General features: G+C 47.4%; 3 protein-coding genes across 4 annotated transcripts; all 3 read right to left on the reverse strand.

Annotated features, from left to right (window-relative positions):
* Positions 1-61,231: 61,231 nt before the first annotated feature.
* Positions 61,232-210,980, reverse strand: LOC149341946 (neuronal acetylcholine receptor subunit alpha-10-like). Of its 2 annotated transcripts, XM_089544228.1 has the most exons (8): positions 210,839-210,980; positions 210,055-210,511; positions 144,286-144,464; positions 102,759-102,803; positions 87,348-87,457; positions 86,110-86,290; positions 69,483-69,840; positions 61,232-65,368 (listed from the first exon to the last, which is right to left on the reverse strand). In XM_089544228.1, the coding sequence occupies exons 2-8, from the start codon at positions 210,128-210,130 to the stop codon at positions 64,707-64,709; spliced, it is 1,611 nt and encodes a 536-aa protein (XP_089400354.1). In that variant the 5' UTR covers positions 210,131-210,511; positions 210,839-210,980; the 3' UTR covers positions 61,232-64,706. The 2 variants fall into 2 exon arrangements, with proteins under 2 accessions (XP_089400354.1, XP_089400353.1); XM_089544227.1 differs by having other exon boundaries at positions 210,055-210,980.
* LOC149341947 (uncharacterized) lies at positions 70,445-80,407 on the reverse strand. Its single transcript, XM_089542769.1, has 4 exons — positions 78,280-80,407; positions 76,588-77,856; positions 71,500-71,738; positions 70,445-70,502 (listed from the first exon to the last, which is right to left on the reverse strand). The coding sequence occupies exons 1-4, from the start codon at positions 80,182-80,184 to the stop codon at positions 70,445-70,447; spliced, it is 3,471 nt and encodes a 1,156-aa protein (XP_089398895.1). The 5' UTR covers positions 80,185-80,407.
* Positions 210,981-232,108: 21,128 nt separating the features above from the next.
* On the reverse strand, positions 232,109-237,920 carry LOC149341948 (uncharacterized). The gene is made up of 2 exons (XM_089542046.1): positions 237,664-237,920; positions 232,109-234,990 (listed from the first exon to the last, which is right to left on the reverse strand). Exons 1-2 carry the CDS (start codon positions 237,912-237,914, stop codon positions 233,958-233,960), a joined length of 1,284 nt encoding a protein of 427 aa, XP_089398172.1. The 5' UTR covers positions 237,915-237,920; the 3' UTR covers positions 232,109-233,957.
* Between the last annotated feature and the right edge of the window lie 19,259 nt (positions 237,921-257,179).

Consider the following 257,179-nt stretch of genomic DNA (forward strand, 5'->3'; position numbering starts at 1 on the left):
TTCGCAAGAATCAGACAGCGTGGTGGTCAAGCTTCTGAAAGTAATCGGAACCTAGAGAAAAGCCTACAGTAGCACTTTCATTAGAATATGGAAATGCCGAAAAAGCCCCGGAGCTCCATTTTAACACACATGGAAACATTAGTGCACGTCTGCTCGAGTGATTTAGCATCCTCAGCTCAAATTATAAAATTCCAAAAGTAATATAGTGCTTGTACATTTCCATAAAATCGCCTTTATTGCTCGTAAAGCGACGACAGATTGTTGGAAAAAGATGGTTAAAATGCGCATTAATGCACTTAGTTATAATATTGTTTTAATCAAGCGTGCTCATTTACAGTGGAGATATAAAGGATAGTTAACATATTGTCACGACCAGAGGAGCCGTGAAGGTAGACGTCGAGAAGAACCCAAGACTGGGAGCCCTTTTTTAATTATGGAGCCAGCTTCCACGACACAGAACAGAACAGCGCGCCACGAGAGCCCACTCCCGCTTCGTCGTCGTCTTCGACTCAGCGCGGAGGCCACGCGGCGCGTTAGGCGCGTGGCATTATTCCCCCCCCCCCCCCCCCCGCGAAAGCAAACATCGTCTCGATGTGGAATGGGGTATGTACAGTGAGGGGAGGAGGAACAAAAAAAAAAGACTGGGGGTGAGGTGAATTATACAGTGCGCTCTAGATGACATGCAGGGAGAGTCAAGTTCACACGTGGGGTAAGGGGAAAAGGTACGAAACAGCGTGAACACAGCGCTCAGTCACGCGAAAAGTACGGCTTTAAGCGCACTACATGCACGATTTCAGGCCGTTGACGCTGAGGGCCGGCGACCACAGTTCCATGGGGGACAACTTCGTAGTTGACGCTGTTCAGGCGGCGCAGGACTCTGTACGGGCCAAAATACCTATTTAAAAGCTTTTCGCACAATCCCTTGCGGCGCACTGGTGTCCACACCCACACGTGGTCACCCGGCTCGTAGTGCACGTCCCTGTGCCGAAGGTTATAGTGTCGGGCATCGGCGGATTGCTGGTCCTTGATGTGCAAGCGGGCCAGCTGACGGGCCTGCTCTGCTTGCTCCACGAAGTGGCCAGCTTCAGGGGGAAGCTCTGCGTCGCCGTACGGCAGCATGGCGTCTAGCATCATGCGGACCTCCCTGCCATACACGAGACGGAACGGGGTGAACTGGGTGGTTTCCTGCGTCGCGGTATTATATGCGAAGGTGACGTACGGCAAGACCTCATCCCAGGCTTTGTGTTCAACGTCGACGTACATCGAGATCATGTCCGCCAATGTTTTGTTGAGCCGTTCCGTTAGACCATTGGTTTGGGGATGATACGCTGTTGTCGGTCGATGAGCAGTATGGCTAAGCGCTAAGATGTCACGTAGGAGTCGGGCTGTAAACGCCTTGCCTCGGTCAGTAATGACGGCCGATGGGGCGCCGTGTCTAAGCACGATGTCGTGCATAAAGAAGTAGGCAACTTCGGCGGCAGTACCTCGCGCCAGGGCCTTAGTTTCAGCGTAGCGGGTCAAGTAGTCTGTGGCGACTACGATCCACTTGTGGCCGGAATACGAGAGAGGAAATGGCCTCAGAAGGTCCATGCCGACTCTGTCGAATGGTATTTGTGGCGGCTCGATGCACTGAAGCAGTCCAGGAGGCTTGAGCGCGGGTTTTTTTCGCCGCTGGCATTGCCGGCATGTCCGGACATAATGCTTGACACTTGAAGTTAGGTTGGGCCAGTAATAGTTCTGCCGGATTCGGGATAAGGTGCGGGTAACTCCAAGGTGGCCGGAAGTCGGTTCATCATGGCAGGCAAGGAGGACTTCATCCCGCAGATCAGACGGTATGACGAGCAGGTAAGTTGTCGGACTTGAAGTAGAGTTCTTTTTATAAAGCACCCCTCTCCGCAGGCAGAACGACGATAGTCCACGAGCTAGGTTTCGTGGTATCTCAGGGCACCCACCTTCGAGATGTTCGATGAGCAGACGGAGCTCGGCGTCGGCACGCTGTCTGGAAACGAGCTCAGATGTGCTGACCGCTCCAAGGAAGCTATCATCGTCGGTGGTGTCTTGCGGAGGAGGTTCGACGGGAGCGCGTGACAAGGTATCAGCGTCGGTGTGTTTCCGGCCTGACTTGTAGGTGACGGTGAAATCGAATTCCTGCAGGCGTAATGCCCAACGTGCTAGGCGGCCGCAAGGGTCCTTTAAATTTTTCAGCCAGCACAGCGAGTGGTGGTCGGTAACGATACGAAACGGTCTGCCATAGAGGTATGGGCGGAACTTGGCGGCGGCCCAGACTACCGCTAAACATTCTTTTTCCGTGGTAGAGTAGTTCAACTCAGCACGCGACAGCGCGCGGCTGGCGTAGGCAATTACTTTGTCGACACCGTTTTGCCGCTGAACTAGAACGGCGCCAAGACCGACGTTGCTCGCATCCGTGTGCACCTCCGTATCGGCATCTTCGTCGAAATGTGCCAGGATGGGCGGTGATTGGAGTAGGCGTCGTAACTCGTCGAAGGCAGTCTGTTGTTCGTTGCCCCAAGAAAATGACGTGTCATCACGGGTTAGGAGAGTGAGAGGGCTGGCGAGCTGGGCGAAGTTTCTAATGAAGCGGCGATAATAGGAGCACAGGCCCAGAAAACGTCGGACTGCTTTTTTGTGGGAGGGGACCGGAAAGGGAGCAACGGCAGCAAGCTTCTCTGGGTCAGCGCGGATTCCGTCAGCACTAATGACGTGCCCGAGGAACTTCAGTTCGGTGAACCCAAAGTGGCATTTTTCTGGTTTGAGGGAGAGGTTGGCGGATCGAACGGCTTTGAGGACAGTCCTGAGGCGGTGCAGATGTTCCGTGAACGTTGCGGAAAAAATGATGACATCGTCAAGATAAACAAGACAGGTCTGCCACTTCAAACCGGTGAGAACGGTGTCCATCATTCTTTGGAACGTGGCAGGAGCACAGCAGAGCCCGAATGGGAGGACGCGAAATTCATACAGCCCGTCCGGTGTAATGAATGCGGTTTTCTCACGGTCCCTCTCATCAACTTCTATCTGCCAATAACCACTTCTGAGGTCGACCGAAGAGAAGTACTTGGCTTGACGAAGTCGGTCGAGGGAGTCGTCGATACGCGGTAGCGGGTACACGTCTTTCTTGGTCACACTGTTCAGCTTCCTGTAGTCGACGCAGAACCGTAGTGTCCCGTCTTTCTTTTTCACGAGGACGACAGGAGACGACCACGGACTGCTTGACGGTTGGATGACGCCGTCTGTGAGCATCTCTTCGACCTGTGTTTGAATAGCATCTCGCTCACGAGGGGACACACGATAGGGCTGCTGATGGATGGGTCGGGCTCCTTCATGCGTGATAATGCGGTGTTTAACGATCGACGTTTGGCGCACTTTGGACGACGACGTGAAACAGGCACCAAACTCCCGCAAGAGGTCCTGGAGTTGCCTCTTTTCAGTGGGTGGAAGGCCAGGATTTATGTCTACGCTGGTGACCGCTTCGGCGTCAGCTTCAGGTGTGTCCTCCGCACAAGCAAAGCATTCGGCCACTTCCTGAACATGGTCGACGTAAGCGATGGCTGTGCCACGGAACAGATGTCGATGTTCATTGCAGAAGTTGGTGACAAGGACCTCTGTACAACCTTCATGAAAGGATCCAAGGCCCCGTGCCACCGCAACCCCCTTAGTGAGTACGAGGGAGACATTAGGCTCGACAACCCGGAGTCCCCTATGTGGCTCGTCGCAGGTAACTCTCGTGAGAATGCTGGCACGTGGTGGCACCGTAACGTTATCGTCGGCGACTCGCAGGGCGGACCGAGAACCCTGGTGCGCTGGTTCTTCTGTGGCCATTGCGGTAGAAAACGTCACCAAGCGGTTCGGGAGGTCTATGATCGCACCGTGCTCGCGAAGAAAGTCGATGCCAAGGATGACATCGCGAGAACATTCGCGGAGAACGAGAAACGTGGCAACGAATGTGCAGCCTCGAACCGTAACCCGGGCCGCACACATGCCGAGTGGTGCGACAAGATGTCCGCCTGCCGTGCGTATGTCGGGACCGTCCCAGGGTGTCGTCACTTTTTTCAGGGCCGTTGCAAGCCGTCCGCTAAGGATAGAGTAATCTGCGCCCGTATCGACCAACGCGCTAACCTCCTTTGTGTCGACGAGAACAGGGATATCCAAAGAGACCCTTCCTTCAGCGCGGCCCGTCGATGGCTGTTGTGGATGACTCAGTCGGTGCGGCGGCGGAAACTGGTCAGCGACTGGGGTTGCGTCGTCGGGTCGATTCAAGCGGCGGGTTGAGGGAAACTCTTCGGCGATGCGGCGTTCGGCGTCGGGGCGATTGGGTACGTGCGGCGGCGGAAGCGGGTCGGCGATTGGGGTTAGGGCATCGCGGCGAGTCGAAAGGCGCGTCGGGGAAAACTGCGCAGCGTTGCGGCATCCGACGTCGGGGCGATTAAGTTGCTGCGGCGGTGGAAGCTTTGCGTCGGAACGGCGTTCGGCGGCCTCGCCTCCAAAGGCCGCCGGAGCTAGTTTTCCCGACGAGGGCTCGAGGAACCACGTTGTCCTGAGGCGAAACGGGACCCAGAGGGCGAGGACCGGCGTGGAGAGGGCGATCGCGACTCGCGGCGCGGAGGAGATGGTGAACTACGCTGGCGGGTGACATACTCGGCGATGTCTTGAGGGCGCTCTCCAGGGCGTGGACGGGGGCTGTCGACAGAAAAACCGCTTAGTCCCATTGCGCGATAGGGGCACCGCCGGTAGAGATGGCCGGCCTCACCACAGTGGTAGCAGAGCGGGCGTTGATCCGGAGTGCGCCAGAGGTCAGTCTTCCGCGGTGCCTGGCGCCGATCCGCCCAGTAAGGAGTAGGCTGAGCAGAGTGCACCGCGACCAATGGTGTGGTGTAAGGCAAAGGCCCAGGAGATGGGGCCGCGCGGCGCACGACGTCCGCGTACGTGACTGGCTGGACCGGAGTCGGGTACGGCGCGGGATCGTATGGAGTCGGTTGCGGCGCCGGCACAACTGCAGCGTCTGATGCTCTGAGGGCCTGCCGGACTTCCTCGCGGATGACGCTGGTGACGGAATCGACGCGAGGGGCAAAGGTTCCTTGAAGGTGCTGCAGCTCCTCGCGGACCACTGAACGGATGAGTTCGCGAAGGGAGTCCGGATTCGTCCTGCGATCATGGTCGAATCGGTCCAACGTTGACAGTGTCGACGACGGACGCAGTTGCCGGGCGTACTGTTGCGATCTCTGCTGCAGCAATTTCTCCATGTGGACGGCCTCGGCCAGAAACTCCGCGACGGTGTTGGGCGGGTTCCGCACGAGGCCGGAAAAGAGCTGGTCTTTCACGCCGCGCATGAGGTGCCGCAGCTTTTTTTCTTCAGGCATGGCCGGATCGGCGCGATGGCAAAGACGCGTCACATCCTCGACGTACATGGCAACACCCTCATTGGGAAGCTGAATTCTAGAGGACAGGGTACGCTCCGCGCTCTCCCGGCGGTCGCTGTTGGCGTACGTACTCAGGAGCTGACGTCGAAAGTCCTGCCACGTCGAGAAAGTAGCCTCACGGTTTTCGAACCAGGTACGTGCAGAGTCCTCAAGGCTAAAGTACACGTTACGCAGCTTTGTAGCGGCGTCCCAGCAGTTGAAGGTCGCAACCCGTTCGTAGTGCGCCAACCAATCTTCTGCATCTTCAAACAGGTCACCGTGAAAGGACTTAGGCGTTCGTGGGGTCTGAAGAGTGAGATAGGTAGGGCTGGCTGCAGGAACAGTCGGAGGCAGGGCGGGTATTGGCATCGTCATGAGCGTAGGGGTAGTCGAGGGCTCACCGACAAAAGGGAGGGCCTCGGGGGACAAGCCTCGGATCCTCCGGCTGGCACGATGGACAGGGGTGGTCACAAGAGGCGGGCGTGTCGAGTCGTCCTCAGGAGTAGGGAGCATCGGCCGCACCTCCACCAGTGTCACGACCAGAGGAGCCGTGAAGGTAGACGTCGAGAAGAACCCAAGACTGGGAGCCCTTTTTTAATTATGGAGCCAGCTTCCACGACACAGAACAGAACAGCGCGCCACGAGAGCCCACTCCCGCTTCGTCGTCGTCTTCGACTCAGCGCGGAGGCCACGCGGCGCGTTAGGCGCGTGGCAATATATAAAAATGGCCTCAATAAAGGTCGTCACCAAGGCTGGAAACAGCAGTTATGGTCGGGTGCATATATGTATGAAGACTTCTCTAAAGTAAGAGGATGTATTTAAATTTGTCATTTATCCTTATTTATCTCCAATTGGTCTTGTGCTGTGCTGAGGGCGCGACAAAATTTACAATTTCGGCCTCTCCTAATCTCGTCTGCCCACCTGTTCCTCTTGCCTATCTGCTATATTCGTGTTTCCTCGGTGTCCAGTCTGCCACCGTATAGAACCATCTGCTCTATATTCCGTTTCATACATAGCAGGCAACGCTGCAAAAGCTAGTGCGCCTGTTCACGCAGGCTAAGTCCGCATGCAAAAAGTAGTTCGCCATACAATCAAAGCAAACCCAAACATATTTCGTAGCGACAAATCTTAAGTGCCGTGACTGGCACCTCCTGGACCTCGTTTTACCTCTTGCCACATTTCCGTCCTGCGACTCATCGAGATTTCGAGAAGCGAAAAGTACACGTGGTGGTATGATACGCTTTTGGTAGGGCGAATTGCTTCTACTAAATCCGCGCCCAAAAAGTAGTTCACACTCCGTGAAAATTATGGCCAGAGAGCCCGAACACTGAGCGCCTCACAGCTTCGACCGTGATTTTCAATGCTACTACATCGTTTTACACCACCCTTTGTATTCGTCCAAACAATGACCGGAGTTTCGAGAGTAACGAATGATACGTGGCGGAGTAATATAGTTTCGCTGACGCACTATTTCAGCAACCTCCGCAGCGTTGCTTGCTAAGTATGAAACGGAGTATAGTACTGCATATGTATTCCGCTCACGCCCGTTTCCTCTTGTTGATTTCCTCTATATAGCCTCGTGAGGCGCCATTTAAAACTTCCGAGAGGAAAAGTATTCATTGCACAAAACGTAATAACAAGACCTGTCACAACACAAATTTTAAGAAATTATGCATAAATTCTAGCAGTTTAGTTGCGTCCACATACGTGGGAACCGCACCTCAAAGCTGCTGCATGTATAGGCGTGGGAGAAGTGACCGGAGCACCCTATTCCTTTATCGACTAGAAAGCGCACTAGCGTCAGCTACCAGAATGCACCAAGAATAGCTGGGAATTTTAATGGGCAGCGCGTGAAAAACGTTAGCATGAAATGCTCCGTTTACTTTTGTCTGCACTTGCATAAAACAAGGGCAACGTGTTTTCCTCTTTGCTAACTCAGTGTTTGGCACTGGTTTACCATAAGATGTGCTTCTGACGATTATTCTTTAGTTCGCTTTGTTAAGGAGATGAAAGAAGTTTTTTTTTTAGGGTATACAGGAAAACATTCCATATTTCCTGTATTAGATACGGCTATTTGATGAGCAGCCTTTACGTCTGCGCCATTGCGGGTTTGGCAGACACATACGTTGGAGCCATTCGTTCACCCAGCATAGCGCAGTGGTTTGTCGACAGTGGCTCAGTATTGTAAAGCTTCTTGGGACTATCCTAGGTCTTTCGTTGCTCGGTCGGCTGCGCTTCTTTGGACGTGCTTCCTTGTAGGCCAACACCCATTAGTAATATCAGTTTGAAGGGCGAGAAAATCCAATGCACTTTTTTGCGGCTCTCTTGACACTTGAGAAGTTTTCCAAACAAGTGCTGCAAAGAGCTGATTAAATTAAATTGCGAGACTACCCGTTGCAGCCATTTCCTCGTCCTTGTGCTCAAAGGGTACACGGACAATAAAAATCTTGCCCCTCGACTACCCCCCCCCCCCCCCCCCCCGCCTCTTAGGTACTTGTTGCATTCGACCTCACCTTTGGGGCTTTCAATGTAGACGGGCGGTTTTGCAGCTGCACACGGCCTTTGGACTGTACCAGCCTCACCTATATGGCCATGACGGTTGAAGCTATGTTGGCAACGCCGTTACTTGCTAACAGAAAACAACAGTCTCGATTTTCAGCAATGCTCACGTGGGAGCTTCCTCCTCTCCCTATCTTCAGCTTGTTTTTCACCATTACTGCACTACCATTCAAGCGGTTCACTCTCCTAGCGCCACTGGATAGAATTCCCGCCCGCTTCTTCATCTGAAAAGACATCGTCAAAAACATCTTCATAGGTGCTCTGCACCAACAATTCTTGACAGCTGAAATCATCGAAGTATCTCCTTTCGGTCGCACTGTATTTAGCGTCTAGATTTAATAAGGGCATTTATTACACTACTTGGCCGTAAAAACAGTACATTTGGACAAGGAAACCACACTCGGAGGTTTTTTACATTAAGGCGCCACATCCATATTTGTGGACACCAAACTTTGGAAGTACACCACAGCATTTTTTCTATGTCTCAGACAATAAAATTTGAGGGCCCTTTGTACATGAGCTTATCTGCACATTTCGAATGTTAAACTGCATCATAAACGACCAGCTCGAAAGAGAGCGCACGAAAATAAAAGATACTATTGCGCCAAGCCAACAGCTATCTTCGCTATTATAACTGAGAGAGCTGCATGGTACCACTGACTTAACAGGAAGGTTTTAAATGTTTAGGGGGCCTCGTATACGAGAAAATAAATTTTTTTAAGCCTCGTCCGCATATCTCGACACCTTGCCTGAAGGGGAGATGAGAGATGGTGTATAACGACGAGTATAGTCGCTCAGATCCGAAAAATACAGGGTGAGATCAAGCCTCCATGAACCGCTGCGATTCGCTGAGCAGCATTAGTTGGAATGGCATTTTGTTCAAAGTGGTAGCGGAAATATTCTCTCATGCATAACTTCTTCACTTTCTCCCAAACCGTAGTGACAGCCATTTTGTTAACGCTTCTTGATAGCCATCTGTTACAAAGCGCAGCAAATATATAAGACGTACCAACCTGGCAAAATTGACATTTTCAGATCACATGAGTCTAACCGCTATACCATGATGGCAAATATTGCTATGAAACGTTCTTTGCAGACTGCGTCCCCGGGAAGGGGCACTGAAGACAAGTTCGTCCAATTATATTAAGAGTAATAATAATAAATTCTTTATTGGGGCAATATCATGGTGGATATGGTAAATAGAAATTGAATTATTACAGTACCGACTCAAGATATTTAAAGCGCAAGTTTGTAATTCAGCCATGGCCTGATCGCAATTAGTGCGACAGTGCGACAGCCCTCCACTACGGCGTCTCTCATAGCCTTAGTCGCTTTGGGACGTTAAACCCCATAAACCAAACTAAACCAAACCAGGATACCAAATATGGAGGGGACACTTTCGCTTGCATAATCATGGGGTTTGCAGAGCTAAGCCGCAGCCATTTTTCTTAGGGCCGTTTTGTTTTAGTGCGCCATTTCATCATTGTTTGTAGTGCTTCGCTACATGAAATAATTAAGGTAGCGAGACAGAACTCTTTACTGACGATCAGCGGTTTTTCTGGTAACTTAAGGATGGCGGCATAATTACCTGTGCCAGCGAGCGGGATTATGAAAGAAATATAGAAACAGTGTTGGTCAAATGTTTAGGGGAATCCCCCAAGGTGGAGTAAATTTGAAATAAGGGAGTAATTACTTATTGGCATCCACCTAAGCGCAGCCATACGGCTACAAAGGAAAGCTATACAGCTTTCTCAGAAACTTCGTAGTTAAAGAAAAATTCGTCCTGTTCCGGGTTTCGAACCCGGGACCACCGCTTCACCGGAGCAGTCGCCCTACCAAATGGGCTAACCGGGACGGCAAGCTTGCCGTCCCGGTTAGCCCAGTTGGTAGAGCGACTGCTCCGGTGAAGCGGAGGTCCCGGGTTGTTTTTTGCACCGGGTTGTTTTTTGCACAGTGACAGCGGGCCACAGTTTTATTTAAGCAGCCATACCTGAGCTCATTTTGCAATGCAAACTGCACACGCCGGAACGCAGCAGTGCAAACGAAGCTGGAGAATTGCGCTGAGATTCAGTTAATGTTGGCACATGCAGAAACAAGCTTGCATGTTGTTTGTACAATTACGGAAAATTCTAAAAATTCCCATGGTAAAGAAAACCAAGTGGCTGCTTAGTACATAGTAAAAGACCATATATGCCACCTTCCGTGTAAATATAGCATGATGTAGGAATTGGTAAATTGGCTTACATCTGGACTGCTCCTGGTTGAGGCTGGGAAAGAATACTTTGATATTCAAGGAAACAAAATACACTGACCGTGTGTAGTGATTATCTCAAGCAGAATTTGTAGAAATACCTTAGATGGTCAAAGCTATGTTGTCGCAAAATACAACGAAATAAAAATAAGCATTTAAGAGTGTAGGGCACACATCGTGTTCTTTCGCATAACATTAAAGTGTTGTTTAAGACTTTTTTCTGACCAGAAAAAAAAAGACGGATCGTAGCAGTTATTCTGGTTGCCGAAACAGCAGATAAAAGTGAGCACTTTCTTCACCACTTGTTAAATAAAATTTGGCGCTCGGCTGCTGACCCGAAAGACGCGGATTCCATCCCTGCCGCGGCGGTCGAATTTCGGTGGAGGCGTAATTCTATAGGAAAGTGTACTGTGTGATGACAGTGCATGTTAAAGAACCCCAGGTGGCCGAGATTCCGGAGCCCTTCACTAGGGCGTCCCTCATAGCCTGAGTAACTCTGGAACGTCAAACACCCATCAACTATAAACCACAAAACGTGTTATCTGTTGCTTATTGCCAACACCTTCAGCAAAGTAAACCTTATTTCAATGTCAGTTTGGTTTTCAAACAGCAAAAGTTCTCTTTAAATTTACATTACGTTAAAGTGACTTTGCCGTTAACATAAGTTGCTTTAATAAGTTTGCCTAGACTATCCCTAGTTTTCTGCTTCATACAGAGAGCTCATGTGAATTTCAATTGTGCTAAAATGGCTGCATGTAATTGGGCACATAAATGTCTTGTTTTGTGGCCTCGTCTTACAAATTGATGCACGAAAATGATAATCCTCTTTAGGGCCTTGCATGAAAAGTCGTGCTACAAATGTAAGGAAAACAGCAACTCTATAAATAAATTAGTATTGAGTTCAGGCATTTTTTGCTTTTCCATGTGTTTCACTGCCGTCAGTAAAAGAAAATTACTGCAGCTCTAATCTGACTCCATTTAGGACGACAGAATCGCTTGTGTAGTTTAGCCATACTATAAAGAAAAAGGGGGCACTCTTTTGTAAGCACTGTATATGCTGGCCCCATAGCATACCTGGCTGGCCATTTCAGATTCGGGTACGGATCAAATGACGCACGCACACAAAAGTCACATGCGTAAACACAGGTACCTACCTAGCATTTTAACCATATCACATAATAGAAGATTGCAATTCTTTGCTTGACACAGGGTAGGATACAAGCACAAAAGAAATACTGGCACATATCGCTTTGTAATGGAGACGGGTATGGCTAACAGTAAACTATTAGCGCAGTCCTATTAATATTCGTAAATAGGCCATTCTCGAGCACGCAGACGGTTGTTCTGGAGGGTTGGAATGTTAGTATTAATAGCAGGACGGCAGACGACATAGCAATCAATGAAGACTAGTTTACTTATTTATTTATTTATTTTTACTTATTTGTTACTATATCCGCAGCGCCGTGTGGCATTACAGTGAGGGCGGGGCAGTCAACACTAACCAATTCGATAGAAAGCAGGAAATGCAAATGAAAGCAAATAGGCAAGCAACCGAATATACAATCAAACAAGTATACAGGCAACACTTTTACAACAATTGAAGAAACAAGGGCTTCATTACAATGCACATTCCGCAAAGAGGGAAAAATACATTAATGGAGGTAATGGTAGCAGTATCATGTGGGAGTTTATTCCATTCGGGAATTGTTTTGGGGAAGAGAGACATTTTGAAGAAGTTCGTTTTACATCTGATCTCTTTGAATTTACAGGCATGATCAAGACGGGATGAGACGTAGTTCTTCCGATTAATGCCAGTTTTATTGTGCAATACACTGTGGAGAAATGTTAGTCGAAGAGATTTCCTTCCCTGCTGGAGTGATTTACATCCATGTTTATCATTTAAATGAAGCACTGAAAGGAAGGTCATTAATGGATGTAAGAAAATCGGAAAGCCCAAGTGGGGTTGCCTTTGGGGTTGCTTTTGAGATTCCAAAAAGAGAAATTCAGGAAGAGTAAGAGTTAGCATGGGCCAACTGCTAACAGCCGGCTAGGATCACTTCAATCCAGCTCAGAATAGTAGGATGAAAGGCATTATTCAATAAGGAATTTTATCGGAAGCTTTCTCAAAGCGACCAAGGTGCAAGTGTACATGTATGTCACGAAGAATGGCTTTTCATGAAGCGTACCGATTTGGGAGAAGCAACAATCTAGCAGTGTAAGAGTACATGTTTTTTTACGATCAGGAACACATGCTAGTCATAGAAATGATGCAATGATTTGGTGCTTGTGACCTTATCTGAACTAAAAAAATTACATTTTGCTGTATGCAACCATGTCTCGTTAATATCCGCCTTGTAGATATGACGGCTTCTATTACGGACAGTTTTATGTGGGGAAGAAACTTTTTCAAAGCATGCAATCTATGTTAACATTAAAACTTGCTGTTTGGACAATGGACAGGGTGAAAATGCACAAAGCCGATTAAGACTCGCTTATTATTGTCCTGTAATGTGGACTACAATGCAAACATCTCAACTGTGGCAACCAGATACTACTACACAGCACAAGGACACGCCTGTCTCTAGACAGGCGTGCAGTGCTTTGTTAAACCTTGAACTGCCAGGCACGCCAACTCTCTCCACTCGCACTTTCTGACCGACAAAGCACTTCTCTTTCTGACGTCAAAATAATGGGCCTTAAAAGACTCGGTAACTCATTTCCTGGCGCACAGTCTTCACTGCACAAATTGAATTGCACCGCTCACTTACAGTATGAACTTTTTGTTATAATCTCACAGATGCCTGCTTGGAACACCAGGTTAATGTTCTTTTTTTTCTTTGAGCAGAGCACGCGGCAAGAAGAAAAAAAAAAACTACTCGAGTTTAAAGCATGTCGGACAAGGCGAGAACTTAGCAACCACGATAACGCACTTACTATTGTAAGCATTTTTCTAAAATCCAACTTCACTCCATTACTGAAAATGTTACTGAAAATGTCTTTAATCATGAATCGCCCTTACGGAAAATCCTGCCTATGAACTGTACTTCATGATCGGAAACCAGTGTTCATATTAATAAGGCACAATTGCACATGGGCTACTTGCTTTGATAAGCGTAAGCATCTGCTGCGGTATTTTTTTAGCCTCACATCAAATGAAATGCTCATGAAAAAGAGCTGCATTAGTCGACACATATTAGAGATTTGTGCGTTGTGAAACACCCGTAAATGAGTTGCGACAATGGTTTTTGTTTGTACATAAGTGTTCTTGGTTTGGTTTGGTTTGTTGGGGTTTAACGTCCCAAAGCGACTGAGGCTACGAGAGACGCCGTAGTGAAGGGCTCCGGAAATTTCGACTACCTGGGGTTCTTTAACGTGCACAGACATCGCACAGCACACGGGCCTCTAGAATTTCGCCTTCATCGAAATTCAGCCGCCGCAGCCGGGATCGAACCCGCGTCTTTCGGGTCAGCAGCCGAGCACCGTAACCACTGAGCCACCGCGGCGGGGCCTTATAAGTGTTCTTGGTGTGCCGATGACATGTCGCAACCCAAACTTGAGACTACTGCATTGTCTCAGCCCGTGGTCACATGCAGGGGAAGTTGGATTCATTCCATTTGCCGCGAGGTAATGAAAAAGACGCCCCTGAAGGGACAGCTGGCATGCACACCGATGTTTTCACGCGGATTACACAGTGCCGCCGGCACACCATCGTAACCCGGCTACTCATCGCAAAATGCATATTATGGAGCCCAATGCACCAGAATGGTGGCGACGCTTCTGCGTACGATCCCGGCAGACAGCAGCTAATGGGCGGTACAGCCTAGGTTGTTTCGCATTGCAAAACACAGCTTTCAGAATGGTCACGTCGCGTTCACGGCGGTTCTCTAACACAGTACACACGAACGATGATTAACATCGGTGATGGCTACGTCGCAGGAAACAACGACTTGCTCTCGCGATCACTGCAACCGCTGCAACGAATGCGACTAGTTGTACAGATCGTAAGTTAATTTCGTCACGTCGCACTCACGGCAGTTCTCAAACAGAGTACACACACGCGTGCGCACGAATCACGATCTGCTGTACAGCTCGGAGTTCATTCCGTCATTCGGAAGACAAGGCGTGCGCATGCATGCAGTGCGCTTTTCGAATGCAGTTATACTTGCAGGTGATATCACTGACTGAGGCAAAAGCACTCGTTCCGACCGCAATCACTGCCACTACACTCACATCTGTCACTGCGCTGTGAAGCTTGCTGTAGGCACAGGAAATTCACCCTGGGGAGCTGCTTTCGCTCGCATGTGAAACAGACTTCAAACGTTCCTCGTAGGAACGAACGTATCATTTAGCCGGGTGTGCTGCCGCTTAAAAGGCAACATGGCCGCGACGCATCTACTGGCTGGGCGATTTACGCTAGCAGTAAGCTGCCGTTCACGATGGCGACAAGCAGAAGCAGCGCTTATCGCTTACATCGGCGTGAATTGCAAAGCCAGCGCCTGCGCCGCGAACCTGGTGCCTTTTAAGCGGCGACATACCCTGTTAAATGAGCTGTTCGTTCGTAATCTCAGGCGCACATGTCACGTGGTTGGTTTTTTTTTTATTTCGCAGGCATGCGCAGGGAGAGAAAAAAAAAGCTAATACATAATAAATGAAAAGTTATAAACTGTTCAACCGGACGTTTTGCGGACTGTTCTACAACTTACTTTCGCATTTGAATTTTTAGCCTAGCATCATTAATTGCAAATTTGGTTATATAGCGTCTAATTATGCAATTAAGCCCAATATCAAAAATAGTGTGACTTAATTGCTCCATACAATGGTCAGCAACATGCATTTGGTCGCGTCGTCCCGCGGCGTATTTTTAAACCCTCTCCAAAGTTAGCTGTATAGTTATGGTACTCGGCGGCTGATCCGAAAGATGCAGGTTTGATTCCGGCTGCAGAGCTCGCGTTTCGATGGCGGCGAAATGCCAAAACCCTATGTGCAGTGCGATGCCAGTGCAGGAGTGCACACTTAAAACCCCAGGTGGTCGATATTATATGGACCACTCCAGTTCAGCGTCCCTCACAGCCTGAGTCGCTTTGGAGGTTTAAACGTCATAAACCAACGATGTGTTTGTGAGACTCATGCGTTCATATTTTTCCACCTTTCCGTTTTTCTCTCGCGGGGCTGTCTGGCCGTGTGAAGGTGGCATATTGAAGGCTGGTGCCACAGAAAATTCTGTGATTAAAGCGGAAGTATCGGAAATCAACCGCCATTGTAAAGCCTAAGCAAGGAAAGCGGTACGGGCATGGCCAATTCTGCAGCCACTCCTAGAAGAAGTATCTTCAAACCTTATATCTCACACCGCAGAGACGTCTGATTGACCTGACCATCGGCCAGCGCGAGTGTCACAAGTCCTTCACTGTTCGCGCGCTCGCCTGCGATCTCCGACAGAATGCTGCGCGCTGCAAACAAACTGTTACTCGTAGCGATCGTTAGGTCTTTCGAAATTTTTCGGCCGCCGATCTCGCCGGCCGATTAACACTTCAAACGGGAGACCAAGAACAATGGACGACGCGACGTTTTGATAAGCCGCCATGGCCGCATCCGAGACTAACAAAAGCTCGATCCCGCCCTTTCACGCAAAACAGAAAGGCATTTGGAGAGGCGAAAAAAAACAACAACACAAAACCCGAAAGGCGGGAATACTCACCGCCGGCGGAGCTCCTCTCGAGGAGAAGTTAGGAGAGTGTGAAAGAGACCCCCGAGCGGCGTGAACTGGGCGGATACCCCCTCATCCGCTGCTCTCGGCTCCGAGTAAGAGGCAGTGCATCGGAGCTCTTAGATGTTCGCCGACGCCAGCGCGCTAATCACGCCGATCGTTAAGGCATGATGGCTCCATGGAGCCTCCAGGGGAGAGCGGCCATCTTTTGTTATGACTCGCTTTGTTTCGTCCCCCTTGTTCATTCCCCCTGTCTGACTGGCGTCCGATACACGGTGCGGATGTCTGACGCGTCCGAGAGGAATTAGCGCTCCTCCCTGCTACCTTCCTTGGGCAGCGACTTGCCTTTTGGCGCTCGTTTGTCCTCAAATCGCCAAAGATCCCGCTGCCGTTTTCCTTCAGGTCTTATTTAGCGCTGGTTTTCTCCCCCCGTTGAAGCTTTGCAGAGTTTCGGCTGCTTTTGCTTGCACTCCTTCTGGTGTTAGTTGACTTCGGCGTTGATGGAACCAAAATAGCGACATTTACTTTTTGGAGCCGTTTTGACCCAGGCAACGAATTGCAAGCACCAACTCCCTTGAAGCTCATCCTGTGCGCATATTTCTTTTTTTTTTTGTTTTCATATAACTTGTTGTCTTCGACCGTATATGCATGGGGCGCCGCAATGAGGAGTGAGTAAATGTCCGGGTGACGACGAGATACTAGTAAGTTAATTGAGTCGGATATCTCGGATTTGAGTTCTGCTTGCCGTAGAATGCCTGATAATAGTCACGGAAAAGAAATTTCGTTTTTCGCCCGAATATTACAGTGTTGGTTATATGAAGAACTTTGTGGAAAACTCCATGTCCAACATTCTTGGGCAAAAATTTTGAGGACTGAAAATCTGTAAGGTACTCGTATAGAAATATTGAAGGCATGTGTCCATTATTATAAGGTAAGTGTCCATCTGTAGCAAAATCGTTCTTTTGTAGTGTTGCCATCGCTCGAATCGAGCAGTTAAGACTAGGGTGTCGAACCGGCATTTTTTCGGGTTCGGTTCGGGTTCGGGTTCACGCCTTTCGGGTTCAGTTCCGGGTTCGGCTCCAGAGGGCCATTCCGTTCCGGTTCGAACCGGTTCGGACCGTCTCGAACCGGTTCAAACGGGTTCAAACGGGTTCAGGACAAAAAAAAAATTAGAACGCAGATGGGTTTCAGTGATATGCGTTTTCTTTTTTCTTCAACATCGCTATACAAAATAAAAAAATGCAAAGATTTGTTTACGAGAACATAACACTGGGCTAGTTGGTAACGGTTGCTTAAGCAGCGCAGTAAACAGGACAAACGGAAGTCTGGAGACGGCACACACGCTGACTAACAACTGGTTATCACATTCTTGGAAAATATATGAAGTGGCAGGACACATTGAACAATCCAAAAAACAGAAGAGCAAAGATTAAAACTAAGAAACCATACTACGCATGTGCATCGTAGTCTAGTCATGACATCTTTTTCAATGAAATTCGAAGACTATATTCCATAGTAGACGGCACTCCCCTATCTCCTGGACTTCAAACAATGCCAAGAAAGCCTGGCTCCTTATCTGCAAAATTGATGTATGGTGAAGCAACACGGTCATCTGCATGCTTCCTGATCATACAGGCCTCCATAATCTCCCTACAAATTCGATCAGGGTGATAAATAGGAGACTTGTCTTTCTAAGTGGGGAAGCAGATGAGTGTGTTGCTTCACCATCTATCAGTTTGGTAGATAAGGAGTCAGACTTTCTTGGCATTGTGTGAGGTCCAGGAGATAGGTGAGTGCCGTCTACTATCGAAGATACTCTTCGAATTCTGTTGAAAAAGACGTCACGACTCGACTGTGATGTGCATGCGGAGTATGATTTTTAAGTTCTAACCTTTTTCTGTTTTTCTGGCGTTTATTCCTGTGTCCGGCGCCTTTTCCTAGAATAAAATAACCAGTTGTTAGTCAGCGCTCGTGTCGTCTTCTGTCTTCCTTTTGTCGAGTTTACTGCGTTACTTGAGCATGCAAAAATTGTTTAATGCGAGATGTTCCTACTTTACCCATTTTATTTATTGTCCGCAGCAAAAAGACGAATTTACGGTAAGAGCCGAAAAATGAAATGAACTCGAAATTAATGAAAATCGGCTATGTATATACGCTATAATCCACCTTATGAGGTGTAGGATGAAAAGCCGATACATTTTGCAACTACAAGACCCTCCTGCTTGAGCAGTTTGGGAGACCCCGTAGCGCGAGTAATAGGTCTCCCTTGAGGATTTAGTCAGTTGGGACTTTCTCGTACGCAGTGTACTTACGGGGCCCCAAAATTGCCGCCGCACGCGCCCTCTACGTTCCCGCGCACTACTGAGAAACGAAACTGTCATGTATCGGCCCGTATACATAGACAGATACCTTTCCGTCACCCCGAAACTGGCTTGCCAGTCCCCCCCTCCTTTACTACATGGTAAGAAAATGTTCGAGAATCCCTCCACCGCCCATCCCCCACCCAACGAGAGCCTCGTGGGAGCACTGGCTCTCCCTAACATCCAGAACTTATCAAACATATTTTATTTAAATCAGCTATTCGACATCGTCTTTGCGACTCACGTTATATATCCTGAGCCCCTATAGCTCAGTTTCTTCAAAACTCAGCTAATCGTGGCTTCTCGCTATAGTAAAGTAAGAAATTTGTTTGTGATCGAATGTTTGGGACCTTTTCTGGGGCGCTATCAAATGCAACCTTTGCGTCCACAGAAATTTTTGCGCCCCTGATAGGCTGATAAGGAGGGGTTAATCTGGCATGCACCATTTGTCCACAAACTTGTTTCAGGCATTTATCTCCAAAGCCACAAACATCCCCCTTCTGGCAGCTATGCTTAATAGGTGAGTAAGTGCTTGCCTGTCTTTTCTGGACATGCTCGCGAGTGCTGATTCATTCGGTTTTCTCACTTTTGGCTTTTACTTACCTGTACGGCCTCTCCACATGGCAGATGACAAATGTTGCGATCGGTCATTACTTCCTCTACCTATACATCTACAGCCTTACTTAAACTTTCTTGATACTAGTGTATTAAAGCGAAGTCAGCGGATTTACAGTGGAGCCCACTTTAATGGCCACAGATATAACGAACGCTCGCTTATTTTGAGCGGGTGTGTTGAAACCGTGAAAATATGCATAAGGGCAACGGAAATTCATCGCAGATACAGCGAACAACTCTGGCCATACCACTCGGTTATAGCGAACGAGGTGGCGTGGTGAACTACCCCGAGGTTGTGGAGGTCGCCCTTCCGCTAAACACGGAGATGAAATAGCGCTTCCCAACCTTCATGACACCGCCCCGGCAAGAACATGTCAACCAAGAAATGGAATTAAAAGGCGGCACTGCTGTGAGCACCGCTAACCGGAAAGTCCGGCGTCCGGTAACACTGTAAATGCTAATGTAAACACGGTAACCATGTGCTATAATTCTCTATTGAAATAGTAAGTAGCCGCCGGCCAAACCCGCGTCGATGGCCAACGAGGGCGATCATTGCCAACGCGTTTGCCGGCTCGGCAAAGCATCCTGAGTAGAAGCGCGGTGCGCGTGAGACAGGGGAATCGTTAAAAGCGAAGCTATTGAACAATATCGCGGATCAACTAAAAACAGCGATTAGATAATTTTGAAATCCTTGCTGGTCATGCCAGCCACGTGGTATGCATAGCCTGCCCAGTCGTCTCGATCTTTGGCGCCGCTGCCATGTGCAGGTATTGTCATATAGCGGACAGTGCAACGGATGCATTTTGCGCCACTAGCGCTGCCCTACTTCGTCACTAGATCAGCCCAGTAACGGCAGAAGAAACTCGAAAACACAAAATCTGGATTGCAGATTTCTGGCAACGCTTTGTTGATCTATAGCCGACCGGATGTTTCCTCGGATAACTACGTTCCTGCGGACCACAAAGTCGCAGAAGCGCCTGCTCTGACGGAGACATTGAACACCAAGTGCGAGATCTTCCTACTGCCAGGAATCTCATTTACGTGGCCGACCTGACACCAGTGTCCATGCAGACTTCAACCATGATTAGTTATACCCCGTCCCTAAATTTGATAGTTGATAGCAAGTTCTCGACGAGGATTAAATGACCGCGCTAGGTAGCCTGGAAAAAGTCGCGACAGGCTCTGCTTTGCACAAGTAGGCACGCATAACGCAGCTTTGTAAGAAATAATTGCCACTTATAGCGGCCTTAGTATTTTTGGCATTGTAGAAAGAATCCACTTGCTACGAACATCAGATATAACGAATGGAACCTGCGGGACCGTCAGGTTCGCTATAAGTGGGCTCGACTTAGTTTTAATCGGCCAAAAAAACCTCTTTCACCATTCAGACACGGACCTTACATGTTAGGACGTACCTTCGTGCCCAAGAGAATACAGCACCACGACAAAAATATCATTTTATTGCTGAAATTGTTTCTCGTTGCTCGCACAGGTAGAAATGCACTGACCGCGGCACAAACGCCCCTTTAGCGCGAAGGTATGGTTTGGTTTGGTTTGGTTTGGTTTGGTTTATGGGGTTTAACGTCCCAAAGTGACTCGGGCTACGAGAGACGCCGCAGTGAAGGGGTCCGGAAATTTCGACCACCCGGGGTTCTTTAACGTGCACTGACATCGCACAGTACACGGACCTCTAGAATTTCTCCTCCAAAGAAATTCAACCGCCGCGGCCGGGGTTCGATCCCGGCGGCGAAAAGTAGATATAAGTCGCCAGCCAGAGAATTCAAGATCGAGCAGTGCGCGAACAGCGGATGGAGCCACGCGCTGCCGACTGGCAGCAATTTTTTCTTAGAAGCAGAATGATTTGAGCGAATCGGCATAACGAAATCACTTCATCGTAGTTACATTGCATCGCAGTAGCATCTTTTTGGGCGTAATCACTATCGCATTGCCCTTTTGTGTAATACGTATTTAATTTTTTCTTTATTAGTACATCTCCACCGTTGCCAAGAACCCGCCTTTCGTTGCTTATTGCCGTCGCGCGCAAACAAGAATATGCGAATTCTAAGAAAAAAAAAAGAAGAGAGGGAAAAGTTTAAGAGGGAAAATTTGTGATCTAATTAAAAGCTATTTTACAGGACGAAAACAATATGTTGTCGTGAACAATTTAGCCTCACTATCGCAAAGCATTAATCTAGGTGTGCCTCAGGGCTCCGTGCTTGGGCCGCTATTCTTTTCCCTGTATATTAATGACTTTCCATCAACGCTGAAATATTCGAAAGCTGTAATATATGCCGATGACACTGCATTACTTTTTACAGGGGAAAATTTAGAGGCACTTAAATGTATAATTAATGAAGAGCTTAGTGAAGTTTCGCAGTGGTTTAAAAGTAATCGGTTAACCCTTAATACTCAGAAAATAAAGTACACCGTGTTTCACTCGCGCAGGAAGAACATGAACTACGAGCATATATCTCTAACTATCGACAACACGACTCTGCTGAGGGTGCCTCAATACAAGTATCTTGGTGTCCTGTTCGCGTCTGATATGCACTGGAAAGAACAAATTAATAATATTTGCTCCAAATTAGCCTATGGCTGTCATGTTTTACTAAAGGCCAGGGACTGCTTTGATCTTCCAATTCTACGCATTCTGTATTTCGCCTTTGTGCACAGTCAATTATCTTATTGCCTGGAAGCATGGGGTGGTACATATAAGACATACCTAGATCCTGTTTCTCGCCTTCAAAAACGAGCTATTCGTATGATAACTTATTCAAATAATACATACCCCAGCAGGCCACTCTTTCAGCAGCTTCGTATCTTACCCCTATCAATGGCAAATAAACTGAAGATAGCTGAAATAGTAAACAATGTAATAAAATCTAACAACCCCCTGCCCCTTAGTTTATTTAGATTACCAATTAAACAAACAAGAGCTGCAACTAACAATCTATTTAATTTACCACCTTGTTACAATATGTACGGCCGGAGACTCCTAGAATACAGCGGAGCCCATGTGTGGAATGAAATCCCGAATGAAGTTAAAGAAAAAAATAACTTTTCGGCATCTTTAAAACGCTATTTAATTTCCATGGAAATGTAGGAATCAATTGTGTGTGTTAATCTTGAAGACTTTTATTTTACACGATCTGTAGTAGTATTGTGCTTGTTTTGTATTTGGACCCCTCACTAGCCGTAAAGGCAATGGGTCCAACCAACAGTTTGTGTACTGTTTCTGAGAATAAATAAAAAAATTTCAAAAAAAGCTGCACCAATTTATGCATCCTTGTTTTGGTAATACTAGTAGTAATATCTCAGGTTCAACGTGTCGAGTAGACATTGGGGCTTATGACAGACGGTTTAGTGGAGGACTCCAGATTAACGGAGACCAGATGGGGATTTTCGACCTGCGACAGAGCACGTTGGTTTTTGTATTTTTTGAATCAGCAGCCGAGCTCCACAGCCATTGAGTCATTTTTTTTCTTTATTGCCCTACAGGCCCATCGTGAGGGGTTTTATTTAGAACTTGCTGTCTAAGACAATGAGCGCCTACAAAATTAAATGTTGCACTACCCACTGCGGTTGCTCATTGATTAGGGCGCTCGGTAACTTATTCGGTGTACCTGGGTTCGAACTCGGCCCCGGCGGCCAGGTTTCGATGGAGGCGAAACGCAAAAGGCACCGTGTGCTGCGCGATGTCAGTGCACGTTAAAGGGCAATTGCGCCACTTTTTGAGAATTTCGCGATACTCAAGGATTCAAATCTATATAGGCTGTAGGTAAAGCATGCTAAGTTTTTTGCACTACCATTTAAAATAGTTACGTAATCGACAATTAAATTTTGCACTTCTCCTCGAAGCAACAAAGGAGTGCGAGGAAGTTCAGTGTGATGTCGCGGAAGGTATGATTTAAAATTACTGCTGCCGTCAGCCACGCCGTGCCGTGCCTCGTTGGATGCTTCCATACAACGTTCGGCGGGCTTTGACTTCGGTGCCATTGGTTTTTTTCCCTCCAAAGCAGGCGTTTATGCGTTGGAAATGTACGGATACTTTCGATGACGTCATCATGCGTCCCCCACTTAGCGTTGTGCGCTGCGGAGAAGCTTGAAGACCGTTGCAATTTTAATTGGTGATTACGTCACCGTTTCAAATGCTAGGCCAAAAGGACTTCGCATACTTTACCAGGAAGTTTCACACATTCGACCTTTTTAAGCTCGTCGATTTCTAAAACATATGCAGTTGCCCTTTAAGGATCCCCAGCTGGTAGGAGTATGTCCTGATCTCCTCATCATAGTCTACAGTTTTGCAGCCTTTGTCAAAAGTTTGGAGCCCAGGGGGTTTTCTTTTGAGCCGCATGGTGTCGTTCTTAATGACTTTCTAGCGCTCCAAATTTCCTGAACGTGAGAAGATTTCTGGTACTGCCTCCTGCAAAAAATAGGAATTCCACGAATGCTCCTGAAGTCCCAATATAAAGCTTAAAAGTGAATCCCTTGGGCTCTAAACTTTTGACAAAGACTGTACATAAGTACCTTGCTCTCAGTTTGTCGGCGAGTTGCTCGTCTGTTCCTTGAAAATCGTGGAGTGCCCTCCTTAAATTTCTGCTCTGTTCGCTTCTGGTTTTATTAGGCTCAATGAGACACCTGAGGAAGCTTCATGTACCTTTCGTGCTGAGGGTTCCTTGTAGGGAATCGCATATAGATATCCAGTTGGTTTTGGCTAGAGACCATGCGTACTCTTCCGCTTGTTTTGTTAGCTGGGCACTTCTAATTTTAAGCTTACGGTTATGTTTTTGTTTTTTCCATCTCTTAGTTAGAGATCTCCTGGCTTCCCATAAGTGCAAGAGGTGGTTGTCTACTGCCGGGGTGCCATCGGTGGTCTGCAATTTGCGCGTGAAGCGATTTTTTTATTCAATTAGCGTTTTGGCGCAATCCTCATAGCTTGCCGCGTCGACACCCAGTGCCGGGGTTTCCACTTCCCTGAACTTAGTCCAATCTGTCAGGCAAGCCTCTCCCCTCGTTTTCCGTAATTTATTTGATTATAATGCGATTTGTAGGATGCACTGGTCACTGCCGAGAGTTTCTTCTGTATTGCGCCATTCGTAATTTTTAGCGTTCCGGACTAGCGAGAGGTCTGGACACGTGTCTCGAGAGACGCTGTCTCCTATTCTAGTCGAGTACAGCGGGTCCGTGAGGGTGGTTAGTGCTGCGTCGCCTATGGCTGCGGCTAACTTCCTGCCTTTTGCGTCCTCTTTATGATACCCCCATTGGTAGCTGTGCGCGTAGAAATTATTCTGGAGCCCACCCCTACTGCGCCTGTTTCTCTTTTTTCTTTCCCTCCCACCTTCCTCCCTCTTTTACGGCGCGGTTCAGGTGTCCATCAAGAAGTGAGACAGACTGCGCCCTTTCCTTTCCTCAAAAACCCCCATCACAACATTGTTGGGTCCTCGCGCTAATATTTCGTCTATTGGTGGGAAATGACGCAAAGAAAAGGAAGGCATTCTCAATGGGCACTAAAATGACTCTAGACACCCAGTTTTATTGCGTGTTTTCTCCTTTGAAATGACGCCATAGATATTAGAATACATGAATCACCGTGTGGTATTCGCCTACTGCCACTAAATAATTTAGAAAATAATTTTTTCTCCCATGCTGTTTCCGTTTCATCAACCGAATGATGGCTTTTACGTCAGTTCAACATTAGGTCACGTGAGGCACGGTTGAAGTCGGCTGATTTAAGTGCTACAGTGAGTCAAAAGAACGTATCGGTTTGGTTAAACCTCATAAACCAAACCGATACGTTCTTTTGACTCACTGTAGCACTTAAATCAGCCGACTTCAAGACCTATAATTACCACGAACGACGTTTCAGCAGTTATTTTGCCTTTTTATAGCACTTCACGCCGCCTAATTTCCACTACACGTCACAGCCATCATTATGTTGGTGAAACCGAAACAGGGTCAAGAAGAAATTCAAACATAAATTATTTATTATGTGTTGGTGAATACCACGCGGTGCTCCATGTACACCAACGTCAAACGCATCGTTTGAAAGAGAAAGCACGCCAGCAAAAGTTTGATGTCTATAGTACTTTACTGAATTAGAGCAGTCCTAACATTTTAATTAAAGATTCACGCAAATATGTAAAAGGGAGGAGTAATAACTCAAGATTTCACATAAACCTGACGTACAAGTGTTTATAATTCGTGGCAGTACATTACAGAAGCGTCAATTAGGCTTCTTCCCAGGCACCAGACCTCCTGTAAATTAAATTTGCTGTCGCATATACTGGGTATCATTTTCGCACTTCCCAGCGCTGACAGCTACGGGTGGGTAAGTCTATGCGATAGATCATCTCATTTTGTCGGAAAACAAGACGTATGCCGGGATGCAAAACAAGTGGGGCTGAACCGGGTCCCGAACTGGTTCGGAACAGTTCCTTTGAATCGTTCCGGTTCGGGTTCAGTTCCAAGATAGCGAAAAAAATATGGGTTCGGTTCGGTTCCGGTTCCGGGCGAAAATTCGGGTTCGGTTCCGGTTTCGGGTTCGGGTTCAGTTCCGGTTCGACACCCTGGTTAAGACTACGGTAGAAAACCAATGTGGAATGCTTTTGACGATAGCAATAACGGTAATAGCAAAACAGTTCAAGGCTGTCGGTGAGAGATCTGCGGATATGTTGTCTGTTATAGAGAAAACTTACAATACATGAAAAAATAGGGCTTAAACTGTTTACCGATCAAAATTGCTTCTGTCCACAATTGTTGGGTATGCATATTTAAATCAGGCCGCGGCGTTCTCTAACTTGTCTGAAACTCCAGGACATGGGCAATATTGCACCCCCTCTCCAAGAAATGTAGCCGCCACGGCTATAGGCACCCGCCCCGCCATCAGACTCCACCGCCGTTGAACAACTCCGGTAGATCAGCCTCAATAAGCTGGATTTGCAAGGTCTGGATCCTCCTGCTGTCGCGTTTTACAGGATGCGAAGTTATCGCACAACACTAATTGCAACACCTTAAAACCTTGCGTGTTGTTGAATAAAAGGAGCTTCCTGTTCGGAATGCATAGTGAAGTAAGAATTTCGCGAGGGTGGCAACAGTGATGCACAACAATATACAAGTGAGAGACGTCACTGATGGTGCAATAAGAATGAGAGAGATCAAGACACCGCGCTGTCAGCCACAAGGAAGTATGGGAACCCGTAATGCTCCTTTCAACGCAGTCCGGTTAGTTTTTTAGCGTTATTTAGCGTGCCACTACTAGGCAAATTTCTTCATTGCATTTTCGGCCAACCGCATGGAAACCGCAGAAAGAAAAGGTAATAAGCGGTCCTTTGTTCCTTGATCCGCGAACGTTTCTCCGCTGCGTTTCTTCGGGCTATAAGCATGTGCGTGCACTCTAAGCATACGTGGCATAGCGCACATGCATGCGCTTGTTTTTGCTCATCGTCACTGACTCGGTCTTTCTCAACGTGAGCTCAGATCGCAGATGCCCGCTTTCCTTTAGTTCCTTTGTTCTTCGCATAGTTATATGACGGCCTAAGCCGCCTTCTCACTTGTCTCCCATTTCGCACCCGTTCGGATGGGGAGCACGCACTTGATCCACCACTTCAACTGTACGGACGCGTCGAGGCAAAAGGCACACGTCGCGTTTCCTTCATGGCTGCGCCAGATATGCTAGACGGTGTTCCATCTGTCAACACATATATAACATGTGGTGGGCTACTCTCATGCTCTCGTAATGAAGCCCCTCTGCTCCACTGGCCACATCTCGTCAGCCTGTTCAATAACAACGCAAAGACGAGTGGTGGTGGTGGTGAAAAACATCATCCATTAAATATTTACACAGAGGTGACTGGGGTTGGGTAGGGCCGTATTGGCCCCTTCCCCTCACAATACTAGGTGAAGCCCCTATTGCGGGGCGCCATTGGCAAGCAGCGCCGCCAGCGTCCCTTTGAACCAAGGCCTTTTGGGTCTTGGTGGTGGTAGTGGTTTATTTTTAAAAATAAAAAAAAGGTGAAGCAAAAGAGTGTTGCCGGCCGCGGCAATTGCCATCTAATATCTTAAGCACCCGAGCTGCAGCCGGCGGAAATGAAAGGGAAAGGGAGAGGATAGTGAGGACAGTATAGAGGGGAGCGATAGCAAGAAAGGACAGGGGAAAGCTTTGTACACTATTTACAAAATACAAAAGTAATCAAGTTCGCACCGCTCGCGCGCTAATGTCCAAGCAGTGTCCGAAAATAAGTGCGCGCTAGCGGCCACTGCGCACAATCATTTACAAAAAAAAAAAAGAAGTAAACTGTATGTACATACATATCCGCGCGCACGTATCGTCGCCTCCCGATCCTCGCTGGTGAGGGTTGGGTTTGGGGGGGACAGTTGGTCTTGACTGGCACGCCCAAACCATGTGGAAGGTGTCAGCAACCTCCCCAAGGAAGTGGCACGCCAATCAAAGGATGTGTTGAAATGCTTAAGCATCGCCGTGCACACTACGAAGCTTCAGCGGGCCAGACAGACCGGCGTAGACGCTGCGAGCGCTAACTTGTATAAGTTGTAACGGGTGAGCGTGGCGTATAATAGCCACCCAAGGCGCCCGGCCTTGTACGCGCTCGCCACGATGCGGTGGCGCCGAGGTCAAGGCGACGTTGCGCGAGACCCGCTTAACGGAATACGCAGGATTATTGCCGACACGGAAAACTCATAATGCACGCGCGCTCGGAGCAAAAATTGGAGAGGCACCCTCGACCGCAATGAGTCCAAGGCACACGGAAGGCAAGCGTTTCCGTCCGGTCATCATCACTCTCCGGACACCGTCCCTTGTACTCACGCACGGTCGCGCGCACTGCGTCGTATCTCCAGCACTTTTCTGAAGGTCATTCCTTTTTGGCCCGGCATTCCACTCTGGACCGAAAATGCGGCGGAGTTTTTTTCCCCTTCATTTCCACGTAAAGCGGCGGAGATGTAGGTCGAGGATCGCCGCATTGTAGAGGTCGATGGATGCTTGCATATAATGCTGCATAGGCTACGCGTCTCTTTACGACGAACATTGTTTATCATAGCAAACTTTAGCGTTGAAACTGATAATTTGGCGACATCAACATAGAGCTAGATCACGGAGGCCGACATCAGTTTTTTTTTAATCTTTTATATAGCGACCTTTGGACTAGATCGTGTGCAGGGCGACCTGGATCAGTGCAAGAATGCGGCTTTTGGTTAGAAACAAATTTCGAAAGAAAACAATTGCAATAAAGCTGTAACACAAGTGGTACGTTAGATAAGGGTAAAAGTACGAAATGTATAGAATTAGTACGGTTATATAGGCGCAAGGAAATGACACTCGGCGACAAAGAATCGAAGTACGAAGGCCTTGAGCAACCTGACCGTCGGATGCTGCAGTTGTTTCCATGAAGCCTTCGCGGCGTTTGTACTGCGACGAGAATAAAAGATAGCCATGACTTGGGATTTTCATCTTAAATGGCTCAAAAAGTGGCGCACACAAACGTCAGTGAGAAATTGCTCATGTTATTAGTGAAGCATGATAGCTCTATTTTCTTTTTTGATTTAACATACGAGGGCAAACTCTTCCTCAGGCGAACTTGTCGGGAACACACCTAACACGTCTAGATAATTTATGATAGTAAACCTCCAGCAGCACAGCATAATGCCAGAAAGTATTCGCGAATGGCGCGAATCCTCTCTCTCTGGCAGAGAACTTCCAGTCAAATCGAACTGCCCACGCTTCTTGATTCATATTTCATAACAAATGTGCTCACTGTTCCTACGCGCGTAACTTCGAACAATGCTACACTTATTGATGTTTTTCTAACAAATATGTCACAAAAAGTGTACGTGCAGGTACAATTCAAGTATGTACCAGTGACTATTTGCAATTTACCTAATTGCAGTGAAGCAAAAAGGACTTCGTTGTAAAATGATACCACCAGCTTTTGTTCAGGACATAGTCACTTTGGGTCGGTTTAGGCACGAAGTTTGCTAAACGGATTGTGACAACGTATTCTCATCTTATTCTGCGGAAACTGTGCATAATACCTTTATAGGTGTATTTAGCTTCCAGTACAAAAATAATTTTGCATACAAGAAGGTTGTGAAACCGAGATGAGCACGTAAACCGTGAATGACGCTGCACTTGTTGAAAATGATAAATGAAAAGAATAAACTGTACAACGCATTTCTGAAAAACCGCAATGTGGATGCGTTACAGGCGTTTAAAAAATACAGAAATCATCTAAACAAAATACTTTCGAATGCAAAAAGCAGCTACTTGTCTAACATGTTTGATGGTATCAAGGATACTAAACATCTACGGCAGCAGCTTTCTTCGGTAACCTGTTCACGGAAACAGACTTCCGATTTGAAAAAGTGAACAATAAATAACACAAAACTAAAAGGAGAAAAGTTGGCATATGTTTTCAACGAATATTTCACATCTCTTCCTCAGAGTTAATCCCACAATCCTGTTATACATAATTATTTAAGACTTCCTTCTCAATCATCATTAGTTCAAACTCCGACAGACACCAACGAAGTATTTAATGCATTTATTGCACTTAAGAAAAGAAATGTGAAGATATTGATGGTATTAAAATGCAACCAGCCATTTTCTTGCTAGACATTATCGCTCCATGCATAACGCATATTTACAATTTAGTTTTAAGTATCGAAATATTTCCGCACAAAATGAAGATAGCAAAAGAAATAGTATTGCTCAAAAGTGATGACAAAAATAATTGAGGTAACTATAGGCATAAATCTATTTTGCCGTTGTTTTCGAAGCCGTTGGAAAAAATCATTCAATCAAGGCGCTTCACTTTCCTCGATAGGCATTCCCTTATTACTTCAGCTCAGTATGGCTTCAGACCTGGTTTATCAACGGAGGTAGCTTTGTTACACCAAAAGGAATTAATACTACGCAACATTGAGAATAAACTGCTAACACTAGGTATTTTATCAATTTCTCGAAAGCCTTCGGCCGAATAAATCACACTACTATGTTAGAAAAACTGTTTTGCTATATAATTCGAGGTACAAGCTGATTTGTTATGGAGCTATTTATCAGAAAGGTGTCAATCCGTTTGCGTTGACCGAGCATTATCAACTGCCCGCGATATTAAATGTGGCATTCCCCAAGGCAGTATCCTGGTATCGCTCTTGTTCATTATATATATAAACGGTCTCGTAAACATTGAAAACTCCACTAATTATATTATGTATGCAGATGACACAAGTATGTTTTTAACAGGAAAATATGCTAATGACCTAATAAAGCGTGGAAATCTTATTCTGAGTTAACGTAGTGCATGGTCTCTCGGTAATTCATTACTAATAAATTGTTCTAAAACAAAAGCTGTCTTATTCCGTCCAAAATCTGTCCCACGTAACCTTAATGAGATGCTACACTTAAATGACTCTGTTATTGGAATCTCTCCTCATGCTAAGTCCCTGGGAGTAATATTTAATAAATTTATGTTTTGGGACCATCACACTGACTACATGCGCACTAAACTCTCGAACGTTTTAGGTATGCTTAGAAAGTGTACGTTTTTTCTCCCGCTCCACCAAAACCGTCTAATATATGTAGCCCTGTTTGAATCACATTTGCGCTACTGCCATCTACTCTGGGGAAATGGCTCCGTGAAGGCAATGTATAACCTAATAATAATTAAAACAAAAAGCTCTTATTTTAAATAAATACCACCTCACAATAGGGAAATTGCGTGCACTTTCTAAACTTGACTTGCATTCCCTTTTTGTATAATGCTTGCTAATACTTTGCTCTTTATTTCAATTCGTTGTGTAATAAAGTTGTTTGCTATTGATTGCTATTGTTTGGAAACTAGTATTGCAGTTGTGATATTTTTCGCGTGAATCTGTGCTACTTATCTTTGTCAAAGCGTCCGCTGTCAGTTATTGATGGGTGGGGATAGTCAAGCTACTAATGTGTGGCTTTTTCCCATCTTCCCTACCACGCCTCATGTATCAGTTTTGCTTTGTGGTAAAAAAATAAACTTCAAACTTCATCTGAAGTACATTACTCCGACCACTGCAGACCCTCGCCACTATATTAAGTCTGCAAGGGCGTCCGCAGAATTTTTTGCAGGGGGGGGGCCCCATTGGTTGTTGGCGCCGGAGGGGGGGGGGGGGGGGGGTATGTTCGTAGCAAAAAGGCACTATTTGCGGAGTAAATTTATTTATTTATATACAAATAAAATAAATAAGTAAAATACACGCATGAAAGAAAAATTACAAACAGCAAATTAAAGCGAGGCTAGGAGAGATACATTGGAGTTTATCAACGAAGAAACAATTAAAATTAATAAAAATGCAAAAAGATACTATCACTTCGTGGAGAAGAGTGCTCAGTCTTGCTGCATACGGGTTCTCGACACACCCGGATTGATGACCAGCACACAGCACAATATGTTCACAAACACGCAACGACAGTCACTCAGTCAGTCTTCCTTGAACAGAAACTGTAGACGCCTCGGATTTTTCTGGGCGAATTGCGTGATGACACTGGTGATAAATTCATTTCTGTGCTTCATTACACGCTCTCGGTGCACACTCATCATACAAAGGCCGTCCAGTCTGTCGTTTGTCATCGTTGAGCGTAGCCACGTTTTCACTCTCCTCATTGTACTGAAGGAGCGTTCGACCGTACAGGTAGTAACTGGCAAAGCCAGAGCCACCTCAATGGCTTTTGCAACACCAGGGAAGAATGTCTTGGCCTGATGTAGAAGCTCGCAGTAAGTTATTTCTGATGGGTCCCCAGTTTTGTTGCACCACATCTCGTACCAAGAGATGGCCTCTTCCTTGAAGTTGTCGATGCCGTAAAAGCACTGGAGTTCTTTGGCGAGAACAGCGAACTCAACACGGCTCAAGTGCTTCATTTTTGATGGATGCAGCTGGAGAAGTTTGAAGCTCCTCTCATTGCTTTCAGAAAAGCGCCGAGCTAAAGAAGCAGTGAGGGAGTCCAAGTACGGCACATATATTGCCACACGGTAGTATTCCTCTGGCGACTGAATCCCGTAGTTGTCTCGGTGGGCCTGACGAGAGACTTGTCTTGGTACAGATATCACCACATTTAAGTGATTGGCTGCCTCCCTTGCTGCATTCATGATGTTAGAGAACTCCTCTACAGCGTTTGTCCGGTGGCCGCGAAAAATACGTTGTAGCTCAGTGATGTGGCCATGCACAGAATGGAAGTCCATGGATACACCTTGCAGAATGTTCGTAGCTGGTTCGAGCCGAGCGCTGTACTTCGCTACAATATGCAAGCAGACGATGAAAGATGAGCTTGTTGTTGCGCAGTAGAGGATGTGAGCTCGTTGTCTAGTTGCAGCGTTCGAGCATGATTCCGTGGACGCGAGCTGCTCGAGTGCTTCGACTATGGGCACGTAATGCTGAGAGAAGATCCTAATAGACTTGTACTTTGCAGACCATCTTGTCTCACACAGCATCGGAATGTTGGGCACCAATTTTCTCCGGAGCACGCTCTCGAGGAAGAAGTTTATGGTTTGTTTGATTATCCCAATTGTGTTTCGAATTTCAGAGACGTCGTTCAAATCGTTGATGACGAGATTTAGTTTGTGACTTGCACAGTGGAAAAATAGTGCCTTCGGGAACTGTTTTTGTATAATTTTGTTCACTCCAGCTTCTTTTCCAGCCATTGTAGAGCATCCATCGTACCCCTGTCCAACGAGGTTCGAAAGAATCAGTCCGACATTCGTCAAAAGCTTCAAGATTGCCGCGGCGATGCAAGCGGAGTTTAATTGCTCCAGCTCTACAAATCCCAAAAACTGCTCTCGAACGCACACTTCGACTTCCGCCTTGTCAATAAAGCGAACGCCTATAGACATCTGCTCTTTTCCTGAAATATCTGCAGTTTCGTCAGCAAGAACGGAAAAAGCAAACGCTTTGTTAGTTTCGGTAACTATCTGCTCTCTCAGGATGTCGCCACAGATTGTGATGATCTCGTTCTGGACGCGGACAGAAGTGTACTTGGCATTGCCAGCAGAAGAAGCGAAGTGCTCCTGAAGTAGAGTATCTCCAGCTTCTACACGAAAGTCAAGCAGATCATTGAAGACTCCACTATCGGACTGCTTGCCGCGAATCGGCAAGTCATGCGTCGCGCAAAAGACAATGGTGGAAACTATTGGAAATAGTTTCTCACGGTTCCTTTCAACTTGCGCGTGCAGTGCTCTGTTCAGCTGCTGTACAACGGGTAGCTGCTTGCCTTTCATCACATCCATAAAGTTCTGTGAGGCCGTCATTGCCTCCTGGTGCCATTGGGATTTTACGTGATCCCTGCACGCCTCGTGCATTTTTCTGTAGTTACTGAAAGCGCGCACGATAAAACTACCTTGAGTACCCCGGTGAACACGCGGAGGAAAAATGACGCAAAAACGACAAAAGGCGCCTTTCGCTGTCGCTGAGTACGCAAGCCAGGGGGCGTAATCTCCCAGCCACTGATGTCGAAAAGGCCTCTTTCCAGGTGTTACATCCTTCTTAAAATCATATGTGACATTTGGCGACCATGGCTTAGTAAGAAGACGTAACTTCAAAAAGTCCGGTATGCCAGTGAGTTTAGCTTTGCCTAGAAACTCTCCTAAGTCATATTCTTGAGGCAAGTTATTTGTTTTCTTGATGTTGTCTCCGGACTTCGATCCCAAGCAAGGAGAAAGGGAATCGTTTCGGCTTACTGCGTGACCGGAGCTCGCTGGTGGAGTTCCTTCCATGGAGACGACGACGCCGGCTACTGTCCGGTGATGAAAGGTTGCATCGCTCTGGTCAAATCCGGACTTGAATCCCAAGAAAGGAGAAATGGAATCATCTCGGCCTGCTGCATCACCTGAACTCACTGTTGACAGAGTCCCTTCCATGGAGTCGACGACATCAGCTACTGTCCGGTGATAAAAGCTTGCATCACTCTGTTCAAATGCTACACCGTTGACACATGTCACACCAGAATCTGCAGGGGCGCATTTGGATAATGCTTCGTCAGACAACCGCTGACGCTTGAAGAAGCGTCGAATATCCATCATTCGGGACCGCGCGAGACAAAGCTGGCTATGGAGTTCCTCGGGGTTGGTAGTGTTAAAAATATATACACATTGATTGGAAAAACGGTTGAATGCGTACGTTGAAAACAAAAAATGACTATGTATGCAGCGAAAACTTATTTACAAGATAAATGCACGCTCGCAGCTTCATACACCTCGCTCCATCTTGCTCGCGCAACCGCACAGTCGAGTATTTGCACACACACTACTCGCCGCTCGTCGTTTTCTCGTCCGCTGTCTTGGTTGTTCTCAGCTTCGTTGACAACCGGCCACTAAAAACACCGAAGCACAAACAAAGAGGCGCGCACACGCAAGGAACGCCGCGCGACTTCCGAGGGGAAGGGACACTCGCCACTCCAGTCGGAAAATTTGTTTTGTGTGTTTTTATGAGGTTCAGAGCCCCAAAACGACTCAGGCTATTAGGGACGGACGGTCTCTTTACCATGCACTGACATCGCACAGTACATGGGCGCTGTTGGGATTTGAGGCCCAGCCAGAGGTGACAGGCGAGCCAGGCAGGCGCCATCGGGCTGCCTTGACCAAAGGCGCTGGTTTCCGGAGAAGACGCAAGGAACGCTGGTGTGGGGGCGCCTCTGGAGACTGCGTCGCCGTGAACAAAAGCAGCTAATCCCCTTTGCCGAAAATTCTGAAAGCGGCGCTTGTACCGAACTGCGCTCTCCCGTGGATCGGAGGAGACAGCGAGCGGCGGCGGCGCCAACTCATCGCCCGCTTGCCCCTGAGCAGTCCGACAAAGCGGGGATGGACACGGCTGATTTGTCCCTCCCTCCTGAAGAATTCATCGGTGGCCGGGGTGTGCACTGTCTGCCTCCGTGTCGCTATCTCTCTAGAGATCAAAGAAACAGGCACACATCTCAAGACGGCTCGAAACACATGCTCGCCGGTGCCGCTGTATGTCTGCAACGACGCGTCCCCGGACGCGGCACTTTGCAGATGTGACCCAAAGCGTGGAAGCAGGGCCGCTTTTACTCTTTTGGCTGAGCGCACCGCCGCCCCTGACGTGCGGCCATCACTCACGGTTCGAGTGAGTGATTTTCCAGGGGGGTGCAGCCGCCCCCCCTTGCCCCCCCCTCCGGACGCCCATGTAAAGTCTGTGTGTACCACAAGTGTTTGTGTGTCTTTGTGTATATATAACCACGCCGGAGGAAGGATATCCACAGCGGCCAATTCACATTCTGAACAACCAGAAAGCTGCATTTTTTAAAGGTTGCTGCGGTGTAGAGGAATGCGCTAAAACGTGACAGGCGAGTACACGGACACACTGAAGCTCCATTCTAGCGTGCCTTTCCAGCATCGCAACTTCAAACTGGCGCGCCAGACGGCTCTGCAGAAAGCTGGACTTCATTTGTGGTATGCAGTAGATTTCATGTGTTCGTAATTTCTTATTTGATGAATTTATATGTCACATGAAAAACGCATGCCTACGGCGAGCCATATTAATCTGAACAAAAACAAAACAAAAAGGTGCCTGAGCAGACAATCAGTCGCTTAATTAATATCATCATTCTACCGTAACAAGGAACAAGGAGTTCTATAGGTAACATTTGGCGGCACACACAAATCTTGGTTGAAAGCTTCGCGGACTTCCAGAAGCATTGCGGGCACCGTCGCAAAAGGTGACACCTTGAGATCACTGGCAGTGGAAAAACCATGTAGGATACTGCTGACTATTCGTGTGGACGTATTTAATAGACGAAGTTCCCCTTGTGCCATCTCTGCAAAAGAACAAATGCGCATGCAGGTCCAAAACACCCAGCGCTACTGCAGGTATTTATTCCCACTAATGGCCAGCAGAATCGAGTGTCCTTCTTCGTCCTCGTCTGCCCTTTCTCGCAGGTTCACCTGTCCTCCAACATCTGCGCAGTGTACGCTACCCAATAGCACTGCGATAGCATAAGAGATTGCTTACAACCGTTCTCTTTCGCTTAGGTACTGCCTACGCGCCCATAAATGCGGTGTTGCTTATTCTCAGTTTTTACATTACTTTGCCAACTGTGGGTGATGCTAATTGTATACATGAACTGGTGACGCTATTTAATGACTCCAATTAACTAAGTGCTTCAGTAATGTAACCCGCCTTCTGTGAGGTGTTCGTGCAAGGACTCCATTCATCCCACTAAATTGATTTTCTGCGTCAGTACCCTATCGACTAATCACGATTTTTCAGTCATGCCGACGCCGGGTTTCTGCCGAGCGGAACCGTTAAGCTATTGCGTTAATTACACGAGCCGGTGGTACTACCCGAGATCAGGCTCTGCTCTGTAAGCAGCCCAAGATGGCGTATAACAAACATAGAGGCTCCAGCCTATCGAAACTGAAATCGAGCGGCTTTGCTCGGGCACCACTGAGAAGAAGGTTGAAGAGCCCCAAGGGAAGAGCGACGCAACAAAAATATCAGGCTTGTGATCTCAGTACAAGGCAAATACTTCCAAAACCACGTGGGTAAATGATAAGCGGAATAATTTGTGGTAAAAAGCAGTGCCCTGCTTCCCGGCGATTTTCCTTTCTTTCACGTAACGCCTGGCAATGCCATTATTTTCTGTACGAAACTGTAACTTTCTTGTGCAACAGATTGCTTGTTCGATGCATACAGCCCGTTTCTTTCGGCAGCAAACCTTTCGCGTACTTCCAAGCGAACCGCCGCCGAGTACGAGCGCTGCCAACTGCCTATCCACTCCAGCCCACCTACAGGTCGACATCGAGGCCAATAGAATGTATTTCTGCTCTGATTTTTTTTCACTAGATGTTGAGGGCGTCCGATGGAGGCCATACCAATGTTTGAGGTCCATCAACTACCAAAAGAAAACGGCTTTTTAAAATTATGAGACTGACAGCATTCGACGTGTGCGGATCCTGTGGGCGTGGTAAATTTTCTACAAGTTTCACTATACTGGCCTGCCAGTACCATGAAGCGACCCTATAGATGCTGAAAATTGAACAGATAAAACTGCTCATTTGTGAAGAAAGAAAAAGTTCACGACGGGATAACTACGTCTACAAGAGCTTATTGACACCCTTTAGGACTATACAGTGAGGATTGAACCTGTCACTCGTGACCCCATTACCGCCGAAGACCCACAAATATAGTCTTTTTTCCGACCCAAACGACAGCAGTCAAAATGACTGGTCATAATTAACCTACTGCATTTTTGCAACAGTGTGAGAGGTCCAAAGTGATTACCATTTTGGTGACGATCGTTCTTCAGCAAGCAATACGGGGAAGCTGTAAAAGTGGCTTTGGCGCTGCCATTGAAGTCGGCGAGTCGCAGACGTCGACTGGGAAAACGAGGAGAACGCTCCTTTAATTCACACGGGGACCGAAGGGCAAGAAATGCTGCATTATTTTTTTCTCGTTGATTTTCTCTTTACAGGTCTGGTCACAACTAATAACGCTTGAAAAAAATCTCCCTAACGCTTCAACTGCCCAGAGAGCAGCTTTTACGATGGCCATCACATGAAAGGCGGAGCAAGCTGATTCTTCCTTCCAATGGCAAGTTGCGATCCGTTAGGCATATGCACAAAGAGCACCAAGAAGGGGAGATAGAACCTGACCAGGCAAAGCGCTAGACTTCTAGTGAACGTTCAGTGAACCGAAAACGTAAATATTACAAGCCGTATTAACTCAATGAACATTTTCGTTTTTGCGCGACCCGCACTCAGAGAATGCCAAAGCATTGACACCTTCTCGGCACTCATCGACTCTCTTTGACTCTCTTTATCATTTCCTTTTTGCTTGTTAAATAGTTCAACTACTGAATTACCGCAATTATGTTATAATTAGAGATCTATTTATTTACTCTGATCATGCCTTCTTTTACCTCAATCAGCCATTTTGGTTTTTTCAAATTTTGGCGCCATGGTTGCTTTCCCGTCCACTTACTATATCCCCGTCCAGCATATTAAACTGTCCAATAGTTTTTGCTAATAATTAATTAGCTAACTAATATATGTCAATAAAACTTTTTGTTCGATTGATTATCACTAATTACCAACATTTTAACTCATTTCAAACTTTATTTTCACTTTTTTGACTATTTTTCCACTATTTTGCCGTCCACGGCTGTTTTCTAGTCAACTCACTTCTCGCCCACTCACGTTTTTTCGACATTTTTCGCTCTAATTAATTAACTAATCATCCTGGCGACATAATATTTTTTGCACAGCATCCTCATATCATTCTCTTTCGATTACAACCACCCGTTTGGCCTCTTCAGAGAACGTCACAACTGCTGCGGACGCGTTTTCGTGACACAACCACGCCAACATAGCCTAGAAATGCTTTCGCTTGAATAAATTAACTAATTATCCGTGATTGGGATTTGAACCCGCGTCGTTGCGAGCAAATCAGCTTCGCTGGGCACTGGGCGAGAATATTAGGCTTTAGCCCTTTTTTTTCAGCATGGTATTTATTGCAATGATGCGATGTTTTATCTACCTTAGCTATCTACAAACATTAAGAAAAAGTGACAAATCCGCGCAACTAGCAACCAAGCACCAGAAAAGAGTCATGCAGAGCCCATAGCTAATACATCATAATGCGTCACCTCTATGCAACAAAGAACTACAAAGAAGGAAATGAATGGACAAAGCCCTTTCAATGCTACTCCGGTTCAAACTCGGTCTGTGCATATATTTATTTTGGGTGTACAATTATTATGCTGAAATGTTCGTTAGCAGAAACTACTGATTCACAATGACGGTCCATCATGCGTGTTTTCCAGAGGCTGTGAAATCCAATTAAAAACATATCTAAGGGTTCATCAACAAATGGTAGTGTAGTGAGCTATCGTACAGAATGCGTCGTCAGATTCTCTTTTTTTTTCATTGTTCGTTGCATGATGTGTCAGAAGAATACTGCATCGTTACAATTAATGAAACGATCATTCAATCTTTTTAGAAGCATCACAAAGGCGACAATTAGCCCTAGACACAAAAATACTTTTTTTTTCTTTAGCCATGTTTTAACCGGTAATGTCTCAGTGTGTAGCTTAAAGAAAAATGTTTTTGTAGATGGCGAGAGGTCCATCTCACGTACTCTTTCGAGTACGTCATGTTCGAGTGAACCAAAATACGTGCACAGAACGATACATTGGGGAAGGAAAGAGATTAACTCTTTGTACAACCGCTTCCTCGACACCGAAAAGAGGAACTGAGGGGAAAAACGAACAAGTGCGAAACGAATACCCAAATGCATGATTACCCACAAACACGGGCGATCAGAAACATCAGAGGACAAAGTGAGGCTCGGTGAAACGTGAACTAAACTTACTTTGCAAGAATGCACGCCATATTGGCTGTGCAGTATCCCGGAAAAGCATGTAACGCGGTACTACCTGTAGGACATACAGGTGGACTAACCGAAGCCGCCAGCGCTTACAGGCCGGAAAAGGTTATCACACCTCATTGATTCAAAAGACGAATCCCACACAAAAGTTGCGAAAACTCTGTGGAAGCGATGGGTATAAAGTCGAGTGCAATGAATAATTTGCAGTACATAATAAGTTTTAGTGGCGAGAAACTGATTTGCATGCGGTCACCCTGCCAAAAATCGAGAGACCGTGGGCCACAAAAGTCTGAGCATAGCGCTGAAGAGTTGGCAAGTGATCTTTCCAGTAATGGGAACTGTGCTTATAGGCACTAAGGAACGCTAAGGTACTTTGGCGGCGTACTTGTTCATTGTATACCAGCATATTCGGCAGGTGTCGATCACAACATTCAAAACCATAGACCGCAACTCTAAGAATGATTAAGCTGAGCTCCAAAGTCATCCGTCAAACGAATAACCTCATCGATGCTTGGCTCATTAACGCAGAAAAATGCGAGGTTGTCCGCATAGAGGAATACCTTCAGTTCGTGACCCATAATGTGAAAACCATTGAAGACTGTACTGTTCGTGACACTTAGACAAAGTGCTCCAAGTATAACACAAACAGGAGCGGGGACAGCGGACAACCCTCTTTCACACAGGACTGAATTTGGACTGGATATGAGATACAGCCATTAACAATCAAGCGCTTTGAACAGTTTCTGCAACGAAGGCGTATCCCAGTAGAAAGAACTGAAGCAAGATTAACACGATTTAGAAGAGAAAAATAGAAATTAATGGGACACCTGATCGAACGCCTTTGTCAGATGAATTTGCAGCAGAGCTAATTGCTCATGAATATCACTGCAATACTGCGACACCGTGCGCAGTGCATGTAGATTAGAGTGTATTGACCGTCCCCTCAAGCCGCATGTCTGATGAGGTCCAATCAAAGTAGACATTGCCAGCTGTAGCCGATATGAGGGTACTTGAGCGAAAATCTTATAATCAATATTAGAAAGCGATATAGGTCTGTATCCATCTACATATCGTAGTCTTTCCTTATCATCAGTTGTGTGGTATTACAGCATCATTCGGCTCTTGAAATCGAAACCATAACTGCATAAACGACAAAATCATTACTTGTATAGTTGAATACAGTGTGATGATCGAGATGTACTGATGACTTGCTCATCATTTGCGAAGAAAACGGATATACAAGGAAAATTTGGTGTAAGAACCCATTTTAGCCGCCGCGGTGGCTCAGTGGTTAAGGCGCTCGTCTACTCAGCCGGTATACCCGGGTTCGAAACCAACCGCGGCGGGCGCGTTTCGATGGAGGCGCAAAAGGCGCCCGTGTGCTGTGCGATGTCAGCGCACGTTAAAGATCCTCAGGTGATCGGAATTATTCCGAAGACCTCCACTATGGCACCTCTTTCTTGCTTTCTTCTTTCACTCCTTCCTTTATTCCTTCCTTTACGGCGCGGTTCCACGAGATATGTGAGCCAGTTACTGCGTCATTGGCTTTCCTTAAAAGCCAATTTTCGTTTTTTACCCCTTTAACTTTTATATCAACGCAGCATAAAAAGACAAAATTTTCTCCAACGAGTATCGCTCGGATGGTAAACCTTTGATTGTTCCCATAAATTTAAGAGCCCCCAGCGCTGTGGAATGTTTGAATTGGGTCCGGGGTGGCAGCGGCGCAGTCAGTTGTTTTTGCACTTTTTTGTTTCTCGAACACGCAAGTGGAGGCCATACTGCTACACGCGGGGCAGGGGGTTAAATAACAAAACGTTCACCAGCACGAAAGAGAAAGCGAATACTCTGAAAAAACAAAAACAATGAATAGCGGAGGTGAGGAATGCACCGCCCCTCGCCTTTTTTGTTTCCCCGTTTTTTTGTTGTTTTTTTTTTGCAGACAGTGGCTCTTCTAAATTGCGTGTCAGGAGACGGGCGTCGCGCCGCGACTCTTCAAACAGTTCTGCAGAGCTCAATGCTCTCTTTACACATGTTGGCTTTCCAATCGAGACGGAGAAGAAATCCAAAATGAAGCGCAGGAGAACAGGAAGAAGAAAGCGTGGCGGAAACACAATATTGGCGGAACGATTGCACCCAAGTGCCCGGCTTCGTTCCGGAGACCGGGCGCAAGAAGGCACTCGGAGGGCTATTTGTTCCCGAAAGACAATATTGAATTCTTGGCAGCAAATTTTTCACGGTGTTATAGCCTCTGCCGGTGGCTTTTCGCAGTTCCTGTCTAAATGAATTGAAGCTGTTCATTCCAGATCGCTGATGTCAGCGAGACCATTTGTTCCCTTTCGACGAGCAACCGCGCTAAGGGCTCGCTTTGGCTCGGTGCATGCCGCTCGAATACGGTCGTAAAAACGACCGATCGCTGCGCCTCTTACTGCTACTGGTTTCGTTTTTCAATGTGTTACTTTAATCTGCTTTTACAAACGATCGCAACATTTTTCGTAGAGATCTACTCTCCCTCATGGTCTTCATTGCTCTGATTGTTAAAAAAAGCGTTAGACATAGCACTACTGGCTTTTTCTTTATACTCTACTCCATACAGACGTCTTAATTTTCCCACGATTTCCTTCCTTGCTTCCTTCCTTGCTTGCTTCCTTCCTTCCTTCGTTCTCTCCTTCCTTGCTTGTTTCCTTCCTTCCTTCATTGCTTCCTTCATTCCTTGCTTCCTTCATTCCTTCATTCCTTGCTTCCTTCATTCCTTACTTCCTTCATTCCTTGCTTCCTTCATTCCTTCCTTCCTTGCTTCCTTCATTCCTTCCTTCCTTCCTTCCTTGCTTCCTTCATTCCTTCATTCCTTCCTCCCTTGCTTCCTTGCTTCCTTCCTTCCTTCCTTTCTGAAACGAAAACAGCCAAACGAAAACAAGCAAAAAAAGGAATCATGCCCAAATAGGCGGGAGTTTTCTCCCACTGTAACATCAAGCCACACCGAGCTTACGAATCTACGCATGCGCAAATTACGCGAGTGATTTTGACACGCAGTGGTAACACACATCAAACCCCCAGCATCTCCGCAGCGTAAGCTTCATGTGTAGCGCCATAGCGACTACAAAAGTTGTGTATGCTCTCTGTCCACTGACGCAGTGTGCCCGCAGCTCCTAGTGTAGCAGTCGATGTTCGCTCTCTTATTGGCCTGATCGCACGCACCCATACGTTACCCTGTGAGACCGGCGCCTGTACGCAGAGTGGACGCATGCAGCTAGCATACACAAGGAAATCCTTTATGCTGTTACCAGCACTGAGCGGTTCGTTCGCTTCCGCGCTGTACAGGCGGCGCGCTGCTCTCCACGCATGCACACGCGCACGCACGTACCCGCCCTCTGGCACGCACGTATCCGCCCTCTCGCACGCACTGTGATCAGGCCACGTAAGTCCATCCGCCGCGACTCTTTGTGTGCATATACGCACACTGCGCTCGCACGGCCACGACGCGCAGCACATGCAAAGCCTCAATCAGACTCCTATCAGGGACGAAAAACAATGGTCCCTACTCGTGCAAACACGGCGGCATTCTTTAGGAGGCGGTGCGCGCTCGCGTAAGCGCCGCAGACCTCTACGGGAGCTGGACTAAAACTGAATTTAGACTTTCCGCAAAACACCGGCCCAGGAACGCAAGAACTCCATCTCACCGCCGACGCCGTGTTCATGTACATAACGCATACACTGGCTTCCTGTTGTTGTCTCCTGCACAGCTGCACGCAAACACTGGCTTGGTTGCAGAGTCGCTTGCGGGGGCGCCTCGGTGGGGCAGCGTTTTTTAGGACTGTAGAAGCGAAACCGGAAGTTGCTCGGAGCTAGAGAAATAATCAAGACCGATTAATAACGAGTTCTGCTTCAGTTCTCCGCGGTAAAGATGGAAACACCTCCGTGGTTGCGGACTCCCCATGTGTAACAACCTGTTTCAAACGAGCGGGGCAGAGCAATGCCTGCGACATGCGGTGTTATGTGTCCGGCAGTGGAGAACGTATGTGGCGCACAATCTACCTTCGGGTACCGGAAAACAGGCTCTATGTGTGTTAACTTTGTCGCATGTGCAACTAAGCAACATACAGAAAAGGCCTACTGGGGCGTTATGTGGTAAGTAGGCTTTTCTCGGTTAATCATTTTACTGACCTCTTTCCGCGGTGGCTTAGTGTCAGTGACGTTCGGCTACTCCGTACGAAGAAGCGGGATCGAATCCAAGCCGGGGCGACTGCGCTTCGGTGCACCCGAAATGCAAGTGTGCAATGCAAGTGCGAAAGTGCGCGTGGCAATGCTCCAAGCGGTCGAAATTAATCTGGAGCCTTCCACAGAGGTGTCTCTCATGGCCCATTCGCATGCTCTGGGATGATTGCAGGGTAGCCACGAGGTTACGGAACTGGATTAGCTGATTTTGTTGTTTTTAAATGGTTCCACTCGATATATTGAGGAACGGTTTGTTGCGGCGTATACTGTGATGTGAGTACAACTCATGTTCGAAAACTTCCCGCAGTTGCTCTTCAACCTCGGATACCATCCTTTTGCTTCTGCGTCTTTGGCCATCCAACGAATTACATCGCTGTCAGGGGAAGAAGTATCCCAAGACAGGTTCGAACGTCCTCCGAAGTGAGGCCCCGCAGGATTAAGCAAACTGTGCCAGACTGAGCATGAGCACGAACGGAATACAAACAGCTGTAAAGAAATTGCTACGGGTGCAGTGACACAAAGCATAATGAAGGATAACGAAGCACTAGAAATGAGCCACGAGAAAAGTTCACTGATCTGTATCGTAGCGAGGAGAACGTGGTGCATATGTTGTCTAAGGGTAAAGCTGCAGATGACCGATGTGTATAGACCCGGCGGTAATCGCAGCTGTTCATTGCTGGAGACGTGACGGGGTCAGACACCGCTGCAAGCCTGACCTTGCGACTGCAGTGAGGATGCCGGGCGCGGAGCTTCTGCAGCAGTGGCTACATCACTCCTCACGCCCATGTCTGGTCACCCGGGATCGGCAGGGGAGACAGCTTGACCCGATGCAGCAGGCCCTTAACACGGCGCCCACCGTCCGAGACGGCAAGAGGGAGGCGGCAGGCCCCCGGTTCCACTAAACTGGGCGAATACGGGTTCCCAGATCTGGTCGCCTGGGTGCACACGAGCCGTTGATCCGCAACTCTGCCCGTTCACTTCTCGTGCTTCGCTCCTTGCGCCGTTGTTGTTGTTGTTGCCTTATAGTTGCCTTTTAGTGACAAGACACATACCCACGGCGGGGGATAGGCTAGGGTTTAGTGAGGAGGGCCAAGAGAAGAGGGTAGAATGGTGCCAAGCTAATGGTTATGCCGAGCGTAATGCGGCCGCTAGTACGGCAGGGGGTGTTAGTGTCTTCACAGTCACTTAGCGTGTCCCTGACGTCATAGGCAGCACCACTCACTTTTGATGGGGAAGGTCGAAATGAGCCATTTGAAAATAAGGCTACTGGAATCTTTAATTAGACGTAAATTTATCCATCAGCCCTATGTCGCATGCATCAAACGGTGGCAACTACGCCTTCATTGTATACAGCTAGTAATGGCGGATGCTGGAAAGCCGAGCCGTGCTTTAAGCAGGAGGCACACTTTGATAAAATCCCAACGTCGAGGGTATTGAGTGTTTTAACCGAACAGGAAGTTTTGAATACTGATGAACCTATATGCATTTTTTTCTCACTTCATTCTGTACGGGGTGGGGGGGGGGGGGGGGGGGGGGGGGGCAGATCGCCGCAACTCGAATGATCAGCAAAATCAAAAAAAAAAAAAATGTGGGCATCACTGGTGCAGGTTTTAAGGCAAACAGGTTGTCTTTAGGCTATGGCACGACTCGTGGATAAAGCTTTTTGCCGCTTCATGCAGTGAAATACGAAGTACCGTATTTTCCGGTGTATAACGCGCACCCTTGTATAGGACGCACCCCCCATATATGCAGGGCGTCATTGAAAAATTTGGTATATAAGACGCACCTATGTATAAGACGCACCCGTGTATAAGGCGCACCCCAGATAGGCTATTGAAGTATAAGACGCACCCCAGATAGGCTATTGAAGCTTAATTAAACACTCTTGCGTGACCATCGCGAAATGCACCGTACCTGTGAGAGTGATCGAAAAAGGCAACACTCGCGCCATACCCGCCCACGTTTTAGCAAAAAAAGAAAGAAAAACGAAAGAACTCTCCTTATGTCCATAACAACATTTTTTTTTTACTTAAAACCTTCGAAGTCTTCATCTTCGGATGCACTATCAGAAAGTTCGCCCATTTCTGGAGGCAACGCAGCTGAAAGATTCTCTTCGCACTACGTACGTACTACGTACACGGAGCAAACAAAGTTGCAAAGGGTGACTAAAAAAGAACGCCGGCTTGCCTTGACAATGGCGAGAAGCGTGATTGTCGCCATCGTTTGGCATTTCACATTACTTTTGCTTGGGGCCTCCGAAACGGCCATGTGTTTCTGATCCCGAAAGTCGTTATCCCCGTTTTATGATAAAGTTCACCTAAAAATGTTGCGCACGACGGTCCCAGTATTCAAGTATTGACCGTGTTACAACCGCGTTATTAGTAGTGATATTTTTTCGGTGAAAAAAACTTGAACATGAACCTGAGTAATTTATGAACACGCAAAAAAAAAAACGAAAAATTTGCGTATAAGACGCACCCTTGTATAGGACGCACCAGCAAGATTTTTGAAAAAAAAAAAGGCGCGTCTTATACACCGGAAAATACGGTACAAGTAGTTCCAGAGTTTCAACTCCTCCTATAGTGAAAACAACGCAAAGAAAACGCTTTCTAGCAGTCAGTTGATGCGCCATCGAAGCCAGGCGCCTTCGATCGAATTTCTGGGAAAAGCACTCGGGACAGTGTTGATGCTTATAGTAGCGTCTGCGAGCCGCTTGCTGCAGCATACAGGTAGCGTACTTCACTGCGAAGGAGCCGCTTTCGATTTTCTTCAAGAGCAGCCACTCACAATAATGTTTCAGTGAAAACAAGCCAGTATTTTCGATGCCATTAGCGCGTGGTGCAGCACATTTGAGAGGTCAGGATTAGGAAGTCCTGTGGAAACGACGGCGTTTCGCGGCCGTTTGAAGATCGCTGATCTCTTCACAACTAGAGAGCCTGAATACGTGGTGTATACCCTTTCTATCCGCGGCGCAGCGGCATAGTTCATTTTTATGACGTTGGCCTCTGCGCGTGGTCTTCGCGTTCAGCGAAGATGTGCAGGGTGACATTAAGCGCCGCGCAAGACAGTGAAACGGAACGGAGCGCTTCGCTTGATCTGAAAAGCGCAGGCAGCAAATTCCAAAAATTTTATGTATAATGGACGGCCTTGTTGGACGGCGTGACATATCTCTGTGTCGCGGTAAGGGTGATCATCGTGGCGGTCACCGTGTGGCAGTTCTCAGTACAAGCAGAAGTGCGAGCAACTAACGGACTTGGGCTGACGCTGTTTTCACCGATGGCGGTTCTGTCTTCGCTCATGTGTACTACATTTTATCTCGTTTTTCATTTCTTCTATCTGTTCACTTTTATACTTTTTCTTTTATTTCAGACAAATCTGCCTTCCTTGGAACAGCCTTCCATATCTGTCTCTCGTTGCCTAATGTGTAATTTCGCGCTTCTGAATCACAGCATTGAACACCTGCTAACAAGAGGATTGAGGAAAATGAGTCATTACCTGGTCCTCCCCTCCTCTGTTCACCCTCCCTGTCCTCTCCCTGCCCCTTTAATCTCCGCTGGCCACAGCTCAGGTGCTTAAGCTCTGATGGCAGATCCCGCGGCGTGCAAAAATATTTTCCTTCCTGTCTGTATTTTACAATAAAGCACTTATAATAGTCACATCTGGGCTCGTCGATCCTTTGGCCAAATCCAACGTCAGCGGAAGGCGCTGTAACGCAGGCAGAGCAACCTCGAATAGAGATCACCTATCGCCCTCCTCGTCCTGGATGGGGGCTTTTACATTGAAACTGGCTTTTAGAAAAGTCAAGTGAGTTTGGACCGCTCATGAGACGTTAAATATCTCCCTGAGATGACACGAATTGAAACAAGTGAATTTGCCTTCACGAAAACAAATAAGGTGTCCCTTTTCGTTGAGACTGACGTAATTCCATGCCTCTAAACTGTCATTGATGTCTCTGCGCATAACGGTAGCCACGGCAGCTTACCCGTCGCATGTCAAAAACAGCAAAGATGGAAAGGGCAGACCGAGGACAGAAAGCCGGAGTGTAAGGGACCGGCTGCTTTGGCAATAAAATATACACCGCAAACCTGACCCTCTCCAGAGCTGCAGAGCCTGCGCCGGCGGCTTTCACTTTTACGCCATCTTGCGTCAGGTTAACATCTCCGCCTTCCGTTCTCCTCTTCCTTGAATCAGGAAATGAAAGAGCGAGGAAGGGTCTCGAGAGGTGAGAATCAAAATAAGCAACGACTGTCTAGTGTGCCTCAAAGCAACCTCCTTGCCTCAAAGCCTGCTTTTCCACTAAAATTAATTTGTTGGTGCTGCCATCTGGCGCGGAGAAAGAACACCTATACAACAGGAGGTTTCTTTTTTACCTTTCAGAGGGCGCAGCGTGCACGCATCCGTCAAAAGCATGGTGGAAGAGATGAGGACGCAGCGGCCCGCGCTGCTCTCAGATAAAGCAACGCCTCCTCTATAAAGTCCCCTAGTTTCCAGAACTACCACGAGATGGCTGTTCACTCAGCGGCCCGGGCCGTTGTGGGAGGCAATGCTTTTCTAAGGGCAATGCGCGTTTTGTGAATGCCATTTTCCCGAAACCTGTTGCCCATAAAAAGAAGAAAACCCTTTTGTCGCTTTGTTTCTGTACCACTTCGTTGCCAACTGCATTTTCATGAAGCAGCGGCTTCGCGCTGGTTTAGTTGAAGGCGAAGAAGACAATGAGTTCCGGCGGGTTTTTTGAACCTACTACAAGAATAATTGCCGGTGCCCTGATAACCGACTATGTAACCATCGCTCGTCTTCTTTATTCTCTTGAATTTGGCTCGTTGGTTCGTGCGTTGGTTGGCCCGTTCATTCGTTCGCCTGCTGCGCGCCCTGCTTGTTGTTTCGCTAGTTAGCTCGTTAGTTCATTCTTTAAATAATTGTAGCATTTGCTTTCGTGCGCGCCGCTCGTTCGTACTTCCATGCACTTGCTTATTATACCATTCGTTTACTCAGTCGTTTGCTTGCTGTTGATTTGTCCGCTCGTCTAGATGTGTTTTTTTTTTCGACTTTCTCCCGATAGCGCATTCAAGCACGCACATGTTTTAAGTATGTTTTTAGCTGTCCCCTTGCTTTAATTTGCGCTAACTAAAAGTGCAACAACTTTGTTTCCAGAGCGCCTACTGTAAAATAACTATGACTCACTTGTCGGGTGATATGCTGCCCACTCCACCACATTGCAACATGAAGCGCACTATTAAACTTATACTCGCTGCTCTGTAAGGCATAAGGAATGATTAACCTTGACAGTATTAGCACGCCAATGACATATTATTCTGGTCTTCTCTTCTGCCACTGATGAAAGGGTGCTCACAAACTTTGACTGTGCCACAGTTTGCAGTAGCAAGATGAATGTAATGAATTTTATTTACTTTTTGCTGCAAATTTCATTCGTGCGACACGTTATTGCGCGCCACTGTTTCGTTACTGAATTTTGCTGGTCTTTCCTTTCCGACCCATGCCACTAACTCGTCGCACTGCATATAAGTATTTCTTCATATACTTACAAAGGCATTCCTATCGCTCACATCTTACTGGCCGATACTTGGGAACGGCAACCCCGAAATACTTTTTTGGTAATCAGGAGCTATTGCTAACAATGTATGCGATCAGAACCGTTACAGTGTACAGTTTACTAAAGCGTTTGCTAACGGTTTCAGTGAGTTTAAGCTAAACAACGAAGAATAAACCACCGTGATTGCACTGAAAGCCACTTGCGGTTTTTAACAAAGCACTTGCGGCCCATTGCTGAAGTTTACCGACCACCACCGTGCCGCTGGGGAAGTTTCTCAGAAACTTCGTAGTTAAAGAAAAATTCGTCCTGGTCCTGATCCCGGACCAGGACGAATTTTTCTTTAACAACGAAGTTTCTTAGAACCCTTACAAAAAAAGGTTTTATACAGTCTATAGAGTGTCTATAAGCTTCTGTCTATAAAGTCTATAGACTGTCTACAGACAAATCTTACAGAACAGTCTACAGGTAATACAAATGTCATAGACAGTCTATAGACAATCTATAGATTTATGGCCATAGACTTTTAGTAGACTTTTATCTATAGACAGTCTATAGACTATGAATAGACAAAAAAGCAATGTCTATAGGAAGTCAGTAGAGTCAATAAGAAGTCTATAGACTATCTATAGACCATTTTTATAAGGGAAAGCTGTATAGCTTTCCTTTGTAGCCGTATGGCTGCGCTCGGGTGGATGTCAATGAGTAATTACTCCCTTATTAGAAATCTACTCCACCTTGGGGGATACCCCTAAAACATTTGGCTATACATTGCTGTGCGTATGTCTGCGCATGCTATAATAAAGCTACCCCACCTTGGGGGATTCCCCTAAAACATTTAGCTATACATTGCTGTGCGTACGTCTGCGCATGCGATACTAAATCTACCGATAATGTTACAGTTACTGCTTAGGTGCACCCCAGTCATTTTCTAGCGTGTCCTTTAGAAGCTGCCTCGATTACGTTACGCTGTGTGTCGCACCAGCACTTGAACGCAAACAGCATAACAACATCTGGTGTCAAAACAAGAAAATATTTCCTTTTTTTTTATACGTAAGCCAGGAGCAGCCAAGTCGCACCGGTCCGGCAGGCAGTTCAGCCCAGCTGCGTTTGCACGTTTCCCACCCGAAGGAGCGCTAAATCCTCCGCGAATACAAACCGCAGACGAGGAGCGGGTTTTATCTGAGCAGTTGTCACGTGCGCTGCCATCTTGCAAAGAACAAACTGTCCGAAGAGGAGTAATAACACCGACTAAGCAGCAACCACCGAGACGGCGAGCTAGCTACCCGTTCTCGCTGAGACGGCGAGGACGGCCAGGCTCACGGGCGCCGCAGCCGCCGAACAAAATAAAAAACTAGGATAAATGCATCATAATTTCTTTGTGCTGCAGGTGAGATTAGGGAATGCGAAAGCCCCATGCGGCATTTATAGGCATGAGCAGCATAAAAAAAGATACAGTAACAACGACGAATTCGCTCTGAAGCGGGCGACCTGGGCGCCGCCATCCTGTAAACGCTAATCTTCTATCGTATGTAAGGGCCAGGCACGCTAAACTCAAATTTTATAATACACAAACCTAACGTACACAAAACCTTGGTCTCGGTTAGCCTTTAGCGCGTGCGCACTGTGCATCACGGTATTTTTAGCGTACGCTATATATTGCTTTCCGTATGTCTGCGCGTGCTGTAATAAATCTACCGATAATATTACAGTTACTCAGGCTTCCCTGCTGCGCATTAACGTGGCTCATTTAGCGAATACAGGGGTTAACTTCTCAACCTGTTTTGCACCACTGCAGTTTTGCTCCCTTTCCAGTTTCAGAGATTTGCACGAGGTGGCGTCTTACGATACCATCACGCACAACTGACGCAACAGTTCGTTTCCAATAGTCTAACACAGAGAAATGTATGATGTTAACGCAGGGCCATAATCGCGTTCGAGTGATGAGTTACTGCTGGCATGTCACCCGGTCATGACGAGAAGCCCTGTACAGACTCGGAAAACCAGCATATGCTTAGGCTTCTTCGAATGCGAATGAAGGTTGGTTGAATTGCTCCCATGGTGCTCACTGTCGGCCCTGAAACTACTGGACGGCTATATATTTTGTACGCTGGGCCTGATTGTTGGAAAAGCCGTGCTTCCACGCCGGTAGTTGTAGCGCTGCAAGCCTGGCAGTTTTTTGCACGTCCCTCTGTGAGGCTGTTTATATTTCCTATCGCGGGGTTTTCTCCGCCCTTTCAAAGGCAAGCTTGTGCCTAGTGTAGACATCGACGGGTCCTTTCATGAGTCACCCCATTGTCAGTGACAATGCCGGAAGAAGGCGAGAAGAAAGGCAACCTTCTGGATGACACTGTCGATTCTGTAAGGGAAGCACGCGAACGTGTTTTTCACCCCTGTGTTCATTTCGGGTACCGTTGAGATATGCTCTTCTTTGCGTGATCTTGGCTGCTGTTTCGTTGCAATTTTCGTTTTGTGGTGGTGGCGTATTGATTGGACGAAAAAGCAACATAAACTGCGCACAAATTGTAATATCAGACACGATGTGCGAGACCGCATGATTTAAACTACGTACTCGCGACGGTGGAACGCTGGCTTTGGTTGCATTTTACAGGCCACCCAGCAGGATACATGTAGACCACATTAATGTACAGCTGTGGTCAAAAGTCTGGCCACACTGTCTGCTTTTCAGTCGCACGTTTGGTATTCACTGCAACCTTAAAAACCAAAAGTACCTTTAAGGCTGAAAGATTCTTCTTGCCTTTTAGAAGTTTACAGCTCTATGAGTGCCTTTAATTCTCCACTGCATGTTTTAAGAGCAAACTTTCTGCACTGAAGGCTTGACAGAGGGGTGTACATACTTCGTGCTAAAGGATGCATGGACAGCAAGCGATGAGCTTTCGCGCCTGGGACTGCGTTATCGCAGACATTTGTGCTGGACACAGCTGTCACTGTGCTTTGCCCATCTTTACTGACATAGTGATAGCATGACCAGTACTTCCTCGGTGTGTTTACTGGCTGCGTATTGGTTGGCTGTGAGAGCCCGAATAAAAAAAATTGACTAACACATTCTTGCCCATTTATTCTGACATTCTGACGCCCCGAGGCACGCTTCAGCCGGAACCGGTCTGCGCATGCGCGCAGTGCTCGGCGCGTGCAGCGCGAGCTCCGACGTTCCGATCTGTCCCCGCCAGATATTTTGCGCTCGCGCTCGCGCTCACGCGTCGTGCCTCGTCGGAAGTTGGGGTGGTGGTTATGGTGAAAACATTTGTTAATGCGAAAGCATTATTAAGCTATGTCGGCGGGGTTGTGTCGGCAGCAGTAAAGTCCCTAGATCAGCTTTTTTTAGAAAAGCTCATAAAGGGACTTTAGGCAGCAGTTGTGACGTTTTCAGAAGAGTTCGCATCAAACAAGTGGTTGCAATCAAAAGAGGATAATGTGAGGAAGCTGCGCAATAAAAACATGTGGATAGGACAGTTAGTTAATTAATTAGAGCCAAAAATGACAAAATGGCGTGGACGTCGATATAGTGAGTCGACGGAAAAACAGCCGTGGATGTCAAAATAGTAGAATAATCGGCAAAGGAGTGAAAATAAAGTTTGAAATGAATTGAAATGCATTTGACGAGTGATAATTAATCGAAGCAAAGTTTCATTGACATCGATTAATTAATTAATTATGAGAAAAAACCATTGGACAGTTGAATAGACTGGACGGGGATATAGTAAGTGGAGAAAGCAACCATGGCGTTAAAGTTGAAAAACCAAAATGTTGAATGAAATAAAAAATTGCTGACCATTACGTTACTTCCTAATGCGAAATTTGAGCGCAGCTCATCAGCTGCTTCAGCTTTTCGATAGATTGAGGCAAAGAATTCGAGCAAGACACGTATATACAATTACAGACACTTATTTTTCCCTCATATTCCTCCTGCAAGAAACACTCCACTAACAGTTCTTGATTGTCATCAAGAAGCGCACATATTTCACTACCGCCACATAGATTGAAGTACGATTGAGGTGTGCACTGTTACAAGAGGGCAGTTAAGTGCCTTCCCTCTGGCTCAGGTGTCCACCGAGATGTGTGAGACAGATACTGCGCATTTCATTTCCTCAAAAACCAATTTACAAACTTTACCCTCTGTTTTCCAGACCCCTGCTCTATTGGTTTCGCACTGTGGGAGACAGATAATGCGCATTTCCTTTCCTCAAAACAAGACCGAAGGCACTGTAAACTCTAAAGAGTGCTTGGTGAAAGCCTTGTGGTCTACCCACTGCCGCTTCCCCGAACCGCTTGGCGCGGAATCAGTGGGCCGCTTCGAAGCCATGCGTCTCGCTCACTCGACTGCAACGAGCCGTCTGGCGAAGGAGCGGCAGTGTAGCTGCCACCGCCGACGCGCGCGCGCTCGTTCTACCACTACTATGTATCGTCACAGTTGCTAAGCAACTGTGTTGCTAAGCAACGGCTACTGTGTGACGTCACGGTTGCTATGCACAGCTGCGCCCGCCACTGTGGCGCTGGTTGCTAAGGAGGGGAGAAGGTAGCGCTTTTACTTTCCCCTTTCCAAGCTCCCGCTCCACGGGCGCCTAAGAGCTGCGCTCTAAAAGAAGGTATAATCAGAGTAAATAAATCGATCTTTAATTAGAACCTAAGATAATTATGCTAACTGTGTAGTTCACTTAATTAACAAACAAAAATTCAGGGGGCACTTTGACTGTCTAAAGTGCGTAGAGGCGAAAGCGTTTTCCGCACCACTTTCAGTGCTTCTGTGGCACTGGTGGCGTCACATGTAATTGTTCGTTTCGTTTCGTTTTGTGGGGTTTAATGTCCCAAAGCGACTAAGGCTATGAGAGACGCCGTAGTGAAGGGCTCCGGAAATTTCGACCACCTGGGGTTCTTTAACGTGCACTGACATCGCACAGTACACGGGCCTCTAGAATTTCTACTCCAAAGAAATTCTAGCCGCCGCGGCCGGGATCGAACCCGCGTCTTTTGGGTCAGCAGCCGAGCACCATAGCCACTGAGCCACCGCGGCGGCACACATGTAATTGAGTACTAATTACTAAGTGATGACAAATCACTAATTAATGGTTAATTACTGATTAATGCCTGAATACTAATTAGCTGCTAATTAAGCTTACGCTTAAGCTTCGCCTTTAGGAGTGGAACGCGACAGCGAGTTGTAGCACTGCCAGGGAGTCCACGGAACGCCACCACCCGTTCGGCGCGATGCCTTGCCGTTTCAACGCAACGGTTTTTGAGGAAAGGAAATGGCGCAGTAAATCTCTGTCATCTCGGTGGACACCTGAACCGCACCGTAGAGGAACGGAGGAAGTGGGAGTGAAAGAAGAAAGACGAAGATGGCCCGTAATGAAGAAAATGAAAATTGTATTTGAGGAAAGAAAATTACGCAGTAACTGTCTCACATATCTCGGTGGACACCCGTCAAAATTCAGGGGGGGGGGGTGCACTTTTTTGACTTAAAGTGTGGTCACTGATGTGTGGTTAAGATGTTAAGCTTCGCCTCTAAGAGTGGAACGCGAGAGCGTCTTGCAACGCTGCCAGGGAGTCCATAGAACGCCATCGCCCATACGGTTCTACGCCTCGCTCGTCGGTAAATTGGTTTTTGAGGAAAGGAAATGTATTTCTCTCTCATATCTCGGTGGACACCTAAACCTCGCCAGAAGGGAAGGGAGGAGGATGGCTGTGAGCGAAGACACTGTATTCATTAGACGTGCCTTTGTTCATTCCAAACCATCGAGCTGGCATGGCGGAGTGGATAGCATGCTCGTCTCGCACTCCGAAGACCGGGGTTCGATTCCCGAGCTCGACCAATTTCTTACTAGGTTTTATTTATTTATATGGCCTGACTAAAGAAGCTAATTAGGCTAATTGGGTAATTAAGCAATTAACTAAGCTCAGTCCCACTTACTTGGAGCATCACTATATGGTCCCTTCAATTGGTTGCATGGTTACTAGCCAAAGTACAATTGGCCCCGTTTGAAATTGGCGCACTGCGACGTCACGACCGTTTCGACCAACTGAAAAGCGTGACATTCTCTGTCGACAACTGCTGCTTACAACGATGAGACATTAAAGGCTTTCGCCTTAAAAGAAAGTGATAAAGAGAGAGAACGTGCGCCGGGGAGGCGTCAATGCTTTTGCATTCTCCCACTGCGGGTCGCCGCAGTGAAGTCTAATTTTTTATTCACTCATATATACGGGGAGGTGTTGTGGGTCGTGACCTGTAGGGTCACACCCTTACGACCACTAGGTGGGATGCCTAGTCACGCACCTCATTGGCAGCTGCCGCAGCCCGGGTAAAACACGTTTTTGGGCAAGTTGGTAACATTCTTGATTCATATTGCAGCGAAGAAGCACAAACACACGTAGAAGGAACACGCAAAAAACACGGACGAACGCTCGGGTGCGCTAGGGCCCTTTGGGCGTCGAGGGTGCAGCAGCCGGACAGGGTCGCCTCCCAGTCCTCTTGGGTGGGGTTTGGGATGGGGGGTAGGGATGGGTTCTTTTGGTGGGCCCACACCGTGTAGTGTGTGTCAGACACCTCGCCACAGTGCGCGCTCCGCCCTTCGAATCGGGATCGAAATGTTTAGGTTTGCAGGACACAACATCGGATTAGTAAGCAGGCGCAGGAGTACCTGCTTGTTGGCCTTCCCCAGCCCTTGACACGGGGTGAAGGGAGTTTGGTGCGGGGCCGGTTTACAACAATAGGAGGACCGCGTGGCTCCGGGTGACTCTTCTCTTCGTTTCTTGAAGCTGCGAAGTTTCCCCAAGTTTTCTTGGAATCTTTTCAACTACCGAACTTCTTTTGCTCACGGCATGATGGGGCCACGCATATTGCCAGTAGCCGTGGCGGCTGCGGCAGGCGGAGCGTTTTCCTGGTATTCCGCACGGAAGTCGCTACTGGCATGAGTGCCACCGCATCTTCGTCACGTCACTGCGTGAACCTGTCACTTTAATATAAACGAAGCAATGTTGCTGAATAGAAAGAGTGAAATGCACCTCAAAGGAAGCGCCAGGTCGCGCTTCCATATTTCTTTCTGATGCAATTTTCCTATGTCAGAGAACAAAAAAAAAACGGCATGCCTTGAAATTCGATAAATATTAGTTACCCGAGATACATTCCAACTGCAAAATGATTGATTCCAAGACTCAATTTATTTCCTAACGGTAGCTCGAAGAAAATGCCCAGCGAAATGCCCAGCAGTTAAATTAGAGTTGCTAGAGCAGAAAGAATATATATTAACGGATAACGAAGGTGGGGGGTAGGAACCCATCCATCACCACCTGGCTCGACTGGCTTGGCGCTGAAGGGGGAGGAAGAACAGCGACTTCTGGTCGCCCAGGCGGTCGACATGCTCGGCCTGTAAATTATGGCCGAATAAAAGTCTTGTACTACTACCACTATATTAACGGCGTTTGAAAACAAAGCAATAGTTGTTGGCATTTTCGTGGACTTTTCTAAACCCTTCGATTTAGTTAACCATAACATTTTGCTGGAAACGTTAAGTAAGTATGGAATACGAGGACAGGCATTAGCTCTTATGAAATCCTACCTATCCAAATAGAACTAAAGTTATGAAAATAGGTGCCTTTACATCGAAGGCTAAAGCTGCTGATTGTGGAGTGCTACAGGGAAGTATATTAGGACCTTTACTTTTCAATCGCTATCTGAATGATATCGTCACTATTAACTCTAAAGCAAAATTTATTATCTATGCAGATGACACTAGTATTTTTTTTTTGCAGGCAATGATATTAGTCTTCTTGTTGAACAATGTAACAGTGCAATGAAATCCTTAGAGGAATGGTCAAGAGTTAATGCAATGAAGATAAATGAAAGCAAAACAAAAGCGATTATATTCAGGCCGAAAAACAGGCACATACCTCCGCATCAAGATATTATAATAAACTCGCGATGCATCAGTTCAGTCGAGAATTTCAAATGTCTGGGTGTCACCTTTTCCGCAAATATTTCCTGGGATAATCACGTCAAGCATGTTCTAAGCCAAATAAGTCAAATAACTGGTGTAATAGGTCGTTTAAGCTATATCCTTCTCACACGCATCAAACGTTTGCTTTATCATTCACTCTTTCAGTCACACTTGAACTATTGTCAACTGGCATGCGGAAACACAACAACCACTAATATAAAACACATCCACCTGTTACAGAAAAAGTATCTCCGACACACATATAATGATTCTTATACTGCTTCCACCTCAACTTTCTTTAGCAACTCTGGTGTAATTCCAGCTCACAATCTCTATAGATATCGCTTAAGCCATGTATATAAACAAGAAATCCACAGGAATATCAACAATATACGTACTAATCTATCCCAATTACAGGATAGAACTCCAAGTTTACAAGACACTTCGAGGATTGGTCAGTACCGATGTCACGTTCAAGTTACGGGAAACAGTGCCTTAAGTAAACAATACCAACGCTTTTGAATTATTATAATTCGGTCCGTTTTGACCTCTTCACGGTAACCTACAAGGACCTACGGCAGATATATTTGGTTGCTATGTAATATTATCTAGCCTTACTGTTGTTTTCTTTTGGATTTGTAGCAGTGAGTTCCGCTGTTGTCTTCTGTTCTTTGTTGTTGTTGTTTTCTGTTGTTTTCGTTTACTATGAGTACTATATCTGTATCATATTAAATATGTATGTATAAGTTTGGATATCAAGAATATGTTATGTGATGCCGTCACTCTGCCAAAATAAGGGATTGTGGACCCGTCGAGCTGTCCAAGGACAGCTTTTTTTCTACAAACCCCCCATCTGTATTTGATGGCAAATAAAGATTTCATTTCAAAATGATGGTGGTGGTGGTGAAAACTTTTTATTCAGTGAAAGGAGAGAAAATGGCCCTTTACATAGGTGGAGTCCTTAGTCCGTGACCCCGCTGGAAGATACCGCTACTCGTGACCGTTTGACTAGAGCCCTTTGAGACACTAGCCTCTAGCAATTGAGCAGGGCTACCTCCCATGCCTCTCGGGAATCTAAGTGTTTGGCGGAACTGAAGGATTCTCCTGACAGGCCTAAACCATGTGGAAGTTATCGGACACCTCAGCACAGTGAGGGCAGCGCCTATCAATTCTGAGGTCAAAATGATTCGCTATTGCAGGACACAACAAAGTATTGCTCTGCAGGCGTCTCAGAGTTCGCTCATCGGCTTTACTCACGCCCTTAAAAGGGACAGAGAAAAGCCGATGCCTCGTATTCCAGAATTTCTCTGAACCGCAGAAGCGGTTGCCTAATCTCTCAGCCGCAGGACCCTGGATGAGGTGGCCCGTAGGTTTCGGGCGGCTGCGTCCGCAGCCTCGTTACTCTAAAGCCCTGATGGCCCGGAGTCCAAACTATGCTTTTGGGCGAAGGATCCGATTCCCTCACTGCCAGCCTTAAAATACGGTAGGCTAAATGTGAAACCTCGCCAGCCAGGTAGTGTTCACAGGCTCAACGCGAGTCTGTGATGATTACCCTCGAATTCGGGGCACGAACTGCTTCTTTGCTTAAAAAAAAAAAACAAACATTCGGCGGGCGGCAGCCGGCGCTGCTGAACTTTCTCACATAGTTCGTGCTGGTAAAGAGTCCGACGCGCACGCGTTATCTGCCTCGGGCGTTGAATGTTGACGGGAGGCAGCGAAACGTAGTTGTAAGGACGCTACCGAACAAAACCGCAGATTCCGAAGTGGAAGAGATCTCTAGATGCGGTCCGACTGTTACCTCCTTCATTTGTTTTTCCCGGCCTTCATATCTCGATGCGAGAAATGCCTTCACAAGAAGAACGTGTACGAGCTCCTATGAATGCGTGCGCCAAGAGAAAAATATGGGGCGCCGTCTGAAAGGGCCGTTCGATACATCGCGGCTCCTCGCTGCACGCTCTTCGGAGGAGGTAAATTTTCTCCAGGGCGCCTGTTTCTGACCCCCTCGCGCTTGAACAAAAATTCACTCCCCCCCCCCGCTATTTCATCGTGTCTGAAATACTCGCCGCTCAGCTAAAATCGCAAAGTTCAATCACGGGAGATTCCTGAGATTGTACCGGCTCCTCCAATTGGCTCACCGTCGTCGCCGGTGATGGAAACGCTCGCGCTATGTTTGCAACTACGAGCGCAGCACGCTCGCCCGGATTGAAAAGCGCTTGCAGGATGAGAATGCCTTTTAGCTTGTCGGAAAGCGACTTGCGGATGCGGGAACACGAAGCATCAGCCTCTTGCTGCTGCCTGCGCTCCTCAACGTGAAACAGGATCACTTGAATTTCCTCAGAAAGTGTACAAAAGAAATAACCAAGATGTGGCGTCGGGAATAGCCCTTACTGAACAGCGCCGAGAGCGAAGCGACTGACCCGCCGCGGTGGCTCAGTGGTTATGGCGCTCGTGTAGTGAGCCGGAGTACCCGGGTTCGAACCCGACCCCGACCCCGACGGCTGCGCTTCGATGGAGGTGGAACGCAAAAGGCTCCGGGTGCTATGAGATGTCAGTGCACGTTAAAGATCCCCAGGTGGTCGATTACCGGTGACCTCCACTACGGCACCTCTTTCTTGCTTTATGCCGCCGCGGTGGCTCAGTGGCTATGGTGCTCGGCTGCTGTCCCGAAAGACGCGGGTTCGATACCGGCCGCGGTGGCTGGAATTTCTTTGGAGGAGAAATTCTAGAGGCCCGTGTACTGTGATGTCAGTGCACGTTAAAGAACCCTAGGTGGTCGAAATTTCCGGAGCCCTTCACTACGGCGTCTCTCATAGCCTCAGTCGCTTTGGGACGTTAAACCCCATAAACCAAACCATCTTTCTTGCTTTATTCTTTCACTCCTTCCTTTATCCTTTCCCTTACAGCGCGATTTGCGTGTACATCGATACACGTGAGACAGATACTGCGCCAATTCCTTTCTCAAAACCAATTTTGATTTTTCAACGGAGACAACTTTGAAATGTAAAGAGACTGTGAATAAGGCGTTGTCTCTTGTTGCTACTACGAAGTGTTGCATTACCTTTTAACGGCACAACGCCTGTGTAGGCAAAACCCTCACCTTTACTGGCGTGGAACCGGAGCTGAAAGAAAAAAATCTATCTCATGGGTCGTTGTGAGCGCATTTCCTAAAGCTCTTGTTGAAAGCTTGCTTGACTGGCTGAAAGAATGTTCCTTGAGTTGCTGCACACAAGTCAATGCAGCATGGTTGTACTAAGACCTGATACTTGACTGAAGTACGCGCAAACTGTACACAGATCGAAACATTACCCTTTTGAAGCTATCAAGAGGGAGCATCCAAAAACAATACCAGAAAACAACAATCTCTCAAAGATATATGTTCCTGTAATAACTCTTTAAATAGTTATATCATGCGAATTTATTCTTTTCTTTCTATTATGGTTTGTTTACAATTCTGAGGGTATTAATTGATATGTAGGTAACTTTGTATGCTGTATTTTCGCTATATGCCATGTTCCTTCGTGGGGGCTCGGGTTCCATTAACGAGAAATTAGTTCGCTTTTTGCCTAAGGCAGCCCACATCATTACGGTGTAAATAAAATTAGCTGCAGTTCAACTATTGCTGAACCTGGTAAGATAGCGAAAGCTATGGCGTGTCGGGTAATTATACGCGGCTTGGCGTCTGTAACGTTGAGTGCGTTCCGGACACTGGATGGGCAGCGTGCCCACCCTGCCACCCTGGCAGGTGGCACGGTCGAACGCGACAGTGTGCTCACCCAGTGAACGCTGCGGCCTATTGCTGCAGTGCTGCGTGTCTGCCACAACGTTGTCAGCGCTAACGCGTGCAGCCCACATCTCTCTTATCACCACCCCATGAACCTCAAAGCGCGATTCGGGCGTCTACTGACCCAGGGAGCCAGTTATGCGCACTCAATTTCCTTAAAATCATCAAAGGTTGCCAACGCCAGTGAACACTATGAATGCCGACGGCCTATAGCTTTAGTGCCGCGTTTCTGCCACAACGTTGTCAATGCCAACGCATGCAGCACGCATCTGTCACTACCGCCACGCAGCTTAAAGCACGACATACATGTAGGTGTCCACTGCCTCAGGGGGTCAGCTATGCACCTTTTTTTTGCTTTACCTGAAGGTGAAATGAAGGTGAAATTTCCAGACACGGTGACCTTGGCTTTACCTAGCGTAGTGAAGCTTTCGCCTCAAAAATGAAATGAAAAGAACCAAATACTGCGATTGTGGGGTTGTTTTATTGCAAGCACAAAGTAAGTTTCTTTTGTGGTTCCCGAACAAAGGCAAAATACAGTGACACACACGTGCATGGAGACGTACAGGTGTTCTGCTCCTGCCGAAGCAATATCCACACCATATTTAGTGAGGGAAGGCAGGAACAGCTTGCAGAGTGCAGCAAACAGAAAATCGTGCGCTCAAGTCAGACCGCTGCTCAGGCCCTCGTCCGCATTTCGGTCTGAGCAGTGATATGACTCGAGCGTAGAGGATTGCTCGACCGTGCGTGCAGAAGTGAACTCAACAAGGTGTATGAAAATCACGACAAAGAGATGAAAGGCAAACTAACAAAAGAGGGACATAACTGAAACTTCTTATTGGCGCTTCCGCCGAGTGCATTATGCTGAAGCCTCTTTTGCAGTAACAGTCGAACCTTGTTATAACGAAATGGTTATAACGAAGGAATGACGATTCCCCTTGGAAGTTCGGTCATTACGGGCTATAACGAAGCTACGGCTATAATGAAGTCATCACCGGGCTCCTACAACTTCGTTATAACCTGGTTCAACTGTATTTAACATTTTCTGCTTTAAGAGGACTCAAAAATGCCACACCAAGCCTCAAAGGTTAGCATCGTGGATTGGTCGCAGTTGCTCCATGCATGCTTCGTCTTTTGTTTACTGGTATTCTCGACACAAAGATGCCAATTGTTGCCTAAATCCTCAGTGCGAATTCCTGAACAAATTACGATATAATCAGCTGATACCCAGGAGTGAACTCCACTAATTTGCTTGTCCCATTGTCTGCAACTTCATTAAAAGCTCGAGTCTTAGCAACAAGTCACTTTTTCAGGAAGAAATGTTGCACAGGCGTACCAAGGACTGTATCGCTTGAGCAGGAGTGGCTCGTGCGATAGTGAGCAGAAACGAAAGGAAGCACGTGCGAGCAGAGAGAAACGCTGTTTAACATGTATGGTGAGCCTACTTGTTGTTGCTTAATATTTGCTGGCCAGACTGGCCGTATAGCTTTATCCTAAGATAGAGGTGGGCTGCTCACTTGCAATGTGATCTACTGTCCTGCCAGTGACTTCTAGCTGAAATGAAGAACCAGTAAGGTGAAATGCGTGCTATGTCAGTTTGTAGAATAAATGTTGCTTTACCACAGCGATGTGTCAAGCTAGTACAAAGGTGTAACACCTGGTTCAGTAGTTTGCTGCGAGGACATTGCTAAAGATAATAAGCAAGTTCTCAGGAAATGAGAGCATATACACAGACTTGAAAATAATCTTTAGCAACAGAAAGCAGGGCCCTAGTTTGCTTGTACAGCCAGAAATGCTTGTGTTTTCTTCACATATCATTTGGCACATCAGTACAAACTACACATTGACGCGACAACGTCTTTATTAAGTTTTCGACCTTCCCGTCACGCGGAACGTGGACATGTGACTGCACTCTTGATTGGAAGGAATCTTTTGTAAATGAATATATTAGTTTTAAATGCACGAAGGACGGCCTGCATGTAGCCAGTCGATTCCTTACAAAACTGGAAGTACGATTAATTCATCCCTCGGATGCGATCAACTGCTTTCAGTAGCTCACTCGGTGAATACACGATTTTATCAACGATTTTTGTTGCGAAAGCAACACTACGCGAGTCGCCGAACCATTTCGCGGAGCTGATCAAAGGCCATACTGCGCATGCGTGAGGAGCTGCGACGTCACACGGCGCACAGCTGGCGCGCAGCCGCCATCGCTGCGCAGGTGACTGAGAGGTGTCGCCGCCGTGCTAGAGTGCCGGGGCCGCCGCCGCTGCCTCGCGCTCTCCATCGCCTATCTCTCTCTCCTCGTTGCTTTCGCAATCCTCCTGGTTTAACCAGAGCTAAACCGCTGCCAATTTTGCTAGTTGATTGTCCTGCTGGCAAACGAAAATCTCAGGACTTATGGCGCGCAAAAAGAAACGTACGATGAAAGATTGGTTTGGTTTAGTTTATTGGGGTTTAACGTCCCAAAGTGACTCAGGCTATGAGGAACGCCGTAGTGAAGGGCTCCGGAAATTTCGACCACCTGGGGTTCTTTAACGTGCACTGACATTGCACAGTACACGGGCCTCTAGAATTTCGCCTCCATCGAAATTCGGCCGCCGTGGCCGGAATCGAACCCGCGTCTTTCGTGTCAGCAGCCGAGCGCCGTAACCACTGGGTCACCGCGGCGGATGTACGTTGAAAGAGTCTCGCTTTTCGTATCTGAGCGCAGACATTGTGTCAGGCAAGGCAGAATAAGTTTGCAGTCGCTGAGCCGAAGCCTCACCTTTTAAAGGGCAACTGCACCACTTTTTCGAGAATTTCGCGATATTCAAGGATTCAAATCTATATCGGCTCTAAGTAAAGCATGCCTAGTGTTTTTGCACCAGCATTTAAAATAGTGACGTATTTGACGATTGAATTTTGCGCTTGTTCTCAGTGCACCAGAGGAGTGCCGAGAAACTCAGCGTGACGTCAAGGAAGATATGATTGCAAATTGCTGCTGTCGTCAGCCACACCCTGCCCTGACTCGTTAGACGCTGCCAAACAGCTCTCGGCAGGGTTTGCCTTCGGCGGCGTTGGTTTTCTTCCTTCAAAGGAGGCGTTTGTGCGTTGGGAATGCACCGATACCTTCGATGGCGTCATCATGCACCTCCTACTTGGCGTTGTGTGCTGCGGAGAAGCTTGAATGGCGTTCGGATTTTAATCGGCGATTACTTCACTATTTCAAGTGCTAGCCCAAAAATACTTCACATGCTTTACCCTCTTGAGCTCGTTGATTTCTAAAACCTATGCAGTTTCCCTTTAAGGGCACTTCCTCTGTTTCTTCGTTATTTTGCTTTCGTCACACTGGTGGCAACTGGGAACGATTGAAGCATGCGTCACAAGAGTAATATGAGCGTATGCCTAAAAGCCATTATGAATTATGCATTTGTGGCCGCCTTGGGCGGCGATGTTCATCAGCCCCTGTGAGTTAAAAACAAGATAACTCGCAGTGTTCTGCTTTTAAGCTCACAGGTTATGACCATGTCTTGCTTTTCGCAATCAGACGGGTGCCTTCGATGAATAACGACATGTTTCCGCGGTGTTTTTATGAGGGTAAATTCAGACCAAAACCCAAAGTGCTTGAAGCTGCGGCAAAAAATACGGGAACAGGCCGTCAACCTACGTGCGCAAGTCCTGTAATCTGCATTTTTACGCCTGACACTACCTGACACTATGCGCTCCTTCTAAAATGTCCCTCTAAACAATCTTTACCCCAGATAACAGTCGGATGCTCAGTGACTTGTGCAGACTTAGGTTTTTGTGACAGAGGAAGGAAAAAAAAAGGGAACTCAACCGCGATAGGGAAGTTCAGCAGGGCAACCACGGGGGTAACAAATGTAGAATGCTCTCTACACATCCGAAAGAACCTCCGCGTGAGCAAGCGACTCAGATACAGGCGATGCCTGCACGGTCATAGTCCCCGTCTCTGGACCGGTATGACCACCAGGAAGCAGATGGACGAGACGGCTGTGATGACGAGGAAGAACCAGAAGAGCGTACGGTCGATCACAAGCGCCATCTGTCGCCACTCGTTCACTGTCCGGGTGAGGTACTCCTCGCGCTGTTGCTTCTCAAGGAGGTAGCGCAGAGTCCTGAGCACCTCCTCTTGCACGCGCTTGGTGGAGCCACCACCGCGGCCTCGACGGTGCCTGGCCGCGGATGCGTTGTTCCGCGGAGCGTCGCCGTGGATGACTGGGCTCGGCGATTCGTTGCTGGCTGAGTGCTCGCCATACTCGGTCCGCGGGTACCGCTCTTCGCCGCCAACGACGACGCTGTCCACCATGAGTCTGAAGGTGTCGTCGGCAGGCCGGCCGCTGTCGTCGTCCCCGTCGGAGCGTTCCGTGGCGCGTGGCGGCGTCTCGTAGAAATGCACGTGATTGTCGCCGACTGTCTTCCTCCGAGGTCTCGAGAACCACCCGCGAGCGGACGCGGGTGTCGACCTCTCGAGCACAAGCTGGCGAAGCCACGAGGGCACTTCTTTTCGGCTGGGCCCGCGATAGTGGAAGTTGAGCACGATTACGGTCATGACGACCGATATGGATGTGATGGCCATGACGGCCGTGAGGTAGATTCCTGCATTGGGTAGAATGGGCGATAAGAGGAACAATTTACTCTAAGAGTAAACAAGATACTTCCCCTAATTATAAAGTCTCATAAAAGAAACGGTAGAGCGAACACAATATGCCAGACACAATATACGAGCTGGATTCCGCTAGGTTACGCATCAGTTCACCTTAACGTCAGAACTGCGTCTGTTTAGTTCTGATTCAAATTAAACGCTTCACCGAAATCTCCGTATCGCATGGCTTTGCGCAGTGAAGAATAGCCATCAATGTGGAAGGGTGTAAGAATACTTCTGAAGCAAAGTTTTCCAATTGATTACGTTATTGAAGCCTCACGAACCTTCACAGTGCTATTTGAGCACAGCTTTGTTCGCGCAAAAGCATGGGTGAAAAGGCTGAAGCAATTAAGTTTCCCTGTTCTGAAGGAAATAGATTTTTGACAAATGTGGTTCAAACTTGCTTTCAGGGTTCTCAAAGCCCTGTTCAAACAAAAAATATTCGCAATAAGGCTTTGTGGGTACAACGCGGTCGACAATACATATAGGCCAAGGCACCGGGTCAGCATGAGGCGCACTGTCTGCTGAGAAGAGACATTAATTATGCAAAGCCTTTGCAAAATTACACGCTATCGAAAAAAATCGTCGTATGGTACTGGTCTAATGAGTTATACAGCCAGTTGATTTTTCAAATGGGTAATTAGTTTTATTCCAAACAATATTATTGGCAGATTTATTGGGTCGCTGCAATTAGATATTTCATGATAAGTAACTTTGTAAGGATTGAAGGATATGTTGCGTATGTAACTGATTATGGTAGTAGTAACGTCTCTTTCATGGGGTATGAAGGGAGCAACACCACAGCGCAGAAACTGTAACGTTAAATAAACTGCAGTTACGCATCATTGGCTGCAATTAAGACCAGTAGATAAAAATACAGAAGCTGCTAACTTTCGCCAGACCCTAAGCATGCGTTTGCCTTCAAAGAACCTCCGGGCTTAAAATTAGAGGCCGAATTTTTGTGTTTTCATTTCCATTAAAAGAACACGACATTTAGTAACATGTATTATCCATCATCAGGGGCAGTAGTTAATAAACTGCGTAAGTTCTGGAGCGTTAAAAACTATAAAGAATCATTTTGGCATAATCAGAGCATAGCCTATTTGCTCGTCACTGTTGTGACTGTGACTTAGCGGCGATAGCAAGAAAGAAATAGGATTAATAACGTTGTCTGTTGGGCAGGAAGATTTTTAACAAATAGTTAGCGGATGGCTTGAAGTCGAGAGTTGGACGAAATGTGGTCCGGTCGGGGACAATCATATTAGAACTTAAAAACAGACGCCGACCAAAAGGAAAAACAACTAACAAACAAAAACGGTATGTCGGCTATCGTACGGGAGCCCTGTCCTTGTCCACACAAGCAGTGACTGCGTCGGGATTTAATACGCTTGAAGAGAGGGCGCAGGAAGCGTGCACAAGCTGGGATTCGATTTCCAATGCTGCGACTGAGGGTGAGATTAGTCGTCTGAATGATTAATGATTTGAGCTGAAGGCGACGGAACAGATTCTTTTCAGCTGCCAGCACGTGTACCCTACCCTAGTCGATGTCGTGGCCGGTTGATATGGAGTGATCGGCGACAGAATTACAGTTCACTTTTTGGTTTTCAACATCGTTGCAATGTCCTTTAAAGCACCTTTTAAAATCACCAGTCTCGCCAACGTATACGCTGTCACAGTGTGAACATGGGAAGTTGTAAATAACGGCTATGTACTTTTCCTTGGGGAGAAAGTGACGTTAACATGTCGCAGTTTCCTTCTCGGGAAATCGGCAAAGTCAACATTTCAGGTGCGCAGAATGTGCGCCAAGGCCTCGCATATTCTGGGGTTTTACGGAGCAGCGACACATTTCAGAGGGGACGACACGGAACCTTCCCATGTTGGTCATGTAACTGCTTTTCTGAACATGCCTCGAAAGCAGCTGGGTAGTCGTTGCGCGAGAGTTCTTGCCACACTGTAGCAAAATCAACTTTTTTCTTTGTTGTATGTACTTTTGGTCGGCGTCTATTTTTAAGTTTTAGTTGTTTGCCTTATCTTTCGCGGATTCCTCTCATTAAATTCGGTATTAAGGTCACAGAACAAACGCATTCTAGAAATATATTGCTAGAAATATATTGAAATATATTGTCTTTTTCTTTCTCAGGAGACGAATTTATAAACAATGTGCTAGGCAGTGAAATTTCACCGCTCTGTGGATAAATGTCCTTGCTAGCCACTGCTTCCTGAATACTGGTATGCTCCGCGACCGGTACAGATCACAACTTAAACGCGTTGAACAATTCGGCAGCGCACACTTAATTAGAACCTTGCTGCAAGTATGATTAGAAGAGTTATTTGTAAGTTCCGGTTACAGTGTTAATTTGTTTAAATTTCTGAAATGTAATAAATGTGAATGAGTATGATGCGATAGTTCACGAAATGTTTGTAAATACACCACTGACATCTGCACCTTAGTGCTGTTTCATCCAGTTACTAAAGTGTGTTTGAAGGTATGATATTTAACAGCGTTTAGTTTTGCTCCAGAGTTGTCTTCTACCGAGTTGCGATCATAGAGTTTCTATTATCTGGAGGGAAGTCTCGCGCCACCGTCTATGCGAGTTTCTTGCAGGGCACTTCATCCACCTGGGAATGCCGGGAATACAGCGGGGTCGTACTTGGCTTGGCCCTAAAGTATAGCTACGACTGCAGAAATACAAAATTCCGCAAAACATGCATTGCAAGGAAGCATTCTTTTACTATCGATATGTCCTCTAATAAAATATGATCATTCTACATTGCAATAAATCAGCAGAAAAGCACACAGGTGTAACGATCACCGAAGCGAGAGAGGGCTTTCTCTTCATGCCGCCAATTATAGCCAACCGTGGAATATATTTTTTTGCGTTTAACAGACACACTTGTTAGAGCGGATAATGTTTCAAAAAAATTGTTATCGCTTAAACTACTACACTTTCGAAGCTTCCGTTTTCGCATTCTGAAAAACAGAAAGGTTTCATTGGTGTAGTCTGCTATTGCGGTACGGGCCCTATGTACGAGCATAGGCTGTGTTCATGCTGTAAGAAACTTGTCCGATCCCCTGCTTTTCGATGAGAAACTAGATTGAATGCACTGAGTGTCGGCTCCGGGCATGCGCTGGCGCAGCGCTTACAGATTTTGCCAAGAAAAACATGAAACCACAAGTAAGTGACGGCCGTGTTCATGCTGACCTGTGCAAGATGCGGGTATTTGCCCGCATTAATTCATGAAGTGGAAGCCATTCCTGCATGCAATGCGCGGCCACCGCCACTCTTCGAAATGAACCAAACGCAATCCTCGGCGAAAGTGGTTAACATACGTTGCGCTTGTCGAGTAATTAGCACTTTTAAAAGATGTCTTCGAGACTTCTACGAGAAATGTGCATAGTGGTTACGGCAGCAGACTGCTGAGTTCTCAATTCACAAAAAAAATTGTTCCCTTCTTTCACAGGTAGCACAGTTTTCCGTTGAGCAAACCTAGCTTCTTGCGTAAATGAACCCAGGGAGGGGGCAAACGGACTTTAGGCCTAGCAGGCACCAGACACTGTGCTCAGGTTCCTTCGAACGCCTTCGGATGCTACGCATCTCAAATGAACTGCGTGCGTAGCTGCACTACACCACCACAAAGTGCAGAAAATATCAGTGAAATCTACAGTAGTGAAAACGAAACTGAACAACAACAAAAAAAATCAAATCCATAGCACAGTAAACAAGCCACCAGATGTCAGCCCAGCAGGCCTCGGGCGTCCATTGTGGATGAAGTGCAGAGCCGCCAGGTTTCCCTCTAAATAATGGTAAAAACTCTATGATTGCGAGAGGGTAGGTCCCGAATCATGTAGATATGCAAATAAAACTAAAACTAGAACACAGATTCTTATCAGGAGATGCTCGTAGTGCAGGTCGTAGGACAGTACCTCTATTTATTCTCATAGGTAACCAGGGCGTGGCGACCGCTATAAGCATGGTGCTTGGGCAGACGTACGGCTAAAGAAGAGCGGCTATCTTTAAGCAACCTACACTGAGTGAGGCCCGTTGCCACTGAGTGTATGGGACAAACCTAGCAGTGGTATGGACTCGGATGTCTCAGGCATCTTCTCCGCTATGGCCAGCATGAAGACGGAGAAGGCCAGGAGCACCGTGACGCCGAGCGCGATCTTCTCGCCCGAGTCCGGCGGCAAGCAGAAGACGAGCAGCGTGAGCACGGACATCATGATGCAGGGCAGGACCACGTTGTACATGTAGTAGAGTGTCTTGCGCCGGATCCTCAGGAGTACCGTGATGTCCGGGAAGGGCTGGTCGGGGCAGCACGGGTAGAACACCTCGTTGCGAATCATGCGCGCCTCGAGGAGCTCCCATTCGCCATTGGGCACGTAGTTGACCAGGTCGACCTCGGACGTGCGGTTCTGGATGTCCACCTGCAAAGGTCAGATTCCTTGGCTAAGATATGAGGGCCGTATTAGGGGAATTAAATCTTTCAGGGATGAGGTACAAGGCCTTCAATTGTAAAGGGACACTGAGGAGAAATTGAAGTTGACTTGTATCGACAGAATACCAGCTCCTGATTACAAAAGCACCACTCATACTTGTAACGTAGAAAAGAGCAAGAACCAAAATACAGGTATCGCCGCCACAGGCCAAACTCGCAACTACAAGCGTGATGACGTCATCGGAGAAAACAGTGTTGCTAGAACCAACACTAGGATATGGTGGCTAGAAGGGGTAGGTGACGCGACCGGGAGGCGAGCGCCGCGCCTCCATTTCATGCCATGCGTAGGTGGCGCTGCTGTCCGTAGTGCAATGCGGCGAGCGCGCTGCGCGCAGGAAAGGCTGGCTGCGCCGGGTTCGCCGCGCGTGCAGAAAGCTGGATTTTTTATTATTTTTTGTTTGCGTTCACGCTGGGCGCACCCGCGCAGATTAGTCTGAAACTGAGGTGAAGACTTTACAGCCTACAGTGATCATCAGTCTGCGTACGCTTTTAGCTCGTGAAAGCGCTCACTATAGAGAGTAATCTTGCGAGTCTCACACGATCTCGCAACTCTCAACGAAAGGAGCGCCCCAGAAATAAGCAGTCATGTACCTGCGCAAGCAAACCAGCATGTGAATATGACTTTTATTACATACTAAGTTCAGGAACTTATCACGCAGGCACACTGCACAAATGTGAAACTATAAAAGTGACTCGATCGTTAAAAAATATAAAGCTTAGAGGGTAAGGAACATCATGTATCACATAGACTTACTGCACGTAACAGAAAAAATAAAGTGACTCGTTCAAAAATAGCTTAGACCATCGTCAGGAACATCATGTATCACAGAAACATACTGCACATGTACCTCATGACTGAAACTATAAAAGTCGCTAATTAAAAAGTGGAAAGCTTAGAAGGCACACTTCAGAGCACTCGTCGAAGTTTTAACATCTTCATTCGCTCGCGCGTTTCGTCCCGTTTTGCGTTCCGAGATTTCACGTAGAAATGAAGCCTTGTGAGCACATAGAACTTCATGATTCTGTTTGTGAGTGCTGTTTTGTGTTCTGGGCAGCCTACAAGATTCAACTTTGTAAGCTGGAGAAAAGATACCAAGTCCATTAGGCTGTCGCTTCTTACTTGCTTTACACTGAAGCAGTGGTCTTCTCTCGGTGCTTGGAGTTGGCTTCGAACTGTCCCTTTTTTCCAAAGCCTTTGCATGAAATAAGGGAGTCTACCTCTAGAAGAAGATCTTCAATCATTTTAGCATCGGTAACCTCGACGCTTCTGACTTGGGTTGCTTGCACGAACACCGTCGCTTGAATCGCGCTGCTGTCCGACATCACGAGGACTACCTTTTCAAAGTAGAGATTGTGGTCTTCTAACGCACACACAGTGAAAGCCGTGACGTGATCAGAACCAGCGATCTGGTGTCTGGACCAATACACGCTTGGAAGCTCGCATCTTTGAACGCAAAATTCAGATGCAAGAGCCTGCTGATCTGAAACACTCCCCTCATCATTTGCGGTCTCTACGCCTTGGGAAGAGGCACCCATTTCACAACGTTGGAGCTTCAAGGGGAGGCCGCATGTCGACGTTTTTGATTGCCTCTTCTGAGGGGCTTTCTTGGAAAGGTACGACGGAGCATTTGGGTAAATCGTTGGAACCGCGTCGCTTGTAAGCACGGGTCGATCACGGGGAATCTTGACTGTTGCTCCGTTGATCACGTGCGTGAAGTGCAGGACAAGCTGTTCATTAAACTGAAGTTCACAGAGGGCTGAGTTCTCGTCGAGAGCTTTGTCAGCCCGGGGCACGGCTCGTCGCCGTGCTTCAAAGCGTTCGGGGTCCTTTGGCACAAAAAACAAAGTGACACGCTCTCCCGACTTCCTTGACGATACGTAGCCAGACGTACAGTTAGGCGCAAAGCAGTGCGTTTGTCTCGCTTTCTTTGCACGATGATCCATTTGCTGCTCCAGGACACGGATCTGAAGCATGCATGCCAACAAGTACCCCTTCACAAAAGAAACACAGCGAAAAACACGTGGGAGCACCGTCGAGACGAGCAGACGACAACCGCACGTGCGCGCGCATGAGCATGGAGCGGGGATCGCGGGAGGCATCGGATGGATGGATGGATGGATGGATAGGAGCGCCCCCTTTGAAACGGGGTGGTGGCAATTGCCACCATGCTCAGCTTTTCTTTATTTATTATTTTTTTTACTGTGTTGGCAATTCTCATTAAGATTCTCCATCACCTTTGCCTACGGTTTCCTACTATTCTAACCTTATGCCACATCTCTGCTTTTCAGCCACCAATCCTCCAATCGCTTTTTGCTGACATCCACTGCAGATTTATTTACATGACCATTGTTATCTTTAAACCCTAGGGCCTCAGAAAGAGTGACTGTGCCTGCATCGACATCCGGATGGATACCATCACATTTGATTATGAGGTGTTCAATTGTTTCCACAGATCTACCACACACTGCACATGTGTCATCTTCTTCGTTAAATTTCTTTTTGTAGCTGCGCGTTCTAAGACACCCTGATCTAGCTTCAAAAAGTAGGGCACTGCCTCTTGAGTTATCATAGAAAAATTCTTTCCTGATCTGCCTTTTCCAGAATCGATATAGTTCTACGCTATGTTTCTTTTCCATTGAATTCATCCAATTTTTAACTTCCGCGTTTTTAACCTGTCGTTTAATGCTCTTTCTTTCTCCGTCCTCATGACCGGCATACTTACTGGTTAGTTTTCTAGTTCTTTTCCGCCACTGTGAGTCAACGTTCTTTCTGTATAAATATTTAAATACCTTAGCTGCCCATCTGTAATCATCCAATTTCCTCAGGCGTTCTTCATATAGTATTTTACTCTTAGCTTCCCGTGCCTCGAACGATGCCCAGCCCATATCCCCTTGTACTGCCTCGTTTGTGGTTTTGCCGTGGGCACCTAGTGCTAATCTTCCAACAGCTCTCTGATTTACGTCTAATCTCGACTGAACTTCTGCCCTTAAGCACAGAACCGCATTGCCGAAAGTAAGTCCCGGCACCATTATTCCTTTCCAAATACCTCTTAGTACTTCATATTTGTTGTACCCCCATAATGCCCTATGTTTCATTACCCCGGCGTCTCTTCGTCCTTTTGCCCTAAGAGCCTGTTCATGCTTTTCCGTGTATATCTGCCCTTCGTTTAGCCATATCCCGAGGTATTTGTATTCGGCCACTTTGGGTATTTCGTGGCCTTGTATTGTAAGCACCTGATCAGTTGTATCGTTAAAAATCATCAAACCTGATTTAGTTGCGCTAAAACTGAATCCTAGAGCGTCTCCTTCGTCTCCACAGCAATTAACCAAAGTTTGTAAATCTTCCTGGCTATCTGCTAACAGTACAATATCGTCCGCATACATTAAACCCGGGAGTCGCTGCTCAACTACATTTCCGCCTAATCTGTACGATAGATTATAACCCAGATTACTTTCTTCTAGCCTTCTTTCCATATTTATCACGTAAAACATGAACAGCAGCGGTGATAGAGGGCAACCTTGCCTTAATCCTTTGTGCACCCCTACGGTTGTGGTACTTTTTTTCCATTCCCATGTAATTTCAACTTCATTATCTCGGTAGATTTCCTGTAGAAAATCAATTACCTCATCACCAATACCTAAATCTTTCAATATGCTCCACAGGAGTTCCCTGTTCACGTTATCGTATGCACCACTTATGTCTAGAAAGGCTATAAACAGAGGTCTATTTTCCGCCTTAGCTATTTCTATGCATTGGGTAAGCACGAACAGGCTATCATCTAACCGCCTACCCCTTCTGAACCCATTCTGAAGTTCTCCGAGTATCCTATTCCCTTCTACCCATTTTTAATTTCACCGCCTGCATTGCCAGCCTGTACATAACAGATGTTATCGTAATCGGACGGAAGGATTTTATGTTCATCTTATCTCCTTTCCCTTTATAAATCAAATTCATTTTACTCTGTCTCCAGCTGTGCGGAATTTGCTGATTTGTTATGACTGCCTCCAATGCTTTTATCAGCGCGTCCTTGCTTCTTGGGCCCAGTTCATTAATCAGCTTAATTGGAATTTCGTCTATCCCTGCGGATGTGGTTTTAGGAATATTCGCTTCCGCCTTTTCCCAGTTAAGACTAGTCAGTTCTAAGCTGTTCTCTTTTGTGCTGTCCTGTGTTGCCGCCTCACTTGGGGAGATTACCCCATTGGCGTCGCTAAAAGACGCAGCTATAAATGACGTAATGTAGTCCACAGCATCGTCTCCCTCTAAACATTTTCCCTCAGCATCTATAATCTGTTCCTGCTTTCTTTGATTTGTTTTTCCCAACCAGCTTATATGGTTCCAGAATTTTCTTGGCCCCCCTTTATTTGCCTCGCGAACTTCAGCCAGCCATTTATCAGAGGACTGCTTTATTTTAGCCTGGACTAGGACCTGAACTTGCTGTTTCTTTTGTCGATAAGATTCCCATTTTTTTTCCTATTTCCTCTACAGATAACTGCGCCCTCTTTGCTTCTCTGTGTTCCCTTGAAGCCACCCGTCGTTGTTCGATGGCCTCCTTAATTTCCATATTCCACCAGCTTCGTGGCTTCCTCTTTCCTCTCCAGCGGTTAACTCCTTTCACTTGTTTCATTTTTGTAGCGATGAGCAGTTCCAACTGATTATAATCCCAATTTTCCATGTTGCGTTTCTCAATTACTTCTATATCGGCTGAGTAAAGTTGTGCCGGTGGTGTTGGTCCGGTGGTTTCCAGCAACTGGATGCACCGCTTGAAGGGCTTCTCGATGAAGTGACTTCCAGGCGAAGCGATTCACGGAGAAACGAAGAACTTTTATACAGGCTATTTACAGATGGGTACAAGATTCAGTACGGTCGAACTATCCGCGGCCGGCCTAGCCGACCGCCTTCACAGAGGCGAGGGACACCACGTCCCAACAGTCGAACTGGCGCGCCTTGCACCAGCTCTCAACGGCCGCTAACTCCGCGCTCGGCCCAACCGAGCGCCTGCCAGCTAGCAGTAGCTAGAGCCAAAAGCCCTCGGGCGCGGGTCTCTTCACGAGTTCACCCCGATCCCGCGCCCCTTTCCACACGCCAAATTTGAACTGTGTTACAGCTTCCTGCCTGACATCAGTTTTAACGAATAGGAAAGCTCAGAACTGATGTCAGGGTTTTTCCCTCACCCCGAAATTCCTCCCTACGTGGCTGCGCAATCCTCCGCCAAGTGGACCGGAGGCGCGCCAGACGTGTGGGGCCAACGGACACTTTCAGCTCCTAACCGTGCTGGCCTAGTATACCGCCCGTCGCGTAACGCGACGAAACCGAGACCGTTCTCGCTTGTTTATGGCCGGCGGCTTCTCCCCCCGGGAGGCAGGATTCCGGGAAGATGGGGGACAGGAGCCCAAGGTCGATGTCGGCAGAGAGCCCCGCCATCTGGAGTGGCAAGGGAAAACGCAAGTACGAACGGGGAGACCAACCGAATAGCATGGGCGTTCGAGCCCTCCTCCCCTTCCAACGGCACGCACTAAAACAAAACAAACAAAACGAAACAAAACGGGGCGCGCAGCCTAGTCCACTCTCCTCTCGCGGAATGTTCGTAACACATCTACACAAAGAGGCGGCAGCGTGCCGAACCCTACACCTTCCCCCCAAGACTCGGCTAATCTATTAAGAGATAAGCCGAGGCAACAAACAACAAAAAGGGTTCGGCAAGTATAGCAGTTCAGCACATCGGCACAAGTAAGCTGCAGGAGCCTGTGGGCCAGCATGCCGCGGCCTTTCGTCACACACTTCACTGATACATGCTAGATAGTCCACTAAACAAACACACACAGAACACTACCACTTTCGCTGGGTTGGATCAGGGTGTGTCTCTTAAGTCCAACGAATCTGTGTGCACTGTTCCCTGGTCCAGTTTCCCAGCGGTCACTGCGGGACGTCAGCCATTGTACTATTCCAACAAGCGTTGGGGATCCTAGACAAGGCATCCGCGTTACCGTGGTCGACTCCCCTGCGATGCTCAATGTTAACATTGTAGCGTTGGAGCGCCAGAGCCCAGCGCGTAAGCTTTGCACTTTGGGGCACGCTGCTCGTAAGAAATGAGAGCGGATTGTGGTCAGTGATTACAGTCACGGCGGCGGCAAACACCCACGTCTCAAACTTTTTTAGTGCCCAGATTACCCCGAATGCCTCCCTTTCGATTGCAGCCCATCGCATTTGCGAGGGTGTAAATTTGTGACTGGCGAAGGCTATCGGCGTTTCAGTGCCGTTGTCAGAAAGCTGCGCCAAACAGGCACCAGCTGCTACTGCCGACGCGTCTGTGAAAAGCAGATACGGCTTCCGTGGGTCCGGAGTGGTCAGTGCAACCGCCTCGCATAGAGCTTTTTTCAGGGCTTTGAAGGCTCTGTCGGCGTCATCTGGCCATGGTATTTTATTCGGCACGCCCTTGCCCGTTAGGCGTGTTAGTGGCAGAGCGATGTCTGCAAAATTCGGAACATAGCTACGGTAGTAGCCACATAGCCCTAGGCAGCTCCTCAATTCTTTCTTGGTCTTAGGGACTTGAATGCCTTCAATAGCCTCAATTTTCTCCTTGGCTGGGCCATGCTGGCCTGAACCGACAACATGCCCCAGGTAGCGGATTGAGGGCAGCGCTATTTGGCACTTTTCCCAGCTAGCATGCAGGCCCACCTCCTCCAAAGTGGAAAACACACGGTGCAGATGACGGATGTGCGATTCGAGCGATGGGCTGAACACGGCGATATCGTCTAGATAGGCGCAAGCGTATTCTTCCTGCCCGGCTAGTAACTGGTTCATGTTCCTTTGGAAGGTAGCCGCCGCGTTCTTAAGACCGAAAGGCATCACCCGCCAGGCAAATTGACCTAGGTGCGAGATGAAGGCGGTCGGAAGCTGAGAATCCTCAGCGAGCGGCACCTGCCAATAGCCGCGCCTGAGGTCCAGAAGGGTTATGAACCTCGCGGCTCCGACTCGCATGATCAGCTCCTGGGGGCAACCCATAGGAAATGCGTCCGTCTCGGTCACCGGATTCAGCGCTCGATAGTCTATGCAAAGACGTACCGACCCGCCCTTTTTCTGAACACACACGATCGGGTGTGCAAAAGGGCTTTTGCATGGGTAGATGAGGCCTTGTTCGAGGAGTTCATCAATCTGCCTCGTTACTTCGTCTTTTAAAGCCTCTGGGATCCTATAAGGGTGCCCTCGCTTTGGATTTGCCCCCTCCGCGAGTTTTATGCTGTGCTCGCCCACGCGTGCGACAGATGGTTCGTTCCGAAACAATGCCTGGTGCTGCTCGAACGTGGCGTGCACCAGCGCCGCGGCATCCCTGTCTAAGTGGCTTGTTCTATCAGGCTTAAGAACTACACTGTCCTCCAGGAGGTTCTGTGCGCGCGGGGTGTATTCGACTTCTCCGAAGTCGCAATCGTCATGAAATATGACGCTCACCGAACCCACCTTGCCGACGTAGGGGCCTAGCTTATTTGCATGTACTAGCATGCGGCGACCGTCACTCATCTGTACGTAGTACGAGTGCTCGCGGTACCTTTTTGTCACCACCCCCGGCCCCAGCCACTTTGGGTACATTTTCCCTGGCCTCTTTTCGTCGAAGACGAGGACCGCCTCGCCTTCGCGAAAGATTTTCACCATTGCATGCTTGTTGTAGTGTGACGAGTACGCCTCCTGCTGTTTTCTAGTCGTTAGCTCTGCGGTGTCGGCCGCGATCTCGAGCTGTGCTTTCAGCTTCTTCAGGTACTCGGCCGGGGCGCTCGCCAGTTCCCCGGGTACTTCAATATCTCCCGCCCAGCTTTGCTTTAGGATACCTAGTGGTCCTACTGGGTCTCGGCCGTAAAGCATTCGGAAGGGCGACACGCCAGTGGTGTCGTGCGGCACCTCTCGATAGGCCCAAAGAAGAAAAGGGATGAACTTGTCCCAGTTTTTCGGTTCCTTTTCAATTACGTGTGAGAGCATGGTCTTAAAGACTCTGTTCCACCTCTCCACCGACCCATTGCTTTCCGGATGATTTAGGGCGGAAAAGCGTGGGGTACAGCCGAGCCTTCCAAGAAATTCCTTCGTAAGTGCGGTTGTAAAATTGGTGCCGCAGTCTGAGCACACTACCTCGGGAACACCCGTCCGGCTAAACACCGAAAGCAGCGCATCGCAGGTTGCCCTGGCGGACAAAGACCTAAGGCAGACTACTTCTGGCCAACGCGTGCACAGATCTATTATGCAAAGCGCGTATCTATGTCCTCGGCCAGACGATGGCTCGATCGGACCTATGACATCTATGTTCACTTTCTGGAAAGGAAACTTCGGGCGCGTGAGAGGCGTTATCGGTACCCTATCAGTTCGCCGGCGGTCTGAACGCACTTGACAGCCATGACAGCTGTCACAGTGATTGCGAATATCCGACTCCATGCCCGGCCAGTAGAAACTGTACTTGAGGCGAGCTTTAGTCTTGCGAAAGCCCAGGTGTCCCCCCCAATAGGACTCATGTGCTAGGCTTAGTGCGGCCTCGCGCCGTAATCTTGGCAGCACTAGCTGCTGTACCCCCTGGCCTAGCACCTGGTCTTTATGATACAAAACTCCGTCTACGACTGACATGCCCGCCTTTCCCTGCTTAGCGTTCTGCCAGGCCTCACGCAGTGTCTCGTCCTCACGCTGCTCAACCCGAAACTTCTGTGCTCCGCCAAGCTCAGCCGTGCTATCCGTCTGTGATTGCTCTCCTTCATTTCTGTCAAGGGTCTGCTCGGGCAGGATTTCGTCCTCGAACGTCAAAACTGACTCGGCACCCGCGTCTGGCCCTGGCTCATCCGGTCTGTCTTCACCCGGCGGCGACAGAGTTCCGACCGCCTGCACGAGACCCTCGCTGTCCGATTTGCGCGTGTCGTGCAGCTGTTCCCATGCGTCTGCCGAGATCAGGCAATCGGCGTGCGTGAGCTTGTCGGTGAGCGCACACGTCACCGGTGTCGCATCATCCACATTTTCAATTAAGGAAGCACCACGATACAGCTTCAACGGAACAACTGCCAGCTTCGCCTCTACTTTTTCTCCGAAGGCGGAGATGAGATCGATTGTCCCATGTGGGGATACAAACTCTTCAGGTACAAGGCTTTCGCGCACTACGGTGATATCTGCGCCGGTGTCCACAATGGCGCTGAAAACTGCCTCCCGACAGCTGATTTTAACGTCCCTGAGAGTTGGACGCGTGGTCTCCGAGGCATGGGTGGACACGCGTGCCGTTAACCTATCCTCGCGCGGCGGACGCTCTCGTTTGTCAGCTGGGTTCTCACGATCAAATGGGCAGTTCGCAACAATGTGCCGCCAGCTTCCGCATCGGAAACAGCCACCCGATCGCGATTCCTTTCTCTTTTCTCCTCCTGGCCTGACTGCAGCCCTTACGTCTCCTCGTTCTGTCCCAGGCTTCTGAGCAGGTGGGGCCTCAGACCTCGGTTTTGGCCGGTTATCAAAACGCTTAAAGCTGTCGGCTTTCCTCTGCGCGCTTCCCTTCCCGGCGGCTTCCTCGTACGTCTGTAGCAATGCGGCTATATCATCCGCGTTCAGCCATTTCTCACCCTCGCGCAGCTTGACATATTTCCGTGCTTCTTCTGATAGCCCCTCTTTGAGCTGGTCGGCGACCAGAAGCTTCAGAAGTCCGTCAAAAGTCGACACGCCCCGAGACTTTAAATAAAAATTTAAATAACTCTGGACGCGTGTGACAAAACCCTTCCAAGTCTCTTCGCGCCTCTTGGTGGCCCCTGAAAACCGCCTTTGGTACACTGCGGCTGAAACTTTTAACTCGTCTAGGACCACCGTCTTCAACTTATCGTAGTCCCTGTGCTGTTCTGCGGTGAACCGAGTCGATAAGTAGGTCACCCGCTCGGCCAGCACCGGGAACACAAGCTGCGCCCAGTGTTCCTTCGGAACGTTGTAAGCCCTGAGCGAGCATTCCACTGATTCGAACCAGACGGGCACTTCACCGTCTGCAGGCAATTTGGGGAACGCGCCGGCGAGTAGCTTAGCGTACTGTCTCAACCGTTCGTCTTCGGAAGGCGCAGCATTCTGGCTTCGAGCACGAATGATTTGCATTTCAAGCTCTAAGGCTTTTATCTTTTTTTCGTACAATTCCAGCTCTTTATCAATGTTTTGGCTACGCCGTGGCCTCGACACCTCATTGCTGCCCTTGTCACCACCGTCCCCACTGTCACCACTGTCACAATCGCTGTTCATTGTGGATGCCTTGTCGGGGTTAAGATGCCCAAATCGGGTTATCATTAACTACGCCCGCCGTAGTCCAACAGTGACCGCCAAGAAAAAGGAACCAGGGAACTCACTCGGAGCTGCTCGCAGTGTCCTCTTTTCGGGCAAGAATGGAGTCGACCTCTTAAGGTGCCGATTGAAGCCGCTAGCTGCTGCCGTTGCTCGGGGATGCCACTTGGCGTCCGCTGAAGGTCGTGTCCGCTTCAATTTCCCAATTGCCGCCGTTGCTCAGGGATGCCACCCTCTGTCCGCTGAAGGCCTTGTCTTCGGCGTTTCACGCCCGATGCTCCTCGCACCTTCGTACCCTTAGCCTGTGGTCCACTCGGTATCTCGCCTTGGATACCGAACTTCGTCCTCTCCTGGGAGCCGCTGCAGTGCATCAGTACTGTCGACTGCGCCAGTAAAGTTGTGCCGGTGGTGTTGGTCCGGTGGTTTCCAGCAACTGGATGCACCGCTTGAAGGGCTTCTCGATGAAGTGACTTCCAGGCGAAGCGATTCACGGAGAAACGAAGAACTTTTATAGAGGCTATTTACAGATGGGTACAAGATTCAGTACGGTCGAACTATCCGTGGCCGGCCTAGCCGACCGCCTTCACAGAGGCGAGGGACACCACGTCCCAACAGTCGAACTGGCGCGCCTTGCACCAGCTCTCAACGGCCGCTAACTCCGCGCTCGGCCCAACCGAGCGCCTGCCAGCTAGCAGTAGCTAGAGCCAAAAGCCCTCGGGCGCGGGTCTCTTCACGAGTTCACCCCGATCCCGCGCCCCTTTCCACACGGCAAATTTGAACTGTGTTACAGCTTCCTGCCTGACATCAGTTTTAACGAATAGGAAAGCTCAGAACTGATGTCAGGGTTTTTCCCTCACCCCGAAATTCCTCCCTACGTGGCTGCGCAATCCTCCGCCAAGTGGACCGGAGGCGCGCCAGACGTGTGGGGCCAACGGACACTTTCAGCTCCTAACCGTGCTGGCCTAGTATACCGCCCGTCGCGTAACGCGACGTAACCGAGACCGTTCTCGCTTGTTTATGGCCGGCGGCTTCTCCCCCCGGGAGGCAGGATTCCGGAAAGATGGGGGACAGGAGCCCAAGGTCGATGTCGGCAGAGAGCCCCGCCATCTGGAGTGGCAAGGGAAAACGCAAGTACGAACGGGGAGACAAACCGAAGAGCATGGGCGTTCGAGCCCTCCTCCCCTTCCAACGGCACGCACTAAAACAAAACAAACAAAACGAAACAAAACGGGGCGCGCAGCCTAGTCCACTCTCCTCTCGCGGAATGTTCGTAACACATCTACACAAAGAGGCGGCAGCGTGCCGAACCCTACAGGCTGATATTAGCGCTATTTGTTCATCATTTAATTTTGCGTTATCTTTTGGACTTCGTTGCATTTCTCTTTTGACTAGAGCTCCCAACTGTAGACTAATACGTTTATGATCACTTCCTAGGCTGTCCTTCCCCTCTTCGTCTATTTCCATTATTGCGAGCTTGCTATAGATGCCCTGCGACATTAGACAGTAGTCAATGGTTGTTTGCCTGTTACGGGATTCCCCCGTGATTTGTCCCTCACATTTAGTTTCTCTATTGACAATAACTAAGTTGTGCCGCTCACACAAGTCTAGCATTAACTTCCCGTTACAATCTGTGTATCTATCCAGATCCTCGATGTGGCCGTTCATGTCTCCAAGCAAAATAATATCGACACCGTCTCCAATCTGCTTTATATCGTCATTGAGGCACTTAACTAGATCCTTGTTTTCTTGCCTGCATTTGTCCCCGGTCCCTAAATAAACTACCCCTAGCCATGTCCTTTTGCCAGCAATTGTACCTGATACCCAGACATGTTCTTTGCAAGTTGATTTTATTCTTTGCCAATTTGTTCCTTGATGTATCAGCATACCTACTCCTCCTCCCTTCTTCTCCGTTGTTGTTCTGTTGCACCCTTCCCAGACATAGCCATCGATGAAAGGTGGATCTTCTAGATCCCTCAGATGTGTCTCGCATAGAGCGTACACACCTACTGCTTCGTCCTTTAACTGCTGTTCTATTTCTAGCCATTTCGCTCTCTTTCTACCCCCTTGCATGTTTATGTAACTGATCCTGGCGTTAAATTTCTTTTTCGTAGTTTTCTTTCTGGGCCTCCTAGTGGCCATTTTGTTGGGATCAGCCGCCATTGTTACATTTACATCGCTTCTACCTACCCCTACGCCCTGAGCCACCGTGGACCCCCTAAAAAAGCTACCGCTCGGCCTCCCAGGCGCCTGCTGACGAAGTGCTGAGGCGAAGTGGCGAAGGAGGCGGAGGAGGCGAAGTGCTGACCGCAGCGCCGCTGCGGCCACAGCGGTGGCGGCATGAATTGACGGCGCGCCCTTTCGCCGCGATGGATGGATGGATGGATGGATAGGAGCGCCCCCTATGAAACGGGGCGGTGGCAATTGCCACCATGCTCAGTCTTTCTTTATTATTTCTCTTTGTTTACTGTGTTGGCAATTCTCACCAAGATTCTCCATCACCCCCGCCTACGGTTTCCTACAATTCTAACCTTATGCCACATCTCTGCTTTTCAGCCATCAATCCTCCAATCACTTTTTGCTGACTTCCACTGCAGATTTATTTACATGACCATTGTTATCTTTAAACCCTAGGGCCTCAGAAAGAGTGACTGTGCCTGCATCGACATCCGGATGGATACCATCACATTTGATTATGAGGTGTTCAATTGTTTCCACAGATCTACCACACACTGCACATGTGTCATCTTCTTCGTTAAATTTCTTTTTGTAGCTGCGCGTTCTAAGACACTCTGATCTAGCTTCAAAAAGTAGGGCACTGCCTAATAACTAGGACACGAGAAGACACGAATCACTGAGGCGCAGCCAATGCATGCGCAAATCTCCTTGACGTCGCCAGATGGCGCCACGTACCCGGCAGCTACGCGCGCGCCTGCAGCATCGGGACCAATCACCGCCTGCTCACCGGCAGCAGGCGGGCTCCCGGTACTCCGCTGATGGTAACAAGGTACAAGGTATGCTAAATGTGTCTATTTGCGAGAACTTCGTTGACGACTTCGAGAACGGGATCCATCGTAACGATGGAAAAACGCCGGTGCAAACGTCGGTGCAAAGCGACGGTAGCGACGACCGCAATAGTCGATAGATGCCTTCAACGTGCGGCCCGCGGTAGCTTTCTTGTCGGCTGCTGCTAGGCAGCTCTGCTGCCGTCAGAAATCACGGATTCTGCGTTACGTGATCTGCACGTCATGTTTCACGTCACTTAGTCCTGTGCCGTCATAAAAGAATCCCAAGTTTGAATCAGAGCGGCGGAAAAAACTTTTTCAACTTCGAATCCAAATTTCTCAAAAATAAATGCATCTTTCGCTGCCGACCAAGTGGCAACAAAGCCGTGAAATGCCGAACTATCGGATTTTGCTTTTAAAAAAATATTAATAGAGCTCTTCACACTGTCCCTTTAAGCTGAGGTTCAACCAATGCGCGAGCGCATGACCAACGCTAAAAATACCGGCCCTCTTAATGACGGAACTTTTTGGGGTGCTCTAATTAGAATCGCTTATCCTGGTAGGTCTCAATCAGTGCTCGTAACTTTTTTGTGCTAAAATATATTGATCTGCCAAGCAACACAAGTGCTATCTGTAAAAAAAGTTGCACACTGAAGGGCGAATTCCCGTGCCTATAACTCGTACCCTAGCTTCCTCCCAAAACGGAGCAAAGTATGCTTGTCACACCCAGTAAGGGTGGGATCGTTATAGCTGCACCCTTTTCTGACAGCTTTAAAGTTTGTAGGTTCTGATTTCTTTAAAAGGTACTGATCAATTTTTGGGGCGGCTGCACTCTTGTAGGGCTGCACATGCCCTACGAAAAGTTGCCGACGACCTGTCTAACTCTGCAGTATAGTTACGGCACCCTAAAAAAATAATATAATACATAAATATGCCTTTCACGGTGTTTCTGAAGCTGTTTGCAGTGGAGCCACGCTTGTGATGTCTGCATGATGCTCACGGCGTGATTTTTCTGAATACTTTAAAAAGAAAAAGAAAGTTTGCTACAGTAGGCCAACCTTTAGCAAACCCGCTCGCACAGTAACATGACACCATAATGCGCCACGTATTTTTACCAAAGGAACATAAACAACTAAAAGCTTAACTGGAATGAGTCATACAAAGCTACCGACGTTACAGAGTTTAACACAGCAGACTTCATATTTGTGCGCAGTACTTACCAGCCATGACGCGCACACTTTCTTCATATTTATACGTGCCATGACAGCGAGTCCTTATTTGGAGTCAGTGATGCTTACCTGGTAAGCATCACTGACCACATTAATTAATTACCAGATTATGGGGGCAAAAATCGAAGTCATTGCTAATCGCATAAAGTCCGCAGCTATCATTTAACAGAAAGCTCAAATGATTCGCATCATTTTAAAAGAACGCTTTCATTGAACTACTTCAATGTAGTTCAACAAGTCAAAGAACATCCATACACCCTTACGCACCCTTTCACCCGAACGAGCTACAGCATCCTTGCACCCGTGCACCTTCGAAGGGTGCATGGCTGTATTAAAGGTGCTAACATACTGAGCACACCCTTTACAAAAAACAATAAAAATAAGGGTGTGGGAAGGGTGCCGACATTAGCGTCGCACCATTAAGGGTGCAATTTTTTTTTTTACTGCGATCACTTACATCGCTGATCTGAGCATCTCGCTCTCTCGCATAGTGTAAATTGTGTAATGGCAAACTGGACGATAAAATATGGCTGTTTAATTTGAATTTTGGCTCTCAGACAAAAAAAAAGCAGAAGAAAGCGAGAATTTAGGAATCCTCGTGACAAAAAGAAACCATTTAGATCCGGCATTAATGACATGTGAGCGTCGCTGACAGAGATGCGCCATTTTTTTTATGCCCTAGCGGGCCGTACCGGGCAGCGTGATATTAGGAAAAACAAAGTATCCCATTTATCATCTGCGAGCCATCACAGACCGAAGAAATTATCCGTGCAGTGTGAAGCGCTTCTTTTGCATTTAAATCCCCCGGCAGCCTTGCCTTTCGGTCAAGCATACATGTCAAGCCGGTTCGGTCCCATCGGTTACGCGTCTGCGAACTCTGACTGCGCCAAGGCACATGGTTTTCGAACCCAGCCGAAATGCTTGGCATCTCACCTGCTAGCAGAAGCACACGCGCTCAATCCCGTTGCGGGTGAGGATGCTTAGTAAACGATGGTGACTCAGCTTCCAATTTCCAAGAATAGGTGCTGCTCTATACAATTGAGCGCACTGGCAATAGCACTGATTTTTGGTTATACGTTTTACAGTATAACGCTTGACACCCTTGACACATCCCTTGAACCCTTGACACATCCGTATTTTACAGTTTCTTCGAAAGAACAATACGTTTTAAGCGTTACTGAAAAATTTTCCGGCCGGCGGAACGACATGGATCATCCTTGGCGCTTCATGCGAGGGCGTATTCCTCATGTTGACGTGGGAACCAGAGTTGAATACCAGCCGCCGTGGTGGCTCAGCGGTTATGGCGCTCAGCTGCTGACTCGAAAGACGCGGGTTCGATCGCGGCCACGGCGGTCGAATTTCGATGGAGGTGAAATTCTAGAGGCCCGTGTACTGAGCGATGTCAGTGCACGTTAAAAAACCCCAGGAAGTCAAGATTTCTGGAGCCTTTCAGTACGGCGTCCTCAAAGTTCAATAATAAAGTTCAAAGGTAAAGCTGCTGAGACCATAAAACATGCAAAATGGATGAACAAATTTGATGTGAATTTTGTTACGGTTTGAAGGCTCCTGTGTGCCGTATGTGTGTTGTCGGAAAAGATTCATGCACAATTGCCCCTTTGAACACATGGTGGTGCATCTCGGCATTCCACTCCCAGGGCAACCGGAAGGTATACCGATGAAACGAAGTAACATGTGATCACCTGCAGCCCGTCGTAGATCCAGGAACCGAACTTCATTGTGCAGACTTGGTCGTCAAAGGGGAAGTACGTTACGTCCACGGGACAGGTGCTTCGGAACTTGGTGGGTGGAGGCCAGAACACTCGGCCCTGGGGGTCGATCATGGCGCGCGTCTGGTAGTAGCCCCGCGTGTAGTCGTCAGCACTGCGGGACATGGTACAGCATCATTCTACACAGTCCTGCAATTTATGCTCTAGGCTTCATGGGGGAAGGGAGGTTGACCCCACGAGCCGACACGCCAGTGGACCGAACTGAGCTGCCGCCGCGCCCCGCCTGATGATGCGACGCCTGCAGAGGAGTGCACGCCTTAATCCCGAGGCGCGTAAGATCAGCTGCTGTCGTGTTTGGTTTACTCTTACGTGTGGGCATAGAAGCAGCTTGCAGATGTCAAGGTTAAGCATGGACTGCACACCTATCCGTCTTCCATACGTCTGTTACAGGCTCTTTCACAAATGGAAGCTGAGCAGTCGGCTACAACTCAGTCTGGAACGAGCACGACAGTTTCATTGTCGATCGCGCTGGTAGTAGTCTTAGGCAGTTGGTACAGGAGAATTTTCCTTTGTGGTCGCATTTTGTCATTACTGGCGGATAGAGGAATACTTTTCTGATTCGCAATATTTTTTTCACAGTTCAGTGACTGAAAAAAAAAGTTCAGAGACTCGCTCGTCGGCGTGTGTGTTCAAGACATGAATTTCACGTGCGTCTACTCACCGCGATGCGAATGCCAGCCAGTGTGTGTGTGTGGACATCACCCATGAAACTCATTGTATTATGCCATCATTAACCTTCATTCGCACTTTCCTCCCCGTTCCTTTCCCCAGTGTGGAGTAGCAGGCCAGGGCCATGTCGCCACCGGCCGACCTCTCCACCTTCTCCTATCATTAATATTTCATTTTTCTCTCTCAGTGATGCATTCCGAGTTATTTTTGCCGTGAAAAAAAAAAGTAATAAAGTTAAGCAGTAACACAGGTTGCTATGACCACACTGGACCAACCATTACGTAATATAACACCCTTTCTTTCCACGCGGCCTTTAGCGCAAAACATCCCATCGCAATCAGAGACAGAGTACTGCACCTTGAAAGGCCTTGTCACCGATGTTTGTTCCTTATTCCAGTTACATCATGTTCCGAGTTTCGTGAGCATATTAATAACTAAAATAATAAAAAGAAGCTTCTATTTTATTTGGGTAAGGTGCTTACTTGTTGTAGAGAACGATGTCTGGCAGCCAAATCTTGTGGCAGGGCAACCTGAGGTTGGTAAAGTTTCCAAACTCCAACGGATCCCAGACGAGGTACTCGTCGATCCATTCCTGTAAGTAAGTATTGCAAAGTGAGGCCATCTCTGCGGAGATGCTGTAAATGCTGCCAGAATTTTGTCAACGTCAAACAGGCACTGCTATTGAACAGTAAAAACAGCAGAAAATGCTGGTTTTATTTGTGACTGTAATGTAGTGCAGAGTACGGCAAAAGGCGACATAGGGCTGAACACAATATTTTGTTACTTAGAGCCCTCTATGTTATGAATTAGTGAACATATTATTGTGATATCCATGTGCTACAATCTGCCACATGTCCACTACATTTTTATTCAAGGTTGGCTCCTCTATGCAGAGAAAAAATTGCGATGCCAATCCATGGTGAATGAGAAAACGGTCGAAAAAGCCCATTTTGCACACCAAATTTTTCAAAACTGTGCAGCTTACCTAGATTAAAGCAACTTATTATTTATTGCAGCTTATTGTTGATATTATTTTTTCAAAGATTAAGAATTTTTGCGCTTCAGGTAATTAAGAAAAATTTTTTAGCAGCAGGCTGCATATGTTGGGCAAAACGCGACATTTTGGTGTTTTGCTGGGACTAAAGTAGACGTGATGGTTTGATTGCTTGCTGTATAGCTCTACTAGTGTTTTCTAGCTTTCTAGGCAAGCTTTAATGTCCAAAAGGAAAGAAATAAATGCTGAGTAGCGCCAAAAAGACACAAAAAAGCTTTGAAGAGATGCAAGCAGCGCCGGTGGTATCAAGCAGTTTGGTTTCCCCAAGGCACCCACCCACCACACAACCGTAAATAAAGTGAGAAGATAGGAAAAGCAGCAGCAGTACAAAAAGTCTTGCGAATCTTAGCGTCGTACACTGTCCGGCGTGTGCGAACAGTTATCTGTACAAAACATTTTGGCAAAGGAGAAAGCTCTGTTCGATCTGGTGAGCAATCACATAAAAAATCTTGTGCTACGAATCGAATCAAATCGCGTCTTCGTTCGACACTGCTGAGCCAACGAGCAACACCTGTCACAGTAAAAAAGAGAAGTTGCGATGGAGAAAAATTGAAGGACACCAAGGCGCACACCCCGGAGTAATGTAGAAGTCCGTGGACTCGTCGCATTTGTGTTTGTCACCTTTGGCCATTTCATAGCTCTCAATGTCCGGCGCATTCGCTGCAACTCGCACCGTCACGCTTGCAGACTGGCTCGCGCGGGCGCCGCAACCACCGTTGACATATCGGCCTGCCGGAGCATTGAGGTCGTCGCGCCTTGCCAGCAGCTGATTTCGTTCACTCAAACCACGGTTTAGAGCAGCACACTCGTGGCGCGCAAATGCGCTAACCGCGTGATTTTTTTTTTGTATTTCGCGGGCTTTCTTTGGAGCTTTGAAAAAAGATGCATGTGAGGCTTCCTTTATCGCAAATAAAGGAAATGGGGGTTTCCGAAGATGCTCTCCAACTTTGCTGGGCACATTTCCTGTTTAAAGTCAATATTTACGCGTTTAGAAAATATATCTTAATTGCTAAGTAATTAATTGCAAAACAAAAAATTGCGTAGGATGCGCAAGCCGGTTGGTAGATGTATGTAAGTGGTTTCCCTGGCCTACCTCAAAAGGTTTTATTTTTTAACCCTCGCCTAAAGTTAGCGTGGACACCCTGTATATACCCACCGAGTGCGACGCACTATCTCTTTTCGCGCAAAGACTGCGGGCCCCCAAAGTATCGAAGAAGTACCCCGCTGGTCGCGTTCGAATCTGGGGGCGATCTAGAATCGAATTGCTATTTAAAACTTGCGTTAGGCACAGGTCAGGAGTCGAAGTGTCAACCAACAGATACAAGTGCGTCTAAGGGAGCCGGTCCGCCTTGCAACTCAGGGTCCTTTTCGCTGGTATATTCGTGCCCGGAGTGCCCACGGCACCTTTGCCGCTATAATGCCATCACGTTCTCCGCGCGTAGTGTAAATAAATGGTGATTACCTTTCTGCTAGAAGTTACCATAACCGAAAGGACGACAGGAAAGGGAGAGTTTTCACTGTTGGCTGAAACTTGATTTCGAGCCCTAGATTGTTCCAAGGTACCTTGAAGTGCAATGCAAATATGTTTTCGCGGACTGCACAAATGGGCATGCCCATTTCTTTGAATTTAAGTGTACTTTGGGCGGTTTATTGCGTATTTACGAAAGTACACTTTAAGTACACTGCGGATACCAAAATGCGATTTCGAAAAATCGATTTCGAGCATTAGATTGTTCAACGGCAGCTTGAAGTGTGCTGCAAATATGCTAATGCGGACTGCCAATTTGCTAGAATTTAGGTATTCTTTGGACGAATTGCGTATTTACGGAAGTACACTTCAAATACATTGACAACATGCAAATGCCATTTCCCGAAACGCGATTTCGAGCCCTCTGCTGTTCAACGGCAGCTAGAATTGTGCTGCAAATACGTTTAAAAGGACTGCCCATTTGTTAGAATTGAAGTACACTTCGGATGAATTAATTTCATATTTACGAAAGTACACTTTTAATACATTGACAGGATGATAAAACTACACACATATTTTTTCACGTATTTGAAAAATGCTCGAAGCATGCTTGAAGTGAGGTATTTTTGGCATATTTTAAGAATACATTTCGAATACCAAGCATGAAATTTCAGGAACGTATTTCAGGAACGTATATTATTTTTAGTGCATTCATGAATACAAATTATCTTTAAAATACAATTTAAATAGCCCACCATATATTCCAAACGTATTAGTTCTCGCTAAGGGCGTGCATTGTTTATCTTTTAATAAGCTACTTTCGCTACAGATAACAGGAAGTTTTGACGCCTGGTTTCTCCCAAAAACTACCGACATAACCTTCGAAGCTTCAGCTTAGGCAGACATTTTTTGCTGCTTACTGCATTATCGCGCATTCCTTTAATAGAGAGAAGACACACAAAGCAATCCGCGATATATAGATTGCATATTCCCTGCATGTATTAATGGCACAAAGAATCGCTTATAAAATAGTTCTTTCAAAGCGTCACTAGAGATCTTTATTTGATGCAGAATATTTGAATAATGAAAGCGAAATTCAAGAGGCCCGTGTACTGTGCGATGTCAGCGCACGTTAAAGAACCCCAGGTGGTCGAAATTTCTGGAGCCCTCCACTACATTCGCGGAAAGGCGGCCTCACGTAAGGTAGACTTCGAAGGAAAGGAAGATTTCAGAGTTTGGGCCTCAATCTCCAGTCTTGTTCCTCTTAAAGCATGGCACAATCTCCCGTGCCGGCGCTGCCTCGTTCTCTTCGGCACGCGGCTCGTGCCGGCCATGAGCGTCGCTAAAAATGCTCTTGCATTCTCATAGTTGCTTTCAACTACGTTCTTTGCGAAGTTGGCTCAACTGCAAAAAGAAGTAACAAATGTTTGCTTGGAACCTGGCCGTTCTGCATTCCTTCTGTTTTTTTTTGTGTGTGTTGTGCTTGGATTGATTTCTCAGAGGCTTTAGCCCTCAAAAAAGCTGGAAGTGTGAAATCTTTTAATGGAGATAAAGAAACAAAAAATAAGAACTAGAACATCAATAAATAGCCAATGTAATAAGCACACAATTAGAATAATTAGATTATTAAAAATTACGGAAGGCACTTAAGACTGCTTATGAGCTTTGAATGCGAAATCACTATTTCATCGTGAGCTCTGTTGCGATGTTCATTAGGATTCCTTGCTTTCGAATGAGACACTCACTCATTAGCATACAGTGCTACGCAAAACGCATACAATAGGTTCACCTTTATTTGCCAAGGAGAAACGTGGTTTTGTGGCCTATGAGTTGCGTTCTCGCATCGCAATCTCAAGTTCCTTTGTCCCGCACGTTCCGAAGAAATCTTACTTTTGTAGAGAGAGCTATATTGGCCACAAACTTGCGATTTCGCTGCGGCGGTGCTCCGAGGAGGCATAGAGACCGACCTTGAGCCGTTGCCTAGCAACCGCCGCAGCTGGCGGACGCCGCGCGCTCGCCGCGCCATCTGGCATGACGTCACACCACGCGCCTCGACGCGGAGCCGCCGCCACCCTTTGGTATGACGTCACACCGCGCGCCTCGTCGTTGCGCTCGCCTTAACTTTCGCTACGCATATCCTGGCATAGCCTAGCTGAGCCACCGCCAATTTTTTCTTCTTTGCGTACATGTCACTGTTTTATGGTTTACTGCTGACATCATGTGAAAGCATAGTGACGTCACTGTGGAATTCCGTGCCACGGACGGCGACAACCACCAGCCTTTATACTTATGGGACATAAAATGCTTCTACATTAGCAAGACGAACTTGCGAAAACGCATGTCTCTTTTTCTACTACGCACAGTGCGAGTTGCACGAAATTAAGGCAATGTTAGCGACGTCGTTTTTCGGGTAGCATTAACTTGTAGCAGTGTAGAGCGCTGTCATTGGCCCCATTGCACCATTGTATGGATAAAGCCCGTTAAAAGCCCGTTTCTTTGACACAGCGCGTCTCAGTCTCGTTGCTTAAGCAACTCGTGACGGCGTCATAACACGAGCGCCCCTTTCGTGCGTAATTGCAATAATGCAGATATGCAGGAAGTGTTTTTTCTCCACGACCTTCTCAAAGAAACTGTTCACGATTGCCCTTTCCCTAATTTTGGCGTATTGTGCACATGCGAAGGATAGTGTGGCGGGCTATAAGACGACGAAGTGTGCAATTAAATCATTCCATAGCCATCTGTCATGTCAATAAGGTAGACTGTTGAGCTATAGGTGCATGAGCACTTAGAACCAAAGCAGAGAAGAGACACAAGGAAGAAACACACAGCCACGTCCACGTCTTTGTGTTTCTTCCTTGTGTCTATTTCTTCTCTGCTGCTGGTTTTAAGTAAACTGTGATATCGTACTGCATTCATCGGCTTGGCTTCACGTAAAAATATGACTCAAGCAATGCACGAACGTTCCGTGTTCTCGCGCGAAAGCTCAGTCAATATTTCCGTTTCAGAGATTTTGCGGCACCTACTCAAGTAACTTCCGAGGCATATTTGTGGCCGCTATTGTGCTCGTGGCTTAACTGAGACCACACGCTTCTATATATGTCACGTATTTTGTCTTCTTTCAATTTAGTATGCACTGCAGAAGGTGTGTCATTATTTCGTTTGAACATTTTAGTGCGAAAGCCCTGTTTTCTGATTTTGTTCAGCGGAGCTTGCTGTAGTTGTATTTTACTCCATAACTATGCATTTAAATTCATTTATCAAATGTGTACTAGTTCTGAAGAGAAGAGGTTACTGCGAAACCAGCCAGTGGGAACCAGATTTCTATTGGGTCCTCCATCTTCGTCTAAGGGAATCTCTGCGTGTACTCGCGACTCATAGTATAACGACAACTTCAGAACAGGCCATGTTTTTACTGTGCTTTTCCCCAACAGGAAAAAAAAAACACTGCCTATTAAAAAATTAAGGCTGCTTTTTGAACACTTAAACGGCCCTTACTTTATCCTCATTGGCTGTTCTCTAAACCTGACGGGGAAGTTTAGTGCCACTTTCTTCGACAGCCTGCCGCGAAGTGATGACCTTTCACTAAACGCCCGGGAATTAAACTGCTGTGGTCTCTCTAACGTGCATTCCTAAGAGGAATGTGCGCCTAGACAGCTGGGGCTCCATTGTCGCAGCGGAGACAAACGGTGATTCTCGGACAGACAGAAATTGGAATCTGGCTACAAGGAATTCAATTACCAGCGACGCAAAAACCTTCGAAGAACACGTTCGCTTAGGAGACCGGGACAAAACTTTGTGCGTTGGCGTTAATTAGAAGGACGAGCATCCTCTCAACCAGTGCTCAGGTTACTGCGCTAACGGAGGCGCTGTGCTCGGAGTCACGCGGCTCCTCCGGCGGCCTATCAGCCGCACGCCCGAGAGCGTAGCGTTGCCGTCTGGCTGTACGGGCTTTCAATCCATTAGCGCCCAACTAAGGGGGAGGCGATCCGCTTGAGAGCCGCGAACGAGATGGCGGCGACTTGACGTCTCGTTAGCTTTCAGTCGGCTGTCCGAGATTGCCCACGTCCATTCTTCTCCTTTAGCACACTTCTTTGAGTTGAAAAAAAAAAAAAAAAGTTTACGACGTCCGTGATTTATGGCACAAACTCAGGTGCTCAAGAAGTGGTACAAGTTTTCCAGATCAAACGCTGAATACTGAGCCAAGCAGGGCTATGAAGGTGCAGGCGCTGGCAGGAAGCAGTTTAACACAGCAAGAAGCGCTTGTAATTTTTATACTCTACATCCTGAGAATTTGCGCGTGGTAAAAGAGAGGAGGATAGAAAACGTTCCATCACAGGATGACTGCACACATCTGCCCGACAAACATGACCGTGGCCTTCCATGGATGGGCGAGGGTATGAGCAGTCTCAAGTTGGGCGCTGGTGAAGAAAGAAGCGGCAGAGGAAGCCGCACGTCCAGAGCTGACCGCATTCGCTCTGTTCGCCTTTACTCTGCGCAACCAATGCACCGCGATCTTTTCTAAGGGGCACAAGATGAATAATTGGACTGAGCACAGCCTTGCGTGTGTGTCGTCATTCATCCTTCATCACACTCATCTCAAGTAGACATAGCCCAGCTAACATCTCCAGCAGCACCAACGAATGCGTCGCAATCTTTCTCTCTTGTCATTGACATGTCTAAAACTTAATATTTTATTTTACTTACGCTGTACCCTGCAGCGCCAAGACATTACACCAGGCGAGTGGGCTTCATAATGCAATAGATAATATCAGGTTATACAATTCCGACAAATAAGAACAATAAAATTGGAGGACGCTTATGCTTCGCCTTTAGGAGTGGAACTCAAGAGCGTGTTGTAGCGCTGCCAGGGAGTCCACGGAACGCCATCGCTCGTTCGGCGCGACGCCTCGCCCGTTGGAAACACCTTTGGACTCAACGCATTTGTCCAGGAAAGAAAATGGCGCAGTAATTGTCCCACACCTCGGTGGACACTCGAACCACGCCGTAAGGGAAGGAAGGAAGGTGGGAGTGAAAGGAGAAAGAGAGAAAGTGGTGTCGTAATGAAGGAAATGAAAATCATATTTGATGAAAGGAAATGAGAGAATAACTATCTCACATATCTCGGTGGACACTCGCAGCCCCCGATTATAGGTTCCGGTTTGAATTGCTGCCGCAAGCTAGGCTCTAACTTAGCTAGCAAGTTTATACTGCACGAAACACTGAATTGTATGACCCCGTCCGGAACGTTCTGCGCCAAACGGTTGGCATGATACGATTTTTTCCTACGCGTGGTGCACTACGACACTGACGGCTTTTCGACCGAATGAGCTACGCTGTCGCGCAAAAGTACAAACAGGCATTAAAGGGCAACTGCACGACTTTTCGAGATTTCCGTGCTGTTCAAAGATTCAAATCTATATAAGCTGAAGGTAAAGCATGCCAAGTGTTTCTGCGCTAGAATTTAAGATAGTGACGTAATCAACGATTAAATTTTAGGCTTAATAAACAGATTCACAGAGCGCTACGGAACGAGGACAGAAGGAACACGAAAACACAGGACGGCCGCTGTTTTCGTGTTCTTTCTGTATTCGTTCCGTAGCGCTGTGTGAATGTGTTTATTAAGCATGAACCAACTACCCACACCAGAATCCTCTTAAATTTTAGGCTTCTTCTCACAGCTCCGGGGGAGAGGGTAGAAGCTGGGTGTGACGTTACGGTAGGGTGACGTTACGGACGTTAAGGTAAGATTTCAAATTTCCGCTGCCGTCAACGACACCCTGCCGTGCCTACTTGGATGCTGCCGAACAACGCTGGGACGTATTTTGCCTAGGGTGGCGTTGGTTTTTTTCATTGAAAGCAAGCGTTTACGCGTTGGAAATGTACTGGCACCTTCGATGACGTCCTGCGCTTGTCCTGCACTCGATAACTAAGTATACACAAAAAATAGCAAGGTCACGAAGCTGAAACGAGGAATGCAAATAAGCCGCCTCTGTTGACCTTAGCCAGTGTGCGTCGCGCTTGCTCATCTGTTTTTTTTAATGCTTTCCCCTGCAATGCTTTTATCAGCATACACCGTTTTATATGCGTTTATTGCGCACCGCACCACGAGACACTGAAACAAAATCGATGATCGCGGTCGCCGGGTCGGAAGCAGCGTCTGGTTTCCGAAATAACGATACCATTGCGCCGAGCGCTCGAGTTTAGCGTTGCGAACGAAATCGACAGACCTCTCTGCTTCACGGTCAACAGGGCTTGCTGAGCCAGGGCTACGACGTCAGTGCGATAGCCGCAGCTTCAAGGTTCCCCAGAGATCGATGCGCCGTGAAAATAGCGGGGACCTGTGCTCGGGGGAGTCCTACTTAGCGGTGCGAAGCTGGCTGACATCGGTCGACCGCAAACTAAACGAGGCAGAGTCTGCTCCGTTAAATGGCTACCCGTTTTAGCAAGTGTCGAATAATAATCAGAAGCTGAGCTGTACACGGTACGTTAGTAGCTACGCTACGCAGCCTAATGACCATGGGTACTTTGCCTGCTATATATCTTGTGTCGAAAATAGACCCGCAGAGCGCGCTTTTCATTTGGCTCTCGAAAGACACAACAGAGTACAGGTTGAATAAATGATCCGGAGGTGCATTTTTCATCTAACGGGAGGTTCTCCCTCCCACACTAATGACGACGAGTTGATAGTGGACGCATTCTTTTTTGTTTCTAACATCGGATGAAATGTAAGAAGGATACAGAACACAAATGAGTCGGTCTGGGCCAATGATTTGCCCTTCACGCGTGGATATGCACATCCTTTGCCCATAACACGCAAGGTGCATCTGCGGAGACGAGAAATAGATCGCGGCGCCCTTTGGTGATCTTTCGCTGCGAGAAATGAGGAAACAGAGCGATTAGGCTCGTGTTCGAAGTTCATGTTACTCCTCTTTGGAGTGGAGTTCCGGACCGCTCGTTGTTGAAATATTTTATTGCACTAACACTTATAGCGGCTATTCCCCGCATTTAGCCGTTGGGTGTGCCTGTTTGACTGAAGCCTGTTTTGTGGCAGGCTGCTCACGTGCCCACCGGGGGGTGGGCAACCTGCCCAGGTATACATACTATATGCGAGGTTGAGAAACGCTTCATTTAGGTGGCTTTTATTAAAACAGGCTTTATGTTAGGCGTTTAACAGGTCCTGGCACAAAGTGACGAGGGCACGTTGCAGTTTCAGATCCAGGGAGGCGAGCCAGATAGGCCACGGTGGGGGCGGGGGGAGAGGATAGGCGGGGCACTGGAAGGCCGAATGGCGCAGTATAAGGCAGTGTTCTGTATGTTTTGCAACGGGCTGGCAAAGGAACTCAAGAATGTTTTAACCGCGTGGACTGGGCCTCAAATCAGCACGGCTGGGGGCGAAGGGGGTTGCACGCAATCACCTTTGCTGGTCGGTGCACTGCGAGGGCTAAATGCACGGATTCGTTTATGTGTATGACGTTGTTGTCCTACCCTATTTTTTGTTCGGCTTCTTACTCGACCTGGATTTCTTGCAAGCTAACAGCGCAGTTATCGATTTAAAAGAGCCGCGCGTGACGTTTTCGCCCACCCAAGCCATTGCGAGAGCGTACCCCAACGACTCCGGGGTGGCCGCCTTGCGCATTGCTGCTGACGCTGTGACGGCTTGCGACCTACTGGTTGACCGCAACATCATGGAGGAAACAAAAGTGAGCATTCTACTAGAGAATGGGTCTGCCTTGTAAGAGGGCTCTTTCGCTGACGGCATCGCTGCGCGACTCACTTGCGAACTTCGGGACCGAGTTTCAGCACATGTTACCGACTTTGTTGAGCCAGCTGAAGTATGTGTTCTGGAGTCGCCGTCACCAGCTAACATTCTTTCTGCCATGGACATGAATCCCGGCTAGTCGGTGGGTCAGAGGCAGCGCCTGTTAAAGCCCATTTAGGATTTCGCTGGGTGCTTTGCCATGTCATCAAAGGTAGGGCGCACCCCAGTAGCCAAACACCCCATCATCGTCGACAAGGAGATAAGCCCGATATCCCAGCACCCATACCGAGTGTTGCCGATGGAGCGAGATGCAAGAAGTGTTTTGCGATGGCGTAATCCAATCGTCCGGCCACGAGCCCCTGGGCTTCACCTTTAGTGCTGGTGAAGAAAAATTGCCGATGATTACGGTACTTCCTAACGCGAAATTTTAGCGCAGCTGATCAGCTGTTTCAGTTTTTCGATAGATTGAGGCAAAGAATTCGAGCAAGGCATGCATGTACAATTACAGACAACTTGTTATTTTTCACACATTTTCCTTCTTCAAGAAACACTCCAATAACATTTTTTGATTGTCATGAAGGAAGCTTTGTGGTCGGCGAAATAGGTGGATAATATGCTCGACTTACTGCAACAAAGCCGGGTTCTCAAAGAAGAGGTCTGTGCAAGTATTTCGCGAGGTTGTAACAGTCATGGGAGGCGTTACGAGCGAGGAGAACGGGATGTTTTCCAGCATAAGTGTTAATAAATTCCTGTTTATCTTTATATTTACACTAAAGTCCCCACCCACCCTGCCACCCTAGCAGGTAACAGTTAATGGTTGATCGCGAGAGTTCGCTCACCGTTGTCAACGCTAACGCGTGCGGCCCACATCTCTCTTGGTGGCCGCACCTTGGTGGCCGCACCTTTGGTGGCGTGACCTTTGGTGGCGTGACCTTTGGTGGCGTGACCTTTGGTGGGGTCGCACTCCTCCAGAGCGCGACCCCACCAAAGGTCACACATAGCATTTACTGGGTGCCAGGACACACCGACATAGTGGGGAACGAACGCGCCGACGAGGTAGCTCGAGGGTATACGAGCCGAGCTTCCTCCCAATCGGACGATCTACCCGACCGAGTCGGCCCTACGTACTCAGACATTCTCAACTACTATAAGGGGGTACGGATCCGCTATCCGCCGCCTCATCCGGATCTAAATCAACTAGAGGCAGTGTATTGGAGAAGATTGCAGACAGGAACATTCCCAAACCTGCATATCCTTAGCAAGATTTACCCGACGCGATATCGGGACACTTGCCCGTGGTGTGGCAGCAAACCATCGTTGTACCACATCAAGTGGGAATGCAGTAAGAACGACAGCTTTCGCAAAGAACCGAGTGCGGAACAGTGGGAGAGTCGGCTCTCCAGCGGCGATCTGGGTTGCCAACAATGTCTGATCCAGCACGCCCAACGAGCAGCGAAGCTCAGCGGAGCCCTGGAATAGGGGCACCGACACTGTGAGAAGAAGGAAGATGGACCTCTTCTTGCTCGTCGGCTACTAGCACCTTTCTATAGCAATAAAAGTCTTTCCGACCTACCTACCTCTCTCTCTCATCACCCCACGTGCCTATAAGCGTGATTCAGGCGTCCACTGACCCAAGGAGCCAGTTAAGCGCACTTCTTTTTCTTAAAATTGCACAACTTTGTCAATGCCAACGCGTGAAGCGCACATCTGTCACTACCGCCACGTAGCTTAAAGCACGATTGAGGTGTCAACTGTTCCAAGAGGGCAGTTATGCACCTTTCCTTTGCTTTCCAAGCTCCCGCTCAATTGGTCTCGCAGCTTAAAGCGCGACTAAGGTGTCCACTGCTGGTTACAACAGACAACGGCGACGCCGTGAAACGCAGAAACGGACGCCAAAGAGCTGCGCTCTAAAACACAACAGTTTGCAATTAAAATGACGCCTCTGTTCCGCGAATTAAAATCTGGGAATTACCCACAGGTAGCTTCTCCAGTTTAGCCGCGGGAGGCGGCGTCTATGAGCAGGACAGTAACCTATAGGCGGCAGCATACAGCGTTTCTTACCCTCTCAATAAAAACGTTCAGGGAAACGCTGAGCAGCTCGTATGAATGCCGCAGAGGGCATGGCAGTCGGCTAACCTCCGAGTTTTTCACCTATCAGGATGCCGTATTTTGAGGCTTGAGCCCGATGAGTTCGCAATCTGTGTGATTCCAAAGCTTTGGGAAAAAGAAGGGAGCTGAGTTTGGTCAAAAAATCGTTTGTACATGTATATGACCGACAAACTGATGGGCTGACGTGTTGGGATCCCCCCCGCCCCCCTCCTCCTGCCGCCGCTTCAGGCCCGCAATGTAGTCTCCCTGAAGCTACGTCCTGTAGTGAGAGTTACAACTGGCGTCAGCTAACCAGGGGTGGTATTCTCCCGGTGTCGCCTTTTGCGACATGTCGCATTAGGGCGGGGCCTAAAAAAAGTGCGCACAGTTGCTCGAAGAAACGAAAAACGCCGCCGGCACTTTCGTCGGCGGTGCTTTCATTCACTCCGAGAAGCGACAATTTACCACTGCTGATTCACTAGCAGCAGTAGTTTCGTATCTTTGATAGCAAGAATATTTGCCATCACATGACGTGTAATGTTTAAAAAACATTTGCAAATTTAATATAAACTCGCATTACTTCATTTAAGTCTATAAAACACCGCGAAAAAGCTCCAAATCTATTTTTGTTTCGTTCCGGATGGTTGTGCTAGGTTTCGGCTGCGTTTCGGGCAGTTGCAGACGGTAGCAGTGTAGCTGGAGGTCCCATTAGGCTTGCGCGCTCCAGAATCGAGAGCGTATCTCAAAAACTAGGCTGAATTGCAGCTTAAACTTTATCGTCGAAGCAAGGTAAGTCATAGCGAAAAGCAAAACCACCAGTATTTGCCGGTAAACATGCCGACCGGTATCGCAAGGACTGTTGAATTGGCTGAAGCGGGTGGCTCTCGCTTGGAAGGACGCCGCCATGTTTTCACGCTAAGGGCGCAAAAGCCGCAGCTGCCGATTGAGTTCGTACGCTAACGGTAGCCCGTCACCCGCGCGAATCGCTTCAGCGCATTCCGTTGTTCGACTAAGCGTAGTAAATTGGGGCGACGTCACGATGACGTAGCAGGAAAGAGGATCCGTGTCGTCACGCCGCCGACACCGCGGCTCGAGCCAATCAGTGAAGAGCGAATGCGACATGTCGCAAAAGGCGACACCGGGAGAATACCACCCCAGGGGTGGTATTCTCCCGGTGTAGCCTTTTGCGACATGTCGCATTAGGGCGGGGCCTAAAAAAGTGCGTACAGTTGCCCGCAGAAACGGAAAACGCCGCCGGCACTTTCGTCCGCGGTGCTTTCATTCACTCCGAGAAGCGACAATTTACCACTACTGATTCACTAGCAGCAGTAGTTTCGTATCTTTGATAGCAAGAATATTTGCCATCACATGACGTCTAATGTTCAAAAAACATTTGCAAATTTAATATAAACTCGCTTTACTTCATTTAAGTCTATAAAACACCGCGAAAAAGCTCCAAATCTATTTTTGTTTCGTTCCGGACAGTTGTGCTAGGTTTCGGCTGCGTTTCGGGCAGTTGCAGACGGTAGCAGTGTAGCTGGAGGTCCCATCAGGCTTGCGCGCTCCAGAATCGAGAGCGTATCTCAAAAACTAGGCCGAATTGCAGCTTAAACTTTATCGTCGAAGCAAGGTGAGTCATAGCGAAAAGGAACAACACCAGTAGTTGCTGGTAAACATGCCGATCGGAATCGCAAGGACTGCTGAATTGGCTGAAGCGGGCGGCTCTCGCTTAGAAGGACGCCGCCATGTTTTCATGCTAAGGGCGCAAAAGCCGACTGCCGATTGCGTTCGTACGCTAACGCTATTTCCCCATTAGCGTTCTGCGCATGCGCACTCTGGACCCGCTATTCCGCTATGCACGCAATTACGCAAAGCCCGCAATACTAAAACTCTCTAATGTTGAATTGTAGGTTTGTAAAAGTCGTCACATTGCTTTAAATCTTTGCCTCGTGCGGACACTGTTTCGTTGCACTAACGTGCATTAAAACGCCTTGAAGGGTCATGTAGATGCGAGCGCCAGCGCTGCCAAGGCCATCTCGTCGCAGCGGGCTACGTCTGCTTCATCGTCTGTTTACGACGGTGCAAAGTAAGTTCGCATAGCGAGTGGCAGTCCGGCTCAGCAGACGGTAGCCACAGTGCTGTGCTCTTCGACAGCCGGCAATGCCGCCGACAAGATTCGTCGGCCAAGACAAACTGGTCGCGATGTCGGCGGACACGCCACTCTTCCTCGCATCTGAAAAACCAGACAAGGATAGTGCGATCCATGGCGTCTAGTATAAATTTCGTAGCCCGTCGCCCGCGCGAATCGCTTCAGCGCATTCCATTGTTCGACTAAGCGTAGTAAATTAGGGCGACGTCACGATGACGTAGCAGGAAGGCGTATCCGTGTCGTCACGCCGCCGTCACCGCGGCTCCAGCCAATCAGCGAAGAGCGAATGCGACATGTCGCAAAACACGACACCGGGAGAATACCACCCCAGGGGCACTTACACAAAGCTGTTCACACGCACGAGTGGCCGATGATCGCTGAGGGTGCGAGCTGAAGCGATTAACGCAACAAATATCCCAATACATTCGCTAATCCTACTTTAATGAATGAACAGCTCTAAAAATTCACTTCCTGGTTGCCCGCCACTGGTTGAGGTCTACAGAACGCGAAAATGCATTTATTATCATGGAGACAGTTTGGGCAGGCCGGGTAACGCTGAAGGATTCGGTTAACAAAAACGAAGTGACCTTTCGCCTAGTCGTCTAAAGGGTGATTTGAACATTTAGTGCGTCACAACAAACACGTAATTCAAGTTCTCGTGTGTATCGAGGTCACCTGCGGAGGAAGGACAGGGGAGTCGACTGTTCGCTATGATGTATTTCGACTTAGAGTGAGTATTGTTGCAGCCGAACTGTTTTGCCGCCTTTTCACGTGCGCCTCGTTCCAAACTGCAGAAAAGGACAGGAAAAGTGTCCTTTTCGAGAAGTGAGAGTGAACTCGCCCGTTTCGCCATCGTGTTACGCGAAGAGCCGCTGACGTTTCTGCTTAGCAAGAAATAGCACTTCGAATTGCCGTAGTATTTCAGCATCTTCTCGGTGTAGTGTGCAGTCTACCAGGATATATCATTGATATTTAAGAAACGACAACTTGGTTTCGTCGGGTAGTGCTAGGACACGAATGAGTATATGCTGGTCTACGAAGGTTGTACTTAAGGTACAGTTCTCCCGATTTTACGTTCTGCTTTTCTGAGCAAGTGACAAAACTGCATGAAAAGTCAAAACTGAATAAGAAGGCTTGCGATGACTTCCAACGAATTATGAATAGATAATGAACGAAATAAATAGCATTTCTGGGAAAAACGCCAACTCATGACAGTACCATGGGGAGGCGCTCTGAAATATCATATTGCCGACAATGTTCTGAGCAAGACTGACGCTGAATGCTTGTTCTAGGCTGCGCGGAATAGCAGTAATTACATGCTTTTTATTGCTGGTGAAAAAATTACGGGGTCTTGAGGGGACTATAGTGAACTTACTTGATCGAGCCACACGATGGTTGTAAGCACTTGATTCTTCTCGTCCTGAGGAAGATAATAAAAGTGGAGTTAGAAATACAGCACTGTGTACGTTAACAGCTCGCGTAACCGCACCTGGGCCACTGCCTAAAGGAGTTTGCTCATACGCAGGCCAAGTGCTTTCTGTTTTTCTGATGGCAGTTATGTCGGGTATTGCAGCTTCGCAAAGGCCTTGATGCATAGTGTCTAAAAATTCCTCTATTGGCCTGTTTTATCTGTACATTGTTTATTTTCCGGCAGACTGTGCAGTCACGGACAACATTTTACGGGTTGCGGGCAAGCGGGAAAAAAATTCCTGCTTTGCGGTGAGGCAAAGCAGGTCAGTGAAGGGTATAAATTCATGAAGGGGCCATTCTCTGAATGCGTACCAGATGACGAGACAACGCGTATTGCGAAAGCTGCTGTCCATCACTATACCTATATAGAGCCTGCTATAGAGGCAGATGACCTTTGTGCCTATGGCCCAGTGCAGTTCGCTTCAGCACGAATGTTTTTGCATAAAAAGGGTTCAAAGAGGTTACAAGAAGGAAAACATTTCAAACAGGTTACAACACCGCTTAGTGGACTTCCGTTTGCTCAAAAGTAAACAATTCATTAATGGAAAGAACCACAGTAGCAGAAGCACTTCAGTTATCAGTAATAACAGTCGATGACATATGCTAGGTGAACAATATGCATCCAATATTTATATCAGTGTTTACCTAATTTATATAACTTGGGAGCTCAACGAGTCAGCCACCAAGAATGGGCTACCACCACTATCTGACAACGATGTGTGTACTGTTCATCGACTGCCGTCCAAGAAAGATAAGATTTCTGGCATCAACTGCCTGTTCACAAATCAAAATGTCAGGAGTATTTGCTGTCGAAAACGCGCCTAGTAAGCAGTGCCTACAAAGAAATCAGGATCCTTCAAAACATGACAAAGCGTAATCGGGAGCTTTTAAGGGAGGTGGAAGAATGGGCGCGGAGCACAGGGTACAAGTATGCCTGGCACAACAATGGCAAGATTCTTATCAGAAAGACTGACGGCGCGAATTCAATTGTTGTATCTGAGGCAAGTGAGCTTGCTAAGCTTACCTGAATTATTCTGGCTGTTTTTCTTTTTGTTTTCCCGCGAACCCTTAGCTAACAATGAGTTCCGCCTTGGACACAGATGTTATCCCAAGTGATTTCATAAATCACCTCGGTTCAGCCTTTCTAAAATCCTCAAAATGCCTCCATTTTAATGCCCAATCAAGTAGACACAAAGTAACTAGTTTAACTGTCCTGTTACAACAATTAGATGCGACATTAAATGCTATTTTGCTAACAGAAACCTGGTGTGCCAATGATCCAGATGTACCTTGGTTTCCCAACTATCAAACATTATTCCTAAACCGCAATGGAGATCTTGGTATGGCGTTTGTTTGCTAACAAAAAGCGAACATAAACCTGAGCTCCTGACTTCCTTGAATCGCTGTTTTCTTTTGTCGCTGATTAAAAACCTACATTTGTTTGTGGTGCACATATGAAAATAAATATGGCAGCCAATGGGACTCCCAAGAAATGCTTGGACTTATTACTGGAAGCAGGCGGGCTTTCTAACGTGATTATGCTACCAACACGCCTAAGAGCTAGATCATCGTCACTTATCGATCTGTTCTTAACAAACGCCACCAATAAAGCAGCTAAACGCGGTGTGATTATCTCAGACATCAGCGGTCATTTACCGATATTCTTGTGTTCGCAAGGAAACTTAAAAAAAATGAACAAACAACCTTTCTCCTCTCAAGCGATCACGGAAGAAAGCCTTCTTCCTTTTAGGCAGCGTGCATCAGAAGCTGAGTGGAACGCTACTCTTTCTGAATGCGACACCAGCCATGCTTGAGAGGACTTCCTTGCTATTCTGAAAACAATTTGCACAGCTTGTTTTCCCATAAAGACATCTAAGCGGAATAAAAAATCCCCCAAACCATGGCTCACAGCTGACCTTCTGCTTTATATAGACAAAAAGAATAAACTCCACCATAAGTTTAACAGGACAAGAGAGATGGGCGACTTACAAGTTTTCAAAAGATGCCGTAAGAGCCTAAATAAGAAGCTTAAGACAACTATCAATGAATATTTCACAGGGGACTTTGAATGAACCTAAGGGCGTAGTGATCTTGTATGAAAAAAACTAAATGGCCTGATAACTAATGATACTCTTCCTACAATAATTTCTTCAGTGGAATTAAATGGGGCGGATGTGTCTGACGAAGTTTTAGCTGACGTGTTTAATAAATACTTTGTTGGTCTTTGTTGTGACATGGACTATGGACGTGGATAATAACCTTATGTCCCACTGCTAGATAAAATGATATATCTTAATCCTGTGAGTGAAGACGAAGTAATGTCTACTTTCGCTGAGCTCAAAAATAGTAAGTTAAATAGAATTCAGCGCAAAAAAAGGGCAAGGGATAAAGTAAGGGACACAGAGACGTTCACGAGCGCTAACTACCAACTGTTTATTCATGCTGAAGTACAGGGGATATATAGGAAGGGAATTGAAAGCATGCGCGTAGAGAGGCATAGAAAATGCACATCCGTCAAGCAAACAAGTTAATCAAAAAACTAATCTAAAAAAGCACAACAGTTCAAAACCCTGGGTGTTGTGTTTAATCAGCAGATGTCCTGGAATGATCACGTAGCCCACATTACCTTAAAGTTGTCACAAATAACTGACCTTCTCTATCGAAACCGTGAAAATTTACCGCCTCGGGCTATGTTGTTAGTTCATCACTCCTTCTTCCACTCCTGCTAAAAGACGCGGGTTCGATCCCGGCCGCGGCGGCTAGAATTTCGTTGGAGGAGAAATTCTAGAAGCCCGTGTACTGTGCGATGTCAGTGCACGTTAAAGAACCCCAGGTGGTCGAAATTTCCGGAGCCCTCCACTACGGCGTCTCTCATAGCCTCAGTCGCTTTGGGATGTTAAAACCCCCATAAACCAAAACCAAACCAACTATTGTAGCCTTATCTGGGGCGCAACAGCACGGAACAACCTCAACAAATTTTTTGTATTACAAAAAAAGGAATCAAGATTGTAACGAAATTACCGTTACAACTATCGCCTTAGCCGAACCCTTACAAAGAAATTTTTGAATAAAACAACCTTTATCCAAAGTCTGTCTGGACTGAAAAGGCACGAACAAAGCTACGAAACAAGAAATAAGGACATGTGGGAGCATTTTGAACAACATATAGTCTACAAACTTTACTGAACCAGCTTCCACGACTTCTTAATGATGTATACGGACAGGATATAACACCCCAGTATGTCACATTTCAGAAACTCTTAGCTTACTTTCTTTCTTACGCTGCTTTCAGTGATTATTTTAATGCAGCGAAAGCCCGGTCGCTTTGCAGAATGCTGGTGTTATTCTGTGTTTTTCCTATGTTTTATTTTCAAGTGTCTTTGCCATGTCATTGCATTGTGTAAATTGCGAGGATCGTTCGTGTTTCCTTTGCCATATGATTATGGTTTCATCCTTTCTATACATATATGCCAATAAGCAGCTCCTGTGTAACATGTTTATATATTGCTCGGTAGTGCTCTGTGATCAGCACGAGTAGTGTTCCTTTCGTCTGTATATTGCCATATATTTGCATCACTTTGGATGCTGTGCCAAAACGGAGCCGTTGCTCTGTCAAGCTGTTGAAAGGCAGCTTTTGTTCGTTCGGTCCCCCTGCATCATCATGTATGACGTGATGATGAAATAAAAGAAAGAAAGGAAAAAAACAAACAAACGAACGAACAAACAAACAAACAAACAAACAAACAAAAACAAACTGTATAACTTTTTGCTTCAAAAGATTATTGTGTCAATAAATATGTGTTAACTTTATATGCACATAAGTAAAAAGCACAAGATTGAACTGCATTGCTGCTCGCTACTGGAGAGGTTGGTTTTCCCCTTTAACTTTCAGGAGCACTTGTAGAAGCAGTTAATTACTAGATTTTTTTTTCGGTTATCCTTTGTCAAGCCAAAAAGCTGCGCTGTGGCCACTCTTTCTTCTGCTAACATTGCTTTTTTATTGCTCAAAATAGTTTGTTATTTCTTATTTCCAGTTATTATTTCTCCTTCTCTACATATCGGCCTCATTGTGAGCACGTGTCTAGTCAGAAATTGGGCTCCGAAAACAGCCTCACAGTGCTTGCTGGTTTCTCTGCTTACGACATACTGCTTAAAGCTTTATGTTTTTCTCTACCGAAATTAAAACGCTGCAGGTGCTTCGCCAAGCACTACCTCACAGGAGAAGCTTATTCACGGCGAAGGCAATTCTATGCGGTTAATTAGCAGCATCGAGAGGACGAACTCTTTACGCCACGGCTGCTGCGCAATTACCTCAGTTAAAGAACAAAATTATCAGAAAGGCGCAACCGAAAGCACTGTGTTCGTACCAAATTCATTCGACACTTTCCGTGCAGCAGGCCCGTTTGCTTGATAGAGCCTCGTTACCTGGGCTAGTTCCAATTTTGGCGCCGAGGAGGTGAGCTGTTCCAGCCACTGTTTTCAACCACTGCGACTTGTAGACGTTTGTTACAGAGCTGAATGTAAAAAAAATTGACAAACGACAAAGATATTAGCTATAGGCAGAACTGTAAACACTTAATGCCTCGAAGATCGAAAAGCGTCTGCAAATAATGAAAGCGATGAAGTGTTTCGCCGAAGCAGCACAAATTAAGTCTTTGCTTACACAAGGATTCGTTGCCCGCGCACACTGCTTTGAATGCCGTAGGGATTTCGAGTAGGTGACAGCCCATACGTTTCTTTTAAAATATTCGTAGAGTAAATACCAGAGATGTGCTAGCGCAAGCTGAATAAGTTCTTATTTTTTGCTTATGAAAGAAAAGCGATAAATTCCGTTTTAAAAACACCTTCTTCAACGTCCCTCCCGTTGACGAGATCGTACTAGCAAGAGGCACGCAGACATGGAAGCACTCATCCTTCGACATTTTTAAGGCCGTGCTTGCGCATTTATTACTTCCATTGGGGTTTGTTCTTTGGCTTGATCTAGGACGCATGTTAGTATAAATAATTTTCGAGGGAATGACTGTACTCGCATGTCGTCTTTCTTCGCTTCCTTACTTCTTTCCCTCCCTCCATATTCCCCGTGCTCTGTCTTTCCATCATGCATATTTTCATCTTTCTCTACTGTTCCCTTTCTTCAGTTGTTTACGTCTCGGTAAAGGCTCCTGTGGAATCTATATTATCTTAATCAGCAGGCTCACGCTATTGCACATTCTGATCATTAAACTAATCGCCATACTTCGAATCACTAAACATTCTAATCACTTATAGCCATTCTAATCACTCTACTTCTCACAGCCATTTTAAGGGCAACTTTGGCGCTTTTTCTACTTCCTAGGATTTCACTAAAACTTTCACGGTACATCGCTGTTTTCTTGTCCTTTCTGCCAAATTTCGTCGCCGGGCTGTCTTTTCATGCAGCGCCGCTGAATTTAAATTTTTCCAATTTCGTGGCCTCAATCGGGGAGAATTCTGCGGGCAACCTTGCGTGTGTGACGTCGCCGGTGCACAGCCGTTGATATTCACTCTACGTGTTTTCAGAAGGGCAAAATTTTGAGCTTGCTGTTGGCGATTTTCGACAAATTATGGCCAAATCTGTCACAGTAGCCAGTTTAGCCAATCAACGCGTGCAAGATAGATCGAAATTTCGGGAGTCCTTCACTACGGCGTCCCTCATAGCCTGAGTCACTTTGGGACGTTAAACCCCATAAACCAAACTAAAGCATAGGTTTGCGACAGTATCCGTGATGTTGGTCTGCCATGTTTTCACAGTTTTCTCTAAACCCAATTTCTGCTGCGTTTCTTGGCTTTTTCCTTTTTAAAATACTTCTGCTAGGTATTTTGAAAGACAGATTTTTGTACCGCGGAGAGGGGACCAATGTGATATGATTTTTTGCTCATAATATTAAAAAACTCCAGGCGTTGCCTTTTATAAAGCCTTTGAATGTAACTCTGAAGCAAGCTAAATGACACTGATCTTACTTTACCTTTGGTTCTATATTTTAGAAGGAGCGATTGCAAACAATGTGACACGACTGTCGGGTTCTATGGTATCGTAAATACGGATATCCGTTCATATAGTGCCGCGGTCTGCTTCATCAAATACCGGCAGAAAACGTTCACCCTTAGGATACTCATGTGATACTCTCATGAGATGTTGAAAGAACGAAAGATAATTTTACAGCTATCATTGCGGATGTAACAAGTGAAGGCGGGCTAACAAGTGAAGGCGGGCTGGGTCGAACTTTAATTTCATGTTTCCTTGTATTGATAACGGATTATAAACGCAATTCAAGCCTTGATCTCGATTATGATTTCATTTTGATGACACAACGGCAGCTCGGGCATGTAGCGCTGTCGCTAGCGTATTTTTGGTGCACCATACCATACCATACCATACCATACCATACCATACCATACCATACCATACCATACCATACAATACCATACCATACCAAACAATACCATACCATACCATACCATACCATACCATACCATACAATACCATACCATACCATACCATACCATACCATACCATGCCATACCATACCACACCATACCATACCATACCATACCATACCATACCATACCATACCATACCATACCATACCATACCATACCATACCATACCATACCATACCATACCATGCCATACCATACCATACCATCTTGTATAATGCTCTAGAGGACGCTAAATTCGAAAATTGTCAGGCAAAAAGCTTTTTTCAATTCAGTGTCTAGGATTAGACATGTTATAGGTGCACATCTAAGAATAAACGAAATTTTCAAAAGAATAAGTGTATTTGATTATGGCTCGTTTGCAACCGTTTCTAATTTAATCACACGCGGGGGGATTCCACCACTTCAATGTTTGAGTAAAAAATGAGGCTTATTAGATATTTATAATGAATAAGCATTGCTGTCTACTTCAAGGCTCCGTGCTCGCAGTGCGCGGTTTTGCAGAACCTAACTTCCCAACTGAGGCTTACCAAATATTTCCTCGCCCTAAATACGACAATCAAACGCCGGTCTTAAGCAGAGCCAGAAGGAGGATAACCACGACTGTTCGGACAACGGCGAGTTAGTCACGAGGGTGACGGCGGGAAGAGAAGGCAGAGTGAAAACAGGGCGGAAGTCGAGTCGCCTAGACCGCCGTTCGGCGGAAAGGGAGCGTTGCTTCCCATTAGGGAAATGTCGAGGATGGTGTACGCGCCGTCGCGTGATCGGAGAAGGGCGTTGCACTCGTCCCCCCATCGCAAAGAGCGCTCGAAAGCAGGTCCCTATTTTTCTCAGGACGCGGAAGGCGTGCACGCCATGTCCGCGGAGGTGACCAGATCTTGTGCGCCCTAATGGAGCCCTCTGTCTACCGCCGCAGGACAGCACAGCCGCTGTTCCCACGCCGTGCCTGTCACGCGTACGAGCGTCCGGTTATCGGCACAAAACAAACGGCCAATTACTCGTGGCTTCGCTCGCTGTCGTTGCTTCAGAGAGACCCACGACATGCGTGCCTTGTCTCGCCTTCTTTTTTCATTACTTGCCACACAGACTTAATATCCCTCCTACGCATTCTACAGTGGCATTTGAAGCAGAGGAAGGCAAGAGCCGTCCCGCGGTATTTGCGGTGAAGAGCGTTCTGGACAGGTAGCACACCGAGGACATAAAACAGACAAGAAAGTGGACCAAATTAAACAGGCGGGACTGATAGTGGGCAGAAAGGCACGCTAAAAACCTTGCTATTTATTCAGACAGCATCCTCCATTAGGTATGCACAGGACTGACTGAAAAATAATAAGAACTACGAAGTTAATCCGCCAGATATGATGGTAGGAATAATGACACAGGAAATGTATTTACACATCACTAAGCGTCTAGGTGGAAACTAGCTATGCGTACCATCTAATGAGCGGTCACCGAAATTCTCAGACGTGTTTACAGACTTCTGTAGACTATAAGTCGGATGCTTAGCAGTTTTAGTGGCTGGTGGTCACATAGTGGACCCTGTAGCCTCCGCTGCAGCATTTTCAAGGCGAACAACTGGATGAGAACCTCTCAGTTAAAAGCGAGAAGGCTGTTGCGGAAATTAAAGGAAGAAACAAGAAGAAATGAAGTTTCAGAGAAATTAAAACAGTGCATTGTAAAAGATTAAAAAAAATACTACATACGAAACTTCCGGCTTTTATAAAAACTTCACCTGAAAACTTTTGGCAGTCAATTGCACCAGTTTCTCGTTCTACCGATACGTTTATTATAAATAGTTAATAAGCAAGTGACAATGTCTAGGTTCCCTCCGCATTTAATGACACCTTTAAGAAAGATTTCACAAAAGATGAGAGGCGTCTCCCAACCTTCAGCATGTCCCTTCCTTCCATGCCTAATGTTATAATTATAAATGTTATAATAAGAATGTTATAAGAATAATTAGAATGTTATAATCAGAAGTCACCTGGTTCAGATGATATTCCGAATGCCTTTCTTGAACAGTATGCAGAGTGGTGTTCCAAGTATTTGTGCGTCCTATTCACTCGACCTTTGAAAGAAGGTGTTTACCGTGTGGTTAGAAAACTGCTAGAATTAAGCCTTTTTATAAAAGGTAAGAGAAGACATGTATTGAAAATTATAGCTATTTCATTAACTTCGACAACGTGCAAATTATTAGAACACTTCATTTATAAGCATCTAACTAATTTCCTCGACGAGCATAATGTACTGGCAGATGTTCAACATGGGTTTAGTAGAGGGTATTCAACATGCACGCAGCTGGTCGAGACAACCCATGATTTTGCAACAGCAATCAACGAAGGAAAACAAACAGTTGTTGTCTTCATAGACTTTCGAAAAGCTCCCGATAAGGTTTCGCACAAAAAACTACTTCATAAACGCAGTATTGTTATAAATAATAATCAGATATTAACATGAACATGATCGTACCTATCTCATTGCCATCAGTTTGTCGAACTACATAAAACCCGCTCCAATCACATTCCTGTCGATTCTGGAGTTCCCCAGGGATCTGTCCTCGGCCCGCTACTGTTTTCAATATTTTGTAGTGATGTTGTTAATGACCTGTCAGTATGTATTAAGTTATATGCGGACGACTGTGTGCTGTATCAGAAAATAAGTTCGACTGATGATCAAATTAGGCTGAATAATGATTTTGCAAAAATAGTTTCTTGGTTTGAGAAGTGGCGAATGTCAATTAATTTTGAGAAAAAAAGTATCTATGAGAATAACACTTAAAAGTAACTCTCTTCTATATCACTACATCGTTAATAATATTTTTCTTTAAGTTACAGAATATGGGTATCTAGGCCTATGGATTTCTGAAAACCTCTCTTGGACCAAACATAAGTATCTATGAGAATAACACTTAAAAGTAACTCTCTTCTATATCACTACATCGTTAATAATATTTTTCTTTAAGTTACAGAATATGGGTATCTAGGCCTATGGATTTCTGAAAACCTCTCTTGGACCAAACATGTCGACTGTGTTTCAGCAAAAGCTCTCCAACAGCTCTTTTTCTTACGACGCTCGCTTAAGTTAGCCACGCCTGGAACATGCCTCCTTGCCTACAACACTATTATTAGACCAATCTTAGAATATGCAGTAATTATCTGGGACCCATTCACAAAGGTAAACATAAATGAACTTGAAAGAATCCAAAAGAAAGCAGTAAGGTTTATATAACACTTACGGGCGAGCATCAGTCAGTGATCTCCTAAAAAAAAAAGTGGCTTACCCTCTATTCCTAACATAAATCGCATATGTCGCTTAAAGTTTTTCTTTCAATTAGTTAATAATAATTTCAAAGTAGACACCTCTAATGTTTTTACTTATTCCTTAGGGTACCAAACTAGGAATCGCCATTCTCCTTCCATAACACCATTAAATTCGCGTTAAATGTTTTTTTCCAAGGACCATCACTGATTGGAATAACCTCACGGATGATGTTGTCAGGCGGACATCATTGCACTTGTTTGAAGAGCACTTGAAATTATTGTTGTTGATGACCTTGCCGCAGTATTTTCTTGCTGATTTCCTATGTGCAATTCTGTTTTGTTCGTATGCGTCTGCATTTTTGTATTTGACACTGTTTCCCACCTGCCATGATCTTGTGTACAAGATCGCAGTATCCATAAATGATTGAACAAACAAACAAACAAACAAACAAACAAACAAACAAACAAACAAACAAACAAACAAACAAACAAACAAACAAACAAACAAACAAACAAACAAACAAACAAACAAACAAACAAACAAACAAACAAACAAACAAACAAACAAACAAACAAATAAAAGGATGGGCATGCCATTGCGGAGAGCGGATCAAGTGCATCGAAAATTGGTTTTCCTAGCACGTAAGCACTCTTGTGCCACAGCTAGTGGCCTCTATTTCTATCTTAGAAGCCTAATCTTACCTCTCGTCCACCTGAGCTGCTGCGCAATGACCACTACGACTACACAGGGCAGTGAAAAGTAGCCGTTCTGGTCAGCTGGCATATCTGCGGCGATCCGTGCCCGCAGAAAAAATGTGAACACTGACAGAAGAACGAATCGCATCCTGTCTAGGAACTGCTGAGCAAGAAGCGAACGCCGTCAGGCTGCATTCAGCTGATGACGAAAGCTTCGCCGCTGATTCTCATTAGCCACAGATCGAAACAGATCCACCTGGAATCCTCTTTTGCGGTTCGTTGACCAACGGTCGGACGGCCGCCATCCTCGGATTGTGGCCCATTCTATTAGCCGAGGTTTCGTCGGGCCAAGTTCTTTCACATGGAGCAATAAGGAGAGTAGGACTTGCGGTTGGGGGCCAACCGCCCAAAAACCACCGTTCTCTTGCCGCGTTTTTGGCGGGTAAATAGTGCACGGCGTTCCTTGCTCCTTTTATTTTTGGTACCACTTTCTTGATTAACTTCTGCCGAGATTCCGCGCATAAATTGGTCAGGAGCGCTGATACGAGCGTGGAATTCATGTGGGGCTGCATTTTCTTACAAGCCCAGATGACAGTCCCCCCTTACTTAAATAATTCAAAGCTATAAATATATTGGCCAAAAACTTCCCTGACGCGAAATAAAGGCTTCTCTCATATTTATAAACTTAATTGCTTAACGAGGGCCTCGGTTCTGGCAGCCTTGATGCCTTAGGAAGCGTAAGAGGGTTCTCACACAGCTTCCACCCTCGCCGTTCGATGACGTTCTACGTCACATCAGCGGTAACTCAGGACGTGCTACGTCCGACGCTTTGAGAGAAGGTTTGACAGCCGTCGCCGTAGCTCAGCAGTAGAGCACCGGACGCGTAATTCGGAGGTCGTGGGTTCGGATCCCACCGGCGGCATGTGGTTGTTTTTTCTTCTGCTTTTCTAATCAATTAGCTTTAAGCGATTACGTATTCAGTGATATAAATTGATCAACACCACAAAATAAATAAATAAATTAAAAATCCCCTGTGCCCCTTGGTTTCTGTGGCTGTTGGCTTCTCTCTCTCTCTCTCTCACACACACACACACACACACACACACACACACACACACACACACACACACACACACACACACACACACACACACACACACACACACACACACACACACACACGCACGCACGCACGCACGCACACGCACATATATATATATATATATATATATATATATATAGGGAACCGCAGCTCAAGTTTGCCGTGTCGACTGAAGCGCCTTAACCCACAGCATAGCGAGGAGCAAGCAGTACTGGGGGCGCTCTTGGTGCTATTCCACGCCACCTTCCTGAGCGCCGCCGCGGTGGCTCAGTGGCTATGCTGATCGGCTGCTGTCCCGAAAGACGCGGGTTCGATCCCGGCCGCGGCGCTTGAATTTCTTTGGAGGAGAAATTCGAGGCCCGTGTACTGTGCGATGTCAGTGCACGTTAAAGAACCCCAGGTGGTCGAAATTTCCGGAGCCCTCCACTACGGCGTCTCTCATAGCCTTAGTCGCTTTGGGACGTTAAACCCCATAAACCAAACCAAACCAAACCTTCCTGAGCTTATTGGCGTGAGCTTCTGCGCGCTGTCGAAGCCACACGTGGTGCGTGTCAGTTATCGGGGTTATGTCGACAGAAGCGAGGCAGATAGTGCTATCAACCAAACGCGGGCTTCTAATCGTTCAGAATGTGCCCTCGCGTTTGTAGTGGCCCAAGCGACTGACGGCAGCAGTTTTTAGTCGAACAGTGGAATAACTGCAGTGCCACCTGGGCAGCGCACGTTCCCTATACACACACAACAGGTTCGTCAGCATTGATAAAATACAATCAGGCTGCGTGTGAGTACGCCGACTCTTTATTTCTCATCCTACCAACAGCCTTCCTCAAATAACTTAAAATTTGTAAAGTTAAGAAAAATCATGGATAAACGAATTAGGCATGAACTCCAGATTCATAGCCTGAATATCTACATGTGAACCTAAAATCGCATCTAAAGGTTTACAAGTTTCACTAGCACCATTAATTGGTAACCTGTGTGATGAGGAAAAATATAATTGGAATTGTGTACTAGAATCGGCATCTTTAGTTAGACATGCTTGGTCTTTAAAAAGGACAGGCGCTGTCCGAAGCGTCGACTCGCAATATGTGAAGCGTTTTTCAATTTCGCATTTTACCTCTAGCAACAAAGTACGTTTATCTTTGTGTGTTTATAGTATATATGCAGGCTACACGAACGGAAAGGCAGCGGCGTAGTAAATAACAGCTGCGCGTTGCTGCTCAGCCTTTTACGACGTGTCTCCTGGGCTTCCATACACGATGCGCCCTTTTCTCTCTAGGGGTGCAACTTGTCCTACAAGCCATCGATGCGATTAGACCAGCATGTCACCGACGCAGGAGGCCGGAAGCGTAAACGTTCCCAGAAGGGCAGCTGTGGTAGACCAAAAGCAGAAGCATATAAATAAGAAACGAGTAGTACGGAAGCATGCAAGAACAACGAAGAGCCGTTCTCGAACCAGTTCGTTGTTGTTTCCTTGACTCCTTGCAGGGGATAGTAAAACCCGTCGCGGAAGCGGTTGCGGCGACCCCCTGTTTACGGCCCGGCATCGTCGGGCTGTCCTGGCGACTGCTCATCGCCATTCGCGATTTTACTAGTTTGGGTTGGCTTTTGCTTAGTTTCAGGGAACGAAAATAGGAACGAAATGCTGTTGCAGATCAAGCAAAATGGGAAACTTCAGAATTGTTTTCTTTGCTGTCGACGAATTCGTTCTCTGGTGACCATATTGGCTGGCTTCATTCTCCCCTCCCATTAGTTCAACCTAAAATGAATGAATGCAGTAGACAGACATGGGCCAAGAGAAGCAAGAGGACCCGATGCTGGCGTTCCTTGCTTCCTCTGTCGTTCCTCCCTTTTCGTCTTTCGCCTGACATCAAAATGATGTTTTAGCGAATCGCGCAACACGCCGTCGATCTGAAAACGGATGCGTAGGAGTTGTGGTCTTCATTTGGTGTTGCTGGTTGTTTGTTTTCTTTCGTTTTAGTCAGTACTATCATTCTTTTTAATCGAGCATTGCTGTTTGTGTGATGTCCGGAGCTAGGTATGCACAGTTTCGGCCGACTGAACCCCAAGCACTGAGGGGCTTGGTGCGGCAGCAAGTATTCTGCGAAGGTAACTAGAAATAAAGTTTTATTATTCTTATTTTATAATTCCACACGTATCAGAGTGAGTGGTGGTCAGATTGGCAATGAACGATCACAACACAGTAAAAATCTAATCGATACGGAGAATTGGGCAAGCCTCACGCACTCTCGGGGACAAAAATAACTGACCCCACCTACAAGCCTCGAACGGTCCAGCATTGCATGGGGCATCGTCAGGTGGCGCCCGCATACAGTGCGGCACGTTTCGGAACTTGGAGAGAGGGTCAGCTAATTTCGTCCCCAAGCACATTACATTGTCCACGTAGACAATCTGTGGATTTCGCGCTTTGCGAACTATATATTTATCCTCTAGAAAACCGTCAGACTGCGGTGAACACAAGAAATAGGAATATGGGGACAGCACCATTTTTATCAGCAATTACAAATTGCAGGCTCTAGCTCATAACATTCCGCACACTTCAAATACTGTTAAAAACACTGCTTTCTACAAGAGGTAGGAACTGCGGATATAGATTGTATAATTGTGAATAGTTTTTATTGTTTCCGTTGGTTTACTTGTATGTCATTTCTGAATCTGTTTCCTTATGTTTGTGCAAATGATTGTGCTGTTATTTTATTTATGTTTGGTTTACTGCAGCATTTTTACCGTTGTATTCGCATTATTGTAGCGTTGCTACTTCCGTGTGCCATTATGTGTATGCTCTTCATTTCTTCCTCTGATCCTTTCGTTGAGTTGTGTATAGTTATTGCAGCGAAAGCGACACTTTGCTATCGGAAGGGCATTTCGCGGTGCCTGCCAAACGCCACTACTGCGCATGCGCCGTTGCCATGGCAACCAGTACCATGGCAACCATGGCACCGGAGCCGCTCTTCCAGACCTCATATGAACCCTTTCTGTGGTGGTTTTCAGCCTGCCACGTTCAAAATAGGACCATGGTGAGGGGAGCTACGTAAGCTCTGCCAACATTGAACCATTCGGTTATTGCTACTCGTACTTCGATTACAGTGTTAAGCACCATTTAATAATAATAATAATAATAATAATAATAATAATAATAATAATTAGCATTTATTTAAAAAATGACATTGTACAATTACGAGCTTACCCAAGCCAACAATGGGCTTGTGGGGCAGTGCTCGGCAGAATGGAGCAAGAACGGCACAGTCAATCAATACTGCACAAGAATCAGAATAAAACTAAGGAAAGGCAGTAAGAAAGGGCGGGAAAAAAAATAAAGGGAAAAAATAAAAGAAACAAAATTACACATACAAATTAAAGATAGCATATTTCACTTCTTTCCGAGTGCTGAAAGATAAAACATTATTATGGCATTATGCACTTCGTATCGCTGACCTCAATGCGGCGCCAGTTTTCGCGACTACATTCGTATCAAAATCGTGAGCAACGGTTTGTCGTTCAGCGTTCTGTGCAGTGTCATACGATTTCTCGTAGCATATAGCTGATATGTTCTCTTCAAGTTAGAGGTTAGCTTGCGGCAGGAAATCGAACCGACGACATATACACCTTCAATTGCATGCCTTCCTAGGCTCTTTATCTTTTGCCTTAAGGAGCGGTTTGTGTGTCCACCGAGATGTGCGACAGTTACTGCGCCATTTCCTTTTCTCAAAAACCAATTGCATCAAAATTGTGGTGCAACATTTCGTCGTACGCCGTAGTAGGTGATGTCATACGATGTTTGGTTTATTGGTTTATTGGGGTCTAACGTTCCAAACAACACAAACACAGTTAACGGGCTCAATTTCAAAGCCTACAGCGCAACACACGCGGAGGAGATTGCCATTGCTCTGGCTCTCACGAATCCCAAGTCAAAACACATCATCACCGACTCGCGAGGGGCCTGTCGGAACTACGAGTTGGGCTGGGCTCCCCCGGTTGCCTGGCGCATACTGGAATATAGTTGTCGATGCGAAGATCCAACTCCACGCAACCTGATTTGGGCCCCCGGTCACCAGGGACTCCAGGGAAACGAACAGGCCGATCAGGCCGCCCGCGCACTCTCTCCCCGGGCTATCTCCCTGTCCTTGGAAGGGTACTCCCAATCAGACAATCTGGCCCTTACATTCAAACAAATCACCGATTACTACAAGGAGGAGCACCAGCGCTTCCCGGCCCCTTGTAAGGGTCTAGATCGCGCTGACGAGCGTCTCCTCATCAAAATTCTTACTAACACTGTACTGTGCCCGGCGGTGCTTAAACATTTCAATACATCCTTTGATGGCGCGTGCCATTTCTGTGGGGAGGTGGCTGACACCTTCCACATGGTTTGGGCGTGTCAATCAAACCCGTCTATCCCCCCCAACCCCACCAGAGAGGACTGGGAGGCGGCCCTGCTCGGCTGTCAAGACCTAAAGAGCCAAAAGGCCTTGGTTCAACGGACGCGGGCGGCGTTGCTTGCCAATGGGGCACCAGAGTAGGGGCTCCACCTAGTATTGTAAGGGGAAAGGGCCAATTGGCTCCTACCCCAATCACCTTTCTGTAAAAAAATTTAATTGCCCATAAATGTTTTTCACCACCCCCAAAGTTACTTAGGCTGTGAGGGACGCCGTAGTGAAGGGCTCCGGAAATTTCGACCACCTGGGGTTCTTTAACGTGCACTGGCATTGCACAGTACACGGGCCTCTAGAATTTCGCCTCCATCGAAATTCGGCCGCCATGGCCGGGATGTCTCGCTGCATATAGCATACGTCTATTTGGTGGCTAGCTCGCGACAGGTATCCGAACCAAGTGTCCACGTGTTTCACTCGGACTTTTGTGGAATCAGCGTTCGCAGGGACGTCGTCATTTCATTTCTCAGTGCGCAGCCTGCCCCGAGATTGTACGCTCACGATTACACAGCAGTGATCTCGCCTCTACAGTACGCAAGCAGTCTTAAGTGCCCTGAGATTTTTTTTTTTTGTCGCTGCATTTAGATTGTTCTGAAATGACCTTAGTCACTTCGGGACGTTAACTCCCATAAACCAAACCGATAGGGCAAGCTGTCCACATGGCCGACATTTTGCTCATGTTGTTCTGGAACGAAGACGATTAAGTTAAATAAACCTCCTAATTTGCACTGTTCGCTCGTCTAGCTCGGTTTGAAGGAGCAGTACTGTTAAGCTTTCGGACTTGAAGGCCCGTATAAACGCTTTGAGAAAGCGAATGGCGAGACAACCACGCAAGCATACTTTGCTTCTTGTGACCGTCGTTTCAACTTTATAGTCATGCTTCAAGTGGAGAGGAGCGCCCCCGTATTCTAGCGGACGCCAATTCATTCAAACAAAGCCTGACCTCGACCTTAATTCACTCCTACGCGGTGCTCTGCGCGCTGAGAAACTCCTTCCCGTAATGTCACTGCACTGCTCAACGTCACTAAAATTCGAGCCTGATGGCCGTGCGGTACTAAGAAGCTTGAGTGCCAGTGTCCAGATGCTATCTTCGTCATCATGCTCAGAACGGTACGTAGGTAGCGATGTCCCGGGAAGCCGAGGGAGGCGAGCTGGCAGCTTGTCTCTTGGGCAGTCAGCTGCGAAAAGGCTAGCGAGGAGCGCAAACATGTCAAGTAACGTATACCGCCAACTATAAATTTACTCTCCGCGTACTTTGATGCCGGCGACGGTGACCCTTGTCATCCTGCAGCCGGAAGTGTTCGTCACGCGGACGTTTGTACCCGGGGAACTTCAGCTGCATGGGCATTCTTGGTAGCTGTCTGGTCCCTCGCGGAAAAGGACGATCGATACAGCCAGGTCATCAGCCGGCCCGAACAGAAGCAATAACAAGGCAGGGAGTGAATAAAAACGAAGAAGGCTCCAGACAAATGACGGAGCGCCTGCCGTGAGGCTACGCACGTTTATCTGCGCTCTCTTACGCTAGTTGGTGACCTACTTGGGCAGGCGTTTCGTGACTAGGGCAAAATAAAACGCGAGTTGTTGTTATAACCGCAAGCTTGGCTGATCGCGCACAGAAGCTTTTTTGTCACGCTAAGAAAATTAAAAACAAAGCGTGTAGAATGACGAGAGGGCGTTTAAGCAATCTCAAATATAGCGAACACAACGAAATTATTTTTAATTACGGAGTTCCGTCCGAAGCGCCCTATAAAGCATAAACTGCGCAAGATGGAAAAGCGCGACTGATTCGATTAAGTAGTATACATTAGCTAGTCAGGAGGTGCGCTTGGGCAATGCCGCCTAGTTAGAGAAGGCCTGAGCAATTACTCCTCTGCATACAGCTGACGTCACAACTGTGGCGGTTTCGCCGGCGGCGATCGCAGGCGCTTTTCGCGGCCGCGGCTTGAGTGGGTGCCCAGCTTGAAAATGGTGGCGTAGGTGCATCTTTATCGCGTCATCGGTGGCGCTTCTTTCATCGTGTCATGCGGGAGAAGAAGGCAAGCCCTTGCTCTTGTTATTGTGGCCGGCAGCTTTATCGTCTTTCTGCGTGATGTGGAACATGAGCACACATTGGTTTTCTTAAAAGCCCGTCGTTTTCGCAGTCGAAAAAATGCTCTCTGGGGCCATATTCTGCACCACTCTCAATACAAAAAAGTAACTAAAACGCTCACAATGTCGCCATATGCAACGCTCCCATTAGTCGACCTTGGCAAGCGGTTTTTGCGTCAACGGTGACGTAGTGAGCACGGCTGAAGTGGTGACGTTGCGCAACTAATTGTGCGGGCTGAAACTTGAGAGCGAAAAAGGCAGCTCATAAACCGCTCTCAATCTTCGTGATCGAAAAAGGCGGCTGTTCCGCGCGAGCAACGGTGTAGGAGGGTGCATGAAAACGGTTTTGACGTGCGAGACGAGTTGTTTCGACGCTTCAAGGAGACTGCACAATGTGCACAATGGCTGTGCGACGACTTCGCCGTTGAAATGGGTGTGTGCGGGTGAGCGGGCTGTCGGTGGATCGGCAGGTAGTGTGCGCGCTGCGCTTCTTCGCCATCGGTGGGTTTCAAGGCACCGCAGGAGGTGAAGCAAGCGTCGGTGTAGCTCAGCCGACTGTGAGCAGGTGTTTGAGGTGGGTGGCAGAGACCATTGCCAACGTTGGGTCGCAGAAGGGGGTGTGTTCGCTTTCCGGCGAGACCCGAAGAGAAGGCGGCGGCGAAGGAGGGCTTCCTTCGCTTAAAATTTTGTCGCGGCAGTATTCCCGGCTTCGTCGGGTGTGTCGACGACACTCATCGCCACCAAGAAGCCGCGGGCCATCGCTGCGAGCAAGTCTCAAGGGGTTCTACGCTGCGCATATGAGTGAGTAGACCTCGGCCTCTGTTTTTGTCCGCATGAGTTCGGCTACAAGTGTGGGCCTCGGCAACGAGAATAAATTCGTGCTGTGCGTGTTTTTTCTCAGATCTGTGGTGCGAACATGCGTATTCTCGCCGTGGACACGCGCTGACCCGGATATCCGTCCCCGTACTTTACCCAGTAATCATCTTTCGTTCTCTAACCTTCACTAATATTCGCAGTTTTATGCCGAAAGGAGAACGCGTGTCTAGCTTAGTCACATCATCTAACAGCAGTATGCTGTTATTAACTGAACTCCTGGCTTACTAATGATATCCCTGATGCTGAAGTTATTGCCGATTTGCCAAATTTTTCTGTTTATCGAAAGGACCGCACAGATTCTCGTGGCGGTGGCGTACTGATCGCTGCTGGACCAGAATTATCTTGTTCACCCATCCGCCTCCCATCTAATTTAGAGATACTGTGGCTTTCGTGCCGTACAGTCGCGAGCAAAAAATATTAGCACAGATCACTGGCGATTAGAATTCGTATATCTCACCACGCGGCGCTGTGGTACGCAGACCTGCCTAACGGGCCGCTTCCATGTTTGCAGCCTAGGGGGGACGGCAGGAAGTAAGCTTTATCAAGCGTGCACCGCCCGAGCGTTGAAGTGCTGACCCTACGTGACTGTGCTTGCGGCATTTATTTTGGTTCGGTTATCATGAGCAAAGATTGCTTCTTTTTATTCCTGTTTTTTTATGTCCGCGATGGTTTGTCAAAAGGAACTCGCGGGAACAATAGATGATAGCGCTGCTTTTACACAGTAATTTTGCTGTCTGTGGCAGTCCACTGAACCCCCCTAATACTGCAGAATGGGAACGGCCCGGCACTCTCGTTATCATCCCCTTCGCCACCCGCAGCGCCACGCGTTGTCATTCCGGCACTCTGGTGTTCCGTCGTGTGTGCTAATCTTTTTTACCTGCGACTGTACTTCACCGCCTTCAGTCGTAGTCGGCGTGTGTTATAGGCGTCCGCATGCTAGCCCAAACTTTTCCCATGAACTCAACAATATGCTAAACGAGCTCATGACATCTTATCCGAAGATTTCCGAGCACCAATTCATTCCTTCATTTTTTTCTTTTTACAGAAGGATAGCTAGGTGATTATGACTACTAATGGTAGGCCCGCGAGTGAAGCATTTCAAAAACAGGTTCCCACACAGCAGACTGCTGCTTAGATGTTGTCGCCGAAAGAACGCGAAAAAGTCTCTCGCGCGTTGTTTGTTCGTATAGAGTACTAAAAGGCGGGCACGTGCTGTGCTATCGTGGATTAGCAGACAGACGAGAATTGAGTGTAGGATTACTCATCAATCAGGATATAGCTGACAACATAGAGGAGTTTTATAGTATTAACGAGAGGGTGGCAGCTATCGTAATTAGGCTTAATAAGAGGTACAAGCTGAGGGTGGTGCAGGCATACGCACCTACATCAAGCCATGATTACCAGATCGCTGAAAGCTTCTATGAAGACTTGGAGTCGCAACCACCAAAGTAAAATCACAGTAGACTGTACTAATGAACTACTTCAATGCGAAGGTAGGCAAAAAGCCGGCCGGAGACCAGACGCTAGACGACTATGGCATAGGCTCCGGGAATAGGCGGGGAGATTTATTGGTAGAGTTCGCAAAAAGAAATAATTTACGGATCACGAATACCTTCTTTCGCAAACGAGCCAACATGAAGTGGGCGAGTAAGAGCGCCAAGGTTGAGACTAAAAATGAAGTAGACTTCATACTGTACGCTCACCCTGACATCGTAGAGGATGTGGAGGACCTCGGAAAAGCCCGCAGTAACTTACATTTGAAAAGGCAACGGGAGGAAATTAGTGAAGCGAATGTCTATTAACAAGTTAGCATTAAGAGGGAAAGTAGAGGAATTCAGTATTTTTCTGCAGAACAGATTTTTTGCTTTAACTGAAGAAGACAACCGTAATGTTCAAACAAATAGCGATAATCTCACAGCTATTATTACGGAGTGCGCCGGAGAAGTAGGCGGTAGGATGGTTCGACAGGATACTGGGAAGCTATCTCAGGAGACCAAAGATCTTATTAAGAAACGCCAAAGCATGAGGACTTCTAACTCCACAGACAGAATAGAACTAGTAGAGCTGTCGAAGTTAATAAATAAGCGAAAGGTAGCCGATATCAGAAAGTTGAACATGGAGAAAATTGAGCAGGCTCTAAAAAGCGGAGGTAGCAGAAAAGCAGTGAACAGAAATCTAGGCATAGGTAGAAACCAGTTGTATGCGTTAAGCGACGAAGAAGGCAATGTCATTAGCAATACGGATAAGATAGTTAAAGTAGCTGAAGGGTTCTACACAAATCTATATAGCAGCGGTTGTAATCAGAAAGTTACTGAGAGAGGCAGTAGAGCACAGCAATGGAACATCCCGCCAATAACGAAGGAGGAAGTAAAGAAAGCCTTGGGAGCAATGCAAAGGGGGAAAGCAGCTGGGGAGGATAAGGTAACAGCAGATTTATTGAAGGATGGAGGAGAGATTGTGCTAGAAATTTAGCCACCCTGTATACGCAATGCCTTGTGACCTCGAACGTACCTAGAGCTTGAAAGAACGCTAACATTATCTTAATTCATAACAAAGGAGACGTCAAGGACTTGAATAATTACAGACCGATCATCTGACTGTCTGTTGCCTACAAGGTATTTACTAAGCTGATCGCTAATAGAGTCAGGACAACCTCATACTTAATAAAACAAATCATCAGGCAGGATTTCGTAGAAGATGCTCGACAATAGACCATATTCACTCTATCAATAAGGTAATAGAGAAATGGGAAGAATATAACCAGTCCCTATATATAGCTTTCATTAATTACGAGAAAGCATTCGACTCCGTAGAAACCTCAGCAGTCATGCAGGCATTGCGGAATCAGGATGTAGAAGAGTGTTATGTGAAAATATGGGGAGATATTTATAACGATTGCACAGCTACCACAGTTCTCCATAAAGTCAGCAATAAAATTCCAGTAACGAAAGGCGTAAGGCAGGGAGACACGATCTCACCTATGCTGTTCACCGCCTGTTTAAAGGAGGTATTCCGGGGCCTAAAATGGGAACCGTCGGGGATAAGAGTTAAAGGAGAATACCGAAGTAATCGACGATTTGCTGATGACATTGTCTTGTCACTTAGGACATGAACTACAAAGCATGATCAATGAGTAAGACAGGCAGAGCAGAATGGCGGGGCTAAAGATTAACACGCAGAAAACCAAAGTAATATTCAAACGTCTAGCAAGAGAACAGCCGCTCGCAATTGGTGGCGCGGTGCTGGAAGTAGTAAGATAATGTTGTGAAGGCAAGCTAGACCGAGACAGTAGCACACTGGTCGGGATGGGCGCCAATGTGCGTAATAAGATGGCGGAGTTGGAGGCGTCGCCATTGCGTTGATGTGGTTGTATGTCGGAGCCGGGGGGGGGGGGGGGGGGGGGGGGGGGGGAGAGCATATAGGGAGGGGATGATGCAGCGACTTGAGCATAAGTTGGAGCTCGGCGGGGAGCAGGTCGGTCGGATGCAGTAGGGTGGCAGATTGTGGCCAACTCTTCTTTAATGATGTCGCGGAGACCGGCGTCATTAGAAGGTGCGGGAGGATGATCACACCCGTGGCGGCAGAAAGGGCCGAGAACTTGGAGCTCTTCCCGGATGATCAATCGAATCAGTGAGCGCAGATCGAGGCCAGCAAAGGTTTGGGTGGTAGCAAGGCCGGGCAGAGCGAGGCCGGGCTGTGCGAGGCCGGGCTGCAATCGAGAGGATTGCAGCTGGTCGAGGCGTTGGCAGGTGGAAATAATGGAATCAACATTTGATGGATTTTGGGCAAGTAGGGTGTTGAAAGCCACAGAATTGATTCCTTTCAAGATGTGGTGCACGCGGTCAGTTTCCAGCATGGTGGGACTAAAACACCGGCAAAGCGCTAGTATGTCTTCTATGTAAGACGCATAAGATTCATCCGGACCTTGAATGCGGGAAGCGAGCTTTTTCTTGGCGACCTCAGTCCGAGCAGCCTGGTCGGCAAAATACTGACGGAACTGCTGTTTGAAGGTAGGCCAATTGGTAGTGTGGGGTTCGCGATTTGTGAAACAGTTTCTGGCAACCTCACTGAGGTAGAAAGAAACGTTGAGGAATTTTAAAGCGTCGTCCCACCGGTTATACGCACTGCAGCGCTCATAGGTGTCGCGCCAGTCATCCACGTCGTCGTCTCGACGACCAGCGAACATAGGCGGATTGCGTTGCCGGGTGGGCGTGGTCGGAGGAGGCGGTGCAGATGTGGTCGATGGAGAGGGTCCAGCAGGGTCGGGGTGGCCTTCGGTTGACATTATGATGGTGGTAGGGCCGAAACGGCGACCGGAACGCAACTCCAGCGAGAGGCAGGGTAGAAGGCAGCAAGGGGATCGAGTTTCACCTCCACCACTTGTGAAGGCAAGCTAGACCGAGACAGCAAGACGCTTGAGGTAGACGACCGTGTCCGGCGTTTATTATACCGACGAACCCGAGCCACGAGCCACCGGCGGAGCCCCGGGATGATGATGACGATCCGTCCAAGTGAAAGAAGATGATGCGTAGAAGATGACGATGGTATGTAAAAGTGGAGGAAGATGATGCATGGAGGTCAAGAATGAGGTACAGCGCATATGACAAGTTCTCTCAGATCGTGAATGGCAGTTTACCAATATCCCTCAAGAGCGAAGTATACAAGAGCTGTATCTTGACGGTGCTCACCATGGGGAGAAAGATGGATGCTAACAAAGGGGGTTCAGCTTCAGTTAAGAACAACGCAGCGAACTATGGAAAGAAAAATGATAAGTTTAACTTTAAGAGATCGGAAGCGGGCGGAGTGGGTGAGGGAACAAACGCGTGTTAATGGCATCCATTGTCGAAATAAATAGGAAGAAATGAGCTTGGGCAGGGCATGTAATGCGAAGGCAAGATAACCCCTGGTCCTTAAGAGTTACCAAGTGGATTCCAAGAGACCGCAAGCGCAGCAGGGGGCGGCCAAAAGTTAGGTATGGAGATGAGATTAAGAACTTTGCGGGAATACGGTGGCCGCAACTGGCGAAGGAAAGCGTTACCTGGAGAGACATGGAGAGAGGCCTTTGCCCTGCAGTGGGCTTAATCAGGCTGATGATGATGAACTCTATATGGCCTCTTATTGCTTTAACGAATTCCCCTTCTGGCTCTTACTGGTGCCTATAATACTACGCGAACCGCTGCTATTCATGTTCTTGCAAACGTTCTTCCTCTGCCTATCTATCTAGACCAGTTATGTGCAGAGTTAATGCTTTTCACGTTACGTCAATCCGTAGTGTACGGCAATACTTTTTATGACCCCTCTCAAATTCAACATTTATTTGATCCCTGGTCAGACGTCATCCCTCATTGAAATTCAAATTTTCTTTTGTTCAACTTAGTTCTGAAGAAGCCGTATTCTTTTCTTGTCAACGTGCCCTGCATATTTACACTGATGGGTCTTTCTCTCCTCGCTCAGCTGGTGCTGCATTTGTTGTTCTTAGCTCAACACAAAATATTGTACATGTTCATCGTCTCTTTTTAGAACCACCCTCTAGCGCCTATGCCGCTGAGCTTGTACGTAGCCTTTCATTCTGCTGTTGTCTAAGCTATCTACAACCCTCCCTCTACGCCTGTTCATTTTTACACTGATTCTCTATCTCTGCTTTCTGCCCTGTCTTCAGTTACTTCTTACAATCCGACTATTATTGCCATTAAGAAAGATCTCTATAGTTTGTCTTCTTTAGCCCCATTTCTTTTATTTCATATCCGGGGTCATTCCGGAATTTTCGGTAACGAGTTAGCCGATCAAGCTGCTGGTAGTGCCGGGCAGTTTGGAAGTTTACATATTTCTACCCTTTCACGTCGTTGCGTGCGTTCCCGTTTGCATCATTCTTCACTTCTTTTATGGAGCAGTTTTTGGCGCGAGAATAATGGTGGCACTGAATTATTCAATTGGATTCCTGATACACTTAATATTCCCCCTATTCGTCTACCCAGGAATCCTCTAATTACTTTGCTTACTGGGGATGGTAGATTTCCGTTCTATTTTAAAAGATTTGGCCTGTCTCCATCTTCAACTTGTTCCTGTGGATTGTTATGTGAAAATATCCGTCATTACTTCCAGGACTGTTCCGTTACTGCTTCTTTAGTTTCTCGTTTAAAATCTCTGCTCATCGGACATCACACCATCTGTTTACCCCTCGCTTCTCAGAGACCCTGCTGCTTGTGCTCTCCTCCTTCAAATGGTTTGGTTTGGTTTATGGGGTTTAACGTCCCAAAGCGACTAAGGCTATGAGAGACGCCGTAGTGGAGGGCTCAGGAAATTTCGACCACCTGGGGTTCTTTAACGTCAGGTGGTCGAAATTTCCGGAGCCCTCCACTACGGCATGGTTCACCTCATAAGTAGTACAATTCCAAATTATTAACGCTGATTTCTCTTTCCTCTAATTTCTCTTCCCAAAGCTTTGCACTGAGGAGAGCCCCGTGCTCCTTTATTGAGCATAGGCGGCTTCGTCGTGGCGTGACTGTGACTGTGACTGCGTCCTTGGCTGTATGACTGTGACTGTGTCTTGACTGTGTGACTGTAACTGTGTCCTTGACTGTGTGACTGTGACTCCGGTTTTGTCTTGCTTTGTCTTGATTATGTTTTTATTTTTCTGATTTTTATTTTGTGGCCGGCGCTCAGTGCTTTCTTATACTGTTACTGTGACCATGACTATGCAGTGACTTGGGTTTTCTTTTTTTATTATTATTATTTATTCCGCGGACTGCACGTTCTGCTTTGGCTCTCTGCCTGCGACTAACTTTTATTGCGATGAGCCTTTTGTTTTCTTTTCTTTTGAGTTTTTTTAATGCTCTGTTTTTCGCTTAATTTTTTTTTCTTTGAAACACTTAGTTCTTTTTCATTTATTTTGAATTGGCGTTAAGCCTGGCAAAGCATTGATGGTCCAGGCACCCTCTCTCTTTCTTTTATGTTTTTTTCTTACCTTTTTCTTAGAGGACCACTAAAAGGGCTAAATGACCTCTTCTTGAGTGCCTTCCTACATCTCTAGAGGTTGCCATGTTTCTTGTAAGCTGCAAGCAACTCTACGTCGAATTAGCATGCAAGAATGCAGATGTTTACTCCAAACTATCATTGAAGTTGCTTAGCGAATGCAAGCCCCACTAGGCCCATACCTTTCTGCCCCCGCCCCCTCCACTTCTTGCCCTCCTCCACCCCGAAGCGTACTCGCTGGCCTGCCGCTTATGTGACAGCCAAAGAGCCGACTACGCTCATATCCTATTCTCCTGACCAGCAGACTTGCCCCGTGCCACTTTGCACCTAAAAAGTGCGCAGCAGTGGAAGGCTGTTTTGTCCAGCACCGAGCCCAATCTCTACTTTTGGCCGGTTTCCTGGGCAGAGGACGTGACAACTAGGCCGGCAGCCTGAAGGCCGGCTGCAATGCTGCTGTATAATTTTCGTTTTTTTAGGCCTGGAAATAAATAAGTTGTTCACCAGCAGCGCCACTTGCACCCTTGCACCGCGCTAGCCCGTAACAAGATAAACCGAACGAAAATAAGCAACTGCATTTCTTGTACTCGACATTCAGCAGCCTGAGGCGCGCACGCGCTTACATGGCGCACACGCGCATGCGCACGCACACGCGCACGCACACGCGCACGAACACGCACACGCGCACGCACACGCGCATGCACACGCGCACACGCGCACGCACGCACGCACACAAACACACGCACGCACACGCGCACACGCACGCAAGCACACACGCACACGCGCACGCGCACCAGCTTGCTCCGTATTCTAAGCGTCAAGATGCGGTATTTTGCCGCTGTGCGGTATGCGTCTGCCCGAAGTTGTGGTAGGGCGTTTATGCTTAAAACCTATGCGGGGTTACAAACTTCTCGGACGCCGAGGCTATTGAAGGAGAGGCCTTTTATCGGCTACATCTGAGGCCACAATCGCGGATAGAAAGAACAAAGAGCGTTCCTGTCAAACAACACTTCGGTATTATTTCCTGAAAAGAAAAACCACGAATGTAAATACACAGCCGGTAACAGGGCCAAACCTCTGGGCCTGCCCTAGCCGCCGGCCTCTGCTGTGCAGATAGATGATCAGGGTTCCCCGGCACTCCCGCGCACCCGGCGGTTATAGCCGGCTCGTAGAGGCCCTGACATTAACGATGAACGCAGAGCGTTGGGCAAATAAGGCACAACCAGAAAAAACTCATCCTGTTCAATCTTGGTGTGGGCGCGCTGTGCGGAAAAAACCATGATAAGAGGAGTTGATGTCCCGCAAATAGGGTCGCGTTTAGAGGCTCTCTTATCTTTATTATGATTTGCTGTTTCTCGCAAGTCGCATCCATATCGTAAAATTCTGCCGAAGGTTGGGTGGCAGCCTTTTGATGAAGCGGCTTTGTAATTCACCACAGTGCAGCAATTTCCGATAGCGCTCCCGCACCAAATAGACGCACTTCAAAACATGAAAAATGGCTTGAATGTACGAGGAATTTTTCCCGCCATCACATTGTTCTTGAGCGCGAGGTTTACAGTTGAAAGTGCACTCTTCTTTATGTTATTTTGATGTCAACAACATAGCCCCTTTAAAGAAAAGTTTAAACTTGCAGTCCGTGTTTGTAGTAAATGCAAAAGATAGTTGAAAACTAACATTTATTTTGAACATGCGACCTTATGTGACAGAAATGTGTGGTATGAATCTATTTGTACAAACCCACGTGCAAATGTATGCGTGTCATATAGAGAGGAATCCAAGGGAAGGCAAGCGTAGTAGGGGGCGGCAGAAAGCTAGGTGGGCGGATAAGATTCAGAACTTTGGGGGGTACGGTGGCCGCAGCTGGCAAATGGCAGGGTTAATTGGAGAGACATGCGACAGGCCTTTGCCCTGCAGTGGGCGTAGTCAGGCTGATGATGACGAGATTGTTTATATTATTATTTGATCGCATTGTTTGATTTTTAAGTTTCAGAGCTGTTTAAAATTATTTGTAACAAGTGGCGAAAATTTTGCTCTAGGACTTACGGCTGCTTTGACGCATCCGGTTTTTGAAAGGAAAACTTCTTGCCTTATTCTTATACCTGCTAGCGTTTTAAAGCAATAACTGGCTACAGAGTAATTTGAGCCACCATGCATAACAAAATCTAGCAGCGTGTTGACATCATTATGCACCACAAGCCGTTGTAGTATGTGCCATGGTAAAACATGTCTCAATCTATTTCACGTTTTTTTTTGTCGCTCTCTGCATCCATCATCATCAACTTGACTACGACAACTGCAGGGCAAAGGCCTCTCCCATGTCTCTCCAATTAACCCTTTCCTGCGCCAGCGGCGCCCACCATATCCCGCAAACTTCTTAATCTCATCCGCCAACCTAACTGTCTGCGGCCCCTGCTACGCTTCCCTTCTCTTGAAATCCCGTCCGTTACCCTTAAGCATCAGCGGTTATCATGTCTTCGCATTACATTCCCTGCTCAGCCCATTTCTTCCTCTTGATTTCGACAAGGATGTCCTTAACCCGCGTTTGTTCTGTCAACCACTGTGCCCGCTTCCGGTCTCTTAACGTTACACCAATCATTTTTCTTTACATAGCTCGCTGCGTAAGCTGAACGCTTTTCCTTAGTTCAGAACCGCCGACACCTCTTGGGGTGCCATCTCCAAGCACTTGACTCCCCACTCGCCGAAATACCCGCAGGCTGCTAGCTTCCAGCTCTAAGAATACTGTTATCCAACTTATCAGTAAGGTTTTCAAATATGCTCCAATGAACGAAAGAAACAGTTATTGGTTTCTTCGCCGATGAATACCATGGCGCATGGCGAAAAGGACAGCTGACGATGAGAGGCCGAAAACACTAATAGGTGCAGAACAGTGGTAGGCGCGTGATTAGGTGTCAAGAGAAAAAGTATGGTTGCCACTTGAGTCATAAAAAAAGCTTAATTTTCTCGAGAGCTGCTGGAGCAGCCTTGAATTGAAAAGAGCTCTGCGTCAGTAGCAGCACAGCCAGCTGCATACTTTCAAGGTGATTCATGGCATGCCAAGAATATAAAGTTTTATTCGCTCTTCCCGTTTTGCCTTCTGTCAGATCGTTAGAACTGTTTGCGAAAGCTGCTCCGCGGATAGCATTTACTCAGCGTTAATCACGTTTTACATGCATAACAGCATAAAATACATACCTTAAAGAATATCAACGCGCGCGCGCCCGCAACACACGCATACGCATACGCACACACACACCATTACCAAAATACATTGTTTCAAACTTCATACAGAGGCAAGAACTGGACGCACTAAGAAACATTCCCTCACTATATTTTTTTTAGCAAAACGAACAGCTTAAAAAACAACAGTTATTTGTCCAAACCAAAAAGGATTGGAATTGTTTGCAATCTCATGGGCTCTTCGTTGCAGAACCGGAGTGTTAATTCCGCCGTTTAACCATTGCTTTTTCCTGTGTATTTGATTCGTCAGTTCGTTCTGGTTCCCCTTTTCTTTGTTTTGTATCCACTCCTCCTTGAGAGTAATCATTGTCGCGTTTGAAAGAAATAAAATAAATAAAGAAAGAAATACATTAGCCCTCCAGCACGCATTTCACTCCGCCTTGGACATCCCCTGAAAGTTTCCAGTCCACAGACTCATACCACAACGTTTGCTGCATCATTATTTACTCGCTCAGCCAAAGACTGGAACGGCCTTCCACACGACGTCGCTGCAACCACCTGTCCATCCTCATTTTTGAGTTGTATAACTGCCATATTTAACGAATAACATTTTTGTACATAAAGTTTGATTCTATCTGTACCCTCCCCTTATGTAACACCCCCTAACTGGGGTCTTTAAGCTAATAAAGTGAAGTGAAGTGAAGAAATAAATGTTTCTACTCTCATGCCGCGTGAGGATTGATGTAAAATCAAGTACGTATCATCTATATCAGCCGTTGTCTAGGTCCCGTGGATCGCTGCATACCGCTTTTCGTTGCGCGAGAAGGCGTCATGGAGGGCGGCGCTTCAACGCAAACGAAGGCGCCGTCGTGCACAGTACCACACGCGACGCGGATCAGACGAGTAGGCACCGTGTGTCACATGCTGGCCTGGCAGCCCGAGTGGCCCGGGTAATAACCCAGATTGCGCGGGTTCGCTCGACCGTTACAACACGACGCACTCTTCGCCGCGCGGGTACGGCGTCGGCGCCGTATACCCGCCTCTTCCCTGTTCAGGACGGCTTTTAATTTTCTCGGGGATACTTAGTTTTTCCTTGTTTTTTCCGCCTCTCCGAATTCTCTGCTCAGTTTCCGCCTTGTTTACTCCCGCATGGCCGCACTTGCTGAGACTCAGATCCAATTACTGAGTAGAAAAACTCGTCGGACACGAGCACAGTTCGTTAACTTCACTGAGTGCCTGCTAGTGCACTGGTTGCTTGCCTCTGTGAGAGGGAGACGTACACGTTTGCTTAAAAGGGCCGTACGATGAACGCTGTATCTTGCTGCTTTACGTGAATGGCTGTAGATTTGTATCCCTCCGTCTCTGAACCCTTTCCCGTCTTTTCTACTTTCGGTGTTGCGTTCTTCCATCCCTGTTTGCTCTGTGTGTTTCTCTCGGCTACAACATGACAACAGCGGTCGTAAAGATAGCAGAGTGTTTTGCGACTATCTCGGTGTGACGCTTGACCAGCAAGCGGAAGCATTACCCTCAGTTACCAACGGGCTGACCTACGCCGCATGCACGCAGGCGGAGCGCAGGGAGGTCAGTAAGGAAAAAGTAGGAACATTCATAATCAACTGAATGAGCCGACGCATCTCCGCAGCAAATGTATAATGGGGAGCCGTTGAAAATATAGAGCTTTAGGCCAGATTGCTAAAGAAGTAGATCACTTCTGCACTGTTTTCGGGTTTCAGACTGCCTGCGCGTTTACTGATCTTTGTCCTGCTGAGGTGCAGCATGCTCGGAACTGCCGGAATTACACACGCCAGGAAATCCGCAATAGCGAAGTATGGTTCTATATGACTCTCGGCGAATCCGGTGCGTTGATTTGTTGGCCTTAAAATGCGGAAAGAGAAATCTCCCCGCGACATTTTTCAAGCCGCCGTGGTGGCTCAGTGATTATGGTCCTCGGCTACTCACTCGAAATATGCGGGTTCGATCCCGGTCGCGGCATTCGCATTTAGATGGAGGCGAAAACGCTATAGACTCGTATACTGTGCGATATCAGAGCACGTTAAAGAGCCTAAGTAGCACGAAATTATAAGGAGCCCGCCACCAAAGCGCCCCTCATAGCCATTCGCTTTGACATGTTACACCCCATAAAACCTTAAAACCATCCTCGACAATTTCATTAGCAGAGCTGCCTACCTGTTATAGGGTAACTCGTGAGGATTCTTGGACTTTTTGATGATCGCAAGATATTTACTTAGTTATTTTTTTATTTTACAGGGAAAAAATACATATTGTTTGCATGAGGACGATGTAAGCAAAAAACGACAAGAAAAAATGTGATGGCATAGCAATGAAAAACAGAAAGGCTGCAGCAAATAACAAATTAATGAACAGCAACCAACAAAACACATAAAATAAGAGGTGTTGGGGCAGTGGCGTATATTGCGAGGAGGAGGACGAGGGATGGATGGATGGATGGATAGGAGCGCCCCCTTTGAAACTGGGTGGTGGCAATTGCCACCATGCTCAGCGTTTCTTTCTTTATTATTTTTGTTTACTGTGTTGGCAACTCTCATTAAGATTCGCCATCATCTTTACCTACGGTTTCCTACACTTCTAACCTTATGCCACATCTCTGCTTTTCAGCCACCAATCCTCCAATCGCGTTTTGCTAGCTTCTACTGCAGATTTATTTACGTGACCATTGTTATCTTTAAACCCTAGGGCCTCAGAAAGAGTGACTGTGCCTGCATCGACATCCGGATGGATACCATCACATTTGATTATGAGGTGTTCAATTGTTTCCCCAGATCTACCACACTGTGCACATGTGTCATCTTATTCGTTAAATTTCTTTTTGTAGCTGCGCGTTCTAAGACACCCTGACCTAGCTTCGAAAAGTAGGGCACATGCCTCTTGAGTTATCATAGAAAAATTCTTTCCTGATCTGCCTTTTCCAGTATCGATATAGTTCTACACTATGTTTCTTTTCCATTGAATTCATCCAATTTTTAACTTCCGCGTTTTTAACCTGTCGTTTAATGCTCTTTGGTTTTAATAGTTTTAGCGGGCGCCGCCTGGTGGCGCTACGTGCGCGCCAAGCGAAGAGAAGTACCAGGAACGTACTTTTCCTACTCGCTTAACGGCGACTTCTGTAATTTCCATGCTCATAATTACTAATACACACCACAGCACATGCCTCCAAATCACCCTTATAAGACAACACCGCATTCACTAGACGCACCTTTGTTCATTCCAAGCCATAGAGCTGGTTTGACTGAGCGGTAAGTGCTCGTCTGGCACTCCGGACGGCCTGGTTAGATTGCCGAACTTGTGGGGACGCGACTCGTCCTCTGTGGTTCGCTCGAATGCAGTGCACCCTCAACTCGTCCCCGGTGGTTCGCTTCCCCTCAATGCAACCTCCTTAGTTGTGTTACTTTAACTAACAGGGGAGGGCGCTCGCGTCGCAGCGACGCGAGCGCCACGAATGGCGTGTTAGGTGCGCGCGTGCGGGGGAGAGGCGGTCCCCTTCTGCTTGGGGTCGGGGAAGCGCGCGGACGTTCACGCGAACGAACCGCTCCGCTCTTCGTCGGCGGGCGCCTCGTGGTCGGAACATGCTGCCGCCAACCCGTCCCGTCCGGCCTCGGAGCTTCCCCTTTGCCCTATAGCGTGGGCGAACATTCGCTCATAACCGTGCTGGTGAGTCAGACGTCCTCGATTACTCAGTGTATTTTGTTGCTAGCTGGCGTTATTGTTGTTGTAGCAATAAATGCCTTGTTTGTGTCAGCCAGTGTGTCGTTCCTTTGTTCCCTCAGAACAAGGCCCGCCGTGGTCGGCGTGCGCGCGGTAGCGTACGCGACGACGGGGTGGGGTCTGGCGGTTTTGAACTGTGTCAGCCGCGGTTAAACTAGGAGAACGTATTTATCTCCCCAATTAAGACCCCAAAAACTCGACCAATTTCCTCCTCGGTTTTATTTATTAATGCTTCCGGGATTTTTCGATCAGGCCCAACGACGCCGAGGCGGACGACGACACCGGCTTTTCTGCGACACGGGGCCCTTAGCGCTATCGCGTGAATACTAAAGTAATTAACTGTAAGCGGCGTTAATACTAAAGTAACTGTAAGCGGTAGCTCCATTCATATAAGCCGAAATGACCAAAACCAAGCTCGTATTCTTCTGAGTTTTCAAAGGCACTTCAGATATCACGGGTGGGTAGTTTGTGTCTTGGCAAGCGCATGGTTGCCCACAAAAATTACATCGGTTCCGACCGCAGAGAAGGACATTTAAAAATAATTCATTCTGAATCAACAGAGCCCGGTTGCGAAATTTGAAAAATTTGGAGCACGCTTAAGCTTCGCCTTTAAGAGTGGAAAGCGACAGCGTGTGGCAGCGCTGCCAGGGAGTCCATGAAACGCCATCGCCTGCGCGCCGCGACGCCTTGCCCGTTGCAAACACCTTTGAACGCAACGAATTTTGTAAGAAAAGAAATGGCGCAGTAATTGTCTCACAAATCGTGGAACCCGAACCGCACCGCAAGGGAAGGAAGGTGGAAGAGAAAGAAGAAAGAGGTGCTGGAATGAAGGAAACGGAAATTGAATTTGAGGAAAGAAAATGACGCAGTAACTGCCTCAAATGTTCTGTTCGAAACTCGCAGCCTCCAATTATAGGTCGCCGGTTTGAATTCCAGTCGCAAGCTAGGCTCTAATTTAACAAAGTTTATGCTGCACTAAGCCCTGAATCGTATGACACCATCCGGAACATTCTGCGGCAAACGTTTGGCATGAGACGATTTTTTCCGATGCGCTGTGCCGACAACAACTAATACTGCGACGCTGACGCCGACCAAACCCCTTTCCGAAGCTCGCATGTATGCTGAAGAATGTCGGCCACTTGCGCACTTTTTCACCACACTGCTCCATTGGCACCAGAAGCACCGTCGTGACTCCTCGGACCCTCCCGCGTTATATCCCTCCGGCGCACTCGTTTGGCTCTGGGTGCCTTCCTCCACGCCCGGCCTCGCCGCGAAACTGCTTTCCCGCTATATCACGGACATTACTGCGTTATGCGACTGTCGTGTCCGGTCGCTGTGTTGAATGCAGCGAAAGACGCACACGGTACTTTAAGACTTCGTTTATTTAAAGCCGATGAGGGTGCGACCAGCGTCGACCGAGGCAGGAGCCGAACTGGCCGCCCGAAGAAAGGAGGGAGCGGAGAAGCGTCCACGGGAGGGAGTGGCTTCCCAAAACAGGAGGAGGATGCGGGGGCGCACCATGGGGGGGGGCATCTGGCGACAGCGTGCGACGAGGGGCAAGTGGTCGTTAGGAGGAGGATGCGAGTGGTCGTTACACACACAAAAGCAATAAGGGGACACAACACTTCCTTCCCCCTTAGAAAGTTGCCTGGTATCGTGCAGGGGGTCGGCGCTCACGCGTGGAGGCGCGCTGGCTTTGTGCACTCGGGGGAGAAACACTTGTAGGCTGGCTGTTGTTCGCTGTGTCTCCTAGGTCTGTCCTGGGCGAAGTCTCTTCTTCCGGGAAGGGGTGCCAGGCTATGTGGGAAGATGGTGCACGTGTTCTCTCCGCTGGCGGACAGCTCTCAGACGGCGTCGTAAATCTACGCAGCTGGTTGAGATGTCGGCGTGCTACTGTGCCATGTATGTTGACGAGCCAAGAGCGCAGGCCTATGCGTCTGACAATTGTAGCTTCCTCCCAGCGTGGCTTTTTCAGAAACTGTCGGGCGAGGACGCGCTGCCCCTCATTAAGCGTGCCGCAGCGCGGAATTGCTTTTTCTTCCCGGAACGTCTCTGCCTTTGGCTCGGGGAGGATGGCTGTGAGCTGGGTTCGCATTTCACGCTCGAACATCATTTTCGAGGGGGTCTCGCCTGTTGTGCTCTGAACCGTCGTGTGCTGCTTGAAGAGAAAGCGCGCAAGGCGGCGCTGCAGCGAGCCTGTCTGATCTCTTTCAAGGGATCGTTTTAGCTCGGCTACGTAGCGCTCGGCTTGTCCGTTTGTCGCTGGGTGGTAGGGGGCCGATGTAACTGATGAGATCCCGTTGTCGCGATAAAACTTGAGGATCTCCGCAGACACAAACGGTGTTCCGTTGTCCGACACTACCTTGCGCGGCAGGCCGAACGTTGCAAATAGTGATCGGAGGTTGTCAATGACTGCTGCCGAAGTCGTCTGTCCCATTTGCCTTATCTCAAGCCACTTTGTGTAGGCATCTACGACCACAAGGAAAGTGCAGCCCTCAATTGGTCCTGCAAAATCAATGTGCAGTGTGTGCCATGGTGTGTCTGGCTTTTCCCATTCTGGGACAGGAGCTTTCGGCGGGGCGCTCCGGCTGCTCTGGCAAGGCTTGCATTCTCGCACCACTGTTTCGATGTCGTTGTCAATGCCAGGCCACCACATGTAGCTTCTGGCACACTTTTTCATTGCAACGATGCCCCGATGTCCGGCGTGGATGAGAGACATAGCTTGTGCGCGTAGTTCTCTCGGCATCACAACTCGGGACCCAAATATGATGCAGCCGCGATGGGTGCCCAACTCTGTAGCTCGCCTGCGGTAAGCGTCGAAGTTGTCCCCTTTGAGTTTATGCACGTTGCCTTGTTGAACAGCTGTGTAAACTAGCCGGAGAGCTGCGCACTTCTGCGTAGATGCTGCAACTGTGCCTGCTGTAAGCGGAGGTTCTGGCAGTGCTTCGAACATCAGAACGTCTCCTGGTGGAAATGGTTCGTCAACAGTTGCGTCTAGTGGCAGACGGCTTAGCGCATCGGCGTTTTGATGTTTACTCCCATTGCGGTAGACCAGAGCGTAGTCGTACGCTGAGAGTTTGATGGAATGCTGCGTCGGCTCGATGACACCTTGCTGCTCCAGTTTGTCCAACTCTTTTTCAACTGAATCTCGGAGAGCAAACGGCACCGGCCTGGCCTTCAGAAATTTGGGTTGCGCGTTGTCCAACAACTCCAGTGTGACCGGGGGCCCTTCGTTTCCTGGAATCTCTTCCGAGAATACTCTTTCGTATTTCTCTTGCAGTTGCTCAACCATGTTCTGGCTCGGCGTCTGGTGTATGCCGCATATCATCACGCCTAGTGGAGAAAACCAGTTTCTCCCTAGAAGGCTTGATCCTGTGCCCTTCACAACAAGCAGAGGTAGCGTATGGGTCTGGCCGTTGTAGTTAACCTGCACGTTGGCAGAGCCCAATAGTGGCAGATTCTGTCCTGACCACGTTCGCAGGTGCGTGTCGTCTTGTTGCAGGGCGGGTGCGTCAGATGGCCATGAAGTTCGGAACGTGTCCTCACTGATCAGAGTACAGGCTGCGCCGGAGTCCACCTCGAACTTAATCAGCTGGTGATGTACGCTTACTTCTGTAAAAATCTTCGGTCGCGTGCCGAGATTCATGGTGTTCAGGTCGTACAACACAGATGGTGTTGCTGATGTTGCTCCATGGAGATCAGATAGCGGCGTATTCTCTGAGGCGTTGACGCTGTGATTAGGCTGGGAAGGTGACTTTATCTTGGCAAGTCTCCGTTTCGTAATGCATGCTCTTTCGATATGCCCTCGCTTGTGGCAAAAATTACACGTGGCTGACTGGAATCGACATCCCTGGGGGTTGTGTTGGTCGTCACACCGCCAGCAGCGTTGTGCCTTTTTGACCGATTTTACAACAACAGAAGGCTTGCGCACCTGGTTGCTTGTCTGGTGTACCGGCTCGGTGTTCCGGCGAATCCCTCTCTGCTGGTGACCGGCGCTCTCCGCTCGAACGGCGATGTCGTAAGCTTTGCTGAATGTGAGGTCCTTCTCAGCGAACAGGCGCTGCTGCAGTGACTCGTCACTCAGTCCGCACACAAATCTGTCGCGTAACATCACGTCCAAGGGAAGCATGGTGGTGTTAGCAGAAGAAGCTGCGTCTCCCTCCTGCCCGGTAGCTGTTGTCGACAGCGTTCCAAAATTGCAGTCGGCAGCGAGCTTCTTGAGCGCGGCTACGTAGGCGCTCACAGTTTCTCCTCCCAGTTGATCTCGTCGTTGGAAGCGAGCCCGGCTGTAGACCTCGGATGGCCTTGGGTCGTAGTGCTTTTGCAGCGCTTTTACGATGTCGTCGTAAGACACTGCCGCTGGTGTGCTTGGCTGAATAAGGGCGCAGACAGTATCGTAGGTCTGCTCCCCGCACAGCGTCAGCAGGTTGGCCCTCTTCAAGGCTGGGTCTGTGATGTTGTTAGCTTCAAAGTAGAACTGAAGGCGTCCAACCCACGATGACCACGATGAGCCGTTGAACTCTGGTATCTGATTGGGAAACCCTCGCGTAGCCATGGCTTGTCAATAGCGTTGCGTAGCGCGGGTCGAATCCACTTTCTCGTCGCCACTGTCGTGTCCGGTCGCTGTGTTGAATGCAGCGAAAGACGCACACGGTACTTTAAGACTTCGTTTATTTAAAGCCGATGAGGGTGCGACCAGCGTCGACCGAGGCAGGAGCCGAACTGGCCGCCCGAAGAAAGGAGGGAGCGGAGAAGCGTCCACGGGAGGGAGTGGCTTCCCAAAACAGGAGGAGGATGCGGGGGCGCACCATGGGGGGGGGGGGGGGGCATCTGGCGACAGCGTGCGACGAGGGGCAAGTGGTCGTTAGGAGGAGGATGCGAGTGGTCGTTAGGAGGAGGATGCGAGTGGTCGTTACACACACAAAAGCAATAAGGGGACACAACAGCGACAGACTTTTTTCGACCAATCAGGTGTTTATCGACACAACGCCGGCAGAGCACGCCGGAGTCTCCGCCGAACGGGAAAACGTCGTACAAAGAGAATTATGAGTTCACTGAAATGTCAAACCTATAGCTACTAATAGTAGCAACTTGGCAGGCACTGCACTTGCTAGCAAATGTTTTATATCAAGCACTTCTTTACAGCAGCCAGATGTGCTCAGAGAACGAGCCGCCTTTCTATGTCCTGGTACAGGCTTTTCATCCCATTAAAGATAACGGCGGGCTCTGCCGATCATCTCACGAAATGAACGAACATTTTTCCCGCTCTTTTGATGTACTGTTTAAGGCCGATCCACACGACGGTCCGTTCGCCCGTGGCCCGCGCATCACGTGTTCATGCGTCACCACACTGAGAGGCGTGCTGACCAGCCCGCGGCCTGGTCAGCGCGCCTCTAAATGTGGTGACGCATGAACACGTAGTACGCGGGCCGCGGGCGAAGAGACCGTCGTGTGAATCGGCCTCTAATGCTGCCCGACTGCAGAAGGATGCCGCGCATTGGAGACACAAAGCGCTGCCGTCTAGCAAACGACCATGCTTTGCAGAAAAAATAGCTGGCTAGTCGGGAACACCCCAGAAACCCCGAAGGAAAGCGACGAATCCTTGTCTTGTCAAGGTGTGTACATTGGACAACAAACAGCGCATCTGTTGCTCGGTCTCACAGAACCTTGATTCCTTAAAACAGCGCAAAAGACAAGGACACAAATTGAAAATACACACACAGAGCTCACTTACAACTAAATTTATTCATGAAATGTACATGCATATGTACAAATGCCAAGATGCGCGAGAGGCGGCAAACTGGAAAAATGCGCAAAAAAGTTGAGAAAACCTAATTACATGTCGCGCGCTTTGCCAAGTACGCCCGTTCTTTACCAGATAGCGCAAGAGAAGGGGTGCTGACGCAAGGGTCACCCAGAACTGATATCCTTTGGGCCTCAATTACTTCCCTCGTGGTTCGGTCCTTGCTTCTTCTCTCAATTATTTCTCACGAGGGTAATTGAGGCCCAGAGGATATCAGCTCTGGGTAACCTTTGCGTCAGAACCCCTTCTCTTGCTCTATTAGGCAAAGAACGGGCTTACTTGGCAAAGCGCGCGACACGTAATTAGGTTCTTTCAACTTTTCTGCGCATTTTATTAGTTTGCCGTCTCTCGCGCTTCTTGCCATGTGTATATATGCATGTACATTTCATGAATAAATGTAGTTGTAAGTCAGCGCTGTGAATGCTTTTCGATCTGTGTCCTTGTCTTTTGTGCTGTTTTAAGGAATCATGGTTCGCCAACTAGCCTGCACGTCTACCCTTGTCACAGAACCTGTGCAGCGTTGTTGTACTGTAGAACTGACGTGGAATTAGAGGCATAGCAACACCTTGCGCCTCTACTCTTACTCTGGATGTGGCTTATGGCTTTTTTGAAGGCACGGTGGGACATCTTAGATAAAACCTATTTTACGTGACATCGAAGGCCACGCACTGGAAGTGTGGCTCAATTCTGGGGAGATGGGAGCGAACGTTGTACGATGGTTAGAATAGGTAAGCATTCATTTCACACACCACAAGGCGGTCATTCGTCACTCTAGAACATTACTGGAAAAGAGAAATGATTCAATTCTTGCATTAAACAATATGCAAAGTAGTAAAAATAAAATTTCTGGATAGAATATCTGGCCTACTTCGATTAACATTGAATAGAAAAGCGAAACCTTTCTGCACTCAATTGCAGGAATCCACATGAAGAGCTGCGCTGCAATAAAGCGCTAACGAGTATAGTGATCATCGTCTTCAAGCCGCTCATGCATAAAGGTAATTTGTCGCGGTCGAAAGCAAAGCCGGCGCGCAATTTTTCTCTTGTATTCTTGTCGAGCCCAACCAGAGTCGTTTACCTTGGCATGTTGCCCACAATACTCTTCCGTTAAAGCCACATTGAGGTGCTAGAAGATTGACTTCTCCCAGCCCGATGCTTGCACACCCCCCCAGTGCATCGTGGCTCTTCCCCATTCCCTGCCTGGCGCTTGCACACACTCCCAGTGCTCTGCATGCAACTCGCATGCATGCGACCTGGATGTATGTACGGCTCGCACGTGGCGGATACAAGTTTTTTGCCGGTGGTGCGGCCGAGCATGCTGGGCCACAGCCGCCCAACCGTGCGGAAGACGATCGACGCTTTGCGTTCAGAAGAAGCCACCGGGACCATGAAGGTAGCCGAGTGTAAAGTCGGTGCGCTTCCAAAGAAAAGCAATAGAACCGCGCTGGTGGCCATGCAGCAGCGTCTTCAGTACTTATGTGCACACTACGCTGCCGGAACGACCAAAATCGAAGATTTTTTTGCGTGCTGTTGGGCAAACGGTCCAGTTTTAACTCTATTCTTTTTGTTTACTTCCGTTTACTCACGTTACTTAACCCGTTAGCTGCGTTTTTGTTGGCTTGCATGATCATTTCTTGTCATATTTTCAGATTTTTATTCCCTGACTCGGCCTTTATCACCCAGACTCTAATTTCCTTTTACGCTGGTCATATTTTACTGATTTTAGGTTACATTATCTTCTATGGTTTCAGTCTCCACGCTTTATTGTATTGGTTTTCACCCAGCAACTCATTTCCTTTTACTGTCGTCACGTTTCACTAATTTTATGTTACATCATCTTTTATAGATTTAGATTCAATGTATTCTTGTCTTTGGTGCATTTCTGAGCTTCCAGCTGCATTTCTTCACCGTGATATCAAGGCTTGAACTGCGTTTTTTTTTTTTTGGCAAGCTGTAACATTGAGAGCTACAACGATTACAGATGTCGGCACGGAAGCGACTAAACAACGAACAGATACGGGGCGTCCATGATGAACAATGCTGGCGGAGAAAGGGAAGTGGTTCAGAACAAGTGCGTCTCTGGATCGTTCTGCGCTTCTGCGAAGTCACCTGCAGAAGTGCTTTTCCTTTGCATGACCTGGACTGCATGACCATGGCGCGGGCAGGTACTACAAAATACTTCTTGCTTACATCTATTCTCAAATCCAAACAAGAGTGTAATAAAGCGGGCAATTTTCTGTCAAGTGGGTTCCGGAAGAAATTTTTTCTTCACTTGGGGACATTTTTTCCTAGACGCTGCTTCCTCAGGGGACCTTTTTTCCAGGGACCTTTTTCTGGGGATGGATGTTCCGGGGACGTTTTTTCCGGAGACGTTTCTTCCTACACCCCCCGTTCTCACAGCATGAGTTTACGTGACCCGCCGGTGACCCACAACGCAGTGAACGTGTTAGGAAAAACGCCGCAAGCGCTATATACCTTGAGGTTTGATTGAACTCTTAGCGTTCTTCCTGCATCACACGTACAGTCAGGGACAAAAGTCTCCGGACCACGTGTTCCTCTAACGAAGCCGATTCCTCTGCTATTAGTCGGCGGCTGGAGACCACACTTGTGGAGGTAAAAGGTAAATTTTTGTTCTTTCATCTGCACAAGTGCGGTCTCCAGCCGCTGTGTAATAGTAGAGCTATAAGCTTCGTTTGAGGAACACGTGGTCCGGATACTTTTGTCCCCGACTGTACATACGTTGGCGCGTTCAAAGCTGGAACCGGCACAGAAGAACGGAGATCGAAAGAGAGGTAGCTAGGTGCATGCGTACTGACCAGATCGAATATTTGCGTGAGCGTGATGCCCAGCCGGATGATGACGGGATCCGAGGAGTTCTTGACGGGTCTCACGCTGGCGTCGTAGTGGAGCATCAGCCAGTCCATGAGCCGCTTCTCGTGGCTCGGCGACGAGGAGCCGTTCTCGCGACCGGCCAGCAACGAGGCCTCGTCTGCCACTGCGAGGGGGATAACAGGGGTCAGATTTGCTGAGTGGCAAATCTTTGCGCAGATACGCGTGCGCACAAAACCCTAGCTTACTGCGAACGCCCTTTAGTGCGTCAAACAAGCGAATCAACTCTGAGAAACATTTTATTGGCCCCCTTTTATAGGAGACGTTCCTTCGTGTCCTGCATGGATTCCAGCACCTGGCAGTGGTCCTTTGCTGGTCTTTGGCATGACGCGCCAAGAATGCGGAATCAAGTGTTGCTATTAACATTTTATAACGCGTAAAACTGATTATTACTGATATTAACTATCGTTATTAGCTGCCAACTATCGTTATTAGCTGGCGCAGCTGCTGCCGCTATAACGGCGCACCAATGTACGCAATGTTTTGCACACCCTGGCCTTTGCACTTTTCTTTAGAGCAGAAAGAAAATAATATTAAAAAGATATTTTTTCGCAGCATGTACTCTGACAGTCGTGTTTTTCAATGCTCAACTTTTGGATTAAAACTTTCCGCTTAGTTTGCAAAACATACAACATCAATAACTGATTTAAACTAATTAATTAGCTTAGCAGCAAGTAAAGCCAGTCCGTGGTTACCTTTGAGCGACTGCAAGATACCCAGAAATTCTGCACAAGCGCATTTTTTCAGCGGGAAGTTGCTTATAACTATTTTTTCGCGTATCTTAGGACTGCAGTTCAACAATCAATATATCCGCTGATCCTTCCAGGCGACTCTTGTAGTTTTCTACTGTTGTCAGAAACTATCCTTACTGGTTTTCTACGGCAGTCTTAATACTAGGTGTGAGCGCAGCACAAACTTTAAAATCAAAATTTTGCGACGCACCGAAAGGTTATGCCATTCCCATCAATATATTCAATACTATATCTTACAATATTCCACTGTTGCCTGGCATTAAAAGTGACGTCCAAGAAAGCTGGACTTGTGTTTCACTCGTACAGCGCCTACAGGCATATTCCGAAGGGCTCTGAAGCACCTTCCAAGGAGAGCACATCAACTCGCCCAATCACTTCACTGTGTTGCCATGAACACCTGAGCCAAGTGATACACCTCTACACGCAGCAGAGAATGCACAATTACGCGCGAAAGTTGGCGAGTCCTTCCCGGCGACTTTTTCATGCTTGCACCCTCCTCCATCACTCGCACCCTCCTCCCTCACTCGCACCCTCCTCCATCACTCGCACTTGTGCGTACGCAAGGTGAGAGGCGGCTATTGGTTAGATTCCTTCATACGTCAGGCAGCTACGTACTATGGCCGCAGCAATAGTATAGCTCCGGTGGGCCAGGAAGCTCCGTCCCTGGAGGTGGGGCAGGCAGAGGAGTGCCCATCCCTTCCAGCGTGCAAAAAGTGACGAGCGGAGAGGGAAAGGCGAGGACACGGTGAAATTCAAATTTTTGACTACAGATAACTCAGCTTCATTAAAGCGCATTAAAAAATTCTTGCTGAAGGATATTCGGGAAGCGGCGCCCTTTAACATTCGAGGCATATTGAAGTTCAGAAGGGTAGCGGATCGGGCTAGTTGGTGAAGTTTGACATTTTTCGAAGCGCTAAAACAACAAGGACGCAGAGGGAGCAGACAGGGACGAGCGCTACTTCCAACTGTTTAAAACCGCAAGTGCTTTAAACAGTTCTCGAACGCTTTTATGACATGGCAGTAAACTGCAGTGCGAGATTACACAGTATAGCTGCCGAGACTAACAGAACCAAGAAGATAAGTGCACGATTGCGTTGATACCCTGGGGAAGGCAAGTTCTTTTATTGACAATGAAACAGACGGTGAGCTTACACAAGTGCTACTCAGTGGTGCTATGTTCTGTGCTTCTATAATCTCTCGGGTTAGTTGATCACGACTACGTCCGATAATGTGGCACTGATTTAACAATGGAGCACAATTACGGCACTTACTGCAGTGAATGGCTAGGTTGCTTCCGCAGGAATGTTTAACATTGTTGTTGTGCTGGCGTAGCCGGTCACTGAGACAACAGCCCGTTTGCCCAACACACTTTTTGCCACAAGATAGAGGGATGCAGTACACAACACAGTCTACACAGTCCACGCACGCTGTTTGGTGTTTGATACCACATAATTGTTTGACAGAAGAGTAGGTTTTCGTCAGCTTGCAAAGCTTGTTTAGCTTGTTAGGGGCCGTAAATACAACTCTAACATCTGCTTTCTGCGCTACCTTTTTCAAGTTGTGGGAAATAGAGTGCACGTAAGGGAGCACAGCAACCTTTTTTCTTTCACTAGACTTATTTGCGATTTCGTCACGAACGTTCAGGTTACTAAGGACACGTTCTGCTACCGAGACCTGAAGTGGAACTGGGTAGCCAGCGGCGGAAAACCGGTTCACTTGTTAATGGAAACCACGGTGCATGCAGTGGTGGCAAGATTTCGTCAATGCGTTTCTCAAACAAAGGGCAATCACCCCTCGCTTTACCAGCTTAGAGTGGGCGGAGCGGAAAGCTAAGAGGGGTTTATTGCCGCGAGGTTCGTAGCTCCAGCAAACGTGGTTGTCGGTGAGTGAAAAGTTAATATCGAGGAAGCGGATTTCCCCGTCAGATGGTAGTTCATGAACTACCATCTGACGGGGAAATCCGCTTCCTCGATATTAACTTTTCCTCGATGCATTATCCCCTCCTGCAACCAATTTATTCTTGTTTCTATGTGGCGCTTCCCTCAAGAATGCCGTATGAACTATGAGGGTATTGGAAATAAATAAAGAAATAAATAGCAAAACTAGCAATCCTTATGACCTCCTTATGCCTTATGACCTCGAGAGTGCCAGAAGCTTGGAAGAACGCTAACACATTCTCAGTCGATAAGAAAGGCGACGTCGAGGCTGTCTCACAAATAACATTTTTACAGCTTCCAAACTTTCACTTATCAGGAGGCTTGCTTGAAGAAGTTAGCTGCGAATAGTGTACTTAGCATATGTCGCATAGCTGCGAAATCTACTGCTAAATAAAAATATGGAAAAGATACAGCTGCATCAGGCAGCAGAAGCTCTAATTTTTCTCGGGATGCCTCGTAATACGTATTCAGAATAACTTTAATCTATTTTACTAAATAGATGCACGAATAAGAACAAAATAAAAATATAAATAAAGTGCCGGGACAGCACTTTTGTTCAATACAGGCTTGCTTAGTGTACTTTAAGTGGAGACTAAGGCACTCGAAAGAAATATTTCTCATTAGAGCGCGTGCAGTGCATCGTGTTTCTGTGTTATATTAAACTTTTATTTGCGTTTCCCTTGTTGCCATGTGACGTCAGTTAAGTCAGTGTGTCATTAAATGCTAAAAGAACCGGAATTAAGTAAAAGCAAAAATAAACTTAATTAAAGCTTTAAAAATAACGAGCGCGGACGCTTTATTTGCATAATAAACGACGCGAGGCATGCCCCTTAACGATGCCTATAAATTCCTGCGTAGATTGAATTAAATTAGTCTGGTAAGTCCTACTATATGGGTGGTTTATGTTTCTTCGGTAATGATTAACGATATTGTAATCGGCGTCACCAGCGTTGCGAAACTGGAGCGATGAACCGAACGCAGGTATAGAATGCGCCCTCATCTCTGTCAGGACGCTTAATTGTTCGCCCTGTTCATGAGTCTATGGCAGGAGCAATTAGAATATACAGCAGGGTAGACTGCGCTGAGACTTCTTTAGTATATGTGTCCATAGCTAAACGGGATAGCAGAAAGTTTGCGCAGTCTTTCCGTATCAGGCGGTTTCGTAGTGATAGAATTGCTTAGTTTTATTTATAAATATAATGAATAGCCAGCCGCATACGTGCAATGCGTGTTGTATGTGTTGCATGTCGTCGATGTTGTTGCTTTAAATACATAGAACAAATTATAAAGAATGTAGTCATACATTTATTTTCCTGAAGCCTTAAAAAAGAACATGTAGAAGAAAGAAAAATATTGCATGAATTAAGTAAGAGACAAGTGTGAAACACGACCACAAATAATACTTTAAATTGATAAAACTGCGCAGAACTCGTCATTTTTGTTCCAGCACATGCTGTTTTAAGCGGTATATCCCGTTGCTCGCTGGTGTTAATCCTAGACATACAGAGTGACACATGCAACCGGAAGAACTGTTCTTTTAAACGAGGGAAGATAGTCGTGACTGCAGCCCAGCGAGCAGCAAGACAGTTAAAATAAACGAAGCTCTTTATTTTGGCTGTCTTGCGCCTGCAAGGAACTGAATGAGTTGGCTTCGGCGTAGCAACAAGCCTGCTTGGGTGTCGTAGAACCGAATGCCCGCCAGTCTCGCCCGGGCTCAATTTAAAGCTGATAGCGAACTTTCGGGATAAAGCGTGCAAAGTTACTAGAACAGTCTCGAATAAAGTAGACTTGGCTCCGCCTGGATGCGATAAATTCAAATAAATTTGGTCGCATCTTGCATCACAAACAAATCGATAAAGCGGGTGCCGGAAGCTTTGAAGGATGAACAAACACTACAAAGATTAGCGGTGATAGTGTGACATATTACAGCCATGCGGCGTTTGTGAGATAAATCTGAGCTAACACGTGCTTCGTGGGCAGATGTATCCAGAACCAACCAGCTGCTACGTTTTCACTTTCTCTAAACGCTTATTTATTTCCAAGTTATTTTCTCTGTGGCCTTGTCAGCAAAATGCAAGTGTAGTCTCGTGCTTGCGTTGTTCCTACCTACGATATGTTGATGCGTACGTGTGCCTTTATTAACATCTGGCTCCTGGTAAAAGCAGTCAGCCACTTGTCTATATATACTGTCTCCATGTAGTGAAATTAAGCGCCATTATTTATTTGAAAATACTGCCAATCCGAATCGGGATCACTCAAGGGTTCATGAAGCTCCTGATGGTTTAGTGGTAAGGAGGAACGCAATACCATGCATACACTTCAAAAATGTTTGACATACGCTAGACTCACTGCTACGCTGTGATAATTATGGCTTAATATATGTGTCCGCCATTTTCAGGCGAGGCTTCTGCGCCTTAAGCGGCCGTGCTACGACGCCTATGTATCTAACACAGTTATAACTCTTCATTACGAATGCGTCATTAGGTATACCAGAGAGAGAATAAAATTCTCAAACAATCCCGTTTTTCTTCCCGTTACGGTTTGGACTTCAACTGAATTCAGAATGAGGAACAGACTTACATTTCGATCAAAACTTTCAGCACATCGTTAACGTTTAATGCGTTGCTTATCGTTTCCACTGGCCGCTACTAGTGCACATCATCTATGGTGCCCACACGCAGTTCATTACTGGTAGATCCGGCAACTTCAAGGTAAAAATTTGGTTTGGTCTGTGTTGTTTAACGTCCCAAAGCGACTACGGCTATGAGGGACGCCGTCGTGAAGGGCTCCGGAAATTTCGACTACCTGGGTTCTTTAACGTGCGCAGACATCACACAGTACACGGGCCTCTAGAATTTCGCCTCTAGAGAAATTCAACCGCCGCGGCCTGGATCGAAACCTTCGTCTTCCGGTTCAGCAGCCGAGCACCATAACCACTCAGCCACCGCGGCGGCCCCGTTAAGCTGCTAGTTCGCGCTCGTGCAGTAGTCAGACCACAGAAGAACAAAAAGAAAGCCCAGGCCCCACCCGGGATTTGAACCCGGGACCTCCCGCACCCAAAGCGAGAATAAAGACCAGCGTCGTCGCGTATTACATTGCATTCCTGTGGCTTGGGGAAGTGTGTGCAGATGGTTAAATCAGTTGGACCTTGCGAAACGCTCCTTTTCTCCATCATCTTGAAAGCCGGAGGAACTGATCCCTAGAGCGCCGACTGCGCAAGATACGGAATGTTTACACAAGAAGGATGTCACGCACTGTTTTCTCAGCGCAGGGACGGCGTAGGCGTCGATCTTTTTTTTTTTTTTTCTGGTGGTGGTAAAGGACGCTGAGTAAGAAAACAATCCCGCCCACTATTTTCATTTTAGGAAATAGAAGCTCTCTGTATTGCTGCATTCTGGGAATGAACGATGGTGGTGTGGAGGCTGCCCTTTTCGTACTTGCTGTGCACAGGGAGATCGCTTATGCAGTAAACAATGAGAACGTTTTGGCGCAGTAAAATTTGCAATTTTTTGCAGTTTTGTGGCATACGCAGCTTAAATTAAGTACTTGAAACGTATTTGGAGGGCGCCTTGCGCAGCTGTAGTTTACGCGCTTTGAAGGCACCAGTCGGAGGGCATGCAGTGTCAGCAAAGAGTTTTGAACGACCCAGTACGTGCATGGACCCTCAACATCGCATCTTAAACGTAACCTGTGAGCGTAAGTGCATTTCTTTTCCCTAAAACTCTCGCATAACAATGGGAGCTATAAGACATCGCACTGTCGCAATTTGCACATGCTAAAGGTGCGCTGCACGCACTCGTATGCAACGTGAAGGCCACCACCTTGCGTGATAAAGTAGCAAAAATTGTGAAAGCATTTTGCTAGAATCACAAACAGAGCTTGGAGACAACAGTTGGAATCACATTTTAAGTTCTGGAATTATTTTTAATGCAGCCACACAGAGTATGGACCACTATGTTGAATTGCACCATATTTTGCCTCTTAAGAGTGATGGAACGAAATGCAGATAACTAATTACTTCTGTGATGAAAAATTATTTTTGAAGTTCTTTAATATTGACATGTGTGAGACAAAATAAAAATATAATGGTGGATTTGCGTAGTCTGGCCAAATGCGAATTAGGTGCACTAGCAATTCGGTTTCCTCTTGATTCGGTTGTTCAGATCCAGTGTTCACGGATGACAGCTTTTCGGAAAGTGATAAGGGTTTAATGTCCATATATTCGGAATTGGTCCTTTAACACATTCACAGACCCCAGAGACTCTTCCCACCACTCCTGGAGCAGTGGTGCAGCGGTCAAGCGATGCGCCACTGCCCTGCGATGGCAGGTGCTGCCAGTGGGGGGACTTTGGTTGCTTGGTTGAGCTGCGGGCCTAATTACTCTTCCCGAGTCGCCTCTCGCGATTAAATGAGCTGCCGGTGCTCATGCTCACCTGCCATTCGGTGGGCCAGTGAGCAGACTGCCACAAAACCGCCTGCATGCAGACAATCAGACAGACAAACAGAGCGACAAATAGACAAACGCACGGCGGCTAAATGCGGCGAACCGTACTAAAAGTGCTAGCGCAAAATAAGTCTATAATGAAGTTCCTACTTCCGAGAATCAGAGATGTTAATTTTTTCCAATTTATATGAAACGGTTTTTGTGAAAATGATGCAGCGCTTGCCTAATGAGGATATCGCTGCTTTCCTCGTTTGTTTTGATAGCGGAATCGATGCTTTGTCCCGAGGTGGGCCTTTCTCTTGAAAACAGCGATAAGAATATTTGGAAATCTGCTGGCTCCCGCAGTCGCAAGAAACTGAAACTGCCAGTCGCCTCTCAGCCTCCGCTTGCATGTTGATATAACGTAGTAGTAGTGGCTTTATTTTTGCATTTAATATGGAAGGTAAAAGAATTTTTGCTGCCCCGGCATCTGCCATCGCGGCTGGAAGTACCTGTGCTAGGGCAGCGGAAATAAAGGATAGCAGGCAGTGTGTAAAAGTGAAAAGAAAGAGGTAAGGGGATAGTACAAAGGACAGGGGATGGGGACACTGACAATAAATCTATTTACGTGCTAAAAACCGCTTTTATTGCATAATACATACGTCCTCCAGTATGAGCTACCACCTCCGCGGCGGTGACATCTTCTCCCATCTAATTGTATAGCGTTCTCGAGCGCTGTTTTTTCCAGCATGGTATTGAATAAGAATAAAACATGCGCACACTTAGTCGAGTAATCTCGAATGAGGGGCTGCAGGTTCAAGGCATGAAAAACACTCCGGAACCAAAAGCTGCGTATGTGCGGGAGTAGTCTCACAATGTCACTGACGTGCTGAATGTGTACAAATCACTTCTTAGTACTGCAATGCGTAGGCCGCCATTCGAAACTGCCTTGCAATACGCGATATTCTATTAAACATTCTGTTGAGAGGCTGCTGTGACAATATTCAATGCGGCATTGAACAACTACCGATCGATATGTCTGGAGTACCAGGACAGGGATGTGGACGCGTGCTGTTGCGTGTTGCATCATTGTTGTTCCTTGTTTGTCCTGGTATGCGTATTTTTCAGCTATCAGCGCTTGCAATGGAAATGATGCCTGCGTTTTCCTGTCCTCCGGAATTCCTTAAATACTGGCTTCCCCCATTCTTTGAATTCGGTACGAAGTCAGCGCGGTCCCCAGTTGCTATTACTTACTGCAAGGCTATTTATTTAACTCAAAAAATAGAGCAGATCAGACAGGTTTGGGCAAAAATGCGGAAGCTGTGGAATGGGAAGGGAATTGTTTCTTTCACAAATCCACAACTTTCCGAAAGTGCTGTTGGGGACGAAGGATCTATTGGGTTGTGCGACTCGTTCAACCCTGCAGGTCCCGGCTGCGAAAGACGGTGCCGAAGTCTGTTATGGACGAAATTGTACAGTAGGCTAATTTTTACATATTTACAGTCGAGATCGGAGTGCGTGGGTAACAAACTAACAGCCCGTTGAATACCCTTCCTATTCCCCAGATTCCTGGCTGGGGAAAGAAGTTCGCGCAAGGATGTCGAATCAGGTGGATAATTTGGACACTGGTGGTACCCACGGCAAAGGGCGGTGCTTATGCTCTATTGCAGATCGCTCGATGGAAAGGGGCAGAGACTGAGTCATCAAACACTGATGTGTTGGTTTTACCATTGCGGCAAGGCTTCTGTTCGGTGTCTCCGTGGGAAAGGAATTTCCCGCAGTCTCCCAGCAAGTGAATGAACGACCTCGTACTCCTCCGCCGGATGTACGAAACACGATAACTCTGTCGAGGGCGCAGCCATCTTTCAATTAGCACCAACAGCTTGACCTTTCACAGAATCACTTCATCCGGCGACCCGAGGGCAGACTCGGCCACCGTCGCCGCTGCTTACGCCGCCGCTGCCAGTCCTCGCCGTAACTTTGCTTCATCATGACTCATGTCTGCTAGGAATTCTTCCCAGGTCCGTGTTCGCCGATCCCAACAGCGCCTAACGGAAGTCGCTCAACGGAAGCGCCAGTGTCACGTAGTAACAGGCGACTTAGAAAGTAAATAACGGCAGCCGAAGTCGGAGGAACGGCCGTTCTTCAGAGAACAATGCCATCCATTGTCAAAAAAAAAAATAAAATCGCTGGATACATAAAACTAGCATTGTTCTTATCTCAGAGATATGAAAGCCGCCAAGGGGAAGAATGTGGAGTGCATCATTGAATTCTCCCAATCTTAGGGGCAATCAGGCACCTTCCCGTTTGCTTCTCTCAGCAAAAAAACAATGTGGCGTGTTTTCAGCGGAAGTGCGGCTTTTGTTAGCGGGTTTTGAAACTCTGGACGCTGCTCAATTTCTAAAGCTGCATTGCTTTTCAGGTAAGGGCATAATTGTTACGATCTTTGCATTTAGTTTTTGTTTTTATTCATTTTGCCCTTTCAGCGGAGGCTTTCACTTGCCGCTCCGTGCTGCAGTCAACGAGAACAAAGGCATTTCCTGCGTCGCAGCCCAGGCTTTATAGTCGTTTATTTTCTCTGCTTCCGCCAGCGCATCAAGCCAATCGAAGCAAATTTTCGCCGAGTCTACTCAATACCCAAGTTTAAATGAAACCATGCATTGAAACTTTGCGATAACTCAGTGTAAAAGAGCAAAACAAGAACAGAATTGCAGAGGTGGGGTAAATAAATAGTAACGTTTGCAAGGACTGTTAAAGATGAAAACTTCCGTTTTCTCCTTTTCGGCCCGCTATATCTAGATAGAATGCAAAAAGGACTGCATTGTTTATGCTAAAATATCACTGCCTGAATGTAGTCGCTTAATTTCTACATTTACTATCACCTTTGAAAATAATAACTGTTCTGGTGCATGCACCCTGCTGTAAAAAGCAGGCAGGGCCGATTCACCACTGCCCTGTTATGGGGCCATATCGTCAAGTATGTCTTGTTCGGCTTGCTGCCACGAGAGATAAAATAGAAGCAGATCAGGGCTACAGCGATGACGATTAGAAGAGGCCTTTCTTTGTTTCCGTAATTAATTAATTAATTAATTTATTTATTTATTTATTTCAAAGACCCAATGGTGGTGGGGTTTTACATTCGCTTTTCGATGCACCTTTGAAGATGGGCCCGTCGTTACGACTGGAGGCAAGACGAAGCAATGGCAAATCAATCTTTGCAACAATTTTTCCTTATTGTAACCTGACCTTTACCCTATAAGGGGTAAAGTACCGTGTTCTGTGACAGATGTCCCGCAGGGTATCAACGCAAGAGTGGTACACGAGTTCCGCAACAGGTTTCATTTATTTTCGTTATCTTGTTTGAAATTGGTGAAGTCGTTTATTCAGACGTTTCGTGGAATAGCGCAGTCTTGCGCACTGCAGCCTCCCACGTCTCTTAACCTGTGCTAGTAATGATCCAAATAAAAAAAAATGTTTATTACCAGAACAAGTATTGAAGTCGATATATTATATGCAGTAGTTTCTTGCATACAGTGCGCGTGGTAAAACTGATTAAATGCTGGAACTTCACGCTTGGCGGACTAACTATATCTGTGTACTATACAGCATTTTTCACCCTGTGTCACTGAATACGACATGAATGTCCTAGCCCCTATTTAACTACGAAGTTTTTAAGCCGTAGGCCTATCTGGCTCATGAGTGGTGTGGACGGAGGTTGTGGATGGAAGTTGTCCGCTCGAACTGTGAATCATAAGTTACATGGTAAATAAAATAAAATGTAAAAGTTGATTAAGGAACAGTAATAAGCCAAATGTGTCTAATAAAATGAAAACAAAAAATGCAGACTATAAAAACAACAAGTGATAAAAAAGAAACAAAACAAATAAAAACAGAAATAAGAAAAAAAAGGAAATGGAGGAAGAAAAAGAGAGCAGGGAAAAGCTGTCGCATTTCCGCTCTTAAGGCGATTTAAGCGCAGTCCTGTAATTTTTCATGCTTGCGCTGTGCGTGCATATTGACTCTTATACGCTGATTGCCCACGTGGTGTGCCCGGCCTCCCAAAAGCACTTTAAGCCTGCCTTCTCCGGGGAGTGTCCGCACTGTGGGGAGAGATCCTCGGACCTCTACCACATGGTGTGGGCGTGCCCCTCCAACCCTGCATTTACTGCCAACCCAAACCCCACCCGGGAGGACTGGGAGGCGACCTTACTCGCCTGTTCCGACCAGAAAGCCCAAAAGGCGATGGTCGAACGAGCAATGGCGGCAGCAGAAGCCACTGGGGTCCCGTACTAGGGACTCCACCTAGTGTTTATGAGGGGAAGGGCACTAAGCCTGACTCCAGAGCAATCTCCATGCAACTCCCTCTTTTCAGAGGAAATAAACGCTTTTACCACCACCACCAACCTGGCTGCTGCAGGCTGAGTACCTGGGTGTGAACAATCTAATAAAGGAAATAATAAATTTGTGCTGGGGCTCAGAGATTGGACAATTACTGGATGCCCCAACTATGCTAAAGGTGCCGACGTACGCACTGAGCAATTTTTTTTCAGATATGCCGAATGCGTATTCACGGAAAGCTTCATTACGTTGCGTGTTTTAAAAAAATGGGTCAAGCCGGATTCTTTAAACGAGAAAAATTTCCCATTTAGCGAGTCCTTTTGCTACGTCGACAGGCGGAAAACATGGTTTACAACGATGCTGCTTTCCTCCACAACGCTTTTATTTCCGCAGGCTGAAGCGCGTGTTCATAAGATATTAGATTGCTACTGCAGCGGCCAGGAACGCCTTTCGCTTCTGTTCTACTTTATTTATTTTAGACTAAACAGCTAAGAAGAAGAAAACATACGCGTGAGCAGCTTGTCATGCGCATACGAAACTGGTAGGCGTAATTCCCGCATTAGTTTTGTGTAGATTACTGGTTAGGAAATTTTTGATCCGCTTTCTCAAGCGGTCGACTTCATTTAACAAGAGACAACGTGCTATACCTAAGCACACTCTTCTCGCAGGAGTCTTCTCAAAATTCCTGTTTCTCCTCTTTGATCATTTTCTCCGGCTGGTACGCCTGACGCGAAAGCGTCACTTCGAGCTGTTTCTACTTAGAATGGAGATCGTTACCTCAGCGGATGTACGTGCTATGGATGCTGATTTTTATCGGTTCCTTTTATTCTCGCGTTACACACTTCCGCCGCCTAACTGCTCGATGAAACGCGGCAGATTCCAGTGAGCTAGTGGCTGCTTCGCACTGACAGAAGAGAATATAAAGTGCTATAGAAAATATTCACACATCCGCTTGTGTAGACGGGGACGCTGCGTACCTCCAGCAGAGCTTGGAAGCTCGCAAGAAACTTTCTCACTGCCGCACCAGTACGCAGAACAATATCCACAGCTGTTTATGCAGTTAAGGAGCCAGCTCCCTTCCACTGAAGCGAGAATTCCTTTTTGAAGTGGTAGACACCGCGAAATGAGAAACGATGCACACGTCGTAGAGTTATTTAAATATCATCACCAATGCCGTTAACTACACAGCAAGGTCTTAGCAATAATAATGCTGCACGTCTAAAGCAGATTGTCTTACATACTTGTCCGGCAGTTTTTCATTACAGTCAAATAGTAAACTGCGGCGAAAAGTGAAATTTCGCAACGCGCTAGGCAAGCAACCTAGTATTTTTCGTTGCTTTTCAGAGTCTGAGAAATACAGCTGTTTACCTTCTCTGGAAGCGTCAAAGGACAAATTCGCATACGTCCCACGGCCATACTTAATATAAGTGAAGAAATAAATATACTGTCCAATATTTCGGTTCAAAAAAAATCAGCTTGGACTTCAGTTGGTAAGGTGCGAGTGAGTGGGAGTAAGTGACCAAATGCTCAAGCGGTGTAGCTTATTAGATCAAGGTTACGTTCAAGACAACGCAAAGCCCTCGTTACTATTGATTCAACACATTCAATCAAATCACGCAAGTATTCTAATAAATAGATTATATCCGTTGCACTCGCAAAGAGCGCCACAATAGCGCGAACAAATGTGAACTTAACTAAGGTTCCTGCAGCGCCCCATTTATAAATTTTATGAAAGAGAGAAAAAACAAATTATAACAAGTTTCCCAAGCTTCAACATAGAAAATGCAGAAACGTACGGAGCCCCGCAAGCCAGGATAATGCCGAAGAACAATACGTTTTTAAATATTTGGCTCCTGCTTCTGGCATCTAGACGCCTTTCACGCCAGAACGCTACAGATCCGCAGAACAAACAAGAAGCCGCCGCAGCCCGCTGTGTTTGAGAAGAGGCCATAATTTCCCGGACATTGTTGCCTTTGCGGGCCCGGAACCATCGAGCCGCTTGCTCCGGCATGCTTGCCAGAGTCACACAATGGTTGTGTCTTACCTCTCGCTATTGACTATCGCCCAGGCTCTGAAAGACAAACACATCGGCTCCTTTTCCACCGGGAAAAGAATCCGGACGGTGCGGCCTTTTGAACTTTGCGTCGGCTATTTATCTGCCGAATGGCTGGCCGACGCCGATATTTGGCAGCTCTCAGTGGACAAGCTGCTTCAGAGTGGGAGCGCGGGATAAAATAATCGTTTTTCTAAGAACTATAACACTTTCTGTGTCCCAGTGATTTCGCGAACTGCGGAATTCGTAACGCCTATGATCGCTTCATACCTCGTGATGGTGCTTAAGATATGATGCTGCGGATGACTAGGGATTCCGTTCGTGTTCTGTCTCAAAAAAAAAAAAAATACATGCGTTTCTTCTTATCTTCGGACGCGGTTTAAGGAGGTTCATGCTTCTGGGAATTCCAGCTATTGGCACGGGGAAAGTAATGGTTGGTTGGTTTATGGGGTTTAACGTCCCAAAGCGACTCAGGCTATCAGAGACGCCGTACTGGAGGGCTCCGGAAATTTCGACCACCTGGGGTTCTTTAACGAGCACTGACATCGCACAGTACACGGGCCCCGAATTTCTCCTCCAAAGAAATTCAGCCGCCGCGGCCGGGATCGAACCCGCGTCTTTCGGGCCAGCAGCCGAGCGCCATAGCCCCTGAGCCACCGCGGCGGCAGAAAGTAATTTTCTTAGCATATTTACACACGCGCTAGTACGAAGTCATGTCCTTGTGCTTAAAACAGAGCAGTGAACGGAAAAGTGACCCAGCCAGTCTTTTTGCCACTTCTGCAGGATTGGTTTCCCATGTCGAGATCGGAGCTGGAATGTGAGGTACGCCATAATTCAAACAATAACTTTCATGAAATTTTCATGAGGTAAACTCTCTCAGGGCACATTTTGGACATAGGCCCACAATTATTTTAAGCAGGAAATACGTCGGGTAACGTACAGGTCCCTTCAATATGAAAAGTAACCGCCAACTGGCCAACAAAAAAAAAAGCGCAGGAACAAGGGCAAGGACAAGCAAGGACACACACGAGCGCTCGTGTGTGTCCTTGCTTGTCCTTGTCCTTGTTCCTGCGCTTTTTTTTTACATGTGTTGCCAACAAGCCCAAGTTGCCACCTTAATAGAAGCCAACTGGCACAAAACATCTTTTTTTTTGCTTTATTTTCATTAAAGCTAGAAATAGTATTAAAGCTGGAAATAGCGTCCGCTGAAATAACGAACACAAGAAGAAACAAAAGAGATGAGAGGACACGAGCGCAACTTTCAACTTCAATAACAGCACAAAAAGCCAGGCGCTCTTTTATAGCTGCCGATATGCAGATGTGAGGTGCATGAACGTGCGCCAAAAAAGCGAAACTAAAACAAGAAAAGGGCGTGTGTCAGCAAAATCAAGCAGATGAAAGGTGGATCTCATCAAGAAGTACGGAGATTTGATAAAGCTTGTTAAAGTAAACGTCGGCATCGGCTAAAATTATGGGAAACGACATGAAAAAGGTATAAAAGGTTCAGAACCCCAAAAAAGCGGAGGAATATACCGTGTAAAGGGCGGCAAAACCTTTTTAATGACACACGTTAAAGATTTGAAAGCAGTAAGACAAGAAGGGAACTGGGGCGGAGGTATGAAGCTAGACGAAACCATCCAAAAAGGTTAGTTCGTTTCCAGAAAGGAGAACCGGTGCAATGCTAACGCACTTGTCATCAGCGGCTATTTACCGGCTATAAAAGAGCGCATGGCTTTCTGTGCCGTTATTAAAGTTGGAAATTGCGCTTTTGTCCTGTCGTCTGTCTTGTTTCTTTCTGTGTTCGTCGTTTATGCGCATTCTATTTATTCAAAGATCATGTATCAACAAACACGACAGCAAATCCTACTACTTGGAAATTATAGCAAAAAAATTAGATGAGAGTGTGCCTGTCACAAATAACTATGAAGTGTTCTTTAATTTTTACGTTCAAACTATCCTTCGTTTTACTTTGGAAAGACCTGTGCGCGCAAGTGCCGCCGCGGTGGCTCAGTGGCTATGGCACTCGGCTTCTGACCGGAAAGACGCGGGTTCGTCCTGGCCGCGGCGGTCGAACCTCTATGGAGACGAAATTCTAAAGGCCCATGTACTGCACGATGTCAGTGCAAGTTAAAGAACCCCAGGTTGTCGAAATTTCCGGAGCCCTTCACTACGGCGTTCCTCATAGACTCAGTCGCTTTGAGAAGTTAAACCCCCATAAACCTGTTAGTGGAGGAAGTAATTTTGTCAGTACCCAGTTACGCTCACCTAGATTCCTGATAACATGTCATCCCCCAATGACGGACATTGGTACTCTGAAACACTAGTGTAACAAATTTTAACAACGCCGCAGATGATCACTTACAGCTCAGCTCAGATGATCACTTAAAGTGAAACAACTAACCCGAAGAGAGTGTTTTTTTTTTGTTTATTGCTTCAAAGTATTTCAGCAACCATTCAGTCAAAGTTGTTTTCCTGAGTGGGCCAGTGACGGAGGAACAAATTTTCACATGGAGTAATTTGCATTTTTGTTTGGAGCCCCCGCACCTTCCACTATTATTGAAATGAATTTAAATTTTCTGTTCTCTGTGAGATTCATCTCTGTTGTCTCTAAAAAATTACTAATGACTTTTAAAATATGGAAGTCTCTTTTCAACGCAACTGCTCATAAATATTCTAAAAAAAGTACGCATCTTACACCTTTTAAGGCGAAAACCTTTTAATGCCACATCGTTGTCGACAGAAGGTTGTCGACAGAAGGTTGTCGACAGAAGGTTGTCAGCAAAGGTGTCACGCTTGTCTAGTTAGACCATAAAAAATAAATAAAACCGAATAGGAAATTGGTCAAGTTCGGGAATCGAACCAGGGTCTCCGGAGTGCAAGACGAGCCCGCTAACCACTCCGCCATGCCAGCTCTTTTTTCCTTTCTTTCATAGTGTTTATTCTACATGATTATGTACACAAAGGATATATATACATATATATGTGAGTTTGTATACACATACGTATGGTTTGGAATGAGCAAAGGGGCGTCTAGTGAGTGTGGTGTCTTCGTTCACTCCCATCTTCCTACCTTCTCTTGCGGCGAGGTTCAGATGTCCACCGAGATATGCGAGACAAATACATTTCCTTTACTCAAAAACCAATTTACCGACGAGCAAGGCGTACAACCGAGCGGTCGACGACGTTCTGTGGACTCCCTGGCAGCGTCGCAAGACGCTGTCTCGTTCCACTCTTAGAGGCGAACCTGAACATCTTAACCACACATCAGTGACACAAGCAGCAACACCGCGCTTAAGGCTTTCACCTCACCACACTTTAGGTCAACAAAGTGCCCTCCTGAATTTTTGTAAAGGCAAAAAACCAAGGGGAGCATTGCTTTTCGTTGCTACGTTCTGTCCATGTTGTGTGCGTAGTCTGCGTAGGTATAGTTTACTTTTAAAAAAGAAACCTCTAGCACCCAAAGCGAGAATCATAACCCTAGACCAACAGGCCGCACGGGCCGAGAGAGGCATCTGTTATACGGATGAACGTTTTCTCCTTAAGCAGCTGCGTCCACAAACGCTTTCGGATTGTAGCACATCCTCGCTCGGTACGTTTCCTGGCCTGCTATTTAACGAGGACAGCGGCGTGCCCTGCTTCGCCGTCTTCGCACTTCAGTGATTTGAGCTGTCTCTACTTTTTCTCCCCGGGAGCACACAAACCATGGCGCGAGGTGCCAAACATTAGACAGTTTTAGTTCAGCGCCTGCAAAATCTTCGCGTGCTCAACGGGCGCAAAGCCTCCCGTGTTGCCAACAGCCATTTTCTATAAGCGTACAAGCGCAGCGTCCGAAAAGTGCAATGCACAGTGCCGTCATCTAGTGAAAGTAACTCAAAAGTTCTTCAATTGTATGCCGAGGGAACACTTTCTTCGGTAATGAATGCATGCAAAAGTTTTTTTCTGTTAAAGAGTAAATTATTTAAATTAAACAAGCCCTCCACTACAGCGTCCCTCATATGAGTTGCTTTGGGGCGTTACACTCTCCGACTAAAACCGAAAATGTAATTGTTCGCACAAAGATGGAGGATTACATTGACAGATGTCGTTACTAGGACGCCAGTGAACACCGTCCATAATTAGGCTTAACAGCAAACAAATCGGCAAATCATTTGAAAAACGATGCCTTTTTCTCACCTACAGATATATCAAAAATAAGGGATGGGAATGCATAACAGCAAAGGAAATTAAACCATTTAGAGCGAGCATACCACCGCAGAATGCAGTGACTGCTCTGTATTAAGCCCGAAACCGGAGGGCAGGGTGCCGCCACGTTGTCAACGTTAACTACGCAAGCCCCACAAAGGTCGCAACGCCAGCTGCGTCGCCTTGCTTAGATATGTAAAGCGCAGGGCTGGCGCTTGCGTCTTTCGCATGCTCAACACCATCTCCGCAAGCTCCTTGCGTAGGCTAGGCGGTTGCAAAACGCACAACTAAAATTTTCTAATACTTAACAATATCTTCGTGTTGTCTAATTGGTCATTCATCATGCGAAAGGTCAGTGCAAAAGAAACGGAGACGACGTCGAAGAAACACAGACCATAGGACAAGCACTGAAGACAAGCGCTGTTTCCTTTTTAATTAGCAGGTAACGTCAGGAAAGCTTAATCAAGGCATCATCAAGCATATGGCAAGGCATCATCAAGGCATCATCAAGCAACCCGTATTAAGCATATCTTTCCGAGAAACTAGAATCACTTCAAAATAAGGCAGCTAGGTTTATCGCAAGGAAATACGCTTGCTACTCCAGCATCACCGATATTAAATCATCTCTAAATTGAAGCGCACTTGAAAAGCGAAGACTTGTCACCTTGATAAGTCACTCTCACAGACTTTATCAGAGTCGTTCGCCCTTCACAGAATCTCATATCAAACTACCACATCGCATTTTTTCCCGATTAGACCACTGCTTTAAAGTGCAACCCAAGATCGCTCACACCAAAATTATGCGCAATTCGCCATTGTTCCTTGCCATTTACTATTGGAATAAGCTGCCTGCAGACATCGTTTCCGAAAAAAATTACGACGCATTTGTTAGCAAACTGAAGTGCTTACTCCATGCTTAGTTATTATGTTGCTGAATTGTTGCTAGAATTGAATTTTGTCTCCTGCGTTGTGTTCTATGTGTGTGTGTGTGTTTTCAAGTCTTATTTCTTTGACCCAGTTATGTTCACTCTTTACTGGAGCGCGTTTGTTTATGCTTTTCCCATTTTCAGGTTTCAAATTTCACTTTATGTGCCTACTACATTGACTATGGGTTTTTAAACTCCCCTATGTAATGCCTGTAAAGGGCCTTTAGGATATGTGAATAAAAAAATAATGATACGTGGTCTGACACAAAGGGGATGATTACACACACCTGCTTCTGCGCATGCTAACTTTGCGTTATCTACAGCCGGCAGCAAAAACTTACGGCATGCGGGTGAGCGGAAGAAAAACCATTTCAGTGCACAGACACTAGTGCGTTGGCTGAAATGCCTACAAGCATGACAGCACTCGCATGTCCTATCGCTTGGTGTCAGTAGCACAGCCACAGCCGACCATGTCACGAGGCAGCGCTAAAACAGATCTGTTTCCGTGAACACACATGCCTTGAGCTTTTGCTACGCGCTCCGTGTGTTACACTCTTTGTCGCTGCTCGATTGGTGAGCCCAGCGCTGCGGCTTTTATACGGGCTTCGGCAACTTCATTTCGCTGCAAGCAAAATGCCAGGAAACCCTTGTACTGTTGGTTTGGATGCGTTTTAAGAAATCCCATGTGGTCGAAATTCATCAGGAGCGCTCCACTGCGCATGCCTAGTAGCTCACAATGTCATCATGAGGCGTAAATACTCACACTTAAGTAAACCGATTGAGATTATTTGCTGCAATATTGCTAGGATACATATGCAGGACACACTTTCGCAGTGCAGTCAACTGGGAAGCATTTGCAGATTGTACCCGGCTGCTCAGAAGCAAGAAAGCACAGACACTTTCTGAGAGACTATCGTTAAGTCGACATGGGACACCCTGGCGACTACTCAGCTTCTTGCCTTCCCTTAAATCCGCAAGATCTGTCATCACACGATGCGCAAGACTTAATAATCGAAATAGGAAAGCAGCTGAAGACTCGTGCCGATGTGGATGTAACTCTTACGAAGATTCAATGTATCGTGATTCTGCTTCGAGATTCGAGGTCCACTATTTCTAGAAATTTCCCTCTACATTTCTGAGGCACTTTCTTACGCTACGAAAGCAATTTTGAATAAGCTGGACGTGCATCTTCCCCTTTGAACCAGTCGGCAATGTCTTCAGGGGCACCGTAGTGTAACTTCACACCGACGAAAGGAACTGAAAGTACGCGTTTTATTTTTTAATAAGAACAACCTTTTCAGTGAAGTATGCATGAAAACAGCACATTAACAAAGGTTAAGAAAAATTGATAGCAAAACTGGCCTCGCAACTATATTGCGAGAACATAACAATGATGTTAGGAATAGTGTCAAAGGACATCTTTCTGGCCACATCAACGCAAAAGAAAAATATGGAAATACAAAGAAGTTTCCTGGCTGTTATCAGGATTTGAAAAGCTATATTGTCATTAATTGTTACAAAGATCAGCTTACAAGGGAAATTATAGAGGCGCTCAATATACATTCGCAAAAATAAGATACGCGCGTCAGTGCTGCCTCAGTGTTTTTGTCTGACAAGAAAATACATTCCATCTCTGCTAATCTTTAAATGGTGTTCGACGATAACGCTGTTTGAGTGCTTGCTATATTTCAATGGTTTTGTGCTTCCTCTCCTCTGTTAAGAAAGTGCTTATATTGCCTGGTTTCATGGAATAAAACTTCAGTTGTAAGTAAGCGCCAGTCCTGTTTGTCTCCCTGTGTCCGTGTATGTTTAGCGCTATGGGGCAAGTGAACCGTCACCAACTCATCCAAGCTTCCATTCTGGCCAGGAACTACGTCTCTGTTCAGTTAAAACTTTGCCACTTTTGACGAAACACGAACTAGTGTCAGCAAGACGGTCGCCGATCGAGCCGAGGCGCTTGCGGCAATTTAAAGATGGCGCATTGCCTGTAACTTCGTTGTTATAGACTGGGATGCATAAGCTTCACTCCTAAAAAAATTGGTGCCATGTACTAAACGCCAATTACAATTCGGGAACTGCATCTGACCGCAGTGCGTATAATGGAAATGCACTGAGCGCGAACCATCTGCGTCGAGGTCACAACGGGCGGTTTACGCTTGCATTTAATGATGTACACATCCTGCATATCTTTACGCATCGCTTCACAGAGACAATCCGGAAGAATAATTAGACACACTGGGATATTCGCCGGAGGCCTGTCGACAGCAAAGCCCGAACGTCGTGCAGGTAGATAAGAAGCGAGATACTAGTTGACTAACTTGACGTTGCGTTGACAGAAGCCAACAGCCACAGAAACCAGGGGGCACAGGGGATTTTTTTTTTAAGTTATTTATTTTGTGGTGTTGATCAAGTTGCGTTGAGGGTTATGTTATGAACGACAAGACATGCCTCTCGGCATCCCAGCAATGTGCGGAATGACAACTAGACAACTAAATAATTGTTCTTTGAAGCAGGGGCAAGACGTCTCTGTCTATGAGACGATAATTCGTTAAATTATTGTGCCTGTATCCCAAGGCGACCTGCACCTTGTGCGAAGCCTAATGATTTGCGCCACTGAAGAAATGACTGGGTCCTTTCCGGTCCTCCGCGGGCTAGTTTTTGAGGTTCTCGCAATTCAAAGACTCTCGGCTTTAAACCTGTATCTAGAGACACCTAACCTATCTAGAGAATATCTGCGCAATATTGATTCTACGTGATTTCCATTACAAAAGCGCCTCCTTCCTAAGTTCATACTAAATGTAGAAAACAGTGGTTCACACCCATAAAACCCTGGAACAAACTGCCTCCTAAATTCAAAACAGCGTAACCCTTACCAGCATTCAAGCGGCTCCTTAGGTGATAAATCTTATGTTATTCGCGCCATTCATGTTGTCATTACCGCCTTTACCTCGTGTTATTTAAATTGAGAATGCGCGTGTCTGTGCCATTTCTTACTGAGTCAGGTACATTTGGTTATACATGCTAAGAGTATTCATTATTGTAGGCACTTTTTATTTCTGAATGTTTACTTGAGGATTCTCTCGTTATTTTCCTATATTCTTCTAATAATCAGCTGATAAATGTTTCTGACATCCGCCTTCACTCTTCTTTACTTACATATTTCGTTTTTATTTATTTATTTATTTATTTATTTATTTATTTATTTATTTATTTATTTATTTATTTATTTATTTATTTATTTATTTGATTCATGTGCCCTCAGGGCTGGAGGCATTATATAGGGAAGTGGCCGCATATAGAGTTGCAAGAAAAAAAAATAACGTACAGTGTAGCAAAGTGATTGGTTCAATAGAACTGGGTGGCTCTTGTCAAAAGGTCCCATTAAAAATTTCTGTATTTACTTACAAATAGTGCTGTATCATGCTTGAAACATTGCAGGAGTGGGTACTGATTCCAGTACTGAATAAGAAAATAATTATATTGTCACGTAGTGGTGACTAAGTCCGGCGAACAGGAATACAGCGAGAATGTCTTCGAAACGAAACTCTTGAAGCATGAACAAATAAACACAACAAACAAACGCTACAAAGATTCGCGGCATTACTCGCCTCTCAAAGAAGCATCGACTCGATGCTTTAGAAAATAATGCGGCTATCAACAATCAAAAACGAATTGTGCAAAAATAAACACTGAATGTGGAAACACGGCGTCCTTTAGCGTGCATGATAGGGCTTTAGGCGTACGACATGGACTACTTCGGGTCGTATGCGGCGTCGCTGGGATGCAGTCATTTGGTCAGGGACGACTTCGTAGTCCAATTCACCTAGCCGACGAAGAACCTTGTACGGGCCGAAATAGCGTCGCAAAAGCTTTCCGCTCAACCCTCGGCGGCGAATGGGCGTCCAAACCCAGACTCGGTCTCCTGGCTTGTATTCCGCGTTGCGTCTTCGTAGGTTGTAGCGTGTGGCGCCGGTCCGCCACACGCTACACATCACATTACACATCAACTGGTCCTACTATCAGTCAGCTGCAGAGAGAACTCTTCAGGTGGCAATGAGCGAAGGAACCAGCTAGATTATTCCGAATTAAAACTATTAGTGGGAAAAAAAAGAAAATTTACAGCAGCTAATGTACGGCCAGAGAGAAACAATGTTTTGTGGGTGGGTCCGTTGAGTAGCACGCGTGCCACAAAAGAAAAAGGCGCCTCGATGCCAGATGACGGGCGAACGATTTTGTGCAACATGATGATGCGGTCACGTGTGCACCTCTGTTTAAAAGTCTGGAATGATAAATCCTGAGCGAGAGATGAAGGTGAGAAGGTACGATCATAGCGGAAGTAGATGAATCTGGTTGCTTTTTTTAATTGATTCCATTTGATCGACATCACGACGGGACCGAACAATTGGAGCATATTCCAGTATCGGTAGAACTAGTGATCAGTAATCCGTTTGTTTGCATTCCTTGGTTACATTTTTGTTTAGGGTAGCGCAGTTTGCGAAGTGCTCTTCCTGAAGCGTTATGAATGTGATCATGTCATTTTAAGTAATGCAAAAACACAACACCCAGGTATTAGGACTCACTACATTGACCAAGCAGTTACCATTATTACTGTAAGGAAAATTCAGCGGCTTCTTTTTTTAGTGGAGATTATCTCGACTGTTTTGGTAAAATTAATTTTCACTTGAAACATGTTGCTGCATTTGCAAAACAACCAAGAAATTTTTCGTTCCTTTTGATCCTGTGTGTTAATAAAACTACGGTAAATGACGCAGTCATCGGTGCTTGGGCGCAACTTGACTACAGTGTCAATGATCACATTCACGACGTTGTTGGTGTAAACAATATATGATGGTTGGTTTATGGTTTATGGGGTTTAACGTCCCAAAGCGACTCAGGCTATGAGAGACCCCGTAGTGAGGGGCTTCGGAAATTTTGACCACTAGGGGTTCTTTAACGTGCACTGACATCGCACAGTACACGGGCCTCTTGTATTTCTCCTCCAAAGAAATTCAACCGCCGCGGCCGGGATCGAACCCGCGTCTTTCGGGTCAGCAGCCGAGCACCATAACCACTGAGCCACCGCGGCGGTAAAATAATGTATGACTGCTGCTGATTCTGATGCTGTGGGCCAGTGGATCAGTGCGAGTGTAAGACGGCCGAAGGATACCATACCAGAGTGCAGGCTGCGAGGTCGTTCGAAACTGGGCTTCGTCCGCGAGGGGCGCTGCGGAGTTTACGGAGCTCCTCTGTAAACCCTACAGAAAGCCAGGCGACAGGCCGGGGAACGCTTGCACCCATTTTAAGGCGGAAGCCTTTAGTGCCTCATATTGTCGTTAGCAGCCGTGTCGGCAGATGTGTCCGCGTTTCGGTCACGTGCCTTGTATGGGCATATGCCCATCATTACTTAATCGATACTTAATCGATGACATTCGAATGATATCTGAATGCGATTTAAGGAATTGTAACCTTTCTAGTCAGACCAGATAAATAAATAAAACTGAGTAGGAAATTGGTCAAGTTGAGGAATCGAACCAGGGTCTTCGGAGTGCGAGACGAGCACGTTAACCACTCCGCCATGCCAGCTCGATGGTTTGGTATGAACAAAGGCGCGTCTAGTGAATACGGTGTCTTAGTTCACTCTCATCTTCCTCGCTTCCCGTTACGGCGAGGTTCAGGTATCCACCGAGATATGCGAGACAGATACGTTTCCTTTCCTCTAAAACCAATTTACCGACGAGCCGAACGGGCGATGGCGTTGTGGACTCCCTGGCACCGTTGCAAGACGCTGTCGCGTTCCACTCTTAGAGGCGAAGCTTAACATATTAACCACACATCAGTGACACAAGCAGCAGCACTGCGCTTAAGGCTTTCGCGTCACCGCACTTTAGGTCAGCAAAGTGCCCCCATGAATTTTTTACCGGTTGGTGTCTGGCGGTGGGTTTCTAACCAACCACCTCCCGCAGCCGAGGCGGACGTCCAGACTGGGCCACGACTGCGGATAGAGGTCCAAGCACGGAACCTTAAGGCACGCCTGACGTCACTGTGACTGATGATGAAAGTTCATGGTTTAAAGTGATGAATTGAGATCATAAGTGTAAACAGTCGGTTATCCAGTCGAAAAGTTTAATTCTTCGAATGTGCCACAAGGAATGCACGAACATGACACCAGAAACTCAACGCTCATTTTTGCACGGGCGTGCGGGGAGGCACCAATCGCGCGGTGAGCGGCGAACAACGCAGCGCAAATCCAAGGCTCGTTCACCGGCTTCCTGCCCGTTAATTGGGCGTAGAAGCTATGATGGCGTTCGTGGCATCGGGCATGGCATCGGGTTTATCGAGGCGGCTACGGCCGCTATCTGCTTTTTTCAGCCAGCGTCCGCTTCGGCGGACGCGGTTGTTGCCACGCGCGTCTTTTCTTTTCTCTTTCCTCTGATCTTTGAACTCTCGTCTATCTGCACGTGGTAGCGGTGGTGGCTCGGCTTGAGCCAGTCGGCAGGCCCGTGCACTTTCCTTTTCATCCTTCTCTCAGTCGCAACAACACACAACGATGTGCCGACAAACTACGACTGAATGTTAAGTAGAGAATGGCCAATTTCGCATATATAGACATTAATCCAATAACGCTATCATGTCATACACTTCAGGTGGAGCCTAAGTGTCTCTTCCGTATTTTTCCGCCCGAAAGGTGGGGTTCAGCATGGTATTTCTTTGTAAAATTTGTCGCTCGGAGGGGGGGGGGGGGGGGGGGGGACGGGGAGCACCCTCTACCCTTGCTTATAAATGCGCCCCTACTGAATGCTTCTTGTTTCATGATACCCTTTCCGTCGTCCGGGTTAAAAAGCTATGCCGATTCCTGGACTGTACTAGTATATTGCGAGATATTTAAACTTTTGTTTCTGTTTGACTTTTACAACCTTAAGTTACTCTTTCTGGCGATAGCTGCGACAAGGTGATCCAATCTGTAGCAATGACGAATGTGTGGAAGATTTTGATGACAACATAAAAAAAATAGTATTTCTCGAAACGCTTCGCTCGACCTTCCATCATTGGATGAGGTGTAATCTCTCTTAAGCAAAGAACATCTGACCGAACCCGGGCAGATCTGTACAAAATCTTTGTCGTTGCACTTGAATCACGAAAGTTTTTACAGTACCAGGAAGCACTTTACTTAAACTGTACTTATGCTTTTTTCTACAGCTCTTTTTAATTCAGTTTTTCCTGATAAAATTGAGAGGCTTGTGCAGTTATAAGGAAGTTCAACGCTTCCCATTGTGGCCAGCTCGCAGGCGCCGTCAAAAGCATGCGGCGCATACGTATCAGTTAAATTCTGGACAAATCAGTGTTCTCAGAATGAAAGCTTCGGATTGAAAGAAATATTGGGCATTTGCTACAGGCCACCAGACAGCGATTCATTCTTCTGTGACTCCCTTCATGACGCATTAACGGCGATTAAAAACACATATTTGAATTCGAACATCTTTCTGTTCGGTGATTTTAACTATCCACATATAAACTGGGTTTCCCTCTCTGTATCTAGCCATTCACCTTCCGAAGAATTGAAACAATTTTTGACTTAACACTGGACTTCAATCTGCATCAAGTCATCACACGCCCCACAAGAGGTGCTCACACTCTTGACCTGTTACTGACATCTTGCCCAGACAACATTCACAGTGTAACCCTGCTTCCGGGCCTCAGCGATCACATGTTTCTGCCCATTTGCACTTCATTACATTCAAATAGGCGATCACCTACGAAAAAATTAATCACTGACTATAAGCGAGGTAACTTCGATTCCATAAATAAGGAACTTTCATTCTTTTTCACCGACTTCCTAGGTTCTTATCTAACCAACACAGTTCACGAAAACTGGGAAGGTTACAAGTCAACAATGCTGCCACTAAAAAATAAGTACATCCCAACCATTGTCGTCAAATCGGATTCCAACAATATTTGGTTTAACAAAAACTTGAAGCACCTTCTTAGTAGGAAAAAACGGCTTTATCGTTCAAATAAACTAAGCCAAAGACAAGAAGCATGAGAAAGATACCACGCCTGCGCGAGTAAATATTTAAATGAATTGAGTGCTGCGAAAGTTAAATTTTTCTCTGTTCACTTGCTATCCATTCTCAGAACAAATCCAACCAAATTCTGGCGTATCCTCTTCCCTAAACATAAATCTAATCGGTTCGATCTTGTAGGACCTGATGGCGAACCAGCTGATACTACTCAATGCGCAAAACTTTTAAATGGCTACTTCTCATCTGTGTTTTCGCCTGTCAGCAATTCTATACCCACAGTTTTGCAAACCCATAGTCAAAAAGAAATGCCGGAAATTCAAACTAGCCCCGAAGGAATTTCCAAATTAACCAGTTCACTCAAGCTCTCATCGTCTGCAGGACGTGATCAAATAAACAGTAAACTACTTAAAAACACTCTATCGTTATCAAGCCAGATACTACACCTAATATTACCCAATCTTTAGACACCGGAATCATTCCTGACGATTGGAAGATAGCCCAAATTATTCTCATTTTCAAAACAAGTGATCGCGCATGCCCAGCTAACTATCGTCCAATATCCCTTACTAGCATATCTTCTAAACTTCTAGAGCACATTACATCATCAAGCTTAATGACCCACCTTGATTCAATTAATTTATTTTATCCTCATCAGCATGGCTTGAGGAAATCATTTTCATGCGAAACCCAGCTGGCAGAGTTGACCCAAGACATCCTTAAGGCCATAGACGATAACCTCCAAATAGATGCAATCTTCTTAGACTTCTCGAAGGTATTTGATCGCGTACCTCATAATCATCTGCTTGCGAAACTTTCGTTCCTGGGAATTCCTGCCAATCTGATATTGCTGGCTCGGACATTTTCTAAAAGGACGCTCGCAGTTCACATCCGCCAATAACATCCAGTCACCCTTAACAGATGTAAGATCTGGAGTCCCTCAAGGGGCCGGGTTAACACCATTACTCTTCTTAATATACATCAACGACCTGGCCTCTAATATTCAATGCAAATTGCGACTCTCTGCGGATGATTGTGTCATCTATAATGCAATAAGTAGCCCAACCGATAACATCACTTTGCAACAGGACCTTGACGTATTGCATCATTGTGTGAAAAATGGCAGGTGCCTTTAAATCTTACTATGTGGAAATCATTGTCCTTCACTCACAAACACACCTTGACGAATCACACTTACAGCATTTCACCAGTCCCTATAACCGTTGCAAAATCTTATAAATATCTAGGTGTACATCTCACATCAACACTTTCTTGGGTCACCCATATTAGAAAAATTTGCTCCGACACTTCACGCACACTTGGCTACCTGAGAAGCAATCTGAAATCTGCATCCCCTAACATAATACAACTCCCGTATGAAACATTTGTGCGGCCAAAATTAGAGTATGCCTCATCCATCTGGCACCCATGGCAATCGTATCTCACCATCGAATTGGAATCGATCCAAAATCGTGCAGCTCGGTTTATCACTTCATGTTACTCAAGAAAAGCCAGTGTCACCGCCCTCAAGCAGTCCCTCCGTCTCTCAACACTAGAATCACGCCGCGTCGTTTCCCGCCTATGCTTACTTCATACATTTTATCATAACACAAGATCACGGTACGCTCTATTAACCGCCCCACTACGAACGTCCTCCCGGCTCAGTCCCGGTAACCCGATAGCACGCATCAGTGGCCACACGTCTGCTTACAACAACTCATTCTTTCCCAACACAATAGCACTCTGGAATTCACTGCCGAACGACATCGCTGCATGCACTGATCACAAAGCATTCCGCGAAAAAATAAAAATTCACCTCACATAGATCTTGATCACTTCTGCGCTCTTTGTAGCGAGTATTGTTTGATATATCTTTAATGAATGATGTATCACCTGTTGGGGAACCCTGATATGACTACAACCCCTTTTATGTTTGTTTGTATGTTTGTTCTTTTTATTGTTATGCATGTTCCCATCATCGCCGTTGTAAACCAATATGTCCCCCCCCCCCCCCCATATTTAATGCCTTCGGGCCTTTAAGGAAACAATAAATGAAATAAATAAATGAAATGAAAAGCTGATCCGTTTTTTTTTGTTCAGTTATCCGCATAATGTCTTTCTACAGCGTCCGAGATATCAAGATTACGTAAGAGTGTAGCGATTTATCAGCCACCGCATTTCTGGTCATTGCTGAGGTTCCTTTTTCATTATTCAGTTTGGCCGTTCTTTTCGAGAGCTCTCGAAACTATGAACGCGTCTTTCTTATAGAAATAGGCCTACAAACTTAAAAACTGTTTATCTAATGTTTTTTTTTCTTGGGGGGGGGGGGGATAAAGAAGATTTATTAGGGAAGGAGATTCTTGATATTTTATGGCATCGTGCTTCTTTGAAGGACATTCATGTGACGTCCCGAAATGCATTCGGCTTTCTTTACCGACGCAGATTTATCGACGCTATGCTTCTTGAGAAGGGCTCTTTTCGGATCCAGTTCTGAAAAATAAGGCCGGTTCGGGAGATGTATGCCAATGTGAAAGAGCCTCGGTGCTTCGAAACAATAAGTCTTCGAAAGCGACCTTGAAGCTGGGAAAACCTTCGAGCTCCACGAGGCCGCATGGACGACGCCGTTTGGGACAGAAAACTTAGATCCTGAAAAAAGTGTGCGCCTGACATCGACAGAACGACAATATAAAGGACAGGACAGGGGCGCAAATTCTAGCTTTAATGAACACACTTGAATCCAGGTGAATTTAAAATTTCAAACATTATGCACCGACAAGCCGCTGAGAAATCCTTAGCTAAGTATATCTTCTTCTCCGCACGCTTTTCTGGCCTCAGTGCAGGAAAGCTGCTGCTACTCAAAAGCTCACCTAGCTTCATGTGTCGTGATTAAAGTTGGAAATTGCGCCCCTGTCCAGTCGATGTACTTTTTCTGCCTACGTCACTACAGCGTACATTTATTGCAAAGATCATGTACCGACTAGCCCGCGAGAACGTCTTACCCTATGCACTGAGTCACTGATAAAAATTGCGGGAACATGCGGTAAGGGTTTATTTTAGTGTGCCAGTCGAATATTTGTCGTGATGATACGCGAACTGCTTTAACTCATGTTTGTGTAGCATACAGGGCCGAAATAGAAATTTATATTTATTATGCTTGTCGTAATTAGTACTAGTGGAAGTATCGTCACAGGAGGCAGACTGAGGGCGAAATGAAGTTCGCCTGTATCTATAGAATGGGGCGTTCTAATGAAACCGAAGCAGAGCCAGAAAAGACGAATAAAAACGAAATACAAGTGCCGCCACCACCGACCGTTTTCACATATCGAGCGCGCGACGACACCTAATTTTAGAGCTAAAGCTCTATCTTGATGCGGTCAATCCTAATGCGCGTTTGAACTTGAGGCCCCTGGGCGCAGGCAGGTCACGTGACTCGCCAAGCAGAGGCGCGGCTGCGTGCGCTCGTCGGCGCCGCCGCTGTTATACCACGTGATTAAGAGAGGGCAGGTTGTGACAGGCGCAGCTGCGCGCGCTAGCCGGCGTGGCCGTTGTGATAGCACGTGAGTAGTAGAGGGTGTAACAGTTGCTACGTCGGCGGTTTCTTCAGTTTCGCCACGGATGAGGAGCGCGCCGGGCCATGTGTGTCAACCCTTCGGTGTCACCGTCAAGCCGTGTGCGATCATCCCGGCGAGAATGTGTACTGCAGAGGATGCGAGCTTAACGAGCCGCTGAAACCCAGGAGCAACGGGAAGCTAGAGTTGCGAAGCAGCCAAACAAAGTTTTCGCTCAGTATAGCTGGGATTAGAAGAGTTGAACCTCATCAAAATCCCGGAGGCTGTGCTTCACTCCCCTTCAGTTCAAAACACCGGCAATTAGTTCTACGCGTGGGTGTACGCAGTATTGACAGAGTGGCGGGAAAATTCTTAAATCCCATTTCCTCAGAGATAAAAGTTTTTTCTTTCCTTCCGTGAAAAGGGAAGAAAGAGAAAAATTTAACTTCCTCGCGTCAAACTGTACGGTCAGGATGGCCTTCAAACCTCAAAAAATGGATTTTGAGGTGGGATGAACAAGTTCAGTCGAAATTTGCAACGCACCAGAGTAGATGAAAGCTGAGTGGAAACTGAATAAGCAAAACGTGTGGCCGCGTAATAAAGTTGAGCAATATTTGGGCGCCTGATGCTGAAAAACGCATCTTAGAGCTTGTGGGAATCTGGCTTTCCGCCGTCGCCTTTGCGCGGCTAGCCGGCCTCCCGCGTTGTTTCTCCTCTTTCCCTTGCTCCCGCCTCAGGCGGTGGAGAGGCGGCTGGGTGACTAATCACTGTCATTTAGCCACAGCTCCGCCCCGGCTCCCCAAGGGCCTTTGCCATTGGCGCCTTTTGGCGGGAATTCGGGACCCCGCTTTGGGCGGCCGCGCGCCGCGCGACCGTCCGAGCGGGGCCCAGAGAGAGAGATCCCTCCGAGACAGCGTAAGGTGCGTACGTTACTGTTTGTCCGTGCCGGCCTTTGCCGTTCGGACCAGTGCTTACTCGAGCTCGCCCGCACGTGTCCTCTGACCTGCAGCGGCTCGAGCCTGTCCAGCGGGGTCCAGCGACCTCAGACAGGCGTACCTTGCGTTGATTGCCCACTCTCTCTCGCAACCGGCCCAACGGTCGACACGAGAGAGAGATCACAGCACTGCCGCGGGGACATTCTCCTGCAGCGGCGTGCTAGCGGTGCGCATTACTCGAGTCGCTTCGTGCGCGCAGCGGAGCCTTGCTCCTCGCGCGCCCCCGGGACGGGGTGACTATTGAGTGTGTGTGTATCAGCTGGAGGACGATGTGAATAAACGTCTCCTTTGTGAACTTGGAGGCCTATTTCTTTGCGGCGAATCGCTCTCCTCCCAGCGGAGGTTGAGTGCGCCGCATCGGTGTCCCAGTGTGTGTGTGGTGACGGCTGATCGGGGCCCTTGGCTCGCGCGAAGCTCGAACCCGCGGTGGGTGGTGGCCTGTGTCCACGTAGAAACCCATAACTGGCGCCCAACGTGCTAAGTCATTGGCGCTTACGCCTTTGAGGGCACATTAGCCGAGCAGGTCGCCTTGACGATCACGCTTGCGCACCGTGTCTACCACCGCCAGCGCGGCACTCGGCAGCTACATGTCGGCTCCCTACGGAGTTGTAGCGTCGTTTGATGCGCTGGCTGCTGTTCCTTCGAATAGCTAGACACCGTGGTTGGCCGCGGCCCCCATTGGGGTTTACGGTGACACAACCCAAAATGTTGACCACGTGGCTCCCATTGGAGCTGTATCGGAAGCACCCTGCGGTGCATCCGCTGGTCACATGCCTCAGCTGTGCATGCTTTCCGCCCAGTGCGAAAGCAGTTCGTGTCACGCTGCCGCAACCGGCAGTTTCGAACAGCAGCAGCCGTGCCCCGCGAGCAGTCAATTCTGCTCTGGGAACGGCGAGGCGCTGGCCCGGTTCCCTGTGGAAACCACGCCGCTCATCGAACTAGGAGCCTTGCCTCCCTCGTTCGTGCAGCCCACCCAAGCCTCCACTGAGGCAGGGGTGCAGTGCGCTTAGTTGGCTGATGCGGCTCCGCGAGCCTGCGGGTCGGCTGGCGCGCTGAGCTCTCCTGATACAGCATTACGACTTTTCCGTGCAGTGTCGAAAGGGGAGCACAAACGTGGTAGCTGACGCGCTATCCCGTGCCCCACTCGCCAGCGGCGCCTTGACGCCTGTAGGCGGAGGGGGCGAAACAGCGGACGAGCCGCCGGGCGGCAAGGAGGGGGAACCCGCAAACGGGTTAACCCATTCCGCTAACCAGGCGAGCAGCGCTTCGCAAAGCGGACGAGAGGCAAAGCTCTTCGTGAGCGCCTCGGAGGTGCCGACGCGAACGGAAATTTTGGCTGCAAACCTGAGTGGGGACGAGACCATGCTCCCCTCTGGGATGACTGGAATCGTTTTCAGCCCTAAAGAGCTACTGAAAGCCCAGCAAAATGACCCCTTTTGTCGCGAGGTGAGCGACGGTCTCTGGGAGACGGAGCGCCGTGACGCTACTTGTATTGTAGCGGGCGCAGGGGGGCAGAGGCCAGCGTGTGTCGCGGCGAACCCCGGGGAGTCATATTTGCTGGACCATGACGGGCTCGTGCTGAAGTACATAGCCACCGATGACGAGTCCATCGACCCGTTCCCAAAAGTCTGAGAGGCGCACTTTTGCGATTCTCTCATGACGAACCACTGGCCGGTCATCTGAGTGGCTCCAAAGTTTTTGCAAAACTGAGTCAATCGGTGACGTGGCCCGGCATGAAGCGTGACATTTTCCGCTATTGCCGTTCCTGCCATGTCTGTCAAGCGGTGAAGTCACGGGGCGGCAAGCCGCCTGGAATGATGAAACCAATTGACAGTGTGCGTCCGTGGCAGATGGCCACCTGCGATTTGATGGGGCCTTTCCCCAGGAGCAAGCAGGGGTTCATTTACCTGATGGTAGTCGCTGACCACTTTTCCAAATGGGTTGAGTTGTACCCCCTTCGGAAAGTGTCAGCACGAGCGGTGCTGGATAAACTCCAGGAAGTGTTCTGTCGGTTCGGCTTTCCGGAAAGACTGATCACGGACAATGCGTCCTATTTCACCGCTCGGGTGTTCGGTAACACGTGCCGTTCCCTCGGAATCGAGCACTACACCACTTCACCCTACCACCCCCAGTCCAATTTGACCGAGCGAATCAACCGAACGCTCAAGCCAATGCTGGCGGCCTTTGCCGAGTGTCAAAAGGATTGGGCAGACCATTTGAGCGAGTTCGCGTTCGCCATCCGAACAGCTGAGAATCGCTCAACTGGTTTCTCTCCCGCCTTCCTCAATTTCGGGAGGGAGCTGGCGAATCCGATGTCAAACGTCGTGCAAAGCCAGCTCGGGGATGAGCAGACGCGGGCAGACTGCTCTGCTTATGCGTCGACGCTTCGGGACCGGCTTGGTCGGGCTCTCAACAGAGCAAGGCAGAGTTTGGCGGCAGCCAGAGCCCAACAGAAGGCTCAGTATGACCGCAAGTACCGCCGCCTGACTTTTCAGGTGGGTGATCTTGTCCTGAAGCGCAACCACGTCCTTAGCGATGCGAGCAAGGGGTTCTCAGCCTCGCTCGCTCCTAAGTGGCTTGGTCCGTACCGAGTGGTCAGAGTCTGGTCGCCACTCGCGTACCTGCTGGAGGATTCCCTTACGGGGAAAACCAGCCGTGCCCACATCGCAGATCTGAAGGCCTACGCGTCACGGTCTGACGAGCTTGCGCCGGTACCCATTGGTATCAAAGGCAAGCGCAAAGGCACAACTGGTGCTGCGGAACGCAAGCGTACGGAGCACCGGTACAATCTGAGGCGACGGTCACCGGTGTGATTGATGCCGGACGGCGGACTTTTCCGCAACCGAAGGCACGCAGCCTCAGCTAGCTGGCGAGCTTTCTCGTCAGGCCCTACCCAGGTGAAGCACGGTGTGTTATTTTTTTTGTTGTTTTTGCAGCATGCTCAGTTCCAGCCTTGTGTGTTTATCCGTTTATTTATTTGTTTTGTTTTAGTCAGTTCTAGCCACTTTCGTTTCCTGCTTGTACGTCTGTTTTCGTTCTTACGTACCGAGATGTACATAGGCAAACTTCAGCCCGCTCGTGCTTGCTCTTATCTTCTAGAAGGAATAGATTGGATTGGGTGTCGTTTGTACAGCGCGCCTTTTCTCATTTCCGGCCCGACTGTGGGTGGTTGGCTCGTTAAGGAGCCGTGTGTCGCGGTGCGAGTTTTGTGCGGCCCGTATGGAGGGGAAGTTTGCGGGGCGTTTGGGGCGATGGGGGGGCGGAAAGTGCACCCTTTGACCCTCGCCGCGGCGCCTCTGGACGCTTCTGATGGGGGGGTCGTTGTCGCCGACCAGCGTCCGCGCACGTGCCGGTGTATGCGTGTTTGTGGCTGTGGCTGTGTGCGCGCGTAACCATGAGCCAAGGCGACGCCTGTGAGTTGTGCCGTTGTGTCCTTCTGCGTGAGCGCGAGGATGAGAAGGACCCCTCGCTGTGGACAAGGTTACACATCTGGACGCCGCCGAACGTCCTCGCCCGTTTCAGCCGGCGTGAAAGGGGTGCACTAACTTTCTTGTGCCCGAACGTGATGTCGTGTCCAAGGGCGCGAGGTCAGTGCTCTGCCGCGGCCCCGTCGTCATCAACGCACCCTACATCAACGGAAAGAAGACCGCCATCAGTCGTCGGCCCTCCCAACCCGTTCAACTTGAAGTCTGCGAGCGGTGAGTCGCCGACAGGCCCACTGGGCCGCGCCACCGAACTTTGAGGCTGGCATCCACCTGTAACATAGTTGTACAGTTGTATTCACATCTTCTTGTGTACCGTGTATATAATCTGCAAGCTGTTTTGATTTACTGAAGCGTATGCAAGTGTTGTTTGCCTTGTTTTTTCCTTTGTTTTCTTACGTTGTTCTGGCTGGAACTGAAGTGTATCTAGTTTTTTTTTGTGTATTCATTTCTTTATTTTGGAACTGAAGTGTAGCTTATTTTTTTGGTTTATTGATTTCTTATTTTGGCCGCGTGCTTTGCCGATGGGTAGGAGGGCATTTAAGGAGAGGGGGATGTGGGAATCTGGCTTTCCGCCGTCGCCTTTGCGCGGCTAGCCGGCCTCCCGCGTTGTTTCTCCTCTTTCCCTTGCTCCCGCCTCAGGCGGTGGAGAGGCGGCTGGGTGACTAATCACTGTCATTTAGCCACAGCTCCGCCCCGGCTCCCCAAGGGCCTTTGCCATTGGCGCCTTTTGGCGGGAATTCGGGACCCCGCTTTGGGCGGCCGCGCGCCGCGCGACCGTCCGAGCGGGGCCCAGAGAGAGAGATCCCTCCGAGACAGCGTAAGGTGCGTACGTTACTGTTTGTCCGTGCCGGCCTTTGCCGTTCGGACCAGTGCTTACTCGAGCTCGCCCGCACGTGTCCTCTGACCTGCAGCGGCTCGAGCCTGTCCAGCGGGGTCCAGCGACCTCAGACAGGCGTACCTTGCGTTGATTGCCCACTCTCTCTCGCAACCGGCCCAACGGTCGACACGAGAGAGAGATCACAGCACTGCCGCGGGGACATTCTCCTGCAGCGGCGTGCTAGCGGTGCGCATTACTCGAGTCGCTTCGTGCGCGCAGCGGAGCCTTGCTCCTCGCGCGCCCCCGGGACGGGGTGACTATTGAGTGTGTGTGTATCAGCTGGAGGACGATGTGAATAAACGTCTCCTTTGTGAACTTGGAGGCCTATTTCTTTGCGGCGAATCGCTCTCCTCCCAGCGGAGGTTGAGTGCGCCGCATCGGTGTCCCAGTGTGTGTGTGGTGACGGCTGATCGGGGCCCCTGGCTCGCGCGAAGCTCGAACCCGCGGTGGGTGGTGGCCTGTGTCCACTTAGAAACCCACAAGCTTTCGATCCTTACAGGGCCGCAGTTGGCAACAACGAAGCCATTGTCTGCCCTGAAGGGGAACTAACCCGATGTACGTTAAGTTAATCGCAGCTGGCGCCTGTGTGCAGTTGAACAGCAGCTTCCTTTTTCGCTCCCACAGCAACCCTCGGAAGACAAAAGAACAATGTTTCCGCACCATTTCCTGCACCCCAGCTCGCGTTTCAGCGACGTGCTAATTAGGTCAGCTGCATCATCCTCCCGCCTTCCTGTTCATTAGCGGCATAATTGCCTGGAAGAGGCCAATTAACTTGCCGCTGATTACTTTCACTGCCGCGTTACTGCGTTATAGGCGAGCCTCGTGAAAAATGCAGGCAATTTAACTTTCTAGTAAAGGAATAATAACCCGAGCAATACGTCGGGGGACAAGCTACAGGAAAGCGCAAAGGGTGTGCGAAGGGCTGAGGGAAACATACGGAGCCCACTGCACGCTTCGATTCGAAAACCAGTGGTGCGGCATTCGACGACTTGTACATACGTAATACTGCTGGCGCCCATTTTATGCGAAGCATATTACTAGAGCTACACTACAGCCCGTCGAGCGCGGCGGTGGAGCTACCATTGACCTTTAGCGTGACCACGTGACACCACGTGACAACATGACGTCACAGCAGAGGAGAGATGGGCTGCCGGCTCGCGCGGTCGGCCGCGGCGGTGGAGGCTCCACATCAGAGGCGCGGCGGCTGACCACGTGACAACATGACGTCACAGCAGATGAGAGATGGGCTGCCGGCTCGCGCGGTCGGCCGCGGCGGTGGAGGCTCCACATCAGAGGCGCTGCAGCTGACCACGTGACGCTACAGCAGCGGTATAAAGCTGAGCTTGCCTCGCTCTCCGGGCACTTACGAGGCGGCCAGGTGTTGGGATGCCGCCTAGAAGCAGGGCTGATTTGAACGAGAAGCGAAAGCTTCAGCGTGCCACAGAGACCGATGAAGAGCGGGATGAACGTCAACCAAGGAAAGCCATGTATTACCAAGCCCAGTCATCAATATGCTTCGCATCTGACTAGGCTTAACCTTAGCTAAGCCTCAGCCATTTTTTAATTCCCGAGGAGGGCGAAGCGGAATGAGGTTTTAGCTTCCATGCAAGGAGCCGACAAGTGTAGTCGAGAGCCTCCGCTGCTGCCTTGCGCAACGAGGCTTCCTGAGCAATGTTTCGGGTTGCCCGCAACACTGCTTTTCCTTGTTTGGTTAAGCATGATGAGAACACAGTGCGCATTCAACGAACTTGCAGAGCGCAATTCACTTTACAACACATTTGGATTGTTGCCTTAAATGCAAGTTGACTAACAAATAATGACTGACCTCCAGAATGCAGATACTATAAAGTAATGGAAACTATCGTTGTTTGCTTAGGTAAAGGGACTGCGCAGTGAAAGAATAAAGATCACAATCCCACAAATTTCTCCAGACAACTTAGCAACTTTTCTGGTGTCAGTAAAGCCTTTCAAAGATTTGCTGCTGAATATTCCTCAATCGATTGTACAAAAGGAACAACAAATAAAGGAAACAAAACAAAGCACATTTCTTCGTAAATATGCTTCATAAACGACGACGAGAATGACGCGGACATTCCTGAATAACGTTTGAGCTCGGGGCGCATCCGTTTGGCTGAGGGACGCCGGAACGGGTCGGAAGGATGGGTTCGCTCTAATCACCCGCGCAGGAAATCTGACTGCTGCTCGGATGAAAACTTCCTCCCCCTCGCAAGGCCACACCTTGATGCGTGGGGAAATGAATTTCCTTCCTCATGCATTGCGGTGGCCGCGTTCACTTTCGCGCATGACTATATCCTGCATGCGAATTTTTGGCTCTTTTTCTTGTAGGTTTATTTGATTTGTTTTCGTAATACGGCAATAGTGTCATGACAGATGTTTGGTTGTGCGCATAAGAAAACGCCGCCCTGTAAGGCTAACACGCCTGTCACACTAGAAAATTTCTAAGCGAATGACATTAGCACCTAATGTCGTTAATCGACTGCTACACGGGAGCATGTAATGTCATTATGTTCGAATGACATTCGCTATCGAATGAGTTAGGGGAACTCATTTGCATTCGATCTCGAACTGAATGCGTACTCTGGACACCAGATGCGCAGCAGAAACAAGCGAGGCAAAAATATAATGTGCGCACTGCCAAACTTATAAACTGTATTTATTTAGTTCTGCTAAAAAAAATTCATGTTGATGTGAATCTGTTCCCACTAGAGGCTGTCGTGGATAGCTATTACTCTCGGTCTCAGGAGCAGCCAACAGCAGCGGCCGAGCGTGAAGTAGGGTCTTTCCCGCGACCGTCGGTAATTTTGGGTTGCGTGTTTCTTGCTGACTGGCGTGCCATGTTCGTTAAGCTCGAAAGTACTTAAAGACGTCTGAGCAGTTCACCTATTGGAAGTCATTTCCATGCTCCGCGCGTGTCCGCGCGCCGCCATGTCAGTTATTTTGTTTGTTTACATTTATCGCATTTGTCGTTGACTTTGTACTTGGCTTGGCTTTTGATGGCTAGAGGGGTGCAGAATGGCCGGAAATAATATTTTAAGCATATAATACTGCACACAAATGTTCTCACCCGCTTCTGAAACACTGCACAACAATTTCAAACATCTTTTATGCGCGTTGATATCTTTCAGTTCTACTAATTTTTGTTCACTGATCGTCGATGCCATCCTTTTCGAATGATATTATTTTTTTCCGAGACCGAATGACATTCGATGCATCGAATGTAATTAGGTTCGAATAACATTAAATCTGCTAGTGTGACAGGGGCATAAGTTATGCCTGTATTTTTTTTTTTCAATTTGATGCATAATTTTTTTGTCTCGTAACTTTAGTTTCATAAGTTTCAGAACCAAGAAAGGCGGTGTTTTTTGACGTTATAACGCGATGGAGCCAACAAAAATACCTTTAGGGCTTTTGCCATGACTTGATAAGCAAACTTTTCTAGGAACGAAAGGGGGATTAGCGGCTGATATGGCAGAGGTAAAATTTGTCATGCCTTTTTTTTTAATAATTGTGCCACGCACCCAAACATGCGATTAAAGTCTCCTTTAATTCCTCCTCCTTGTTTCCACCCGATCATTCATCGTCTATGGCATTCAAGCAATTTGGTAAGCCTTCAGTGAGGTAGGTGAAACCTTGGAAGAATCTTGAATGCATGTGTCATGTTGTTGACTTTCGCTTGCGATTGCATATTTTCTAAGATGAATGCATTACAAATTGTCCACTCTTTGGCAGTCGTGCTTTATAAGAAATGGTCTTCGACAAATATCCTTAGCAAGTTGTGCAAAAATCTAGAGACAGTATGGTGTGCAAACTTCTAAGCATCATAATAGAGATATTAAAAGTAAAGTGAAATGCGATAGCTATTCGGCTCTCTGCTTCTACTGAACACTTCCTGCGCGCAATAATGTAAAATTTGTGGATTTAAATTCAACAATGTTATGAAAAAAATTGTCAGTGGCATATTTCTGGTTATGCTTGGATATACGTGCAAGCGAAAAGCTGCAGTTATGCTCTGTTTGACGTCATGGCTGTCGCAGTTCGCGCACAATACACTGGAAACACCACGATAACGGTGTAGGAAACCGCGTTATATAGCCCTTCTTCCGCATGCGTAGTAACTGTAGTAAACACGCGGCTGCAAGTAGCGTCATACGAGGAAGCCAAGCGCCGGCCGATGCGCACTCGGTAAAAACGCGCAGAGCGCGCGTACGACGGCGAAGGTCGACCGGCGGAGCCGCTCTCGGCGGCGGCTCCGCCGACCACCTGCGCCCCTCCAGTGACGTCACGCGGCGAACTCGCGCATGCGCACCTGTGGCTAAAATTGATCACGGCGCACGCCAGACTCGGTGTTGTCTAGCCTAGTGAAGCTTTTCGCTTCAAAATTACCGAAACTACTTTGGAAATTCTAAATTGTGCTTGGCGAAGGCCTTGTGGTCAACCCACTGCCGCTTCCGCGAACCGCTTGGCGCGTGGCGGGCTTCCCGCATGTGCGGTTTTTATTATCTTTGGCGACGGCGGTCGCTTTTTTTTGTAGTGTTTTAGAGCGCAGCTCTTTGGCGCCCGTTTCGCGGCTTCGCCGTTGCCGTTGCCCGTTTGGCGTTCATTGTGTTCATTGGCGTTGGTGTTGACGTTTTACATTCCGGTAATTTTAAGGAAAGTAAGAGCGCAAACTGGCTCCCTGGCTAAGTTTATGCCTGAATCGCGCTGTTGTGTTGTTGATGCGGCCGTATGAAGCAGTTGCCTAGCAACCGTCGCGGTGGACACCCGAACCGCACCGCACAGGAAGGGAGGAAGTGGGAGTGGAAGAAGAAAGACAAAAAAGGGCCGTAGTGAAGAAAATGAAAATTGTATGGGACACCCGCTATCCGTTTGTAGAGGAAGAGAGGAAGTGGGAGTGAAAGAAGAAACACAAGGAGGGGCCGTAATAAAGAAAATGAATTTGAGAAAAGGAAGTTACGGAGGAGGTTGCGCCGCTGCGCGGAGGAAGAGAGGCCACAGTTGGCCCGATTCCAGCGCACGGATGGACACCGCAAGCATGGACGGACGCCGCGAGCATGAGCCATTACAGGCTTTCGCCTTAATAAATCCTAGGTACTAACTAAGCAAACAAGGAGCCCCATTGGCAGTGTTAGATAAAGCGCGTCTCTAGCTAACACCTAGTCAGGCCTGAAAAAGGTGCCGATTTGGCACCGAAACGTCGGTTTTTTCCCATGAGCATTTGATCGCATTATCATAGTTTTCTCTCTAAGGGTTAGAAGGGCTTGTGATGACCTGTATTAGTAGAAAACCAACTGTCACGGAATGCCAGGAAAGCATAACTGAATGTGTGTTTTCTTAAGTTGTGACGTTCAACAGTGGGAACTCAGTGCGGTAATTATTTTTTACTCGAAACTTAAGTGATTACAAAGTAGAAGGAACAAAAAAGCACATGCCGCAGATAGGATCCAAAAATACGGTCACCATATTTCACGTACGGTGTTCTACCAACTGAGCTCTGGCGGCTGCTGTTCCCCACCTTCTACTTTCTTTGGTACTTATAACGCATTACATGCTCTATTGCACTTAACCATGCCGTGATGGAAGGGATGAAGCAGGGAGTGCAATAAAGAGAAACGGAGGGTCCGTGGTGGAGCGCCACGGAATTTTTTAGATAATGGGCACTGATCTCGCACTTTAAAATAGAATTGTTGAGCTGGTTGGTAGTCTAACATCACATTCATCACCTCACACAGTACTACGCAGGCGTCTCACGCGTTTCGGCTCCATCGAAACACGGTCGCCGCGGCCGGGGTGCACCGCGGAACAAATTACGTCTGACCACAGAACAAAACGTGTGCAGCCGAGGAATGCGTATGGTCTTTCTACAATGGCCCTCATGCAGCCCGCATAATTCATCAAACAACTATTTGTACGCCGACTTCTAAGGACAGTTACCAGAGGCATAAAGAGCAGTGCACATTGTTTCTAAGTGCAGCCTATAATAGCAGAAAAATGCTTAACTTCTTTAATTGTGCAGAGGAAGACTGCACTTTATTTTACGCAGGTTTACTACCGGCTAAGTATCATAGAAAAAAAAATTCGCTGTGGCTTAGCTTGGTTAAGTCCGGTAATTGCGAAAGCAATATCCGTACCTACGCCAAGGTTCAGCTTGTAGTGTAGCTGGTGGTGGTGCTTGTGGTTAGACTTGTGGCGATGCATCTGTTCCAATACAATACAATCCAATCCAATCCAATCCAATGTAATCTAATCTAATCTATTCTAATCCAATCCAATTCAGTCCAGTCAGGCCACCGTTCATGTGAACCGCCGTCGCACACGGACGGCGCGAGATCGCGAAGCAATGTTAAGAAGCTGGTGGTTGGCACAGCTACTGCTTTCTAGCGACGTGAGTCGAGCCTAATCTCTTCAGCCTAACGCCACAATCGCGCTCCTAGCGGAGAGCGCAGGTGGCCCAGCTCTTCTGGCTCGGAGACTAACCAGCCGCTGCTGCGATTCAGGGAAATATTAACACATTATAGCGACAACCACCGCCTTTTCCCGGCCCCTGCAAAAGGGCTGAGTAAGACGGAGGAGCGAACTTTAAGGCGCCTGCAGACAGGTACTCTACTCTGTCCTGCAATAATAAAACATTACGATCCTAACACGGATGGGCGATGCCCACACTGTGGGGAGACCTGTGATATCTTCCACATGGTGTGGGCATGTACTCAAAATCCCCACCTCCCCCCTTCCCCTACCCCTTCCAGAGAGGCATGGGAGACTGCCCTCCTCAACTGCTCCTCGCTTGAGTCCCAAAGGGCTCTGGTGAAACGGGCGAGAGACGGGGCCTCGTCGTGCGGTGTCCCGGACTAGGGACGCCGACCATGTAGCGGGGCCACTCTGTGGCTCCCAATCTCTTTTTCACAAAATAAAAGTTTTCACCACCACCGCGGCTTGCGATGGCGCGAGTCGGTCGCCCTTTTCTTCGGCGTGACGTCACAACACCTGTCGCGCTCCTAGCGGAGAGCGCAGGAGTTACGCGCCGGTGGTGGCACCGCCGCGGCTTGCGACGGCGCGAGTCGGTCGCCCTTCTCTTCGGCGTGATGTCACACATGACGTCACACAGAGGTCAACTAAAGGTCAATGGTGGCACCGTCGCGCCACGGCAAAGGCTGAAAGTGCAAGTAGTAAAGCTTTCGCTTTAAAAAATTTCTTTAATATCTACAGATATGCGGGCCCAAATGAGAACTATCTTCGCCGGCTTCGGCCGCTTGCTGGTCGGTGTTTGTTAGTCGCCCTCGAGCGGTTGTTTCCGTTACTCGCGCTACCCGCGCTGTCTGGTCGCAGGAAGCAAGGAGTCTGGAGAACTGATTTTAAATCATACTAAATCAGATGCACAACACATTAATTACGTACTAACTGCGTACCGTGTTAACTACGAAGGCCCTGACCAGCGTGAATGAGCTGCGTTTTTAATTTATTTACTTCTTTATTTATTTGTCACAATACTCACAGTGCCCGTGGGCATTACAGCGGGGGAATAGAGCGAAGGGGGCGCAGGGGGCGACGAAAACAAAATAAAATTGATAACGCAGGTAAGGCAACATACGATGCACATCGTCAGTACCATCAACACACCATGTGTGCTGTAACTGCTGTGCAGTTGACAGCAGGATTTCTTACATGATACATTTCTATTTTGTCTACCAACGGAGATTGAGGGGCCACATCGAACGCCTTCTTATAATCTGGAAACAAACACTCAATAGAGGTTCGGTTGTCCACGGAGATATGTGAGACAGTTACTGTGTCATTTCCTTTGCTTAAAAAACCAATTTCAACATTCACCAGAGAAACCCTTAGGCAAAACTCCTCTTAAATCATGCGTGAATTCAAGCAATTGAGTTGAGGGACTCTCGCCCCCAGACTAGAGTCCCTGACGTTCTGGCCGTGGTTTTGGTAATAACTCCCGGCAGCCTCGCTAGGCCGCGTTCTCATGCGTTTTCTTTTCTTATGGTAGGAAACGAGAATAAGGTCCCAGGCAACGAAGCAAGAACTTATACAAGACACGAGAAAAGATATGGAAGGGAAAGTAATTAGTCGGTGGAAAGTTCGTTCAGCCTATGTTCGAGTCTTGGAATTGTTGACAGTGCGAGAGAGGGCGAGAAATATAAACATTGAATAATTTTCTTTTTTTTCTAATGCGCCGTACCACCATCGTGGGAAGAACATTTATTAGGTGTTCCGCAATTATGCTTAAAACCAAAATATTTTCGGCACTTACCACACCTGCAAACAGCGTTGTTTTGCATATATATTATCATTTATCACTCATCCTTAGATAAACGCGTGTTTTCGATACGTTAAGGTTGTCCAGCGCTTTGATCACGCGAAGGCCATAGAAACAGTTCCTGAACTAAGTTGGCGCGGGCATACAAGTCACCCACTGCGGAGGCTACTTTCGCACCATTATAGGTCTTACTAATTTGCAGGAATTTGCACATTCATCACTGGTGCTGTGGCTGAGGCAGGACAGTTTACATAACATGGTGCACAATGCGTGCAGCACGGAAAGTTAAAAAAAATGCTTTGAAGCTGTCAACTCTTAGCCAAGAGATGCGCCTGTAACAAAATTAATTTTTGCTCTGGTATCAGCGTTTCGTGCGGAGTTCGGTTAAGTATTTATGTCTACGACAATTTTAGTTGTAATGAAGGTTTATTTTGTTCGCTGCAACTTCTTTCCAAGACTGATTGAGTCAGTGCCAAGAGCGGGCCTATGAAGCTTCCGAGATGGGGCGGCTTTGCATAGCGTCCTTTGCACTTGTATCCAGCGACGTGCCAGACACAATGACCATTGTGCTGAGCAGCTGTTGCTGCTGCTGATCGACGTCACGCAAGAGCAGATAATGAAAGCGTGTACTGTGCTGATTTGTTGCTGCGTCTTCCCTCTGCCACTGTCTATACACAGCGAGCCCAGACGGCGGCAAGACGCATATGCGCGCACACGTCTCCTCCTGATGCCTCAGACGCGTGACAGCCTCACTGACGTCGAAAACGAAAGGGCACTGCTACGACTTGAGGGCAGCCTCGCGAGGTTTAACACGTATTGCAGTAACACACACTTCTAAGTCCACATGCACGCTCGTTTTTCGGTCCTGAATAATTATTTTGCTTAATGGGATACTCGGGTCTTGAAATCAGCATATTTATTATTCAAGATATCGTTATGAAATTAGGTGAAATATAGGTGCTTACACATTTGTTTTCCTAAGATATAGTTGGTTTAAATATATCTCAATTAGCTCCCATTTTATAGGAAAATAACCGCCGCCTAATTAGTTAAATTCTTACGAATCGTTACGACAACGTCTTTCTATGTTTTTTTTATTTCGGGTGAAATGGGGTGTAGCCAAAACCTGCCATCTGGAGCTATGCTAAATATATAGTCGTTGAAGTACATCATCATATAAAATTGGCAGAGGCTCAGCTTGGTTAAGCCCGGAAATTGCGAAAGCAACTTCATCCGTTTCTTCAGCTCGCATCCTCCGTGTCTACCGCCGCTCTGCGCCGACGTTGTTGTTGTTGTTATTGTGACTGAGAGAAGGATGAAAAGGAAATTGCACGGGCCTGCCAACTGGCTCCGGCCGAGCCACCACCGCTGCCACGTGCAGATAGAGGAGAGTAAAAGATAAGAGGAAAGAGCAAAAGGAAAGAAAAGACGCGCGTCGCAGCAACAACTGCGTCCGCCGGAGCGGACGCTGCTGAAAAAACAGATACGCGGCCGAAGCCGCGCTCTCCGAGGCGAGAACAGACACTTGTTGCTGTTGTTGTTGTGACTGAGAGAAGGATGAAAAGGAAATTGCACGGGCCTGACAACTGGCTCCGGCCGAGCCACCACCGCTGCCACGTGCAGATAGAGGAGAGTAAAAGATCAGAGGAAAGAGAAAAAGGAAAGAAGAGACGCGCGTCGCAGCAACAACTGCGTCCGCCGGAGCGGACGCTGCTGAAAAAACAGATACGCGGCCGAAGCCGCGCTCTCCGAGGCGAGAACAGATACCTTAACGAGACACTCCACGAGCTGGAGCTCTGTTTATACAACTGGTATGACGTCACTCCGACTGCAGCGCTCCTAGCGGGAGAAGCGAGAAGCTCACCGCCCGCCGTGCCTACCGCCGCTCTCCTCCGAGGGCAGGAGTTGGAGCCCTCCTCTTCCACAGATGGTATGACGTCACTCCTGCCGCAGCGCCTCTAGTGGGAGAAGCGAAAGGCTCACCGCCCGCCGTGTCTACCGCCGCTCTACACTGACGAGCCGAGCTGGGGTCCTGGTTTTTCGCAGCCAGTATGACGTCACGTCTAAGGTCACGCTAAAGGTCAAACGTGTCCACCGCCGCGCTACAATGAAGGGCTCGAACTGTGAGCAGTATTGCTTTCGCGATAAATATTAAATTTTGTCCAAGCACAATAATTCAGAAGTATAGCTAGGTGACATTATGCTTCACAAAATTTTAAATATTTCACTCAGCCAAGTAAAATCCGCATAACTCCATAGTTCTCTCTGAATTCAATGATATGAGATTAATTTAAACTGCCCCATAAAAAACAAATAAAAGAAAATTAGCAGTGCTTCAACTACTACTGAATCTACTTCGGTTAAGCGAAAGCTATGTCGTGTCGGGCAACTGTATGCGGCTTCCAGAGAGGCATGGGAGACTGCCCTCCTCAACTGCTCCTCGCTTGAGTCCCAAAGGGCTCTGGAGAAACGGGCGAGAGACGGGGCATCGTCATGCGGTGTCCCGGACTAGGGACGCCGACCATGCAGCGGGGCCATTCCGTGGCTATGCTCTTGCACGTAATGTAATGTTACGCTTCTGATAGCCTAAACTTGCACTGCCGTAAGAAGGGTAACTTTAAGCCAGTTAAGTATAATATTACGCCTTTCTAAGAGGGGTAAGTGTTAGTCTGAGGTCAGCGTAAGCATATTCTAGCATTAAAGGTGCACATTTGCACCTTTAGCATGTAAATTTATGCTAAGTCTGTAAGTGTAAAGTTACTTTGTCAAAGACGAAATTTATACCATCATAAACACAGCAAAGTTGGCACTCCTGTGATGCAAGCTCACATGATGGATAAAGTTACCCTTCTGTGGTACAAGGTAATGGCCTATTGCAAAGGGTATCTATGCACTTTTCGGTGGTATATATATACTGGCCACACAAGAACATGATTACCCTTCTGAAGCGTAAACTTGGCCACTGAATGCAGGACTAAAGTTGACCTATATGGTATATTTCGTAGTCTTTCTGGAAGTGCTGGCTGTGTCGAAATGTTGCACAAATCTTTCATGTGAGATGGTCTGTGTCATGTTGTGTTCAGGTGCAGGTATGACTGCAGAATGCACACAAAGAATTCATCAAACAATTGCAGAAATAAACATACCGTCGTATTTATTTTGCTACATGCTGCACCATACTACAGCAATGACCCTGGCAGTCTTCTTCATACAGGTGGGGGCATTATGTACCATATATTTGACCTGCACAGAGAAGAAAACATGTAATAAATTTTGAAACCACAAACCTTAGTACGACGTGGTCATGGGCTTAGTTAATTCAGGTCTAAAATGTAAACTGCACAAAAGGCAGGGGTAAAGGGAGACGCATGAAAGTAATGCCACAAGTGCAGGCCTCTGTTTATTAATGAGAACCAAAATCAGAAAACATATGCGGAAAAAACTAAACATGTCCTAAATGACATCTACTTAATCACTCACATATCTTGACATAAACACAAGGGCACTGGCTTCTCAGGAAAAAATTAATGCTGTTCCCAAGAAAACCAAAAAAAAATAACGAATTAGAAAAATCCAGAATATTGTTCCCAGATGCAGGGTCAAGCTGTTAGCATCCCGGATGCCAGGCTAGTGAGAGGGTCGTGTCAACAAACAGTGAAACAAGTGCATCAAATGGAAGCTACTAAAAGGTGAAAAAATGAAATGAAATTTAACAAATCCCTCCTTCCATTCTCATGCGTTTAGGTCTCCATATTTAGAGCGGTTAAGGATTCGTGCAGCCCTTGCTAACAATATTGCTCTGGTCTCTAATGCCACTATATGTTTTGTTGCCCATAGTGTGAATTTTCATCCTTAAGGGAAGTGTAGGTGAGGTGATTATCTATGCATCAATGAGTGATACCGCCAGCTGTAATCTTCAGTGTGTTTGCTTTCTCTGCATGCATTACCTGTGAATTCATTTCCTATTAGTAAATAGCAGGAAGCTTATGCCTGTGGTGGTATTTCTGGGTGCATTCCATTGTCCCAGCCTTTGGTACAGTTTAGATTCCTGGAGAAAGGCCTGGACATGACACAAAGGCTAAGTACTATAAATTTTAGTGTACCGCTTCTGGAAAACAAGGAAAAGCTTCGGGCTAAACGTTAAATAATAGCAAGGTCCACTTCCACATCTAAAGAGTTGTCTTCACTCATATGGTAATGGAGTAACATCATACACACAAAATTATATAGGCCACATTAAAATAAAAGTAATATTTATTGCTATTCATAGCCTATTTCATACTACACCTCTACATTATACCGTCCTTCACTGAAACGAATACATCAACTACACAAGCAGCATAAAACAATCACCTTCTAAAGCACTATTTTGGCTTGAGAAAATTGCAAACCTCGAATCTTTATACAAATAGTGCTGCTTCATCCAATGCTTGCAGCATATGCAGCAGCAGTAGTTCTCATGAATTACATTTTTCCGCCACCGTAGAATGCAACCTTGATATAACATCGTTTCAGATACCTAGCATAATGAAATTGCAAACACTGACTGACAGCATACAAGTATGGCTATTAATACAGTTACATTAGTACGTTAGCATAGTTATTAATACATTAGCACGCGCACCTTGTCATTCGAATGCAGTAAAACTGCTGGCATGATAAGTCACTCTTTGGGTTAGCAAAGAATATTGCTAGCTGTGTGCGAAAATCACCGCATGCTGGGAAACTCAGAGCACAAATGAGCTGCGAATTTTTCGCCCATCAACATTTCACGTTTACTGTTTTATCGTTTGCTGTCTACTTCACGGGAAAAAAAAAATGGCCCCATCTATTCCCTCCCAAAAAAAGCGTCCTGGCAAGAGGAGTCGCCTTGCAGCGCTAAAATTATAACAGGATTATTGTCCAATGAGAATCACATACAGTGCTGTGGTAAATGTGAGCAGTGCGCGCGGTACGTGCCACAGAAGCGCGCACACTAATACCCGTGCCACACGGACAGATTTAATGCCATTAAATGCTTACTGCCTTAAGTTTTAATGGCATTCGTGCGGTGCCGCACACATAAATTTAATGGCATTAGCCTTACTGCCATTCGCGACCGACTGAGTTCGCCCCAACTCATTCGCCCGTGCAATGCGTACTCTCGTTCCCATTCCACACGCAGAAAAGCATGCAGCTTTGTTAGTAACAACTTCCTAACCAGTAGGAAATGGTTAATTCTTAACTTTCAGTGAGATGAGGCATGTATACCGCATTTTCGATGCGAAGAGCGCCTTTTTAACGAGCCTTATTGACAGGTACTCTCGACTTGTGTGCTGAAATGCGAGTTTACGGCCACTTTTTCGACTTGTAAAGCAGGAACAGCCGTATTTTCTGAAAAATCGTTTTTATATTACATTTGAACAACATTTCCCATATATTGTGCTCATTAGCAATGGTTATATTCAGATGAAACTTTTGACTACCTTGCAAGCGTTATCGTCACCGTCACTTTCGATAATGGCATTAAATGTGGACGTGTAGCACCAACTCCGAAAATAATGGCATTAACAAACTTAAGGCCTTAAGCATTTACTACCATTTCTTGTGAGCGTGTGGCACGGGTATAATTTACTCGCCCCTTTCGGAACGGAGACTGTGCTTTGGACTTACCTGGCTGAATGGTCGTGAGCAGAGACAAATGCGTTGCGTTGGAGAGGCGACCGGCAATTTTCTTGTGCACAGGACACGAAGGATCAGAGCCTGCAGCGAAAGAAAGCATGGGAAAGATGCTTGCACATTGCGCCTCTGCGGTCGTGCGTTGTATACATGAATAGGCTCCCTCCGGCCGCTACGCGACTGGAAAACAATATATAGCAACACGTAGCGGCTCGCGCGCACATTTCATGATAAAGCATCTTTACAGAATACACCATAATTTGATGGCAGGAAACAACCCGTGTGACCAAATGAAAAGGTCACTTACTTGTGCGGTTGAAATTTGGCGCAAAGAATCCGTACGATGAGCTACGCCGCGACGATCTGGCGTGCGCTGTTTCTTTCAGGCGTTCACTCTTTCACGAAGATGTCGCCCACTGCAGCGTCACACATCGATGAAGCGTGCACGATGAAGTAATCGCTGAACACAAGCGAACACGAAACGCACACGGGCCCGTACAGCTCAAAAAGAGGAACGCGCGCCCTGACTCGCACGCACGGCACCCTGCAACAACTACGACGAGCGTCACGTGTAAACAGTGGCTTCGTCTTCAACTCTAGGGGAGAAAATGGCCAATCCAAATAGACAGGCACATGACCTAAAGTGAGAAGGGAAAAACTACAAATCATTGCTTCGCGCCTTTTTTTGACCGGCGAGGCGACGCGCTTCCCCTCTTTCCCTTTTTTCCACTGACTGAGGGAATGTCAGCATTCTCACCAGTGTTCCAAGGTCATGCCGCCCGCATGCAGGGAAACAACCTGCGGTGCTTGCAATGTGCGGGTTGCTCGCTTCTTTTTGCGGGCGCCTCTCTGCCCATGTGGCACGCATTTTCCCGCGCTCTACGCGTGCTCACAGCTCTTCCGTTCTCGGGTACAACGTACGTCTTGCAGTATGCGTTTTGAAGCTTTTAGGGCAGCCGGCTATTACGCAGATGCTGCCGTAAGTCTGCGGTGTATGCAACAGAATAGTGGCGCGTGCTCATGGGAGCGCGCCGACGATGAAGACGAAGTGTGCGTGTGCCGGGGGACAAAGACGAAGTATGTGTGTGGTTCGGACAGCCATCTTGTGAGTTCTCTGCTGTGCGCTGAACTTCGCTGAAACTGTGATCTGTGCCGGTCCTGTCTTCGTTACAATAGTTTTCAGAGTAGTGGAACGTACGTTCTCGTCAGCTCTCATTTACTGCCGCATATGGAAGGCACTGCGAAATAAATATCAATAAACTGCCCTTCCTGTACTTCTAAGTCATTCATAGAACTGGCTAAAAAAGCGATGTAAATGCTGGAGCATCATTGATTCCACACCCGTTAAAATAGCAGTTTTTAATATTGATATGACACTTCAGCTTTCTTTTTGCTTATGGGGCCGCACGTGTTAGGAGAATCCGAATAAAGCAAAAAACCAGCTCAGTTCAAAAATAGTTTAGTTCAAGCGAAATAGATACAGCTATAGAAATATCGATTTATTAAAGCCGCACCGAGTGATCAGAAGTTTCAGGCAAACAAAAGGGATTCACGACATTTGAACTACTGAAGAAGATGGCGCAGAAGAGGGTTTCAAGCGACAGTCTACCACTGCTGATGCAGCAGTTCTCATCGCTCGAATGTGCGCGGAGTTTCCGAAATATTTTCATATACGGATCAACTGAGCAAAAATTGAGCACTGGCAGCGCTATGCTAGTCCAAGCACCCGTTAAGACATTTCAACCGACGGGTGATTCGGGCGATTCTGTCTATTATACGCGCTTTCATTTTATTCAATATAGGCAGCTACCACCACTGAATTAATTTTTTTGTTAAAGATCGGTTCATCAGTGCGGTACATTGTGTCCTTTATCTCAATACTGTTTGTGCGTACAAGATAAAAGTCTCGATTATCCGAAGCAGCTTACGATGTGAAAGAAAATCTGTGTGTTTATGTGCCATAGCTTCATTTATTTTCGAGCTTGGGTCTTCGGGCACCTGTGGCACCCGGTTAGTTCTCAATACGACGCTTTCATAGCGCTACAATATGGAAAAAAAAACTTGGAGGCAATCAACTCCAGGATAAGTTTGAAGGCTGTCACATTTCAGATGGAAAACAAAATAAGAAGAGGTACCTTTAGTCTTGAAGACTATGCAGCACGTACCTATGCTGATGAACCGGTGCACAATTGGTTCCTCTCCTGTAGACAGCTATTGTTTTTACTTTCGCTCTTCCTTTCTCCATCCGCATCTCTAAAGGAAAACGACAGGCGATTTCTTCCGGTCCCTTTCTAGTTTAGCGCTACTTTGTAAAGTGCTTTTACTGTATTGCTGTGTTTTTTTTTTTTGTCCTGGTAGCAGTTCGTGCTTTTCTACAGGCATACTTTGAAGGACGGATTATAAATACGCCTACTGCAATTTCCTGTCTACAGAGTGCTCGTATCTATGCTTACGGTGGGCTTGGCAAATTTTGAAGAAAATTTCAAGATTGCTTTCTCTACAGAGATCCGCCCACTTCATCCACTGCCTGATATGAACCATGGGGGCGAGTTGCACGAGGGGGTAGGTGCCAGACAAACCGCTGTTTGCCTGATTTTTAGTTGGCATGCACGGGTGCTTTTCAGCTGCAGTTTTAGTGTACAGCTTTTTGCGCCTTGAATATCTGCATGACGATTCCCCATGAAAATTTACTTCGCAAGCGTCTCTGTGCACTTGAAGAAGTACTGAGGGAACATTTTCTTGAGAGGGAAAAATATAAACTTCCTCTATAACGTAATCGAGCGCATTCCTGTTCTTTGTTCTCGCGGAAACACAAACTCGAGTGCCTGACAGAGCACAAACAGTCCTGAATTGAAATCGTTCAAAACGAGAAAGCACGGGATAAAAAATTATTAGCGAAAACTCTGAAGTTTGTTCAAGCATGAAGTCTAATGGTGCGAGCTTTTTTTTTATATCTAAGCGGAAAAGCACGACAGGATCGCTCAAAACACGCTGCAGGACGCGTCGGTGGAGACAGGCTTGTGAGCGTTGTCGAGCGGCCTCGGTGAAGTGCCTTAAATGAACTTGATGAGCGGGGCGGTTCGGAGCGAAAGCATCGAATGTGGCTTTCCTAAACGTCGCAATGTAGTGCTAAAGAGGCCTTCTTTACAGTTCGAATTTCGGGCCCGGTTGCACATTAGTGACAATAGAATTGGAAGCGTGCTTCACTAACAGCTTCGTTAGGCGGAGATGTTAACGCTGAGATCAGAAATAAGAGAAGGAAAGACAGGAAGGAAAAATGAATGCATGAATCAGATTGCATGTTTACTTTGATCAATAATGAAATGAATGTATCCGAGACAGAGCTGTCCCGCAAAAGCTTCCTTTGTGGCACCGTTGAAACAAAATAATAAGATGCTGGTTGTGACTTGCGTTCGCCTCGCTCAAATCCCAAGTTGACCTCGCTGAACACATTCTTGCTGCAAAAAATGTTTTATTATCATCATCGTATACGTAAAGACGTACTGTGTTGTGACTGTGCCGCCATTTGCAGCTGCTCATGCTAGCGACAAATACTCCGCGTGCTACGGGCTCGACTGGGAACACAGCCTCCACTGCAACCTCATTGTCGCAACGGGCGCTCTTCCATCAAGGCCTCTCTGACACCTATTAATAAAGCTCTGGCGACTCGTGCCCGTTGGGAGCTTGTAGTGAGCGAAAATAAAAAGAATGACAACAAGGGGGACGTTCTCGGAATGCCGAGGTATTCTGCGTCATATAAGGGCCATTCTGACGGCGAGCGCCATGTTTACAATCTATTCCTCATGCTTGAAAACATCGGAAATGAGGTCGTTGCGTCTTTTCTAGACGTGAGGTACTGCAGCCACATGCTACTCAATATCGTGTTCAAACTGAATTAAAGAAAATGAAAGAATTTTTTGGGGAATGCTGAAATAAGAGAAGCTTTCAGACGAAACAAACGAGCTCTTGGAGTCGTGTCGCGAAGGATGGAAGGTTAAAACGTCTCGAAAAGCTTTAAGGTGTTTATGAAGTATGAGAACCGATCGCCCCTGCCGGGCTTTGGGTCATGGTCCGCGGCACTGCCCGCTTTCAGTCACCTTCTATATGGCATCAATGCGGTGGTTCACACTCGGGCAGAATTGTCTTTTCCGTGTCCCCACCCGCCCTAGTGCGAGCGCTCCGTACGCGGAACTGCCCGATCTTCGTCATGTTCTCTGTGGCACTATAATGCGGTGGTTCTCACCAGAGCAACATCGTCTCTTGTGTGTCCGCAGCTGGCCAAGCGCGAGCGCTCGTCGTCTTCTTCGTCATCTTATATGTGGCACTAATGCGGTTGTTCTCACCCGAGCAAAATTGTCTCTGCCATATCCGCAGCTGCCCTAGCGCGACTGAACTGTCCGTCCGCGATTCTCTCAGCGGCTCTGCAGGGCGTTCTCTTTACGAAGATACCACCGGCTTCATTGTCTACCACGCGACTTTGGCAGGGCCCGAACACACACATTGCTTAGATAGTTGAAAAACGAAATAAAGTGTGCATTTCAGCTACCGGGACTTGTGCTGACAGCAATCTCAGCGTGCCGATGTAAACTTGCCGTGCTGCCACCAGTTAGCTAGGACATCCTCCTCATTCTCCGCATTATTTCCAGGATAGAGGCACTGGACTGTATCCAATACCACGTCGTGGAAATATTGTGAGCATGTCTTCTGTGCAGTTCTGATTTGAGATGCATTATCAGATCAAGGATGTACACAACGGAGCCAGGTACAGCTTGCTGCCTGTGCAGAGGAGAGGGCTTGCAAGAACCACCCTGAAAGCACCTCCCTGTCGACGAACATGGTGCGCACAACAAGGGCAACAACCGAAAAACTTTGTTATGGAAGTTTCTGTATTTCGTGAGAGCCGCCGGCAAAAGAATACATGCAGGGTACACCGATACGCTGCTCCATGGTTCCGGACGAAGTGTGTTTCTTTTTTCCGAACCTTGTAGCGCCACCGTTTCAGCAGGCGCCACGCGCACCGTTTCAACCTGTATCTCTAACCGCATTAGGGTCAGAGAAATTTGAATCGTTTTCCTTCAGCCAAGAAAAAGAACATAGGAAAGGGACCACAGTGCAGGTTAGAGCGAAGGTGATTGAGAGGTCGACAAGAAAGAATAGGAATCTGTCGAAATGAGGCGCGCTTCAGCGAAGCGCACATGCTGGCGTCCGTGTTGAGAACGAAGTGCTTCACAAGGGGCACACAGAAATCAATAAAAGCGATATCAAAGAACTGGAAAGTGAGGCGGCGTTCGTCTTAAACTTTGACCAGAAATCGCGAGATCACCATGATACCAGCGGAGTTTTGTTCTGCCGATGAAAGTAGACGAATTGTTGCAGGCTATATGAGCACGGAAGGATTTTCAATTTCACCCTGCAGCATGCTTCCTTGCGGACATCCAAGAGACAATTCCGAGTGAAGCCTGCTCCATCCGTCGTTCATTTTATTGGTCTCCTACTCTCCTTGTTTTGTGTTTTTCGTTGTTCTTGTAAACCCGTTCTCAAGAGACAAATCCTGGAGGTGCTGCTTCATTCAAAAGAGAAAGTTCAGCGCACTATTTCCCGTCAACGTAGCGAACGGCATCAATGGTAAAGAAGTCATCGAGGAGCAATATCGACCACAAAGCACCGTCACAAAAAGAGGAGAAGGCAGTTTTAATCTGCCCACCGAGTGTACCTTGCGGATTGGTAATGCCATGGCTGTTTCGTAGACTTCGCGTGGTCCTTTTCTTTCACCTTCTCTGATTTGTTTTCTTCTCCGTGGTACGTACGAAGAGGAGCATGTAAAATTTGTTCGCCACAGTCAAAGTAACAAAAGATAAGGTTAGCGCGCGCGACACGATGGCGGGTTTTGCGACGTGAAACAGTTTCCGCACACTTAATGAATCTCATTCCACAAATTCCGTGTGCCTTTAAAAGAAAATTGCTGTTCTGTAGCTCCCCCCACCCGACAAACGATGTGGCCACTAGACATTTTTCCCACAAGAGCCGCGGTTCGTGTGCGTTTGCAACGAAATACGAATTGCGACCACGTTTTCAACGTGAAGTATGGCCTTGTAACGCCTCTTTTTGCTCTTTGCTTTGGCGCATGTATTGAAACTCGCTTCCATGACGCATGTGATGCTGACTTTGAAACAGTTTGGCATGACATGAAAGGAACTTAAAAAATAAAAAAACTTTCCGCGCCTTCCGGGTTAGCGCTCGTCATTGGGGGGCACAAATGGCTGCTCTTTCATGTACTGTTCACGAGCACTACGAATAGTTGCCAGTCAGGTCGAAAGGCAATGTTTCGACAATACGCTGGTAACCAGCACAAAAAGCCCATTACCGAAACTCTAGCCTAAACAGCGTAATATTCGCTACACAGCTGCTTCCTTTGTTTTCAAAGCTTGGCAGCTTAGAACAATAGGCGTGGTGCACGTAACTTTCCGCGTTCATGGAAAGTACGCTGCGGCGAGGTAGCACGTGATCTGTGGCAGCTTATCTTGTGCACAGAAAACGAGTCATGGCTGAAGCGTCGCGCAAAAGAAGTAGAAAATTCTTTTCTAGGGCTTGGGGGAAGGCAATACTCTCCGTTTAGTACAAGCCTTTGTGATCAGCCGCATAGCTTACATATGCCGTTACCTACATCTGAAGTCAGCTGAAAAAGAGAAAGTAGAGGCAATAATCAGAAAATTCGTCAAACAGGCAGTTGGGCTACCCATGCACACAGCGACTGAGAAAGTGGTGTTATGTCTCGGCCTTCATAACACCCTAAGCGAGATTATTGAAGCCGTCACCGTGTCGCAATACGAACGACTATCGGCCACACCAACTGGCACACACATTCCGTCTACACTGAGTATAACATACGAACTACAAGGCGGACCAACAACTGACCTTCCCAAACATATACGCGAGCTACTGGTCATTCCTCCAATACCTCGGAACATGCACCTAGATTTCCACGCTGAACGCCTTACAGAGAGAGCCAAATCACTAGGCAAACGCCTTTTTAATGATATTTCTGTGGTATATGTAGATGCAGCAGATTCTTCGGCTGACAAGATGGCAGCTGTGGTCACCACGGTACGTGGTACACTCATAACTGGGGATACTATACGCACTCGGCACATACTTGTTGGAGAAGAAACAGCCATTGCTCGAGCCATTGCGGGATCCTCGGCAGAAACCACTGTCAGCGACTCAAAATTGGCGATACGTAACTACACGTTGGGAAGAATCTCCCCACAAGCAGCACGGATTATGCAAAATTATCAGCCCACGCGGCGCATTCGCCTAATATGGACGCCTGAAAATGCCTCCCTTGCTGGTAATGAGGCGGCTCATAACCTAGCTCGAGAACTGTCCCGCCAAGCTGGGTCGTGCCCCCCCCCCCCCCCCCTTTACTCCGGCAAGGACAGGTTGTTATCTTACAGAGAAATCCTTAAGCACTGCAGGCTTGCAAGACTCAGATTCCCCCCAGCAGAAAAAACGCTCTCCAAACAACAGGCCAAAGTCTGGCATAAATTTCAAACTAACACCTATCCAAATCACCAATTCTGTAGCTTCTGTTCGGAAGAACCCTACTCAGACAAAAGCAAAAATTATGATAGCAAAACCGATCTGAATCATATGATCTGGAACTGCCCGCAGTCCTAAACGCGAGTCAATTCATTACCGACTCTGATCATTGGGGGGTTCTATTGCTCAGCCCCGACCCGGGGACACAGATCAAGCTCCTCCAGCTAGCTGAAGACGTCGCCGCTGCAGAAGGGATAGCGGCCGCCTTTAAGAGGGGAGCGACTTCGGGTCGCTCCTCTATGTCCGCTGGAAATAAAGTTTCACCACCACCACCACCATCTAGGGCAACTGCACGGAGGCAAGCAACTACATTGAGAGATTCCAGTGGTTGATGCAGTGAACATAAAAATTTCCGGCGATTGCCTTACTTCCTACTGCGAAATTTGAGCGCTGCACATCAGCTGCTCCAGCTTTTCAATAGATTGAGGCAAATAATTCGAGCAAGACGTATTTGTACAATTACAGACAACTTCTATACTTTTCACACAGATTCCTTCCTCAAGAAACACTCCGCTAACAGTTCTTGATTGTCATGAAGGAACCTTTGTGGTCGCAGAAATAGATAAATTTATGCCCGACTTGCTGCACCAATGCCTGGTTCTCAAAGAGGTCTAAGGAAGTATTTCGCGAGGTTGTCAAAGCCGTGGGAGGCGTTACGAGCAAGAGGAACGGGATGTTCTCCCACATGAGTAGTAAGAAATTCCTGTTTGTCTTTATATTAAAGTCCCCACCCACCCCGCCACCCTGGCAGGTGGCAGTTAATGGTTGATCGCGAATCGCGAAGGAAGGAAGGAAGGAAGGAAGGAAAAACTTTATTTTACTCTAGTCCTTTTTCCTGCGGTTTGGGAGCATCTTCAGAGACGTTTTCTCCTTGATTTTACCCCCAGGAGTGTTCTCTGTCGAAGTCGTCCGCCTCTAATCAGTGGTCGGTTGCCCTCAGTCCAGGGCTCCGCTGGAGTTCGCTCACCGTTGTCAGTGCTAACGCGTACGATTAGCCCCGATCTCTCTCTCATCACACCACGTACCCATATGCGCGATTAAGGCGTCCACTGGCCCAGGGAGCCATTCATGCGCACTTCCTTTCCTTAAAATGATCGGAGTGTAAAACGCTGTCAACACCAACGCCAATGAACACAACGAACGGCGGGTTCGATCCTGGCCGCGGCGGCTGAATTTCGATGAAGGCGAAATTCTAGAGGTTAATAATGCCTTTATTTTCCATCACAAGGATGAGGGAGGCAGAGAGAAAAAGCTAGGGATGTAGCTTGACGGGCTCTCGCTTCCCCGAAAAGACATAGAAGTTGTACAGGAAAAAAATATGCTCACAGCATAACAACATACCAGCAAAGCTTTAAAAAAAAGGAAAGAAAAAACCAGCAGCAATACTAAAGAAATAAAGGAGGCATGAGCAGAACCTATTTTTTAACACAACTGTAACACTTTAAAACGAGTAAAAATCAAACGTAAAGGAAAAATTACATAAAAATTACAAATTGAAAAATTATAATCACATAAATTTAAACACAATTGCGGGCCCTGTCGATCAGCTTGAGCTGCTCTTCAGGCTTCTAGCTGGACAGCGCAGCCTCCCACTGCTCCGGTGTTGGTATCAGAAGCCCCTACCGCGCAATATGAGCGCTAGTCTCCATCAGAGTAGGCGGCAGGCACGAGCGAGCTATTACACAAAAACATACAGCAACCGCACCGATATACTTTATGTCGACACGGCGGAAAATTCGAAACCAGAATATTTCACGGCATTCGCAGCCTATGAAGACGGCACAGTGGGGGCCGCCGTCACTATCCGGACTAATTCGTCTGCAGAAGCGGAAGGAGCCGCCATCGAATTTGCTCTGGCCCACGCCACCATTGACAAAAACGTAACCGAAATTTGCACAGATTCCTAGGCCGCGTATCACCACTACCTTTAGGTAGTGGCGACGCCGGCAACACATCGTATTCTTGCCACAGTCACCTCTCTCGAGCAACGGTTACTCTGTCGTGGGTCCCTGGGCATGCCTCCATCCCCGGTAATGAGCGCGTTCATGCGCTGGCCCGAGAACTCTCCTCCCGGACCCCGGATGATCAGGCACCCAACGCTGTGAAAGAGGCCCCATCGGTCCTCTCTACATATCATGAAATCACAACATTCTACAAACTCAGCCGCATGACACTGCCACCACCACACAGTACCTTGTCTCCCTCATCCAGCGCCACATGGCGACAATTACAGACAGGCTGCTTTATTTTCCCCCACCGTCTCTCATGCTTTCACCCCACCTTTCCATCTGATTGTACCACCTGTGGAGTGCCCAGATCCACACTTTTCTACTACCTTTGGGAATGTCCTTCCCCAAAGGCAGTACCCCCCATCCCTAATCCCACTCATTCTTCCTGGGAGGCATGCTTTATGAACCGCTCAGCCCGCCGGCCAGAAATGGCTGGTGGATCGGGCTTTACGTGAAGCACAAGCCCGTGGGCTCCTGGACCAGTAGGGGACCACCCTGGAAGATTTTTTTTGTAATAAAGTTGCTTCCATCCATCCATCCCCTTGGTGCCAAGAACCACCCACGCTGTAGCACATAACGTGGGTATGGCAGAAGCGTGGTACCCGTTATACCAAACACGAGAGCGGAGCAATGAGAGGGAGTGCTCTCCAGCGATCGCCGAGTCGACCAAGAAGATCTGATTCGGCGAGCACAACTGGCAGCAGCATCCAGCGGAGCCCTGGACTAAAGGCAACCGACCTTTATGCAACATGGACGAAGCCATCTGAAAACAGAAGAAGACCAGCGAATCTAGAGCTTAATAAAGTTTTTCACTCACTCACACTCTGTCATCTCGGTGGACACCTGAACCGCACCTTTCAGGAAGCGAGGAAGTGGGAGTGAAAGAAGAAAGAGAAAGAAGGGCCGTAATGAAGAAAATGAAAATTGTATTTGAGCAAAGGAAATTCCGCAGTAATTGTCTCACACTAGCAGGAGCCCCCCGGGGCTCCGCGAAATCGCGTAGTGTTGCTTCCGCAACAAAATAACAGACAGCGTACTCTTGCTGTTGTTGTTCTTGCGACTGACAGAAGGATGAAAAGAAAATTGCACGGGCCTGCCTACTGGCTCGAGCCGAGCCACCACCGCTGCCTCGTGCATACAGAGGAGAGTTAAAAGATCAGAGGAAAGAAAGAAAGAAGAGAAAAGACGCGCGTCGCAGCAACAACCGCGTCCGCCGAAACGGACGCTGGCTGAAAAAAACAGATAAGCGGCCGTAGCCGCGATCGGAGGCTGGCCCTTTATAACAAGTGCTGTTGGATTGTGCGGCGGATTTCGGCCGGCTGCGGAAGCCAAATGAATGTCGTCGACGCACCAGGCGTTTTGCATACCAGCATAAGATAGGGCTTGTCTTCTCAACGCGTTCGGACCTTTCTGCTTTCGAAGCTAAAAGTTTTCTGCTCTGCAAATGGAGCCTATCGTATTTACCTGTTCCTCGCGGATTTCTTGAGAAAACGCGTATCTTCCCAGTGTTCTTGCCGAAATCGTTACCCTTCCACTCCATCGCCTAATATCTATATTAAGAAAGACGGTACGAATGAGCTAGAGTTCGGTCCGATCAGTGTAAGCGCAGCATGCAGCTGCAGCCGAGTTGAACCGCATGAGGACATCAAATACAGGGCTCACAAAAACCACATGATCTCGCATAGCAATGCGACGAATACAGCCGTGAAACCTAAACCATTCTTGTCAAAAGCATGGGCTCAAAAATCTTCCGTTACCTTACAGTGATTTTGAACAAATCACTGGACACATCCTCCGTTCCCCAGACTTGGAAAATTACCAATGTGATCCCGGTGTTTAAATCCGGCGATAAACAACAGATGAGTATTTACCGACCGATCTCCCTAATTTCCACTTGCTGCAAGCTTCTTGAGCACATTTTTCACAAGCACCTTGTTCAGTTCTTAACTTGTCATAATCTACTGTCACACTGTCAGCACGGTTTTCAATCTGGTTTTTCCACTGTCACTCAGCTCATTGAATTTACTCACGACATCGCTTCCGCTTTAAATAACCGTGATCAAATCGATGCAATATTTATAGATTGCTCCAAAGCATTTGACATGGTCTGCCATAATAAGCTTCTTCGTAAACTACGCACCATGTTTAACGGCAATAAGTTACTGGACTGGATAACCGACTACTTATACTTAAGATCCCAGTTCGTCACTTTTAACCATGCACAGTCCGCTGTAACTTCAGGTGTGCCCCAAGGATCGGTGCTTGGGCCTCTACTCTTTATAATTTTTATTAATGATGTAGCTAATGTTACTAACGACACCGCAGTGAAGTTACGCCTATATGCCGATGACTGTGTGCTTTACCGCAACGTTGCTAACGCCGATGATCAACAGGAACTAAACAAAGTGTTTTCATTGTTTTGTGAATGGAGTAATGCATGGCAAATGAAAATTAATTTCACTAAAACAGTTGCAATGACATTTGGTAACATAAAGGATCCGCTGCATTTCTCTTACGGTAATAACGGTAACTGCTTGTCCCTTGTCAGCGAGTTCAGATACCTGGGCGTTATATTTTCGCATAACTTAAAATGGAATGCTCACATAAATAACATGTCTGGCAAAGCACTTCGCAAACTTGGCTATCTCAAACGAACCTTAACAAATGCCACGAAGCAATGTAAATTAACTGCTTACAAATCACTAGTTTGACCCATCCTGGGGTACGCCTCAATTGTCTGGTCCCCTCATTACGCGCGCGACATTGACCGTTTAGAATCAGTTAAAAAAAAAGCAATACGATTCATCTTCGGCCGGTACGATCGCAAGTTTTCACCTTCTTCCCGTATGCACAGTGTATCTTTACAAACTTTAGAACATATACGCACACGTGAACGCATCATTATGCTGCACAAGATCATTCACACGTCATCTGGCATTCAGGCACCCTTCATGTTTGTGTCCTCAAGTGCACGTGCAACCCGACCGAACCACCCATTAAACATTGTTCCCTTCAAACCACATATAGATTGTTTTAAATTTTCTTTTTTCCCTTTATCTGTTGAAATTTGGAATGGATTGGACGGCTCACTTCGTTTAATTGAAGAGATTGTTGTTCAGTTGCCTCACAATTTGACCTGTTGATCTGTTTTTAATACTTCTGTACTATCTATTCCTATGCTACCCATGTTATTTGTTTTTACTAATGTATTTACCCGCTCCTGCTATGTCTCTCCTCAGAGACAGCAGTATTCATAAATAAAACTGCTAAAGAAATGCTCTCACAGCAGAGGTGAGATGGAAAACTCGATATAGTCAAGTGCAAAAACAACTCGAACGAATAAGTGCTTAGATGGCACTGTTCACTTGAGATTCATTAAGGGATATAAACAAGTATAAACAAACAGTACATATGACCAGCACACTTGTGCAAAAGTAATTGCGTCTATTGCTATGCGCAGGGTTGATTTAGGTTTACATCATATCTCCCTGAAAGCTTGCTTGATTAAGTTGTTTTTAGTTAATGAATGCGCATGTGTCTCGCTGTCAGAAAGTTCATTTTCTACCTTGTAAGGCTAAAAACCAAAGCAGATCCAAAGCGGCGCACAGTCTGCATATGCAAGCGGGTAATCAGCGGAATTCTTTTACATATGCATTCAAGTGTATTCGACTGCGATATAAGAATGGCGCTATTTAGGAAAAAGCGTTTTTTTTAAGCCCCCTGCTTTAAATTATTTTTACCACCAAAATTCAAGCTATATGCTGTTACTCTCACTCTCTCTCTAGAGCCGAAGTTGACTCCAGAGGATAACAAAACATTTTCACAAGAGACCGCTAGAAAAGCGCTAATATGAAATGAAGCAGAAACGACACATCGATTGAACCGCAACCTTACAACGTATTCAAGGGCTAAAAGAAAACAAGTAAACAAGAAGATTACTTTTCTCGGTAAAACAGAACGAAACTCTGTAACTGCATGACCAGCGTAATACATCAGTAGGATCAGTGCGTGTTAACTGATTGGACACACTCAAGATGACAAAGATGTGCTTATACCGACTTTGTTCCTGCTTAATTATGCTTAAACGCAATTATTACGTCGCAAGACTTTTCTTCTTCTCATTCACAACGCGCTGTAAATCTCGCTGCGTGCTAAAGAGTGGTTGTAAATATCATGCCTGCAGATGGCTTTCATCCCAGCAACGCACAAGAGGAAGAAAGAAGGAGCAGTCAGTACAAGCAGAAACAAGCAACCGAGTGATGCGTGCAAGAAAAACAGTCTTGCGAGGTGTTATCGAAACACACAGAGGAGAAGGCCACGAAAGGATTGTTTTCATTTAAAAACAAGAACTAAGATTTAAGTTTTAGATTACTTGCACCTAACTGAAAAGTACAATTGAAGCGTTGTGAGAAACCTGTCATAATATTTCAGCATACGGCCCACACAGGTCATGTAACTGCCATTGCCCGATATATCATCTTATTTGTCGCTGGTTCTCCATTCTTTCCTTTTTCTCGGATCTCTTTTCACCGTTATCAAGTGGTGGGGTAAATGCCAAACTGACAGTTTTGGGAAATGGAATGATGTCGTTGGGGGCCCAGTACGGGACACCATTGGCTACCACTGCTGCGCGCGCCCTCTCGAGTAGTGCTTCTGGTCCCTGAGGCATGAGCTGGATAGAGCCGCCTCGATGGATTTCCTTGGCAGGCCCAGAGCATGTTTTATACGTCCCACTTCTCCCCATAAAAATGCCATAGACGCTGGGCCCATGGCTAATTTTCTGCTAATACACCAGCCTGCAATAACTGTTCTTTTACGGAGAGTACTACCGCTTTCCTTACAAAATGTCCTCGCCCATTTGCTTCGCGCGTTGTCAGCGTGACTATGTCCTTTCATTTTTAGTTACGCAAACGAAGCATTGTAATGGCTTATAGTTCGCTTCGCACGGATAAGACTAAGAGATAACATGAAATACACTAAGGGACACTTAAGTTCCAAGTTAAGCATATGACTCGCTAGCGTTAGAAGGTCCATCCAGCGACGTGGTGTCCTGTTTGCGCACAACTTCGCAGACGCGATTGCTGTTTTTTCTTTCACAGTCGCATCCGTTAGAGATCTCTCCATCGCAAAAAATAGCTGAGGCTTAACTAGGTTAAGCCTGGAGAATGCGAAGCATCATCGTGTCGCGTAATTTGGAGGCGCACAACCACAGTGACGGCGCGAGGTGGGCCCCCGTTTCTCCACTGTCGTGACGTCATCGTGTCACGTGGTGTGACGTCATGTATCACGTGATTTGGAGGCGCATAACCACGGTGAAGGGCTGAAGTGGTAGCTAAAGTAGTATGCTTCGCATAAAACTACTTCTCTGTCGCTTAGGAGCCCATACATCCTGAACTGGTCATTCTCTACATTCACGGATTGCGGGGAGCGCTCGTACCGCCCCTGGCGCAGTGGTGCAGCGGTTAAGTGATGCTACTATTGCCGATCAATCACTATGGATCAATTGTTAATTTAACTGCCACGGTGAGCAGGTCACAAATTCGCTTGACCTAGGCAGCAGGTGGACCTGCTTTCCCGCTCACAACGCGGACGGCGACACACAAAACGAAGGTTTTCCTGCTGAACAGGAGCCTTAACGCAGGCCAAATGTTTCCCGTACACCTTGGCTCAGTGCTGTTGCAGCGATACGAAAAAAAATAGGAACGCTTAAGCTTCGCCTTAAGAATAGATGAGATAGCGCCTTCACCTCCTTTGCCATCTTCTTATTGCTTTTCTTTCTCATTCCCACCGATTACCAATCCACAATCACATTAGCGGTCCCGGTTATCAATTGCAATCGCGATTACTGATAACATTACCGATTACCTATCGCAAATCACAATTATCGGTCACCAGTGACTGTTTAGGTCCCACTGCACGACATACTACGCCACTTCATAATCATAAAGATGCACGCCATTCGTTTCAGTACAGTAAAGTGCCACAACACGGCCATTTCATACCGCGCAATTTCTGACGCGGAATCAGTATAGTATTTTTTTTTCTTTCTTTAACCACTATACCATCAGTACACGCCCCAAACACACGGTACAAAGTCATAGACAGCACAATGCGTTTACTAGGTGCCCCTTTAACACGCTTGAACTAACGGCCCTTCGTGGCCTCTTTTCTCTTGATTTGTTGATTATGTGTGTTGATGTGCCAGTGTCTTCTCATTGTTTGTAGGTAGCTCACGTACATAAAATATCGCCTCAATGTAATAAATACCATGTTGAAAAAAAAAAACCCTTCGCGGCCTATAGGTTGCGTGCTCGCCTGGCGCGCATAGCGGGCCTAGGTTCAAACCCCCAATGCCAACTGTTTTCTTTTTCTGTATTCTGATCTCGGGGATTCTGGGATTTTTTCTCGACTGACGCCGGGTTTGTAGTAGGACGAGCTCCTTGCGAAATCGCGTAAGAAGGAAAAGCATGCGAGGAACAGTAACACAACCTTAAAATGCAGGCGGGCATATATACCGAAAACTGCCCGTTTCTGACGCGCCATGGTTGTCAAGGGCACGGTACTGGCGTGCCGAATGAGCGGCGGCCTCAGGTACGTAAAAACACTCACCCAGAGTCGAGGCGAGGAGCGAGGTGGCCCAGACGCACACGTATACGACGCTGGGAATCAATCCCCGTCGGGACATTGTGGCGCAATCGCTCCTGCTTCAAGTCTCGACGCCCAACATCGACCATCTCTGCAACACGCAGACTACAGGTTTCCGCGGGTAGGGCACCGCCTCCGACGATGTCTTGCCTGACATGTTCTTGCTGTTGTTTTCCGGTGGCGCACTTTGTGCTTTTTCAAGCACCGCACATCATCGCCCTCCCGCCAGTCTCCGCTGGTGCGCAGTTGATGCTGCTTCGCTGCCGCCGCCGAGTGCGCTGCGATATGCGGTCGAGCTCGGCAGGGACAATCCAACGACTTGACTTTCAAAGACTTGGGTGAGGGTGTGGACGCCCCCTCGAACGCGGCGAAGCGCTTTGCTGAGCGTTTTGCGACCCCTTCTGCGAGATGTTCAGTTCACCTGGCGAAATTTTGAATACACATCTTGGTAAGGGGCGCCCAGCACATTTTGATCTCCATGATGACTGTCATTTTCAGCAATCCCTTTTAAGTTTCCGCGTGTCCAAATTCTTGACTTGCAACACAAAAATCTAACTGGCTTGCCTCGCATGTGGAGAATACATGTATCAAACAAACAAGAAACGTGAAAAAAAGGAGAAAATGAAAAATTGCGTCCACTGGCTGGTGGGAAGTTGCTGCAACTGGTCTCCACTTCACGCTGAACTTTTGCTTGAAAGTTTCTTCTCCCGCGCTTTTCTCGAGAGTAGATGAAAACTCGGCGGCTTGCCTTCACGTTGCAGCAGTGCTCGCGACAGCGCGAGTAACTCAACGGCGAAGCATGATTCCAAGCACGGAACCAGTCTTGGCGCCGCGGTCGGGGTTGGGGCCCGGAGCAAGCGTGTCCTCGCGGACGAGGCGACGGACGGGCTTTGAACCGCAGCTCGGCGCGAGACCGCGCTGCTCGGGGGCGGCCGTGATTGCTCAGCACTCCGCTGTGGGGCGCTTTTCCGGAACGCGGGCGGAGGAGGAGGGGAGAGGGGGCGCCGAGGAGACAGCGGGGCAGCAGGAACAATGTCGGGAGAATGAAAAATGAAATTAGAAGGACAGATAGGGGAGTGGGGGGGGGGGGGGGGGGGATGTTAGCGATGAAATTAAATTAAACGAGCGCTCGGCGGTGGTGCAAGCACCTGGGTAGAGGTAGGCCAGTGACAATTGGCAACTGCTTGTCGCTGTGGCTGGCGTCGCATTGTGTGCGACTGCGCGCTGTGTCGTGACGGGATCAGCGCTCCGTTAACTGAAGAATTTAAGATAGGCACGAGGTTAGTTGCGCTGTCGAACTGTGGGAGGAAGGCGGGGACGTTATTATTACTTGCCAGCGGGTCCGAAATGTAATAACTTGCCGAAACTAGTTCTACGATGGATGAACTTTCTCTACTCACTGAGTGAGCTATGTCTGTCGTCAATAATTGTGAATTAATTAGCACGAATAGATGAAGAGAAGTCGCGCAGACTTATAAAAGGCCCGGTTCACAGCTTTCCTCATTCGCAACGACTGTCGTATCTAAAGCTGTCGGTGAGCCGAAAAACATCGACGGGTTACCTTTACGAAAAGTTGTTGAAGCAGACCTAAAGGGACTTCGTTCTATTCTCGGCAACAATTTTACTTAATTACTCACCGTTCAAGTCTTGCGATCGCATCCTTGGAAGGAAGACACGGTTACTGGAGAAGTTTGATGCCGGGTGTGGAAAGGAATTTCAAGCCTCCAGCAGCAAAACTTGCTACAAGCACTGAGACAACGCGACAAAAGCCCGGTGTCAATGAGGACTGAGCATGACGCATTTAATCGATGTCAATAAAATCAACTAGCGTGTAACAACTATAAGGCATTGCAATGGGCCTTTTGAACTTTGTTTTGTTCGTATCGTCGCGTACCCACAATGACGAATCAATATGGAGTGGGTTACCGTGATTGCAATAAAGGTAGGAAAATAAAATATCTGCTACTTATACAAATTCGTTTATCTCGATTTGTCGGATGATATGGGTACAGGGCTGTTAGATGTCTACGCCGGCTTGTTTATAATGTGCGAGCTGTCTTATTGCAAACCCGTGGCAGCATTGTTGCAAGCCCTGTAGGGATAAGCAATTTGTTTTTGACAGCATTGGAAGAACAGGCCCAAGTGTGAAGCATTCTTTCAGCATTCCATATACCTTCAGCCAACTGATGAGCATGAAATCTACAACACTTTTATGCCGCTTCGTAATAGTGAAGCAATTGATATAGAAATATTCAAATAACGGCCATAAAATATGTATAGCCCCAGATCACCTCTGCATTTTCTTACATATATAATTTAGTACTAGCCGCCGCGGTGTCTCAGTGGTTATGGTGCTCGGCTGCTGACCCGAAAGACGCTGGTTCGATCCCGGCAGCGGCGGTTGATTTTCTTTGGAGGAGAAATTCTAGAGGCCCGTGTGCTGTGAGATGTCAGTGCACGTTAAAGAACCCCAGGTGGTCGAAATTTCCGGAGCCCTTCACTACGGCGTCCCTCATAGCCTGAGTTGCTTTGGGACGTTAAAATCTAATAAACCAATAAACCAAACCTTCTATATATTCATGTTCGAATTTTTACCACCCCCTATGTAATACCCTCGGGAAATGGGCGTCTTTCCAGAAAAAACGAAATGTGCTAGGGTTACTTTAATTTTTAAGGGCGGAGACTCAAACTTAACAACAAACTACCGCTTAATTTCAGTTCTCTCTGTTTTTTTTCTAAAGCACTTGAGAAAATCATTTTATCTCCTATAAAAAGGTTTTTGGACAAGGAATACGTAATAAAAGAAGCAAAATTCGGTTTCAGGCAAGGTAGGTCGACATAAACTGCCTTACTAATTAAAAGGGGATATCTTGCGCAGCATTGGCCGTAACTTGTTTTCACTTCCTATTTCAATAGATTTCAACAAGGTTTTCAACTGCCTTAATCATAACATTCTTGACAAAATGCAAGGTTACGGAATCGGCGGTACTTGCCTAGCCTTGCTGAGGTCCTACCTCAGAAATACGTTTCAGAGAGTGTTACAAAAAAAAAACGAGGCGTACCACAGGGTAGCGTTTCTGGTCCTTTATTATTTAATACGCATGTTAATTACTTGGTAGATATAGATAAGACAGGAAACTTTGTATTGTACGCTGTTGGTAGCACTGTTATTTCTGCCCCTAATGTCGATAACTGACTAATAAAATGTAATGATGCTCTCTCCCAGCTATCTAACTGATCCAAGTTAAATCGCCTTCAAGTTAATTTAGTGTAAAGCAAAAGCAATAATATTCCGAGCTAAAACAAGTTGTTTGAACTAAGTCGCCTTATAACATTTGAGTGCCAAGAAGTCGAGATTGTTGATGACCATAAAATCTTAGTCGTACACTTTTCATCACATCTTATCTTGGACTCTCATGTTGATTACCTTCGAAAAAAGCTTTGTTCTTTTACAGGAGCTATAGTCCACTGCCGCGGAATACTTCCACCACTGATAACACTTAACATATATCATGCCTTATTTAACTCGTACCTCATGTACTGCAGTCTAGTAGGGTGCACAACTACCAAAATGATTTTAAGTAAACTTTTTTTGTCATGCAGGAAAAAAGTATCCCCTACGTTGCAGACATTGAACCCACAAAATAATAAAACGCATTTAAATTATTTAATGTACTAAGTGTAGACAGGCTATACGAATTGCTTGCATTACAATCAGTCTATTTTTCGTCCATTGAACTTATAAACCTGTTAACATCTTTGCCACCTTTAGAGCGGCGAAGTATTAGCATGGAAACAAGAAATACTGATGCTTGGGCTCTTCCTCGTTTCAGTGCGTTTTATAAATACCGGTCACTAACCAATAACCTACCAGACACACTTAACATATACAGACACACACAAGGCGTGAACAAAAAGCAATTACATTCTCATTTTGTCTACCAAAGGTATGTGTATTTTGCTTTTTCTTGCATCGTATACAATTTTCATTGTGCTACAAAGGGTTTCTTCTAGTTGATTGCTCGTTACATTATTTGAAATTACCATTGTTCTAATCTGTCACGTTTATTGTCATGTTCCTGTCTTCAATATCGTTTAGTAGTGAGATTTCCACTGATTTCAGTATGCTGCTGCCGTGAAAATGGTTTCTTGGGCCACGTCAAGCTTTTTGTGCAGCTTTTAGCTCGAAAGATGATCCAGTTCTTTCTGGAAGATAAAGATGCATTGTCTGGGTGAGATGCACTCCATGCGTTGGCTGACTCCTCTTTACGGAGGTCAGTTCAAAAAAAAAAGGCGGGAGCCGGGACGTCTAATTCAATTTAATTGGGTAATCGGCCGCACTGGACAATAATTCATTAAGACCTCTTTTTGGGCTAGTTGGTGCATACTTGAATCATAGAAAAACTAGCGCCAAAGCATGCATGTTTCTTGTGGTTTGCATGCTTTGGCGCTAGCTTTTCTCTAATTCATGGACAATAATTCGAAGTTTGTAAGAATGTTCGGAGCGTGTAGATGGAGTTCCCGAGGTAAAAAGACGGGCTCAGAATCCTCTTTAGTTCTACTTTAAGTTGTTGGGGACATAGATATTGTTTGGGGAAAATAGAAGAGCAAAATCCAACAGCACGTATGTCAATATAAATCGATGCGAAACGACGGGATAGGCGTTGGTCCCATCCTCTCACATCAATTTATATTTTCCTGAAGTAGGAACCTACATGAACAAGTACTACAAGTACTGCTAGATAAGATTTGCTAAATAAAGATATTAGCTACCTTGCCCTAGTTCTGTGATTCAGTGTCACGGCCGACATGTGGCACTAAATATAACCTGATTGTCACTTATAGTTTACAGCAATTCATCAGTGGGAGCGGAGGTAACTTTCGTCTCATGAAATTAGCTTTGATATCAACCATGAACCAAGTTCTGCCCTAGTGAATATTAAAGAACGACTTAGCAAATCCTACACTGAAGAATGGGCTGCTTATTCATCACATTTTACAAACATGTAGTCTACAATGAGACTTTGTCCTCCGCCATATATATTATTTCCAGGCTAGAGGGCATTTTTTTTTTGGCCCGTTTCGTTGGCGTGGAAGAGCGAACGTCTCGAAACTGTTCACTGAATATTTTCGTTGGCTCAGTGCCGACAGTTACTTCGGCGTTGCCCCTTTAAATGCACTTCTTTTTACGACTTTGAGCGAGAACTTTGTTTCTGTCGCAGCAGATTTCATGAAACAGTAACAGTGCATCTGCCCCCCCTCGAATAGCCGAGAGTTCGTGCAGCGCTTCGTTCCTGCGCACTTTGTTTATCTAAAATAATGGAGTGCCGAGACGGTAACTCTGTCGTCCTTCGTCGGTGTCTTGTTTCCGCCTGCCCATTTTCAGGTGCAGAACGTTGTTTCTGTTTTCCTTTCTAGGGCTCACGTATCTTGACAAGCGGCACAGGAAAGCTGGAAAGCGTTTTCTCAGATTACATGCAGCTGCAAATTTCCCAGCGCCTCTTATCTTTAGTCATTCTTTTCGCTGCTTGGACGAAGGCATGTTGTTGCGTTATTGAGGCACCTCTCTTGGCGGGATGGACGGCACGAGTTCGAGAACACCTACGCGCTGGGTCTTTGTCTATATCTGAAAATGCTGGAACAGACGGAGCACAGTTTATAAGCCAACCCCTATAATTTGATAAACAATTTTCAGTTTTATTTTTCTGGGTTTTTTCTTTTTAAAGTTCATCCTATGCAAATCTCGGCGAAAAGAACCAAGAAAATGGTGACCCATGCAATATTTCGGCTTGCTTTATTTCTATTTTTTTTTTCTACAAGAGGCCTTTTGCTGTGCCGAGCTAGACTGTATTGGCGCCTTTAATTTCTGCGTTATGTAGTGTGCAAATTCAGTCAAACATTTTTTTCTTGTTTTTTCCCACGTGTTCTGAGACTGTCCAAATCGTTCTTTAAAAAAGTTTCATCTCCTTGTAACACTTATCTTCTTTTTATATATCTGCTTGTATGCTTGGCCAGATCGTCATTACGACCAAAAAGCTATCGACCGGGAGCTAAATATAGGCTGGCGCGTGGCCCGTCCGGTCAGCAAGATTAATATCCGCTCCTTTCCTGAATTCTTATACGATAGCTGTCAACGTATGCAAGAGCGTCTAGCGTACCACAGAACTTGGGCAATCACTTCTGATTATCTGTCAGCACGCCCACGCAAGAAGTTTGTCAGCAAAGCTGTCCGTATGAAACTACTGACGCGTTATCGCGAAGCGACAGCTTGCGCAGCGCACGCTTAGTTTAGGAGCACCAGAAACTGATTACAAGAGTCATCACTGAAAGTGACACCGACAGGATCAAGTGATTTGGAACGGCAGCCAGTCTCAGAGCGCAGTCCAGGAGACTTGTAAATGGTAACAAAACAAAATGCATGATATTGAAGAGCCCGAGAAAAACACCTTCAAATCCGCCTGCACTGCACTGGCTGGGCAACAGAATGAACCTCTTATTATTATCGTTTACCTGGGAGTATTTCGGGATGAGAACTTGCAATGTAAGACCCATATTCAGGCGCTTTGTAAAAATTTAGGTGCAGCATGCTTTGCTCTGTATAAATGCCGTCACTATTTTGGGAAGTACCGGCTTCAAACTATTAATTTTTCAATTTTTCAAACCCAGTTGTCATACTGCATTGCATCCCGGGATAACACTTACCAGTTTTATTTGGAGTCGCTTGAGGTTTTTCAAAAAAGGGGATATTCGATTCATGACCCAGTCTAACTACAACGCGCACAGCGATCCTCTTTTTTTAACAGTAAGTTATACTGCCACTTAATTCATCAGTTAAGTACATGACTCTACTGACAAAACATCCATGCCTTAAAATCAATTACCCGCCACACTCATCTGTATGCACGCGGGCGTCAGTATTACTCGTACCGGTAAACAGAAATTTTCTTCCCAAGAATAAAAACGTCAACGGAGAATGGACCACAGATCATGTAGGGACTAAGCTGTGGAATGACATTCCAGACGCAATAAAGCATCGTAACACCTTCCCTGCATCATTTAAAAAATATTATAAACCAGAGTGATGTGAGTGTTTTTTTTTTTTTCTGTGTTGAGACTGATGTGTCCTGAATTTTTTTGTTGTTGTATTTCTTGTTTCTTGATTTTTAGTGCATACCTTGACTGTCTACATAGGAGCGTCATTGAAAAAAAAAAGACATATTTATATCTCTATTGTAATGCATAAGCCTTATGCACCGATATGCATGCAAATAATTTTGTTACGCCTGCGATTCACTATTACAGGAAATTAACTGCATCGGTCCCAACTAGCTTGTAGCTAGGGATCTAATTGTTGGGTCAATCATTCCTCTATAAATAATGTTTTAAAAACCACCATAGAACGTTTACTACATTCTAATCGGAGCGAATGCACGGATTTATGCTAAGTTGAAGACGACGATGAGCAGGCAGTGCCGCGGGACGGAGCAGATGGAAGTTGATGAATACGACGCTCTCCAATGCACGGCGCGAGAGTGTGGGGCAGTTTAACACGAGGCGTGTTGGCCAACGTTTTTGCTGCGGCGATAGCCTAGTAAAAATTGTGTAATCCACATCAGGCTATCGCAGCAGCCAACACGCCTAGTGGTTAACTGCACCACACCCTCGAGCTGTGCATTGGAGAGCGTCGTCTTCCTCAACTTCTACCTACTCCGTCCCGCGGCACTGCCTGCTCACCGTCATCTTCTGCACAGCACAAATCCGTGCTTTCGCTCTGATTCGAATGTAGTAAACATTCTCTGTAGGTTTTTAAAGCATTCGCAATTTCGGTGCTCATTGTATCTCACCAGACGTGCGGTTTGAGAGGCCGCTCCATTCAAAGTAATGTTCACACTGCGCGTACAATTTTGAATATTCCTTCAGCTCTCATGAGCAGCTTGCTCAGCTTCAGATCTACCTTGGGAAAGCATTTGACCGTGTTCGCCATTCAACATCGGCGGAATATCAGCATCTGAGATATTCCTGGAGCAGGAAAATTTGTCAATATCGGCAGCTAGAAGTATCTCTGACGAGGTTGGGCTGCCGTATCCCCCCTGTAAATTTCTATCGGCACAGGTCTGGTTTGGCGTTATCTCTTCTCTGTGCATTTTCCCGTGAGCTTGAATCTATCGATCATGTTTGGCTCCATTTTCGTCGTTTCACCTCTTTGAGAAGAAGACTGCTGCAGTTGCTCTTACAGCATCTTGGCCTTAATTTGAGCAGCCCACTCTTGCTATCATTTGGCGCCACCACGCCTGGGTTCAGCCATAGGTCTGTTTGTGACGCTGTTAAAATTTATTGCTGGAATCTCATCGACTGCCTTGCTGAAGCTTACAGTAGTTTCTTTTTGATGCTTTATCACATTTTGAATTAATCTCTTCTGCTTTTTTCTCTTTCCCTCTCTCTCTCCAATCCAAACTCATACCTTTTTTCACTCCCTGCCCTCCTTGTGGTTGACTCCCCCGGTGTTGCTCTCCCGTGTGCTTTTCTTTTGCCTTTAGTATGCACAGGTGAATAGCAACCTTCACCTCCCGATTCTTGGCCGATCCCCCAGTGTAGGTATGTGCCATCTGTTCAAAGACTAACAACAAAAACAACAACAACACGAGGCGTGTTGGCTGCTGCGATAGCCTAGTTTTTTTTTTTTTTTCATCCAGACAGGAGAGCCAGCCAGGCGCCTCTTGCAGGACAGCAATGTGTGTGCCTCCCAGACTTTTGATCTTCTGGAAGGGCAAGTAATACAGGGTTATGGTGGCCTCATTTTTTATGGCGTAAGCGTGTTAATTTTTCTTTTCGGTACTTTTTCCGTGCAATAAAGAAAAAAAAAAAGCAGCCGCGGGTTCGATTACCAGACATTTATAGTGATTCAATTTCTTTTTCTCTTTTTCGTGGTTTGACCCCTAACTCAGCTGAAGGTCAAAACTAGGCGACCGGCGATTGAGGCACGAGGTCCCGTAGGGAAGCTTTCGCTTGAAATAAAAATCAGTCAATCAATCAGTCAGCACTGTGTAGCGACCATCCCGACAGTGGCGTAGTCAATAAAGGTAAACAAGAAAGCATTCTCGCGCATTGAACTGCGCGCTTTTGGGGAGCGGTTGGTACTGCTATATAAGGGCTGCTACTTTTCAGTGATGATGGGAACTACCCTCGAAGCGGTAGTTCCGGTCACTAAGCTTGGAAGTAAAAGATCCGTGGAGGACGATATCTATTGATCGCTTTATCTTTCGCCTTCATTTCGTATTTGTTCTTGCTATTTTTGAACAAAGAAAGACGAAGCGCACCTTCTGCACCCTTGGAGTAGCAAAGACTGGCGCTCGCGCAGACTGGAGGTCTCTTTCACGTGTTTGCGATGCCGAGTTCCTCTGCTGAATTTTTACCTTCACAAATCTGGTCTGGCGGTTTCTCCACTGTGCCCATTTTGTGCTGAGCCTTAGACAGTAGATCACTACCTGCTGTTCTGCCGCAGATTCTCTTCGTTGAGGAGGCGCCTATTAGAAATTCCGTTTCACCAGCTGGGTCTGCCTGTGTCCACTAGGGTTGTTTTTTTTCCTTTGGCGCTACCTCGCTTGGACGAAGCAACAGGAGTGCGCGCTGTGCAGTTCAAAAATGTCTTCTAGAAACACAGCGACTCCCATGCTAATATTAGTTTTATTTATTTTGATTTTCTATTTGTTTTCATTTTTCTGATTATCAAACAGTTCATTTATGATTTATTTTTATTTTTATTTTTTTTTCCTGTCTCTCTTTCAGTCAATACAAAATTGAACCATTCCATGTGTTACATTCGAATTTGCGCCAAAAAACGTCGTCCCATCTTCGATCTCCCAGCTAACAGGACCCCTGTCGTTGCGTCGTCCAATCTGTCAGCCTATACCCTATTACCACTCCTTTTCCTCTAAAACTGCTAATCTTTCCAACAGTTCACCGCCTGTGTCTTGGCCACTCCCCCGCAGTGGGTATGTGCCATTTCACTTGAGGCCAACCAACCAAGAACGCGCCCTGCTTGTCAGCTGTCCGCTGCGACTATTCATCTGTTTACCGCCTGCGTCTGGGACACTCCTCCGCAGTAGGTATGTGCCATCTTTATTTGAGGCCAACCAACCAATCATCTGTTCGCCATCTCTGATTCAGCTTTGGCTTATTTTGCTCAGGGATATACTCGTGTTCACGCATACATTCGACAGACTGCAACAGGCCGTCATCTGATATATGCCAGCATGATGAAAGCGAGTAGCGTTAAACATGTAGCAAGCACAAATGCTGCACTTAAAACGACGAGGGTGGCTAAAAGTACGCAGCGTTCATTTTGTCGCGTATAGCTTAGCTCAAGCCGATGACAGGCGCTTAAAGGTCGCTGTAATAGATAGGGCCATTCTGTAACAAAGCTCCATTCAACACAGCCGCAGTACTTTACTGGGGTGCAGAACGGCTACAACATTTGTGAAGCAGTGAGCGCGTCTCATCTGCATGTATCCCCGACGCCCTGTATGGAACTGTTAAAGCTAAATTTTTTGTGTTAGCTCATCTAGCGGCAGTTTATGCTTGCACGAATCCTTGCGGTCATTGCGGGGGAATCTGGAAGTCTTTAATTGATCTGAATTATTGTACATGAGCACGGGTATCACTCGATAGCTAAAAATATGTAGCGGTCTTTTCCATCATGTCTGCGTGCAAGGTTTTCACTCTCATTTTCACTAGGTTGCGCGGGGCAATAGCACATGCCTTACACATATGCAGAGCACTTCCTCTAACCTGTGGCTGCTTAGCATGTCAACCGCATACAAGACGCGATGACTTTGGCCGCTGTGAGAGTCGTGCCTTACGCACAACTGCATATCGTTGGTCATCGAGTCGTCATAGAAGTTATACATTTTTTTTATCTGTGTGGAAGATCTCGTGCCCGTGACTGCAGGGCACAGTTCGCGTATCAAACGCACAAATATTCGTCACAATTATGACACTGCGGCGCTGTGGGTGGTTCTCCAGTGACTCTACAGCCTTGTCACAACTTTGAAATACATTGCTGTATGTTCAGCTCTAGCGCTGCTCCGATCTCAACCAAGCACTCACTTACGCCTGAGCGTCCCAGAATGGGCCATTTGGGCCTACGCGTCCTATCTTCGAACACTAATCCGTGCTTCGAATGGTTTTCCCAGCTCAGCACGTGGCCCGCCTCTGCGGCGATGCATCTCGGCTGCTCTACTGCGTGCGTCAAGGTTGCCTTCCACGCCCGTATTTTTTACATTGCACAGTCAGCAAAAGCGTAGCAGCTGCACGCCACAGCACTCGAGCGCGTCTGCAAGCCGGCCTGCTTTTCGCGCTGCGCAGCTGTCGTTTCCGGTTGCTCTCATTTTGACAGAAGCGCTGTTCGTACGTAAACCGCTTTGGAGCGCTGAATCCTGAAGCTCTTATCGTAAGCGTGCACTCATGAAGCAATTTTTCCGGACTTGTACGAACAGGTAATTGTTACAACGGGTTGATAACCTCTAAAGACGTGTTCTTTTCTGCTCGATTTGGTTGCCTCCACCTTCGCAAATGTGACAAGAAAGCCCTTGAGGTGAGTCTCCGTAAGACTTACAAGCGTGCTCTCGACCTCCCGGTCGCCACGTCCAACCAGCGCCTCCTGGGTCTGAAGATGGTCAACACCTTAGTGGAGCTCCGAGAAGCACACTTGACAAACCACTACACAAGACTCTCAAAGACGCCGTCTGCTTGCCCGACTTCACATCCACCATCCAACACTGGCGGAAGAGTGCGTGCGCATCACCGAAATCTGGAGATGCGCCTTGCACGTACGCCCTCTTCCGGCCAACATGACACGAGACCACCATAGTGGCCGGCGCCTCGCGCGCGGGAGCCTTGGCACGCTACTATGGAAACAAACACGGAGTATTTTACGCGTACGCCACCGGCCCACACCATGGAAGTTGGTACACGGCCGCAGTCGTCCACCAAAACACCGCCGTGAACAGCCTTACGTTCTAAGCACAAGACATTACTCATGCGGAAAAGGTGGGAATCGCGCTCGCCGCCACCGATCAGGACTCGTGAGTCATCATTACCGACTCGCGAGGGGCCTGAAGGTACATCGAAAGGGGCTTTATTCCCTATTTGACATACCGAAAACCTCAGCATAGCAATTATCTCGGGGCTCCCGCATCCCGCACAATACTATGGACTCCCGGGCACACGGGTCTCGAGGGCAACGAAGCGGCCGACGCCGCTGCCCGCGCGCTCCCTCTCCGGGCATCGCCCTCGCTTCCCCCCGATGCGGACTCCGACACCAATCCGGCTTGTACCTTCAACGAAATCGTCCATTATTACCAATTCGGCCATGCAATCTTTCCTAGGGCCTCACGAAGGCGGAGGAACGCTTACTCCTGTAGCAACGGAGTGATCCTTTCGGCGTTTTAATCACTCGCCACCACACACATTCTTTTTCTACAACACAACAACCACCATTTATTCCATGGAGGAGAAAGGCGCCCTACTACATCACCGACCACGGCAAGTCCACAACACAACACGCACTCCCTGACAACCCCGTCTCCGTCGCCACCGCGACCGTCCCGACCCTTTCCCAGAAAGGGCGTATAAGCCCCTCCGAGGTCGTCGTACGGGGAGGTTCGGCGCCCGCTGGTCTCAAGGTAAGGGGGTAATGCCATGCGGCTACCAACGTCCGTTCTAACACTCCCCCCCCCCCCCCCCCCCCCCCCCCCCCCCCCCCCCCCCCCCGAATGCGTGGAGCGCATTCTACAATTCTGTCATCTCCGCACCGGCCTACGGAGAACTGAGCCTCTTATCTCGCACTAACACACTTATCTCGCAAGAACGTACCTTATTGTCCCTGCCGTTGAACGCCTTCTCCACTCTCCCGAGCTTCCATAGCAGGCGAGTCAGGGATTCTCTAATATCAGCTGCCCATGCAAAATGCACGTGCAAAATGGTCTACGACATCTAGGTGGCGCAGGGTATTCCACAGTTCGGTCAGTTCCTTTGGTGCTCGCTTGAAGGTCTGCATGTTGTCCGAATAAATTGTACGGTCCCGTCAGAGCACTTAGCGGCGGAGCACTGAACCGTTAACGAGTGGCACAAGCAGGCACCATCGTTTCCACGAGATCTCTGCCGCGCAGGACCCTCTCGTGCAGTTTCACGAGTGTGTCCCTTGCTCCGGTGTGCAGCATTTTTCGATGTGCGTCGATCGACAGGAGAGGGTAATACCGATGGTCCTTCAGTAGCACGATGGGGTTCTTTTCGTGGCTTCCATGGTAGGCCAACTTCATACCTGCCATTTCTTGTAGGGATGCTGGTCTCAAACCTTCGCACTAATTCGTTCTCGCTTGGGTTTTCTGCCGTTGTGTCGATAATTCCCAAGCTCTCCAGCTCCCGTAGCTGTCTGGGAACAACCGATGTGTCATTTTCTTCTAGTGTGGCTTGCAGAACGATCGCCTGGGCGCAACTCAGTTCTAGGGAAGACGAACTGCTCTTTCCTTGCACGGCCCATCCGAACATCGTCTCCAACGCGGTTAGGCTGCCTTTTCGACGACGAATTCGGCCTGTCACCGCTCCCCAGTAATGGTCCGATCCGATAACAATATTAACTGAGCGGCGTGCTATTGACTCCTTCAGTTCGAACGAAATTCTCCTGATTGGCTCTGACAAGCGCATTTCCTATTGGTTACAGAAAGTGTCCTCAGAATGCAGGGCAAGGGGATTTAAGGACGAGTTTTTGGCCCGAAAAGGGGGGGGGGGGACTGGGAGATCGATGGGGGACTTGGAGATCGAGAGGGGACTTGGAGATCGAGAGGGGACTTGGAGATCAGAGCTCGAGAGAGTCGGGAGAGACCGGCCGGCACCGCAAGGGAGACCGGGCAAGGTCTGGGAGATCGGAGGGCAGGTCGCCGGTGAGCGCCCGTGCAATAAAGTAGATAGTCCCGAAGAAGTTCTCCAGTCTGTTCCGCAACGTTTCACCGGATCACCGAACCATAAGAAGACATCGAGATCAACACCATCGATCCGTCGATCAACAACTTACAAATTTAACTGGCGCAGTCGACAGAATGACTCCGGTGGCGTTCTGAGGAGCGGACATGGGCACTATGGGACACCAGCGGAGAGCAACACCTTGGTGAGAGACCCCACCGCTGGGGCTGATCATCGCGACACCTGGGCGCCCGTTGCGGAGAAAGTAAGCGGGCTGCTGGTGAGATACCATGGAGGCTGTTGGGAGCGAACAGAGGCGGCATCCTGGTGCGAGATCTCTGGAGCTGTTGGAGGCGAAGAGGGGACGGAAGCTGAGGAGAGTCCTTGGATGAAGACCGCTGCAGCTCTGCGGAGCATCGAGGAGGCAACGAGAGGCCTACGAGCAAGAGTGCTGCAGCCGCTGGGAAGGACGAGGCGGCATCATTGTTAAAGGACTCGGAGGAAGCCGCAGAAGCCGTGGACATCGACGTGACGGTAGAGTGAGTATATTGAAGGATGGATAGCTGGGCGAGTTTGTAATAATACATCGTGGGAGGGAACAGCGCGAACAAGACGACAGACGAAGCAAGAGGACACAAAGACGAGCGCTCGTCTTTGTGTCCTCTTGCTTCGTCTGTCGTCTTGTTCGCGCTGTTCCCTCCCACGAGGTAGAGTGAGTCCCCCTTCCTATATTGCTTGCCTCCGTAGCGCTCGAGCCGCAGGGTTAGTGAGTGGTAGGTGTGATGGCCGTGCTGAGGTATTCGAGTGGGCATTACGCAAGGCGCACGTTGGGGCCCAGGCGATGCAGTTATCTCGAAAATGAGCTGGACGGTGTGAGTTTGAAGTCTCTCGAGTTCGAACTCGCAATGGCCGAAGAAAAGTACAGGCAAATGAACGAATCTCTCCAGGAAGAGCGAAGTGCGCAGAAAGTAGTGGTACTGCCGCAGCGAATTCAGAGCCGATCACCCCCTTCAGGCAGAGGAGATGCCAGGCAGGAGCAGAGCAATACTTCTGATGAACGGGCAAGTTGCGACGTCATGAAGCCGGTTGAAACGGATAGCGTGCCAATGGAACGACAGGTGATGGCCGCGCTGAGATGTTCCAGTGGGCATTCGCGAAGCGCGCATCAGGGTCCAGGCAGGGTGGTTATCTCGAAAATGAACTGGACGATGTGTGTCTGGAGTCTCTCGAGAGCGAACTCGCGATGGCCGAAGAAAAGTACAGGTAAATGCAAGAGTCTCTGCAGAAAGAGCGAATTGCGCAGAAGCTGGCAGTACTGCTGGAGCAAGTTCAGAGCCGAATACCCCCTCCAGGTAGAGGAGATGACAGCCAGGTTCGGAGCGGTGTAACAGAGGTGTTGGTTAATTGCTATGGCTTGAAGTTGGTATGGAGTAAGAGCGCTTCAGGCACAGCGCAGTCCCGGCAAACAATGCAGAGATCGCAGACGCTGAGTTGCCGGATGTTGCTGTGTTGGCAGTCGAGTTTGAAAGGAAACAGCAGTCCCTACCTGCCTATCCGGAGATGAGCCCTGAAAGCGTGCCGGGTGACATACAAGCTGTCGAAACTGCCCAGGTTGCTGACGCACGTGAGGGCGAGGAAGACATTTGCGTTGAACCGCATGAGCATGCGGATACGGGCGAATCACCAGGCGTGAGTGTCCACTGTGAACATTCTTTGCGTATCGATGAGGAAACAGTATGTCAGAGGTGTTGCGCCAATGACGCAGTTCAAACAGCGACCTCAGTGGTGGCGGCGTCGCTAGAGGAGCAGGTGTCGCAGCCGACCAGAGCTGATTCCGAGACAGCGGACACAGGTACGGGTAATGCTAAGGCGGAGAGATTACCGTATGAACGGAGATCGGCTGGTAGGGACAGCGTCTGTGTCATGTACCCTGAGCAGAGCACGGAAACACGGCGAAAGTTTGCGGCGCACCCCAAATCAAGGTGCGATCCTGGCGTGCATTTGCCTATAGAGCTCGAGGGGCACGCATCTGGTGTAAACTCGCTACCTAAGTTGAGAACTCAAAACATGAAGAAGCCCAAAGAAAACATGTCTCTGTCCATCGTGATGGCGCGTGGCCTAAGTGCACAGACCGCCGGCGAGGATCGCGAGTCAGATAGACTGCGGCGCAAACGGAGTATCGTCTCTGCGCGAACTGTCTGTGCCGCACCACTGTTCCGTCGTAGACGACAAGTGTGTGTGTTCGACCCGGGAGGACGCCGCTGAAATCGTCAGCCGCGTTGGCCAGCGCCACTCCACCCTTAGCTGCCTCGCCATGCTGTATGCGGGAGCCAAGCGCTACACATGCTACACAGCCAGCCTTGGTACTACTAGACTGACCCAAAAGGCTGGAGTAAGCGCAGATGCGGTAGGTGGGAGTTGGGGATCCAGAGCTGAAAGGACTCAGTGTTGAGGAACTATCGACATGGACACGACCGAATGTTGTTTGTGCAGGTGCTTCGTGATTACAGACAATGTGGTATGAACCGCTCGGAACTGTCGTCGTGTGCATGTTACATAATGTTCGAGTGCCCTTAAAATCGTGTCTTGGTTTTAAGTTGGAATGTATTTCAGATTAGCGCTGCATGGGGGAAATATTGATCTCTTATTCTGCCTTTGTGAGTGTGCAAGACGCGTCGGGACTGTCGTTAAGATGCGATTTTCTCTTCTCTTGTTGATGTGGTAGCTGTGCGTATTATCGATGTGCTTATCTGTATGCTTTGTTTCGTATGTCCCTCCGCACTGTGTTATTCTTGTAACGTGCTTTGTGTTGTGCGTACAGCGAGTGTACGCACAACATTCTCGGTAAGGAGGAGTTAAGGTAACGGGCTGTCGCTCGAGGGGGCCACCGGACAGCGCGCACATAGCAGCCGCAGCTTGGCTCTCCTCGGTTTTCTTTGTAGCTTTTTCTTGGGGTTCCTCGAGCGGCCGCCACTGCGGCGCCGTACAAATGGGTTTGTTTTAAACAAATGTGATAAAGTGTATCCAAGAACGGCGGTTAGCGGACTGCACCGTAGCCGGCTGCGAGAAGACGAGGCCCTGCAAGGTCGCGTTCGAGCCGCAAAACGAAGCCGACGCGCGGACCCCTGGGGCTTCGAGAGGGGGTAGCGTGTAAATTTATTGCTTTTAACTGCAGAACGCGTGACGGACTGGGTGCCTCAGGCTCAGAGACGAGCAGCGAAGGGGGAGAGCGCGACCGGGGCAATGTGCGCGGTTCGGACTGGGTGTTCGCCTTCCCTGTGCTTCGCTGGCGTTTTTGTGTGTTTGTTGCTTGTGCTGTAACCAAGCGGGAATGCGTAACTTCTTTTTGGAATTCGCATGGTGCTCGCGAGACAACAACCCCGTGAGCACCGGTGTGCTATTGGCTCCTTCAGTTTGAACTAAATTCTCCTGATGCGTAACCTTTCCAGTCGATCGAGGCTGTGACGTACGCGTTAGGGAACGCGAGGTTCTTCACAGTCCTAGATGCAAGCAGAGGGTACCTGCAGATTGAGGTGGCCGGAGATGACATTGATAAAACCGCATTCACCTGCCACCGCGGGCTCTTCGAATTTACTCGACTCCCGTTTGGTCTGTATAACGCCCCGAGCACGTTCATGTGACTGATGGACATCGTGCTGGGCGGTGCAAGATTCAACTACGCCATGGCGTACCTGGACGACGTTGTGATATTCTCAAAGTCGTTCGAGGAGCACCTCATTCACCTGCATTCCGTTCTCGATAGAATGAGACGTGTCGGTCTAACCATCAATCCAATGAAAGTGCAGTTGGCATCGAAGAGAGTGAACCTCTTGAGCTTTGTCGTGGATGATGGCACACTGAGACCGAATGATGACAAATTGCAGGCAATTCTGAACTACCCCTGCCCAATGGATGTGAAAAACTTGCAGAGGTTTTTGGGGATGGTTGTGTTCTACAGGGAATTCATTCCGCGCTATTAGGAGCTCGCAAGGCCGCTGACCCTGCTGTGGCGTAAAGGCTCGAAGTGGATCTGGGGTGAGGAACAGAGTGACGCATTTGTTGCCTTGGCTCGCGTGATAGCGAATACCGCTAGTCTGCGCATACCGGACCTGAACAAGCAGTTTGTCTTGCAGACAGACGCTAGTGACTACGGTGTTGGAGCTGTTTTGTTACAGGAACACGAGGGCAAACTGCGCCCTGTCGCGTTCGCTAGTCGCACGCTCACATCGGTGGAGCGGAATTACTCCGTGACCGAAAAAGGAATGCCTGGCGATCATGTTCGCATTGTCAAATCTCGACATGTTCCTAGACGGAGCGGGTCTTCACCGTGCAGACAGATCGCCAGGCTATGTCGTGGTTAAAGAAGTTAAAAAACTCCGCAAGCAGACTCGCGAGATGGGCGCCGACGTTGAAGGTTGAAGGTTGAAGGTTTATTTCCGCAACTGGGTGTTGCGAGGACAGCCAGGGAAAAAGCTGTATAGACAGCTTGAGAGGTCCTGGCTTCCTCTTACAGTGCAGCATTGACGGTGCCGGAGTACGACATCAAACAAAATGTAAGTAAAGTATGTTAGGTACAGAGAATGAGACATGTACGTTCAATACGTACTACATTGTGCTTATAAAAGAAAGAAGAACTACATTAGATCAAAGAGCCTATAAAGGCAAACACAGGGAGGAGAAAATAAATGACAGCAAAATTGACAGGTGCACTCAAAGTGGTAATAGGAAGAAAAAAAAAACTACATGAACATTTGGGGCAATTCTTTCAGAGAAATATTGGATAGATCAAGATTCTTGTGGCAGTACAACTGGTTCAGAAGTGTCGGTAAGGTATGCTGCAACATTTGCTTGCCATAGTTTGTGCGGCATTTCTTAACATTCCAAGGTTCTGCTGCTCGGGTATCATACACAGTTCTGCTTTTCTCTAGCCCAGCCAGTGTAAGTAAGGAGTCGTCATTTTTCATTATGGCGAGTTTATATTTATAGCACAGCCTATAGTTATACATGGACTTCATTGGTATGACGTTGTGTCGATGGAAAAGGCTCGCCGTGTGGAAGAAATATGGCACTTTACATGCAATGCGTATAATTCGTTTTTGTAACACTGTGAGTTTGTAATATTTTCAGCTGTTGTTGTTGCCCACACCATACATCCGTAGTTGGCTATAGAAGAGAACAGAGAGTGGTAAAGTAACATGTTGACTGACATAGGAAAATTAAAGCAATTGCGGCGCATGATACCAACTGTTCTGGAAAGTTTCTGAACTACGTAATTAATATGGTCATTCCATGACATATCTGCTGCAAAGTAAACGCCCAGAGTTTTCACAGACTGCACAAACTCTATTCTGGTATTGTTTAATTCAATTAGAGGTAGTTCAATGTGTTTGTGACGTGGGTGAAACATGACTGCTGCCGTTTTACTAACGTTAATTCTTAAGTGATTATCAACCGTCCAAGTATTTATTGCTTTTAAGGTGTCCTGCGGTGCCGGCTGTCATCAATCGAGGAGCTCGAGCCCCCGGCGTCAGCGCGCTATCGCAAGTTCTCGACAGCTGTGAAAAAAAAAAAAAAAAACGTAGGCGTAACGTTGAAACGTTACGCCTACGCCACTGAGTACCGCCGGGGCAGCTTGAACAAGGTGGCCGATGCTTTATCGCGCGCACCGTGGAAGGCTGGCGGAAGCGCTTCAGCGGCGCACCCCAGCACTATAGAAAGCGGCGTCACCGCTGTTGGAGAGGAATAGAGGGAGGACAGGAGTGTCTCACCCGGTTTGGTGAGTTCTTCGCATTTCTACGAACAAAAGTCAGCACTCTGGAAGCCTTGCTTCTAATGTAATCTATATGGTGACGCCAGGATAAATTTGCATTAAAGTAACCACCAAGACATTTATGTTTGTAAACTTTTGACAATGTTTCCTCGTTAATTACTGCATGAATAGTCATGATAATTTTTTTCCTAATAAAACGCATGTACAGGTGCCGTCAAAAGTAAATGGAAGGCAATATCCATGAAAAAATTTAATCATTGGCCCCCCAATTCATGCATCCTTGAATACATATGCGCAGCCTAATTGTGATTTTGCAAATTGCACTGTGCACCAACAAGCATGGACCATTATGCTTTAGATTTAAAGAAATGAAATTATTTTGACAAAGCCGCCTCCCATTTACTTTTTACTGCGAGTGTACATAGAATTTTTAACGTTAATATTCATGCGCTAAGTATTGCACCAGTCAGTAATCAAGGACAAATCATTCTGCAGGGCACTTCAATCGTCGGAAGTATGAATGACCCTGTATAGAACGCAGTCGTCTTCAAACAGAAACTTTTTTGAACAAATGCCGCAACATATATCATTCATATAGATTAAAGAGGAGTGGCCCCAGACCCGACCCCTGAGTTAAACCAGACGATACGTCTGCCTAATCAGACTGTGCTCCATTTAACACTACTGTTTGACGTCTCAAATGTAAATATTCTTTATTCCAGGCAATAAAACAATTTATGTTGTACCAGGATAGTTTTTCAAGCAGTAAGGAATGAGGGACTAAGTCAAAGGCTTTCCTGAAATACAAATATAAACAGTCAATAGTGAATCTTTCGTCCAAGGCATTAGCCAGATCATATGTAAATTCGCTCGATTGCGTAACACCAAGAAAATCCAGTGCGGAAACCGTGTTGCTGGGGGGATAGTAACGAAAAAGCGTTGAAATGATTCATTCTGCTTGTAAAGAAAATATTTGTTCAAGCACCTTGCAGCTAAAACTCGTTAGCGATATCAGACAGTAATTTGAAACGATACTGCGGGGCCCCCGACTTGTGCACTGGCACGACGTGATCAAATTTCCAGTCATCTGGTAAAGCTCTTTCTTCAAGCGATCTTGGGAAAGTAACAAACAAGTATTTTGATACCTGGCCCGCGCACGAAGAAATTAATGCAGATGGTAAGCCGTCTGGCACCGGGGCTTTTGAAGCATTGAATTTTTCAAACATTCTTCGAATTCCGCGCAAATAAAAAACGATGTCTTTCATGTGTTCTGCGCCCACATTGGTTGTCTGCGCATTATAGTCATGGCTGCTCAGGCGACCGGCAAACACAGAGCTAAAGTACTCGCTGAAAAGTTTTGCTTTTACAAGGCCGATATGGACCAAACTGCCGTCATCTTCGAGCTGTCGAACTGATACTGTATCTTTAGCGTTCAATTTGATAAGTTGCTAAAGTTGTTTTGGGCACCCCTGCATCCTTGAAGGAAAAGACTAAAAAAACTTACCTTTTTTCTATTTTCAAGACACGTTTCATGTCCTTAGTTGTTTGCTTCAGTTTTTGGCTCAAGCGGAACGAAGGCGATTTCTTATATGCAGCATAAGTAGTCGCCCTTTTTCCTGCAATCTTGCGCACCTCCGTATTACACCAAGGCTTGGACCTACTGCGTCGAGGCGTCATTATCCATGATGGCACATATTGATCGCGAAACTCAACAAGTTTAGTTTTGAATATGTTCCACAACGTCTGCATATTTTCGGTTTCCGGTAAAGTTTCGAAGACATCGTAATATGCATCTAAGGGAAGTGCTATATCGTTTGTACGGGCTTTTTGATAGCTGTAAATGCGTCGCCGAGCACAATTAGCAATTCTTGCGTACTGCAAGTTTATCTCACAGAAAACATCATGGTCACTAATGCCTGGGAGTACTACAGGAGGTCTCGCAGCCATGGGAGCGTTCGTAAATATCAGATCTAAAATATTAGCTCCGCGCGTAGGCTGATGAACCAGCTGAGTCAGAGCATAATAGCAGAAAATTTCAGTGATTGCGTTGGTAATGTTCTCCCTCAGGAAAAATTAAACGATGGAATCTTATCAGTAACATTGTTCTCTACTGTTTGGTAAATACTAAGGGTACAGGAAGATGCCGTAAATATCGGAGAAGAAGCCGTTTATTGATGCAAACCACACTGCACATGACTCATGTTCTTGTATTTTTTGTGCCTCTAAAGTAATGTTCACCCAGAAGTCAAAATTTAAACGACGGAAGCTTGTGGGTAACATTGTTTTTACTGTTTCTTAATTACAAAGCGTACAGGAAGCTGCCGAAAATGTCGGTGAAGAAGGTCTTTATTGAAGCGAACCACACTTCACATGACTGATGTTCTTGTACTTCTTTGTGCCGCTATAGTAGTGTCCGACCATAAGACAATGTTTGAACGATAAAAGCCTATGAGAGGGACAAAAGTATTGGTCTCTTTCTGAGGGCGAAAGAATGGCATGTAAGATAAAAAATAAACTAAGCAAACAAATTACCTATAGTTAGAGGACAAATGGTACTGTTTGCTTTTCAAGGCCACCATTTGATGCCGCTTAACTACTGCTCAAGCCCGTCTATATGCGCGCCTTTCTCTGGTAAAGCGTCGCACAGAAAAAGTATCAACAATATCTCTAACTATTAGAAATATAAGCATTATTATAGTGAGTCTTGCTGGCTCTGCGCAACATTTGCAAGACAATTATTTTTTATTGGTAAACAGTTTTTACGCTATTAAACATGAAGCTTAATGGAAGAAGCAGCAGCGAAAGCACGCTTTTCTCCGTGCTAGTTATTGCTAGATAAGAGTGTTATCAGCAACAAATGAAATGAGAACAGGAGGACTGAAATGATAACACAAAAACGCGAGCCTACAGCTCCTGGAAAGGAAATACCAGAGAGATTGATTAACACTTCTAGGGGACAGTTTTTGCTACCTCGTAGTGAAATTCATGTGTATTAGTACTGAGCATCCTCCGGCTAAGATCCTGTCATTTTGCTGTTAATGTTTCAACTGCGTTTTCCGCGTTTCATTTGTTGCTGATAGTACATATATTACATATAGATCTATATAATAAAAATGTGTGTCTGTATAGATACACTTACCAACATCTACGCTCACTTTCGCAAACATTATGTGCTTGTATCTTTCTATGCGCGCGTCCGTGTGTGTATAAGACGGCAATAAATAGTACATGAGCTTTTCCAATTCATGGCTGGCCAGTCAACAGTGAACTTTCGGAGGCTTCAGTTAGAATGAGCTTTGGTAGGCGGACTGCGTTCTGCGGTGCTCAAGATCAGGTGCTATTATACGGCCAGCTTGAACTCCGAAGGGCATATTTGCGATTATGTGATGGGCAAGCGTTTATGGTGCAGTTCAAAAACCAACAGAGCTAATTGTAATTTATCAGATGTCAAAACCATCCAATGTGTTACCTCCTGGTATCGTAAAAACAACCTACTGGACTGAAGCGAGCAGAGAAATACTGCTGCTTTCTTACATGAGGCAATGAAGAAGTCCGCATGAGTTGCATTTTGTGCAGTTGATATAAGTTGCATATAAGTTACAATCCAGCTTTCAGAGAAAAAAAAAACATGCCACGCACCAGTATAAGCTATAGCGGAAGCGGATGCTTCCGCACGCTGTTTTTGGTAGCCATAGTTCTTGTTTAATTCCTAGCGCCTACGAATGCTATTATGAATGCAACTGCCTAGGTTCATAACACAGAAACAACCGTACATTTACGGTCAATTTCTCTGCATTATCGCAGAATAAGTGCCAGAGATTCTTTGGAACGCGTTCTAAAATAAGTAAAAGAATGACGTCGCTTTTCGTGGCTTTGCAGTCCGACATACACCGAGAAACACAATTTTAACAGCTCAGACTTTGCGACCATGCGGTCATCAACGAAACTGGATGCTGCAACAATTATGCAAGGTCACAGTAGGGCGCATGGGATAGTCCGTTTCCTTCACACAGCCTGCGCTTTCGGTGAGACCTGGTTTCCTCGTGCATAATGCTTCAATTGTGGTGATCACATGCTGTCATCGCAATGACATTCGTTGTCCGTATAGTTTTAGTCTTTCATCCACTCCCCCAGAACGTCAGTCTTTCTTTGTGGAATTCACGCCTTGCGAAGACGGTGTGGCGGTGGAGTCTGTGTTCGCCACTTCCAGCTCTGTAGGCGTCTTGGACGTCCTCGATGTCACTGAGGACAGAGTGGGAAGACTGTCTTGCTTCTCCTCCAGGTTGTATTTCTCTGAACCCGTGGACGATTCCGTCGTGGTGCCTGATGTCTCGGTGTAAGCGTCCGAACTTTGGGACACCGTATCGTATCGAGCGGCCGCTGAAGACTGGCTTGACGCTTTGTTGGCTGCTGCCTTGTACGCTGAGGCCACGTACTGGGCCCAGTCGAAAGTGTCTGGAGTTGAGTACTGCTTCGATGCACTCTTGTGCTCTTCCTTGGCGTAGGAATGAGGAGGGTACGTTGCCCAGTCGTAGTTCTTATTAAACTGAGACGACGAGTAGTCGGCGCTCTTGCTTACGGACGTCTTGTAGGAGGGCCACCTTGGTGTTCCCGTTTGGTACGAAGCTGGTTGTTGGGTCCAGGTAGACTCGAGGGAAGGTATGTGCTTCTCCTTCATGTACTCTCTCAATGCGGCTACGTACGCTGGGTACTCTGCAGCATCCAAGTATCTGGGCCCGTAACGCTGTTGAGTGGCTTTTGTAAGTCCTTTGCTTGCGTAACTGTCATAGTCAGTGTTGGAGTAGGACTTGCTTGCGTAAGGAGACATGGCAGGTGAAGTGTAATATTTGTTCGGAGTCTCGGCGGCGTAGTATGTGTCGCTTCTGTAGGGATTGTAGGAGGGACGTCTTGTCGCGACGCTTTCCGAGTATGTCGGCAAGCTCTGCGTTGATGATGCCTGTGACTTGCCCGAAGACGCGGCAGACAAGGCATCCGCAGCGGCGCTGAAGTCTACGACGTCGACGTGTCCGTGTGGCACGTTGTCTGGCTGCTTTGAGGGAGTGTCGAAGAGAGCGTGCAGGTGAGAGAGGTCAGTGATTTCGGTGACGTCGGGTGACTTGCGAATGGGCGTCTCCCAGACGTTAGTTGGCGGATAGTGGTAATGGTGAATCCTGCAAAATAACAAAAGCACATTGTAACTGTTCGGGAAAGCGACTAAAATCCATTGCAGAGACGTGAGCAGGCTGCTCGAGAGTGATGAAGGAGTGCACTGCGGGTCTAAGATCTTAGCAGAGCTGCTGTATTGAGAGTAACGTGCTCGCGCCTTTATTCCTTTTGAGCAAACGCGGCTGCATTTTGAAACGAGAACTCTTTAAAGTTTGTCTTTTGTTCAGTGCAACATCTTTCGAGTGCTCTAGATAAGCCTGCTTACGATTGTAAGCACTCTTTATGTAAAGTGTCATGAAAGTTTCCGGTAAAGGTTTTGTAGTGCTGAACTCTTCAATAAACAAAATCGATATTTCCCTCATTAAAGCACTCTATACTTGTTCCTTGGCGATTGAGTTAACAAGACAGAATAGTTGCATTTGCATGCCTTTTTTTTTTTTTGCCCGCGCCCTAATGTGTACAAGCAGGAGCTTTACGTCAGCTTTATTCCTCGTACTGCTGTTACGTGAGGCATACCCTTCTCACCCCCTTCACGTCGTGGCATGCAATTTTGAGTATCTTCCATTGCTTATCGTCTGTTCTTAGACGATAGACCTAGAGAAAGTGTTATATGCATCATACATCAGCATGTCCTGCGATTAGTCAACGTTCACAGCAAGTTAAAGGTAGCAGGGGCTTTACTTCCTAGTGCATTATTGGTTTTTATGAGCTGCGTATTATTATACGCAGCTCATAAAAACCATATATACAAAGGCTGTGAGCACATTTGTGTCTCAAGCCTAAGAGTTTCCTTCGAGCATTTTTTGAGACGCTTTTGCCCTGAAATTGTCAGCGGGAAAGTAATCCATCCAGGCACCTTCGGTTTGGAGACCTTTTCCGTGCAAGAATTCGTGCTCACATATCAGTTGCAGTATATTTGGCGAAATGATACTGCATTTATGACAGTTCAACTTGTCTGCTAGCCAAATTATCTCTCAGTCACGGTTCCAACTTCACTTCAGCTTATTCTTATTGCTGCGCAGTCGAGCACAGCATTGGGTCATCCCACCGGTAACGTAGGAGGAATTAAAGAAAGCTTTTGGAGCAATGCAAAGAGGGAAAGCAGCTGGTGAGGATCAGGTAACAGCAGATGTGTTGAAGTACGGAGGAGAGATTGGGCTAGAAAAACTAGCCATATTACTTACGCAATGCCTTGTGACCCCGAGCGTACCACAAGGTTGAAAGAACGCCAACATTATCTTAATTCATAAGAAAGGAGACATCAAGAACTCGAAGAATTACAGACCGATCAGCTTGCTGTCCGTTGCCTACAAGGTATTGACTAAAGTAATCTCTAATAGAGTCAGGACAACCTTAGACTTCAATCAGCCAAATGATCAGGCAGGCTTTCGTAAACGATACTCGACAATAGACCATATTCACGCGATCAATCAGGTGATAGAGAAATGCGCAGAATATAACCAACCCCTATATAGCCTTCATTAATTATGAGAAAGAATTTGACTCAGTGGAAACCTCAGCTATTGATTACGAGAAAGAATTTGACTCAGTGGAAACTTCAGCTGCCATGCAGACATTGCGTAATCAGGGAGTAGAACAGTGTTATCTGAAAATATTGGAAGATATTTATAGCGACTGCACTGCTACCATAATCCTCCATAAAGTCAGCAATAAAATTCCAATAAAGGAAAGTGTCAGGCAGACAGACACGATCTCGCCAATGCTATTCACCGCCTGTTTACAGGAGGTATTCCAGGGGCCTGAAATGGGAACAGTTGAGGATAAGAATCATAGGAGAATACCTAAGTAATTTGCGATTCGCTGATGACATTGCCTTGCTAAGTCAATCAGGACATGAACATTAAAGCATGATCAATGAATCAGACAAGCAGAGCAAAACAGTGGGGCTAAAAATTAACCTGCAGAAAACCAAAGTAATTTTCAACAGTCTAACAAGGGAACAGCAGTTCACAATTGGTAGCCAGGTGCTGGAAGTAGTAAGAGAACATGTCTGCTTAGGGAAGGTAGTGACCACTGATCCGGATCATGAGAGGGGGATAACTAGAAAAATAAGAATGGGGTGGAGCGCATATGGCAGGTTCCATCAGATCAAGAATGGCAGTTTACTAATATCCCTCAAGAGAAAAGTATACAACAGCTATATCTTACCGGTACTCGCCTATGGGGCAGAAACGTGGAGGCTAACAAGGAGGGTTCAGGTTAAGGGAAGAACAATGCAGCGAGTTACGGAAAGAAAAATGATAGGTGTAATGTTAAGAGATCGGAAGCGGGCGGAGTGGGTGAGGGAACAAACGCGGGTTAATGACATCCTAGTCGAAATCGAAAGGAAGAAATAGGCTTCGGCAGGGCATTTAATGCGAAGGCAAGATAACCGCTGGTCCTTAAGATATAACGGAGTGGATTCCAGGAGGAGGCAAACGTAGCAGGGGGCGGCAGAAAATTAAGTGGGCAGATGAGATTAAGAAGTTTGCAGGGATACGCTGGCCGCAGCTGGCAAAGGACAGGGTTAATGGGAGAGACGTGGGAGAGGCTTTTGTCCTGAAATGGGCGTAGTAAGGCTGATGATGATGATGAACAAAGCTAGATTCATTGCATATATCTCTGACCTGCTTTCTACGACGTAGTCTGAGCAAATTGTTTGCTTCATGTTCACTTACGGCACGGCGAGGGGCACAAGTGGCGGCGGCGGCGGTGGAGGTGGCAGGTGGTGGTGCAGTGGGGGCCTAGGCGGTGGGTGATGGTGACCGGTGGGCACTGGGAAGGGCACAGCTATCACCCGAGGCCCGCTCAGTAACCGTGCCAAGAGGATCTTCTTAAGGGTGGCCCAACCGTGTACGTTCCCCGCCAATAAGGCCAGCACCAGGAAAAAGAGCAGAGCGTGGGGTCTCTTGGCCGGCGTGGGAGACATTCTCTGTGGGTGCAGAATAAAAGACCACAGGCATAGCTGCCGACGGCTTCCGAGCTCTGAACACTTTGAGTAGCAAAAGTTTCCGTGTGGGTTTGTCTCCTAGAAATCCGGGGTATCGATTTTTAGCTGCATCTACTCAGTTAAGTGCACCGTTATGAAAGTAGGCAAGATGGGTACAGAGGTGGTCTTCTACGTGCTAGAAATATTTTTTCAGTGCAAGACAATGATTTTTTTTATCACACGAAATTTCATATTAAAACAGCAAACTTTCGGAGTGTAGCTGGGTGGTTGCACACTGAAACGTGTTAGATCTAAACGAGTGAAGAGCGTTTCCAACTTCCAAGGAGTCCGCACCAACTTAGTAACGCGTTAGTACAGAAGCCCAGGGCGGAGCATGACAAAGTGAGTTAGCCACATGTTGGGTGACCGCGCTTATTCGCAGCCGCTCGATTGCTCTGTATGGACAGACGCCTCGATACCCTATACATCGACTAGCGTGGCGGTTGGTTTTCTAACGCTTTTCTTTCTCCTTTGATACGAAACCACGGTTTATATCATGTCTATAGGCACAGAGTGTAACTATGTTTTCTCCGGAGTCTAGACCCTGAATGAAGGGCCATTTGGCGTACCCGTGCCGTAGTGGCGTTGAGATAATTATTTATCCTTCGCTTAATGCCGTACAATCGTACTAAGCTTTATGTCATCATGACTGTGCATATTCGTGGTTTCTGTCTTGTGAGCTTTGTCAGATTCCGCATTGCAGATGCCTTCGACCGTTATTTAGATACCGGTGTGCATTTTTTAATGGTATGATTGGTAATCGTGCGAAACCTTTGCACGGCTTTAAGCTGACTATTCCCTTTCCCGCATGAGAAGTTATGAGTTATGGTGTGATTTACGCGGTCGTTCTTCAGAGGTAGCCGGCAAACATGTTTTAGACGATCTGAAAGAGAAAAGTCGCGTGTGGGAAACCAATGCGTTATGTCTCAGTTCACCGGTACTCCTGAAATCGGAGTACCTGCGTCAAATGAAACGAACAGTGAAGCGTTTTCGTATGCTTTTCCCATGGCTGCAACTAACCAGAGAAAGGATTAACTCATGTAAGCAAACTACACACAAGGGGCGCTCATGTAAGTGGGTGCATTAGATACGCCGAAAATGTCTCATTCCCTCAGTATCTTTACATACTCAGCGCTCGTCCTGCGCTTGTCTTCTGCGTGCTCGTCTCTTTTAGCGCCGCGGAACTTTTCCTTTATTCAGTTGCTTCACATTGCTACGTTGTAGATGCGCTGCACGTATCAACACGGATTTGATGACGGTGGGCTGTTGTCCATCGGACACTCCAAGCCTGTATGTAGGCGAGCAGTATAAATCTGCTCCCCTATAGGGAAAGCGCCAAATTTAATTTTCGTTGCTTCCATTTACAAAGGTGGCTCTACTTCAACGGCACTTAAATTGCAAGGGAAGAAAGAGTAGAATACAAGCACTTACAAACAGGATGCGTAGAAATCGTGCAGGGAAGCGTTACAGTGCAGCTTTCGAAATGAGGTATAGCGGCTAGAGGCAGCAGGATACCCAACTTATCTTCTAATCTCTGTCTCAAAGAACCCGCTAAAAGTCATTTCGAGTCCAGGCCGCAGTGGAGCCATTGAAAGGCATAAGGAAGAAAAAAGAAAGGCCGCTGTTACCCCGTACCCATATAGGATTTCGCACAACCTCAAGAGGTTCACGGGTGAATATGAATATATTTTTTTCTACGCCCGATAAGCTCACAAAGCTTTCTCTCACTTGGTAAACTCTTGCAGCGCAAGCAAGGCGGTCTGCGCCAAGAAGCACAAAAAAAAAAGATTTTTGCTGTTTACTAGCAAGGTTCTTTACAGGATTGCGCTGTCATGTAGCAAGCACTATACAAGGGACAAACAGGCATATGTCTCAATGACCGGCTACGGAAACACAATAACAACATGAGCAACACTATGGCCGGTTATTTGGGCATTCATTGGAGGGACTGCACTGAAAGAAGAAAGGAGGAAAAGAAGAAACCATGTTGCCCCATTTTCAGCCAGTGCGAAGTTTTCAGAGATAGCCGCATAAAAATCTCTAGAGATTATTGAATTCTATGAAATTCATAGACGCCAAGACCAATGCGTAAGCAAAACCACATTAGCTCTCTCAGATAAAGAACTATGCTTTCTTGAAGATCGTTAGGAAAATACGTGCAGCTTGTCATGTGTCACAGTTGCCGCGTGCAGAGCTCTAGTGTGTCATTCTTGTCATTTGTATGTGTGTATTTTCATCTGAGTTTGTTCGCCTCATTATTCAAGCAGTAGGAAAACATCAATGAACTGTCAGTTGTAAGTTCAGCGCCGTGTCTGTGTACTCGTCTCGTCATCTTTTTTTTGCGCTGTAACGACAATAAGAAAAATAAAATGAAGGAAATGCGAATATTTTCCTCACAACTTTTCAGACGTCTATAAGATCAGACAAGTACCCCTCGGTTGGGTGATTTCAAGCTGAACACACAGCCACGCAATGTCTCGAGCAACCTGCAAAAAAGGGTCTCAGATTAAGCCGAGTGTGTTCACAATCCTATGTCAGCAATCTAGAGACGTACAAAGAGTACATCAAAGATAACAGATCCCGCTAGGCGCAGAGCAAATGATAAGGGCACGTCCCGGCGGAAAGGTGCCAAAACGACATGGTATATCATGCGCAAAAAGCGACAAAATGTTTTTTTCTTGTTATCTCGCAACGACGTAATGACAGACATTGCTGTAGTACTGTAGTATTTTTGTGTAGTACTGTTTTTTCGGTGGTACTGACGCTACGAAAAGGGACAGCAAATTACCAAAGAAAGTTCAGTTGTCATTCCAAAAAATGCAGTTGTTAGTGCAGATTAATGTCGGAAATACTACAGAAAATCTGCTGTGACAATAAAACATTTCGTGTTGTATTTTTCGATCGAGAAGACAAAGAAATTAAGCTGCCTAGTTGCAAATACGTATGCTTCACGGGAGCAGACGACTTAAGCATATGGAGCGATGACCATGACATTACGATATCGGCGAATGCATGCGAAGTCAGCCGTTTTAAAGCCATGTGGCGAAAAAGACTAATGTTTTCGAGTGGCGCTTTTCAGTGTCGATTCTATGCTTATTAGTTACGGCGGCTTTTTCTTTCAATGGAGCACGCTTGCTTATTGGCGACGGGCGAAGAGCTGAAACCACTTGTCAAGATGCTCTCCCTCGCAGTCTGATTCATTGCCTGCGGAATTATTATTATTGACACTTTTTACGCATTCAAGTGTCTCCGCCGTGAGTGTGACCACATCGCGCGATTGACCACATTGCCTTATGATAGAGCCAGCATGATGGGACTACTAAAATTGAAACGGAGCTGCCTCGTCCTCTAGCTTTCCTTAACCTCGTCGATAAATCGTTAAGAACGCTTCGTGCATCGCTGACTGCCTGTTGGCAAGCCAGGGTCAAACACAGCGGGCCTTTTACAGGCCTATTAATAGCACGCAGGGCCCTTCGCATTTGACCGGAGCATTCGTTGGAACGGCGTTTGGAGCTTTGTGTGTCATATTAGGGTCACATCTACGCAGTAAATACAGGCGCAGTTTAGAAGCCTTGTACCATGGGAAGCTTAAAAAACTTTACAAATCTGCCAGACAGTTATTTCGGGAAAGCACGAAGTGGTTGTCCACCAGAAAAAAATAAGCACAGTGCGAGTGAAGGACAGCCACAGCGAACGACATCTGTTTCTGCTGTATCGACGCAAGAGCCCCGATGGAGGGGATGCTGTTTCGAAGCTGTCTCCCGCTCAAACTTCTATGAGGTTCTAAAGGTCGATTTGCTTCTTTATCGTTCCACTGACTTCAGCGTTCAGAACGTTTTACTCGGTTTCAGTGCTTTACCGGGAAACCTGCGTGTTTTGTAGTTGAAGTCTCTTTTATTTTTTCGAGTTGTTCGCCATTTGGCATAATGAAAAAGGGAGAGAAAGTTTGAAGAAAGAGTGTAAACAAGCCTAGCTTCAAAAGTGGCAAAAGTTCTCGATAAAGCGATTATCATGTGTCCACTTGCGATAGTCGCCTGCAGCGTCCCATCGCAGGCCCACCTTCTTTAGGAAGCGTTCTCTCACGCAGGCTGTAGCCGGGCAAGTCCACATCAAGTGTTTTTCGTCACACTGGTATGACGCAACACCACAATGGGGACACTTGTCAGTCACTTCGAAACGTATGTCACGCCACCGATGACGCACAGAAGGAGTCGGAGCCGCTCCTGCCCTAAATCGGCGCACAGATACCGCCTCCTCCCGAGTGAGACTCCGGGGGAGAGGGGACGAACACGGAGGATTTAGAGAGCGTGTTCGCTGATGCAAAGCCTGTTTCTCGGAAACATGGGACAGGAACGGATCTGGGGAAGAGAGGAAGGTGGCGGGATGTCTTATGTGTCAAGGTATGTCATTGCATCCACATGAATATTATGCGGATCCTGGGCATGGCCGCGAATGCAGTGTATACGCAGAGGATATAGGTATTATGAGCAAAGTTTGTGAATGGATTGTGCAATTTGGAATGTGCGCCGAACAGCCTTAATCTGCTTAATGGCGGCAAGGGAGTCGATGTAAATCTGAATAATATCGAAAGAGGGTACGAATGGAAGGGAAGAAATTGCATTGTATATCGCTTGAAGCTCCAATACAAGGGGGGAGCAAGTAACCGCGCTATATTGTCACGACCAGAGTAGCCGTGAAGGTAGACGTCGGGAAGAACCCAAGACCGGGAGCCTTCTTTTTAATTATCGAGCCAGCTTCCACGACACAGAACAGAACAGCGCGCCACGAGAGCCACCGCCGCTTCGTCGTCGTCTTCGACTCAGCGCGGAGGCCGCGCGGCGCGTTGGGCGCGTGGCATTATTCCCCCCCCCCCCCCCCCCGCGAAAGCAAACATCGTCTCGATGTGGAATGGGGTATGTACAGTGAGGGGAGGAGGAACAAAAAAAAAAAAGACTGGGGGTGAGGTGAACTATACAGCGCGCGCTAGATGAACATGCAGGGAGAGTCAAGTTCACACGTGGGGTAAGGGGAAAAGGTACGAAACAGCGTGAACACAGCGCTCAGTCACGCGAAAAGTACGGCTTTAAGCGCACTACATGCACGAGTTCAGGCCGTTGACGCTGAGGGCCGGCGACCACAGTTCCATGGGGGACAACTTCGTAGTTGACGCTGTTCAGGCGGCGCAGGACTCTGTACGGGCCAAAATATCTATTTAAAAGCTTTTCGCACAATCCCTTGCGGCGCACTGGTGTCCACACCCACACGTGGTCGCCCGGCTCGTAGTGCACGTCCCTGTGCCGAAGGTTATAGTGTCGGGCATCGGCGGATTGCTGGACCTTGATGTGCAAGCGGGCCAGCTGACGGGCCTGCTCTGCTTGCTCCACGAAGTGGCCAGCTTCAGGGGGAAGCTCTGCGCGCCGTACGGCAGCATGGCATCTAGCATCATGCGGGCCTCTCTGCCATACACGAGACGGAACGGGGTGAACTGGGTGGTTTCCTGCGTCGCGGTATTATATGCGAAGGTGACGTACGGCAAGACCTCATCCCAGGTTTTGTGTTCAACGTCGACGTACATCGAGATCATGTCCGCCAATGTTTTGTTGAGCCGTTTCGTTAGACCATTGGTTTGGGGATGATACGCTGTTGTTGGTCGATGAGCAGTATGGCTAAGCTCTAAGATGTCACGTAGGAGTCGGGCTGTAAACGCCTTGCCTCGGTCAGTAATGATGGCCGATGGGGCGCCGTGTCTAAGCACGATGTCGTGCATAAAGAAGTGGGCAACTTCGGCGGCAGTACCTTGCGCAAGGGCCTTCGTTTCAGCGTAGCGGGTCAAGTAGTCTGTGGCGACTACGATCCACTTGTGGCCGGACGACGAGAGAGGAAATGGCCCCAGAAGGTCCATGCCGACTTTGTCGAATGGTATTAGTGGCGGCTCGATGCACTGAAGCAGTCCAGGAGGCTTGAGCGCGGGTTTTTTCCGCCGCTGGCATTGCCGGCATGTCCGGACATAATGCCTGACACTTGAAGTTAGGTTGGGCCAGTAATAGTTCTGCCGGATTCGGGATAAGGTGCGGGTAACTCCAAGGTGGCCGGAAGTCGGTTCATCATGGCAGGCAAGGAGGACTTCATCCCGCAGATCAGACGGTATGACGAGCAGGTAAGTTGTCGGATTTGAGGTAGAGTTCTTTTTATAAAGCACCCCTCTCCGCAGGCAGAACGACGATAGTCCACGAGCTAGGTTTCGTGGTATTTCAGGGCACCCACCTTCGAGATGTTCGATGAGCAGACGGAGCTCGGCGTCGGCACGCTGTCTGGAAACGAGCTCAGATGTGCTGACCGCTCCAAGGAAGCTATCATCGTCGGTGGTGTCTTGCGGAGGAGGTTCGACGGGAGCGCGTGACAAGGTATCAGCGTCGGTGTGTTTCCGGCCTGACTTGTAGGTGACGGTGAAATCGAATTCCTGCAGGCGTAATGCCCAACGTGCTAGGCGGCCGCAAGGGTCCTTTAAATTTTTCAGCCAGCACAGCGAGTGGTGGTCGGTGACGATACGAAACGGTCTGCCATAGAGGTATGGGCGGAACTTGGCGGCGGCCCAGACTACCGCTAAACATTCTTTTTCCGTGGTAGAGTAGTTCAACTCAGCACGCGACAGTGCGCGGCTGGCGTAGGCAATTACTTTGTCGACACCGTTTTGCCGCTGAACTAGAACGGCGCCAAGACCGACGTTGCTCGCATCCGTGTGCACCTCCGTATCGGCATCTTCGTCGAAATGTGCCAGGATGGGCGGTGATTGGAGTAGGCGTCGTAACTCGTCGAAGGCACTCTGTTGTTCGTTGCCCCAGGAAAATGACGTGTCATCACGGGTTAGGAGCGTCAGAGGGCTGGCGAGCTGGGCGAAGTTTCTAATGAAGCGGCGATAATAGGAGCACAGGCCCAGAAAACGTCGGACTGCTTTTTTGTGGGAGGGGACCGGAAAGGCAGCAACGGCAGCAAGCTTCTCTGGGTCAGCGTGGATTCCGTCAGCACTAATGACGTGCCCGAGGAACTTCAATTCGGTGAACCCAAAGTGGCATTTTTCTGGTTTGAGGGAGAGGTTGGCGGATCGAACGGCTTTGAGGACAGTCCTGAGACGGTGCAGATGTTCCGTGAACGTTGCGGAAAAAATGATGACATCGTCAAGATAAACAAGACAGGTCTGCCACTTCAAACCGGTGAGAACGGTGTCCATCATTCTTTGGAACGTGGCAGGAGCACAGCAGAGCCCGAATGGGAGGACGCGAAATTCATACAGCCCGTCTGGTGTAATGAAGGCGGTTTTCTCACGGTCCCTCTCATCAACTTCTATCTGCCAATAACCACTTCTGAGGTCGACCGAAGAGAAGTACTTGGCTTGACGAAGTCGGTCGAGGGAGTCGTCGATACGTGGGAGCGGGTACACGTCTTTCTTGGTCACACTGTTCAGCTTCCTGTAGTCGACGCAGAACCGTAGTGTCCCGTCTTTCTTTTTCACGAGGACGACAGGAGACGACCACGGACTGCTTGACGGTTGGATGACGCCGTCTGTGAGCATCTCTTCGACCTGTGTTTGAATAGCATCTCGCTCACGAGGGGACACACGATAGGGCTGCTGATGTATTGGTCGGGCTCCTTCATGCGTGATAATGCGGTGTTTAACTATCGACGTTTGGCGCACTTTGGACGACGACGTGAAACACGCACCAAACTCCCGCAAGAGGTCCTGGAGTTGCCTCTTTTCAGTGGGTGGAAGGCCAGGATTTATGTCTACGCTGGTGACCGCTTCGGCGTCAGCTCCAGGTGTGTCCTCCGCACAAGCAAAGCATTCGGCCACTTCCTGAACATGGTCGACGTAAGCGATGGCTGTGCCACGGAACAGATGTCGATGTTCGTTGCAGAAGTTGGTGACAAGGACCTCTGTACAACCGTCATGAAAGGATCCAAGGCCCCGTGCCACCGCAACCCCCTTAGTGAGTACGAGGGAGACATTAGGCTCGACAACCCGGAGTCCCCCGGGAGTTAAGATGAGGATGGGAGGGACTGTAAACTGCGGTAACTTCCTGCAGTGCTGTGTGTGATGCATCGATGTATATTATGCAACCAAAGGTAGATGCGCGGCTGATATATCGGCGTCGAAGCGGAGGAGCGATTGTCTGTGAGTTGACAGTATGACCATGGATGAAGAGTCTGTAAACGACGAAGCTGAAGAGACATCTTGCGTGCTCTGTTTGACTCATGTTGGTCGATGATTTCACTTAATGCTTTAAGTTGAGCGTACTCTTGCAGAATTAATATAAGTGTGAAACGAGGAACATAAGTTATGGCGCTCATAGCCTCCCGATTGATTGATTCAAAGTAGTCCCACTGTCAACGGGTGAGGCGATAAAATTGGGCATGGTACACTGTCCGCGGCTGGAGGATGGAGCCCACGAGCTGACGGGCGGTATCAAAACGCGCTCTGCCAGAGCGCATAGCTATGCGTCGAATCAGACCGAGAGTAGCGTGAGCCGATTTACGGGTCGCGTTTAGTTACGGAGTCCCAGTCCCAGATGAATGAAGTAGAAGACATAGAACACGCACACTTTCTACTTGAGGAATTTGAGAATTATCTGCCGTGAAGGTAAAACGGGGCTGCTTTCCGTAAGCCACATCTGTTTCCAATGCGAATGAAACATGATTTGCCGCCGCGGTGGCTCAGTGGCTATGGTGCTCGGCTGCTGACCCAAAAGACGCGGGTTCGATCCCGGCCGCGGCGGCTAGAATTTCTTTGGAGGAGAAATTCTTGAGGCCCGTGTACTGTGCGATGTCAGTGCACGTTAAAGAACCCCAGGTGGTCGAAATTTCCGGAGCCCTTCACTACGGCGTCTCTCATAGCCTTAGTCGCTTTGGGACGTTAAACCCCACAAAACCACAAAACCAAACCGAAACATGATTTATTACACGATAGGGTAGGCTCAAAGGAGGTAGTCGTGATGTTAAAGCATCCAGCGCTTGCTGGAGCGCCGACTGTTGCACAGACGCATCTGGATGACAAGACCACAAGATTATGTCGTCGGCATACGCGAGGACGCGTACAGAAGGAATTTTCTCTTGGACTCGCACAATAGGTATAAAAGTTACGTTAAATAATATGGGGGCGAGGACATAGCGCTGGATTACACCGTGGTTGGAGGTAAAGTGATAAAAGGCTTCCCATGGACACGTACACTGAAGGTTCTGTTCGTTAAAATGAGTGAATTGAGAGGAGAAACCGATGCGGGCGACCGAGATCTTGAAAGGTGCCAAGAATTGGAGAGTGAAGGACGTTGTCATATGCCTTTGTGATGTCAGTAGCGATCACCGTACGAATAAGATGACTATGGGGAGAATGGTTAAATATGTCCGCAGCCGAAACAGCAAGACCGTCTTCTGTTCCAATTTGGGGGAGGAACCCAATTTGAGATTCTGGATAACAACCATTTGAATTCAGCCACCATGACAACTGAGCTGCTAGAATGTGTTCATAAAGCTTGCAGGTAGTAGGCGTAAATGAAATAGGGCGGAGGGCCGAAAGAGAAACTGGCGACTCACCTTATTTGGGTATTGGGAGAACGATAAAATGTTTCCACTCTGCAGGAATAACTCCAGAATGCCACACCTCATTGAATGTATCAAGGAGGTACTAGGGCCTTCCAAAATGCGAAACAACGAGTTAGGTACCCCGTCGTGTCCGGGAGCAGTGCTTGTTTTGAGGCGATCTATGGAGGCCAGCAATTCTGTCATGATAAAATCTTCAGTAACCTCATCAGGGGGCTCAAGAATCGATAATATGGGAGAATGGGTAGGAAGGCAGTCATGACGTGGGAAAAACTGACGGGCTACTTGTTGTGCAAATTAAGCTTCATCCGCATTCAGAGCCATGCGAATGCTTTCGGTATAATGAGCTACTGCTCCGTGTTGTATTCTTGTTTCTCCTGTTCACGGTCATCTTGTGCCGCCTACGAACTGCCTTCTCTGCAAAGTGAGGCCAAGGATACCCCTCTGGACAGATTTCCAGCAAGGTGGGCGACACCTCGAGTAAGAAAACCTAACCGATAACCCCAGGCGCAAGCTAGGCTTAGCTCGGCGCCGCTGAGCGAGGCCGGGCTACGATCTTGTGGCATGGATTCGGCTCCATCGGTGGCAGCCACGCGGCCGTCTGCGGCCTCCACGTCAACGCAAGCTTCGGCGGCTACGGACTTGCCCGCTGGAGCGTCTCCCGACTCTGCGACTTGTGACATGAACTGCACCACCGCCCCCGTGCCTCTCGCACTGCCGCAAGGAACTGTGCCTGTGGGTCCAGTTGTGTCTCCCCTTCCAAGGTCAACAGTACCGGCTGAGCCCCTGACACCTCGTCAGCTGCCGCAAGGAACTGCGCGTGTAGAACCAGTAGTGTCTTCCCTACCAAGGCCACCCGTGCCAACTGAACCGACTGAGCGCCTGCCACCTCAACAGAACACCCGTTGAGTAGCGCCTCAGGTGCGCTTCTACCCACTCCAAAACTGTTCCATGTCACCATCAAGCCTACATTGCGCTTTGACATAACTGCCATCTCTCTCCGTTATGTTCAAGCCACTATTGGCCACGTTCTGGGCTCGTCTCACTTCTGTGGATTTGTCGTGCGTCGCCCTTCCAACACCATCACGGTGAGCCTACCATCCTTAGCGGCCGCTGAGAACATGTGCACTGTTACGCAGATCCCCCTGGACCCAAGCAAACATATCCCCATACAAATATATGACGCATCCGGGCCTGACACCCTCCGATGCATCGTCTACCACGTGGATAGCACTATCCCTCCTGAAGAAGTGAGAGCAGCAAATATCATCTGTTCAGCACACACGGTACTCTAAGCACGGCCTATGGGCCACGTACCTCCTTATCGTTGAAGGCCCATCTAATCTACCAGACTACATGACCTACTACGGCGCGATTGTCAAGCCACAGCCCTTTCGTCCACGCCGTATCTTCTGCTATCACTGTCATAGAGAAGGGCATATGCAAAATACCTGCCCCAATCTTGCAGCAGCGGCCGACATGGACGAGACAGCAGGCCTTTGCGCCCTTTGCAAATTGCCAGGCCACGACATTCGTTCTGCTGCTTGCCCGAAGAAGAAGGCAAAGTTGAATAAGGCGTCTGGGAGCACTGGTATCAGCACAAGCAATCGCTTCGCTGCTCAAGCGTGTGTTGAAGACGACTTCCCTGAACTTCCTACACCTGACTCCCCAACTCTCACCGTGCCTGCTCAGCGACTTTTTTACACACAGGCTGTTCAGCGTCGAGGAAGGAAGTTCTCTTCAACACGCACAGCCACGGACACCACACAGGAAGACACCGCTGTCGAGAATGCCATCGCAGAGGCTCGTCGTCATTTAGACGAATTCACTAAACGCCGAGAACAGCGCTGGCAGCCATCTCGGAGAAACATAACAAACGAGCTTCCTCCTCACGAAGCATCTTGAAATATCACGGAGCCACGTACAGGCGCCGACGTGCCATTAAATGTGCACTCCCCGGCAGTGGACAAAATTTGCAGTTGCAGTCAGCTGTTGAAGGACCCTCCTTGCTTTCTTCCGTTTATTCTATTTCTGCCTCTAAAATATCTAAGCCCCTCGGCACGCGTTAAGAGCTTGCTTTGAATGAATTTGGCAAGAAACCACGAGTGATTAAGTGATTCGACGCGACATTGCTATCTGCGCGTAAACTACGCGAAAAGCTATTTTCTTCTGACAAGAAAGTTTTCTTCAATAAACTCGGTGACTCCGAGGCGCTTTCTTTCCGAACTAATTCTTTCTTCGGAGATACGATCAGGCTTTTCGAAAGGAGGAAAAGTAGCTTTTTTGGTTCTCGAGAAAGTGGTTGTCGCGGCCGCCGTGCGTGGAGGAAATCACTCGACCATGGGACGGGAAGAGAGTCTGACCGATGCCTGTCGAGATTACGTTGTCGTCGCTGTCGGCCAGCGAAAGGAGCACATTTATCCCCAAGCCATTTCGAGACTGCGCGCGAGCATCGGTCAGTGCTCCGTTTGTCACCTTGTTCGCGGCTTCGGAAACAGTTAGTGAAGGGAACGATCAAGCGCCGTTACTTCGTGCTGGTATTTGGCACCCTATCAGGTTGAATTCAAGCTCGATTTGGCACTATATTTTTTTTTTTTTACAATGAGCAGATTCCGTCAATAATTGACTGCTTTGGAAACCAGCGCGCTCCTTTTGCATGATTATGAGAGTAATATACATTGTCAGGTGCGTCTTCGAAGCTCAGGTCGGAGGCCGTTGTCAGAAGACGCGTCACGGCAGGCGCACACCCAGGAGTCACTCAGGAATCAGCACAGCACTTCGTTTACCTCTTCGTCGCACCGCGTGAATGGCTGCCGGTCGTTCCCATTACAACATGAAAAATTAGCGACTGAAGAAGAGGCCGTTTTAAGCACACTACCTGGACTGTCCAGAACAGCTGCGTTTCTTGAGTACGTTAGGGTTGCGCTACGCGCCTGCATCTCGCTCGCATCCTGTGGTGCTACGCAATTGGCGCTGTCTGCTTGAAAGAAGGGCCGACTTATGTTCAGTGCTGTAAAGTGCTTACCTTAGAACCAAACTGTAGTGGAGACCGCAGCAAAGAACCATTTGAACGTGACATGGGGAATGGGGTGTTGAATAAGTGTAGTAATATTTGGGTAAATTAGTGCACCGTGTCAATAGTGATATTCAGTGCAACACAGTAAGACTCATATCCGTTGCCTCTTATTTTAGTGTGCAATGCGGAACTCTGTCGTTTGAGACTGTTTTCAAGCCTGTGACTCTGGAAACAATTATCAGTTTCACTCTATTTCACGTCTGCCTTTATAAGATTCCTTTCGTTTCACAAGCAGGCAGGTATCGTTCTACCAGTTAGGACTACGCGGTGCTAAAGTGGTCTCCTCTAGCAAAGAAAGCAGGCCTATCTTTGTGTTAGTTCGGCATGGGTCCGGTGTCGAAGCGACGAAAATTCGCTCGCGTAACCTCGTGTTACAAAACTGGAAGCCATACAAACCTTCGTCGCGAAGCTCGTGCGAGAAGTGGGGCCAAGGCCGAGGACGACTCACCTGGCGCGTGCCCTAAAGGTATCCGGAGCGGGACGATGTCAGCGCTGAGTCGCTCTTCGTCGTCGCGACTGCTGCTTCTACCGCAGCGAGACAAATATGAAAATAGGAACTAAACATATGCCAGGCACACTTTACGTACGTACCTTTTAAAACCTCTCGGCTGAGAGAGGGTTCTGGGGAGAGCGAGTGTGCCGCCCTGGCCACACGACCGAGACGGAGTTCCTCTTCGAGGCTAGTCCGCCGCCAGGGAATGGCACCGCACCTAGCCTACATTCGCCACATGCCTGGCCAGCCAGCCAGCCTCGCCCGCTGCATGACCCTGTGTGCTCTCCACCGCTCCCTCAGCCAAAACTCTCACACTCGTGACGTCCCAACAGGTGGAATGCTTAGTTAGAATAAATATGAATGCGTTGTTCTGGTTATGTATTGTGGAAGCCGACATTCACCGTTGCCAAAGAAAACGTGGGGAAATGTTTCTATCTTTTCTTTTACCTGTGGTTTTGATCAGTGGAAAAGCAATTGCATAATTACTTCATGGCCTAGAGACAATTACAAAGTTTAAGAACAACAACCACACGCCGCTGGTGGGATCCGAACCCCCTACCTCCGAGCGCCACATTTCTGTACTCTTGTCTGCTCAGTGATTATACCTGTATTGAGTTCTTTTGTTCCAGATGCATGCCAAGCTGTTCATTTGATTCATTGCAGAAAACACAAAACAAAGTGAAAAAGGGTTGAGAGGGAGCCTTAGTCGGCTATCCAATGTTTCGACGACAAGACTAGCTGTCTACTCTACTGAGGCTTCCTCAACCCTTGTTCACTTTGTCGTGTGTTATCAGTAATCTAATCTTCCTGCCCTCTTTCTACGGTGATTCTTTACAAAAAAGTGCAAAGACATTCTTTAGGTAGCACAAAAGGTAGGTTGGTGAAGTTTATATGCAGTTTCAGACGAAAATTTTGAATATAATCTCCTCCGCTCTGTTATGCAGATTTCTGGGGTGGCCTCTCACAAGAGAGGCGGAAGTATCTACGGATGAAGCTGTTCCACAGTACCTTTATAGGTGCAACACTTTTGATGCGGCAGAAAATGAGGTGGGCGGATGAGATTCAGAAATTTGTGGGAATACGGTGGCCGCGGCTGGCGAAGGACAGGGTTAATCGAGACATGGGAGAGGCCTTTGCCCTGCAGTGGGCGTAGTCAGGCTGATGATGATGTTGATGATGCAGAAAGTTCAAGAACGCATGTGCCTTATGAATATATTTAAAAACTCATTCTTTCCCGAAACACTCCATTATTGGAATAAATTGCCGGAGGAGGTAGCGTAAGCCCCGCCATCTTTTTTTGAAAATAGTTGGGCGTGTCTTCTGTTAAAATAATATTTCTGTCACTGCTATGCGTCGTTTTTTGCTGTGAAATTTCTGAACGCAGTTGTCATCTATGAACAACATAGTAAGATCCCGTTTGTAGTTGACTGCTTTCGGATAAGTCTGTACTATGTTTCAGTTTTCATACAGTGTGCTCGCTGAGTGACAATCTAATTTAACCTTGCCTTCCTCTGTTTTTCAGTTTTAACTCTCTCTTGGTACTCGTTTTTTTTTTCAATTAGGATGCATTGTAATTTTGTTTGCATTGTTATTTTTACTTTTTGTGTTCTTTTTGGCTTTTCTATAGTGTGCCATCTCTAGGAAAAATTATTTTTCCCCTTGTGTCCTCCCCGCACTATTGCACTCAACGGGCTGTGTAGGTATCAGAATAAGTAAATAAATAAATAAACAAATAAATATTTCTGTGGTGTAAACTGCTTTTTGAGACTTTTTGCACCGCCTCGTCTAGTTCTCTGACAAACCAGGAGAGACCAGGAGTGGTCCTGTCGTTCGGTGAAGATGTTTGCCGGATTTGGAATGCACAGAAAATACTGCATGTGTGCATATGTCTAGTATTAGGTAACTTTTTCCGCGAGGGTAGTATACATATCGGCCGCTTCTTTAAATGTGCGCAGACCGGCGAGATCGGTTGAGACAGTCTGCGCGTTGGCCCTTTGTGAAGCATTGGTCGGGGCTGCTGACCGCAACTTGGAGTCTGAGCGTATGCCACATTTCTACCGCTAAATTAGTAATGGCTGCTGTCGGTGCCCAGATTTTGCTTTCCGAAGCTTCAGAAGATAAGAACGCATTTGAAATTTTCATTTTTCCCTCCTCAAAAGCAGCATGCGTGAGTGAGTAAACGTTTGTTGAATATGGCCCTGAGTCCAAAGCTCCGGATTCTTCTTCTGACCTTCTGGCGATAAGAAGGAGAGTTTCCTGGTCGTCGATGCGTGCGCTGGTCATCTTCACCTCCCAGCGCTCCAGGGCCACATTGCGAAGCTTTAGAGGGTGTGGTTTTTGGGGAGACGTCCGTGTGATATAATCTCCATCTATAAAATTTTAAAAAGCACATCATTCCCATGCTCCCTCGTTTGGGTGACTGTCACCTTCCGTCATTTATGCCATAACGAGCACTTCTTCCCATTCCCTTGTCTCCCCATGCGATATGTATTTGGGTCGGGGTGGCACCGCACCATGGACATCATCTGTCTTCCGTAAAGTGTTTTGTGTAGGCGATGCAAATAGTGTAGGTTGCGATAGGTCTTTATAAGAGGCAAGAGTCGTCAAAGGAGAGGGAAAGGCATTCATATCGGCAATATGTACCAATAGGCACCACTGTTATTAGTAACGCATTCAGCGTTATTGTTAATGATTGCATACGTCTGCGTGTCGACTCTGAAACTTACGAAACGATGAAGCGTATCTTCGAACCGGAGACCGCTTTCCCGCATCGTCGCCGAGCAGTGCCAGTCGCCTCATGACGGGTTAGACAGTTCCGCTGAGGTAACACATGCCCCATAAATTTTTCAGAGCCGCACGCGTTACTCAGCTCGCGAACCACGAGAAGTAACGGGGCCCGCTTTCAAAAATAAACAGAATAATAGAAAAAGAAAATGAGACGTGCTGCCAGCCTTGGTCCCCGATTCGGTCGAGTAAAGATTCCCACTCCCGCCCTCGGCTGTGCGGGCAGAACGACGGCCACTTCGGTATGCGCATTTTTATCTCGCTCGGGTTGAATTCGTAATGTGCGGTTCAAGCGAAGAGCAGCAAGACCTCTGAGGCGAGAACCACCCCGCAGTCGTCGTCGCCGCTTTTTTTGCGATGCGGCCATAGGTGACGCCGAGCAGCACCGCTAGCGCTTAAAATGATGTTCCGAATGGGTGGCACGGAACAGTTTCGTTGCTTACGGCTTTGCCGCACTAAAAACGCATATTGGAGTCATTTACCGCCTTGTGTTTCTGTCAGAGTAACTCCCCGTTTTGTTGCTGTCAGAGATCCGACGACTAACCCCATGTTGGTGCCGAAGCGACCCAGTCTGGACGCGTATTAACGCCGAAATAACGCACGGAGTGCTCGGTGCGCGCGTTTAATTCCGTGTAATAATAAACCGAAATAAATTTTACACCTGAACAATTTCATGTTCAGTGTTGGCAACATTCTTTTCAAATCAATCTGGGGTAGGTTTCGACTGTACACTCAGCACGCCTGTATAGCCGCAACGAACGCAGTTAAATATGTTGGAGACAGCAGGAAGTCTAATAGGAAGACGCGCGGAATTGCCTAGAACCCAAAAACATTCACTGGGTGATTTTGTGCCCGCATAGAGAAACTGCGCTCTTTCCTTTTCAACAAGTTTCTTCTCCTCCGTCGGTGGCGCCAGCAGCAGCAGGTGCGCTTGGCGGATGACGAAGATCAAAATCTCCGTCACTCTCGGTCACGCTGAATTTATAGGTGACTGGGAACCTTCTGAATGAAGCCTCTACAACACCTATGAGAAACTAGAACATCGTAGAAATAGTCACACACACACACACACACACACACACACACACACACACACACACACACACACACACACACACACACGCACGCGCACGCGCACGCGCACGCGCACGCGCACGCGCACGCGCACGCGCACGCGCACGCGCACGCGCACGCACACGCACGCGCACGCGCGCACGCGCGGGAACGAGTTGCAGCTGGAGGCATAAATGAAGCTAATAAAACCGCCTCCGTAGGTAGCGTTTCAGGCAGAGAAAATGAGAACTTCAAGTTGCTCAGTTTTATGGGTCAAGTATATTAATGATTACCAAGAGAAGAAAGTAGAGCAGTCTTTACAGAAGTGTTACATTTATTACGCTCCATGGAGGCTCCTGCAGACAGAAACTTCTTGACCACTTCTGTATAGACGTGCGAAGTATGCTACAAGATTTCCAACCACGCTTCCACTGAGCCGTGACCTCGGCTCTGCGGTTATCTTCCCGCTGCTCCGCCGATTAAAAAAGTTCCCGGTGTGTGCCTGGCGCCTTGTGCAACGCGGCCGAATCATTCCACGCGCTTCAGAATGCGGACGTGCATAGCGTACCATCTATTGTAGTGGAGCTTCTTGGATCAAGTATTTCTTGATTTTTTCTTTTTCATTAGAGCTAACTGGACAGATCTTTTTTATTTTTATGACGCATCAGGCCTTAATAAGCTTTCACGTGCTGGCAAAGTGAGAGCGGGATGCTGGTGTGATTGTGAATGACAGGTTGCGTGATCCTACCTGGTTACGTCAGACTTGAAGCCTGTCAGAGTGGGCGTACTTCCATGCAATAAAGAAAAAAAGAAACGGGCCTTTGGTTCAGGTGTATGACTCGGTTCATATCCCGGACGTGTCCGTGACGTTTCTTTTTTTTTTTATGGAGCGAGCGCTTCATTTTTTTCGTTGTCTGGTGGACAGTACGGCCCAACGGGGGTTGCTGAGGCTCTTGGCCACACCCTCACCATGTTGGCCACATTCAGTGCAGTCAGTGGAAGATTTGTTTGACTGAACTTGTGTTTGAAAAGAACAGAAGTTAGCAAAGCAACAAACCTTTTCTGCTCTATCCTTTCTTGTCCAACAAGAAATCGCATTATGCTGTTAACCTCAATTTAGGTTTGCGAAACGCAAGAGTGCATCAGTGAGGTGATACGTCGTTTAAATTATTCCTTCCACTCGTAAGTGCCAAAGCAAAAACGCGTGATTGAGGAAGGCCGCAATTTTCTGTGACACCTACGGTTCAAACCTCAATGAAATGGAAATGACACCCGCTGAATCATGCATTAATTTTTCTCTTTCGTCTCAAACTGCCGTGAGCAAACGAACCATTTGCTGTCGAGGCGCAGCAGTCGCGACGGTTAAACTTCAGCTTTGGAGTATTGCTGACACGACCATTCGGGTCTTGGTTGGCCGAGAGCTTACTAGGGTATAGCGGCGATGTTTATTCCCTTTATTGGTCGCTCTCTCTATATATCTACCAGAACCATTGCACGGCGAAAAATGCGCAATACACGAAGTTGGGAGGGTTCGTGGCATCTTGCCTGCAATCATGGATGAATCTCAACAGGGATGCATTGTACCAAACCTGTATTGCCTACCTTGCATGCAGTCGGAACTGGCCAACTACGCACATTTTCTTGAAATTGGTTTCTTTTTGTGCCAGAGACCGTTTTGGTATTATGCGAGAATAATTTTTTAAGGCGGAAACTTGGGCTCTGTATTAAGATATCCTTTGATTAGTTTACATTCCTGTATCATTTGCCAGACCAATTACGCTATCCCGCTAATACAGATGGCGTTTTTCATGCTTAAGCTAACAGCTGAACCCGGAAAGAATCCTAAAGGAAGAAGAGCTGGTGAATATATTTAATTATTCCCGCCCACGTCAGTGCACTGTCTGTGTCTCCATAGCAACTTTAAAAATTTTCGATTGGTTTTCTAAAGAAGAAGTAATTAGATTTTTGTTCCAGAGATGTTGTCATAGTTCGTAATTTATTGTTATAGTCGCTGTCGTTTGGGTAACTTTCCGAAAGGCTGCATGACTGTTTTCTTAGAACACGCATCCAGAATATTGCAATGGTTCTCTTGCTGTTCAGTCTCTTCGTCCCACTAATCTTGAGTCGAAGCGTCCACGCACCGGGTAACACGAATAGAATTGAATTGAAGGAGACCAACTGCTGCACTACACGGGCCTAGCAGATGGC

The sequence above is a fragment of the Amblyomma mixtum genome, chromosome 5 (assembly GCF_055824585.1).
Source record: "Amblyomma mixtum isolate Tamu chromosome 5, ASM5582458v1, whole genome shotgun sequence".
Lineage (NCBI taxonomy): Eukaryota > Metazoa > Arthropoda > Arachnida > Ixodida > Ixodidae > Amblyomma > Amblyomma mixtum.

Coding starts and splice junctions, on each gene's coding strand:
- LOC149341947 (XM_089542769.1), bottom strand. CDS start 80,184: ATGATAACCCGATTTGGGCATCTTAACCCCGACAAGGCATCCACAATG. Junction 77,857..78,279: donor ACAGCTGTCATGGCTGTCAA/GTGCGTTCAGAC, acceptor GTAATTGAAAAG/GAACCGAAAAACTGGGACAA. Junction 70,503..71,499: donor AAGAAAGCCCCTCAGAAGAG/GCAATCAAAAAC, acceptor TTGCTTGCGCAG/GTACATGACTGCTTATTTCT.
- LOC149341946 (XM_089544228.1), bottom strand. CDS start 210,130: ATGTCCCGACGGGGATTGATTCCCAGCGTCGTATACGTGTGCGTCTGG. Junction 102,804..144,285: donor TCACGCAAATATTCGATCTG/GTCAGTACGCAT, acceptor TATCTTCCTCAG/GACGAGAAGAATCAAGTGCT. Junction 69,841..86,109: donor GGATCTACGACGGGCTGCAG/GTGATCACATGT, acceptor TGACCTTTGCAG/GTGGACATCCAGAACCGCAC.
- LOC149341948 (XM_089542046.1), bottom strand. CDS start 237,914: ATGTCTCCCACGCCGGCCAAGAGACCCCACGCTCTGCTCTTTTTCCTG. Junction 234,991..237,663: donor CTTGTGCCCCTCGCCGTGCC/GTAAGTGAACAT, acceptor GTTATTTTGCAG/GATTCACCATTACCACTATC.